General features: G+C 46.2%; 3 protein-coding genes across 6 annotated transcripts in view; all 3 read right to left on the bottom strand.

Moving 5' to 3' along the window:
* Positions 1–16,108, bottom strand: part of MALL (mal, T cell differentiation protein like) — a 23,634-nt gene extending 7,526 nt beyond the window's left edge. The window contains exon 1 of the mRNA XM_073557498.1: positions 15,917–16,108. Coding sequence (XP_073413599.1) covers positions 15,917–16,024 — 108 coding nt within the window. The 5' untranslated portion in view covers positions 16,025–16,108. The remainder of the gene's footprint in view (positions 1–15,916) is intronic.
* A 45,679-nt stretch (positions 16,109–61,787) lies between these two features.
* NPHP1 (nephrocystin 1) lies at positions 61,788–195,548 on the bottom strand. Of its 4 annotated transcripts, none has more exons than XM_073557494.1 (21): positions 195,375–195,546; positions 191,805–191,893; positions 179,143–179,216; positions 157,824–157,884; positions 156,124–156,248; positions 151,404–151,560; positions 147,919–148,020; positions 147,527–147,621; positions 146,834–146,885; positions 141,635–141,719; positions 139,392–139,486; positions 132,346–132,474; positions 123,796–123,870; positions 116,182–116,292; positions 112,972–113,054; positions 108,226–108,302; positions 107,901–108,000; positions 106,317–106,429; positions 102,066–102,139; positions 80,647–80,691; positions 61,788–63,886 (listed from the first exon to the last, which is right to left on the bottom strand). In XM_073557494.1, exons 2-21 carry the CDS (start codon positions 191,871–191,873, stop codon positions 63,608–63,610), a joined length of 2,001 nt encoding a protein of 666 aa, XP_073413595.1. In that variant the 5' UTR covers positions 191,874–191,893; positions 195,375–195,546; the 3' UTR covers positions 61,788–63,607. The 4 variants fall into 4 exon arrangements, with proteins under 4 accessions (XP_073413595.1, XP_073413596.1, XP_073413597.1 ...); XM_073557495.1 differs by having other exon boundaries at positions 195,408–195,529; XM_073557497.1 differs by having other exon boundaries at positions 63,744–63,886; positions 80,647–80,686; positions 195,375–195,548.
* Positions 195,549–223,771: 28,223 nt separating this feature from the next.
* On the bottom strand, positions 223,772–228,200 carry MTLN (mitoregulin). Its single transcript, XM_073557493.1, has 2 exons — positions 227,876–228,200; positions 223,772–223,897 (listed from the first exon to the last, which is right to left on the bottom strand). Exon 1 carries the CDS (start codon positions 228,097–228,099, stop codon positions 227,929–227,931), a length of 171 nt encoding a protein of 56 aa, XP_073413594.1. The 5' UTR covers positions 228,100–228,200; the 3' UTR covers positions 223,772–223,897; positions 227,876–227,928.
* Positions 228,201–286,401: the final 58,201 nt, after the last annotated feature.

The raw sequence follows: 286,401 nt of genomic DNA, 5'->3' as shown, positions 1-286,401 counted from the left end.
CAAATATGACGCCATCAACTTGGCTTTTCTTTTACTCGCTGGTATGCAGCAATGCTCTTTTTAAAAGGCAGTTTCACATGTACTGTAGGTACGTCCGTTATTTCTTACCTAATAAATCATCTATATTACAGCAGAAACACGATCAGAACTAAATCAGCTGAACCATAGAAGTGAAATGAGAGCAGTTTGCTTATCTTTGTATGTGTCCCTTGTCACAGTGATATTGCTACCGAGTTTATGGCGTTGGTAGCAGCACGAGGAGAAGCAGCTGAGAGGCCGCGGCATTCCTGGACTGTTCAAACATGATCAGATTTCTCTGAATGTTTCTTCTCATCAAGAAAACAGTTAACATAACATACAGTGCGCTCACACGTCGCGTTTTTTTCGCGGCGGTTTTAAATGCGCGATTTTGCCGTGAAAACGCGAAAAATAAGCATCCCATACAATCCTATGGGATTCCGCAATGCTGTGCTAATGCTGCGTTTTTTTCCGCGGCGGAATCGCTTCACAGTAAAAAACGCAGCATGCTCATTAATTTAGCGGAATCACGGCGATTCCGCCCACATGGGAGTGCATTGCTCTGCTTACTTTCCGCATGTGGCTGTGCCCACCATGCGAAAAGAAGACAAGAAACGGGGGCACCTCCGGACAATTTCAAGGGATCCAACCTTGACCTATAATACTACGTGTTATTAACAAAAAAGAAAAAGGAATAGGCCACAAACAGGGGATCACCCTAGGTAGGAAGTAGCACATACAATACAAAATTTTATTGAACACAGAAAGCAGACACAAAGAATGTTAAAACAATTAAAAAATGGTCACACATGTGACACATACAACGATTGCACAGTGCTCATAATAGAGCAACCCACCTGCTATCATAAACAACCCCACCGGAAATGATGTCTATAACCCTAGGTCCATGTAAACAACCTACCAAAATAAGAGGTATATAAGCCCACAAATGGAAGTGGTGAAACGTACATATATCAGAAAAATGAACAATACATAATCAAAATAGAAAATAAATTTCCACCCAGAGGGGGCTGGGAGTTAATAACACAAGGCACAGCACAAGCAATAACATAGCCCCAAGGGTATCTTAATCAAACTGAGGTACATAAGACATAAGGTAATACAAACTAAATAGGCTACCTGAAAAGATACCACAGCCTAAAGTTAGGCATATGTAAAATAGCCAAAATCATCCAGACCAATAAGGGCTAGAGGGGGTTAAATGAGCAGAAAAATTCCTTATGACCACCCTCACTAGTTAGCACACATGAACATCAACAAGATACAAAACCCATGTGGGGTAGAGTGGATCAGGCAGAGTAAGGGACCCGATGCGTGTCGCCACTCTAGGTGACCCCTGACGAAGCCACCTAGAGTGGCGGCGACACGCGTCGGGTCCCTTACTCTGCCTGATCCACTCTACCCCACATGGGTTTTGTATCTTGTTGATGTTCATGTGTGCTAACTAGTGAGGGTGGTCATAAGGAATTTTTCTGCTCATTTAACCCCCTCTAGCCCCTATTGGTCTGGGTGATTTTGGCTATTTTACATATGCCTAATTTTAGGCTGTGGTATCTTTTCAGGTAGTCTATTTAGTTTGTATTACCTTATGTCTTATGTACCTCAGTTTGATTAAGATACCCTTGGGGCTATGTTATTGCTTGTGCTGTGCCTTGTGTTATTAACTCCCACCCCCCTCTGGGTGGAAATTTATTTTCTATTTTGATTATGTATTGTTCATTTTTCTGATATGTGTACGTTTCACCACTTCCATTTGTGGGCTTATATACCTCTTATTTCGGTAGGTTGTTTACATGGACCTAGGGTTATAGACATCATTTCCGGTGGAGTTGTTTGTGATAGCAGGTGGGTTGCTCTATTATGAGCACTGTGCAATCGTTGGACCAGATGACCCAGGAGGTCCCTTCCAACTCTACCATTCTATGATTCTTTTCTATGATTCTATGATTTTATAAATGTCTTGTATCTACAAGAATTCAAATAAGGCTTCATGCACACAGAACAGCTGTAGCTTCTCTCGGTACCTCTAGTACTGTGTCCTTTGTCACGCTGTTTTACCAAGACTTGCCATGGTTTTGCAGTTTTAATTCCAAAATTTTGCATAAGTCTTTTGCGCTTTCGAAATGGCTTTGATGAATCGAGACTTTTGACTCTGGATTAAGCACTTGATTAATTAGCTCAAAAGTGTGAAATGTCTTCAAATACCCTATTAAGCATGCAGAGATGAGGAGACTTAAAGCAAGAATGCTCCTCTGGGAAATATGCAAATTGTCTCTTCAGAGAGGGAGAGGACTAGAACTCTAGTGCCACCTATAGGAAGTAGCAATCCTAGAAGTCATTGCCGACCCTTTAATGCTTTAACGAGCCTTGTCACATGACTTAGGAAAAAAGTTAAAACTCTATTTTCAGACACTGTATTTTGAGGTACTGCCCTTCGTCAGTGCAAAGTGTGAGATCTGCTTTAGCTGGGTGAGAGGTGTCTGATGGTTACCCCTTGGATACCGGTCATTTCTAGAGTTCTAGTCCTCTTCCTCTCTGAAGAGATAAACTGCTCAAATACCCTAAAATGTTCCCTATTCCCTCTCCTCTGTTCTAAAGGGGGTTTTACACTAAGCGATATCGCTAGCAATATCGCTAAAACGTCACTGGTTTTGTGACGTTATAGCGATATTGCTAGCGATATCGCTATGTGTGATACTTACCTCCGACCGGCTCCCCCGCTGCTCATCGCTGATCGCGCGTGAATGTCCGGCTCCATTTCTCGTCGTCTGCTTCCTGCTGGGCTTCCTGCTGTGACGTCCAGCGACGCGTGGAGGCGGGCGGGAGGACGCAGGATCGCTGTGTGTGAATGGTAAGTATCGTGCGCTGCGTCGCTGCTGCATCGCTGTGAGATCTTTCTGTATGAAAGCTCACTAGCGATCATTTAGCGATGCACCAGCGATCCTGACCGGGTGGGCTCGCTGGTCGGATCGCTGGTGCATCGCTAAATGTAAAAGGGCCTTTAGTCTCCAGCCACGACACACATACAGCTGTCACTCAGGGCAAAGGGAAGGCGTTAGAGAATGCTCGCTGCAGAGAGGCTGGAACACTTCATGTGCTGAAAGCACCCAAAGTAACTTGGAATTGTAGAGCCAGAGGGAATAATACTAAGTTTATTTTGTGTCGTGAAAGTAGCATGACCATGAATTTAGGTATGTTCTAACTGTTTAACCCTTCACTGATCTAGCGCTTGGGGGAAAAATGCTGACAGACAGTTTTCAAATAAATGATCCAGGGCATAAAGTAGCTATAAAGGGTGTCTAGATTTCAAGGATCCAGCACATTTACCTTTTGCATGGAAATACATTGTTTTCTATGGACAATATGTAGTGCCAGCAGGATAACATGTATATATATATATATATATAGTATAGTCAGTGGACTTATTCTGGAAAGTGGACAATCCTATTAAAGGGATATCTAGTATTAATTGTCCCAGGGTGCTGCAAAAATTAAAAAAAAAAACTTTACTTACTTCCCAGATGGGCTCAGTATCTCCACTCTAAGCCCAATATTTCCTGATGGAGAAGAACAACAGTATTTCTTCAACGCAAACAGAAATATGAAGGCTGCAGCCAATTAGTGACTACTGATTAGCTGCAGCGGTCATGTGACAATGTTTATTAGGGGACTAGCCTGACAGAACAGGACAGAAAAGAGAGCAGAGGAGCATCGCTGGTCTGAGAGGTAAGTGTAATTTTTTTTTTTATTTATGCAGCACCCTTGGGCAATTAATAAGAGGGTGTCCAGTAGTGACAACACCTTGAATCTTTATTCTACCTTTATTTGACATAAATGCATTTACAACAAATACATTGATATTTTTGTCTTTGCCAATAACTGTAATAAATCCAATGGAACTGCAAATATGTGACATGAGGCAGACAGAATTAACTAATCAGATCAGCGCATTCCAGAAAAGAGGGGGTTACACCCAAAACACGACAGATCCGTGCTGGACGCATTCCTTAAAATCAAATCATTTTTGCATTAATACTTGACCAACAGCAAAGAATGTAGCAGATGGGATGACACGAAGGTGTGCAAAAGGGTGGATAAGATACTCATAGTACAAACACGAAACAAGAAGTGAGTCATTCTTATCACCAGGATGGAAGCAGGCTTGTAATAACAGGTGCAACATTACTTTAGCATTTTTCCTAATTAACATGTAATTAATCAGTTAAGACAATAAAGTACATAGTAAAGTTTGCTGACTGCTTCAATGTATTGTACTTACAGTATGTATTTATCAGCTGTGACTTTACATTACATCAATAAAGACTTTATAACAGAGCAAAAACTGTCTTAATATAATGATTTTCAGTATATTTCTGATCACGAGCCTGTAGTGACAGGAAAACTATGTAGGTGGATGAGGCTACAATCTAGCCTAGGGAAAGAAAACTGTGGCTGAAATATTGTAGACGGTTGAAGGATAAGATATCAACATACTGTATATAGCAATGTATAGAAATGATGAGACATGTAAATATACATGTATAACTAGCCTATGTTGATTTCCCTAAAGAGAATTTGTCAGCACGATTTTGTAATGTAAAGTAAAGAAATGGCTGTACTAGTGCTTTAATACTGATTAAATTGATATCTTTGGTGAAGAAATCTGCATTGTTGTTTTTCTTTAATCACCATTTGAAGTTTCTGCCGATTACATTTCGGTGCACAGGGGCCGGACTGTGCATTGCATCTTCTCCTCCCTGTCTATGATTCCCATCCACCTTCCTCCAGTGTTTAAATGACCGACCTCCTCAGTTTAAAATCTCATTAGTGACTTGTCAATCAAAGACTGTAGGCAGGCGGAGGAGCCGGGGAACCACAAACAGTGAGGAAATGATCCAATGCACAGTCCGGCCCCTGTGCACCAAAATCGAATTAGCAGAAAATTTCAAATGGTGATTAAAGAAGAACAACAAATCAGATTTCTCCATCAAAGGTATCAATGTAATTAGTATTACAATAATGTCTTTATTTTACATTACAAAATCATGCTGACAGGTTCTCTTTAAATGTTCAGAAAATCAGTCATGGCTAATCATGGGAAATACAAAGTGGCGGCACAGAACAAGTCTAAACATAAAAATTAATCTGCAGTTAAAAGAAGTGTTTATTGATCATAAAGCAGATGTGGCTTCAGATTTTATAATACAAACGGCAAGCATTACTAAATAGATCTCTTAGACCTAATGAGACTGGTGTGTATACTTTGAAAATCCAAGTCAGAATGGCTGTATAATCCTGATCTTAAGATTATTCCACATATGGAATGAACAGGTTAATCTGTCCAAGTGTATTCAGTCTCCACCACCCAGCCTGTACTGAGCAGTGTGAGAATTCAGCAGCAAGAAGGGAAGACATTGAGGATTTGTTAATTAAACTAGGGGAATGCAGAACAAGTCAAAATTTTAAAAAGTCTTATGCTCTGTTCACAAGTTCAGATTTCTTCTGTTTGTAGTGGATGCCATATTAAATAAAAACCGGATCCGTTACAAATAGAGCAAAAATGGTTGCATGCTTTGGTTTCTTTTTTCAGCGTTTTTTTTTTTTCCATTTGTAAAGGCTTTGTTTTTTACTAAAGATTTCTCTGAACAACTCTTGTATTCTGGGCATACACAGTGTTTAAAAACGGATCAGTTTAAAGGATGACATAATTGACCATCATTACACATAGACTTTAATGTAAGAAAAAAAAACAGTTGCTGTCTGTTTTATTTGATTCAGCTAAAAAAGTCATTCCATAGCAACTGGATTGCAATCAAACTGAAGACACCTTAGGACATTTCTGTTATCTTTAAATGCATGAGTTCTGTAGTGGAAACTTTTATTTCTTGTTATGTCATCCCAAAATGGATCCAAAAGCAGAGCAAACTACTGGACATGTGAACATAGCTATATACAGCCATTATGGCATGAATTTTCAAAGTGCACATAGAACAGCTTCATCAGGCCTAAAATATCCACTTACTAATGCATGTTGCATACATTGTGAAATCTGATGTGATATCCATTTTAAATAGCTGGTGGACTTGTGTGAGTGAAATAAAACATGGTCCCAACAAGAGAGTTGTTCACTGACACAATGGAAAGAATTGCTACACTCGAGAAAGAAGTGCAACAAATATTGAGGCAACAAGTAAGATGTTGGTTGTTTGTATTCAGGAGTGGGTAAAATTTGGTGCAAATATAAACAATGTAAATGTTATGATAGAAAAACTCTCTTGAGACCAAGGAAGATGTCAGAGTGTCTGAATAGAAAACTCAAATTCACTGAATGAAAAAGAATTGATAGTATAGAAAAGCCCAATGAAAACCATGACTTAGTTTGACTTTACACCACCTAATTATAGTAACATAGTTTGGAAAATGGGGCCACTTATGGGAGGTTCTGCTGTTCTGGAACCTCAGGGGTTCTGCCAGTGTGACATGGCATCCTCAAACCATTGCACTGCAATATGGCACTCCTTCCTTTGTGAGCTTTGCACTGTGTCTCAAAAGTACCATATTTTTCGGACTATAAGACGCACCCCAAATTTTAAGCACCATTAAACGACAACGAATGATAAATATTTACTAATCGGTGGTTATCTAATAGTCTTTTTACTCAGACAGACTACTCTTCGGATGCACACTGAATGATCTGTAATAGATCGCTCATTGCCCATATGTTGCCATTGTTCTCGGCAGTACAAGTCCTGTATACTCTATGCAGCACAAAACACCCTCAAATGTTAATGTTAAGTGTTGGGCAACCTGTTTACACTGCACAATTATTATAAAAAGAGTATTCTTACGGGGCCGAAGTTGGAAATTGGTGGGACACTGGGCTATCATCCCCATAAGGGCCCTTTGTGATTATAAGCAGAAACTTTCAGTGTGATGATTCCAAAATGTTGTATTATCATTGTAGTCTCTTCATGTCACAGCTGAACAACACTTTTGCACTCAAATCATATGCTGTTGCTCAACAGAATCTATCACTTCCTGTGAAACATCATGAGATAAAAAGAAACCAAAATATTACCCCTCCTCAAAAATATATGATTATGAAGAGTTAAAAATAATACTGCACTAATTCACTAATAAAAGCCATGTCCCTTAAAGATTAATATACAGAAGACAGGCTCTCTATTATCTCACTATATTGACAGCTGTGTGAGACTTCCTTCCTCTGAACTGTGAGATACCACCATGTGGGAGGACTATGTGAAAACACATGGGAGATCTGTGTTTCCTTCCTAATTGAAGTGACGATACATGAAGCAATGTAAGATGGATTCCTGTGTATTGTGAAGCATCAGGAGGTCTAGGAAGCTAGAATAAAATGTATGTCTGTTGTAGGCTTTGTGTGTAGTGAGTGACTCAGATAAACCCTTTAGAAGGATAGATTCCCTTCTCTAGTAAATTAACCCTTTAAAAATAGTTATTTTCTCTTCAAGGAGATTAAGCCTTAAAAATCAACCCTGTCTTCCTTTTGCAGATGAATTCATTAAAAGCCACTGTTTTTCTTTCCTCATTTAGACTGCATAATACACAGGAACATCCTGTTACATGGCTGCTAAATAACAATATTCTGTACGAACTAAAGTGCCGACTCCTTGCGGGAGGTAAAGAAAATGTTCATAACATTTGCGTTTAACTAATTTGCAGCACATTGGGGTGCAATCGCTTACCACACTTTTACCTCCCTTTTATCAAAAAAAAGCAGGTGAATCAATTCTTTTATTACATTCTATAAATTAATTGTGCATGCACCAGCGCACGTCTTTCCGGCTCCTGCACGCCAGAACCATTTTGCCCATATTGTTTTGTTCCCTGCCGCTGGAATCAGGTTTAATTCCGTTAATAGGGAACGAAGCAATATGAATGAAATGGCTTCGGTAAGCAGGAGCCGGAGGTGTGTGTCAGTTAGGTTTTAGGCTCTGCCTGCAGTAGATCATGGCAAAGAGAGCCTGCATGAGACGGCAACGTCCCTGCGCAGGCACCAGATTTCGTCTGGCCTTGTGAATGATGCAGGAAGCGTCATCCACATCAATCACAGCGGGAGTACAGCATTTAGCAGGGGAAAGGAGGGACAGATGCTGCTGCAATGATGTCCATCGGAATGGACAGTCTGAATTTACATACCTCACTTGAGCACTTCGAAAGGGGTTTTTGGGGTATATAGTTGGAGTCTGGACATGACATACAACTTTATGGAATGCAGCACAGGCGCTAAGGAAGGTGGTAGTATTGGTTCATACATGAAAAATAGGTGACAAAACTTTCTTGCACCCCAAATCACTCTCATACAGGTCCGGTGATGATGACGATTGTGCCTATTTCCAGATAAGTCTTTCTACAACCATTTAAAGCATCAAACATCTATTCGTAATAAGAATCAAACAAAACTAATACTAGACTTATCTAAATACATGAACTACGACGAAAAATTATCTTCAATGTAAATATTATTCTTAAAGATACATATCATTAAATGTAGAATACAATCTGCTATATCATTTCATGAAGATATATATACTATAAGAATCCTATATCAGCGCCTTTTATAAGTTTATAAGCCAAGCATTGTACCATAGAAAATTGCTGATTGAAATGCAATAATCCAGTAGATGGAAATCTGCCTTTCATTTGTTTAGAAATACGGTAATGGTTTATCTATTATTACATTAATGCTCAACTGGTAATCAGGCGATTAACCAAGGTACACTAAGGCTATGTGCAAACAACGTCTTTTTCAGGAGGAGTCCATGCAGAATTCCCCTTAAAAAGTGCTTGATAAAATGAACATAATGCACAGCAATGCCAAAACGATATGGGTGAGTACATGGTCAGTCTTATGTTGCTTCTGTTAACCGGTTCAAGGTTTCCGAATCCAGAAGTGGTTAAAAGAAGAGACATGCTCATACAACTTGTGCACAAAGAGTTGGAAATATCTGTCTTATAGTGAAACATCTGCCAGTGATGTTGGCGTTATTACCCTGCAGTAGAGTTGAGCGACTTTGGTCGGATCGGGTTTCATGAAACAAAATTTGAGACGGATGAAACTGGTCCGACTAGGGCAAAAAAAGTCGGAGTTTCGTCTGAAACCCGATCCCAATGCAAGTCAATGGGGAATAAAAGTCGGCATTGAGCGGATGACATTCATCCACTCAATGCCGACTTTTATTCCCAATTAGTCGGACCAGTTTCATCCGACTCAAATTTTGTTTCATGAAACCCGATCCAACCAAAGTCGTTCAACTCTACCCTGCAGGAATCTGTCATTTTCCTTTTTTTCATTTTTGCATTATTCCAACAGTATGTGTTTCTAATCATCTAAATCAGTCTATAACTTATCCCGCAGTTGCTATTTATTCCCTGGAGGTGAAATATTGCACAATGAACTGTCCATTTTATGTAGTCAGTGGTGGCCAACCATTTGCCCTATTACGCACTAATATTGGATTAATGCATGCAGCTATTCGGATTTACTGATTGAACAGTTATGTACTGGTAAAAATGGGTAAGTTTAGTGAAAGTCCCAGAAATATATTGGGGATGAAATCAGCCAAGGCTAGGAAATGGCTGAATACAATTGCAACATCCTAACAGAATAGCAAAATAGAAGTTAAAATATTTACAGATATAATTTTGCCATTTTTGTTTTTATAGGATATTCTTTAAAAAAAAAAAGTTAACATTAGTTCAGATATTTCTTTTCTTGCTGATATATTATGCATTGTTCATAGGACGCCTGCCAAAAATTACACCCAAAATTCCAGTAACACACCCATTATTGTCATTTGTCTTGTTCAGTCTCCTGTTCTTGAAAAACTGGCTGAGAATATATGTGAAAATAATTATAGGGAAAGAAATAAAAATTACAGGTAAACAAGAACAATTTATTACATTGGGAAAGTTAACTACAATGTCTAATTAATGAGGATTTTTCAATTTAAGATTGCCAAATACCTATACTAGTGGATTGTACCACAGCCCCAATTTCTTCAGTTCAATGTTATTTATATCACATCTATCCACCTAATGTTTAAAAGGTAAAAATATGAATGGATGGAGATGATGTATACAAAACCCATCATAAGCTCAAGGGTTCACAAAGTAAGAGGACCACATACTTGGCCATCACAGGAGCCTTCTGTTGCCAAGACCCAACACTAGAACTGAAAAAAGCATTCATTGATGGCCATAGGTAATAATTGGCTCTAGACTTTTTTTTTAGTTTTTTGGTGGTTTTTTTGTATGTATGCTCTAGCACAGGGTTCCCCAACTCCAGTCCTCAAGGCCCACCAACAGGTCATGTTTTCAGGATTTCCTGTGTATTGCACAGGTGAAGCAATTATCACCTGAGCAATACAAAGGAAATCCTGAAAACATGATCTGGGCCTTGAGGACTGGAGTTGGGGAACCCTGCTCTAGCATAGCTGTGAAACATATCCATATGGCCCCAAGAATGTAGGATATACCAAAAGACTTTTGACATTCAGGTTAGCCTTGTATGCATGGGAGACTGTCTTTTTTGTTTTATAGGAAAGTGTAGCATACTTTGTTTTTCTATATAAAGGAATACGGTTAAAAAATAGATACCCAGTACACACATATTTTACAATACATTATATTAATTGTTTCAGAGGTAAATACCGGGGGAACAGAGCATGGTCTGAACAGAGCTCATCATCAACAATATCAGAAATACATATTTGACTTCCTGCCCAGTTCAGGCATTTTCAAAGGCATTTAGTATCAATCTAATATACATAAGATCTGCTGGGGCTTCCATTTTTGCCAAATCTACAAAGTTTTAATGCTCTCAATGTAAAAACCAGAAGTTAAAAAATTCTCTTGCTGATGCCACTATGCATACCATTAAAAGAGCAAGGCAGATCAGCAATAAAAGCAGTTCATAAATGAAGCTATTTCTAGATCTGTGTCCTTTCCCTAGGGTGTGAGACACAAGGTGTGCCACCAAATGTCTCAACTAAGGTGTGCTCATCTTACTTGGGAGCACAAAGTGCGGGCCAGCCAGAAAACATGAACACAGCTAAATGTCAGCAGATCAATCATTTATGGATTTTGCAGCTTATATTGTGATATAGTTGATATGTGGGACTGTGATATACCCCTACACTAGCTGATATTAAACATGCAAGGGAACCATATTTTTATGTTGCTACCTTTGTCTATATAGTGCTTTCTTGAAAACATCTAAGTAACACAAAAATTGCTAATTATTTGGTAAAGTTACAGCCGACTATTGAGTAGATTACGATCCCAATAAAAAGTTCCATTCACTAAACGTAAAGTAGTTGTTATCTTGAATTACAGGAAAGTACCAAATACATTTGGAAAAGTTAGTAGCAGCATGTATAGGGGATGGCGTCTCCCACTAACCTACTATGGTCCCTGTGTAGCCACCTGTAGCTAGGAAGATCAGGGGGATCGTAAGAGGACCTGTTAGAAACTTTAATCCCCATCTCCAAATAATTTTTAAGACTGTGGAGCACTTTAAAAGATAAGTTAACCGATCCTTTATAACTCCAAAGTGCTGCTCTAAAAGCGAGAAAACAAGTTTTGAAATTGTGTCTGTAAGTGCATTGATACACTTATAGCTCCTTAGCCTCCGCTGTATTTCCAGTCTGTCAGCACCCTCCTCTGGCTGCTTGACAGGTCAGTGGCTGGGTACCAGAGCAAAGACCTGTCAATCAGCCAGAGAAGGGTGCTGCATGGTGGGGAAATACAGGGTGAGGCTGAGAAGCTAGAAGTGCACCGTCACACCCTAGTGCACTTTTAGACACAACTTCAAAGTGCGCTTATTTTGCTGCTGTAGCATTGCTTCGGGGTCATAAAGGGATCACATGGCTTATTTTTTAAAGAGCTTTACAATCATATCTTTACTTCTATCGTTAATTTTAGCTGATAAGTTTTTTAAAATCCTTCACATGATAGGGAGGCGTAGTGACAAACAATGATGTTTGAAGTATGGAGGTGTGGGGTTGGTAAGGTATGCAGTACCCCAGAAGATCTAAGTGACAAATAGTTGTTCTCTAGCTCCATTCAAACACATTTCTTTTCTGTTGTCATTATCTTTAAATACATGATCACTTTTGTAGAGCAGATCTTGCACCACCTAAACACGCCAACAATTAGTTCAATAGAAAAAGAAAGCATCTCTAAAGCCAAAGATCACATCGCTAATCAGTATTTAGCAATCCAGCCTTTCATTGCCGGGGTCATGGCTTCCTGTCTTTGTCCAGCCCTTTCATAAAACGCTCATATGGTGCCAAGATAAATACACAACCTGGCTGGCACTACTTATTACATAGACAACACTGAATCACCTGGAGGATCAGAACAAGATATTGTCATTGGAAACCAATAACAGTAAAGTTATAAGATGCCTAAGATTTATGGGGGTTATTACGTGAAGAATGAAGAGCAGAATTTATTTCGCAATGTGACGTCATAGTAATTTTTGCTCTCTTTTATCACGTGGGAGGCATTTATTTATTGTTAATTGTTTATTGTAATCTTCGATCCTCCCAAGACCTCCTTCTCTCCTCCACACTTATTCGTTCCTCACACAACCGCCTCCAAGATTTCTCCCGAATATCCCCTATCCTCTGGAATGCCATGCCTCAACACATCCGATTATCCACCACCCTCGGATCTTTTAAACAGAACCTGAAAACCCATCTTTTCAGGAAAGCTCACATCCTGCAATGACCATTCTGCCGCTCATCACCACCAGAGCTGCTGCACCTCTGACCTCCTGTCACTATCCCGTAGAATGTAAGTCCGCAAGGACAGGGTCCACTCCCCTCTGTACCAGTCTGTCATTGTAAATTTGTTTACTGTTAACGATATCTATAACTTTGTATGTAACCCCCCTTCTCGTGTACAGCACCAAGGAATTAATAATAATAATAATAATTGTTATCATTATTGAGTACCATAAGTGTACCCTTGAATAAATGTGCATGCAGAGAAAATTGTCAATCAGTATCTAGGACTCACCCACTGGACTCCTAAGCTTGAAATGAGCAGAAAATAAAATGGAAAAAAAAGATAATAACAATAATTGTATACAATCTTTTACCATTAAGCTACAGTACATATTTATCTGCTCAGCATGTCCTGCTTTATAAGATGCTGCCCACACATTGGATATCTTCCTCAATGTGAGAGGCTCCTGTTAAAGAGTATTGGCACACATTTACTAACTTTATGTGGATGCTACCACCATCGACGTGTAACATACAGCACTAGAGGTGACATTCCAATCTCTCCAACCCAAAATTTCTCAGATCCAACTCCCCTTTTTTATTAGACAAAGAAAAAAAAGTGAAGTCAGCTGATAATGACAAATATGAATGTGTTGATGTCACCATAGAGGACATGACTAGACACAGTATAAGACCTACAGCATCTTAATCATACCGCCTAACAATCCACTCCGGATAACAACTTATCCTAAATGAAGACTTAATATGCTCAATTAACATGCAATTTTCGGTAATTATATACCAACTATTTGGAAATGTAACTACAGAACGTATGCAGATATTTTTTTTTCTCTAACCAATAGATGTTAATTAAAAAAACAAGCATAAAAGATAAACAATATTGAATAAGAAAAAAATAAAAATAAGAACACTTCCAGTTTTCATACGTGGTCCCTTCCTTTACAATATTCACCTAATAGTCACTACGACAATCTTTTTTTAAATAACTTTTTGAGGAAGATTGTTCATTCAGATTGTACAACTCTAATGGCAAACATGGAGTGAAATGTTTATGGCCGCATTGTCAGATCGACCTGAAGATTGTTCATTCAATGATTATTCCAACATCAACCTACTGTATCTCTTTCTAATGTGTATGGCGACCTTAACCTTAGAAGCTCTTCTCAATCATGAAGTCCCAAACTATTAAAAACTTTTTACAACCGCACATTTTTAAGATTGACTATATTTAAGTAAAAGACAAAAGCCTAATTCTATGCTACAATTTATCCCATACTAGTCTATCAACAGTCGCTACAATTTACTGTATTTATAAGATGCTAAAATCAAGTTCTTATGTGTCAGCTGGGATAAATGTTTTGGTCTATTGTGATCTAATGGCTGAGAATTACTCCCCTTTACATGCTAGAAGACTTCCTAAATAAAAGAGCCTTTATTAATACATCCTTAGATTCATAGAAACTATTTTTTTAGAATAAATGGACAGTGCCACCCAAGGTGATGCTGTGACATCCCATTGTGTGGTCAACTTATTGCCAATATATTGCCCCATCCCTAAATTACAGTTTTCCAAAAGAATCTCCACCTGAGCTTTTTTCTTCAGGGTTGACAGATGTTGATGGCAAAGTCAACTTAATACTATTCTGACTGAAGATGGAAAACCGGCTCATATGAGAAGACAAGGATGTGACAGGGAGTTTCCAGAGGAAAATTGGTGATTGTACAGTACCAATAGTCATTAGCTTATAAAGCTACTACAGAAAAGAGGGCCAGTGAAAAAATGAAGGTATGTTTAGTTACTTTGCAATGAATTCCTTTGATAAATGCAAAAAAAATGTAAAAATCAAGACAGCTAAATATATGATATGCAGACACCAACTATTTGCTTGATGTCTGAAATAACAGGTGAGTCATTTCTACTTAATGAGTGTCATCCATGTGGCACACTCTGAATCAGGTACCACCCAGGTCAGATAAGAAAAATCGATCTTTTCAACACACGACGCATTTCAGGGACGATCCGTCCCCTTCATCAGGAAGAGTTGGTCTTTAAAACTGGTGTCTTTTATTAGACATACCAATTAGTGATGAGCGAGTATACTCGAGCTCTCCCGAGCATGCTGAGGTGACCTCCGAGTATTTGAACGTGCTCGGAGATTTAGTTTCTGTCACAAAAGTTGCATGATTAGCGGCTGCTAGACAGCCTGAATACATGTGGGGATTTCCTAACAAAAAGCCACATGTATTCAGGCTGTCTAGCAGCCGCAAATCATGCAGCTACGGCAACAGAAACTAAATCTCCGAGCACATCCAAATACTCGGAGATCACCCAAGAATGCTCGGAAAACTCGAGTAACGAGAATACTCGCTCATCACTAATACCAATTCCTTTTTGGATCAATAGATATGTCTTGATCACCATCAAATCATCCCACCCTGCCTCAAATAATCAAGAACACATTGGTAATCCAACCAGGTTGTGATCATTCCTGGTTGGATCTTTGCCCTTCCTACTCCTCCATCCACATCCTTGCCCATATGTCTTCTGCCTGTACTTTGTCAATTCCTCTAAGCCACAAATAGCAGGCAAAATGTTCAGTCAATATATTTTAATACATTAGCTTTAACAGCTGTGAATTCTATTTTCTTAATCTATATCTATTTGTATTGTTTCTTTACTTTTATTATTCTACTGCCAGTACTGGATCGTGTTGTATATGAACATTTGACCTCTAAATTTAAGATAGAAATCTTTAACTGAACCTCTTACTATATTTTGTACAAATTTCTACAATCGGTTTCTTATAATCCACCACTGAAGAGAATACAAATGATATTTAAATGATAAAGTTTCCAATAACATGTCTGATCCAGTAAGTCTAGTAGATATATGTAGACAGGTGACAGGCAGCCACATCACCACCTGTAAAGTATCACAGAAAAACTTCTTCACTGTGGGATAGTAAGGTTTAAAAAGAAACTTTGAGCACAGACTTGTTTAGGCTTGCTGAATATTTAGTTCTTCCTTTAGAATTTAGAAGAAAATTCAAGGCACAGTAAAACTTGAATATGTAACTTACCAGTTCAGGAACAATAAATGCATACGGAAGTGTTCTGAAAACCCCAAGTCCGTAGGGAATATCTGGTACTTCACAGCTGGATGGCATTTGAATTCCTTGAGATGCCATTTTACCCCTAAGTTCACTCTTCTATGTACGGAGGTGTCTGCCGTGTCTCTCACCTGGCTACCTGTGCACCTAACATATCAATCAGTTAGGTTTAAGATGTTATACTGCGGAGGGACACACCTACACCGACGTACTACATGGAAAAACCAGTTTTGTACCTCTCAGGCCCATCGAGATAACAAGGGCATGGTGATCTGTGGTTAATCTGTCAGGCAAGGAATGATTATGAAATATGCAATTAAATCATGACTTAAACAAGTGGCATTTCTATAGTACAAATATTTAAGGAATTATTCAGAGGAACTAGTAATAGAATGGTAGAACACAAATTCCTGTTACTTTGACATTACAGTATAATGATAAATTAATATATAATAATATATTTAGTGTAATAACCAAGTATGTACGCAAATTAAACTAACAATTTTCAGGAATTTCCAAAAAGGAAATTGCTGATTTGGATATAAAAGGGAAATTCTCATAATTTCATGTATTGACGAACCAATATGTTGTCCCATGACATTTAGGTTTCAGTCTCTGCTGGTCCAGAGAATGATGGGGCAGAGATCCTTTGAACATTTCTCCTGCACAGCAAAGCTCCGAGTCATTCTCCCTGCAGAGAGACTGCGATACAGCTTGGTTCATGTAAATAGGGCTATGTTCAGGGTTGCTAGTAATTTTTTAGAACATTCCTTTATTTATGGCCTTTCCAAAAATTTGCTGTCAGTTGGTATCCCTGGCTGTGATATATTTCCCAGCATTGCAATCTGATGAACATAGAGGTACAATATGGGTCCACAAAGGATAGTGACATTGTATTATGGATCTTGTAAAGTGAAAGCAAATTACCTACTGAATAAGAGTATGCACTCACGTTGCGTTTTTGACACATTTTTGTTGCTCTTTGTTCGCACAAGTTTGTAGCGAACTCTGAAGGATTTCTTAGCAAAAGCAAAGTGAATGAGAAAACTGAAGTCGACACTTTACTTACTATTTCTTGCAGATTTGGTTAAAGCTCTCACATGTCAATTCTTGCAACATTTTTACTACGGATTTCACCCATACTAATGAATGGGGGAAAATCCGGAACAAAAATGCAGGTAAAATCCACTGCAAAAAAAGTGAGTATTTTCGGCTGACCTTTTCCTGCCAACACACCAGGAGTTTCAGCATAATATTCTGCAACTCTTGCTCTAAATCAGATGTTTTTGTGTTACATGTACAGTACCGTGCAAACCTTTTAGACAGAAGTTGAAAATAATGCAGCAAATAATAATGTTTTACAAAATAGAAGTGTTAATGATTTCTTAATTGATAAAAATAAAATAAATATTAAGTGAATGAACAAAGGAGAAATCAATATTTGGTGTGATCACCCTTTTTCTTAAAAATAGCATAAACTTTAGGTACACTGGTGCACAGCTTTTGAAGGAATTCAGCAGGGAGGTTGTTCCAAACATCACACAGAACTAACCACAGATGTCCTGTGAATGTCGCTTGCACAAGTCCTTCAGTCTCTCCTTGCAATCTCAGACAGACTTGATGATGTTGACATCAAAGCTCTATGGTGATCATATCATTACCAGGATTCCTTGTTCTTTTTTACACTGAAGATACCAGTATTTTTACTCATCCCGTTGGTGCCAATGTTGTGAATCAGCTGAAAGCTACGTTTGTGTGACATTAAACAGAGTCTTCTAGCCTGGTGAACACATGATTCACAGTTCTCAGAATGTTCTTGAACTATGGACTCTTGCACATACCTTCAATTCTTCCCTATTGAATAATATAGTCCTTTAACTGGGCTGTTGCAATCAAAAGTTGCCAAAATTATATGTACAGTATGTACTATCAACCATTTTTCCATAAAATGATAACATTGTACTGATTGAATTCTACAACCTACAATCACCCCCACCCAAAATTGAGACAAAATTGCTATGACTGTAAAATATATAAGTAAGGCTGATTATCATCTGTTTTCTTATGAAAAAGAGCCACAAGTGTCTCATGTCTAATTATACCATATTTTTGTTGTTTAATGTACATTTTGCAGATGTAATATATGCATGTTATGTTGTTGTTTTAGGTCATTTTCCCTGCAGAACATAAGTAAAAGTTCCCTAGCTGTAAGCTAACAAGAGTAGGTGCCATTATAAGCAAATGCTCTGGAAGATCTTGATACTGACTAAAATGCTGGTATGTCATATCACTGATAGGAGAGGGCAAAGAGATGTGAAAAAGAGTGTGTTTTGGTGGCAGGTGGCAGGAACTGGGGTTGTTTGGTTGTCCCCTGAATCTTCTCAGCAGAGATTTATGTATATCCCGCTTTCCAATTTCCAGTTTGGACTTTGCAGCTCTCCGGCTCCCCCTTACCATCAGGTCAGTCAGGGAACTGCACCTAGGATAAGTGGTCACTGGACGGGCCGCTTTACAGTGTATGGGCTAATGGAAAGGCTGCAGTGAGGGAGATGACTAATCCCGGTCCTAGGCGGGATGTACACTTATCAAACTTCATCCGTCACTGCCAGGGTCTTCCCAAAAAGCCCAGAACACCTTTCGTTGCCACCAGCTCCTGGTCTTAGAATATGGGGCAGGAGCCACCCCAATCAGTAGTGAATTTAGCCTCAGAGGACATGAAAATACGTTATAGAGCAAGGAGAAACGAAGCTAGTAATTTTATAGATTTTGCTCCAAAAGGTAGGCAGTGTTTACAACAGAAAAAAAAACTGAGATCTGAACTGAGAAAGTAAATTAATGTGTATGCACAATGTAAGTGCATATTAACACATGACCATTAACCAGAGAAAACAAAAAGCAAAAAACACAAATATCCTGAAATAAAAAGTAAAAAATAAACTGCAAATAATGCATAAAGGTAATAATAATAAGGGTATTTAGTAAACATAATTTTGATCAAAATAATGTACAAGCCATCCCGCCACGTCACGGCAACCCTTGTGGGACAGTCCTACTCTAGTATTTAAAACCTTTTCACTTGCCAAGTGACGTGAATGTGAACTAGGATCGAGGGACTGACCCACTAGTAAAAGCATAGGCCAGACTGGATGGTTTTCCCAGCTCAGAAAGAGGGCGGTCACACCCTTATATGCACTGAATGCACAATGAAATGGATAAAAAAAAACGGGTCTGAACTGAGAAAGTAAATTAACGTGTATGCACATTGTAAGTGCATATTAACACATGACCATTAACCAGAGAAAACAAAGGCGGGAGCCCCCTTTAGCAGGTCGTGCAGGGCTCGAGCTTGACGTGCAAAATTTATTTACGAAACTACGGTAATATCCGGCTAACCCCAGAAAAGCCTGCAAATCTTTTACCGTCTCGGGGGTAGGCCATTCCTGGATAGCAGCAACTCTCTCCCAGGATGGCCTCACACCCTCTGCGGAAACGACATGACCCAGATACTCAATCTGGGAGCGAAATAGGTGGCATTTCTGGGGCTTCACCTTCAACCCGTACTTTTGCAGCCGGCTGAGTACCTGCCCCAATCGCTTTAGGTGGTCCTCGAATGTGGCGGCATAGACGATGATATTGTCCAGGTAGATCAACGTGGCCTCAAAATTGAGATCTCCTAGACACCGCTCCATCAACCGCTGAAAGGTCCCGGGGGCGTTGGCCAGTCCAAACGGCATCTGATTAAACTCAAATAGTCCCATGGGCAATATGAACGCCGTCTTGGCTCTATCTTCTTCTGACATGGGCACCTGCCAGTACCCACTGACTAAGTCCAGGGTCGAAACGTATGTTGCCTTTCCCAAGGCGGACAAGGATTCTTCTATGCGGGGCAGTGGATACGAGTCTTTAATAGTGCAAGCATTCAGTTTCCGATAGTCCACACAGAACCGTAGTGGGCCATCTTTCTTCCGGACCAACACGATTGGAGCCGCCCACGGGCTTTGACTTTGTCGCATCACCCCTTTTCGCAGCATCTGGGCCAGCAAAGTTTTTACTTCTTGATAGAGTTGTGGAGGACTCTGTCGATATCATTCCTGGATAGGGGCCGCTCCTGCTGTGGGAATTTCATGGGTAATGGTGGTGGTACACCCAAAATCTTCTTCATGACTAGCAAATACTTCGTGGTACTGTCCAAGCAATGTTTTTACCTGTGAGAGTTGGGTTGCAGTTAACCAGGAAAGCTTGGCCCGCATCTGCTCCAGAATATTTTGACCCTTCTCCTGAGCCAAGACTTCAGTGGCCTGTAGGGTTCGAATCGTGACTTCCCACGGATCCTCAGGGAGTATTCGCAAATTGAACCGCCGGGGCTGGCAGCACTTCCTCTAAGGGCCTTACTAGTTTGGCCAGTTCAGTCTGTGCTTTTAAAACGGTGTCTCGGTCTTCAAGGTTAACACAGCGTACCAGGACGGTTCCTTTTTGCACGGTAGCCAGGGAACGGGCCACCAGTATGCCAGGAGGCAAGCGCTCCGAGTGACACGGCTCCACTTGCACCTCCACGCCCTCCAAAGGTATTCGAGCCTTGCCTAGAGCCTTGCCTTCCCGGCAGTCCTGATGCACCCGTGCACCTCGCACCAGCTGTTGGAATACCTGTCCTTGAGCTGTGCGAGAACCTCACTGCTTCAGTATCTTTCGCGTGGGATCATTAAGCAACAGGTTGCCAAACTCTCGTAAAATATTCATGCCTAGGGTGACGGGGTGTCGTGGATCAGCTTCTCCTTGAGTCAGCACCACCCCTCTGCGACCAAGGGGTTTACCGCACAACGTCACCTGCACCCACACTACCCCGGCAACCGGGACCGGCAGTTGGTTGGCGGCTATTAATCTGATCATGGGCCCCCACTGAGGCCTTGCTGCCTCTGGAAAGTTTTGTTGAAAGTACGTTGTGGGTATAGTGGTTACTTGTGACCCCGTGTCCACCAGACACTGGACGGCCCGGCCCTCCACTTCTGCCCAAACCACCGGACACTTTGCTACCAAATCTTCGGGACTTCCACCACCCCTAGTTGTGGTTTTCGGCTCCGAGCGGCGTCCCCCCAGCCCGGAGCCCTTTAGTTTAATGGCCGCCGGGGTGGTTATCTCCCACTCATAACACCGGGCCGGCATAGACTGACCACCCCGCAGGGAGCGTGACCCCCAGGGGCCGGGATTAAAGCTAGGTCGTCCAGTCCCAGTTTGGGTTCTTCTCTTTACTTCGGTCAACTCGCCCTTAATATTTTTCAATTCTCGCTTCATCTCCACCCACTCAGGTTCCTCCACTGTGTTCGAGGAGGCCTCCACACCTCAGACCTTCCCCACGGGGACCGCCATCCCCTGTTCTTGTTCTCCAACCCGTGCCTGACTTCCCACTTCTGAAAAGTCTATTTGGGGGTTCATTCTGATCTGCTCCCGTAATGCCTGCTTTATTAGTGGATCTCGCAGTACAGTCACCAGTAGGTCACGTAAAGTAATGTCAACAGGTCCTACCCCTACCCCGTCTTTTCTTTCAATAGTTGTATGCAATTCTTGGAGGACATTCATGTACTGAGTGATCGTCTCCACTTCTGCCTGCATCCGACTAAACAGACAGGTCCTCAACTCTCCCACATTAGTGGGATCCCCGTGGGTCTGTTCCACTATCTGTAACACTTTTTCAAAAGTGTTACGGTGCCTCGGAGGTTTCAACATCACTGACCTACGCACCTCCCCGTCTTGGGCCATGAGTGCCACTTCGGCTTCATTGGTCATTGGGTGCATCCGAAAGAGCCCCTGCATCCGCTCTGTCCAGCTCCATAACATAGTATTGGAGCCAGAAAATCTAGGCAGGTTGTTCAGCATGGCCCCCAATGAAATGCTGGTACGGGGACCCTCATTAGTTGTAGAGCTTATAGCTCCGCCCTGATCTGGGCCACCACTGTCCGTGCTCGGAGACTGCATCCTGCCGACTACGCCAAGTGTAAGGTCTGAGCAGGTTCTCAGGATGCAGTTGCAGTGACGAGACAGGGTATGGGTTGTATAATCAACTTTTATAACTTGGAGCCGCTGGTGGCCATGCTGAACCAGTAAACAGAGGTAACAACAAGTTGTCCTCGCAGGGCCTCAAAACAATAAAACAATATCTTTATATTAACTGGGAGCAACCCGGCTAGTCCGGGTGTCGAAAGACGGAGTATGACAACCTAGGGTACTTATTACTATAGGTCACTTATCCTTCCATCATGCATCGCTCGAAGTCGCAAATGTAGCCTCTTAGAGGTCGCTGGTGCTGTCACCTCGACACCTCGGAGTCCCGGGAAGGTTTGGGCACAACAGGCCCTGGGGAACCTATGCCAGTGAGGCACAACAGGCCCTGAAGAAACTCTGACGGTGGGGCGCAACAGGCCCTGAAGAAACTGTGACGGTGGGGCGCAACAGGCCCTGAAGAAACTGTGCCGGTGGGGCGCAACAGGCCCTGAAGAAACTGTGCCGGTGGGGCGCAACAGGCTTTGAAGAAACTGTGCCGGTGGGGCACAACAGGCCCTGAAGAAACGGTGCTGTTGGGGCACAACAGGCCCTAAGAAACTGTGCCGGTGGGGCACAACAGGCCCTGAAGAAACTGTGCTGGTGGGGCGCAACAGGCTTTGAAGAAACTGTGCCGATGGGGCGCAACAGGCCCTGAAGAAACTGTGCCGGTGGGGCGCAACAGGCGTCTCCTTGCGGCTCTCGTCTCACCGCGGAGTTATGACGCATTCTCTAACTATAACCGTTCACCAACAGTGCATCACAGAGCCTCTCTGTATCAGGCTTCCAGGGCAAAGACGCCTGCAAAATGAGCTCCCACTATCTTATACCCCCTGGTTGTGACATCACTGAGGGGGCTGAGTTATGGAAGCCCTCCTCTTTTCAGAAATGCCTAATAAATTCATAAGGATCATACTGTGGGGAGGGAACCTCGTATAGCGACGAACAAAGTATCATCTTACTCAACATGACATTGGCGTTCATGTAAGCCCATACACGAAGTGCCTGTATTAACTGGTTAAGTAGGAATCCATTACTTGGATTCCGCTGAAGCTGGAGTCTAGAAAACTACAGGGTGGGTAGCTCTATCGGAGCACATTCCAAATATGTAACTTTCATACTTATAACACCAACTGGGGTCAAGAAATGCCCTCTCACATACGCCGAAAGGACATGTCTTCAGACAAAGGATTGTATTCTGATCCCCCAGCACATTCTTGAGGGAGGGGGAGGAAGGAGTATAGGATTAAACATGCAGGCAGAGGGAGAGAAAAGGAGGTGGAAGGGGGGTCAAAAGCCCACAGCGTGTGTCTGTAAAGCCATGTAACCTTCTACAATTATACTCAGAATATGGCATAGTAGTAGGATCATTACAGCAGGTAGTGAGTGTAACAGGAGTGGTGGAACCACAGTGCCGTGGCCGAGGAAAGCCTGGAAGGGCTTGAATAGGTGAGCACCTGACTCTTCACTAGAGCACCTCATGGTGGGGTTAGGCTTTGCTTCCAATGGACATCAGGTGCTACTCCAGCACAGACTATGGACGCAAAGCAGCTGACTCCCAAGGGACAGGTAGCTGGAACTGCCCAGTAGGAGAGTACAGCTGATATAGAATCTGGCACGGCAGGTGCAGACAGGTCTGGCTGATTTACATACTGGCATGGCAGGTGCAGGCGGGTCTGGCTGATGCACAGACTTTCATGACAGATGCAGGAAGGTCCAGCTGATATACAGACTGGTGCAGTAGGTGCAGGCAGATTCCGGCTGAAATGCAGACTGAAAATGCAGGTACTGGCAAGTAGGTTAGGTGTCACGTGGACCCATCCTGTGTGACACGACCCGCAGGTCGGTAACTAAAACAACAAGACGCGGCAAAAGGAAAGTTACAAGACAGGGGTAACACCACTTAGCTTTGCTCTGTTGCTATTGCTCCCAGCAACAGAGTCCACCACCAGAATGCAGCTTTCCTCTTGAGTAGCTGCTCCTTCACCAAGCTTTGTCAGAGCGGCAAGGAACTCCTCTCTGACTCCTTCCACACCAGGACTCTGACTGAGCTGCCAGGAACTCTCTCTCTCCTTAGTTCCCTCCTCCACCAGACTTGGTTTGAAATGAGCAATCTCACCAACAGTGATTGCAACACCTGACACTCTTTTATAGGTAAGAGCCAGCAATCACACCTGCTTCATAATCACGTGCACTAAACTAAAGTAACCAGAGTGCAATGACCCTAACGGCCACCGGGGGGCAAAACTAGAACTGAAACCACCACAGTGAAATGACCCTAATGGCCACCGGGGCAAAACTATCTTTAAGCACACAGCTTAAGGGAAAAAAAGGTTACTAGTGCATTTATCTGTCATAATCCAACCTGGATCATGACATTAGGGATGGATGGATAGACACTAGCAGAACTAGCGGAGACTAGCAGACAGCAACTTGAGAACTAGCAAGCCTGTTGGGAACAGACTAACAATGTTGCACAAGCACCACCAGGCAGGTGGAGGTGCCTTAAATAATAAATGCACGCAGTCCCTTGAGGAAGGAGGGAGCACGCATGTGCCATAAGGACAGTGCCCAGAGATCTGCTTGCAGTGTGCAGCAGCAGGAGAGGAATGAGGCAGTGCAGGATGGGGCAAAGGTAGTGAGTAAGTTGGCATCCGTGCCAGGGAAGGGGAGCAGCATGTAGGGACACCGTCACTAAAGTGAGTATGATCAGACCACATTGCAAAGGTGGAAAAAAAAAGAAAATTCCAGGAAAAATAATATCAATAGGCGAGCAGGTGGAGATAAAAATGAATATTGTGATTGAGTAAAGAATCTAAAACAAGCACAAAAAAAGTTAATCCAGAGAACCTGCACATAGATAGTTTTTAAGAGTAAGGTTTTGTGTGTCAGCTTACCAAACAAGGCACTTAGAGTCCGGAGCTTCAGGAAGCTTCTCACAAATCAAGTCAGAGCAATGGAGATACCATCAGCCACAAGCAAAAAGGATCCAGCGTGGAAAATGTATTCATAGTCAGACCATGAGTAATGTTTTCTGCCGAAACGTGTAGGTCTGATACCTATAGCTTTAATTGAACTATTACCAATATCACTATCTGGAGTTTTTAATAATTCCTGTTGGCCAAGGACACACTGGCAAATAGCATTTGATGCGAGAGCATCGGATGCAATATGCTAATGACACTTGGCTCAAACTCTGCAGCGAGTGTGAGCCTAGTGTCAGTGCTCTATACTCCGATCCTCTCACTTCAGCGAATCGCAGCACAGGTGTGGAGGAGACAGAGAAAGTAATTTCTCTGTCTACTCCAATGACAGGATCCGCACTGCACTTGGATGACATGGCTGTGTCTGACCATGAAGGAACATAGTCTGATCATACCACAGCTCCTGGGCAGGGAAAGAATGAAAAGAGAGTATACAGACAGAACAGCAGGGGATCACAGCTGATTCTTTCTTTGAATTAAAACATTGATTAAAAACAGGCAGGGAAATGCTTTTTCTCACAAAAAAAATCAGCTGTGATCCCGTGCTGTCCTGTCTGTTTACTCTCTTTTGCTTTTCCCCCTGCCCAGGAGCTGTACTATGATCAAGCCATGTTCCTGCACAGTCAGACACAGCCATTACACAGTACACAGCAGGGGCACGTTTATAAGATTATCTCAGCACAGGAACATTTTTTTCACACATCCAATTGTGGAACTTATTATTATTCTAATATCTATTGATTAAAATGTACAGTACAGACCAAAAGTTTGGACACACCTTCTCGTTCAAAGAGTTTTTATTTTCATAACTATGAAAATTGTAGATTCACTCTGAAGGCATCAAAACTATGAATTAACACATGTGGAATTATATAATTAACAAAAAAGTGTGAAACAACTGAAAATATGTCTTGTATTCTAGGTTCTTCAAAGTAGCCACCTTTTGATTTGATTACTGCTTTGCACACTCTTGGCATTCTCTTGATGAGCTTCAAGACGTAGTCACCGGAAATGGTTTTCACTTCATAGGTGTGCCCTGTCAGGTTTAATAAGTGGGATTTCTTGCCTTATAAATGGGGTTGGGACCATCAGTTGTGTTGTGCAGAAGTCTGGTGGATACACAGCTGATAGTCCTACTGAATAGACTGTTAGAATTTGTATTATGGCGAGAAAAAGCAGCTAAGTAAAGAAAAACGAGTGGCCATCATTACTTTAAGAAATGAAGGTCAGTCAGTCCGAAAAATTGGGAAAACTTTGAAAGTGTCCCCAAGTGCAGGGACAAAAACCATCAAGCGCTACAAAGAAACTGGCTCAAATGAGGACTGGCCCAGGAAAGGAAGACCAAGAGTCACCTCTGCTGCAGAGGATAAGTTCATCTGAGTCACCAGCCTCAGAAATTGCAGGTTAACATCAGCTCAGATTAGAGACCAGGTCAATGCCACACAGTTCTAGCAGCAGACACATCTCTACAACAACTGTTAAAAGGAGACTTTGTGCAGCAGGCCTTCATGGTACAATAGCTGCTAGGAAACCACTGCTAAGGACAGGCAACAAGCAGAAGAGACTTGTTTGGGCTAAATAACACAAGGAATGGTCATTAGACCAGTGGAAATCTGTGCTTTGGTCTGATGAGTCCAAATTCGAGATGTTTGGTTCCAACGACCGCGTCTTTGTGCGACACAGAAAAGGTGAACGGATGGACTCTACATGCCTGGTTCCCACCATCAAGCAAGGGAGGAGATGTGATTGTGTGGGGGGTGCTTTGCTGGTGACACTGATGAGGATTTATTCAAAATTGAAGGCATACAGAATCAGCATGGCTACCACAGCATCTTGCAGCGGCATGCTATTCCATCCGGTTTGCGTTTAGTTGGACCATCATTTATTTGTCAACAGGACAATGACCCCAAACACACCTCCAGGCTGTGTAAGGGCTATTTAACCAAGAAGGAGAGTGATGGGGAGCTACGCCAGATGACCTGGCCTCCACAGTCACCAGACCTGAACTCAATCGAGATGGTTTGGGGTGAGCTGGACCACAGAGTGAAGGCAAAAGGGCCAGCAAGTGCTAAGCATCTCTGGGAACTCCTTCAAGACTGTTGGAAGACCATTTCCCTTGACTACCTCTTGAAGCTCATCAAGAGAATGCCAAGAGTGTGTAAAGCAGTAATCAAAGCAAAAGGTGGCTACTTTGAAGAACCTAGAATATAAGACATATTTTCAGTTGTTTCACACTTTTTTGTCACTTATATAATTCTACATGTGTTAATTCATAGTTTTGAAGCCTTCAGAGTGAATCTACAATTTTCATAGTCATGAAAATAAAGAAAAATCCTTAAATGAGAAGGTGTGTCCAAACTTTTGGTCTGTACTGTACATTAGTTCATGGAAAAACCTCTTTAAATGTTAAGTTTTACTTATCTGAGACTGCATTCTCCACGCTGGATCTGTTTTGATTGTTGGTTTTTAAGAGTCTGCCAATGCAATACATACAGTTGTGGCCAAAAGTATTGACACCCATGCAATTTTGTCAGATAATACTCAGTTTCTTCCTGAAAATGATTGCAAGCACAAATTCTTTGGTATTATTATCTTCATTTAATTTGTCTTAAATGAAAAAACACAAAAGAGAATGAAGCAAAAAGCAAAACATTGATCATTTCACACAAAACTCCAAAAATGGGCCAAACAAAAGTGTTGGCACCCTCAGCCTAATACTTGGTTGCACAACCTTTAGCCAAAATAACTGCGACCAACCGCTTCCGGTAACCATCAATGAGTTTCTTACAATGCTCTGCTGGAATTTTAGACCATTCTTCTTTGGCACACTGCTCCAGGTCCCTGATATTAGATCTCTCCACAGGTGTTCTATGGGATTCAGGTCTGGACTCATTGCTGGCCACCTTAGAAGTCTCCAGTGCTTTCTCTCAAACCATTTTCTAGTGGTTTTTGAAATGTGTTTTGGGTCATTGTCCTGCTGGAAGACCCATGACCTCTGAGGGAGACCCAGCTTTCTCACACTGGGCCCTACATTATGCTGCAAAATTTGTTGGTAGTCCTCAGACTTCATAATGCCATGCACAAGGTCAAGCAGTCCAGTGCCAGAGGCAGCAAAGCGACCCCAAAACATCAGGGAACCTCCGCCATGTTTGACTGTAGGGACCGTGTTTTTTTCTTTGAATGCCTTTTTTTCTCCTGTAAACTCTATGTTGATGCCTTTGCCCAAAAAGCTCTACTTTTGTCTCATCTGACCAGAGAACATTCTTCCAAAACGTTTTAGGCTTTTTCAGGTAAGTTTTGGCAAACTCCAGCTTGGCTTTTTTATGTCTCGGGGTAAGAAGTGGGGTCTTCCTGGGTATCCTACCATACAGTCCCTTTTCATTCAGATGCCGACGGATGGTACAGGTTGACACTGTTGTACCCTCGGACTGCAGGGCAGCTTGAACTTGTTTGGATGTTAGTCGAGCTTCTTTATCCAACATCCGCACAATCTTGCGATGAAATCTCTTGTCAATTCTTCTTTTGCGTCCACATCTAGGGAGGTTAGCCACAGTGCCATGGGCTTTAAACTTCTTGATGACACTGCGCATGGTAGACACAGGAACATTCAGGTCTTTGGAGATGGACTTGTAGCCTTGAGATTGCTCATGCTTCCTTACAATTTGGTTTCTCAAGTCCTCAGACAGTTCTTTGGTCTTCTTTCTTTTCTCCATGTTCAATGTGGTACACACAAGGACACAGGACAGAGGTTGAGTCAACTTTAATCCATGTCAACTGGCTGCAAGTGTGATTTAGTTATTGCCAACACCTGTTAGGTGCCACACATAAGTTACAGGTGCTGTTAATTACACAAATTAGAGAAGCATCACATGATATTATGAACAGTGCCAATACTTTTGTCCACCCTCTTTTTTATGTTTGGTGTGGAATTATATCCAATTTGGCTTTAGGACAATTCTTTTTGTGTTTTTTCATTTAAGACAAATTAAATGAACATAATAATACCAAAGAATTTGTGCTTGCAGTCATTTTCAGGAAGAAACTGAGTATAATCTGACAAAATTGCAGGGGTGGCAATACTTTTGGCCACAACTGTATATAATCAAAACCTTGAATAAAATCATATTATAAATAAATCCATACCCTAGATTGATAAAAGCAGTTAGTACTAGAACAACATAAAAAAAACCAAATCTAATTATGTTTTTAAATAGCTAAGCTAGAAAAAATTCAGATCATCAAAATTTCATACATAGTATATAATGAGGATACCTGATAATTCATAAGTAAATGAGTAAATTGTGTGCTCACTAAATATATTTCTCAGTCAGTATGTAAATCAGTTTTATGTAATTTACTAGAGTAATCTTTTTTTACAAGTAACTCATTTTTTTCGTAAATAAGTTGCATATATGACAATAAGAAACTTTGTAATCAATCTTGTTCAAGAAATCTGATCATTCATTTTCAAAATTCACCCTTGAATTGAGAGAGAAAAATCAGTCCAGGAGGAAAAGTCTAATGTATTGCTCTGTATGTAATACTGTCAAGTGTTCCTTCAATTCCTTAGCATCTCCTGAATAGTTAGAACAATTTCTAGATCGTCTTGGATATTGACTAACTTGAACATCCCAGATTAAAGAACTGGGGTAATGACTCTGGGAAAGTCACAAAGTGTTATTAGTTACTAGTTTTATAAAGATGCAGGTTATTGATAATTTATTCACACTTTGTAATTGAAGTGATCTAGGAATTTAATTTCCAAATCATTCACTGTGTTTGTTAGATGAATATTAGAATTATTATTGTTCAAAAACTTAAAGCAATGTATAATGTATAGATACCACTTGACACACTGGCGCTAGTCCACTTAAAAAATGTGCAAGTGATCACAGATGCGGCTGGAGAACAAAAGGCTCTGTGCCAGTGCCTGTTAAAAAAGAGCTGAATCAGTAAATAAAAGGCTTCACTGCGCAATACTGAGATATAAGGAAATCCGATTATACTGATACTCACTGAATGGTGTGAGACAAATCTCGAGGTCAGAGTTGTTTCCCGCTGGTAGGGATGCTTCACAATATTTAGAAATCCGTATATAGGAACAACTGCTGGATGAATTGGTAAAAAGAAAATTTTCAATTGAACTGTGCAGTAGAAATCATACCAGGCTGATCACTGGACAAATGATACTTACTCGAGTATGTCCAGGTCCTGTGATGAAAAGTACCGGGGTCAGATTAAGGTGCTTTGGTAAGATAGATCTATTTATCAATTGGGGATATAGCAAGGAAAAAGAGTACTAGTAATGTCATGTACAACCTGGGGTAAAGATAATTAGTAAATGAAGGCTGCACTTACTGAGCAATGGAATGACATGTGGAATTAAATGGTTAATTCCTTAAGGGAGCAGCTGGAAACAAACCGCTGTAGGTGGGTAGCCGAGTAGCAGTCTGTGCCCACTGATAGAGCGAGGTACTGGGCTGAATAGATCTGGTAATGGACCCTGATTGTTACAGCTGGATAGCGGTAGGAGTCCAGACCCTGTGTAGTAGATGAAGGTGAGTGACAAGCTGTGTAAGCTGCTTAAACAAGGTGATGGATTTGGTGCACTTACTTGGGGTGGCTGGTGCTAGGTGAGGCAAGCTGGGTGGTGAAACTCCGCTGGAGAGCTGTCCCTGCAGCAGCTGTGTCAGCGCGTGAGGGGCGCCAGCACCTCGCGTGCTCCGGCCGGAAGCGACGCTGAGGGGGGCGGCGGGAGGTGTGGCGGAGCTTGTGTGACGTCACACTAGAAGCAAGGACGGGGGCACAGAGGAGGCACAACACCAACGCGTTTCAAGGGAATACTTCCCTACTTCCCCTGATGAAACGCATCCCATGCAATCCTATGGCATTCCGCACATGCTGTGCTAATGCTGCGTATTTTTCCGTGGCGGAATCACATCGCAGAAAAATATGAAGCATGCTCAATCTTTGCGCGGAATCGCGGGAATTCCGTACACATAGGATTGCATTGTTCTGCTTACTTTCCGCATGTGGCTATGCCCACTATGTGCAAAGTAAGCGGATCATGTGCAGATGGTACCCAGGGTCTACACAGGTACCATATTCTAATGAAATCTAGTTGCAGCCTATTCCCAAGTGGACTGGAAGAAGCCCCTTGGCGAAATGGCTTTGGGCACAGCACTCCCCTTGTATTGCCGCGTTTCACCACATCAGTTTACTTCATATACCTCAGGTAATTTGTACTGACTTTTTCAATATTGTTGTATATTGCTGAACCTGGGATCCACTTGGGAATAGGCTGCAACTAGGTTTCATTAGGATAACCTTTTGGACAATCACATACCGCATGGCACTTTGCTAGCACTTACAATTGATTTTTGTTCTTGTATATCTTATGAGCCTAGTCACCTGTTAAGCTATATCCCTTTAAGAACCCCTTCTGTTTTTCTGTATGCAGGCAATTATTCATTCTTTGTTACTGTGTCCTTCCCGATCTTTTGGAGGTTTCCATTACCCCTGTCTTTTTAAACACTTTTTTAACTTGTATAAATAATAGTCTATTTTAATTTATCCTTTGTCACCAGTCACTTTATCCTGCCACGGCAGATTATGTGGTTAGCCGATATTAATAGTCTGGGAAGCTCCTTGTTTATTACCCCCTTCCCAGGCAATAAACATCAGCCCACAGCTGTCAGCTTTCCCTCAACTGCTTGAACAAAATTTTGGGGGACCCTGCGCCATTTTTTCTTTATGTTATTTATTTAGTAGCTTGAAACCTTAACATTAAACTACACATGTGGGTCGCCCTCCCAGGGTTGTGGGATACTCGATACCGGGCCGGTATCAGTGGGATGTGTCACAGCAGCAGTGACCCGAACTGTGGCCCTGGGCGCCCAAGTAATAGGAAAATGTGAATGGTGGAATGTAGTTAGATGAATAGTTCGTGACGCCACCTGTGGTGTTCGGCAAGTGAGATGTTAGGCCGACACTGCATGCAGATCCTCTGGGGCTGGTGGTGTGTTGCAGCCAAGATGGTGACGCTCCCCACAGGTGGAGCTGTAGCCCCAGGGCAGTGTAGATGTGGGGGAAGAGGAGAGGCACAAGCGGTGTAGAAGCTGGTACCCAGGTGTAGCGGGGCTGGATGTGTTGGCGCAAGAATGAATGGAGGACACCAGGGCTTGTAGTTCCAAAGCTTTACTCACAGTCTGTAGTACACACAGGTGCCTGCCTCCGTGCCGTGTCCTCCAGATCAGGGACTCAGTCAACCTCCAGGCAAGAAGGAATGCTCCCTTCCAACGCTCCGCCAACATGTGCCTTCCTGAACGTCTCCTCTATAGCGCCCTTAAGTGCAAAGTACTCCCAGTACTGAGTTACACTGGAGTGCCTCCTGACAGATGTTCCCAAAAACTCTACTTGTACGGCAGACAGCTGTAGCCTGCTTTGGGGACTCCCTACTCCTGAGTCCCGGCTCACTATCCAAGTTGCTGTTGTGCCCCCCAAGTCTTAGATGGGAGTAGTGCATTTACAGCTCACTACTCCACCGGTGTCTGCTGTAGAACCAATAGTGTCCATACAACCTCAGGGACCGGGCTCCGGCCTTGCGCTTAGAACTTCTAGGCAGGGTTCTTCCTCTAACCCACGTCCTCTCTGTTCCCTTTTACTCCTTCGTTCCGTTCTAATCTCTCTCTCCTATGGAAGAACAGGTTTCAGTTCAATGTCTTTCTCCTTCTTTCCTTTCCCGTGCTAGCAGACCCAGGTCACTCAGGTCTGCTGCAGCACCTCCTTCCTCCATCCCTCTCTCAGGGATCTTCTTTCCTCACTCCTCTCTGAGTGGCTTCCTCTCCCAGACTGATCTGTAATTCTAAACCTTCCCGCTCTTTTATGTATTCTCAACTCCACCCGCCTCCCAGCACGTTTCGTGTTCCAAGCAGGGAACCACCAAAGGTGCTCTGCTACTCTCTAAGCAAAGAGCCTCAATGTGGCTTTGCTGAACTACTCTGGTGTGTGGGGTGCGAGTGTTGGAGCGTGGTCTGGAGCCTCCAACTTACCTGGATGGTGGGGCACCACACCTCAGGAGGAGGTGCAGTACCTCTGTGGGGACTGAGCCTCAGGGGCGCCACACATGCACTGCACTAATTATACATGTCACTGGCATCTTTCTATCTATTCAATGTGCAGTATATATCAATTCTGTTATGACGGGTCACACAGTGAATTTACTGTACTCTGCTAATGAAATATCGGGTTTTCTAGGAGATGGATAAGTTAAAATCGGATGGCACACGCGTGGTCTGTGTGACGTGCAATTTTTTTTCTCACACCCATTGACTTGCTTTGGAAATTGCGATCCGAAATTGCATCCACTCGCAGCATGCTGCAATTCTTTTTCTGTCTGATCTCGATCCAATCCAAGCTGAAAAAAAATCAACAGATGAGCACAGAATCTTTGAATAACATTGGTCCGGATGCAATCTGATTTTTTACAGGATAACATTCGTCCGATTTCATTGCAAGTGTGAGCGAGAATGCTGCGATTTCACTCCGAAATCTGAAAAAAATCAGATGACATGAAGGACCGTCAGTTTGGCATTCGGTTTTTACAGATACATTACAATTCTGTAGCACAGGAAACTGCAAATGGTCTTGTAAATGATTAATAACTGCTGAGTAAAAAAAACGATTGTATTCGTGCAGCACATGGATGACAAGTGAGAAAAAAATCTTACCGCTTTTCTGAGAATGGGACTGATTTTTATACACCAGTGTGAGCGAAACCCTAACTGTGATGAATGGGTCTTCAAAGAGTTTTGGAAAGTGGCCTAGTGAGTAAACTCCTCATAACTGATTTAAGATCCTCACTCTTTTCAAGTTGCTGTATTTTACGCATTATAAGATGCACTTTTTTCCCAAAAAAATTTTGGCGGGAAATGGGAGTGCGTCTTATAATGTGTATATACCTTACCGGTACCATTGCTGCAGGCTGGGATGAGGGGGTGCCCGCCGCCGCTGCTGCCCGGGGTGTCTGCCGCCGCTGCCCAAGGTGTTGGCTGCCGCTGCCATTGTCCAGGGTGTCCACCTCTGCAGGGGGCTCTGCCAAAATTTTGTGAAACCATGGAACTGCGGGGGGTTCTGGCCTTTCATGAAATGTCGGCAGAGCCCCCCCCCGCAGCGGCGGACACTGTGGGGAGCGCCAGCAGCGGCAAACACCCCAGGCAGTGGCTGTCGCAGCGGACACCCCGGGCAATGGCAGCGGCAGTGGACACACTGGGCAGCGGCAGTGGCGGCGGACACCCCGGGCAACAGCAGTGGCAGACACCTCGTGCAGCAGCGGCGGACATCCCAGGCAGCAGCAGCGGCGTACACCCTGGGCAGCAGCGCCGGGCACCCCAACAGCACCGCCGGGGACACCCGCAGCACCGGACACACGCAGCACCGGAAACCCACAGCGGGGCACTGCACATCGGACCCCCCTCATCCCACCCTGTTGCCTGCAACATCACCCCACTCCCGCCTCCTCCAGCGGCAACCCTGGGACACCGCTTCACCGCAGCCACCACCCCCAGTAAGCAATAAGACGCATGGATTATATGAAGCACCACCATTTTATTAAAAAAAAAAATTCCTATCTTTTTCCTCAAAATTTGGGGTGCATCTTATAATCCAGAGTGTGTTATAATCCGAAAAATACGGTATTTCTCATGATGTTGCAGTGGAGTTGTGGGCTCGTTGTATACAGTACCTAACTGGACTTTTGGTGCAGGAATATACACACCCTGACAGAAGTTATGACGCTTATCCATGTTATGTAAATAAAAGCTTATAACCTGACATTAAATTCATCCATTGGTTGTATAAATTATTCTTTTGAAAGCTGAAACCCTCCGAAATTTGGTTTAGGTTAAGAAAATAAATTGGCACCAATGTGGAAATATTGATCATTTAATGGACGCAGAATGGTCAGATTTTGGCAAGACAAAAGTTTTGTCGGCCACAGAAAGTAATGTGATATTCAAACAAATAATTAACTTAAAATACAAATATATGTTGCATAACATTGGTGAATGAAGTTGCGGTGCTATTAGAGTCATATTTAATATTTTGTGTAACTTCCATGAGCTTGAAGGACTGCATCCATGCGGTTGAACAATGATTCATACAACTTATTAATGAAGTCATCAGGAATAGCAAAGAATGCAGTCTTACATGCCTCCCAGAGTTCATCTAGATTCTTTGGTTTTGTCTTCCAAGCTTCCTCTTTCATCCTACCCCAAACATGCTCAATGATGTTCATGTCTGCTGACTGGGCTGGCCAGTCCTTGATCACCTTGATCTTTTTTGCCTGGAGGAACTTTGTTGTAGTGATGTATGTATGAGATGGAGCACCATCCTGCTGCAGAATTTGGCCCCTTTTATGATTTGGAATATAAGAGGTAGCTAATACTTCTTGATATTTTAGGCTATTGATATTGCCTTCCACCTTGCAAATGTTTCACACACCCCCATACTGAATCTAACCCCAGACCATGATCTTTCCACCACGAAATGTATCTGTTTTATGGGTGTATTTTGGATCCATACAGGCTCCAGTAGGTCTCCTGCAGTATTTGCGGTGGCTGTGGTGTATTTCTACTGAATATTCATCAGAGAAATCCACCTTCTGCCACTTTTCCAGCTTCCATCTGTTTAGCAGGCTGTGCCACACTTTTTTTTATTTGTCTTTTGTTTAGTGCTGGCTTCTGGGCACTGATTCGACCATGGAGGTCATTTTGAGACAGAATCCTACAAACTGTTCTAGTTGACACTGGGACTTGAGGTGACCACGTCTGTTGAAGCTCTGCTGCAGTGGAAGAGGGGCTTGCTTTGGATTTTCTAACCAACAAATATTACTCCTGAGCAGTTGTCTTGTGGGGTCTGCCGGACCTGGGCTTGTCAAACACACCTTCAGTCTCTTAGAATCTTTTGTTAATTCTTTGTACTTGACGCTGAGACACATTAAAGGTGCCAGCCACCTCTGCAGTGGATCTGGTCTTCAGCCTCTTGATAATCCAGGATTTGGTCACAGGGTGGATTATTGGCATGTTGTCAGAGCTCAAATTGCAGCTCAAGTGAAGGTCTGGGGTGTTGGGTTTCTTTTTATACACACCTACTAATTAACCGATCATTTACTGAGCACAGGTGAGGATGTAAACTAGGATTGGGTGCATTATATGACCAGGCGACAAAAATTTGTCTTGCCAAAATCTGACCATTCTGTGCCCATTAAATGATCAATATTTCTTAATTTATGCCAATTTATTTTCTTAACCTAAACCACATTTCGGAGGGTTTCAGCTTTCAAAAGAATAATTTATACAACCAATGGATGAATTTAACGTCAGGTTATAAGCTTTTATTTACATAACATTGATAAGCGACATAACTTCTGTCAAGGAGTGTAGGGGTTGTTTATGCTTTTAAACAACTGACATCTTCAGCTTCAGTTGTAGATTTATGGCAGAACATGTAATGACGCTGTTATATTATCTACCTGATGAATAGTTAAATAAAATAAAACGTTAAAAACAAATTAAAAAGTGAAAGTGCTCAATAGCTATGTCAGATGTATATGTGATTCAAACTAAAATGTATTGGAAGGAAAGGGGGGTGGGATCAGAATTTGAGAAGTTCAAGTGACCATTTCTACTCCCATACCTGCCTAATCCCAATTTTTTTCTTTCACTTTTTTCCGGCTTGATCCTTTGACCCATGTAGGGTCTCTCATGTTAATTTCTGTTGCCTATATTGGAGTAAAACTATTAGAATATGCCTTATATTAAAGGCCAGCATGCCTTCATTTTAAGATGTTCCTTCCTCTCTACCAAATATAATTACCACTTATAGCAGGGGATTTATAAAAGTGTAGCCTAAAAATTATTCAGTTAATAATTTTCTTACATCATTGTTCCTTGGGGTAGCAACCTCCTGGAAGTGTTTAAATATGCCATTTGCTGGACACAATAGAAATATTATCTGAGATTCTGAAACTCCCTGGAGCAATTCCAAAAAATTGAATAACAAAGTTCATAAAATGCTTAACTTCAAAATTCTCTTCTATCCTTCAGCCTAAAAATTAATAGAGTCTCTTTTCATATCATTCACATATTCTAGATTTACATTACCTGGTTGTCAAGCTCTCAAATATAAATGTCCCAAAACTGAAGGAAAAAAAAGAGAACCCTGTATGTGAGCCTTTTTTATTTATCAGGAGAAAATGGAGTATAAAAGGCCCACAAGCAGGGTTCTCCACAAACATTGAATTAAGCCCATAAAGATAAGTTGTTCAATTTTTTTAGATAAGTTCTTCATATGCATTGTTCATATCTGCCCTATGGCATACATCACTAATGGAAAACGGAGAGGTGGATATCTTTATATATTTCATGCATTTTACAGACATTATCATCACTGTTCCCATTGGGTCTCACAATCCAAATTACCTATCAGCATGTCTTGTGGAGCACCTGCCAGGGCCGTAGGGTACTCGGTACTGGGCAGTTCTTAAAGGGGAAGTGTCACGACAGTGGTGACAGCAGTAAGGTTAGAAGGAAGTAAAAGTCAGAGCAGCAGCTGTTCTCACTTCCTCCTGATGTCAGTTTTATCTGAAGGAAGTGAGAGTGAAGCAGGCTCTGATTGGCTGTAGGGATCGTATGGCAAACAATATCACAACATGCCAATTAGACCTGGCGTAGATGGGTGAGGAAACAACATGATAAACAGGACGTTCCACAAGTGGAAGAGGAACATCCCTCTTCGTCTACAAGAGCAGCAGAGCTTTGCTTCACAGCAGAAGCTTCAACGATGCAACTTTGTGATAGGAGCCTCTCAGTAACCAATCAGCGCTCTGTGTTACTGTGAGGGAGTGCCATCTAAATGGTGCCCATTGGATCACACTAAGTTATTGGGTTTTTTCGGGTTTTGTCAATGTTACCATGATTTTCTGGGCAATAATAGGTCTGTATCTTCCACTTTGATTATTAACAAACATAATGGAAACATTTCATGGGGTCATCAAACACAGATGCTTAAATGTTTTTCATTTTTGTCTATCAGACCTAAACACTTATTGATGTGCAGACCTGTTTTTTTGCATTCAGTATATTTTTGGTCCATCATGACAAAATACCTATTCCAGATACAGTATAAACTAATTCTGCTTTCTAGAAATACAGATTTTTTGAACAAATTTTGAACTGTACTTTTATTAATTACTCTCTAATATAAAATATGTCTCAGCATTACAATTTGTACAATGCATGTAGGTGACACCTGGGTGCAAAGGAAACAGCTGAATTTACTAAGGATGTACTCGTAAATGCAAATAAATGCAGATCATAGCTAAAGGGAACCTAATAGTGATGAGCAAGTATACTTGTTACCCGAGTTTCCCCGAGCATGCTCTGGTGGTCTCCAAGTATTTTGGCGTGCTCGTAGATTTAGTTTGTGTCGCTGCAGCTACATGATTTGTGGCTGCTAGACAGGCTGAATGTATGTGGGGGTTGCCTGTCTAGCAGCCGCAAATCATGCAGCTGAGGCGACACAAACTAAATCTCCGAGCAAGCCAAAATACTCGGAGACCACCCGAGCATGCTCGGGGGAAACCAGAGTAATGAGTATACTCGCTCATCACTAGAACCTAACTGTCCAAAACCGGTACTATACATTACATATGCCAAATTCTGTGTTCTAATTCAGTCTTTTCATTGGCACAGTATTGCTGCTATTTTTTAAAAATAAATTTTAATCTGCTACTTGAACTATGCAAATAAGGCAGGACTAGTCCAGCGAGGTCATCTCTTCCCCAAACTAGTCAAGGCCCTCTGGGCATTATTGACAATCTTCATACATCTTGTGTTGGCAGAACTGTCAGAAGTCTCCCATATGCACTTAACGTGACGGCGACCCTTCAAAGATGACGATTGTAAGGAGCATGTGAATCACGCCCAGGGAGGTATGATATTGGGGAACTGGAGCAAGACCTCATTTACATATCACAAGCAAAATATTAAGACCCTAATTCAACAAAACCGGTGTGGAGACGGGGGATCGGTGGGCACCCAGGTCCGCTAGTCGAAGCTTCATGGGCCAGAGATTGTCCCGGCGAACGCCCGCTCTCCCTTTAACGTGGGAATAGTGCTGCTCAGACAACACAGGGTGAGGGTAAAACAGTGTGGCAATGTTTATTGAACCACAAAACAGGCAGATAGCACATAGAACAGTCCCAGCACAGTACCAAAGATGGTGCACATTGCAGTGTCTCACCTTTTCACTGACCCACTGGGATAAAGGCAGATGTTACGTCAGAGCTCCCAGGGTTGGTTACCCCACCTGTGGTACACACACAAAGAAGAGATAACAACAAGCGTAGGAAGATGACAGTCAATTGAGTCCATACAAGGTACAAGGCCAGTTGACATGAGAGTCCAAACCTGGCTTATCTGAACATCTCCATGGAGTCAGGTGACCAGCAGGTCCCAATCCTGGCTTTCTCCAAACATATCCATGGTCCAGCCATGGTCAAGGGAGCAGATCTGTATTCTTCCAACTGAACCCAAATACCCCTAGGTTGTTGCCTGTAGAGTATAGATCCGTGTCCCTCATGATGGTGCCATGATATTGGCTGCTGTCCTGTCTCTGGTCCTTTGAATGTATATGTCTTGGCAGAATCTCTGACTGTCTTTCTCACTCAGTCTCTCTGTCTTGGAGTCTCTTAAAACAGAGGCATGTAACCTATCTTTAGATTTAACAAGTGTCAGCATCAAGATAAGGGAAACAATGGTGATGAGATCAAATGGCATTACTTGATTATTTAATCTATTTAGATAGTTTTTCCCTCTCTGCTTTCAAAGTCAACAAACTGGCTCCATAATACAATGCACAATTAGCATATCAGCAAACATCACTAGTCATCAAAGATAAGCGCACACTATGTTATATGATATATCAGCTTACAAATCACTATTTCAGGCTTACATAAGAAAAAGTATACATAACAGCATATTCTTCTTGGTTTGCTAAAAATAGTCATCTGGGTAATTAAGAAATAATCCGGTTTCTTCGCAACCGATGATTTTCATGCCAGTCTTCACTAAATGCCATGGTGGAGTCTGAAACTCCTGCTTTAAGAGGCGATATCACTGTGCACCACTCATGAAATCTTACTATGGAACAACACCACTGGTAATGAATTAGATGCTCTGTGGCATCATCATCCATGTCAATCTCAAGCTTCGTTCATTTTCGCAGAGCTTGGTGAAACTGGATTCAAAATGCCAAAAAAAGTGACTCTTCACAGCTTTTTATGCCAGTTTTCTAGACCTAAAACTTAATTTTGTTAAAAATAGCATCTTTACTGTGCCACTTAAAACACTTTATTAAAATGTAGGATTTGGCTATAGTAGCGGTTTTGAAAAGTCAGGAGACCTGGCAGGTTCCCTTTATGTAATATATAATGCTCCATCCTTTGCACTTCCAGGGATGACTCCTACAAGGCTACGTCATATTGCAGTATCATCTGGACACAGCCCCACACACTGCACTGCCAGGACAATGTTGCTAGTATAGCCAGTCATCCATTCTTCATTTGTATAGCAGTCACTAATGCATTGTGCTACACATTTCAAGCCTCCAAGAGTTGGAAGAGGAAACACCCAGAAACTTGTTTGCTGTCCAGAATATAGAAAACGTGACGATCAGGCAGAACACACCTCCACTTATAATCAAGTCCTCCTGCACTTCAAACATTCCTTTCACCTGACGGCGGTAGCACATGGAACACCCATTCTATTTTTGACCTCCTGTAACACGAGATTACACTGGCAGCAGTCGTGAGACAAGTCATTTCTAATGTATTACTGCATATCACAAATAATCATGTATCCAGTGAAAAATAAAGAGAAAAATAGCTGAGAGAAGGAATGGATTAGTTAGGAGTCTGACATCAAGAGAACATGTCCAAGTCTGATAATGTTGAGGACCAATAATAATCTATTAACACTAGAGTAGAGTTTGCCAATCTTTTCTGCCTTTGGGTAAAACGGGAAAGAATTACAGACAGGTCACACCAACCAAAAAATATTTTACAAATTACTAAAATCACCTAAAACACAACACATAATAACTATAAATTACTATTGTCATCAAAATTGTGCATGAAACACCAAGAGACTTAGCTTATCAGTGCAATACCTGCTGGGCTTACTTTTTTTTGCACAAGACTTGAATCTGCAGCCTGATTTTTGAGTGATACACAGCCAGTCAGGGCCGGTTTAAGGCAAAGTGGAGCCCTAGGCAAAGTTTAAAATGGGGCCCCAAATGCTACTGTAACACATTGCACGTCACACAGAAGCATTTCGGTTGTAGTTACATGCGCTGAGTTCAGGCCGCTAAACGAGTGAGATCGACAATATTGAAGTCATTCAACGCTTGTTTCCCGGCCTCTTTCCCCCATCTGAGAGAGAATGATGGGGACAGAATCATCACTAACAGATCACCATACAGTATCATTTTATCAGCAGCACATCTACAGTTTACACCTCATAGTCCTCCATACAGTATAATACACTCCTCAGTCCTCCATATAGTATAATACACTCCTCATAGTCCTCCATATAGTTTAATGCACCGCCATAGTCATCCATGTAGTACAATTCACTTCCCATAGTATAATGCACCCCATAGTTATTCATATAATGTATTCCCCATAGTACTCGATACAGTATAACGCAGCCCACATATAGTATAATGCAGCCACCCCATAGAGCATAATGCAGCCCCGCCATACAATATAATGTAACCCCCCCATAGAATATAATGCAGCCCCCCAAAATAGTATAATGCAGCCCCTCCATAGAATATATGCAACCCCCTCAGAGTATAATGCAGCCCCTTATATAGTATAATGTAACCCCTCCATAAAATACAATGTAGCCCTCCTCATATACAGTATAATGCAGCCCCTACAGAATATAATGTAGCCCCCTCATAGTATAATGAAGCCCCCATACAATATAATGCAGCCCCCCATAGAATACAATGTAGCCTCCTCATATAGTATAATGTAGCCCCCTCAGAGTATGATGCAATCACCCCAATAGAATAAATATAATACAGCCCCCCATAGAATATAATGTAGCCCCCCATATTATATAACAGCCTCCCCCATAGAATATAATAAAAAATGTACCCCCCATGCTATATAACACAGCCGCATATTATATAGCCCAGCACCAGATGGTATAGAGCCCAGCATGGTACACAGCGTGGTATAGAGCCCAGCATGGTACACAGCGTGGTATAGAGCCCAGCATGGTACACAGCGTGGTATAGAGCCCAGCATGGTACACAGCATGGTATAGAGCCCAGCATGGTACACAGCGTGGTATAGAGCCCAGCATGGTACACAGCGTGGTATAGAGCCCAGCATGGTATATAGCGTGGTATAGAGCCCAGCATGGTATATAGCGTGGTATACAGCCCAGCATGGTATATAGCGTGGTACACAGCGTGGTATACAGCCCAGCATGGTATATAGCGTGGTATACAGCATAGTATACAGCCCAGCATGGTATATAGCGTGGTATAGAAACCGGCATGGTATATAGCGTGGTATAGAGCCCAGCGTGGTATACAGCCCAGCTTGGTATATAGCCCCCCCCCCCCCCCGAGAGTGGCCCCACAGTCCAGTACTCGCAGTGATTAAAAAAAATAAAACAAAAAAAAAAAACACACACTCTTTACCTCTTCTCCTTGCTCCCGCGCTGGTCCCAGCTCCTGGCTCAGCCTGCACTGCCTGGCACACAGTGAGCGCGTGATGATATGACGTCATCGCGCACCCGCTGTCTTTAAGAGGCAGAGCGGGGAATGATGAGAGAGGGAGCGTCAGCTGATGCCCTCTCCTCCATCATTGCGGTGAACTATACCGGCGTCTATGATGCCGGTATAGTTCAATGCGGCGGCGGGAGTCGGCGCTGGGGGCAGGCGGGGCCCCCTGCCTCACAGGGGCCCCATAGCGGCTCCATGATGTTCCGCTAGCTGGGGGCCCCTGGGGGAGCGGGGGCCCTAGGCACCTGCCTGGTCTGCCTGCCCCTAGCGCCGGCCCTGCAGCCAGTTCTTCCTCAGTGGAAAGCCCCTAAATATAACACAAAGACACTGTGACCTCCAACATACAGTTAATATACTCTGCCCCCGTATAGTTAATTAATATGCTGTGTCTCCTGAAAAATCTGAATAATTCATATAGTGTGCACCCCCTGAATATAAAACAAACATGATGTTCCTCCTGAAACCTCCTATACATACACACTCCCCAAACATTGAAATTGCAGCACTGAAAAGGTAAAATTGTAGAATTATGGAAATCACAAGATCAATGGACATGTTGATGATTTACAGATGGTGAAAAAGTATAAACAACATTTTCTAAACATCTTGATTTATTCAGAATCAAGTATGAACGGCAAGTGCAAAAAGAGGCACACTTACGCTCTATCCATGAGGTTTTTAATGGTTGTCTTAGGTCAGCTCCATTTGCCAGTGCTAATCCAATCCCAATTCATCATCATTTGTTGTCCCCCACCCTCAATTCATCATTTACTGTCCCCATCCACCAGTCTCCATACATCATCATTTACTCCCCCACCCTCAAAATTCATCATTATTTGCTCTCCCCAAGTCATTTCCTCTCACCACTCCCCCACCTTTAATTCATCACTTGATCTCCCCACCCACCACCTTCTATTCATCATTTGCAGTCCCTGTCCCCCACCCTCACTTCATCATTTACAGTGCATCACCTCCCCCTCACTCCATAATTTACATAGGAGCAAAAAGGAGGATGTGGCACACTAAAATGAATCCTCCTTTTTGCTCCTATACAATGCTGTGCTTTCCAGCCTTTGTGTGCACTCACCTGCTCTGCTGATTTGGCTCAAACCTATGTGGTTTCATTCTGGATCCCATGGAGGCTCCTACACTCTTCTCTCCTGCATTCCATAATTTAAAGTCCCCCCCTCACTTCATCATTTGCAGTCCCCCTTCCCCCAAATTCATAATTTGCAGTCCTCCTCCCCCACCTTCATCATTTGCAGTCAACTCCCACACTTCATCATTTGCAGTCCCCTCACCCACTTCATTATTTGTAGTCTCATCCCCATTTCATCATTTGCAGTCTTTCTTCCCCCCACTTCAACATTAGCAGTCCTCCTCCCACCTACTTCATTTGCAGTCCCCCTACTCCATCATTTGAATCCCCTCCGCACTTCATCATTTGCAGTCCCCTCCCCCCACTTCAATTGCAGTCCCCCCACTTCATCATTTGCACTCACTCGTTCCCTCCCTCACTTCATCATTTGCAAGCTTTATAAAATGAATTAAATGGGTATGGGGGGAAGGTGGAGGGAGACTGCAGTCTCCCTCCACCTCCCCCTTACCCAATTAATTCATTTTCTAAAGAAATGAAAAAAAACATTTTTCATACTTACCTCACTGATGATCCTCTGCAGGTGCAGCTCTGCTTCTGGTGTCCTCGTACAGGACGGCACATCCACGATGACGTCATTGCATATGTGCCATCACTTGACCGAGGTCCAGAGGACGGAGGGAGCAGGAGTTGCGCAACTCCGAGAAAAACTCCCAGTGCTGAGGTGTGTGCCGCGCGCAGAACTTCATTGCACGATGGGGACAGTGAGCAGAAGCATAAGAGGTGGTGCCCGGATTTTGCCCCATCCTTCCTTTGTAGTGCTGCTCACTGGGCCCCATGCAGCAGTAAGTGCAGTAATGCCCTGATGGCGGCTCTGGTGTGAAGTCAATGGAACACCTGTAGCTGGACGTCTGGCTCGTAGCCCAACGTCGTGGAAATGCCTACTGATAGTTTGTATAGATATTACAAAATCCCAAAGGCAAGGTTCATAATCACTAGTGGTCGATAGCAGAGATTCCAAATCACCAAATAGGCATTAGCTCAAGGAAAACTACAATAAACTTTTAAACATGCAAGAAGGAAAGGAGTCTATATCCATAGATAAAGTTAGAAAATTATTTGATTAGTCACAGAACATGTATTTAGAAATAGACAATTACATGCAGCTATCAATAGGGTGTCAAAAATAGAGACTAAAGTGCAACATAAATGCGGCATCCCTGACAGCAGGAATATATAATTAGCAAGTGCATTTGTATTCAAGAAGCCCCATAGGAACTGATTAGCATAAGCAACCAGTCCATAGGTCATAACCCCAAAGACACTGCTTACCCATAGCTGCCAGGTCGACCGCACACTCCGCCCTGACGCGCGTTTCGCGTTGGCTTCTTCCGGGGGCTGTTGCGGTGTTTAATCTCTCCAAGTCCTCCTCATATAAGACTGCCACAGGTGCCTGATAAACTGCTAATCAGCGGCGCACGTTTCCGGGTCGGGAAACCGGATGTAACGTCACATGCGGCGCCAAGGAGACCATGCATGTCACAGGAGCGCCCTGATGATGTAAATGACACGCACGCGTCATCCAGTGGCACCGATGGGACGCACCTAGCCAGTCCAATCCGCAGACATGCGCACTCGTGGCGGCCTCTAAAAGCACACATCTCACCAGGGGATTTGCATATGCCAACGCTGCCCCGAACCTGATATATAGATTTACAATACCCATACTCCAACCATCATATCATATCTACTGACGAGATCATATAATACTAATACTACTGTGAAGTACAGTATCCAGATGTACGGGACATCTTGTTCTCCGGGATCCATTTTTGTGCTTGCGACGCCATTTTGTTGTTTACGAGTTAAATTTTGTAACTTAACTAGATGAAAGTTCACAGCTGTTATGAAACCAGACTGTTCCAGCTTGTACAATATATGAGATATGAGATGAGACCCTAAAAGAATGTGCTATTGTTCTATTCTCTATGTCACGCAGCTAGGGACAAATTCCGATTTTCTTGCAATACTATTGGCTTAAATGTATTACGATTCTATTAGTAGCTGTATACTTTGCATAATTAAGCAGAATGCTATGTAATGTGAGATTCAATAAAGAGGCTCAGTGATCTGCCTGGATGCTCCCGTACAGAGACCCTCGTCTCAGTGTGGTCATTCCCAGTTGCTAGCAACGCCCTATGAATTAATTTGGAAATCACTGGATCAACCGTGAAGGGTTAATTTAGCCCTACCTCAACACTACCAATCAAAAATAAATATTAAATCACTTTTTACCTAACAATATAATTATATCAAAAATATTTCCAGCAGTGGCATCTATATCATAAAGTGCTACAGTGATAAATTGATAAGTGCAGAACAGTACTATTACAGATAAGTATCTATACTATAACCATAAACTACTTAATTTAGTTATAACCAAAAAACTCCATAAAAAATAAATAAAAAGTGATAATAAGTGAAAAATCAGGTATCACTAATAATATTAGAAGTCAGTCATCACTAGCATGATAATAATATCCCTTTTCCAAAAATTCCATACTCAGGGGAAAAGGATTCAACTCTCCCCAGATTTAATAAGGTAGCAGGAGTAGTGTCCTTAGTCCAGCTTCTGGCAGCATTCTTGTGGAACCAAAAAATCTTCATCCCCACAGGTGGGATATCATGGTGATACATAAAGAGGACAACGCATCTCCATAAATAAGCCAAAATTCTAAAGAAAAACAAAGACAAAAACACCAATTAAAAACATAGAACACGATTTCATAAAAAAGGGGAAAAACTTAATTGTTCATTTAAACCCGTTGGCATTAGCGTGTTCAGAGAAACAATCCATTTACATTCCCTCTGAAGGAGGGAACACATAACATCACCACCGTGAATCCCTAACCTAATGCGATCAATACCCTTAATCCTCAGGTCCGCAGAATAGGAGTTACTGTATTTTTTGGACCATAAGACGCACTTTTTTCCCCCAAAATTTTTGGGGAAAGTGGGGGGTGCGTCTTATGGTCGCAATATACTTACAGCCGTCCATGGCTGGTGGCTTGTGCGGGTGCCGCGGGGCTCTGTGGTGCGGTGGTGGCAGCGGGCTGTGCTCCAGTGCAGGGGAAGCGGCTCTCTGTGCTCCGTGGGGGGCTCCGCTGGCATTTCCTCGAAGCCCGGAGGCCCCCTCACATCTGTTGCTGGCTGCTGCCATGTTGCGGTGGCCTCCAGGAACATGGACGCCGGGAAGATGGCCGCCGGTCCGGGGACAGTGCATGCGCAGGTTCAGATCTCGTCCCGAGATCTCGGAGGACGAGATCTCGTTGCCGAGATTTGAATCTCGTCTCCCGAGTTCTCGGGACGAGATCTGAACCTGCGCATGCGCCGTCCCCGGACCGGCGGCCATCTTCCCGGCGTCCATGTTCCTGGAGGCCATTGCAACATGGCAGCAGCCAGCAACGGATGTGCGGAGGCCTCCGGGCTTCGAGGAAATGCCGGTGGAGCTGCCGCCCCTGCACCGGAGCACAGCCCGCCGCCACCCTCACCCCACAGAGCCCACCTGCCCCAGCCCAGCTGCCCCAGCCCAGCACAGCCCACCTGCCCCAGCCCAGCCCACCTGCCCCAGCACCGCTGCCCTAGCCCAGCACAGCCCACCTGCCCCAGCCCAGCACAGCTGCCCCAGCCCAGCTGCCCCAGCCCAGCACAGCCCACCTGCCCCAGCACAGCCCACCTGCCCCAGCACAGCCCAGCCCCCCCAGCACAGCCCAGCCCAGCTGCCCCAGCACAGCCCACCTTCCCCAGCACAGAGCCGCCGCCACCGCACCAGCCTGGACCACTGAATGACCCCTGTGACGACTCCTCCACCTGTGCCGGATCCCTTCCCAGGTAAGCTGAATTCGGACTGTAAGACGGACCCCCATTTGACACATTATTATTTTTTTCCCTATTTTCCTTCTGAAAATAGGGGTACGTCTTATGGTCCAGTGCGTCTTATAGTCCGAAAAATACGTATGTTTTAAGCGAAAATGTCTTGGAATCAGCTTCAAACCGTCCACGTCGTCCACGTCATGAAAGACTTCAATATCTCTCACATGTTCTCTTGTACGTATGCGTAACTCACGAGATGTAAGGCCTATGTAAACTAAATCACAAATTACATAAAACTGACGGCACATCTAGAACTAGTCTGAACAGGTGCATACCAAAAAACAGCTTACATATCAAAATTAGAAAATGGTTGCACTCAATTGCATTAAAGGGAATCTGTCACCCTCTTTTTCCCTATTAGCTGCCAGCATAGACATCGGGGGCTTATCTACAGCATTCTGTAATGCTGTAGATAAGCCTCCGATGTAACCTAAAAGAGAAGAAAAACACGTTATATTATACTCACCGAGGTGGGCGGTCCCATCCGATCGGTGTTGCGGTCCAGTCCGGCGCCTCCCTTCTTCATGCGATGACGTCCTCTTCTCCCATCCGGAAATGGCTCCAGTGCAGGCGCATTGCTCTGCCCTGTTGAGGGCAGAGCAGAATTCTGCAGTGCGCAGGTGCCAGACCCTCTCTCCTACGCCTGCGTACTGCAGGACTCTGCTCTGCCCTCAACAGGGCAGAGCAGTGCGCATGCGCCGGAGCCATTACAGGACGGGAGAAGAGGACGTCATCGCATGAAGAAGGGAGGCGCCGGACGGGACGGCGACACCCATCGGACCGTACCGCCTACCTCGGTGAGTATAATATAACGTGTTTTTCTTCTCTTTCAGGTTACATCGGAGGCTTATGCCGGCAGCTGAAAGGCCAAAAAAAGGGTGACAGATTCCCTTTAAGGCATATCAAGAAGTGTGAATAGCGTAATGGCTTTTTAAATTTAGGAAAAACACATGAGATGCTTAGCACAAAATTTGGCCAAAATAATCTGAGCCCATTCACCAACGTCAAGGTGATCTCATTGAATGGGTCCCTGACCTGACTGCCTAATGTAAACACTTACCTATGGCTAATAACTTGGTAAAGCCTGTATTTATAGGAAGGTCGGAACTAAATGTGATTGGATGGAATTAAAATCACAGCACGATGAATGGCGGAGTACTCAGTCAGAAAGCTAGCATACAAATTACAGAAAGGTATGTGTTTTTTCTTAAATTTCAAAAGCCATTACACTATTCACACTTCTTGTATTTCACATTGATATGCCTTAATGCAATTGAGTTCAACCATTTTCTAATTTTGATATGTAAACTAAATCACAGCTACATCTAGCATAATACACCACGTTGAGTTGTGGTACACGTGATGTATTCATTGATGTTATATTTCGTGAGGCCATCTGATGACATGAATGACGTGGACCATTCATGGTTTTTACAAGCCAAACATCCTCCACTAGGGAAGAAGCCTTTCCTTTTATCTATGATCCCAAAAGGGGGGATGGTTTGATTACATAATGGCTCCTGACTAACATGTCCCTTAAGTTCCTACTCCTTCTTGTAGTTATCAAAGTGGAAGGAGATAAACAATCCTTCAGAACCGGATCTGTCATCAGTATTGGCCAATGCTTAGCAAGTATCCCCCGCGTTGTCTCCAATTGTTGATTAAACACTGATATAAACCGTGTAGGACCAATGTTTTTCTGTCTTTTATGTTCATTAGACACCAGTAATTCATCTCTCCTCATTTTTTTGGCCCTGATGTACCCCTTCTTGATACTGCGCTTGCTATACCCACAGTCCTCAAACCTCTGCCCAAGGTCACATGCCTGTCCCTCGAACAGACCATCAGATGTACATATCCTCCGAGCCCGGGGGAACTGGACGATAGGAATAGCATTGATCGTAGAGCGTGGATGCGCAGACGATGCTTGCAATAATGCATTTACAGGCGCATCTTTACGATACAAATCAGTATGCATCGATCCATCAACCTGTACATTTAATTCAATTTAATTTTGCTGATTAAAACTGTATGTCAATTTGATGTTGGACTCATTGCGATTCAATCCCGCCATAAACATATGTAATTCATCGACAGTGCCTAGCCAAAACATGTTCTGTGACTAATAAAATAATTTGCTGATTTTGTCTATGGATATATACTCCTTTCCTTCTTGCATGTTTGATAGTTTGTATAGACCTGTCTGGTACAAGAACTGTAAGGGAACAAAACCACACAAGACCATCGGGTGATGCCATTTTGGGCACAAGGAAAGTAAAAGTAAGGTGCTTACCTGAGAAGGTTGTGGGCAAGTACAACTTCTATCAACATCTGAAAATATCAGCTGCTGCTGTCTCGTAGCTGGGGGATGGTCTCCTACAGGATATCTGACCAACTTGAACAACACCACTATGATATCAGGCTGTGCTGCTGTAATTAAAAGTCCTCAGGACCAAGATGTGTTCGATGGTTTTTATTTCCACAACGCACATCAACACTGGACCAGCATCTTTTTTAACTGAAAAAAAACAATTTGCATTTATCATCCCTATATATACTGTTTGACACCTTAGACTTGATAAAACAAAGTCTGATTTAACTTGCAGTCAGCGTCGGTCTGGGGTGCCAAGGGCCCATCTGTAACATTGACTCTAGCTACAAGCAAATATTACATTACCCTCTTTTACATTTTTACATATGCTTTAATACAATAATAAACTGGGTAGTTTTTATATGTTATTTTGGTGAATGAATGATGAGATGCTGTATATACAATGAAAATCAGGTGTACTATGCCAACTACTGATCATATTGTAGAGAGCGGGCCCCAATCCTGTACAGGGGCATGCTGGGGGATTCACTTGTTCACCTGTGAGCCAATCCAAGCCTGATTACCGTACAAAACTGATCAATTGTGGAACCAATGGCAATTTCTCCAAAGTGTCCCAGGAGCCATTTTTTAAAAAAAACAATGCCAGGCAGCATGTTGCTATAGTTTTTTAGGATACGCACTGTACCCCCTTGAGAATGTAATAAAATGAATAAACCTACTCTCACTTCATATGGAATGTTCCTGCCCTCTCTCCTCCCCACTCTCCACGGACTGTCACTAGCATTGCAATGATATTATTGTGCCTCTAGCAACGTCTTAGAGGAGACATAAGGGTGCGAGGCAAAGCGATGTTCGTAGCATCCTGCAGCGCCACTGCAATATTCGACATATCCACAGTTTAACCCTTTCAGGATTTTGACTTTTTTTTTGTTATGGACTTTCTTTGCACTTTTCTTGCCCTTGTTCCAAGAGTCATAACTTTTTTATTTTTCCATCTACTGTACAAAGCCATATGAGGGCTTGTTTTGAGGATGAATTGTAGTTTTGAATGCCATCAGTTTTACCATTTACTGGAAATTGGATCAGATATTTTACCCATAGGCTTCTGCAGGAAATGGAAAATGGCAGAAAAAAAATTATAAATGTCATAAAATAGAAGTGCTTATTAACAAAAAAAAATATGAAACATACTTACATTTTTTTTTTACAAGTTTAAAAAAAAAAAAAAAAAGCAAAAAAGGGTATGTTGAGATAGCCTTAACATTGTGGTTTCTGTAACTTTGTAATCTGAAGGCAATCATTTTTATCAGATTAGGTACCAAGACTGTTTACCTTTAAGTCTCTACCAACACTGTAGCATTGTCACACAAAGTACATTTTAATCAATAGATCTTGGAGTAATAATAATTTCCACAATTGGATGTGTTTAAAAAAATGTTCCTGTGCTGAGACAATCTTATAAATGTGCCCCTGCTGTGAACTGTGTAATGGCTGTGTCTGACTCTGTAGAGATGCTGTAACTCACCTACCACAGCTCCTGGTCAGGGGGGTGGGGTATAATTAATTTATGATAAGTGAGTATACAGACAAAACAGCAGGGGGGTTGCAGATGTTTCTTTCTGAAGTAACATTTCCCTGCATGAGGTAACACAGAAATGTTTCTGATGCATCTTTCCAGACCTCTTATGTCATCATAAATCAAGTCAGTGAAGTAGGAGCTCCAGCAGCTGCTGAGCTTATACACCACTAACTTGATTTATGATGAGTTCAGGGGACTGGAGATGCGGCAGTCCAGGCCTTGGATGGTCTGATTTAAAGCAGCTGATGCTGTCTCATTTTCCTGTGTGTTTTGCAAGCTCTGCATATGCTGCTCATACCCTGCTGGAGTCTGAGAGGAAGAGACTCACATTCAAACAGCTGAGCCGTGTTAGTGGACTGCTTATTTTCCATTTTGTTCTGTGAGACCTTTTGTTTACCTGGAAGAGGATGCTTTATTTTGTAACCTTGATGGTTTATGAACTTCTTTTAACAAACTGCCTGTTTGTTTTAAACCAATGAACTACGTCCCGTGTGTGAACCAGTGTAAACCGCAGGGCCGATCTCTCACAATGGACAGAACTTGCAACCATTATAATTCATGGGCATGTCCGCATGTCTAGGCTCATACTCACAAATGTATGTCTATGGGTTTGTGAAAAAAAACCACTTGGATGCCATCTAATTAGTTGCATCCTTTTGCTACCCATTTTTCTTGTTTATTAAACAGAAGAAGCTTGAGACACCTTCTGGAACTAAAAAAAAACATGCTCAAGGAAAATCATTGATGTCTTAGCAATGGGCAGCACAGTGGTTAGCACTGCAGCCTTGCAGGACAACATCTGCAAGAAGTTTGTATGTTCTCCCCATGTTTGTTTGTGTGGGTGTACTGTGAATTTAGTAAAGAAATGGCATATCCAGCAAAAGAATAGTTAAAAATGTAGAAGTTTATTGCACATCCATTAAAATCCAATCCATCACCTAAAAATCTTAACTCATTGTACTCCGGTTTCCTCCCACACTCCAAAGACATGCTGATAGAAAATTTAGATTGTGAGCCCCATTGGGGACAGTGATGATAATGAGATATAAGATAGCGCTAAATATTCAAGGCATAATAAATACAGTCATATGTTAAAGTTTGGTCACCCCTATTAATGTTAACCTTTTTTCTTTATAACAATTTTGGTTTTTGCAACAGCTATTTCAGTTTCATATATCTAATAACTGATGGACTCCGTTATATTTCTGGATTCAAATGAGGTTTATTGTACTAACAGAAAATGTGCAATCTGCATTTAAACAAAATTTGACCGGTGCAAAAGTATGGGCACCCTTATCATTTTCTTGATTTGAACACTCCTAACTACTTTTTACCGACTTCCTGAAGCACTAAATTGATTTTGTAACCTCATTGAGCTTTGAACTTCATAGCCAGGTGTATCAAATCATGAGAAAAGGTATTTAAGGTGGCCACTTGCAAGTAGTTCTCCTATTTGATTCTCCTATGAAGAGTGGCATCATGGGCTCCTCAAAACAACTCTCAAATGATCTGAAAACAAAGATTATTCAACATAGCTTTTCAGGGGAAGGATACAAAAAGTTGTCTCAGAGATTTAACCTGTCAGTTTCCACTGTGAGGAACATAGTAAGGAAATGGAAGAACACAGGTACAGTTCTTGTTAAGCACAGAAGTGGCAGGCCAAGAAAAATATCAGAAAGGCAGAGAAGAAGAATGGTGAGAACAGTCAAGGACAATCCACAGACCACCTCCAAAGACCTGCAGCATCATCTTGCTGCAGATGGTGTCACTGTGCATCGGTCAACAATACAGCGCACTTTGCAGAAGGAGAAGCTGTATGGGAGAGTGATGCGAAAGAAGCCGTTTCTGCAAGCACGCCACAAACAGAGTCGCTTGAGGTATGCAAAAGCACATTTGGACAAGCCAGTTACATTTTGGAAGAAGGTCCTGTGGACAGATTGAGTTGTTTGGTCATACAAAAAGGCGTTATGCATGGAGGCTAAAAAACACAGCATTCCAAGAAAAACACTTGCTACCCACAGTAAAATTTGGTGGAGGTTCCATCATGCTTTGGGGCTGTGTGGCCAATGCCGGCACCGGGAATCTTGTTAAAGTTGAGGGTCGCATGGATTCAACTCAGTATCAGCATATTCTTGACAATAATGTGCAAGAATCAGTGACGAAGTTGAAGTTACGCAGGGGATGGATATTTCAGCAAGACAATGATCCAAAACACTGCTCCAAATCTACTCAGGCATTCATGCAAAGGAACAATTGTAATGTTCTGGAATGGCCATCCCAGTCCCTAGACCTGAATACCATTGAACATCTGTGGGATGATTTGAAGCGGGCTGTCCATGCTCGGCGACCATCAAACTTAACTGAACTGGAATTGTTTTGTAAACAGGAATGGTCACAAATACCTTCATCCAGGATCCAGGAACTCATTAATAGCTACAGGAAGCGACTAGAGGCTGTTATTTTTGCAAAAGGAGGATCTACAAAATGTTAATGTCACTTTTATGTTGAGGTGCCCATACTTTTGCACCGGTCAAATTTTGTTTAAATGCAGATTGCACATTTTCTGTTAGTACAATAAACCTCATTTGAATCCAGAAATATAACTGAGTCCATCAGTTATTAGATATATGAAACTGAAATAGCTGTTGTAGCTGTTGCAAAAACCAAAATTGTTATAAAGATAAAAGGTTAACATTAATAGGGGTGCCCAAACTTTAACATATGACTGTAATAGAGAACACAAGGGGGTGACTACTCTCCTTTTAGCTTTTTCTTTCAAAGAAGATCCTTTTTTCCTTTCTCTTTCAGAATATCCTGATATTCTGATTAATCATGACTATATTTGAGAGCATCATATTGGTGAATTCTATCATGAGAATGCACCAGATTTCCAGATACTGGGGTTTTATAGAGCCCTTAAGAGCTCTTGAATCGTTGATACTGAAAATCTGACGTAACAAAGGGACGTTCAAAAGCTAGATTACAGTTTACTTTCAGTAATAGAATACAATTTATTGTAAGAGAAATCTGTATACAAGGGTCTGAGTGCTCAATAGTTCTGTGGATCAGTGGTAGTCCCAGTTCATAGACTTCACCAACGCAATCTTCTCATATCTATCTCTGACATATTAAAAGATCATTTTTCTGGATTTTCTGCCTTAAATAGCAACACCACTATGCAAAGCTACAGGGCTAGACATGAGGCCAAAAACATCAATACTATGGACATCTGTACACATATCCCCAACATAAGTAAATACATGGAAGTTTAATGACTTTTAATTACCTATGTATTTCATGTCTGAGTAGCTTTGCAAACAGTGACATTGGTTTGTGTACTCAAGTAATATTGGATTTGGAAAAGTCAGAACTGCCAAAGTTAAAAATATCTTATCACTTTGTACAATGTTAGCTTTGAAGTGATTCAGCTACAATAAAATATCGTGACACGGTGCCTGCAATAGCCATACTTTCCTCAGAAAACAATCCCAACACATTCCCTCACTCTCTCAGTTACCCCTGCTCTTTTTAGCCTTATTTGCCATCTTATGTAGGATTACATAATTTCATTACATGTAGACTATGACTAGCATGGCCGCGTGCATGCCTTTTGATATCACTGCAGGGTGGTTCATAAAATATATCTAAGAACTAACAGGCAGGTAATTGAAACTTCAGCTGCCTGTGCTGACGAGAGGGGGCGGGACTTCCGAGGTCTTTCTGATTGACAGTCGGGTCCCCCAGTCGCAGCGGATATCTGGCTGTCAATCAGAATGCTCTCATAAGTCCCGCCCCATCAACAGAGGGGAAATGAGGCCTCCACTCCGTAGACGTGACGTCAGCGGAGGCTTCTGAAACCCTGGCAGGAGTGGTCTGTGACTGCTCTGTCCCAGGGAAGAACTGTGCCGTGCACAACAGGCAGGTATATTTCAATTACCAGCCTATTGTATTTTCTTGCTGTGTTTTATTAGAGATTTTCTTGCTCGTCAGTTCATCCTCCGGAATCAATGTTTCCATTCACTGACAGTAAGCAGAGGAAGACGAGCAGGCTAGGTCTTATGTAAACCTAAAGGTACTCTCACACTTAGCGATGTACCAGTGATCCCGACCAGCGATATGACGCGGTCAGGATCGCTGATACATCGCTAAGTGGTCACTAGTGAGCTGCCACACAGGCAGATCTCACCAGCGACATCGCTGGGGACGGGGGTCGCTACTTACCTGTCAGACGAGGCGATCCTGACGTCCTCCCGCCCGCGTCCACGCGTTGCTCGCCTCTCCACAGGAAGCCCAGCAGGAAGCTGACGACGAGAAGCGGTCCAGGATGTTCTCGCGCGATCAGCGATAACCAGCGGGGGAGCGGGTCGTAGGTAAGTATCAGACACAGCGATATCGCTAGTAATATCGCTATAACGTCACAAGTTATAGCGATATCGCTTAGTGTGACAGGCCCTTAAGGCCAGACAGCAGATTGGTAAAGGTAAATGTAAAACAATAATCCTATAAATCCATTGTTCTTCCAGCCTAGGCCCATTGTGTGGATGGAGATAGTTGACCCCGGGGGAGCAGTCACCACAGGGGGTCTCACGTGCAGTCCCAGATGATGGAATATGCTTCATTCTATGAGCTAAAGGAAATTGTTTAAGAGGAAGGGTGAAAAAGACACATGGGTTGAAACAGGCACTTGTTGGAAGTGACTTTGAAGGGAGAGGATCCATGCTGGGATGGATGGATGATCTATGGAGTTTTGGAGATGGATTGTTGGCTGGAGGGGTATCCATGAGCTACGGTCATGATATCCATTGTCTGGAGGAACATAGGCTGTGACTGCACTCTATACCGGCTGGAGATACCAGAAGTTGTGTGCCGACCAAAAGTTGGGAGACAGTGGGTATCGCCTATTACAGGGCCAGTGGAACTACCAATCTCAGATTGGTAACTTGTGGATTGAGGACATTGTATGTTGGCCATGGAATAAAAATAGTTGCATCGTTAATGTGCCTAGGTGATTTCTATAACCCACAATCTCAGATCTTCAAACTATCATTGGCCACTCGTATCTGGACATGTCAAAGGAATATCTTAAAAGGGTTATCCACTACTAAGACAACCCCGTCTCAATTTGAGTGTTTGCCCTCATTAAGAAAACACATACTCACCTCCAGTGCGGTTCCAGCGCTGTCGAAACTCGTGTTCTCTGGGTTTACATGAGGTTATTACCTCACACGAGCCCTGCACCCAATCAGAGCTGGCTCACTGTCCCCTCCTTCAGACTAAAAAGCAATCAAGAGAAAGTGAGAGGTGCAGCTGCTTTCACACTTCCTGGAAATTACTTATACATCCGAAGGCGAGGACAGTGAAGCCAACGCTGATTGTGCGCAGGGTTCGTGTGAGGTAATAACCTCATGTGAACCCAGAGAATGCGAGTATCGACAATGCTGGAACGGTGAAAGGAGTATAAATGCTTTTATTTTAATGAGTGCAAACATTCAGATTGAGAAGGGGTTGTCCTAATTGTGAACAAGCGCTTTAAGGATGTCCTGTCACCAGGTCAAAAGTGACCAGCTTTTGTTCTTATCCTATTCCGAATGATCCACTAAGTATACCATTTTTTTGTTTTATTTTTACATGTGCCATAAAATTCCAGAAATACAGGACTTTTTATTTACTGCTAATTGTATGGCCTTTTTTATGGCCTTTACCACGGTGGCATGGCCCCAGGATTCTTTTGCCTGGTTATAGGTCCTCTTTAAACCATAAATAGACTACTTTTTTGTAGATTTTACTCTATCAGCAAGATAGTGCACCTTCACATTTCTGTATGGATGTTCATCGATACCAGAATGAAACTCTACTGGATCGCCGAGCGTGAAACATTGCTTTACCAATGTTTTACTAGCCTTCACGATCTTCAGGTCTAACACCCTGCAATTTCTTTCTGTGTATCAGCCCCTCACCAACCACAGGATCTCAATAACCTGAGGCAACATATTACTGAAATAGCATAGAGTCCATATTTGAGAGTATATGCTGGCACACGTCTTGATAGAGCTGGGATACCACCTAGACATTGGCAAAATGTAAAAAATTTTGGGAAGACCGAGCAGGGCCGGACTGGGACTAAAATTCAACCCTGGTATTTGAAGTTACACAGGTCCACTAGTCACATGGTGACTATATAATATCTTTGTACACTTGTAGGTTACAAGTAAGAGGAGATTAACACGACTATATAACATGTAGTCACAGCTGTGCCCAGGATTTCAGCTCAGTCCTATTTATTACTTTTAGGTACAGTACTCCTCCCAAAGCTCTGTCCCCTTTTGTACGCACGGTGACAGAATTCCTGGCAGAACTGCTATCAATTGGGCAACCAGACCCCCTGGTCATAGCTGCCCCTATCATACCTCCCAACTTTTGAAGGGTAAGAGGGACAAAGACTGCGGCGCGCGCAGCACGGCGCTGCAAATTTTAGGCCACGCCCGGCCACACCCATTTCACAACTAGTCACACCCATGTCCATGTCTAATCGCACCCATTTAGCACGGCTGATCACACTGACTGGTACTGAGGGCACAGTGGCTGGCATTATGGGCACACTGACTGGCACAAAGGAAAAGAGAAAACAGAGAGAGAAAAAAGAAAAAAGAGAGAGAAAGGTGAGCGAGAGAGAAAGAAAGAACAGAGAGAGAAAGAAAGAGGGGAATGAAAGAAAGAACAGAAAGAGACAGAGAAAGAAAAGAGAAAGAAAGAAGTAAAGAAAAGAAAGAAACAACAGAGAGAAAGAGAGGAAAGAAAAAAAGAGGGGAAAGAAAGAACAGAGAGAGAGAAAGAAAAAAGAAAGATTAGAGAGAAAGAACAGAGAGAGAGAGAAAGAAAATGAGGGAAAGACAGAACAGAGAAAGAAAAAGAGAGAAAGAAATAAAGATTCTATAAAGATACTATAGCAGCCCGGCTCCCATTGTTGTGCCCACCTGAGCCTCCCGGTGCATGACATATCATGATCGGCTCACATGGCCGGCATCCCCGATTCCAAGGCGATCCTGCTGTCTGCGCTGTCGGAGGACACGGTGATGAATCTGAAGCATTCCTGGTTTCGTCACAATCTCAAGAAATTATCTCATTTCCGGTCAGCTTCCAGCACATCACTTGAGGTGGAACGTCATGTGTGTGTTTTAAAATGCTCCTCGGGGCTCCGCCGTGTACTCCTGTGTCCATGGGAAAAGCCCGCTTTGTATGCTTCGTACACACTTGGCTCCGCTCATCCCGTACACATATGGCTCCACTTCGTATACCCCATACACACGCGGCTCCGCGCCGTACACCAAGTACACACACGACTCCGCTCCGTACACCTCGTACTCACGTGGCTCCGCTCCGTACACCTTATACACACACGGCTCCTCTCCGTACACCTCGTACACACACGGCTCCGCTCCGTACACCTCGTACACACACGGCTCCGCTCCGTACACCTCGAACACACACGGCTCCGTTCCGTACACCTTGTACACACACGGCTCCGTTCCGTACACCTCGTACACACACGGCTCCGCTCCGTACACCTCGCACACACGGCTCCGCTCCGTACACCTCGTACTCACGCGGCTCCGCTCCGTACACCTCGTACTCACGTGGCTCCTCTCCGTACACCTCGTACACACACGGCTCCGCTCCGTACACCTCGTATACACACGGCTCCGCTCCGTACACCTCGAACACACACGGCTCCGTTCCGTACACCTTGTACACACACGGCTCCGTTCCGTACACCTCGTACACACACGGCTCCGCTCCGTACACCTCGCACACACGGCTCCGCTCCGTACACCTCGTACTCACGCGGCTCCGCTCCGTACACCTCGTACTCACGTGGCTCCGCTCCGTACATCTGGTACACGCGGCTCTGTTCCGTACACCTGATACACACATGGCTCCTCTCCATACACCTCGAACACACGCGGCTCCGCTCCGTACACCTCGTACACACGCGGCTCCGCTCCGTACACCTCGTACACACGCGGCTCCACTCCGTACACCTCGTACACACGGGGCTCCGCTCCGTACACACGCGGTTCCACTCCGTACACCTCGTACACACGCGGCTCCGCTCCGTACACCTCGTACACACGCGGCTCCGCTCCGTACACCTCGTACACACGCGGCTCCGCTCCGTACACCTCGTACACATGCGGCTCCGCTCCGTACACCTCGTACACACGCGGCTCCGCTCCGTGCACCTCGTACACACACGGCTCCACTCCATACACACACAGCTCTGCTACATCTACCCTGTAAACCCCTCCTGACCCCACACATACTTACCTCATCCAGCACCATGACAACAGCACAGCAGAGTCTTGCAGACACCAAGAGGCAAGGCTGAGCGCACAGGACCTGTGATGAGGTCACAGGAGGGACGGAGTCAGGGGTGACATGATCAGGGGTCTAGACAAAGGCTCCTGATCATGTGACCCCTGACTCCTCCCCTCCTGTGACCTCATCACAGGTCCTGTGAACAGAGAAGAGAGCAGGCAAGCGACGCTGTGAGTGGCTGCGGGGGGGAGGGGGTGCATGGGAGGGGACGTGGTGGCTTATCTCCCTGTAGTGCTGGAGGGTTGGAAACTATAACCGCCGTGCCCGCAGAGGGCCGGCGGCAGGAGCAACAGCCAGGCCAGTGGCCGCATCAGCTGGCAAGCGGCCAGATGATCGGGCGCTGCTGCCCGCGGCCCACATGACAGCGGCCAAGTGGGAAAATGCCCGGTTGGTTATATTACCAATCCGGGCCTGAGACCGAGTTTCATAAACCGCTTTTTTAACTCACAACACAAAAATCAGGATAATACAAGTGCTTCTCATAAAATTAGAATATCATCAAAAAGTTAATATATTTCAGTTCTTCAATACAAACAGTGAAACTCATATATTATATAGAGTCATTACAATCAGAGTGATCTATTTCAAGAGTTTTTTTCCGTTAATGTTGATGATTATGGCTTACTGATTAAAATCTTATTTTTGCTGACTTCTGGATTGGGTGAAGGAGGAGTTTCAACCAAATAGAAAAAAAAAAAATCAATCTACCCATTGATTCAGACACTAGTGTAATTCAATATTAAGGTCACATTAACCATGTATATGTCGTAATGAGGGCTCCTGGGTACAATATTATTCAAGTGTATCTATCCGGTATCTTCTAAAATGTGCAAGATACGGTAGAAAAATTGCAAATTTCTTGAGTCAATGTAAAGGTCCTGTTGTCAGATATTACTCAACAGGTAATTGTTGTTTTCCTACATGTGCAGCTCTTGGGGGCAGAATGTCCTAAACCAACCACCTGAACAAAATCTGCTATATTAGGAAACACAGCAATGTATGATGATCACCCACTTGACCACCTAAGTCCACTTTGCCTTCGTAGCGTTGAAAGCTTTAGGCTGAGTGCAGACGGACTTTTTGGCCCTGCGGATTTTTCCGCGCAGAATGGAAGAAATCCGCAGGTCAAATGACCTGCATTTTTCCTGCGGATTTCTTCCATTTTTCATGCGGTTTTCGTGCGGTTTTCCATCGCGGCTTTCCCCCTGCGGATTTGGTGACAGAGGAGAAGGAAAACTGCACAAAAGAAGTAACATGCTGCGGATTTTGTACCGCGGGAAAAACGCGCAGAAAAATCCACAGCGTCTGCACAGCGTTTTTTTTTTTACATAGATTTTAAGGCTACTGTACATCACAATGCGGATATGCAACGTTTCTGCGCGGTAAAATCCGCTGCAGAACCACTGCAAATCTGCATCGTGTGCACACAGCCTTAATCTATCTTTCTCCCCCTCCCAAGTGTCGACTAAGATTTGCAATCAACAGTGTCCTAGCTAGAGTAATGGCTTTCTAAAAGGTATTGAACAATAGTGGCCAACCACTGCTTAATCAATTCATGGACCCAACAACTTCAGACAATATACAACCATCGTACTTTATGAAAGTCTTCTGCTAAACATATGCCAGGATATAATGAAGGAGACAGATCATTGTTTAATACTTTATTAAATATAAAAAATACTATTGAATAAAAATATAAAAATAATCATTTTGAGTATAAACAAACTAATCACAAACAATCCTACAAAACAATCAAACGATATCTGTCTAATCTGCTGGATTGGGAAAAAAATGCATACGCTGTGGTGAAAGACATAAATAAATTATGAAACAACATATATAAAAGTGAGGAAAAAAACAATTTAACTTGTGACCGTCTGTGACATAAAATCATGGCTGTTGAGGGGCACCACCTTTTATTAAATAATTGTCCAGCCATGTATGTCTAAATTGAAAGTGCATTATGACTTCCAGCATATCCATAACGTACAGACCTACTCCTCCGACTATGGAATGATTGACACTTAATAGTGTCATATGACTCTCGTGCGAGATCTCAGCACTGAGCAGCCAACCTCCAGTAACTGGCATCATTCCCGAGTCACTACATAATACGATACCATAAATTATTTAATTAGAAATGATAAGCCTATACTCACTCTGTAATTGCAGACTTATGAATCCCCCCAGCACACAGTGATTCGCTGGTTTCTGAGCCGGGACCGGCGGGTACACATGTGCTATACATACTCCTTATCAGAGTCCGTCTAGTAGACGTAGCCTTGCTTCTTTCGCTTATATGGAGCAAGACCAAGCCCCATCTAGTGACGCGGAGTTCCGTGGGCACAGCCTCGCTCCATACAAGTGTGTGGTGTGAGGCCGGGTTCACTAGTCAGGCTCTGGCCAGGAGTACATATAACGTATACATAACCGCCGGACCCGGCAAGGAAACAGACAAATCCCCACAGCGCACACTGCGTGCGCTGGGGAGATTCATATATCTGCAGTTACACAGTGACTTGAAGACTTATCGATTTGGACCAGAGAACCCCTTTAAAAACAACCCCTTTTGAAACCATATATAAATACCCTCCAGACTCACAGTGGTGCCATTTTCACATACAGCATGCTTTCTGCACACATGTATTATGAAGGAAGCCAACACAACTTGAAATAACAATGTTTGCATGACACTATTTAGGGATATTTGAAGAAACCGCCAAACAATCACGAGTTTTCAGATTATAGGATCCTCTACAAGACACTAACAAAAACAGGGGTCCAACTCTAACAAAGTTGATAAGAAATTATTAAGCATGTTTATCAGTAATTCAGAAAATCATACATAAAAACCTAATAGAGGTTAACTTAATTATATCAACTGAGGTAATGGTGGAGTCCCTGAAGAAGCGATGGTGAAACGCAAGTTGGGATGACACGTGCAAGCTCTCATCGCCTCTGCAGTGTGTGAATGTATCTTACTGACTTACTTTAAAGTATGCACCAGCACTTTACAGTCTATTTATATGCATTTTGGGCATGATATATTCATATGTAAGTGGCCAGATTTGCTTGCACTTCAGTTGATAAACTTATGATAACCTCCATGATGTTTTTATCTTTTATGAATTACTGCTAGGCCATGTTCACATGTTAAGTAATTGGTTAGTATTTTACATCAGTATTTGTAAACCAAAATCAGACATGACATGGAACAACCAGAAGAATAGTATCATATAAACACGTCACCACTTCTGCATTTTTCATCCATTCCTGGTTTTGGCTTACAAATACTGATGTAAAATACTGACCACACACTGAACATGTGAATGTGGTCATAGTTTGGATAACTTCTTAATCCATTTTAGATTTAGACCCCTGTTTTTGTAGGAGCCATATTAATTGAAATGGTGGCCATGGTTGGCCTTTGGCCTAAGTAGAGGCTGATGATCCTTAATAAACAAAGTTACAATGTGACATGAGATGTCCTTGCTGTTTCAAGAAAATCATATGTTATCTCTGAAATATCAAAAGGCTCGTGAAGACTGTCAGTAGACAGCAGGAAATGAATGGCCCCTTCTTTCTCACGATTTTGCTTTAGAAAATCAGCAATTGCTTTCCAGCGTGCAGCTTCAGTCTCATCCTCTGCCCATCTCGGTGCCGGAAGAAATGTGGACTGTAGGAGAGGGTATGCGGTGTCATGGTACACTTGGATGAATGCAGTCTTCATAAATTCAACATCTCTCTAAGAAAAAGGAAGAGTGAGAGCAACTTAAGCTCCATAATACAGATAACATTTTTGTGAAATGCAGTAGCAGACAAATATAATATTTTGCCCTAATTGTGCGTGGTAGTTTGAAGTGGTAGGAATTATATTCAATGACACTGAGATGACAAATCCACGCTCCATAACACTGTAATCTGAATCAGTAAATATATACCATATATACTCGTGTATAAGGCTAGTTTCACACTAGCGTTTTTTTGCGCTGCGCCTCGTGCGCATACCAAACACATGCAAAAAACGCATCATGCGTTTTGCATGCATTTGCTGCTTTTTTGCGCCTGCGATTTAATCAGTTTGTCACCATGTTAACTCAAAAAACGCATGCGATTTTAAACACATGCGTGCGCATGTCCTAGCACACACGTGCGTTCCTAGACTGTAATGCTGTTTTTTGTGCATTCCATGCGCTAATGTGTGCATGCATTTTTTTGAGACAGGTCGGACAGACCAAAAATGCAACAGGTTGCGTCCGGCGCACCTTGGCGCCCACTACAAAAAACCGCATGGGCACGAAAATGCATACGAACGCGTGCATGCGCTAGACCATGCGCACCCATGTTAAATATAGGGGAGAAATGCGCATGCGCACGATAGCGCACGAGGCGCAGCGCTAAAAAACGCAAGTTTGAAACCAGCCTAAGCTGAGATTTTCAGCACTTTTTTGTGCTGAAAATGCCTCCCTCGGCTTATACGTATACGAGTCATTGTCCAGAATGCCAGTGGGGGAGGGGGAGAGGTGCGGCAGAGTAGCGGCAGGAGCCGGTGGTTGTGACATCATACTTGCCCTCCTCGCACCGTTGCTGAATGTCCCTGCATCTCCGTTGTGCCGATGCGGCAGCTCTTCCTGTGCTGAGCGGTCACGTGGTACCACTCATTAAGGTAATGAATATGCACTGCTCTCAACTCCCATAGGCATGGAGCGCATATTCATTACCTTAATGAGCGGTACCACGTGAACGCTCAACACAGGAAGAGCTCCCGCACCGGGACAACAGAAATGCAGGGACGTGCAGCAACGGCGCGAGGAGGGGGGGAGCCGAGCCATGCATACAAGGATAGGATGGGGGATCCCAGCCACGCATACAAGGATGGGACGGCGGAGCCCAGCCATGCATACAACGATGGGACGGAGGATTCCAGCCATGCATACAATGATGGGACGGGGGGAGCCGAGCCAGGCATACAAGATGGAATGGAGGGAGCCATACATACAACAGGGGGAGCCACACAGAGCAGGAAAGGACGGGGGGAATCACACAGAGTAGGACAGGACGGGGGAGCCACACATAGCAAGAGAGGGATCAATGCATACCCGACTTATACTCGAGTCAATAAGCTTACCCAGTTTTCCGTGGCAAAATTAGGTGCCTCGGCTTATACTCAGGTTGTCTTATACTTGAATATATACGGTATTACAAATAGATTAAAACACATCAACACATTTTATATACCATGTACTCAAAACCAACTATGCAACCACATACTGTATTGGTACCTGGCTTTAGAGATGCTGGCTTACCTACTGATGAAATGCCCAGAGAGGGCTCACTATTTAGATGTACTTAGTGAATGGATACTAGTCATCTTCTGGAGCATCCGTGCTATATGTACTGAGGATTGCGCTAATCACCATTGGGTACACATGCAAACTAGGTTATTAGTTGTCAATGGTCCCATCCTTTCTAAGGGCATCTCTGGGATGCATTATATCTGGTCCTGTGACATGTTGACTCGGAATCAAACAGGTACTCATTACATAATTTATGCCTGCAGTTATCTACGATTTGTTAAGTATTTGAAGAACAAAGGGTTAGGCCTCTTTCACACATCAGGTTTTCGCCGTCAGGCGTGATCCGGCGCTTTTGACAGAAACCGGATCCGGCGAAATGCAATGCCGGATCCGGTTTCCCCCCCATTGACTTGCATTTGCGCCGGATCGCGCCGGATGGCCATGCGTTTCATCCGGTTTTCGCCGGATCCGGCAATGTGTCGCGATCCGGCGTCTGGAAAAAACATCTACTGTAACGTTTTTTGTCTCCGGCGAAAAAGCCGGACCCCCCGGATCCGGCGCGTCCGGCTTTTTCACACAATGAAAGCCTATGAGCGCCGCAATGCGCCTGATCCGGCGAAAGCCGGATCCGGTGGCCGGATCCGTTTTTTTTGGTCTGAGCATGCTCAGTAGCTCTGCCCACAAGACATATATAAAAGCAAGACAGTGGGACCCACAGCCACACCCAACATGCCACCCAAGAAAGCAACCAAGCGCAGCAGGAGAAGGCAGGAGACCACTGCAGCACCATCAGCACCACCACCACCCCAAATGGAGCAGCAAATGGAACATGCTGAGGAGGGGAGTCCAGCAGCAGATGAGAGACGGTAATTATCAAATCCCCCATTCCTCCAAACTAGGGCCATGGAATATCAAGATATTCATTGGCCCTTTGTTTCTCTTTATTCAACAGCCGCCCAAGAGATGCAGCAGCAGAAATGGCATCACTGGCAGCAGCAACAGCAGCAATACCCACAGCCATGGAGTCTGGCCATCAACAGGACAGCACATCTTCTTCTGGGAGCCCTCCCTCGCATCGTCAGCGTTTGACGGTAAGTTTTTATTTCCAAAATCCATCATCTCTGTAATATATGTCTATTCATTGCCTTTTATTTCAAAACAGGAATCACAAGATGAAGAGGAGCTCCCAGAAGAAGAAGGAAGGGGTGGACAGACACCTGGAGTGGGCTCACAATTGGTAAGTTTTTGGCATCAAACGCAGAAACACAACATCACACTACACACAACACATAGAAAACAATGTTCTGCAGACCACACACAGCAAACAAATGCCTACATCCAAAGACATAACATTTTTTGTTTTCTTCTCTAGTCTTCCCAATCTGGTGCTCGGCCAAGAGGTCCTCGCAGTGCCTCCCAGGGTCGTCGGCGACAGCAACGCGGCGGTCACCAGCGTGTAAGTATAAATATTTTTGCTTTGTTTTTTTGCACTTTTTATTTCCTTTCTTTTGTGGAGGCTAATTATGTTATTTTTGTCTTTTTCTTTAACAGCCTTCACAGCGTGCTCCCGACTCTGACGGTGAGGATGGAGGACTCGATGTGGACCACCTCATCGATCTCGTCAGAGAAAGGGAGCCGCTCTGGAATATGGCTGACCGCCGCCACGCTGACCTTATCGTTACCCGACGACTCTGGGAGGAAATCTGTTCGCTCCTTGTGGGCCGCTGGGAGGACCTCGATGTTCGGGCCCAGATTAAAGAGCGTAAGTATATACAGTACCGGTTGCTTGATGTAAACCAGTGTTTCCCGAACTCCAGTCCTCGTGGTCCCCACGGATCATGTGTTCAGGATTTCTATTTACTATGGAAATCCTGAAAACATGACCCCTGGGGACCATGAGGACTGGAGTTTGTGAAACACTGATGTTGTATACTAACCACTTCTTTCTCGTTTCAGGGAACAGAATTGTGAATCGGTGGCGGTCTGTGAGGGATCGTTTCAAGAAGGAGTTCAATAAAGAGATGCGGGCCCCGAGTGGATCTGGAGGACGCAGGAGCAAGTACAAGTACGCACAAGCCCTGTCGTTCCTCCGGGAGACAATGCTCACCAGAAGGTAAATATTACACACCACATGTGAAAAAAAATGTTAGATGTAACTTTTTTTTTTCAGCCAGGGCCATACCATGTCAGTATTTTAATTGTTTTTTTTTCTCTTTATTCCACAGCACGGTGAGCAGCACTCGGGAGCCTGCACGATTGGACCCTTCTGTGGCGATCCCTGAGGAGACCGGCACCGAGGGACACTTCGACCGCCCCAGTACATCTGCACCTTCCCAGCCTTCCCACACATTCGACCCATCTGTCCCATCCACCAGCACAGGAGCATCGTGGCCGCCTACATTACATGAAGCTGCTGGTGAGGAGATCGCTTTCCCTTTACCCCACCCTTCTGCCCCTGCCACCTCTAGTACACCTGCGGGTACTGGGCGACAGCGGCAGAGGGGTCAGGAAAAGAGTTATGCGCAAGAGTTCTTGCATCTGAATGCATCTTTCCAGAACTGTCTAAAAGTCTTGTCAGAGCAAATCTCCGCAGGCTTTCAGCAGATCAACTCCAGCATTCTGGAGGTGAAGACACTTCTGCAAACCATGCATTCAGAAGCAAGATCTTCGCCAAACCACACCTTTTTCAGGTCTGTTGTGGAGCGCATGGCAACACTATCTCCTACCCAGCAGATGCATGTAATGCATTCGTGCCACGGTGCTCTACAGCAGGTTACCTCCCAACCTCCACCTCCCACCACTGTAGTTCCTCCACCTGCACCCCCTCCAGCCACTTTCCATCCTCCCCCTCCTATTACATCTGCACCCCCTCCAGCCACTTTCCATCCTCCCCCTCCTATTACATACCAGCAACCTCACCAGTACCAGCAACCTCCCAAGTACAAGACATCTCCCCACTTCCAGCAACCTGCCCCGTACCAAACTCCTTCCCCGTACCAAACTCCTTCCCCACACAACTTTCCATCAACATCATCTGCTCCTACAGTCCCTACCCAACCCTCCACTCCACCGCCCACCACCTCTTCTGCCTCCCACATGTCCACCCATTCTGTAGCTTTTTCCACACCTTCACCTCTAACTGTTCCTTCCCCACCACGATCCCAGTCCTCTCTCCACACACCCAGTGTCGAAGTGTCCCGCAGCCCCTCCAGCAGTATTTCCACCCCACACTACACAGATTTGTAATGTGTGTTTTTTACTAAAAATGCCCATTGGGTTTAAAACCTTTATTAAAAAAGTTTTTTGCACTTTAAAAACATTTTACAAAAAAAAAAAAATTTTAAATAAAAGTTAAATTATCGTTTCACAATGGTTGTCTGTCTTTTCTTTCTGCGGCGAACTATGTTTAAAAAAAAGGTTAAATACAGGGTATTTCAAAGGTAAAAAGGTATTCAAAACCAGGTATATAACTGTGGGTAAATTTTAGCTTTTTGCCACAGTTGTGTTCCTGGTTGTGTTTGAAGCAAAGTATTTCACCTAAAAAGTTGTGTTTATTGTTGGTGATTTCCTAACAATGTACACAACTTTTGTTAAAAGGTGAAATACTTTGCATAAAACACAACCAGGTACACACCTGTGGCCTAAAGCTAAAAATAGAGACCATGACAAGATAGCCAACTTTGGTTGGCAAAGGTATATACTGTTGGTCCAGAAGGTACACAAGTTTGGTTAGGGCACAAATCTTTCACACTCTGTCATCCTGCCAGTGTACTCTGCCACGCATACAAGGATGGGACGGCGGAGCCCAGCCATGCATACAATGATGGGACGGAGGATTCCAGCCATGCATACAATGATGGGACGGGGGGAGCCGAGCCAGGCATACAAGATGGAATGGAGGGAGCCATACATACAACAGGGGGAGCCACACAGAGCAGGAAAGGACGGGGGGAATCACACAGAGTAGGACAGGACGGGGGAGCCACACATAGCAAGAGAGGGATCAATGCATACCCGACTTATACTCGAGTCAATAAGCTTACCCAGTTTTCCGTGGCAAAATTAGGTGCCTCGGCTTATACTCAGGTTGTCTTATACTTGAATATATACGGTATTACAAATAGATTAAAACACATCAACACATTTTATATACCATGTACTCAAAACCAACTATGCAACCACATACTGTATTGGTACCTGGCTTTAGAGATGCTGGCTTACCTACTGATGAAATGCCCAGAGAGGGCTCACTATTTAGATGTACTTAGTGAATGGATACTAGTCATCTTCTGGAGCATCCGTGCTATATGTACTGAGGATTGCGCTAATCACCATTGGGTACACATGCAAACTAGGTTATTAGTTGTCAATGGTCCCATCCTTTCTAAGGGCATCTCTGGGATGCATTATATCTGGTCCTGTGACATGTTGACTCGGAATCAAACAGGTACTCATTACATAATTTATGCCTGCAGTTATCTACGATTTGTTAAGTATTTGAAGAACAAAGGGTTAGGCCTCTTTCACACATCAGGTTTTCGCCGTCAGGCGTGATCCGGCGCTTTTGACAGAAACCGGATCCGGCGAAATGCAATGCCGGATCCGGTTTCCCCCCCATTGACTTGCATTTGCGCCGGATCGCGCCGGATGGCCATGCGTTTCATCCGGTTTTCGCCGGATCCGGCAATGTGTCGCGATCCGGCGTCTGGAAAAAACGGCTACTGTAACGTTTTTTGTCTCCGGCGAAAAAGCCGGACCCCCCGGATCCGGCGCGTCCGGCTTTTTCACACAATGAAAGCCTATGAGCGCCGCAATGCGCCTGATCCGGCGAAAGCCGGATCCGGTGGCCGGATCCGTTTTTTTTGGTCTGAGCATGCTCAGTAGCTCTGCCCACAAGACATATATAAAAGCAAGACAGTGGGACCCACAGCCACACCCAACATGCCACCCAAGAAAGCAACCAAGCGCAGCAGGAGAAGGCAGGAGACCACTGCAGCACCATCAGCACCACCACCACCCCAAATGGAGCAGCAAATGGAACATGCTGAGGAGGGGAGTCCAGCAGCAGATGAGAGACGGTAATTATCAAATCCCCCATTCCTCCAAACTAGGGCCATGGAATATCAAGATATTCATTGGCCCTTTGTTTCTCTTTATTCAACAGCCGCCCAAGAGATGCAGCAGCAGCAGCAGAAATGGCATCACTGGCAGCAGCAACAGCAGCAATACCCACAGCCATGGAGTCTGGCCATCAACAGGACAGCACATCTTCTTCTGGGAGCCCTCCCTCGCATCGTCAGCGTTTGACGGTAAGTTTTTATTTCCAAAATCCATCATCTCTGTAATATATGTCTATTCATTGCCTTTTATTTCAAAACAGGAATCACAAGATGAAGAGGAGCTCCCAGAAGAAGAAGGAAGGGGTGGACAGACACCTGGAGTGGGCTCACAATTGGTAAGTTTTTGGCATCAAACGCAGAAACACAACATCACACTACACACAACACATAGAAAACAATGTTCTGCAGACCACACACAGCAAACAAATGCCTACATCCAAAGACATAACATTTTTTGTTTTCTTCTCTAGTCTTCCCAATCTGGTGCTCGGCCAAGAGGTCCTCGCAGTGCCTCCCAGGGTCGTCGGCGACAGCAACGCGGCGGTCACCAGCGTGTAAGTATAAATATTTTTGCTTTGTTTTTTTGCACTTTTTATTTCCTTTCTTTTGTGGAGGCTAATTATGTTATTTTTGTCTTTTTCTTTAACAGCCTTCACAGCGTGCTCCCGACTCTGACGGTGAGGATGGAGGACTCGATGTGGACCACCTCATCGATCTCGTCAGAGAAAGGGAGCCGCTCTGGAATATGGCTGACCGCCGCCACGCTGACCTGATCGTTACCCGACGACTCTGGGAGGAAATCTGTTCGCTCCTTGTGGGCCGCTGGGAGGACCTCGATGTTCGGGCCCAGATTAAAGAGCGTAAGTATATACAGTACCGGTTGCTTGATGTAAACCAGTGTTTCCCGAACTCCAGTCCTCGTGGTCCCCACGGATCATGTGTTCAGGATTTCTATTTACTATGGAAATCCTGAAAACATGACCCCTGGGGACCATGAGGACTGGAGTTTGTGAAACACTGATGTTGTATACTAACCACTCCTTTCTCGTTTCAGGGAACAGAATTGTGAATCGGTGGCGGTCTGTGAGGGATCGTTTCAAGAAGGAGTTCAATAAAGAGATGCGGGCCCCGAGTGGATCTGGAGGACGCAGGAGCAAGTACAAGTACGCACAAGCCCTGTCGTTCCTCCGGGAGACAATGCTCACCAGAAGGTAAATATTACACACCACATGTGAAAAAAAATGTTAGATGTAACTTTTTTTTTTCAGCCAGGGCCATACCATGTCAGTATTTTAATTGTTTTTTTTTCTCTTTATTCCACAGCACGGTGAGCAGCACTCGGGAGCCTGCACGATTGGACCCTTCTGTGGCGATCCCTGAGGAGACCGGCACCGAGGAACACTTCGACCGCCCCAGTACATCTGCACCTTCCCAGCCTTCCCACACATTCGACCCATCTGTCCCATCCACCAGCACAGGAGCATCGTGGCCGCCTACATTACATGAAGCTGCTGGTGAGGAGATCGCTTTCCCTTTACCCCACCCTTCTGCCCCTGCCACCTCTAGTACACCTGCGGGTACTGGGCGACAGCGGCAGAGGGGTCAGGAAAAGAGTTATGCGCAAGAGTTCTTGCATCTGAATGCATCTTTCCAGAACTGTCTAAAAGTCTTGTCAGAGCAAATCTCCGCAGGCTTTCAGCAGATCAACTCCAGCATTCTGGAGGTGAAGACACTTCTGCAAACCATGCATTCAGAAGCAAGATCTTCGCCAAACCACACCTTTTTCAGGTCTGTTGTGGAGCGCATGGCAACACTATCTCCTACCCAGCAGATGCATGTAATGCATTCGTGCCACGGTGCTCTACAGCAGGTTACCTCCCAACCTCCACCTCCCACCACTGTAGTTCCTCCACCTGCACCCCCTCCAGCCACTTTCCATCCTCCCCCTCCTATTACATCTGCACCCCCTCCAGCCACTTTCCATCCTCCCCCTCCTATTACATACCAGCAACCTCACCAGTACCAGCAACCTCCCCAGTACCAGACATCTCCCCACTTCCAGCAACCTGCCCCGTACCAAACTCCTTCCCCGTACCAAACTCCTTCCCCGTACCAAACTCCTTCCCCACACAACTTTCCATCAACATCATCTGCTCCTACAGTCCCTACCCAACCCTCCACTCCACCGCCCACCACCTCTTCTGCCTCCCACATGTCCACCCATTCTGTAGCTTTTTCCACACCTTCACCTCTAACTGTTCCTTCCCCACCACGATCCCAGTCCTCTCTCCACACACCCAGTGTCGAAGTGTCCCGCAGCCCCTCCAGCAGTATTTCCACCCCACACTACACAGATTTGTAATGTGTGTTTTTTACTAAAAATGCCCATTGGGTTTAAAACCTTTATTAAAAAAGTTTTTTGCACTTTAAAAACATTTTACAAAAAAAAAAAAATTTTAAATAAAAGTTAAATTATCGTTTCACAATGGTTGTCTGTCTTTTCTTTCTGCGGCGAACTATGTTTAAAAAAAAGGTTAAATACAGGGTATTTCAAAGGTAAAAAGGTATTCAAAACCAGGTATATAACTGTGGGTAAATTTTAGCTTTTTGCCACAGTTGTGTTCCTGGTTGTGTTTGAAGCAAAGTATTTCACCTAAAAAGTTGTGTTTATTGTTGGTGATTTCCTAACAATGTACACAACTTTTGTTAAAAGGTGAAATACTTTGCATAAAACACAACCAGGTACACACCTGTGGCCTAAAGCTAAAAATAGAGACCATGACAAGATAGCCAACTTTGGTTGGCAAAGGTATATACTGTTGGTCCAGAAGGTACACAAGTTTGGTTAGGGCACAAATCTTTCACACTCTGTCATCCTGCCAGTGTACTCTGCCTTGAGGTGACATAAAGTATAGTGCAAAATTGTCCCTCATTACTGAAACCGTCACAGAACTTCTAGTGGTAATATTTCCAATGACAACATCCATCTTCGCCAGTAACTTGCTCTTCTCTCCAACCTGCACTTTCTTCTCTACAACCTGTCAAAGAAGGGCTGTAGGAACATGCTATATATAGTTTTTCAGTAGCCAATCCCGTTCGGAAGGCCACAAGGGTCAATTTTAAAAACCGGATCCGGCGTAATCCGTCGAAAAACGGATAGAAAAACGGATGAACCGGATGAGACGGATCCGGTTTTGTCTGTCAAGAACAAGACGGATCCGGCAGAAAACCGGATCCGGCACATCAGGTTTTACAAAACATTTGCCGGATCCGGCATTCCGGCACGACGCCGGATCGCGCCTGATGCCGAAAACCTGATGTGTGAAAGTAGCCTTATTTGTACCCCTGAGGAAGCCATCAATTTTAGCAGCAATACATGTGGGATTAAGGTTCTCTACTTACAGAAGAATTAGCTTTGCCTTCTTATGCTTTATTATATAGTTGAAACCACAAGTTTACATACACTATATAAAAAGACACATCTGCATGTTTTTCTCAATATCTAACATGAAATCAGGATAAACCTTTTCTGCTTTAGGTCAATTAAGATTACCATAATTATAAATATTTGCCAAATGCCAGAATAATGAGAGAGAGAGAATGTTTTAAGGCATTTTTATTACTTACGGCAAAGTCAAAAGTTTACATACAATTTACATACACCGGCAAAATTTTTACTTTTTTGGCCTTTTTTCAGAGAATATGAATGATAACACCTACATTTTTTTTCTCCACTCATGGTTAGTGGTTGGGTGAAGCCATTTATTGTCAAGCTACTGTGTTTGCGCTTTTTTTTTTTTTGTCCTGAACCTTGATGTGGTCGTAAATCACCACTGAGAAGTTAAGAGTCACAAACTCTACCACAGAATGAGGTCACTGACAGCACGGTGGCTCATTGGTTAGAACTGTTGCAACGTTGGGATCCTGGGTTCAAATCCCAATAAGGACAACATCTGCAAGGAGATTGTGTGTTCTCCCCTTGTTTGTGTGGTTTCCTCCGGGTTCTCCAGTTTCCTTCAATAATCCAAAGTTATACTGATGGGGAATCTAGATTGTGAGCCCCATCGGGGAACAATGATGAGAATATCTATAAAACGCTGTGGAAGCTAATGGCGTTATATAACGCTACTTTGACACATCAGGTTTTCGGCGTCAGGCGCGTTCTGGCGTCGTGCCGGAACGCCGGATCCGGCAAATGTTTTGTAAAACCGGATGTGACGGATCCGGTTTTCTGCCGGATCCATCTTGCGAATGACAGCCAAAACCGGATCAGTCTCATCCGGTTCTCGATCCGTTTTTCGACGGATTACGCCGGATCCGGTTTTTAAAAAGGCCTCTTGTGGGCGTCCGAACGGGATTGGCTACTGAAAAACTATATATATCGTGTTCCTACAGCCCTTCTTTGACAGGTTGTAGAGGAGAAAGTGCAGGTTGGAGAGAAGAGCAAGTTACTGGCGAAGATGGATGTTGTGATTGGAAATTTTTTGAAGAATTTGGCGGATTTTACAGCGGAGGCGAATCGTTTGAGGGTGATTGTTCTGGAGAAGGAGAGAGCGAGACAGCAGCGCATCAGGCATCGTAGACGACATTTGTGGATCCACCCCATCACAGCCAAGAGAATGACGCGTGGGGTCTATTCTACACTCTGCATGGACCTTAGACGAAACCTGGATAAATTTTTTGGATATGTTCGGATGAAAATGGAGAATTTTGATTACTTGGTGGAGCGCATTGCACACCTCATAAGAAAATCGGACACCTATTGCCGCTTCTCTGTTTCACCCACAGAGCGTCTGATGGTGACTTTAAGGTAAGCCACATTTATTGGATATGCCTCGCATCAGAGCACACTATCACTGCAATCTTGTTGGTGGTAGTTTGTATCTCCAAGTGTTATAGCTGAGTTTTGGTGTGTAATGCTGTGATTTTAAACTAATTGATTGTTTTTTAATTCCCCACAGATTTCTTGCAACTGGAGAATCCCTTTCGTCACTGCATTTCCAGTACAGACTCGGGATTTCCACCATATCTGGAATAGTGAAGCACACATGCCGTGCACTGTGGGACTCCTTAGCTGAAGAGTTTTTACTAGAGCCCACAACAGAGAGGTGGATTGAAATTTCAGAAAAGTTTCAACAGATATGTCAGTTTCCGAACTGCTTGGGCGCTGTGGACGGGAAACATATCCGCATTGTAAAGCCAGCCGGATCGGGATCGGAATATTTCAATTACAAGAAATATTTTTCAATTGTCCTCATGGCCATCGCTGACGTGGAATACAAATTTATTGCTGTTGATATTGGGGCCTATGGCCGCTCCAATGACTCTCAAGTTTTCAAACTGTCTGCCATGGGGCATAAACTGTACGGAAACACCTTCCAGTTCCCACCCCCTAGACCGCTGCCGCAAACATCTGGTCCACCTATGCCATTTGTCTGTGTAGGGGATGAAGCCTTCCAGCTGTCAGAACACCTTTTGAAACCGTACGGTAGCAGAGGATTGACAAGACCAAAACGCATTTTTAATTACCGCCTCACAAGAGCAAGAAGAATGGTTGAATGTACCTTTGGTATTCTGACAGCCAAATGGCGGGTCCTATTGACTGCGATCAACCTCAAGACAGAAACTGTGGACGAGGTGATCAAAGCTTGCGTGGTACTCCACAATTTTGTTATCTGCAAGCAGGGCCGGCTCCAGGTTTTTGAGGGCCCCGGGCGAAAAAGTCTCAGTTGGCCCCCCCTTAACACATACCACGACTCATGCCGTGTGACATCCGTGGTGACGGCCAAAAACGGACTTCTCTCTGTGTGGATCACACGGACACGCATGTGATCCACACGGACACTCGCTCTGTGGCAAAACACGTTCATGTGATGGAGGCTACTGATTAGTAGTGTACGTATGAAAGAAAGAAGAGAGGGGAAATAAAGAACAGAGAAAGAAAGAGAAAGAATGGAAGGAAGAACAGAGAAAGATACAGAGAGAGAAAGAAAGAACATAGAAAGAACGAAGAAAGAAAGAAAGAAAGAAAGAAAGAAAAAGAAAGAAAGAAAATAATGAACAGAGAGAAAGGAAGAACAGAGAGAGAAAGAAAAGAACAGAGAGAAAGAGAAAGAAAGAGGGTAAAGAAAGAACAGATAGAGAAAGAAAGAGAGGAAAGAAAGAACAGAGAGAAAGAAGAAAGAAAGAAAAAGAATAAAGAGAAAGAAAGAGTGGACAGAAAAAAAGAACAGAGAGAGAGAGAAAGAAAGAAAGAAAGAAAGAAAGAAAGAAAGAAAGAAAGAAAGAAAGAAATAAAGAAAGAAAGAGGGGAATAAAGAACAGAGAGGGAGAGAAAAAAGGGGAAAGAAAGAACGGAGAGAGAAAAAGAGTTGACAGAAAAAAAGAACAGGGAGAGAGAGAAAAAGGAGGGGAAAGAAAGAACAGAGAGGTAGAGAGATAAAGAGGGGAAAGAACAGAGAGGAAGAGGGGAAAGAATGAACAGAGAGATAGAGAGATAAAGAGGGGAAAGAACAGAGAGGAAGAGGGGAAAGAAAGAACAGAGAGAGAGAAAGAAAGAGAGGAAAGAGAGAACAGACAGAGAAAGAACAGAGACAGAAAGAAAGAAAGAGAACAGAGAGCGAAAGAACAGAGAGAGAGAAAAAAAAGATTAGAGAGAAAGAAACAGAGAAAGAAAAATTCTATAAAGATACCATAGCAGCCCAGCTCCCATTGTAGTGCCTACCTGAGCCTCCTGGTGCAGGACATATCATGATCCGCTCACATGGCCGACATCCCCGATTCCAAGGCAATCTCGCTGTCCGCTGTCAGAGGAGGACACGGTGATGGATCTGAAGCATTCCCTGAAGTGCCTCCATGGTTCCGTCACAATCTCCTACTGAAATGACCTAATTTCTGGTCAGCTTCCAGCACGTCACTTCCGGTAGAACGTTAAGTGCAAGTTTTAAATTGGTCCTTGGGGCTCCGCTGTGTACTCCTGTGTCCCGCGGGGAAAGTATGCTCCCGGCTGGGGCAGTCTCTCTCTCAAAATCGGGACTGGATCGCTGGATCCGGGACAGTTGGGACTCGGGAGGTATAAATGCTCCCCACCATACACCTCGTACACACACAGCTCCGCTTTGTATGCCTCGTACACACACGGCTCCGCTCCGTACACCTTGTACACACGCAGCTTCACTACGTACACCCCCGGCTCTGCTCCGCTCCATAAACACACGGCTCAGCTCCGTACACACAGGGCTCCATTCCGTACATCTCGTACACACACGGCTCTGCTCCATGCACCTCGTACACACACGGTTTCGCTCCGTACACCTCGTACACACACGGCTCTGCTCCGTACACCTCGTAGACACACGGCTCCGCTCCGTACAACTTGTAAACCCCTCCTGACCCCACCCAAGAACACACACGGCTCTGCTACATCCACCTTGTAAAACCCCTCCCTGACCCCACACAAGTACACACACGGCTCTGCTACATCCACCTTGTACACACGCAGCTTCACTCCGTACACCCCCGGCTCTGCTCCGCTCCATAAACACACGGCTTAGCTCCGTACACACAGGGCTCCGTTCCGTACATCTCGTACACACACGGCTCTGCTCCATGCACCTCGTACACACACGGCTTCGCTCCGTACACCTCGTACACACACGGCTCTGCTCCGTACAACTTGTAAACCCCTCCTGACCCCACCCAAGAACACACACGGCTCTGCTACATCCACCTTGTTAAACCCCTCCCTGACCCCACACAAGTACACACACGGCTCTGCTACATCCACCTTGTAAAACCCCTCCCTGACCCCACACAAGTACACACACGGCTCTGCTACATCCACCTTGTAAACCCCTCCTGACCCCACACAAGTACACACATGGCTCTGCTACATCCACCTTGTAAACCCCTCCTGACCCCACACAAGTACACACACGGCTCTGCTACATCCACCTTGTAAAACCCCTCCCTGACCCCACACAAGTACACACACGGCTCTGCTACATCCACCTTGTAAACCCCTCCTGACCCCACACAAGTACACACACGGCTCTGCTACATCCACCTTGTAAACCCCTCCTGACCCCACACAAGTACACACACGGCTCTGCTACATCCACCTTGTAAACCCCTCCTGACCCCACACAAGTATACACACGGCTCTGCTACATCCACCTTGTAAACCCCTCCTGACCCCACACAAGTACACACACGGCTCTGCTACATCCACCTTGTTAAACCCCTCCTGACCCCACACAAGTACACACACGGCTCTGCTACATCCACCTTGTTAAACCCCTCCCAGACCCCACACAAGTACACACACGGCTCTGCTACATCCACCTTGTTAAACCCCTCCTGACCCCACACAAGTACACACACGGCTCTGCTACATCCACCTTGTAAAACCCCTCCCTGACCCCACACAAGTACACACACGGCTCTGCTACATCCACCTTGTAAAACCCCTCCCTGACCCCACACAAGTACACACACGGCTCTGCTACATCCACCTTGTAAACCCCTCCTGACCCCACACAAGTACACACACGGCTCTGCTACATCCACCTTGTAAACCCCTCCTGACCCCACACAAGTACACATACGGCTCTGCTACATCCACCTTGTAAACCCCTCCTGACCCCACACAAGTACACACACGGCTCTGCTACATCCACCTTGTAAAACCCCTCCTGACCCCACACAAGTACACACACGGCTCTGCTACATCCACCTTGTTAAACCCCTCCCTGACCCCACTGTCCCACACATAAACGTTACCTCATCCATCCAGACCAGCACCATAATGAAAAGCGACCAGCACAGCAGAGTCCTGCAGCCACCCTGATCATGTGACCCGACTCCTCCCCTCCTGTGACCTCATCACAGGTCCTGTGCTGGCACCGCACACAAGATTACAGCCGAAGGAAGCGATGATCATTGCTGGCTGTAAGGGGCTGCGTCACTGCGTGGGTCCCTCGCGGAGGGTGCAGGATGGGGTCAATACATGGGGGGCGTGGCGGCAGCCAGCGGGTATCCCAGACAGCGTGAGTGGGCCCTCCCATCTCACCAGGGCCCCGGCACTTGCCCGGGTGCGCCGGGTGCTGACGCCGGCTCTGTCTGCAAGGAACCCATTTCCATTGAGGACACCTCTGAAGAAACCACCTTGCCCTAGTTTTGAGGAATGGGGGATTTGATAATTACCGTCTCTCATCTGCTGCTGGACTCCCCTCCCGTTGTTCAGCATGTTCCCTTTGCTGCTCCATTTGGGGTGGTGGTGGTGCTGATGGTGCTGCAGTGGTCTCCTGCCTTCTCCTGCGCCTGGTTCCTGTCTTGGGTGGCATGTTGGGTGTGGCTGAGGGTCCCACTGTCATGCTTTTATATATGTGTGCTGTGGGCAGAGCTACTGAGCATGCTCAGACCCAAAAAAACGGATCGGGCCACTGGATCCGGCTTTCGCCGGTTCCGGCGCATTGCGGCGCTCATAGACTTTCAATGTGTGAAAAAGCCGGACGCGCCGGATCCGGCTTTTTCGCCGGATCCGGCTTTTTCGCCGGAGACAAAAAACGTTACAGTAGCCGTTTTTTCCAGACGCCGGATTGCGACACATTGCCGGATCCGGCGAAAAACGGATGAAACGCATGGCCATCCGGCGCGATCCGGCACAAATGCAAGTCAATGGGGGGGAAACCGGATCCGGCATTGCATTTCGCCGGATCCGGTTTTTGTCAAAAGAGCCGGATCGCGCCTGACGGCGAAAACCTGATGTGTGAAAGAGGCCTAAGAGAGTAAAATAAATAACTTATTATGCATAGAGGATACAGAAGCCAAATGGATGAAAGTTTTTAATGAAACCCAATTGCAAAAAAAATATTTTTAACTGAAAACATGCATTTCATTATTTTTTTTATTGCCCCTGAAGAAGTTTATATCCTTATAAATATCAGTTTCAGACTGAATTATATGTTAGTTTAGATAAAATTGGGCTTTCGAAAAGTTGATTCCCATTTTAAAAATAGTAATGGAAACAATCATTATTACAGGACACATTACATGTGGTAATAAAGAGAGCCATATTGAGATATTACCTTCTCTGATCTCTTCAAAGAGTTCTCTTTTTCTGCCCATCTACTCTAAAGGGTAACAAGGAAAAAAATAAAGATATACCATAAATACATTTGTTGTACAGATGAATAATAATATACTGTGAAATCTCTAAGATGACCCAAAATTGCATCAAAATGACCGTCTCAGGGAAAGGATGACCAGTATACATTTGTATATGATGGAATCGGAGATCTGACACAGGAATTCTGGCCATTGTAAGGCCTCATACAGACGTCCATGGATTTTCACGTACATAAAAAACAGTCCGTGAGTTTTTAGTGTTTCATTAGTGATTTTCATATATGAAAAAAATACATAAATTGTAAAACTTTCCCCATACATTACAATGTAGATCACGGGCAGCACACCGGGTGTAACACTAATCTCATTCATGTGCGGTCCATGATTTCCATGGATCCATAAATTTGTTCAAGTAATTTTGATCTGATCAAAAATGGACAGGTCTCCTCCGTAATTTGATTTTGTGGACACATGGTCTGTAAAAAACATGCACCTGTGAAGAGCTCCATAGATTATAATGAGCCAGTACCGTACATGAAAAACGGATGTCTGAATGAAACCTAAAAGAAAGTGACTTTCTTAAAACGGTCTTTAGAGGAGGTTTCACGATGCATAGAAGTGTATGCACAATTACAGGTGTGAGTTATGGACACCAATGAGAAAGATGTGCTCAGAGAGCTCTGTGTACTGCAATGCACACAGGTACAGGTCAATGGAATTAATACAAAACAGTGATGTGCTCCCAATATTAACCAAAGCCACCGGTCTCATGATGTAACGAGAGAAAAATAATTAATTTTGTTTCCATACAGTAGCCCTGCATTCCCACGGATTCACATGTGGCACGTAACAAGATGTACAGTAATAATAGCCATACAATGTATTTAGAGTACTAGGAGGAAGAAGAATTAGAATAATAGTGAATGGTTGTAACCTTCTCATTGCCAGTAAGGTGAAGATAGTCATACACCTTCAATAGCTGAGGAAAATCCTGAGAAATTCCCTCATCTCCTGACATCCGACTTTGCATATGTACGGGTACCTACAGCTTAATTTCTAGGCATAAACAAACTGATGGTAGACAACGGAAGGGCCGAGTCAAACAATCAGGCTAAGTGCACACTTAAGGTACTGTCACACTTAGCGATGTACCAGCGATATGACGAGGTCAGGATCGCTGGTACATCGCTAAGTGGTCGCTAGTGAGCTGCCACACAGGCAGATCTCACCAGCGACATCGCAGGGGTCGGGGGTCGCTACTTACCTGTCACACTAGGCGATCCTGACGTCCTCCCGCCTGAGTCCACGCTCGTCTCTCCACAGGAAGCCCCAGCAGGAAGCTGACGACGAGAAACGCGATCAGCGATAATCAGCGGGGGAGCAGTCGGAGGTAAGTATCAGACATAGCGATATCGCTAGTAATATAAAACCTGTGACGTTATAGCGATATTGCTAGCGATATCGCTTAGTGTGACAGGCCCTTTAGTAGAAAATTTCTGCTCAAAAACCTGACTCCCTTCCCAGAAACCGCGCCTTTTTTGTCTACACGTTTTCCGCGCGTTTTCGCTGCGGTTTTCATGCGTTTTTTCCGGCGCGTTTTCAAAGCGCATAGAACTAGCCAGAAACGCAGAAAAAAACGCAAAATTAATGAGCATGCTGCGTTTTTTTACCGCAATGCGTTTTTTTCGTGGTAAAAAACGCATCAATATGCACAAAAAGTGCAAAATGCATAGAAATTAATGGGAAGCTTATTTTTAGCGGTTTTATTGGTTTTATTGAGGCTGTGTGTGAACACAGCCTCACTCTCTTTCAATGGGAGGAAGTGGGTCATCAACATCACTTTGACAATCTGAATTAGGATTAGCATGTGAACAAGGAGGATCTCACAAGCATCTGATGGAATAATGTATATTGTGTGAGGTAGCGCTGTCATTTACTTAGGGGATTCTCGCTTGCAGCGAACAAAAACCAGTTCCGGCACGGATTTTCCATCAAATCATACAGTCCTTGCGGTTTATTCACGCCTCATAAACCACAGCAGCAACAGAAAGTTCACTTAATAACATTACCAGCATAGCGTCCATTATAATGCTTCGCTCTTATTATCAATGTCCAGTACGCAGGCTCACTTAGCCTCACAATTATCTCACCCACGTCAGGGTTCCCCATGCGGCTGCAGCATTCGCACACGTTCGTTCCCTCCAGGGAACTCTCAGGCACACATCGCCATTGCTCCCAGCCACTTCACACGTGCTGTCTGGAAGGAAGCTCCATTTCTGCAGGACCTTCCACCCTGGACCAACCAGGTCCCAGCATTCACCCCCTGTGACCTACTCTGGCCACATTATATGGTCCATAGCCACGCCCACCAGGTCACGTGACTATGACCTCATCACAGGTCCTTCACACACTCACGTAGCTTTTTAATACAGGCGTTTTCAGACACATCCCTGGGTGGGTTTGTAGGTAACTGGCCCGCCCAACTCCCAGGTTACCTAGAGACTTCTCCCTTATACCTTGAAATAACACCTCAGCAATACCATTGCTGATCAATACGCATAACTAAGTCTCCATCTCAAAGCCACCCCCTGGTGAGATACACAACCATCCTTCAGGATTCTGCCACTCATCCTCTCCCTTGAAACCTCCACACAGCGCCCCCTAGCGGACATAGTGGTTACTACACCACAATTGGTAAAACACTAACAAAGACAGCGCCATTCAACGTGTATAACAACTAACACATCATAAATAATGAGTTGCCCTAGATCTGGGCTTAATTTATTTTGCAAAAAAATGTGATATATGGCAAGTAGCAAGTATGGGAATGTATAATAAACAATATATTTCTAAGCACATAACCATGATCAATTCTTAAAGTGCCCCCTAGTCAACTGTGTTCCTAGAACCTCAAGGGCAGTACAATACGAAGCCCCTTCCTTTAACATTTAATCACCTGTTCTGCAGTTCTGTACTGTCTCCTTTTTACCTAGCAGGAAGTCATTGTCATCGTCTGCCATATACAGTAACATTTGGAATTCAATCTGGTCATGGACACTATCTGCACAAACTTGGTAGCTCACATGATACTTCCCGCTCTTCCTATCCACCCTGTTAGTACAATCCTACACACCATCTGAATAGGTGCAGAGGCTGCTGTAATCACAGGATTTTATTAACTAGCAAGGTCCAGCTAAGAATTCTCTCAGAATATCAATCGTCTTTTGCCAGTTATACAAGACACACACACACACTTCAATATCATGTGCCAAATAAGTAAAGCCTTACAATTTGCTAGACTTCATTGCAAACTTTGCAATTGGGAACCATGATTCCGGTTTAAGGTATGATCATAATAAGTTTTGGTGAGGTGTAAAAATCTGAAGTGTTTTTCAAGAGAAATCCCCTTCAGGAATGCCATGTGGTTTTTTGACAAGGTTTTCAGATCTAACACATTTTTTAAGTCTTTTGTCATGCAAAGTTTTTTTTTTCAGCCTTTTGACTTGACAAGGTCGATTGTCCATGAGAAATTCTCAGAAAAGAAGTGACGACCCTTCTTTTTTTTCCACTATGAGTTTTTCAAAACCTCCTTGAGAAAAAAAAAAACTATATAAACAACAACAAAAAAAAATTATTCAAAGAGTATTTGAAACTGCTTCAAAATCCATGTAAAAAAAACTACATGAGAACAAAGCCTAAGGCCGCAGTAAAACCCAACAGTTATATTTTGACACGTTTTTGGTTCTTGCCTGAAGTATCTACAAATAATGGAAAACCGTGCACAGTTCAGTTCAGGAATACCGTATATCCAGTGGCAAAATAGATGGCACTGACCAAAAATGACTCCATAAGAAACTATAGAATTGGTTTTGTAAACATTTTTTACTATCACTGTTTTCTACTAGCTAAAGAGATAAGGAAGCAGGCTCATTACCGTTTATATCAAAAGGCATTTAATAAACTTTGTGTTGTAATTTTCCTAACAATGAGGTATTGTGTCTTCAGGTCATTGACAGGAACATCTGAGTGAGCCACCTAAAATGAATTCTGAGACCGCCTAGGCACAGATAGAAAATTAGTGACAAATCCTTCCAACCATCACTTACCACTTGTCGTGCCCTTATCAGCTTACACACTAAAGAGGCCTTTAGGTGTGACTGCAACGTGACTGCAACCTGTGCAAACCTTAGGACTGTCAAAACTGACTGACAAAACACAAGTTAATTATATTTAAATGTCTCTTCATGAATACATCAAGAATCTACAAACAAGTCCCGCAAGAACTATTAGTACTGTACCTGCACAACAGTCTCCAAGGGTGGACACCATACATTACCAGTTTCAGAATCATGCCACCTACTCCTTCATAAACTCATATATAGATGATTTTAGATAAGCAAATGATGGCACAGTGCCAAGATATACCATCACTTGTTGATCAGTAGGGGTCAGATCCCTAGGATCTCTGCCAATTTGTAGAAGTTCAATTGCAAGAAACTAGTATTTCTCTGCACAGCTCCTGGATGAGAGGTGCTAGGCAAAACATATAACACAAGGACACAGCTTGCTTCATTTTTGTGATCGGTCAGGGTCAGTTCCGTCAGACTTCCACCAATCAGCAAGTAATTTTACCATCTATTGCTAAGGTGGAAAAAGTCCTGTATAAAGCTAATGAGTCACATCTAAAAAGTTTTTGGCCGGATAATTTTCTGCTGTCATAATGGCAATCCCTAATGACCAACAATCCCCGGGGATTACTAATCACCTATAAGCAATGGTTTCAGCAAGTCTTTCTTAATTCTTATTCCTGAAATACGGCAGATTGAAATGATAGGTAAATGGTTTTCCTATATAAGCAAATGACGATATATTACTAGGAGATGCAGTCCCAGCCAATTGCTAGAAGTACAGTTGCAAGTACTTGATAGTATTTCTCCTCACTTCTCCTGGTTAGGCCTCATTCACATATTTGTGTTTTAACGTGCTCATGAAAATTTTTTACCAGCATCTTCTGTGCTATGGATCTGTGTGTCATCAGTGTGTGGTCTGTATGTCCTGGTTTTACCATCAATGTGTCATCAGGGGATGGATAACACCGGGGAGCAATTTTAAATATCATTTTTATTGAGTTAAATTTTTCTGCTGATTTAGACTAAAATAGGCATGCTGATTTCACAACAGCAGTTAGTCTTTTTCTATCGCATCAGTTTTTTTTCTCTACAGTTTATCCTAATGTGATTTCTCTCGGTTGGATTGAGGGTAGCATTAGTGCTCTCCTACTGGTCAAAAGCAAACCGCTCTAGAGTGGAGAGAGGTGGAGGACGACCTTGGTAACCGGCAACAGGTTGTTATTTCAGTTATATGTGAGACAGTGTGGCAAGAGGTTGTGTGCCACTCTGTACAGTAAAACACATTCCAGAAGCCTGTATACTATGGGTTAGCAGAATTTATTTTTTTATTTACACACTTCTTTCCTTTCTTTCAGATCTGTCTGTCTCTGCTATTTCTCATGGTAAGTGCCTAAAGAGCCCTGATTAATTTAGCTTCATCAATCCCAGTCAAAGGACAAACATCAACACATTTGTCAAGCAAGCAAAATGCAAATTTCAAAGTAAAACTTGGGGATCGAGATAAGTCTTGGGCCCCTCAGAAAGTGTTCACGCAGTGTGTCAAGAATTTACAAATGTGGATAAAGAGAATATGTGATAAGATGCCATTTGCTATACCTATGGTTTGGCGAAAGCCAAGAAATCATTCCAGTGACTGTTAATTTTGTAAAGTGAAAACTTCAGGACAGAAAAAAGAAAAATAAATATAAAACAGAATATCCTACTTTACCATTAGCTATATGTCTGGTTTTCCTAGAACTACCTTCTTTTTTATGAGCAGCAAAATGGTGAAGAACAAAGTGACAGCAATGATGAAGATTTTGAAACTGAAGATTCATAAGGGATTTGATCGGCATGAGCCGAATGATTTGGCACGAGATTTGAGACTATCAAAAAGACTTCATCAAGACTGCATCAGAAAAACTTGCTTGAAAGGTGAGCAAAGGAATCCTACTTTCGATCCAGAAACTTTAGAAGTGACAGTGGTTTTGTGCATTGTCATTGAAGAATTCCAATCTATAACTCAAATTAATGGCGACTATTCATTGATAGCTGAAAGCGGACATTAAAGTGTGTCCTCCACAATGGCAATTTATTTGGTGCAGTCCCAATTGGCTATTAATTTTCTCTTTGTGAAGAATACAGAGACATAAAGATATTCACTGAGTTCTTACAATATCACAACCACAATTGGATCATCTGTGTTGACCTTAACATGGTATGCATACTTCCGGGTGGATACACCAAGTATCCTTGTTTTCTGTGCATGTGGGACAGCAGAGCTCGCGACAAGCATTGGATGGAATTGGCCACCAAGATCTGACCTCAAACCTGATGATCCAAACATTCTACCTGAGCCACTTGTTGACAAAAATAACATTATATTCCCACCTCTGCACTTGAAACTTGGTCTCATGAAGCAATTCATTAACACTTTGCAAACTGAAGGAGACTTTCAAATACCTCAAGTTGGCATTTCCTAGTCTGTCATTTGAAAAAATAAAGGCAGGTGTGTTTGGTGGGCCACAGATTTGGCAGATCATCAAAAATGAACATTTCATTGGGATAATGTCAGAACTTCAAAATAATGCTTGGTTATCATTCAAAGACCAAGTCAAGGACTTTCTAGGACATTTCATGATCAAACAATTACATCGGTTCAATAAACGAATTTTAAAAAAAACAAAACAATTACATCGAAATTGTCCAGAAACTCTTGGAGAGCTACAACACGTTGCGTTTGGCGCAGGTCGCCGCACCGATCAAAAGGACGCATGCGGTGGCAAAAGCATACCTGTGCACGGCCTGCGTACCCAATGCTAAAGATATGGTACGCAGGCCGCATGCAGCGGTATGCGCCCATAGGCGGAGCTGACCGGAGGAGGCGCGGCAGGGGGCGGAGCTTCACAGCGAGCGTCCGCTGCACCTCCAAACACAAATGTGAAACCAGCCTAAGTCAACGAAAATTGTGTTTCCCAGTGTAAAAAATTACAACGCTTCTTCTATACGGACAGCACACAAATGACACACTGATGCCATCCGTGTGCTTGGGCCTTTTTATCCGTAATACTGACCAGCACCATAGATTATAATAAGTACATTGCGTATCTGTGAAAAAGATGGACATAACACATAGGAGCAACACTGATGTCTGAATGAGGCCTTAAGATTAGTATTGTGCAGAAAAAATATTTACCGTTATTCAAAGTATTGAAATCCCTCCTTCCCTATGGCATTATTCACATTAGTGTGCACCACTTAAGAGAAGTATAGATGACAGAAAAGAAATAGGGGATATATAGAATGTGACTATAATATAACGTTTATTATTTATCAAAATACTTTATTTGGATTAAAAAAATCACGTTAAGTCCTGGCCCTTCAGGCACAGGTTATAACACTCAATGGACCATAACCGTCTGCCCGGCCATCTATGTCATTATATGCACAGCTGTGGCTGAATATCAAGTCCTGACATGAATAAGGCACATCAAGTTGTCAGGCCCCCTTAATATATGTTATTTGGCTACTAATGTACCACGTGTCCACATGCTTTCTTAGGCTATGTGCCAAGTTCAGTATTACTGGAGTGTTGGCAGGAAAAACGATGTTAAAAACACGCACGTTTGTGATAATTTTCTTACCATTCATTTGAATGGGTGAAAAACATTGCAAGAAAGCACTGAAATAATTGACATGCTGCAACAGTGAAACTGCATGGAAATAGGGATTTTTGTGTACTCACCGTAAAATCCTTTTCTCCGAGCCATTCATTGGGGGACACAGAGACAGTGGGTGTTATGCTGCTTGCCACTAGGAGGACACTAAGTAAACTAGAAAAAAAAGATAGCTCCTCCCCTGTAGTATACACCCTCTCGCTGGATGATATCTCCAGTTCAGTGAAAAAGCAGTAGGAGCTTAAACATTCAACAATAACCATAACTATGTCAAAACCTAAGAATGCTACAAATGAGCCAGTAGGCTAAACAGAGTGGGTGCTGTGTCCCCCAATGAATGGCTCGGAGAAAAGGATTTTACGGTGAGTACACAAAAATCCCTATTTCTCCTACGCCTCATTGGGGGACACAGAGACAGTGGGATGTCCCAAAGCAGTCCCTGGGTGGGGAGCATACATCTGCTAATACCCCATGTACCACTGAGTCAACACTGAGGTACTGCCGATTGCAGGATGTGCCTGCCGAGAGCTGCATCCGCAGAGGCCTGTGAATGAATTTGGTAATGTTTTGTAAAAGTATGCAGACTGGACTAAGTCGCAGCCTTGCAGACCTGTTCTGCCGAGGCCTGGTGCCGAATGGCCCAAGAGGCGCCCACTGACAGGGTAGAGTGCGCCTTAATCCCCGCTGGGACAGGCGCATTCCTGACACGGTAGGATTCCTGAATCGCTGAGCGAATCCACCTAGCTAGCGTTGCTTTTGAAGCAGCTAGGCCCTTCCTATGCCCCTCAGGAAGTATGAACAGGGCATCTGACTTGCGGAAGGGAGCCGTCCGCGAGATGTACTGTCTCAGCGCCCTCACCACATCCAGGGTGTGGAGGGCCTTCTCAATGCGATGGACTGGCGCCGGACAAAAGGAAGGCAAAACAATTTCCTCATTGAGATGGAAAGAGGAAACGACCTTGGGCAGGAAGGACGGGGACGTCCTGAGAACTACCTAGTCCTGATGAAAATTCAGGAACGGAGAATGGCAGGACAGAGCTGCCAATTCCGAAAAACTCGTCTGATTGACGTAATTGCCACTAGAAAGACCACTTTCCAAGAGTGGATGGTCAATGACACGTCTTGCCGCAGTTCAAAAGGATCCTCCTGTAAGGCCCCAAGAACCAGATTAAGGTTCCATGATTCCAATGGCCTTCTATAAGGAGGCGTCACATGGGAAACTCCTTGAATAAACGTCTTGACCTGAGGTTTGGTGGCAATTTTTCATTGGAAAAGCACTGACAAGGCCGAAATTTGGCCCTTGAGCGAGCTAAGCGCGAGGCCTGATTTTAATCCGGATTGAAGGAACTCCAATATGCCCAGAATGGAGAACACCAGAGGGGAATGACCATAATCCTTGCACCATGAAAAAAGAAGATCTTCCAGGTGCGGTGATAGATACGCCTGGATACAGGCTTCCTAGCATTAATCATGGTGGAAATCACGTCGAGAGAAAATCCAGCCTGTGCTAAAATCCAGGATTCAACAGCCATGCCGTCAAAGACAGGGCCCCGGAGTTCTGGTGGTAAATCGGGCCCTGAGAAAGCAGAGCTGTGCGATCTGGAAGTCGCCAGGGGACGTCGGCGACTAGCTGTATTAGTTCTGCATACCATGCTCGGCGCGGCCAATCTGGGGCGACTAGGATCACTGGTACCCCCTCTGCTATGATCTTCTTGATGACCCTCGGGAACCAAGGGAAGAGGGGGAAAGATGTACGGGAGCCGGAACCGGTGCCATGACAGAACTAGGGCGTCCGCTCCGATGGCGCATGGATCACGCGATCGGGCAATGAACCAAGACACCTTGCTGTTTGGTCTGGAGGCCATGAGGTCCACATCCGGAGTCCCCCAACGAAGACAAATCAGGTGAAAGACTTCCGGATGAAGAGACCACTCTCCCGAGGCAATGCTTTGGCAACTGAGAAAATCTGCCGCCCAATTTTTTACGCCGGGGATGTGAATTGCTGAGATGGGTGAATGGTTGGTCTCGGCCCAATGGAGGATGTGACTCACTTCGTGCATGGCCATCCTGCTCCGGGTACCTCCCTGGCGGTTGATATACGCTACAGCCGTGGCGTTGTCTGATTGGATCCTGATGGGGTGACCTGCGAGGAGATGGTGGAAACTCCGTAGAGTAAATCTGATTGCTCGTATCTCCAAAGTGTTGATGGGGAGACGTGATTCTCGGGTCGACCAACGACCCTGTGCCGTGTGGTGACGAAAGACCGCACCCCAGCCGAGAAGACTTGCGTCGGTGGTTACTACCAACCATCTTACTGGGAGAAAAGACCTCCCTTGATTCAGGGAGGACCTCAGAGTTCACCACCTGAGGGCTTGCCTGATCCGCAGGGACAGAAGGATCCGACGGTCCAGGGAGACTGGGTTCTTGTCCCAAGCTAACAGCAACGCGTGTTGTAAGGGACGGAGATGGAACTGTGCAAATGGAACTGCTTCCATGGCAGCCACCACTTTTCCGAGAACTCTCACGCTGAAACGAATGGAGTGAGAAGCTGGACGAGAAAGAGTCCGCACTGCCTGTTGTAAGGCTTGCGTCTTTTCCGAGGGAGAATGACCAACCCACGGGAAGTGTCCAAGATCATTCCTAAAAAGGAAATCTGCTGAGCCAGTTTTGGGGAAGACTTTGCGAAGTTTATCTTCCACCCCAGGCGTGAAAGTGTAATTACTGTTATCTCCACAGATTCTTCGCAGGCTGAAAGGGACGGGTCCTTGATGAGCAGGTCGTCCAGATACGGTAACACTACTACTCCCCTAGAGTGGAGAATGGCCATGACAGCCGCAATGACCTTGGTAAAGACCCTGGGGGCAGTGGCGAGTCCGAAGGGCAAGGCAACGAACTGGAAGTGTTCGTCGTGAATTGCAAAATGCAGGAACTGCTGGTGAGATGGGCAGATTGGAATGTGAAGATAAGCGTCCTTGATGTTGATGGATGCTAGGAACTCTCCTTTTTCCATCTTAGCGACAACTGGTCGGAGAGATTCCATTCGGAATCGCCGAACCGTGACAAACTGATTTAACAGTTTGAGATCCAGAATGGGTCGCATCATGCCGTCTTTCTTTGGAACCACAAAAAGGTTTGAATAAAATCCTCTGAACCTCTCGTGATGAGGGACCGGAATGATAACTCCGTCTCTTAAGAGAGCCTGAACAGCCCGATTAAGGCTCTTGTCTTTCCCTTGGGCAGAGAGGAAAGGAAAAAGCAAGTTAGAGGGGGAGAGGAAAACTATCTTGTATCCGGAGGACACCAGCTCCCTGACCCAACTGTTGTGGACAACCGCGAGCCAGGTGTGGCTGAAGGAAAGTAGGCGACCGCCTACTTTGTCGGCGTCCGCCGGATACCGAAACAAGTTATTGGGTAGATCTATGAGACCTGGCTCCCTTGGATCCAGAAGCCCTAGGTCTGGGTTTCCAAGAGCGGTTAGGTCTGTACGAGACCTGGGAGCCTCTGTCTCCGTGCGGAGATGGACCTAATCCGGAAGAGAAGGTAGAGGATGACCAACCGTAGTTGTTGCGAAAAGATCGAAAGCGCGTCGGCTGTTGGTTGTGAAACGGCTGAGCAGCTTTTTGTTGAGGGAGGAATTTACTTTTTTCCCCGGTAGCATCAGAAATGAGCTGATCTAGTTTCTCTCCAAAAAGACGACCCGTTTGAAAGGGGAGAGAAGTCAACGATCTTTTAGAAGTGGCATCCGTCCGCCAGTCGCGGAGCCATAGGGCTCTTCTAATGGAGATCGCATTAGCGGCAGTTTGAGCAGCGCAATTGGAGGCATCAAAAGAAGCGTCCACTACAAAGTCCGCTGCGTGAATTACCTGCTTGGCGACCGTGGTTGCCTCTGGAGGAAGATTGGTGCCCTGGAAGGAAGTGATCAAGACCTCTGCCCAAGCGGCCATTGCTTTAGTGACCCAAATTGCCGCAAAAGATGGAATAAAGCGCTGCTCCAGAAGCTTCAAAAACTGAACGGGCCAGGTAGTCAATCTGACGATCGGAGGGGTTTCTGACTGAGGAACCCTCAGAAACGGATAGAAGCGTTTTTGAAGCCAGACGCGATACAAGCGGGTCCACCGGAGGGAACTGTAATCAATCCTTCATTAGGTCTGGATCAAAAGGGTATTTAGCCTGAGTAGACTTTTGCCCTGTGAACCGCTTATGCGGACGGTCCCTATGTTTCTGGACAACTTCCTTAAAGTCCGGATGGCTGGTAAATAACCTCCGCACACGCTTGGTTTTCTTAAGTGAAATAGGATGTGCTGGAGCGGGAACATTATCCTCATCCAACTTCAGAATCCTGTTAACTGATTCTATAAGAGACTCAAGCGACTCTTGATCAGTTGGGGGATTCTGAAGGGCTGACGTGTCAGATTCGAATTCAGAGTCGTGCTCGCTGAGAACTCTAGGAGAGGGAGAGTGAGAGACTGGAGTCACAGATGCAGAGGCGCGAACGGGACTAGGGGAAGCATCATGGGTCCGCTTTCTAGAGCCCTCACCATCCCTTGAACGAGTACGGCCCCCGCTGGTGGACGGTTCCCGCCCGACGCCAGAGCCTTCCTCGGGAGGTAAGGACGCCTTCTGGCTTAAAGAGTCCTCCCGGAGGGAGAATATAGCCTGGGTCAGAGACTCCACCGACCGTGACAGGGACACAGCCCACTCAGGGGTACTAAACGCAGGAGGCCTGTCAGCAGCGGCGAGGGGCGACTGGGCGCAGGTCGGGGCGCAGGCTGAGTCGCAGTTAGTGCATAATGGATTAGTCTATGCACTAGGTAAGGCAGACTTGCAAGTGGTACACACGGTAAAAAAACGCAGTGTGCTTTTTAGCAGCCAGTTTAGCTTCCTTAGATTGAGAGATAGCGCTCCTGAAAGGGTTAACGACAGAGTCTGCTGCAGCTGCAGGGAACGTGCCGGGAATGGGTTAAGCTTTAATATGAGGGCAGATGCAGCTTACCCGGTCCTATGCTGTGTCCCTCGGGAGGAATAGCGGTGGCCCTGCGGTGTCACCCGGTATCCGGCAGAATGCTCGCCTCACAGCTCATGTCCAGAGCAGGCTGAGGTAAAAGGATATGGCCCCCGAGACTAGGGTTATGCGTCTCATCTGGGATGAGAGGCGCCAAGGCGAGGGGGCGGTGATAATAGCGCGGGCGGCGCTATTCAAATTGCGGCCTAGTAGGCCGGAAAAGCCAGGGGCTAAATTTTTGAGCCTACCAGTGGTAGCGCCGGTGGGCAGGGCGGGGCGGCGCTATTGAAATTTGCAGCCTAGCAGGCCAGAAAGCCGGGGACTAAATTTTTCGGGCTACTCGCGGTAGCGCTGAGGGGGGGGCCGCGATGGGGGGGTTGGTGCACTGCCGCTGACGCTACATCAGCGCTTCTCCCGGGGGCCAGGACTCGACCCCATACCTCCAACTTCAGTGCTCAGCGCTGTCCGGCCATCCATGCAGGCTCTCATCCTCCTGGGCTGATGTAGCAGAGCTGGAGGAGGTCTTAAAGGGGCCATGCTCAATCGATCCTCCCTATGATAGGGGGATGGAGAGCTATAGGGCTGATTCAGGGCCTACATAAGTGCCGTCCAGTCTTCTCCATTCCGTGTGCCTGCCCTCATATCCGTGGATTACCGGACTCCGGTCATAAATCATCGCCAATTGCTAGAGCAATCAGCCCCAAACGTCGCAGGAAAGTGTACGTGAAGGGTTACTCCACATGCTTGCCTGTTGTTGGTTCAGGGGAGAGCAGGCCGTAGAAAGGAACCGTCGCCCCCTTCACTCCGTTAATTAAAAAATAAAAATTTACAGAAAAATTCAAAAACAAAATAAAAACGGTGGGGTCTGAAACCAGACCCAAGTGCCTCCTACAGACACTAAGCATGAACTGGAGATAGCTCATCCAGCGAGAGGGTGTATACTGCAGGGGAGGAGCTAACTTTTTTTCTGGTTTACTTAGTGTCCTCCTAGTGGCAAGCAGCATAACACCCACTGTCTCTGTGTCCCCCAATGAGGCGTAGGAGAAATAATAAGCAATGCGTGCATGAGATTTCAGAAATGTAATTTCTCTATTTTCAATGTACAAAATCAATCTTGTTATAAAAGGTTATTCTTTTGCAGATTGCTGGTCAATGCAGCTGCAAATCGATTTGCTAGGTAAGAAATTAGCTTTTGATATATTTAAGTAGATAATAAGCTATTTAATTTGGGCATTACTTACCAGTATCCATTCATCAATAAATCATATGTCAGAAATTGCAAATAACAATAATTCACAATTCTTTCCCTTCCTTTGTTATACTGGCATGCAAAAAAATTGCTTTAATGCAAATTGACTTTTAATGCAATGTCCAATAATTACCTAAATAGTAACATAGTAACATAGTTATTAAGGTTGAAGGGAGACTTTAAGTCCATCTAGTTCAACCCATATCCTATCCTAACTTGCCCTAACATGCTGCTGAAAATGAATTTCCCAAAGTGGCTATTCTCACTGCGAAAGTTGGTCTGTGCACCCACCAAAAACGGGAATCAATCAGTATTTCAATGTGGTCTCATTCATTTTTTGACAAATGCAACTCTTTAGCCATTGAAACATGGATTTTTGTGATAACTCACCGTAAAATCCTTTTCTCCGAGACACTCATTGGGCACAGATACTGTGGGTGTATGCTTCTGCCGCTAGGAGGCTGACACTAAGTGAAAAAAAGAAGTTAGCTCCTCCTCCGTCGTATACACCCTCGCCCCTATTGCGGGTGGAAATCAGTTTGGTGCCAAAGCAGTAGGAGGACAACAAAATCAGCCTTAATACAGGTACAACATGTCCAAAACACCACCCTTATATCAAATTAGTAAATGCATATAAATCTTAACAAAACAAGAGCCAACCGGCTAATAGGGTGGGTGCTGTGTCCCCCAATGAGCGTCTCAGAGAAAAGGATTTTACGGTGAGTTATCACAAAAATCCATTTTTCTCCTTCGCCTCATTGGGGGACACAGATACTGTGGGACATCCTAAAGCAGTCCCTGGGTGGGAGATTGACTCACCCATCCAAGCTACATGCACCTCTTGTTTAAAGGTGTGCCACCGATGCTTGGAGAATCCTTCTACCCAGGCTCGCATCCGCCGAGGCCGGAGAATGGATATTATAATGTTTGGCAAATGTGTGCAGGCTGGACCAGGTTGCTGCCTTGCAAACCTGTTCCGTCGAAGCCTGGTGCCGAAGCGCCCAAGAGGCGCCCACTGCCCGAGTAGAGTGCGCTCTGATCCCTGCTGGAATCGGCGTGCCTCTAATGCGGTAGGACTCCTGAATAGTCAAACAAATCCATCTGGCTATGGTCGATTTTAAGGCAGCGAGTCCCTTCCTGCGCCCTTTGGGGAGCACGAACAGCGTGTCCGTCTGACGAAAGGGTGCCGTCCTTGATACGTACTTCCGGAGGGCTCTTACCAGGTCTAACGTGTGAAGAGCCTTTTCCACCCGGTGCACCGGTGCTAGACAAAATGAAGGCAAGACAACATCTTCATTAATGTGAAAAGAGGACACGACTTTAGGCAGGAAAGGAGGGGCTGGTGTGAGCACCACCTTATGCTTATGTAAAGTGAGGAACGGGGCTTGGCAGGATAGGGCTGCCAGTTCTGAAACCCGCCTGATAGAAGTGATGGCCACTAGGAACACCACTTTCCAGGAAAGGCACCTCAAGGAGATATCCTGAAGCAGTTCAAATGGAGCTTCCTGCAGAACACTTAGGACCAGGATAAGGTCCCAAGCGTCCATAGGCGCCTTATAGGGAGGTACCAAGTGGGAGACTACCTGGATGAAAGTCTTCACATGCAGATTGGTAGCAATTCTGCGCTGGAACAGGACGGATAAGGCCGATATTTGTCTCCTGAGGGAACTTGGGGCTAAGCCCGAGTCTAGGCCCGACTGGAGAAAAGTCAAGATGTTGGGGATCGAGAATCTCAGCAGAGAAACACCGCGGCCTCGACACCAAGCAAAGAACACCTTCCAGGTGTGGTGGAAGATTTGTGCTGAAGCAGGCTTCCGGGCGCTAATCATTGTAGCGACCACCTTGCTCCCGAACCCTGCCTGGGTTAGAATCCAAGATTTAACGGCCATGCCGTCAAACACAGGGCTCCTGAGTTCGGGTGGCAAATCGGCCCTTGAGAAAGTAGATCTGGGTGCTCTGGCAGTCGCCAAGGAACGTCGGCGAGCAGCTGCATTAGATCTGCGTACTACGCTCGACAGGGCCAGTATGGGTCCAGCAGAATCGCCGGGGCCCCTTCCGTCTTGATCTTCTTGATGACCCTCGGAAGTAGTGGCAGCGGAGGAACTGGATATGGGAGGCGAAACTGGTTCCATGGCAGAACCAACGCGTCCACAGCGATTGCCTGTGGGTCCCTGGCCCGAGCGACATATGTGGGCACTTTGGCGCTCACTCTGGACGCCATCAGGTCTACATCCGGAGTTCCCCACAGCTGACAAATCTGACGGAAGACTTCGAGATGTAGAGACCACTCTCCGGACGCAAGACCCTGCCGGCTGAGAAAGTCTGCCGCCCAATTTTCCATGCCCAGGATGAGGACAGCCAAAATCACCGAGTGGTTTGCTTCGGCCCACTGCAGAACGTGCCCCACCTCGCGCATGGTTGCTCTGCTGCGGGTGCCCCCTTGGTGATTTATGTAAGCCACCGCAGTGGCGTTGTCCGACTGAATCCGGACGGGGCGGCCTGCTAGAAAGTGATGAAACTTTTGCAGAGCCGGCCGAATTGCTCGTATCTCCAATAAGTTGATCGGGAGGCGTGCCTCCTGTGGCGACCACCGTCCCTGGGTCGTGTGGTGGCGAAACACCGCTCCCCAGCCGAGGAGACTGACGTCGGTTGTCATCACCAACCAATGGTCTGAGGGGAAAGGAACTGGTTAACCACCATCCGAGCGACTGCCTGACTTGAAAAGACAGTCGGCAGTGCCGATCGAGCGTGAAGGGATTCTTGTCCCAAGCTGACAAAAGGGCGTGCTGCAGGAGGCGAAGATGGAACAGGGTGAACGGTACCGCTTCCATTGCTGCCACCATTTTCCCTAGACTCCTCATCCCGGATCGGATGGTACGAGGGACTGGTTGCCGAAGTGTCTGGGCTCCCTGCCGGAGCGCTCGCACCTTTTCCTGAGGGAGAATTTCCAATCCTTGGCGAGTGTCGAGAATTATTCCTAGGAAGGAGATCCTTTGAGCTGGCCCAGGGATGACTTCTTCGCATTGACCAACCACCCTAAGCGGGCAAGAGTATCTAGCGTGATGTTGATGTAGATAAACTATAGGAACAACAAAGCGCAATAGGGTCTTATCCGGGTAACTATTGAAAGAATTAATAAAAATACACTCACCCTTTATAGGAGAGGTTCAGACATGTATGATCCGTGGTCAGCCTGCTGCACGTCCAACGGTCAACTTCGTGACCGCAAAAACTTCAGTTTCTTATGGAACAAATTCATGGACTTTTAGTGCGCTGCTTGACGGAATAACGAATCCAGGTTACGATGAAGAATTAACCATTTATTATCCAAGGCGTTTCGAAGTATATACACTTCTTCCTCAGGGGATGACATATATGAACAGATAGATCTGTCTCAGATTAAATACATTCACGGTTTGAAAATTGGCGCCAATGGTCACGTCATGTGGCAAAAAAAGTCAAAGTTCAATCACATCAATAAGCATGAATTGTCATCATAATTAATCATTGATTATTTAAAAATTATTCTTTAATTACTTCACAGATAAAAAGCATAGAAAAAAATGGAAAAAGATTATATATCTCTAAGACGTGAACTCACGCAGAGAAAAAAGAAGAAAGCGCCGACGATGTTGACATTTTCCTCACATGCCCGTATTGAAGGGCCTTTGACCAAGAGGTCGTCCAGATAGGGCAAGACGACTATGCCTCGAGAATGCAGTATGGCCATGACAACTGCCATAACCTTTGTGAACACTCTGGGGCCGTGGCTAGCCCGAAGGGTAGTGCTACGAACTGAAAACATAGATCACTGATGGCGAAGCGTAGAAACCTCTGATGAGGAGGAAAAATGGGAATATGCAGATATGCGTCCTGGATATCTACTGAGACCAAGTATTCTCCCTACTCCATGGCCGATATGACTGACCGGAGAGACTGCATCCGGAAATGTCTGATCCTGATGAATTTGTTCAGAAGCTTCAGGTCCAAAACAGGCCTGACAGACCCGTCCTTTTTGGGAACCACAAAAAGGTTGGAATAGGACCCCTGATTTTTTCCGTGTTCCGGCACTGGAACAATTTCTCCGTTGTGCTGGAGCGATTTGATGGCTCCCAATAGAGCCCTTGCCTGGGCATCCACTCTGGGAAGCCGGGAAAGAAAAAACCATCTTGGCGGGTATTAAAAAATTCTATTTTGTAACCTGAGGCCACCAATTCCTTTACCCATGCGTCGTGAGCGACATTGGCCCAGACATGGAAAAACCAGAGTAGGCGGCTGCCCACCTTGCCGGTGTCGTCTGGTAAAGGCCTCGAGTCATTTGGCCGACGATCTTTGGGATCTGGATCCCCTCGATCTGGGCTGCTGAGTATGCAATCTCCCCAATGGGTTGGCTCTATATGAGACCTGCCGCTCCCCATCCTGGATGGGGCTGCCTGAGGCGGCGGAATTGGCCGCTGTAGTCCACCCCGTGTTGCGAAAGGCCCGGAAACGTGCTTGAAACGGGTGATGAAAAAGCAGTTTGCCCCTTTGTTGAGGGAGAAACCCGCTCCTTCCTCCTGTGAAGTCAGAGATAAGTTGATCCAACTTCTCCCCAAATAGGTGGCCGCACTGATAAGGCAGGGAAATCAAGGACTTCTTAGAAGAAGAATCGGCTCGCCATGTCCTTAACCATAGGGCTCTTCTGATCGAAATTGCATTAGCGGCAGCAAGTGCCGAGCAATTGGCCGCATCCAAAGACGCATTGATTACATAGTCTCCGGCCATCGCCATCTGACCTGCGACCTCCGAAATCTCTGCAGATAGATCCTGCTCCTGCGCGACCTTGTTTAATGTTTCTGACCATGATATCATAGCCTTGGCTACCCAAGTTGCTGCGAACGAGGGAGCAAGTGCTGACCCTGACGCCTCATATACTGAGCGAGCTAAGGGAAACACTAGGGACGGATAGCAGGGTCTTAGTGGCTAGGCGCGAAACCAGAGGATCCACCATCGGGGATTCCATCTATCTTTTATGGAGGTCCGGAGCAAACGGATACCTTGTTTCGAGTGCCTTTTGACCCGAGAAACGCCTGTCTGGACGTTCTCTGTGCCGCTGCACTATGTCCTCAAACTCCGGGTGAGAGGAAAAAATTCTGTGCGGGTGCTTCACTCGCTTAAATGCCACTTTATGCCCCGTAGCCGCTGCGGGATCATCCTTAATCCCCAGGGTCTGATTGACGGCTTCTATGAGGCTGTCCACTGTTTCACGTGACCCTGGAGTGTCCAGGTCAAGGGGCTTGTCTGAGTCGCAATCTGAGGTCTGCTCGCTATCAACCACTGGTGACGGGGAGCGAGAAGCAGAGCTTACGGAAGCCAAGGCACCGGATGGACTGGGCGACACCATGTGGATTCGTTTCCTCTGGGTCTGCCTGGAGTGAGAGCGGCCCCTGCAGGCAGGAGGCTTTTGTGAGGTGGAGGTTCCCTCTAAGACCGGCGAGCCATTGTCCCTGCCCCTATCTGGGGCTTGCAGGGACTCTATTGCTCTCGTAAGCGACGCCATGGACTGTGACAGTGATCGGGCCCACTACGGGGGATTTGACACATTGGTCGCGGTCGCAGGGGAGAGCTCCTGGGCGCGTTTGGATTCGCAGGCTTCGCATAATCGCTTGCTCTGCGCCCGCGGAAATGCAGCCCGACAAGAGATGCATGCAGCGTAAAAGAACATGTGTGTCTTTGCCTTTTCGGACATACTGTATCTGTCCGCTGATGGGGATGTGGGGAGGAGGTAGCATCTCGTTTTCCCTGTAGCGTGGCTGTCACGTCACCGCTTCCTCCTGCCGTGCCACCGCTCCCTGTGCCCCGTCAGACTCACCAGATTGCAGCTTCCTGGCGTGTCCCCATCTGTTCCCCTGCTCTGACGACAGCGCTTGCTTCCTCCCGGGCGAGCGCTCCCCGCAGCTCTCTCCATGCACGAGCACTTCCTCCTCTCTGAGCCGGTCACTCTTCCTGGTCCTCTCTATGGTCAGGAGGACCCTGACCCGGGAAGCTCCTCCCCATGCTCCCATATCAGGCCGTTGCTCCCTAGTGACGCTGCCTGATCGTCACTTGCCTTCCCTTGTGATTCTGGCCCCTCTTGCTGGCGTTCGCCGCCGCTACCTCCACGTCTCGTCCCTTGCTCTCTCACATTTGTTACCTGTTCTCTTCTAGGTTCCAGGCTTCCTGCCTTGCCAGCCCACAGCTCTAGTCTCCTGTGCTCCTGCCGCTCTACTCTGGTCCAGTCTCCTGCGTTCCTGCCGCTCTACCCTGGTCCAGTCTCCTCTGTTCCTGTCGCTCTACCCTGGTCCAATCTCCTGTGTTCCTGCCGCTCTAACCTGGTCCAATCTCCTGTGTTCCTGCCGCTCTACCCCGGTCTAATCTCCTGTGTTCCTGCCGCTCTACCCTGGTCCAGTCTCCTGTGTGGGAGCTGGCGGGCCGCCGGAAGTGACGCGCGGCTCCAGGGGCGGGACTTCCGGCCATGGCCTAGCTCCGGCTGCAGCCGCGGCCTCAATTTTTCCCCTACCCGACTGCGGCCTAGCTCCGGCTGCAGCGACAGGCTCAATTTTTCCCCTACCTGACCGGGGGGGGGGCGCGATACACAAAAAAAACATGGCGTCAGAGTTAAGTCCAGCATTGTCCCACGACGCGGGAGAGGATACGTGGAGGGACACTCGCACGTGCTCGCCCGTTGTTGGTTTGGGAAAATCGGACCCTTTCAATAGGATCCGTTGCCCCTGTCACATCTTCATGGAAAAAGACGAAAAAAGTCTGGAGAAAAAAAAACAGACGTGTGCCTCCATGGACACTAAGCAAAAATGGTGTATACGGCGGAGGCTAACCTCTTTTTTTCACTTAGTGTCAGCCTCCTAGCAGTAGAAGCATACACCCACAGTATCTGTGTCCCCCAATGAGGCGAAGGAGAAAATTAAAAAAGCTTCTTATTCTTGGTAATGATGGGATTGCCTGAGGTCGGTTACCCAGTCGTAATATTTTTATGTGTTTTATTAGACATAACAAAATTATTCTGGTTTACAATTTTCCTATCTAATTTCTATATACTTTCAAGATTCCTAGCTTACTTCTTGAGGATACAAATCTGTCCTGATCACGTGATGGACACGTGATAGAATTTAGTTAGTAAAAACTGTTACATGGAAAATAATGGCTTCTAGCGGGCTGATTCTGCTCTATGAGGTTGATAGGATGAAGAATAAAAATAAAATGCTGTTTCATAGTATGGTAGACACAGAGACGGCAGAAGATAGGAATGAAGGGAAGGGGTACAGGTACACTTGTGTACAGTGTCTTCTGCAAATTATTGACTGACCCTTAAAGCATCCATGACATCTGTCTGTTCCATAAGTCTGGGAAAAGTTGCCAGCACAGGATTGCAAATCAAATCTGAAAAAGAAAAAAAAATTCAAAATATGAACATAGTCACCCAAGAATAGTTTTAGAAATCAAACCAACTATTTTTTTTATCACATTTGAATAGTAAATCATCTGTGACCTAAGCGAAGTGATAATGATTATATACGTTACAGCAGTTTCACAAACATATGATTTCAATTGTAGGGACGGCGATTATCTACTTAGGGCTGAGTCCACATCTGCACTATGAATTAACTTGTCCTGTTCTGTCATAAGAGCAGAAAAAAACTAATCCATAGATGTAACAGATCTATCACAAAATCGACACGTGATAACTCACGACCCCACTGACTATAATGGGATTCATTGGGCTTCCCTCTTGGCATCCAAAAAAAAACTAATTTTTTTTAAGTCTTTACTGAACCTAAAACAGAGATATAGACAAAGCCTATTTCTGTTCTTTACGACTATCCTTCATTTTCACAAATTTACTCCTCTGCAGACTCTATGATTAATTTTTAGTTGTCTCAGAGCTGGTGGGTGGAGACTTGCTGTTATGATGGCTCCCATACAATGAACACACAGATATGAGGGATTCCTGCTCTCCTGTCTCTATTTTGCACAAGTTCAGAAGCAGCAGTAGCACGAAGCACATTATACAGGAGTACTGAGCAGTGAAGCTGTGAATCCAGCACTGAAATGGATTAAAGGGAATCTGTCACCCTTTTTTTGGACTATCAGCTGTCGGCATTGACATCAGGGGCTTATCTACAGCATTCTGAAAGATAAGAAAAACACATTAGATTATACTCACCGAAGGGGGCGGTCCGGTCCGATGGGTGTCGTGGTCCGGTCCGGCGCCAAAAAGGGTGACAGATTCCCTTTAAATACTAGAAAGCAGCAGTAGTGTTTCTCTGCCTCTCTTAAGGCCCCGTCACACACAGCGATCTCGCTAGCGAGATCGCTGATTTTGTGACGCCACAGCGATCTCGCCAGCGAGATCGCTGTGTGTGACGGGGATCAGCGACCGGCCCCCCTGCCGGTTATCGCTGATCGTGCAGCATCGTCCTGGGCCGTTTTTCAATCGCTGGTCTCCCGCTGGCCAGCGCGTATCGCTGCGTGTGGCAGCGAGAGACCAGCGATCAGCGTGTACGCCGGTTTCCAAGGTAAACAGCGGGTATCCAGGAGCTACGGCTCCTGGATACCTGATGTTTACATTAGAAACCAGCGTCCAGTGTCTCTGGTCCTGATCGCTGGGGCTGTCTATGAGACAGCTCACCAGCGATCAGCCTAACGATGTCCCAGCGATCCCATCATGTCGGATCGTTGGTGGGATCGCTGGGACATCATTATATGTAACGGGGGCTTTACTTTACTACTCCCTTTTCATCCACCTACACACTCTGTATTTTCAGAAGTTTGTTTTACTGTGTTTCAGTCTTTTGGTGGTGCGAACACTGTTATACAGACTTGTTCGCTGTGTGCATGGCCCATGTGTTTGTGTCTGATAAATTTCAATAGGTAGCAGTAATCTAATCTTCCAGTGAGCTGTCAGTCTTGTGTAGCTTTGATCAAGACAAATTTTAGAAGCTTTTGAGAGTGAACAATAAATTAAGGAGTCTTATGGGAGAAGAAGTGTTTTTTACCTGGCAAAAGAAGCATAGATACATTACAAATGGGCTTATATTTGTTTGCTCTATTGATTCCAGCAAGAGTTTCGCAAAAGTACATTTAACGCTTAATAACACAATCTGATATTTTGATCACATCATAATGTTAATGCATCGGAAACTGAGCCCAACTACACATCTCTTTCAGATCCACTTAGCACTGATGACTGGCTACTTTTTAATTTACTTTTCTAACGTGTACACCTCTGTTATTATCAGATATTATATTTAGGTTCCTGAAACCACAGCAGATTTTGCAAAGAGATATTACCCGCAATTTAGTATTACATGCAGCCACACAAATGACTGGCTCTGCCATTCATATACCTTATTAGAGCCTTTTTCAAGACGAGATAAGGGCTTTAGTTGTAATAATGGTTCATATTCATGTATACTGAATTTTCTATGTAACAATGACAGCTTGCACTGAGAAAGAAATGAATGAACGCCTTTGTACAACCTGTTCAACCTACAGATAATTATCGGCATAATTATAACCTTCAGGTATCGTGCATTTAAATATTACGTGAATTTTACTTTAATTTGAACTGGTACTCATTACAAATATCCTGTTAGACGGGATTACATTTGTAGAGAAAGAGGTGTCCGATTATTATGTTATTATCAGCCTTCCGCTGGAAGTTACGCCATTCCCGGGTGAAATAGTTTATGGCTGAACTAGCGCCACTGAAGAAGTGCATTTCTGCAAAGCCAACAGAAGCAGAGTGAAATGGCTGCTACATTTAAAATCAGACACCAAGAATTGACTGTTGTCAGCAAGTTCTATAAAAAAAAACAAAAACAAAATGAAAGCTGCAAATTGTCTGCTGAATGCATAACCTCAAAGTGGAAACCCCATAGGGCTTTCTCATCCCGCTGTCAATTTTGCAATACTATGAGCAAGTGTATGGGCACAGGTTCAGCATTCGCAGAGGAAAAATCTTCTGCGCATACTAGAGTGCGAACAGGAAAAACACTGCGTAAAATAAGAGCGTTTCTGATGCGTCTTTTTCCCCGCTCGTTTTCATGTTTGAAAAACGCTGCAAAAATTGTCAAACTGCGGATGTGAAACTGCGTCAGATCTGCAAATAATAAGCAGCATGTGCTTGAGATGTCAGAAATCTCACTCACTTTACTTTCACTGTAAACTGCTACATTTTTTTCAGCGACAAAAACGCAAGGAAAAAAAAACCGCATTGAAATCGCAAAGTGTTTATCACAATATATAACCCACAATATAATTAAATCCTTTAACCCAAACAACTATATCGCTGACCTGAGTAGATAAACTGATAAAAGATATCCATTATTCAAAAATATTGAAAAAATGTGTCTATAAACATTTCCACCGCACTGGGGAATCATACATTTAAACTTCATCCTAAGGGATCATATCGTATAGCCATCAAAGTCAATATCAGAGGATCTGGTGACAGATCATTAATAACAATAACAATACTCCTGAGTCGCCCACCCAGTACAGGATGGGCGAAACGCGTTAAAACAGAGAACATGGATCATACATATCAGACGTTACCTATTTATTATAGGGGTTGTCCAGTCCAAATTGATAAGTCTGCAGTCATTCTGAGTGACTGTAGACCTATGAATCCCTCCAGCGTATGCACTATGCCCTGTGGAGATTTGCCTCTTTCAGACCCGGAACTGGAGAATATGTATGCGTTATATATACTTCCAGCCAGTGGGCGCAGCCTTGCTCTCCATACACTTGTACTGAGCGAGGCTGCGCCCCATCTTGTAATGTGGCCAGCCAGTGAGTGTTGCACTAAATGTCGCGATCTTGCTCCATACAGGTATATGGAGAGCGAGGCAGCACCCGCTAGCCAGGAGTGTGTATAACGCATACGTACCCTCCGGTCCCGGTCTGAAGCCGGCCAATCCCTGCAGCGCAGAATGCATGCGCTGGGGGGATTCATAAGACTGACTGCAGACTTACCGATTTGGACAAGACAACCTCTTTAATATCTGGCCACTGCAATTCCATAGTATAATAGTGGTGTTTGATAAGTTTAAAGCAGGGACTATGATATTTACTTCCATTAAGCAAAATCGTAAGTGGAATTTCTACATAAAACTGCAAAGTTGCCAGATATATTATTGAATAAAAGATACTTTTTATCAATTTATCAGCTCAGGTCAGTGATATAAAAACACAATGTGTGCACTTTATTAAAACTGCTAATATAGGAGTCTGATGCTTTTTAGGATATGGACATTAATGTGTTGCTTTCACTACAATATTAATTTAGGCTCATAAAAACGTCTAGCAAGTTTGTCAAATTAAAATTCTGCACCACTCCCAAACCACCTGTTACCGCTCCCTTTTATTAATGTGCCAGGTAGCCACAGCAGCAATCTGCGGCTGCAGAGGTGACATGTCATCACACTAATTGGCTGATGCGGGATCATAAAACGAGAACTCACCTTTTGCACTGCATAAACAAGAGAAAGTGGCCAAATACAATGGGAATATGAAAATATTCAAGAGAACTCAAAGCACAATGATGCATTTGTACCTGTGCTCTGCACGTTGCTTCTTTGTTTCAGAAGTACATCACCGAGGATTTGCCGGTAGAACACCACCAGTGGAATATGGCATATGCTGCCAACCAATGTCTCAGGAAGCAGACTGCAAGACATGCAAGTTACTGATTATGTGTATATGTGCTAAAAGTCTACGGTATCTCTTCTTCAGAATAATAATTTGTCCTTTCACCATCCTTATGTTTTCAGGTTAATGCTGGGTCTACAGTGGCCAAATTAAGTTATAAAAGTGAATCGATGCTCATTTACCAGCCTGTATATAGGCCTAATAAAATTCACGGGAATAAAATGGTCGTAATGCAATCATTCTGTATTCACAGAATATCATCGTTATCGGCAGCACATTGACTGTTTACATAGTACTATGCTGCCGATATCAATGCTTTTTAAGCCGGCATAGAGGATCTATTATCCAACGAATGAGCATTTTGTGGGTGGTTGAAGCAATATTTACACAGGTCTTGTAATTAACCTGTGTAGAAGGCATTAAAGGTATTCTCCAAGAATGTAATAAAATGGACCCATCACATATTTCAAATGGCAACCCAGTCTAGTCACGTGTCAGGACAGGCTATGGTCTGAAGAAATACTGCTACCGGTTCCTGTGTCGCATCTGAAAGGAGCAAGACCATGAGAGGAGGAGAAGTGTTTGAAATAAATCTTCTCAACTGACTGAGCTCAAATGATTTTTTCTCTAGCTTCAGTCCTCCGTGCTTTATCAGCTGAGAAGCAGATTTGTTCTCCTGTAAAACACTTCCTTTTGGTTCACGGAGGTATGTGTGCTTACAATCTTGCTACTGTCAGTTGAGACACTGGTACAGGAAAATGTTTCTTCAGACTGCAACCCGTCCAGTCACATGACTAGAACGGGCTGCTGGTTGAATTATGTGAAGGGGCCATTTTATTACATTCTCGATGAACCCTTTTAAGAATCAAAATTCAAGGTTAACCTAACAAATAATGTAGACCTGAAAGAGAGCTGAAAGTCTATGGATACAAACGAAAATAACAACTAAAACAATCACTTGTAGCCATATTATTAACAGAGCACACTTAATGTGAGTTTTGTTTCGTCAGTCCTATAATGTAAATACTTTTATGATAAAAAAGACAAAAGTATTCAAGAGTGATTCCTTTATTGTCTAACCAGAAAAATTATATTTGTAAGCTTTCAGAGCACAGAGGCTCCTTCTTCAGGGTAGTTTACAAATGAATTACTGAAACAAGAGCACAACATTTAAGAGATGTGACAACAGAACATTTGTGCATGGGGTGGATGGGCGATGCCTCATGTTACCACAATATAATTTTTTATTCTTAATTGTCAAACATATTACAAATTGATAATCTAGTTGTAATTGTCAAAACAGAATTATGTGCATGCATACCATGTGAGGGTCCGACTACAATGTCTTCTATGTAACCACTAAGCCCAGAACATTCTCTCCTCAATTTCGAACGCTTCCCACAGAGTCAATTGATACATCTCAACCCTGACCAAGCGGATTACAATAAACTTTTTCACTCCCCAATTTCCATTCTAGTTATTTACTTACTTTAAAATCTCTTTTCTTCTTGTATCCAGTGATCTAATTTTCACCAGAAGTCGGGGTTGTCTTCTCTGCGTTATTATTTGATGGAAGATGCCACTGGATGCTAGAAAATGAATGACAGTATAGTTTCATATTCTACAGAGAACCAATTATGTGACAGATTTCTACGTACTTAATTCCACTATTACTATTTATTATCTGTATTAACAAAACCGTAATGGAAAAATAGTAATCTTTGGTCTTCTTGTAGAGACAGCAAATCTGAAATCTAATAAAAAAAAATTTGAATAATTTTTATGTATGGTGATATTTTCATCATATACAGTACCTCGTCTTGAAATAGATGGATCAACTTCTACTCCTCGTTCATGTGGAGTTCCACCATTTAATGTCAGTTCGTATGTCCTAAACGCAAATAAGAAAGCAGAATAATTTTGTGAAAAATTAAAATGTCCCTGCCAGTTAAATAGCTTAACTTGTCACTGGAGCAGTAACCCAAGTAAGGCTAGTTTCACATTTGCGTATGGATGAGCTGCGGACTTCCTCCGTGAAGCTCTGCCCATTGCCGCACCTTCTCCGGTCAGCTCCACCTACGTCCGCATACTTCTACATGCGGCCTGCGTACCCTATCTTTAACATTGGGTACGCAGGTTGTGTGGATGTATGTGGATGCCTCCGCATGCGTAGTTTTGACGATGCGGCGACCGCTTCATATTCCAACATGTTGCGTTCGACGCGGTTCGCCGCATCGTCAAAAGTATGCGGACGTAGGTGGAGCTGACCGCAGGAGGTGTGGCAGTGGGCGGAGCTTCACAGAGGAAGTCCGTAGCCCTCCGCAGCTCTTCCATACGTAAATGTGAAACTAGCCTTACAGAGCACATGCTATGGGTGTCTTCAATGCTGCAATTTTGCCACAATTTTGCAAACACAATGTGACCCCAAAATATCAATACAATGTTACTCAGATCATAACTTATTATTTGCAATATAGATGCAGGGCCAGTTTTAGACAAAGTGGGGCTCTGCACAAAATTCAAAGTGTGGCCCCCAAATGCTACCATATTGAACCACTTTCTGAACCTCAAACTTACGGTATATTTGAAGCATTCTCGCTTTGCAGCATTTTTTTCCACACCTTTGTAGGGTACCGCTGGTATTTTTTTTGGAGATACAGGCCCTGGGCAATTGTTCAGTTCGTCTATTCCCCCTCACACTCCAATGTTGACTCTGGAAAGGTGACAATAACTAAGACCTCAAAATACGAAGGTCAATGTTCAGAGTGTGGGCACTGCGGTGCTGTTCAAACCTTAGTCTTAAAACTGAATAAAAATGCAAACTTGAACTTCCTGAAAACTGTTAATATTTGTAAAGAACTAAATAATTATATTCGAAATATAATCTCTAAAGTGAGATCTCTGATCAAATTTGCAAGGAGGTGCACATACTCATCTATAGGCTGTGACGGGGTGCAAGTAGACGCTAACGCACAGCACCGTATAAATGCATGTAAACAAGAACCCATGTCCATTAAGAGGTGACCCCAGCATTAGGGTCTTTAGGACTAAGGGCACACTTACAATAGCCGAGTTGGCTTGTTAAATGCCCACCAATTGGAGACATGAAAGCCAATTGGATGTTGTTAAATGGCCTGTTAGATATGCTGAAATACTCCCTTGCACACAGAACTATTAAGACGTTCATTCTATGCACATTGGACATCATGTTCTCTGCATCACATCCTGTTTAAACATAACAACGAGCGGTCTGGTCGTGAAGAATGATTAGAATGTCTCCATATAAATCATTTCACCTGACGAACAAACATTGTGGTAGCTCATTGTGCGATTGCAGGCCTGTTTAGACAGTCACCAGTATAATGTAATACACCCTATGCTGATAAAGACTTCATCTGTATACAAAGACAGCACATGACACTCCACGCCATGCATTGGCTTGGGGTCTTAAGGTACTGTCACACTTAGCGATGCACCAGCGATCCAGACCAGCGATATGACGAGGTCAGGATCGCTGGTGCATCGCTAAGTGGTCGCTAGTGAGCTGCCACACAGGCAGATCTCACCAGCGACATAGCAGGGTTCGGGGGTCGCTACTTACCTGTCAGACGAGGCGATCCTGACGTCCTCCCGCCCACGTACACGCGTCGCTCGTCGGCGCCACAGGAAGCCCAGCAGGAAGCTGACAGCGAGAAATGGCCCAGGACGTTCTCGAGCGATCAGCGATAGCCAGCGGGGGAGCCGGTCGGAGGTAAGTATCAGACATAGCAATATCGCTATGTCACAAAACCAGTAACGTTATAGCGATATTGCTAGCAATATCGCTTAGTGTGACAGGTCCTTTATGAACCAAAAGAAGACTGCCGCACCGAGAGGTTCTACTAAAGTAAAGGGCCTGTTACACATAGCGATATCGCTAGCAATATCGCTATAACGTCACTGGTTTTGTGACGTTATAGCGATATTGCTAGCGATATCACTATGTCTGATACTTACCTCCGACCGGCTCCCCCGCTGTCCATTGCTGATCACGCGAGAATGTCCTGGGCCGTTTCTCGTCGGCCACTTCCTGCTGAGCTTCCTGTGGCGCCGACGAGCGACGCGTGGACGCGGGCGGGAGGACGTCAGGATCGCCGCGTCTGACAGGTAAGTAGAGACCACCGACCCCTGATATGTCGCTAGTGAGATCTGCCTGTTTGGCAGCTTACTAGCGATGCACCAGCGATCCATATTGTTGTTGGGATCGCTGGTGCATCGCTAAGTGTAACGGTACTCTAAGGGTTTAGTGCGATCGCTATGGAGAATTCTAAAGTTTAGGAATGTTACACACTTCATATGGATATTGTGTAGTTGTGTAAAAACCTTTCAATTATCTCTTGCACATCCAATGCCATTTAATGAGTTGTAAAAGGCTCATAAAATATTATGGCTATAGCAGATAGTAAAAACATCACCAGTAATGAATGAGTAGCCAATGGAAAGAGTTTGCACTTAGCTTGTAGGCAATTAGATGTGTAGAATTTTTTGGGCTTGTAGGATCTACTTTACGACCAAATAAAATAGTCTGCATTCAGGATTACAGAGCATGTCACAAAGTGAAGGGATTAGTCATAAATTTCCTGCACACCACCTTTAGGTGACTGCATTGACTTGCCCTTTTCCAATTACCACATTGCTGTATGTTCTAAGCCACTTTCTATAATTGTAGTCAAGTTGTTCCACTTTAATACGAAAACTAATTTTCAGCTTTGAGACAGCACTCAGGTTTTATAGTAATGGATCATGCAAATCTAACAATACTGGAGGGTATAAAAAATAGAATGTAGGAAATTAGCAGCCATCTCTGCTCACAAAACTCTGTCACCCTGAGGTACCAGATATCTGATGCAGCAATAGATGACCAGATTTCTAAAGCAGAGTCAAGAACCTACAAGTGAAAATTGAACTCGAGTATGTAGGGTCCGGGTCCTTCATTTGGATGGGACAGAGGTGAAGCATACCCACTGCCCACTTCAATTACAGATAGCTAAGTACAGTGCTCGGCTAAGTCCATCACTCCTAAGTGCCTAACCATATACAATTTACAGTAATGGCCTGACGGACATAACCAAGTACAGTGCTCGGCTAAGTCCGTCACTCCTAAGTGTCTAACCATATACCATTTACAGTAATGGCCTGACGGACATAACCAAGTAGAGTGCTTGGCTAAGTCCGTCACGCCTAAGTGCCTAACCATATACAATTTACAGTAATGGCCTGACTGACATAACCAAGTACAGTGCTCGGCTAAGTGCCTAACCATATACCATTTACAGTAATGGCCTGACGGACATAACCAAGTAGAGTGCTTGGCTAAGTCCATCACTCCTAAGTGCCTAACCATATACAATTTACAGTAATGGCCTGACGGACATAACCAAGTACAGTGCTCGGCTAAGTGCCTAACCATATACCATTTACAGTAATGGCCTGACGGACATAACCAAGTAGAGTGCTTGGCTAAGTCCGTCAGTCCTAAGTGCCTAACCATATACCATTTACAGTAATAGCCTGACGAACATAACCAAGTAGAGTGCTTGGCTAAGTCCATCACTCCTAAGTGCCTAACCATATTCAGTAATATGGCCTGACGAACATAACCAAGTAGAGTGCTCGGCTAAGTCCGTCACTCCTAAGTGCCTAACCATATACCATATACAGCAATGGCTTGACAGACATAACCAAGTACAGTGCTCGGCTAAGTCCATCACTCCTAAGTGCCTAACCATATTCAGTAATGGCCTGACGGACATAACCAAGTACAGTGCTCGGCTAAGTCCGTCACTCCTAAGTGCCTAACCATATACCATTTACAGTAATGGCTTGACGGACATAACCAAGTACAGTGCTCGGCTAGGTCAGTCACTCGTAAGTGCCTAACCATATACAATTTACAGTAATGGCCTGACAGACATAACCAAGTACAGTGCTCGGCTAAGTCCGTCACTCCAAAGTTCCTAACCATATACCATTTACAGTAATGGCCTGACGGACATAGCCAGGTACAGTGTTCGGCTAAGTGCCTAACCATATTCAGTAATATGGCCTGACGAACATAACCAAGTAGAGTGCTCGGCTAAGTCCGTCACTCCTAAGTGCCTAACCACATACCATATACAGTAATGGCCTGACAGACATAACCAAGTACAGTGCTCGGCTAAGTCCATCACTCCTAAGTGCCTAACCATATTCAGTAATGGCCTGACGGACATAACCAAGTACAGTGCTCGGCTAAGTCCGTCACTCCGAAGTTCCTAACCATATACCATTTACAGTAATGGCCTGACGGACATAGCCAGGTACAGTGCTCGGCTACCTCCATCAATTCCCAAGACCTTGAATGAACTAGATGAGCAATGTGTGCATTTATTTTGGGATGATGGTAAATAATACATTTACAGCATTTATATATGGTGAGACAAAGAAAAATGTAAAATTTGTAATTTTGACATCGATTGCCAGCTCTACTAGAAATATTTTTTAGAGATTTAATAGTAAAAACGGAAAGATTTTCACCCTACCTGGTAGATAATGGAATTCCATTCACATCAAAGAGTTTTAAAAAAGTCCAACCACAGCTCAAGTCTCCCCTCTCTCCTGTTGACTGCAAAGGAGAAATGAAACCAAATCATGAATTGTATTATACTGTCACATCTGGCAGTATAGAAAAACAGCTTTTTAAAGGCTTATTCTGTCATACACAAGATGACAGTTACATAATGTTAAGTAAAGGCTAAGTGCATCTAATAGGAACTTACCTGCATGGAGTATCATGTCTTAAAGGGGTTGTATGGCCTTAGGCTACAAGTATGCAGCCACTCTATGTTTTTTTTTTTAAACAGCTATACAGTTTCAGAGATATAGACCTTTTTATTTAGTTTTAATTTTATGGGGGGGGGTTTATCATAAGGGCGTGTCTCATATTACAATAAGGCAGAGCAGCCTAAAGTCATGACCCCACGGAATCTTGTGAACCACACCCCCTTGTTAAAGACCATAAAAATTAGCAATAAATAAAAAAAAAACCCATCTGATTTTATATGGCAGATTTAAAAACAAATAAGTGATTACTCAGGTGAAAAACAGAAATAAATCAAGAAGAAAAATTGGCCACTTTTGACTATGTGACAGGTCATCTTTAAAAAGACTGGTGATAATTAGTTTTGATGGGTCCAGAAAGGGCTAAAAGTACAAAACTCTTATGTACCGACTCACCATCATTGAGAAGTTATAAATCTTCACCAGCTTCCTCAAAATGTCAGGTTCTACAGAGCTAAGTTCTATATTCAATGCCCTAATGTTCGCAGTTTATCTACTGCCATGGTCAAGCATACCAAAGCTATGCAGACAATACCAATTCCTGCCCTTTTAGCCCCAGGTCAATGACCCATCTCCATCTATAAATTCTTGCCTAGCTGAACTACAGGAAGAGATGAATGACCAAAAATAAACTAAACTTTCACTTCATGTTGCCTAAAAGCAAAATTACAACCTGCAAGTCCAACCCCTCTCTTCCTGAAAAGCAAGGCCATTCAAAGTTCAGACCAAGTATACAACTTACAGTAGGTTTGGTTATTGATGGAGTAATGGCTCTGAGGAACAAGAAATCTGCCACCATCCTCATACATCCACCTGAGAAGCATTTCAAGAATTCAATATCTCATTCCATTAGATCTACCAATCCTACAGCTGGACTACTGTAATTCTATATATGTTGGCTTCCATGACCTGTGCACACTGCTCTGTCTGCCCATACTATGGAGAATAAAGTGTGCTAAAGTGATGAAAAAAAACCTGATATCCCAGCTACCTGAAGGATCAGCCTTTGGCACAAAAGACACACAGTGCTCTAGTTCAGTTTGGCATTTAAGGACAAAAAACTCATTTGCTTTCTACACAGACATAATAATCTACTTGATCAGTTTCCTCCTGGGCCGCAATTTGATTCCCTTGAGACAGAATGTTTGTAGCTGTTGCATTCCTGTACCCGGTCATTGAGACGTGAGCCATCTGCATCGCTCACCCCTAAGTGCCTAATAATTCTGTATAAAGTAGGACATGATAAGAAATAGACAAGTAAAAGCAGATTCCAGAGAAATAAAGAAAGGTAAAGCTTCTCGAGTGGTAGATGAAAAGATATTGACTTCACACAGGATAATCTTATCTTGTGAAAGGAGTATTCCAGCTTTCAAAAATTACAACCTTTCCACTAGACAGATGATAATGGACCCCCTGAAGCATTGTTAAGCGCAACAGCCGTCGTCCACTCTGCCTCTCTCCGCATGCCTATATTACCTGCACATCTTGTTTCTGTCCATATCCCAAAGTATGGAATAAATGACTATCACATTTTTTCAAACTGGTGAGTGCCACATATGTTCTTCTACCTGCTCCTTAGATGAGTGTTGGACCTGCCCAGCGTTCCTCAGAATGGAGACTTATGCCCCCCTTTCTTCCATGATTCAACTTTGCTGCAAGACCACAGCCAGGAAGAGTTACACTACATGCTAACTAACTCCATTAATTACCTTGGAACCAACAAAGGGTTTTCAGAGCGGGTTTATTGGGTACAACGTTTTTATTCAACCCTTTTCCTCCGAAGCCGATATTCGTTTTTGTGCTTTCATTTTTGTTCCTCTCCTCCTTGCAAGAGCCAGAACTTCAGAAGACATAAATGCATGAGGTCTTGCTTTTTGAGGGACGAGTGGTAGTTTTGATTGATATCATCCAATTTACAATATAATGTAGCTACAAAAACTAATGGTGAAAAAAAGTGCAATTCTGTCATGGCTTTTCAGTCTTGTGTTTACAGCGTTCATTGTATGGTAAGAATGAGATGGAAACCAAATATACATGTATTTTTTTTTATTTAAGTGCTGAAAAAAAATCATGTTTTTATTTTTCTGTTAATGATGGCTTTAATGCTGATGGCTTTAATTTTTTTTTTTTTTTTAATTCGTTTATTGAACTTCAGGACATAAAAGATGTACAACATACAATTGGCCAATGCTGATGGCTTTAATGATACCAATATAGGGTATATACAACATTTTGATCGATTCTTATTGCATTTTTTAAGGGACGTGTGGTCATCGAAAAACTGCAATTCTGGCGATTTGATTTTATTCCTCATTATGGAGATTTTTGTTGTAAGACTTAACTAATTTTATATTTTGATAGACCAGACCTTTATGTACGCAGACTGGTGATTTTTAAAAAAATCATCATAAGGATCTTTATTGCCCCTTAAATTATCCCACTTTCTAGCAAACATCGTGCCTGAACTTCCAGATTGTGGAATCCCGGCACACAGAGTGTGATCCCACAACTCTCCGTGGTCCTCCTCAATGGGAAAGAACGAGCTTTCGCTCTTTGCACTGACCCAGCACAAGCACAGCCACGTACTTTGCAAAGTGGTTACCTGAAGAGCAATTGCTCTATTGATGATACTGTTCAGTTATCACTAAATTAGTGGTGGGTCCTTTAGTTTGGGTCCTTTAGGATGCTGTTAGAGACACTGATGACCATTATGGCTAAAAGATGATAATTAGAAAAATGACAAGTCTGGCGTTGTCCACTCTTTTCTAAAATGAAAAAGCCCCAGACTGGTGATAGTATTTAGGGCAATTTAAACCTAACACGGTGACAAGAGGTTTACAGAAAAATACAATATGACTGTGAAAAGGCAGTGCTGCATAGGACCGCTCTTCCTCAATCCATGAATCACTTACATTGCGAATATAGGTAACGCCAACTTCAAAGAGGATTCCTAATTCAGGGGATGGATTTCCAGACCTCAAAAAACAATCACCATCCAGCAGACTTGGAAGAATACCAGTGACCTAAAAACATATATTCAGAACAATCTTAAAAATTCCGTACATTCTAACACTTATATCTATGCATTACTAATGAATGCACTGAAAGCGTGCTTTCATGCAAGCGCGGGGGCTGTTCAAGTCTTCGGTTCAACATGTCTCGCGGCTGTTCAACAGCAGCAACACATGCAGGGATTGCGTGTTGTTAGACAATCCCGGCATGTGTTGTGGATGGCTAACAGACGCCAGACATGCAGCTGAGGGGACTCGAACATATTGTTCAAGCATGCCGTAGATGCTAGGTTAGCATACGAGCATGAATAACACCTTACCCGAGCACGTTCACTCATCACTAGTGTTTATTTTTCAACCAGTTTCTGCACTTTTTAATTTGTAGAGTCTTGTATTATTTTTTAAAAAGACTCATCAACTTGAGCATGAAGGACAAGGAGCATCATGGGGAAGCAAGTAAAACAGGATTTTTTGGGTTGCTTACCGTAAAATCTGTTTCTCGGAGCCTTCATTGGGGGACACAGAGACCATGGGTGTATGCTGCTGCCACTAGGAGGCTGACACTATGCACAAAAAAAGGTTAGCTCCTCCTCCGCAGTGTACACCCCACCGACCGGCAGGAAGTTCCTCAGTTAGTCAGAAAGCAGTAGGAGAAGTAACAGAATAGATTGAAAACAGAACAGACAACTCAACTGTAACAAACCGACAAACATAAGAACAGGAGTTGTAGAACATGGGAGGGTGCTGTGTCCCCCAATGAAGGCTCCGAGAAACAGATTTTACGGTAAGCAACCCAAAAAATCCTGTTTTCTCGTTCGCCTTATTGGGGGACACAGAGACCATGGGACGTCCCAAAGCAGTCCCTGGGGTGGGAAACAAACTTCCATCAGGCCAGTGGACTCGCCACCGCAGCCTGCAGAATCCTTCTACCTAGGCTGGCGTCCGCCGAAGCGTAGGTGTGGACCCTGTAGAATTTCACAAAGGTGTGAACCGATGACCACGTTGCAGCCTTGCAAAGCTGCAGCGCGGAAGCTCTGTGGCGCACCGCCCAGGAGGCACCCACCGCTCGGGTAGAGTGCGCTCTGATCCCTGGAGGGGCCACTCGATGCTTGACCCGGTATGCCTCCAAAATTGCCGATCTGATCCAGCGCGCAATAGTGGCCTTTGAGGCTGGGTGACCTTTCCTCGCCCCATCAGGAATGATGAACAGAGAGTCTGACTTCCGCAAGGAAGTCGTCCGGGCTAGATAGACTCTCAATGCCCTGACTAGGTCCAGCTTATTCAAGGACCGCTCCCGAGGGTGAGCTGGGCTCGGGCAGAAGGATGGCAGAACAATGTCCTCATTGAGGTGAAACGAAGATACCACCTTCGGAAGAAAAGAGGGCGGAGGCCGCAGAACTACCTTGTCCTGATGAAGGACCAAAAAAGGAGAGCGGCAAGAAAGTGCTGCTAATTCCGACACGCGCCGGATGGAGGTAATGGCCACCAGAAAGGCCACTTTCCAAGAAAGGAGGGAAAGGGAAACGTCCCTGAGAGGTTCAAAAGGAGGACCCTGCAGAACCTGAAGAACCAAATTAAGATCCCAAGGATCCACGGGCGCTCGGTACGGAGGAACCGTGTGAGCCACACCCTGGAGGAAGGTTTTGACCTGGGGCCGGGAGGCCAGCGTTTTCTGAAATAAAATGGACAGTGCCGAAACTTGACCCTTCAAGGAACTGAGAGCAAGCCCCGCATCCAGCCCTGCCTGCAGAAACGCCAGAATAGAAGGGAGCGAAAAAACCAAGGGCGCGATGTCATTGGTCTCATACCAGGAGAAATAGGCTTTCCAAGTACGGTAATAGATCTTCGAAGAAGAAGGCTTTCTGGCGTGGATCATGGTATGAATCACCCGATCAGAGAATCCTGCCCGTCTCAAAACCTCGGTCTCAACAGCCACGCAATTAAATTGAGCGACCGAGAATTGGGGTGGCAAATCGGGCCTTGAGACAACAGATCTGCCCTGTCGGGAAGCTTCCAGGGAGCGTCCGCGAGAAGGTTGACAATGTCCGCGAACCAAGACCTTCTGGGCCAATTCGGGGCGATGAGGATGACTGGAATCCCCTCTGCTTTGATTTTCTTCAACAACTTGGGAAGAAGAGGCAGAGGAGGGAACAGGTAGGGGAGCTCGAACTGTGACCAAGGGACGGCCAGAGCGTCGGCGCCCACTGCCAGAGGGTCCCGAGACCTGGACACGAATTGTGGGACTTTCCTGTTGAGGCGAGATGCCATGAGGTCTACATCCGGAGTTCCCCACCGACGGCAGAGCAGATGAAACACCTCCGGATGTAGGGACCATTCCCCTGCCGCGAGACCCTCGCGGCTGAGGAAATCGGCGGCCCAGTTGTCCACGCCGGGAATGTGAACCGCGGAAATCGTTGGAACAAAGGTCTCTGCCCATTGAAGAATTCTGGACACTTCCGCCAGAGCTGAGACACTCCGTGTCCCCCCTTGGCGGTTGATATACGCCACCGCTGTGGCATTGTCTGTCTGAATCCTGACAGGCAGGCCCTTGAGGCGCCTTTCCCAGTGGACGAGAGCTAGATGGATCGCTCGTATCTCTAGAACATTGATCTGCAGAGCTGATTCCTGAGTCGACCATCGACCCTGAACAGTGTGATTGCGGAACACTGCACCCCAGCCGATGAGGCTGGCGTCCGTAGTGACAATCTGCCAGTGAACGGGAAGAAAAGACCGCCCCAAGAGAATGAGGGGAGACGTCAACCACCAGTTGAGAGACCGCTTGATCCGGCATGAAAGGCGAACCGGACGATCCAGAGACAGAGCCGACCTGTTCCACCTGGACAAAATGGCCTGCTGGAGTGGCCTGGCGTGAAATTGGGCAAAGGGAACTGCCTCTATCGCCGCCACCATCTTCCACAGGACCCTCATGGCTGTCCTGAGGGATGGAAATCGTGTGATCTGTAATGATCGCACGCCCTGCTGCAGGGAAAGGATCTTGTCTTGTGGGAGAAATACCCTTGACCGACGAGTGTCGAACAGAAGGCCCAGAAACACAAGGCGTTGAGTAGGGACCAGACAGGACTTTTTCCGGTTGACGATCCACCCAAAACTGGACAGGGTGTCTAGAACGATCGCCACACTTAGGCGGGCCTGTTGAAAGGAGGGAGCCTTGATCAGGATATCGTCGAGGTACGGAAAAAGAACGAGACCTCTGATTCTCAACAAGGCCATCAACGCCGCCATAATCTTCGTGAAGACTCTGGGAGCGGTGGCGAGCCCGAAAGGAAGCGCGACGAACTGGTAATGTTCGTGGTGAATCGCAAACCGCAGGAACTTCTGATGTCCGGGAAATATGGGCACATGTAGATAGGCATCTTGGATGTCTATGGAACCCATGAATTCCTGCTCCTCCATGGAAGCAATTACCGAGCGTACAGACTCCATCCGGAAGTGGCGAAGGCGAACTCTCTTGTTGAGTAACTTGAGATCCAAAATGGGCCGAACTGCCCCGTCCTTTTTCGGCACCACAAACAGGTTTGAATAAAACCCTGTGAAGCGTTCCGATTCGGGAACAGGCACAATCACCCCAGAACTGAGAAGAGAGGCGATGGCCGAACAGAACCCCGGGACCAAGGCCGGATCCCTCGGCGGACGGGATTGGAAGAAGCGATCCCGTGGAAGAGAAATGAACTCTATTTTGTATCCTGTTGATACAACCTCTCTGACCCAAGCGTCCTCTACTGAGGCGAGCCAGACGTCGCTGAAGAAAAGAAGTCGACCTCCCAATTGGAAGGGACCCACGGGAGACCGATGGTAGTCATGCGGATGTAGACCGTCCAGATCTAGATCTGGACGGTCTTCCCTGGGAAGAGTGGGACCGCCAGGACGGAGTGGGCCTGAAGGAAACCTTCTTTCTTTCCTGACGTGCCTGTGGCCTTTGCTGGTTGGAAGGGTTTTCCGCCGTATTGAAACGGCGGAAAGTCCGAAAGGGACGAAACTGACGCCTTGGAGGAGGTCTGCGAGGCTTGGAGGGGAGAAGAGAACTCGTACCTCCGGTAGCGTCCTTAATAATCTGATCCAATTGTGATCCGAAGAGACGCACTCCCTGAAAAGGCAGATTGGTCAGAGACTTTTTAGAGGACAAGTCCGCCTGCCAGGCCTTGAGCCAAATTGTACGTCGGATTGCCACGATGTTACTTGACGCCTGAACTGCGCAAGATGCGGCATCCAGGGAGGCAGAAAGCAGATAATCCCCGCATGGGAAATCTGATTGGCGATATCGGCCAAATGCTCTGGTCGTGCCTTATCCAGAATGCCCTGCCGAAGGTCGTCTGCCCAAGTGGATATGGCCTTTGCTGCCCAAGAAGAAGCAAAGACTGGACATACCGCTGCTGATGCCGCTTCGAAGGCAGATTTTGCTAGAGATTCTATTATCCTATCATTAGAATCTTTTAGAGACGCCACACCTGACAGCGGAAGGACCGTATTATTAGAAAGTCTGGACACGGGAGGGTCCACCGAGGGAGAAGCGGCCCAGTTGTCCGTGAGCTCCTTAGCAAACGGGTACAGTACGCCGAGACGCTTTCCTCTTTGAAAGCGTCTGGTCGGATCTGCTCTCTCCTTTGTAAAAATCTTTCCAAACTCAGAATGGAAGGGAAACACCCTGCATGGTGTTTCCGCCCGTCTGAACGAAACCTCCTGATCTGAGGATTTCGCAGGGGCGTCAGCGATGTCAAAGGTATGGTGAATCGCGGCAATGAGGTTTTGCACCGTAACCTTCATGTTCGCATCCTGGTCCGAATCCAGCTCTAAGACCCCTTCCGATTCCGAAAGCGCTTCGCCTGACTCGGGAGAGGAGGCCCGAGAGGGAGACTGCTGGGGACTATGGGGTGAGGTAGGACGAGGGGAGGACTCCGCCTGGAGGTCCTGCCTGGGCCTCTTGCGACTGCCGCTGGCTGGCTCAGATGGGACGTCCTGAGACGTGCTGGGTCCCGCCGAAGCTCCCAAGGGCAACTTGTCCAGAACGGCTACTAGGGACTGAGACACCTTGGTGAGGTCTGCCACTGACTGTGATAGAGAGGAGGCCCAGCCCGGCATGGGGGGCTCACTCACCACTGGGGCTATGGATGGCTCCTGAGCGGCGTCGGACTGGATTGGATTGCTACAGTCCAGGCAGAGGGAAGTGGACTGACCTGAGGGAAGTTTGCGATTGCAAGAAGAGCACGCAAAGTACTTGACTAAGGTGCCAGAGGAGGCAGGGGGACGAGTGCGGTCAGACTTAGAATTAGACATACTGACGGACAGTCACTGAAGCTTTGCCGGAAGGTTGGGGGACAGGAGGCAGAGGAGGGTGTCAATCTGCAGTATGCAGAGCTACTCACGGTCCGGTGTCCTATCACAGCTTCCAATAAATGGAGATGCACGGTTCGTCCGGCTTGCAGGGGCACGGCTGAGGGAACAGCGTCCGGCTGACAGGCTGCGAAAATGGCGGCAGCCAGAGAGGAGCCGAGCAGGAAGCGCGCGCTTTCCTGCAGATGCAGAGGAGGGAGGTAGGCGGGGCTAGGCGCCGATGATAAAAATGGTGCCGCCCGCTAAGATGGTAGGGTGGGAGGGACGGCGCCGCCTCCGGGACGCTCAACCTGAGGGGAGAAGGCCGTGGGCGGGCTTAGAGCGGGCGGGAGGGAAGCCCGCCCGAGAATGGAGAAGGGGGGCGTGGCCGCGACGCCGGACAAGGCCCCAGATGAAGCCGGGGCCTGGATTAGAAGATGCGGCCGCCTGTCAGCACAGGGCGGCGCGGAGGCGTCGCAGAAACGCCGCGGTGGCTGCTACTGAGGACAGCTAGGACCCGGCAGAGGGGGGGGGGAAGAGCTGTCCGATAACCAGCCAGGGCCTAAATAGCTGCAGCGGCCGCCTGGAGGCGTCGCAGCACTGTCACAGCGACCGCTGCCGAAGAATCCATGGAGTGCCCTGGCGTGGAACCCGCAGGGGAGAATGGGACTCAGGTCTCATACTTACCCTCCTGATCCGTTTCATCCAGCGTACTGTTTCAAGGAGAGTATCCTGCGCCTCAACCGACCGACCGACCGCTCTGGTAGGCGAGTGGGTGGGAGACGGGGAGCGAGGACCATCTGGAACGCCACATCCATGTTAGGGGTCTTGGTCCTGCTGTAGACTTATGAGGATACGGGGTGGCAGTACACGCCGTACTCATAGTCTCTTTGTGGGACTACAGATGTGACTATTCACACTGTATCCCTCCGGAAAAACCTGAAAAGAAACGACGCACATCGAGGTAGATATGGGTCTAATCAAAGACCCGTGTCCACCTCCTACTGACACTAAGCTAAACTGAGGAACTTCCTGCCGGTCGGTGGGGTGTACACTGCGGAGGAGGAGCTAACCTTTTTTTGTGCATAGTGTCAGCCTCCTAGTGGCAGCAGCATACACCCATGGTCTCTGTGTCCCCCAATAAGGCGAACGAGAAAGGGAGATTATGCTATTCTACATGTATTGCAGTCAGTGCGCAGCTTTTGGGTTATCTTAGACAATCCATTTAAGTATTACATCTTGTTTTGATCTAAAATAAATGTAAAATCCTTTCTTTCATATCAAAGAAAAAAAACTACAAGTTACCAATCCTGTCTAATATAGAGACAGTGTAAATTTGAAACTTACACTAGCGACTGAAAATGTGCAAAACTTTTCATGGTTCTAACTTGGCTTTTTATAACTTGAGAAAGGCGCCGGTCCGGCACAGAAACGCGTTGGTATAATAAAAATGATTTTAGACTCCCAAGGCTTTTCATTCCTACAGAGCAGCCCGCCTAAACGTGTCAGCTTCCATTTTTGCCAAATGTTTCACGTTGGCTCACACCGGATGATAAATCTGGTACATCTTTACACACTTTTGTCCAAATTTACAACACCAATTGGTTGACACATTTTGGTTTTGCACACCGTGTTGCATATCAATCCAAACTCCTCCTGCTGATTTACTGATGCCCCTTGCTCAGCACAGCAAAATATGGGTTGAAATAAATAAATGTGTAGTATGGCGTGTATAGCATGAATGCATGTACAACAGAATTTTGGCTTACTCAGATTAGTAAACTTTACACGTTGTTTTTACATTTAAAGGGTATTTCCAGTTTCACAAGAATGAATAAAATGCAGAACTTTGCAATATAAACATGCTTCTAATTCATTGCATCTGGGTATTTTGGATTTTAATTGAGCCGACAGAGGTCAGTGCTCAATTTGACAGTGTCCCACGTTGGCTGCCAAGCTACGGTCTTCTACAGAAACACTTATGTAGGATCACAAAAAGATAATGGTCAAAAAATATCAATCTATACACAGAGTACAGCTTCCCCATATATTGTTATATACCTGGTTAGTAAAAGTGTGTAATAATCATCCAATCAGTGCATTACTTTTGCCTAAATTGTCATAAAATAAATCACACAGCAAAAAAAAACTAATATAAACTGCAAGGAAAATAGATGACACATTTACCCTTGGAGAAAAAGTCCATGTTCGTGAGTTTTTGGGCAGCCATGAAGCTCTCACGGTATGAATGTTGCTTAGGACCTGAAAAAATGAAAATACACAAGAGCAAAATCATGTGGCCTAAAGTATATATTATATATGTCACTGATGGCTCTTAGGGTCCATTACAATGCAATGAGCAGCGGTAAATGATTATCAACTGGGAACATGTTTCCTGGTCGGCAGTCATTTTAATAAACTGCTTACACAGGCCGACCCCGCTTCAGATATGTAACAGATCATTTCTTTCACTGCGCATAGGATCCTATTTTTGTCGGCATCACACATCCTCTTTATAGAGAACAATATGCTGCCAAGAAAGATGATCTGTTGTGCAAACCAAAAGATGATTTCTCCCAACGAACAGGAGTTTGCTCATGCGGTTCTCATGCACGATCTGTGCCCCTCACATACATTATCATCTTTGGTTTCAATAAGGGGTAGAGTTATCTACTTGCCCTTTACCTGTCGGAAACTGGAAGTCACATGTTAATTTGGGAGGTGATCAACACATCACGTGCTAATTATACGCACTGCACTCGCCACCTATTGGCTTGCCTCCTCCGCTGTACTACATGATCTATCTTGATAGGGTGGCTCGCAGTATTTATTAATTAAGTCTTTCCCCAACCCGATACACCCCCTGACAAAGCAGGTGAAACACGGCATTGGCATAGCCGAACACACAGCCTGGCCTTCATTCACAGCAGCGATAACAATAGCAAGGCATTACTTTTACTTGTAATTGTTAGAATATGACAACACTACAGTCAGTATTCTGTGCCCATGTATATTTATGCTTAATGACTAATTATGTATAAGGCATTTACTTTGACTGTAAAAGCTGAAGCTCACTATGGCAGTGCTTTTTGTTCTCTCTTGATATGCTGTGCTGTTAGTTGGGTATATTTGGAGTAGAACTGTCAGTCTAGCTGGGGGGGTGGGGAGAAGTTAGCGGAAACCTGCCTCATGCACTAGTTAACTTGTCCCCAGTCAGATTTTCAACTATATTCTTCTCTAAAATGCCATAAAGTTTCAGATGAAAACCTATAAGTTTGTAAGTCAGGACTCAACCTCTGATTTTTTCTGCCCATGGTTAAGGTAGCAAGAATCATGTGACAGGTTTCCTTAAACTTTTGTACCAATGCAGCATGGCATACAATAGAAAAGCAAAAAAGCGACACTTATAATTAATGTCATATACCCTTAAAATTTAAAGAGCACCGTCTCCAAAGAATAGAAACAAATCACTACTACATATAAGTACTCAAGGTGTAAAACTTGTATTTAGCTATATCTTTATCTAAATAGCAACCAATAAGTTCACAATTACCGGTGTCATCGAGTCCCCCCCGCCCCACATGTACAAGGCTCTAAAGGGAAATTATCATCAGCAAATGGCCTATTGTTTAATTCGGGTTTCTGTGTTTAATCAACTTTTCAATATTTTTGCAATCTTATTTTCTTAGTTTTTTTTTTTCTACATATCGCAATATATATTCAAAATAAAACAGAAATTTTGCAATGTTCACACTGGTCTCGTTGCGGTCTAACGTTCTGTTTCTGCAAACAAAACATGTACATGAGTGTGTGCAAAGATCATTGTGAAAGGGGGGGGTCAGGGTCAGGTGTGACATTGCGTATTGTGATTGGTGGATTCTGTGTTACAGCTGTGTACAGAGCTGTTATCTGTCATTGAAATCATGTCTCTGATGATAAGGAGCCTGCTGAAAACTCTTCCTGAAGGATACGATTTCTAAGTCTAAAAAGCTGAAGTGTCCAGTCTGAAAATTGCAAGATTACTAATTTTTCTTTTTAATAAAGATCGTGATGTGAACACAACAAAATATGCCATTTTCTTTAAATATCATACATGTAATGAAAAAAGGAGATTTTTGTGTACTCACCGTAAAATCTCTTTCTCTTAGCCTCTAATTGGGGGACACAGAACCATGGGTGTTATGCTGCTGTCTACTAGGAGGCGACACTATGCATAATCTGAAAAAGATTAACTTTGGCTCCTCCTCTGCAGTATACACCCCTAGACGGCGTCAGCCTTCTCCAGTTTTGTGCAAAAGCATTAGGAGGAACGTAACAGAAACGACAAAACCACGCCTGTAAGAAGGCTACTATGTACAAGCTCAAAGAACAATATGAGAACTGAACCATAACAATGGCCCGTAAGGGTAACAGGGTGGGAGCTGTGTCCCCCAATTAGAGGCTAAGAGAAAGAGATTTTACTGTGAGTACACAAAAATCTCCTTTACTCTGTCGCCTCATTGGGGGACACAGAACCATGGGACGTCCCAAAGCAGTCCCTGGGTGGGAAGCAATGGACAAATATTGTGCTGACAGGTCCCTAAACTAGGGCCACTGCCGCCTGCAGAACCCGTCTACCCAGGCTCGTGTCCGCTGAGGACTGGGTATGAACTCTGTAGTGTTTTGTAAACGTGTGTAGGCTAGTCCAAGTGGCTGCCTTGCACACTTGCCGAATGGCCCAGGAGGCCCCTACCGCCCAAGTAGAGTGTGCCGTGATACCGGCCGGACAAGGAGAATTGGTAAGACGGTAAGCCTCTTGTATGGTGGACTTGATCCACCTGGCAAGGGTAGCTTTGGAAGTCGGCAGACCTTTGCGAACACCTTCCAGAAGAAGGAAGAGGGAATCAGACTTCCGGAAGGGTGCAGTCCTAGACACATATATACGCAATGCCCTGACGAGGTCAAGCGTATGCAGAGCCTTCTCCACTCTATGATCCGGAACCGGGCAAAGGGATGGCAGAGAAATTTCCTCATTGAGGTGGAAGTTGGACACAACCTTCGGAAGGAAGGACGGGACTGTACGGAGAACCACCTTGTCCTGGTGAAAAGCCAGGAAGGGTCGTCTGCAGGAGAGTGCTGACAGCTCAGACACCCTGCGTAGCGAGGTGATTGCCACCAGAAAGACCACCTTCTGTGATAGAAGGCGGAGTGGGACTTCCTTAAGGGGTTCGAAAGGTGGTGCCTGCAATGCTGTCAGGACCAGGTTGAGGTCCCACGTTTCCAGTGGACGTCTGTAGGGGGGAACCAATCGGGAAACTCCCTGGAGAAAAGTCCTTACTTGCGGCTTGTTAACAATGCGTCTTTGAAAAAGCACTGAGAGCGCTGACACCTGGCTCTTAAGGGAGCCCAGAGATAGCCTGGCATCCAGGCCCGATTGGAGAAAGCCAAGTACCTTTGGGAGGGAATAAGGGAGTGTGATCTGGCCGCGAGATTCGCACCAAGGGAAAGAAAGCTCTCCAGGTACGGTAATAGATCTTGGTGGAGGCTGGCTTCCATGCCCTGATCATTGTTCTAATGACGTCCGGTGAGAGCCCTGCCTGGGTTAGAACCCAGGTCTCAAGGGCCACGCCGTCAAATTGAGAGCCCCTGAGTTCTGGAGGTAGAACGGGCCTTGTGACAAAAGATCGGGATGGTCGGGGAGACGCCTGGGGGCGTCTGCTGTAAGTTGCACGATGTCGGTGTACCATGTAGTCTGGGCCAGTCCGGTGCGATTAGGATGGTTGGAACTCCCTCTTGTTTGATCTTCCTCATGACTCTGGATATCAGGGGAAGAGGTGGAAAAATGTACAGAAGATTGAACTGGGTCCAGTCCTGAACCAGGGCATCTGCTCCGAGCGACCGCGGATCGCGTGTCCTGGCCATGAAATTGGAGACCTTGGCACTGAGATGGGATGCCATTGGGTCGACGTCCGGGGTCCCCCAGGGATGGCAGATCTGGCGAAAAATTTCGGAATGGAGGGACCACTCCACCAAGTCCATTCCATGTCTGCTGAGAAAGTCGGCCTCCCAGTTGTCCACACCTGGAATGTGGACCACAGAGAGTACCAACCTCGCGTCTTCCGCCCAGTGGAGGATATGTGCCACCTCTCTCATCGCCTGGGTACTGCGGGTCCCGCCTTGGTGGTTCACATATGCTACCGCCGTGGCATTGTCCGACTGTACTCTGATATGAGAGGCTGCCAGTAAGTGACAAAAGGCTCTCAGTGTCAGGAAGATGGCCCGAATTTCCAGGATGTTGATGGGCATGCTCGCTTCCACTGGTGACCACTTGCCCTGTACTCTGTGATGTAGGTGCACCGCACCCCAACCTGTCAGGCTCGCATCGGTGGTCAGAATTTTCCATTGACCTGAGAGAAAAGATTTTCCCGTTGCAAGCGAGGTTGGCTTGAGCCACCAGTGCAGGGACCTCCTGGTTGCCGATGTTAGACGGAACTCCCTGTCGAGGGAGAAAGGATTCCTGTCCCAGGACTTGAGGATGGCTAGTTGAAGAGGCCTGAGGTGAAACTGGGCAAAAGGTACCGCCTCCATTGCTGCTGCCATCCTGCCAAGGACTCTCATGGCAAACCGGAGATCGGGGGGGATTGCGGAGGAGCATGCGAACTTCTAGACGGAGAGCCAGTGCCTTGTCCCTGGGAAGGAGCACCAGACCCCTGGAGGTGTCGAATAGCATCCCCAGGAAGGTCAGAGACTGACTAGGGGCAGTCGATGACTTTTGCAAGTTGACTAGCCAGCCCAGGCGACTCAGAGTGTCGATTGTGATTGAGGCGCTGACCTCGCAGTCCTTGAAGGTGGAAGCCTTGATGAGAAGGTCGTCCAGGTATGGAACGACTACTATGCCTCTGGAGTGTAGAACATCCATGGCGGCTGCCATGATCTTGGTAAACGTTCTTGGAGCCGTGGCGAGTCCAAAAGGGAGAGCCACGAACTGGTAGTGGTCCTGGTTGATTGCGAACCTGAGAAATCTCTGATGGGCGGGAGCAATCGGTATATGCAAGTATGCGTCTTGTATGTCTATGGAGGCAAGATATTCACCCTTCTCCATGGACGCAATGATTGACCGAAGGGACTCCATGCGAAGATAACGAACCCGTACGTACTTGTTGAGTTGTTTTAGGTCCAGAATGGGCCGGACGCTGCCTCCTTTCTTGGGGACTACGAACAGATTGGAGTAGAACCCTCGGAAGCGCTCGGCCGCGGGAACCGGTACTATGACTTCTGCTTGAAGGAGGGAGGAAACCGCTTGGTGGAAGGCACGAGCCTTGTCTGGCGGTTTTAGGGGAACAGAGAGGAAGAGCCGGTTTGGTGGGCTGGAAGTGAACTCTATCTTGTATCCGGAAGACACTATTTCCTTGACCCACCTGTCTTCTGTAATAGGCAGCCAGACTTGCTGAAAGAGTAGAAGTCGTCCGCCTATGGGTGGGGTGTCTTCCGGAATTCGTGAGTCATGAAGAGGAGAAAGTCTGAGGTTTTCCTCCTTTGGGCTTTGCCTGGCCCGCTTTCGACTGCCAGGTCCTGTCCGGCCTCTGCGCCGCCCGTGGGTTGTCCCTGCGCGGAGAGCAGTTACGGTTTTGTGCTGGACGCAAGACAGACCAGCCCGAAGAATTCCGAAAGGATCGGAATCGAGTTTGGTTACGCCTTTTGAAAGCGCGTTTAGGCTTTAGTTGAGGGAGAGAGGTACTCTTACCCCCAGTGGCGTTGGATATCATTGTGTCCAACTTTTCACCAAAAAGCCACCCACTGAGGTACGGGAGATGTGTGAGGGACTTTTTTGAGGCCGTGTCTGCTTTCCATTCCCGCAGCCAGAGGATACACCGGATCGTGATGGCGTTTGATGCTATTCCCGCTACACCGCTTGCGGAATCCAAGGCTGCATGAAGCATGTAATCTGCTACCACTGCTATTTGAACCGCTTGGTCCGACAGCTCAGGATTTGAAGCTTGGAGGCCAGTCTGCAATTGTTTGGCCCAAGCCAGAATGGCCTTGGCCGCCCAGACTGAAGCGAACACGGGAGCCAGAGAGGCCCCTGCCGCTTCGAAGATTGAATGAGCCATGCGTTCTACCTGCCGGTCTGCTGCGTCCCTGAGGGTTGAGCTATCTGGTAGTGAGAGGAGGGTCTGTGCTGCTAGCCTAGAGACTGGGGGGTCTACTTCAGGTGGATCTGTCCACTCCTTGGTGACCTTCTGTGGAAAGGGGTACCTTGCCTCCAAATATTTGCGATTGGTGAATTTCTTCTCAGGCTGCGAAAACTGCTTAGTAAGTATCGCCTGAAATTCCGGATGATTAGAGAAGACCTTAGGTGGTTTCAGAACACCTTCAAAGTAAATTTTGGGTTCTGGGGCTTCCGGGGGTGGGTCAGAAATGTCCAGCACCCGATGGATGGAAGAAATTATGTCCTCAACTAGCGCTGTATTGCTAGGGGGGCCAGGGACCAGAGACCTCTCCGTTTCGTTGTCTGAGTCAGAGTCACAGATACCTTCCGAATCCTGCGTATCACTAAGGCGTTCCCTGGTGGGCGAACTGGGGCGGAGGACTTCTGTGGTCGGGGATCTCTGTGGAGATCTGCGTTGTCTGTCTCTGTTAGGGGACGGTCTAGGTGACCTGGAACCACGGTGTCTGTCCCTAGAGGGGGATGACCGTGTGCTATAGGATGACGCAGATGAACGCGACCTGTGGGTCCGCTTACGTCTGAGTGTCGGAAGCGGCATGTCCCTGAGTCGAGCTGTCCCTGTAGTAGGTATCGTTCATAGCCAAGGCATGACCCTGCAGTGCCTGGAGTAGTGTGGAGGTTAAGTTATCTATGGACTGCGTCATAGACTGCGACATCTGAGTAGCCCATTCCGGCGTGGTAGCAGACGCTGAAGCATTGGTAGGGGCCTCTTGGGGTTCTGACCCAGTATTTTGGATACAATTCCGGCAGTGCGGGTACGTGCTGCCACTGGGGAGGGTGGTTTTGCAGGCTGTGCAGAATGCATAAAAGCAGTCCTGCCTGGTTCTCTTCCTTGAGCCCGGCATAGTGCACAGAGTGCAGAAGGGCTGTCTATGCAGAGGGGCCTACAGGGGTGGCTACGCAGAGGAAACCTATAGGAGAGCCTTATCGGTAATATGGATTCACAGCTGAGTAAAGAAAACCCAGCTGTGATCTTACCCCACCAGTGTGCTCCTAGGTCCAGCGCCGACGATTCACAGTCCTGTGCCCCCCGGAGATTGGCTGACGTTGCTGCTGATGTCACAGATGCCTTCTGCTGCAGCAAAAATGGGCGCCGAGAGGACGAGGAGGGAGAAGAAGGTGGCGGAGAGCTGAAAAGAGCGCGCAGTGCCAAGTAAAAATGCGCACTTTCTGTCTCGATCCGCCCCTTCTATGACACTGTAGAGTGTCATATTCGTCATCCGGGGGGCGGGGAGGAGGCGGTGGCTTCAGCTAGGCCGAAGCCGCGGTCTAAATTAGAAGCCTGATGCCCAGAAGGGCTCCAGGCCGGCGCGGATGTCCGGGAGGGGGTGGGATCTGAACCAGACCCCCCGGATAAAGAGATAGGATAGGGTTGGGTCTAGAAGCCGGAACGGGGCCCTGTGAGGGGTCCCCCTGAGGCGCTATGGAGCTGGTGCTGCCGCAGAGACAGGGGCACAGGGAGCCCTGTGTCTGCATGTGCCATGCCTGCTTGCACTCTCCCCTGGCCCCAACAGGAGCCCGCAGCGGGCTGGGGTCCCTGGCTTTCGGAGCTGCAGAATGCTGCCTTGTTCAGACCCTACCTGAGGCGTCTCAACCTAATGCCCCCAGAGGGGGATTAGGGAGGGTGCTTTTGTTACCATGAGGGGTCTTCATCCTCACCTCGACCTCAACCCAGAACCCAAAGGAATTGGGGAAGGAGGGGGGTCTCGACTTCGAACCAGTACCCGAGGGACTGGGGAAGGATCGACATGGGGAATATCCATCTCAACTTCAACCGGGCATCCCATAATAGGGGACCGAGGAAGGAGCCATGCCGGGAGTCTCGCATGAGACCCATTTTTCTTCATCTGTAATCCGTTGGTAAAAAAAAATCTTTAGGTGTGCCTCCTATGCGACACTAAGCAAAAACAGCTCCCACCCTGTTGCCCTTACGGGCCGTTGTTACGGTTGAGTTCTCATATTGTTCTTTGAGCTCGTACATAGTGGCCTTCTTACAGGCATGGTTATGTTATTTCTGTTATGTTCCTCTTAATGCTTTTGCACAAAACTGGAGAAGGCTGACGCCGTCAAGGGGTGTATACTGCAGAAGAGGAGCCAAAGTTAATCTTTTTCAGATTATGCATAGTGTCGCCTCCTAGTGGACAGCAGCATAACACCCATGGTTCGGTGTCCCCCAATGAGTCGACAGAGTAAACCTGATTTAAACAAACAATGTCATTTTCTGATGATACTCACTTTAAATGACAAATCCAGCATTCTATTTAGTGACATGCAATATTGTCAGCTCTGGGGAAGCAGAGACAACCTTTGTGGACAGGCTAGCTATCACATAGCTTCGCTACAATAAATGTAACAAAGAAAGAGCTCAATAAAAGTTTAGCAATGCTGTAAAACATGTCTAATATTTAGAGAAAATATTTTTTGGAGTTTTCTGAATTTGAAAGGGGAAGTTGTTTCACACAAATGCAACCCTAAAATAGAACATTAAAAGTATGCTTATTAGCAATGATTGGAACGTAAAAAATTCTTACCTTACTGCCATCAAATAGACAGAGTCGTACATGTCTGCTGAGAATCTGAATGCTAGCCCCAGGGAGAGGTATCATCTTACAGCTCCATAATGTCAGAAATATAGAGACCTGAGAGGGCAGGGGGAGGATCTGCAATTATAAAGTAATACACTGTGAATGATACGACTACTACAGACTATTGACCGAGAAGCAAAGAATAAAGCTACATCAAGACTTAATACAACATTACTCTATTATTCTAGAAAAAAAACTGCAAAGTGGTTACAAAAGCAAATGAATTTACTTAGTATTAAAATTTCTCTCTGTCCTCAAGATAACAGTGATTTTTTTATTTTATTATTTACTGCTAGTTGCCTAGGTTACTGACCACTGCTGCAGGCATCCTGTGCTTACATGATCTTTCCAATGGAGCTTGTAAGCAATGCTCTGCTTTAGTCAAGATCGCTGTAGTGCACTGTTAGCTACTGATCTCGACAGACAATATATATACAGCGGGGGAAATAAGCATTTGATCCCTTGCTCATTTTGTACATTTGCCCACTGACAAAGACATGAACAGTCTATAATTTTAAGGGTAGGTTAATTTGAGAGATAGAATATCAAAAATAAAATCGAGGAAATCACATTGTATAAATTATATAAATTTATTAGCATTTTGCAGTGAGAAACAAGTATTTGATCCCCTACCAACCAGTAAGAGTTCTGGCTCCTACAGACCAGTTAGACGCTCCAAATCAGCTTGTTACCTGCATTAAAGACAGCTGTATTACATAGTCACCTTTATAAAAGAATCCTGTCCACAGACTCAGTCATCAGACTCTAACCTCTACAACATGGGCAAGACCAAAGAGCTTTATAAGGATGTCAGGGACAAGATCATAGACCTGGGCTACAAACCCATAAGTAAGACGCTGGTGAGGAGACAACTGTTGGTGCAATAGTAAGAAATTGGAAGAAATACAAAATGACAGTCAATCGACATCGATCTGGGGGAACATGCAAAATCTCACCTTGTGGGGTATCCTTGATCATGTGGAAGGTGAGAGATCAGCCTAAAACTACACGAGGGGAACTTGTTAATGATCTCAAGGCAGCTGGGACCACAGTCACCAAGAAAACCATTGGTAACACATTACGCCGTCAAGGTTTAAAATCCTGCAGTGCCCGCAAGGTCCCCCTGCTCAAAAAGGCACATGTGCAGGCCCATCTGAAATTTGCCAATGAACACCTGGATGATTCAGTGAATGATTGGGAGAAGATGCTGTGGTCAGATGAGACAAAAATTCAGCTCTTTGGCATTAACTCAACTCGCTGTGTTTGGAGGAAGAGAAATGCTGCCTATGACCCAAATAACACTGTCCCCACTGTCAAGAATGGAGGTGGAAACATTATGTTTTGGGGGTGTTTCTCTGCTAAGGGCACAGGACTACTTCACCGCATCAATGGAAGAATGGATGGAGCCACGTACCGTAAAATCCTGAATGACAACCCCCCTTTCTTCCACCAGGACATTAAAAATGGGTCGTATGACCCAACACATACAACCAAGGCAACAAAGAAATGGCTCAAAAAGAAGCACATTAAGGTCAAGGAGTGGCCCAGCCAGTCTCCAGACCTTAATCCCATAGAAAACTTATGGAGAGAGTTAAAGCTCCGAGTTGCCAAGCGACAGCCTCAAAATCTTAATGAGGACCAAAATTCCTCCTGACATGTGCGCAAACCTCATCATCAACTACAAAAAATGTCTGATGGCTGTGCTTGCCAACAAGTGTTTTTCCATCAAGTATTAAGTTTTGTTTGCCAGAGGGATCAAAAAGTTATTTCCACTGCAAAATGCAAATAAATTTATATAACTTACAGAATGTCATTTTATGGATTTTATTTTTGATATTCTATCTCTCAAATTAACCTACCCTTAAAATTATAGACTGTTCATGTCTTTGTCAGTGGGCAAACTTACAAAATCAGCAAGGGATCAAATACTTATTCCCCCCACTGTGTGTGTGTGTATATATATATATATATATATATATACACACTCACTGGCCACTTTATTTGGTACACCATGCTAGTAACGGGTTGGACCCCCTTTTGCCTTCAGAACTGCCTCAATTCTTCGTGGCAGAGATTCAACAAGGTGCTGGAAGCATTCCTCAGAGATTTTGGACCATATTGACATGATGGCATCACACAGTTGGCGCAGATTTGTCGGCTGCACATCCCTGATGCGAATCTCCCGTTCCACCACATCCCAAAGATGCTCTATTGGATTGAGATCTGGTGACTGAGGAGGCCATTTGAGTACAGTGAACTCATTGTCATGTTCAAGAAACCAATCTGAGATGATTCGAGCTTTATGACATGGCGCATTATCCTGCTGAAAGTAGCCATCAGATGTTGGGTACATTGTGGTCATAAAGGGATGGACATGGTCAGCAACAATACTCAGGTAGGCTGTGGCGTTGCAACGATGCTCAATTGGTACCAAGGGGCCCAAAGAGTGCCAAGAAAAAATTCCCCACACCATGACACCACCACCACCAGCCTGAACCGTTGATACAAGGCAGGATGGATCCATGCTTTCATGTTGTTTACGCCAAATTCTGACCCTACCATCCGAATGTCGCAGCAGAAATCGAGACTCATCAGACCAGGCAACGTTTTTCCAATCTTCTACTGTCCAATTTCGATGAGCTTGTGCAAATTGTAGCCTCAGTTTCCTGTTCTTAGCTGAGAGGAGTGGTACCCAGTGTGGTCTTCTGCTGCTGTAGCCCATCTGCCTCAAAGTTCGACGCACTGTGCGTTCAGAGATGCTCTTCTGCCTACCTTGGTTGTAACGGGTGGCAATTTGAGTCACTGTTGCCTTTCTATCAGCTCGAACCAGTATGCCCATTCTCCTCTGACCTCTGGCATCAACAAGGCATTTCCGGCCACAGAACTGCCGCTCACTGGATTTTTTTTATTTTTCGGACCATTCTCTGTAAACCCTAGAGATGGTTGTGCGTGAAAATCCCAGTAGATCAGCAGTTTCTGAAATACTCAGACCAGCCCTTCTGGCACCAACAATCATGCCACGTTCAAAGGCACTCAAATCACCTTTCTTCCCCATACTGATGCTCGGTTTGAACTGCAGGAGATTGTCTTGACCATGTCTACATGCCTAAATGCACTGAGTTGCCGCCATGTGATTGGCTGATTAGAAATTAAGTCTTAACACACAGTTGGACAGGTGTACCTAATAAAGTGGCCAGTGAGTGTATATATATATTATATATATATATATATATATATATATATATATATATATATATATATATATATATATACACACATATACAGAGAGAGAGAGAAGAGAGAGAGAGAGCAAAAAAAAAAAAGCAGCACCAAATTAGTGGTGTGAACTTTTTAATAGCCTAGTGGCAAAGCGACGTCGCCACGCCATTAGGCTATTAAAAGGTTCACACTACTATTATTTTGGTGCTGCTTTTTTGTGCGATTATATAAGGACATTGAGGTGTCTAGAGAAGCGTGCACTGCTTTAAGGTATTTTGTGCTGTTCCTATTTTTTTACACACATACAATACAGACCAAAAGTTTGGACACACCTCATTCAAAGTGTTTTCTTTATTTTCATGACTATGAAAATTGTAGATTCTCTCTGAAGGCATCAAAACTATGAATTAAAACATGTAGAATTATATAATTAGCAAAAAAGTGTGAAACAACTGAAAATATGTCTTATATTCTAGGTTCTTCAAAGTAGCCACCTTTTGCTTTGATTACTGCTTTGCACACTCTTGGCATTCTCTTGATGAGATCCAAGAGGTAGTCACCGGAAATGGTTTTCACTTCACAGGTGTGCCCTGTCAGGTTTAGTAAGTGGGATTTCTTGCCTTATAAATGGGATTGGGATCATCAGTTGTGTTGCGCAGAAGTCTGGTGGATACACAGCTGATAGTCCTACTAGACTGTTAGAATTTGTATTATGGCAAGAAAAAAGCAGCTAAGTAAAGAAAAACGAGTGGCCATCATTACTTTAAGAAATGAAGGTCAGTCAGTCCGAAAAATTGGGAAAACTTTGAAAGTGTCCCCAAGTGCAGTGACAAAAACCATCAAGCGCTACAAAAAAACTGGCCTACATTAGGACCGCCCCAGGAAAGGACGACCAAGAGTCACCTCTCTTGCGGAGGATAAGTTCATCCGAGTCACCAGCCTCAGAAATTGCAGGTTAACATTAGCTCAGATTAGAGACCAGGTCAATGCCACACAGAGTTCTAGCAGCAGACACATCTCTAAAACAACTGTTAAGAGGAGACTGTGCAGCAGGCCTTCATGGTAAAATAGCTGCTAGGAAACCACTGCTAAGGACAGGCCACAAGCAGAAGAGACTTGTTTGGACTAAAAAAACACAAGGAATGGACATTAGACCAGTGGAAATCTGTGCTTTGGTCTGATGAGTCCAAATTTGAGATCTTTGGTTCCAACCACCGTGTCTTTGTGTGACGCAGAAAAGGTGAACGGATGGACTCTACATGCCTGGTTCCCACCGTGAAGCATGGAGGAGGAGGTGTAATGGTGTGGGGATGCTTTGCTGGTGACACTGTTGGGGATTTATTCAAAATTGAAGGCATACTGAACCAGAATGGCTACCACAGCATCTTGCAGCGGCATGCTATTCCATCCGGTTTGCGTTTAGTTGGACCATCATTTATTTTTCAACAGGACAATGACCCCAAACACACCTCCAGGCTGTGTAAGGGCTATATGACCAAGTAGGAGAGTGATGGGGTACTACGCCAGATGACCTGGCCTCCACAGTCACCAGACCTGAACCCAATCGAGATGGTTTGGGGTGAGCTGGTCCGCAGAGAGAAGGCAAAAGGGCCAACAAGTGCTAAGCATCTCTGGGAACTCCTTCAAGACTATTGGAAGATCATTTCCGGTGACTACCTCTTGAAGCTCATCAAGAGAATGCCAAGAGTGTACAAAGCAGTAATCAAAGCAAAAGGTGGCTACTTTGAAGAACCTAGAATATAAGACACAGTATTTTCAGTAGTTTCACACTTTTTTGTTAATTATATAATTCTACATGTGTTAATTCATAGTTTTGATGCCTTCAGAGTGAATCTACAATTTTCACTGTCAAGAAAATAAAGAAAACTCTTTGAATGAGGTGTGTCCAAACTTTTGGTCTGTACTGTGTGTGTGTATATATATATATATATATATATATATATATATATATATATATATATATATATATATATATATTGTATTTACAAATCTGCATTCATTACATAGTGAAATGTGTTGAGAACAATAAAACATAAAAAACATCAATGTAAATCAAAATGAATATCCCATGGAAGTCTGGATTTGGAATGATACTCAAAATCAAAGTGGAAAATCAAATTACAGGCCGATCCAACTTCAGTGGAAATGCCTCAAGACAAGGAAATGATACTAAGTACTGTGTGTGTGGCCTCCACGTGCCTGTATAACCTCAATACAACTGGGAATGTTCCTGAAGAAGCGGTGAATCCGGTGAATAACGGCGATTGCGTGACTGGGGATGGCAAAATCTGACCCGAATCATGTTCTCCCGGGTCCCAGCTACCCCCGGTAGCAGAGACCCTGGAGATTTTCTGATGCTGGGGGGCGCTATGCACTTATTTCTCAGCACTGATAAAATATATATTTATTTTGTTTCTGTCTTAGGTTTTGTCTGTTTAATGGTCAGTGTGCAAATAACAAAAGACTGACTGTCACTTCCAAACAGAAAGTTGGTGTGTACAGGAGCAAACTAAGAGTAGCCATCTCATAACAAACATAGTGCAACTTTAATTGTTATGTATGGATATAGCTACTCTTAGTTTGCGCCTGTACACAACTGTTTTCTGTTTTGAAGGGACAGTTCATGTTTTGTTATTTATATATAGGCTCTCTGACCGGGCATCGGTGGCAGTTTTAATTGCAGCAGGAACCTACTTACCCATAAATGCAGGATTAAGCCTAAAAGAGGATTCACATTAGATAGGTTCCCAGCAACTGAAGGTTGCTTGCTGCTGGCTGCTGGGCCCGCATGATTTGGCCAAATTATGTGCTAAGTATCCCCATTTTTTTGTTATTATCTAGAGCAGTAATGCAATTAAAATTTCATATATTTCATGTTTACATGCTATAGCAATATAGAGTGCAACTTTATTTGTTTGTAATGGCCAGTGTGAACATGCTTCTATTGCATGGAAACCAACTTGAATGCCAGTTCTTTTTTTTTGTTTCTGCATTCAGTGTTGGTAAGGGTGCGGCCCTCCCTTCCTTTGCGTTGGACTTTACATTTGAATAGCTTCCCATTTGCGGTGTTTCCATGTTCTGTACTCGGTCCTGCTCAGCACTTATTTACACAGATGTCACTAGGATGCATGGTAAGGTTTAAATACTAGAGGTTAGGACCATCCCAAATTTGGGTACACCTTTACGCTGGTGGGATGACTTTTGTGTTTTTTTTATCAAAAATAGTTTTTTTTATCAAAAATAGTATTTACTAAGTACTGAGCTCTGAACTGCACAAGAAACACCTTGAGAATACTCCCTCAACCATTTTTACTTTTCCACTGTTGACTTAGATTAGGTCTAGTGATGAGCGAGTATACTTGTTGCTCAGGTTTTCCCGAGCATGCTCAAGTGTCCTCCGAGTATTTTGGCGTGCTCGGAGATTTATTTCTCGTCTCATCTGCATGATTTGCGACTTGCAGACAGGCTGAATACATGTGGAGATTCCCTAACAAACAGCCATTCCTCACATGTATTCAGCCTGTCCAGCAGCCACAAATCATGCAGATGAGACGAAAACTAAATCTCCGAGCACGCCAAAATACTCGGAGGACACCAGAGCAACGAGTATACTCACTCATCACTAATTAGGTCTCTAAAATTTGTTGTTACTGAATAGAAAACTGAAGCATACTACACAATTCTTTTCTGTTATTTTAGTTCTGTAACTCATTAGCAATTTTAATATATTAGCCAAATACACTAGAACTTACCCCTCCTTTCTCCGAGTCCCACAAGAGATCCTTAAAGCACAACTGTGAAGGAGTGAGGTCAAGATGGAGGTATCTACTGGCTTTGTATTGATCTCCTGCATAAAAAATATACTACTTGATACATTTTCTATGCTTTTTACACATTGACCAGATTATATAAATTGGAACCATCTCTAGTTATCATTTGCAAATTGCATCTTTTTTTTGCTAAGCAAATTAAGAAAATGCAAGGGAACTTGTCACCGGATTCATGCAGCCCAGACTACGGGCAGCATTAATCAGAGACTCGCTGGACGACTGTAGCCAGGTAGATTTTCTCTAAAACACTTTGCCATTTCAGAGAAAATATAGCTTAAAGATTCAGCCGGAGACCATAGGGAGAGATATGACTAGTCCAACAACTACTTCACCTTGCACTTCTCTAGTAACTAACTAGTCTTTCCCATGTGTACATAGGGAGAGACCGCTCAATCACTTGGAGTCATGCAGGCTGGGGGTTGTCACCGAAATATTCTTATCTCTCCTTATGATCTCTGGAAGGATCTTGAATTTTGTTCTCTCTGATTCACTGGAGCATTTTAGAGAAAAACATAAATGGACTGTTCATGCATATCACAATCCTACTGTGCTACAAAAGGCCATAGCTTCCAATCTTTGCACCAAGGAAACAAGTAACGTGGCAACCTCGGCCTCCATACTATGAGTGTGATGGCAGTCGCTGCTTGCATCCAACATGTGTGCAGATACAGGAGATTTTGGTGTCTGTATTTGTGCAAACACTGGACATGTTCAGTGCAGAGATGAATTTAATTATTATGCTTGGCTATACAGCGCCAACATGCGATTTTTCCGCAGCTGTTTCTATTGTCATCATCACTGTCACCACTGGGGCTCACAATCTAAATTGTCTATCACTATGTCTTTGGAGTGTAGGTGACATCCAGAGTTCTCAAAGGAAATCTGTACAAACACGGGGAGAACATACAAGCTCCTTGCAGATGTTGTCCTTGATTGAATTTCAATCCCGGACCCCAGCGCTGCAAACCAACAGTGCTAACCACTGAGCCAACATGCACGTTGGCAATATATCCATTGTTTTCTTCTTTATTGGCACATTGGGGATGTGATATGCAGGTATCTAAGATATTGCCAGCGCAACCTTATGTTTAACTCTTTGCGAATACATAAAAGCTGATCTATACAGCTGACATGTGCCCGCAACACACGAGGGTGGAAACGCAATTCCACCCGAGGCTGTTAACTAGTTAAATGCCGCTATCAATATCTTGATAGCGTAATTTAACTTGCGCTTACCGGAAGAGGAGCAAATAACAGAAATTCAAAAACTGAAATACCCCTGGTCGTTAAGGGGTTAAGGCTAGTTTCACATTAGCGTTTTTTTGCGCAGCGCATCGGGCGCATAAAAAACGCAAAGAAAAACGTCATGCGCACGCTGATGCGTCAAAAAAACGCAGCATTGCTTGCGTTTTACATGCGTTTTTGCATGCGTTTGCGTTTTTTTGCACATGCGTTTTTAGGTGTGTCATTTTTTCCATTGTCTAGAGAACATTCTAGACTTTTTTAACTCAAAAACGCATGCGCAAAAAAACGCAACCGTGCGCAAGACCATGCGCACGCATGCGTTCCCATAGACTTCAATGTGTTGTTTTTGAGCATTCCGTGCGCAAGCGTGCGCATGCGTTTTTTTGCCAAGACAGGGCGCACCAAAAAATGCAACATGTTGCGTCTGGCGCGCCTGGCGCTAAAGACAAAAAAACGCATGTGCACGAAAACGCAAGTGTGCGCAAGAACATGCACACGTCATGTTAAACATAGGTGCGCAGTGCGCATGCGCACGGGTGCGCACGATGCGCTGCGCACAAAAGCGCAAATGTGAAACCAGCCTTAGAGGCTGAAAAAAAAGATTAACATTAATTTTGAAAGTATATTCATTTGTTGCAGCTGGGTAGGCTTCAAAAGGTGCTGCCTGGCTTAGCACATTTACAGGTAGGCATATGACTGTGACAGAGCAGGGTCCGCCACTCAGGACCCCCCTCTGTTAGTCAGAGCATTCATTTTAAAGGGTCCTGTCTGAGTTTCATTCTCACTACAGTAAAAATGAAATTCTCTGACTGCAGTCAAGAACAATTCACGTCTACTGCCATCCCCCGGCCAAGGCCATACATAAGAAAGAATTATACATATAGTAAGAAAAAGTTACAGAAGAAATATAGACGTTCTACCTTGTTCTAGAAAATGTGACAGAGTTGAAGTTCGGAACCCAGAGGGGATTGTGCCCATTGTGGCCAAAGCCTCCGCAGCACTGAGCTTCAAAGAAAAGAAAATGATCTAGTTACTCATTCCCAGGAACAGAAGGCATGCAGTGGATATACAGAGTCTACAAACCCCTGATAAAATTGCAGATTTTGTCATGTAAAAAATAACCCTTTCCACTTTTAATGTAGAAATCCATTAAGAAACAAACTGAATACATTTTGAGGGGGAAATAAAAAAAAAATCAAAGCTATAATATATATCAAAGCTATGTATCCAGAATTAATTGCTGAAAAATGCATGTAACAGGTTCCCAAGGAGCCGATGTCTTGTGGAACACACGTAAATCATTGGTTGCGCAGTGGCATCTGCCATCGGCTCCTTGAGAACCTGTTAAATGTACTTTTCAGCAATTAATTCCTGATATATTGTGCTCTATGAATAAGTACATTGCAGAGACACTATTTACACTGTGATCTACGATGCTTCATTAAAAGGGCGACTATGTGATCACGGCCATCAATTGGCCAAAACGTCTATAGTTCTCGCTTCACCCATCACCGTCAATAAACATTCACTTGAAGGATAATTCTTCCATTGTACGTGTGCAGTGATTTTTTGAACTTTTACTTACTGGACCATTGGCTTCTTTCACTAGCACCGTTATACAACCCTTTGTGTCGAGTGCTAACCATTCAAGTCTTGAACCTGTGTTCAAAATTAACCAGTCACATTTAGGCTCATGCTAGATAGCAGTCAGTGGACATCTGCCATCACTTACAGCGATCCTGATTAGCCCCATATAAAGGTTAGCTGTTCTATTAGGATTTTATTGACATTTTCCACCACATAATCTTTATTAACGTTTTATGTTTTACACAGAAAAAAAGAAACATAAATATGACAAAATAAAAAAAAATACCCCCTCCCCAATCCCAAACCCAACAAACTTACTCGACAATTTGCCACTATGAGACAACGTATCACAAACAGGTATTATATGACTGCAGAACATATTGTAGCAGTAAATCATATTGTAGTAGCTAAAGAGCATGTTGAAATGTTGTTCAAAGATAATAAAAAATACCAAAAGACATGCAGGCATGTAGTTTACCATCAGCAAACAAGTACAAATTTCTAACAACCATGAATATACATCTATAACATAACGGGCTAAGCATCACTCTGTCCAAAAGCCTTTATAGACTGCGCAAGCGAGTGACGCACCCCTCCCCAGGAGACTGCGGTAGACGCACCCCCCAGGAGATCGCCGGCACAACACCTTATCGAATCCGATTCGGTGTGGCCGCGGGGTCTTGCTGTGATGACAGGAGAGGGCGGGTTGTGGCTCAAGAAGCAGCGCATGTGCAGTCCACGCTTTCCGGCGCCATTTTGTGGAAGACACACTGTCTTCACACTGCAGTGTGTCTTCAAGACAATGGCGCCAGAAAGAGAGGAATGCGCAGGCGCCGATTCTGGAGCAACAACACGCCTTCTCCTCACAGTATGGCACAAAAGATTACCGATCGGGTATTCAACGTGAAGTCAGGAGAGGGCAGGTTGTGGCGCCATGCATACCTGGATAGGGGGGTTAGAGGACCATGCATACCAGGATTGGGGGGGTGAGAGGACCATGCATACCCGGATAGAGGGGTGAGAGGACCATGCATACCAGGATTGGGGGATGAGGGGACCATGCATACCAGGATAGGAGGCTGAGGGGACCATGCATACCAGGATTGGGGGGTGAGGGGACCATGCATACCAGGATAGGGGGGTAAGGGGACCATGCATACCAGGATAGGGGGGTGAGGGAACCATGCATACCAGGATAGGGGGGGTGAGAGGACGCATGCATACCAGGATAGGGGGGGTGAGAGGACGCATGCATACCAGGATGGGGGGGTGAGAGGACCATGCATACCAGGATTGGGGGGTGAGGGGACCATGCATACCAGGATAGGGGGGTGAGAGGACAATGCATACCAGGATAGTGGGTGAGGAGACCATGCATACCAGGATAGGGGGTGAGAGGACCATGCATACCAGGATAGGGGGTGACGGGACCATGCATACCAGGATAGGGGGTGAGAAGACCATGCATTCCAGGCCTGCGGGGTGAGGGGACGATGCATACCATGAGAGGGATAAGGGGGTACGGGAACCATGAATACCAGATATGGATGAGGGGGTACCATGCACACCAGGATTGGGGGATGAGAGGACCATACATACCAGCATAGGGATGAGGGGGTACCATGCATACCAGGATAGCGATGAGGGGGTACCATGCATACCAGGATTTAGGGGTGAGGGGACAATGTATACCAGGATGAGGAATGGGGTGCCATGCATACCAGGATTGGGGGAGGTGAGGGGACCATACATACCAGAATAGGGATGAGAGGGCCATGCATACCATTATAGGGATGACGGGGCCATGCATAGCAGGATAGGGATGAGGAGTACCACACATACCAGGATAGGGATGAGGGGTGCCATGCATACCAGGATAGGAGGGGGGCAGCATATACCAGGATGGGAGACCATATACCAATAAAAATTCTCACCACCCGGGCGTAGAACGGGTTCACAGCTAGTATAACATATAATTTCCTTACAATAAATGACCCAGCAGAAAAACAAATGGGATCTTAGAGTCGATACATTTCTCTTAATAGTTCAAATGTCGCTGATCCTGGGGTACTTAACCATGCATCCTATATTTTTTCATATTGATGAGGCCTACCCCTGAAGGTAGATTAACCTCTATCCCTATGAATAATATTATTAACTCTAGTAATTAATACCTATGTGTAGATGGACTTTCTAATAGCCAATGTGTGGCATTCAGTTTTCTGCTAGTATACAAGAGTCTAGAAAATTGTCAACTTTCCATAGTCATCACATCGGAGTTCTTCTTATCTACACTGGCAAGCAAAAGGCTAACAATGTTTTGAACTGTTGACTTTCAGTGTCCATATGTTACCATCCACTATATTTCAATTGTGAGACTGCCATCATTTTATAGACAACCATCTTGGCTACCTCATACATAAATTTGACTTGTAACTATTTAGCATATGATTAGTTATGCAGATTCCTGCCATGTCACTGCATTGTTACGGTTTTGCTCCTGGTGGTGGAAAAATCTTTTTCTTCCTGAATTCTACAAATTACAACCTGTTCTCACATTCCCTAATAACTCAGTGCATTAACAGGATGATTTCTAAGTGATAGGTTACTAGTCCAAATTAAGGAGCAGCCATGTCATGTTATCCTTGACAAGATATTTTCGGAATGTATTCTAGAATTAAGGACCATACCCCTCTGTAATAAGTGCTATATAGTATTAACAATTTTTTTTTTACACTTTTATGCTCTGAGATCTGAAGAGACTCTGGAAGAACAGAGTTTATTCCAGCCAAATAAGTTAATTAGGCAACATCACAGATCTTTTCTCGGCGTAACTGGCGTCCATTTGCATCGAGCCAGTGGAGTGTTTTTTTCTAATCCTAGAAGAAATGTATCTAACCTCCATCCACAAATTGGCAGAATACATCATAGAGTATGAAACATGTATTTAGCTTTTTTGTTTCCGTATCTCTATTGAGTAATCATGAAAAAACTGAAATTTTGGATGTTATGGAGAGGTCTGAATGATCTCTTGCTTGCTTAAGAAAATTATCTACGGTATATCTCAATCATCTAAAAGTTTGACTAGGACATGTCTTGGTTGGTGTCCTGGAAGAAAAGGATGAGTCGGCCCCTTATGTGCACGTTCTACAGCATATAGTGGTGTCACAACAGAGGAGACAATTTTTAATTTCAGAAACATTTCAAAGAACTTAGTAGGAGAGGAGCACTCTATTTTTTCAGGCACTCGGATGAATCAAAAGTTATTATGCCTCAGCCAGTTTGCCAGGTCATCCTTTTTTGCCAGTAGTGCTTATATTTGATGTGTTGAGTGTTTGCCATCTTTTCTTGTTGTAGCCAGTTGGTTTTCTGAGGTAATGACTCTGTCCTCTACAGTTCCCAGCCTGTCTTTTACTTTCTGAAACTTACAATGGATACGAGACTTATCTTCTCTGAGACTCAATGTTATAACTTTACCGTAGACAAAGAGGACAGTCACTGAGCAAACACTACGGTAGGAAGACATCTTTCATAGTGGGTAACTCTGATATCTGATTTGTAAGTGCTGTTGGGCAGTGGAATGAGCAGCACCATCGACATTTTCAGTGTTTCTGTGGCACCTCTCAGGTATCTGCCTCCTCTGATCTCTACCGAGGTCGTAGTACCATCCTCCAGACACCAGGGAGTCCACATCAGCACTGCTTTCCTTATCAATGAGAACCTGAGTCGCTGTACAGACAAATCTCTCAAGCCATGCGCCACCTCTTTTCACTTAGTTTCAATGATACCCACAGTTTCAATCACTTTGGCCATGTCATCATCTGGGATCTGCAGCCCCATCTCTCCTGCATTCTTTTTTGACCTTTGTGGGTCAATTTACCAGTAAAGAACCGTATTTCAGCAGGCAATGGGGTGAGTATTGCAGTAGGAAACTGTAAGCAGATTTTGGGGCATATAATTAACTAGATGCTTGGCAGGAGCTACCTCAGTTGCGTCCTATCACATACTGTGCAAGGCCATGACTTCTCCTGACATTTTCTTAGCTGTACAGCAAAAGTCGAGGTCTGTAAACTGTTTACAACACAACAAAGGGATCACCATACCCACAGTGAAGCATGGTGGATGCAGCATTGTTTTGGGGTTGGGTTTTCTAGATGTGCCATGCTGACAGACTCCTACCCAAAAAGACCAAATAGTGTCACAAATTCAAAAGGAATTCAGACAAAGTATTAGTTTAAAGCTGTACATATTTATGCAACCACATTATTTTAGTTCTATATTTTTCGATTTCCACCCCAAAATAGTTAAATTAATTTTTCAATGGATTTGTACAGATTATGGGTGACATTAAAGGTAGGAAACATTTGGAAATTAATAGTCTTGGTATGATTTTGTCTTACATGACAAACACCTGGCAATTTAACAAATGTTTGTGGACTTTTTATATCCACTGTATATGTACTATGTTACGTAAAAAAAGAAAATGAATACAGATGCTAAACCAGACACTTAAGCAATCACATATTACCTACCTCTTGGGTTTTCTTGGAAGAGCTTATTTGAGATATGGTGTCTTCTGCAGACCTGTCACAATTGAGAATAAAAATTAGAATACATTTGCACAAAGTTGCAATTACAGAATCCAAACATGTGCAGATAAATACATCATTATACAAATGAACTACAAAGTAGAACGATTGTATTTACAGTATTTTCAGATTTTACTTTTGGCACCACTGGAAGTGTTAATATTAGATTTCTTGACAATTTAAGATATGTAATGGAAAGAATTTTCAAGTTTTGTATGTAGATATCTACAGACACAAAATAATCCTCATAAACAATTGGATAACCCTGCATTACTTATTTTGCTCTATTCCTAAGTTCTAACTTAGCAGTGCATTAACAATTCAGAGCTGAAATCTGCAAACATTTCTATGGCTCAGTATGTGAACAACACTTGTTCTGATGATTTCCATACTGATAGCTTTAAATCCAATATAGGAAAAACAAACTGAACTATACAAACTCAAGCTAAGGTGTGTGACTGTTAAGCTATGTAGTTGTTGTCAATGACTACTAGCACCATTGTGAATGCTGCTCTGGGGTATAAGACAAGGGACAATGGGAGGCACTGTGTTCGTTACTGATCTGCAAGAAGTTAGGCGATCACTCTTCAAGGGTACGATAAGGGATTGGTAATGGTGGAAGATCTACAGTAGTACCTATTTGTATTGCCAACATTTTCTGCTGCCGACTCTTCCTCATTTTCAGTTTCTTCATCACTGGGACTCGGACTTTGCTCTGCCCCCTTATATAACTGTGAATTAGATGAAATATTTAGTAATCAAAATGATCTGCCTGTATTTCCAAACAACAAAAGGCAAAGGCATTAATCTTATTTGTATTAATGCACAAATCTGATTCTTCCATCTACAGAAATTCTTGGTAAGTAACTCAAGAGCAAATTATGAAATAATAAGTAATTATAATTACGTTCACAGAATCCATGATAAAAAGTATTACTTCAGCGCACTGGACAACGATTTGGCAAGAAAACTGCAATAGGTCAAACTCAAGAACTTTACAGTATGCAATGACTGAATTTGGGACTTGCCTGCAAGTAAGTCTTGGGTACCAGACCGTGAACTCCCTTTGAGTTTTGGGCCACCCACCAACCATCAGGTTTTTTGTCAAGAATCTGCAGCACTTCTCCTTTCTAAAAAGACAAAAAATACTTGTCTAGTGAATTTATCTTACTCCACAGAGACAAAATAAAAAAGGACAATAACACTAAACTTCTTTTCTTCGTTTCCATTTAATTTCTATGGCCAAGAATATGGCATTTGTACTCCAAAAGGCAGGACATGTTATCTGAGACACATCGAAGTACATGAAGTAGGTAAAGAGGTTATCTGAAGACGTAGTATAAGGAGTAATCCTGGCTTACGGCTTTGTGGGAGGGTGGGGGGCGGTGTATTCATTAAAATTGACAGTTCAGACCAGTTGCATGGTCGTGCCGCCGTTCCTAACTAAGCGCTCTACCTGCCTGTCAGCAGAGGTAGCTTTTCCTTTGCAGCACAGGAAAAAGAAGGCTGGTGGAATCGGTGCTTCGTCAACTTCAGAGCAGGGTGAGGAGGAAGTAAAGTATAAATTCCGATTGTGTCACACTCTCCTTGCCTAAGTAAATGGCCCCCTGGGACTACAGGGAAGCTGGTAACCTAACAAAAGAGCTGTAAACTATAAAATTAAAAATCTCTCTATTCTTGAGAGAATTTTTAACCAGCAGTATATTGCAAAATTACGCTGTTCTACTACAAGCACTTTTGAATTTTACCCTTTTATGTGACTGTTAATGCCAACCTCTGCATTTCTTTCATTTACCAATCTCCTGTACTTGGCATAACTTAGTGTGATCAATTATTGAAGACAGAAAAAAACACGAGGAGACTTTGCAAATAGCATCATACTATCCTGCTAACCTTCAAATGTGCAACCCAGAAAAGTGAGTGCTCAATGCAGCTCTGTGCTATTCATACTCAGCATGTAATACCGAATATTTATTTAGTTTACTCACTTATCTAGCACCATTAATTCCACAGCGCTTTACAGACATTATCAGCATATCCCTAAGGAAACTACTGAATGCCCACAGAGCTATCAACTAGAAGATTCCAAAACACCTGATCAGAGTGAGCTACTATTGAAAATAAAGGAAGAAATTCAAAAATCTACAGTAAGTGTCTGTCTGGGGCTATCAGCTTAAAAACGCTACTACAGTCAGAGCTGGAGCCAGCCACTCCACTTAGCAGGTTCTTGAGACTACCTAACCTTCATTGATATGCTTAGATGGATGGCATGCCCCACCCAGAAGGACGGCATGTTCCACCCAGCAGGACGGCATGCGCCACCCAGAAGGACGGCATGCGCCACCCAGAAGGACAGCATGTGCACACAGAAGGACGGCATGTGCCACCCAGAAGGACTGTATTTGCCACCCAGAAGGACGGCATGTGCCACCCAGCATGACGGCATGCGCCACCCAGCAGAACGGCACGTACCACCCAGAAGGACGGCATGCACCACCCAGCAGGACGGTATATGCCACCCAGAAGGACGGCATGCGCCACCCTGAAGGACGGCATGTGCCACCCAGAAGGAAGGCATGCACCACCCAGCAGGACGGTATACGCCACCCAGAAAGACGGCATGCGCCACCCAGCAACAGGGAAGGAAATTTTACTCTTTGCAGGGCAGCACCCTTGTTGCCGGCATCATAACCTCCTCTCTATCACTAGCACTGCCCACAGAGTAAGTGTGGCAGCATCTCCAGGCAAAATAAGCATAATTCAATGGAGCAGGATACAGAGGGGTACACTGGAAGAGAGATACTAAAAATCTTTTGTTAGTGACAACAGTGCACAAACTATTTTTACATTAGTGTGATTTGATGTCTTCTCAGCACATTACGAATTGAAATGAAATTATTTATGACATGTTTCTGTCTCTTTATTTTTTATCAGCACAGGCAAACTGTGGCTCTCCCACTACACTTGCAATAGCTATAACATTACAAAAGCAAAAAATTCACACTTGCTGTAATTTGCAAGTTGCATAAAGTGTCCACTAGTCTCTATTATGGGGAAGGGGAACTTTTACAGGAGTTTGCAAAATATTTAAATTTTCTTTTTTCTTGCATTCTTGCAGGAACAAAAAAAACGAGGCCTGTTATACAGCACAGTATGTCTTAGGGGAAAAATGGTCAGACTGATGGAGTAACTTTTAAACTAGGATATGGAGGGAGGGTAGTTGTGCTATAAAGGGGACAGAGTAGACCTACAGAGTGAGATAGTAAGGGTTAAGGAGGATTTAGGGAGGGTTCGGGCATGCACGGAATAGCAGAATTCATAGAGGATGCAATGTTGCAACAGATTAAAAAGGCAGCAAATAGGGATTTTAACTATTCAGACATTCAATGGGACACAGAATCTTCTGGGTGTGCTAAAAGCCGCAAGTTCTTTTCCGCAGTTCAAGACAATTACCTCTCTCAGCTGGTAGATGAACCAACCAGGAGAGGTAATCTGCTGGACCTGGTTCTGTCAAATAGACCAGATACAATTTCAGATCTACAGGTCCGGGAGCATTTGGGATGCAGCGAATATAATATGGAAAGATTCAAAGTAATTTTCAATCAAACATTCAAAAGGGAAAATGCAAAAACCTGGAACTTTAGGAACACTGATTTCAACAAATTCAGGGAGGAGCTTAATCGTGTAGACAGGGACCATGTACTGGTAACTGGGGATATTGAACATAAAAACTTTTAGATAACATACCCTTTGGTAATAAAATGTTCAGGAATTAAAAGAAACCATTATGGATAAACACGACAGTACAAAGTTTAATAAGATAAAAATAAGGGGCATTCAAAATCTTGAAGGTCGAGTATAAAGCTCTCAATAAGAAATGTAAAAAAGAAATCAGGCTAGCAAAGTTATCTACAGAGAAACAAGCTGCAAGTGACATTAAAATAAATCGCAAAAAAAATTATAAATACCGTACATCAATGCCAAAAAAAACAAACAGATGGTATCGGTCCCTTAAAATACAATAATAGCAAGATAATAAAAGAGGACAAAGAAAAGGCTGAAATATTAAAGAGGCACTTTTCATCTGTGTTCGCCATTGAACTGAATGTTCCAGGGATCCAGCAACAAGGCAAAAATAAAACTTCACCACCTGATATAACTAGTTTAACACAAGAAGATGATCACATGCATCTGAGCAAATTAAACATTGACAAATCCCCCGGTCCAGATGGCATTCATCCACGGATACTGAGGGAATCAAGCTTGGTAATTGACAATCCGCTGTATCTCATATTCTTAGACTCTCTTGTAACGGTTTATGCCACAGGATTGGAGAACGGCTCACGTGGTACTGATATTTAAGAAGGGTTAAAAAGGTGGATCCAGGAAACTACCGTTCGGTAAGCCTAACATCAGTAGTGTCTTGCATTAAAAAAATCCCATGTAGCTTTAGCTATATCCGAAAGTGATAGATGCAGGATTATATGTATTTCAATAAATGACAAGCCCTTACTTGAAATGTTAAATCTTCTTTCTGCTGTGCTTGAAAATCTCCAAGAGTGATAAAATGTTTTGCAGTTGCGTCTAATTTGTCTTCTTCTTCCTCCTCGTCCCCTTCTTCTTCTTCCTCGTATTCCTCTTCGCTTTCCTCTTCGTCACCACTTGTCTCCCTATTAGTAAGTCGAGAACACGGCAGCATAACCAAATGCTATAATAATAACGCAAATTATTACATGACATAAGATATTAATACAGGACTTTAAAGTATATTAGTACCATGCACTGCAACATAACAAAAAAAATAGGACTCTTGTCTTACAGAGTTCAGGGACATTTATTTTTTCCTCTCGTTTATGTTTCCTCAATAAGTGCCGGTGCTAAAATAATACCTGCGAAAACCGCCATGTACCTGTTAGACTCAGGAACAAAATAATACGAGGCCTGTTATACAGCACAGTATATCTTAGGGGAAAAATGGTCAGACTGATGGAGTAACTTTTAAACTAGGATATGGAGGGAGGGTAGTTGTGCTATAAAGGGGACAGAGTAGACCTACAGAGAGAGATAGTAAGGGTTAAGGAGGATTTAGGGAGGGTTGGGGCATGCACGGAACATAGGATGGTGAGGAGGAGTAATAACTTTGCTAATAGTAATAAATGTCTGCTGGCGAATGCAAGAAGTCATTCCAACAAATGAATGAATTGGAGACTCTTATGTCAGCCACAGATTCCAATGTGGTGGGCATCACGGAAACCAGGCTGGAAGAAAGCAATGACTGGGTGACAAACGTAAGTTTAGGAGAGACAGGAAAGATAGAAAAAGTCGAGGGGTGTGTATTTTTATTATATCCAACCTAAACCTTTGCTCAATGATGACATTGGGGGGAGCTGCAACGACGTACAGTGTGGATAAATGTACATGGGGATGGGAATAATGGAAAACTGGTCATTGGAGATTGCTACAAGTCTCCTAGAATAGCAGAATTCATAGAGGATGCAATGTTGCAACAGATTAAAAAGGTAGCAAATAGGGATTTTAACTATCCAGACATTCAATGGGACACAGAATCTTCTGGGTGTGCTAAAAGCCGCAAGTTCTTTTCCGCAGTTCAAGACAATTACCTCTCTCAGCTGGTAGATGAACCAACCAGGAGAGGTAATCTGCTGGACCTGGTTCTGTCAAATAGACCAGATACAATTTCAGATCTACAGGTCCGGGAGCATTTGGGATGCAGCGAATATAATATGGAAAGATTCAAAGTAATTTTCAATCAAACATTCAAAAGGGAAAATGCAAAAACCTGGAACTTTAGGAACACTGATTTCAACAAATTCAGGGAGGAGCTTAATCGTGTAGACAGGGACCATGTACTGGTAACTGGGGATATTGAACATAAAAACTTTTAGATAACATACCCTTTGGTAATAAAATGTTCAGGAATTAAAAGAAACCATTATGGATAAACACGACAGTACAAAGTTTAATAAGATAAAAATAAGGGGCATTCAAAATCTTGAAGGTCGAGTATAAAGCTCTCAATAAGAAATGTAAAAAAGAAATCAGGCTAGCAAAGTTATCTACAGAGAAACAAGCTGCAAGTGACATTAAAATAAATCGCAAAAAAAATTATAAATACCGTACATCAATGCCAAAAAAAAACCAGATGGTATCGGTCCCTTAAAATACGATAATAGCAAGATAATAATAGAGGACAAAGAAAAGGCTGAAATATTAAAGAGGCACTTTTCATCCGTGTTCGCCATTGAACTGAATGTTCCAGGGATCCAGCAACAAGGCAAAAATAAAACTTCACCACCTGATATAACTAGTTTAACACAAGAAGAAGATCACATGCATCTCAGCAAATTAAACATTGACAAATCCCCCGGTCCAGATGGCATTCATCCACGGATACTGAGGGAATCAAGCTTGGTAATTGGCAATCCGCTGTATCTCATATTCTTAGACTCTCTTGTAACGGTTGATGCCACAGGATTGGAGAACGGCTCACGTGGTACTGATATTTAAGAAAGGTTAAAGTGGTGGATCCAGGAAACTACCGTTCGGTAAGCCTAACATCAGTAGTGTCCAAAGTTTTTGAGGGCATCATAGAGATGACTTGCATAGATATATTGCAAAGAATAATATAATTACTGACAACCAGCACGGATTCATGAAAGATAGGTCATGTCTAACTAACATGATGGGTTTCAATGAGGAGGTAAGTGCAAATCTCAATTTTGGTAATGCGGTTGATGTGATTTATCTGGACTCTGCAAAGGCATTTGATACTGTACCACATAACAGCCTTAGACTGAAGCTACAGAAGAATGGACTAGGGGAAACTGTATGCACATGGTAATGAATTGACTAAAAGACAGAAAACAAAGAGTCACCATAAATGGTACGCTCCCTAAATAGGATATAGTCACTAGTGGGGTACCGCAAGGATCTATGGTAGGACCGATTCTTTTTACCCTCTTTATTAATGACCTTGTGGATGGGATTGAGAGTAAAGTGTCAGTCTTTGCTGACGACACCAAACTATGTAGGATATTAAAATCTGACCTTGACATTACAATATTGCAAAACGATCTGGATAAGATGTTAGCATGGGTAAACACTTGAAAAATGAGATTTAATGCTGATAAATGTAGAGGAATGCACCTGGGATGGAGTAATTCTTTTACTGAATATACATTAAATGGGAATATACTGGGGACTACAGAACAGGAGAAGGACTTGAGTATTTTGGTAACAAGCAGAATTATTCAATTTCAAGCAGCAGCCGCAAAAGCAAACAAAATTTTAGGGTGTATAAAAAAAGAGATAAAATCTTGTGATCCCAACGTATTGTTCCTTCTTTATAAATCAGTTTTGAGGCCACATCTAGAATATGGGATCTAGTTTTGGGCTCCACATTTTAAAAGGGATATTAAGAAGTTAGAGTCAGTTCAAAGGCGGCAACTAGATTATTACAAGGGATGAAGGGCTTTTCATGATGAGAGGTTGGAAAAATTGGGATGGTTTAGCTTAGAAAAAAGACGCCTCAGAGGGGATCTTATTTACATGTATAAATATATGTGTGGTCAGTACAAAGGACTGGCACATGACTTAAGGGCCTGTTATACATAGCGATATCGCTAGCAATATCGCTGTAACGTCACTGGTTTTTGTGACGTAGCAGCAATATTGCTAGCGATATCGCTACATGTGATACTTACCTCCGACCGGCTCCCCCGCTGCTCATCACTGATCGCGCGAGAACGTCCTGGACCATTTTTCGTCGGGCGCTTCCTGCTGGGCTTCCTGTGGCACCGACGAGCGACGCGTGGACGCGGGTGGGAGGACGTCAGGATCGCCTCGTCTGACAGGTATGTAGCGACCACCGACCGCTGCTATGTCGCTGGTGAGATGTGCCTCTGTGGCAGCTCACTAGCGACCACTTAGCGATGCACCAGCAATCCATATCGTTGTCGGGATCGCTGGTGCATCGCTTAGTGTAACGGTACCCTTAGTCCTTCCAAGGACCATACTTAGAACCAGGGGGCACTCATTACTGGTGGAAGGCGATTCTGGCAGCTAAATAGGAAAGGGTTCTTTACAGTTATTGCAGTCAGAATGTGGAATGTCCAACCACAAGAGATAGTAATGGCAGACCGCTTTTAAAAAAAAGGCTGGTTGATTTCCTCACTACAAATAATATTGTAGGTAATAGTTAATTTAGAGACAAAATGTACAATTGGTGGAGAAAGGTTGAAGTTGATGGACCTGGGTCTTTTTCAACCTATGTAATTATGACTTCTATTCTAAATTTCAATACTAAATAAAGACTTTTTTATGGTGCCCAATGAAGCTTTTCTTAAACAAGTGAATAAAATTGTATGTGCAGCCTCAAACCACATGCTTTGAACTGCAGTGGTGGAAAGATAGCATATATTAACCTATTTCTTACTTTATAACACACTGAGGCCATATAAGATTGAAGATGACCTACCAGCACTTTTTGCATATTAAACTGGCTACTTTATGATAAAGAGGATGAAGAGCTGAATATAGTATAATTTTATTTTTTTAATCTTCCCATCAGTTGCTGAGATTTTGGCTTCTAAAGTTTTGGAAGCCTAATATGCTAATTTTCCCTTCAAAAGCGGAAAGATTCTTCTCTGGGGCGTTTAATCATGTAATGTCATTACATACAATACTCTGGATCTATCCCAGGTATCAGAGAATAATTCCCCTCATATGGGAGAGCTCCAGGGCGCTGTGTGTGACAAACATTGATCGCTCGCTACAGCTCTCATCTCACAGCACTGTTATGTTAGTCATAATGTAATGACGTGACAGTTTCTCTGGGGGAATTTCCTTTTTTTTTTCCTTGTGTGAAGGGGAGTTTCCTTTTTTGCTCCTTTGCGACGTTGCCTTCTTATGATTGGTCAAAGTCATACAGGAGTAAGAGTAAACACCCCCACAGAAGAATCTCTACTAACACTATTTTGCTTGAAGAGGAAACTAGCTCAATAGAAGTCTTGAACTTTAGAAGACAATATCTCCACTACGGAGAGCTGAAATAAAAAAAAAAAAATAAAAAAAAAAAGAAAGCTGTATTTAATTCAGGTCTTCAGCCCTTTTATCATGAACTAGGCAGTTTTGCTTGTAAACGATAGTACAAGCTCTGCTTTAAAGAAAGGGGCAGTAAAACAAGAAACAGATAACTAGTATTTATGATTTACTTGACATCTTCTCCATGTGCTAAAGTCTTTGCCAAGTTCCGCAAGTGGCGAGACAACTGCTCCAATCTCCGATCTTCCTCATCTTTCCTCAGGTCATAATTCCCAACAGGCCCTGGTTCATCAGCCTAAAAGTAATGAAAGATCCCACATTTTGCTTTTAGAACGCAGTAGTTAAAATACAATACTATTGAAGACAGTGTGGGTATAAGTATTGGTCATAAACTACAGTTGTGCTGAAAAGTTTACATAGCCCAGAAGAATTCTTGCTTTCTTGGACTTTTTTTTCAGAGAATATGAATGATAACCCTTTTTCTCCACTCATGGTTAATAGTTGGATGAAGCCATTTATTGTCAAACTACTGTTTTTTCTCTTTTATAATCATAATGACAACCCAAAACATCCAAATGACCCTGATCAAAAGTTCACATACCCAATTTCTTAATCCCGTGTCTTGCCCCCTGTAACATCACTGACAGCTTGAAGTCTTTTGTGGTAGTTGTGTATGAGGATCTTTATTTTCTCAGATGGTAAAGCTGCCCACTCTTCTTGGCAAAAAGCCTCCAGTTCCTGTAAATTCCTGTCATTATGATTTAAAAAAGAGAAAACACGGTAGGTTGACAATAAATGGCTTCACCCAACCACTAACCATGAGTGGAGAAAAAGTTTTGGTGTTATCATTCATATTCTCTGAAAAAAGGCCAAGAAAGCAATAATTCTTCCGGGGTATGTAAACTTTTGAGCACAACTGTAAGTACTGGAATACAATGTCATTCTTCTGCACCAAGAAGTAAAAGTGTTGGGTATTATTAGGGGCCAGTAGATCACTGCAATTATATTATGGAAATGTGGAAGCCCTCAGTTATAAGGAAAGGATGACCAAAATAAAAGGTACTTCCTAAATATATTAATAAATTATTAACTGATTCTAAACAACATCTAGGGTTGTCGTGACCCGATACACTTTTGAGATGTAAATAGGAATATTTCCATTTATTAGCAGCACTCCGAAAAGGGTTGTCCAAGATTAGAAAAATATGTCTGCTTTCTTCCAAGAACTGCATTACACCCATCTTTATTTTAGGTCATGAGGTGTATTTCAGCTCCGTTCCAATGAAGTGACTAGGGATGAGCTCTTAGTGTAGGCAGGTGAAGGTCTGTTTTTGAAATAAAGTGTCCATGTTGTTTTAATTACGGACAAAAACCATTTAAAGTACCTTTCCAGCGTCTTTTTTTATTTCCATACCCGTTAGCTATCAGAAAAGTATTTTCAGGTGTGCATTAAAATAATTACCGGTTGCGGTCTTCTGTTGTTTCGGACTCTATCCTGAATCATGTGACCACATATTTTCTTGCCATCTGACACCATGGACTGTTACTTGCTTTTTTAATTTATCTATGAGAGTCTCAGAGACTTAAACAGAGGAAGTGCCTTCCGGTTCACACCCAAACGGTGTTGTGAGCCGGGTGGTCACAACTGCAGTCACAAGATCCAGGAACAGACTGGAGCGGCGCTGGAAATAGCAGAAGACAGAAACTGGTAAGCATTTTAATGCACACACGGAATACATATTAATGATAGTTAACAAATGGTGAAATTAAAACAGGACTTTAAAGATTCCTCATTCATAACAGAAGTTTATACAAAATGACACATGATACAGTATGCGCATGTTTCTAATACAGAATATCATTTGCCCACCTTTTTCAGCCCCTGAAGAGCATCTCTGTTTTTCTGGACTAAATTCTTAAGATGAAGACATCTAAAAGAGAATAATTAGCATATACTTTAGCAATTCATAATAAGACTTTACAGACAAGTTTTTCCCAAGGTTAAACTGGGTCTGACCAAAGCAACACACATACTTGATGCTGCAAAAAATTTGAATTGTTGGTGGAGAGGTGAAATATATGGGAAATCCAGAAATATTTGAGTAAACGCTCTTGACTTCTCCCATTGGCTATACTGAAGGGCAATTATGCATAACCTGCAAATCCTGTCTGAGAATAATACTTGTCCAGGAAAACACAGATCAGCAGTCTGAAGTGTTTGTTCGAGGTTGATCACATCCCTATTGGGAGATGATCGGCAGCGATGACTTCACGTCTACACATACATTCCATAATGCACGCACGATCAACAGATATCAAGCACTTGTCCTATGTGTAGTTAGCATTGAAGAAACCCTTTCATGTGCTTTGGACACTGCCTATTATTGTTAGGCTAGGGTCACATAACCATATTTTCTTTCATCTGAGAAAATTGGTTTGATTATATGGAGAAGTTGGGAAAAATATTGTTCCACCTTCTCCATTGTGTCAGTGGATGAAAATCAGATCACACTCGAATGCTATCTGAATGCAGTCGATTTTTTTTAGTGGACCCATTGGCTTGTATGGTTTAGTGTAATCCGAATCGGATCCGACTAGGTCATGCTGTGATTTTATTCCATGGACTGGCTCCGTCCAAGGAAAAAAATCAGGTATGTGCATGTCCCCTAAGAGTAACATTGTGTCACGGTCCCCGATCCCCCTGTCACGCTCCCAGCCCTTCGCCCCCGTGCGCGCAGCGATACTCACCTCGTCCGGCAGCCGCGCTCCCTCCAGCAGCCTCGCTCCCTCCAGCCCCGGCGTCGGCCTCTCCCTTCCTCCGGCCCACGGCTGGTGACGTCACCTCGGGTCCCGCGCATGCGCAGTAGGTCGCGGCCGGTCCTCCGCCGCTAAGCTGGGTTCCGGCGGTGCTCTGCCCCAATTGCACCGCCGGACCAATGGGGGCTCAGCAGCAGCCATATCAGGCCGCCCTCCCTTAGTGGAGGCGCCTGACCGTGGTTGTTTCCTTCTGCGCCTCAGGCCCTGTGTACTCCGCTGGAATCCGGCTCGCTGCCTAACCTCTGTGCTTGCTTCCAGCCCTGCTCCAGTCCTGTGTCCGTGCCCGTACCTGTCCTGTCTCCGCGCCTGTTCCAGTCCTGTCTCCGCGCCTGTTCCAGTCCTGTCTCCGAGCCTGTTCCAGTCCTGTGTCCGTGCCTGTTCCAGTCCTGTCTCCGTGCCTGCTCCAGTCCTGTCTCCGTGCCTGCTCCAGTCCTGTCTCCGTGCCTGCTCCAGTCCAGTGTCCGTGCCTGTTCCAGTCCAGTGTCCGTGCCTGTTGCAGTCCAGTGTCCGTGCCAGCTCCAGTCCAGTGTCCGTGCCAGCTCCAGTCCTGTGTCCGTGCCAGCTCCAGTCCGGTAACCGTGCCTGTTCAAGTCCTGTGTCTGTTCCTGCTCACGCCCTATGCACCATTCCGAGCCGCCCCTCTTGGTTCCGGCTGCCGTGGCATTCGAGTCTCTGGTCTTGCGCCTAACGATCCCTGTATAGGGGTCGGTCACACCAGGTTGCTCGTCCGGAGTCCCTCGGTGCCACGGTCCAGAGGGTCCACTCCAGGGTATTCCTCCTCACAGTCTGTGGCGCTAACAGTACGGTCAGGCCATGGATCCCGCCGGTGCTGCCGCTCCCGGTCAAAAGGAGCTTCTCTTTTTACGGGAGAACCAGGGGCGCATTATGTCGGTCATGAAGGCCATGGAGTCCCGCTTGTCCGCTCTCCAGGCGGCCGATCCGGGGAATGCCGCACAGCTGGCCGGCCTCCAGCAGGAGTTGAGCCAGCAGCGGGACGCTCAGTCCCACATTTTGTCATATATGGCCTCGGTAGATAGCCGTCTGGGAGATCTCCAGTCCGCCGCTGCGGCCTCGGCCGCCATCCCCAGTCCCGCTCCGTTCCCCTCTCCTCGCCTTGCCAAACCACCCCGATACGCTGGGGACCCCAGACAGTGTAGAGGGTTCCTAAACCAGTGTGGCTTGCATTTTGAGCTTCAGCCTCATCAGTATCCTTCCGATCGGGCCAAGGTGGCCTTCATCATGTCCCATCTGGAGGGAGAGGCCTTATCTTGGTTAAATCCGCTCTGGGAGAGGGACGATCCTATTGTTTCTAACATCCCGCTCTTCTTGGACACCTTTCGTAAGGTGTTCGATGAGCCTGGACGGGTAGCCTCGCTTACCGAATCTCTTTTCAACCTACACCAGGGCTCCCTGACTGTTGGTCAATACGCCATTCGGTTCCGCACCATGTCCTCCGAATTGGGTTGGAATAACGCGGCATTGGTCGGGGCCTTTTGGCGTGGGTTGTCGGGCAGAATTAAGGACAAGTTGGCGGGGCGTGATACCCCCACCAACCTCGAGGACCTCATCTCCCTGGCCACTCGAATTGACCTCAGGTTCCAGGAGCGCGCCCGGGAAACGGCGAGGGATAGGAGGCCCATTAGGCCGGCCCAGATTGCTAGCCGGTCCTTTAATCCTCGTCCGCCTGGTCCTGGACATACTCCGCCCCCTGAGCCTATGCAGGTAGATCGGGTCCGGATGGCTGAGAGACGTCAGAGGGAGAGACGGGAGCAAGGGCTTTGTCTTTACTGTGGAGGGGCATCCCACTTCATCCGCTCTTGTCCTGAGAGACCGGGAAACTCTTCCACCTAGGCCAGGTAAGAGAGGCCTTCCTAGGTGATTATGATTCCTCTCAGGCCCTCACACTTTCCGTTCTTCTGCTTTCAGGGGGGAGGCGTGGGTCAGAGGTGGCCTATGTGGATTCGGGCTCAGCAGGCAACTTCATCCGGCGTGAAGTGGTAGACAAATATCGGATTCCCGTGGTCTCCCTGAAGAACCCTCGGATTATCGCTTCCGTTGATGGCCGACCGTTGTTGGACTCCATCACCACGGTCACAGAAGAGGTAATCTTGCAAGTCGGTGCCCTCCACCGTGAAAAAGTAGCCTTCTATGTGCTGCCCGACTTGTCTCATGCCATTCTCCTCGGTCTCCCGTGGTTACGGACACACCAGCCGGTTCTCAACTGGTCGACCGGGGAGGTCTTGCGCTGGGGAGACCCGTGTCATGGTCGCTGTCTGAACCCCATTCAGCCAGTGGTTCCCCTTCGCCCACCTCAGGATCTCTCTGGGCTTCCTTCCGCCTATTGGGCTTATGCAGACGTTTTCGACAAGAAGGAGTCGGAGGTTCTTCCACCGCATCGAGCCTTCGACTGCCCGATTGAGCTTATCCCCGGTTCTACTCCTCCCAGGGGCAGGATCTACCCGTTGTCCCCTGCAGAATCCGCCGCCATGTCCGAATATGTCACGGAGAACCTTGCCAAGGGATTCATTCGGAAGTCTTCATCTCCTGCCGGCGCCGGGTTCTTTTTCGTTAAAAAGAAAGACGGTTCGCTGCGCCCATGTATCGATTATAGAGGATTGAATAACATCACTATCAAAAACCGGTACCCACTTCCTCTTATCCCGGGAGTTGTTTGACCGTCTCAGGGGGGCACGCATCTTCTCCAAACTGGATCTCAGGGGGGCATACAACCTCATCCGCATCCGTGCCGGCGATGAATGGAAGACCGCCTTTAACACCCGTGACGGTCATTATGAGTACTTGGTGATGCCATTCGGTCTGTGCAATGCCCCGGCGGTGTTCCAGGAGTTCGTCAATGAAATCTTCCGAGACCTCCTGTACTCCTGTGTCGTAGTCTACCTGGATGACATTCTGGTCTTCTCCCCCGATCTTCCATCCCACAGGAGGACTGTCCGCCTTGTTCTTCGGCGTCTTCGAGAGAATCGTCTATATGCCAAGATGGAGAAGTGCCTGTTCGAACAGACCTCCCTGCCTTTTCTGGGCTACATCATCTCCGATGCCGGGCTTCAGATGGATCCCGAGAAACTCTCCGCCATTCTCAAGTGGCCTCGCCCCGCTGGCTTAAGAGCTATTCAACGTTTCTTGGGCTTCGCGAACTACTATCGGCAGTTCATTCCGCACTTCTCCTCGCTCTCCAGGCCGATCTCGGCCCTTACCCGAAAGGGGATCTCTGCCAACTCCTGGACACCTGAAGCCGAAGAGGCCTTCCAGTTGCTAAAACAAGCTTTTTCCACAGCTCCCGTATTGATCCGTCCTCAGAGCGGCAAGCCTTTCGTGCTGGAGGTGGACGCTTCCTCGACTGGCGCCGGGGCTGTCTTGTCCCAGAGGACCGGTTCGGGCCGCCTACGTCCTTGTGGCTTTTTCTCCAGAGCCTTTTCGCCGGCAGAGTGTAACTATTCGATTGGCGACCGTGAGCTTCTGGCCATGAAGTTGGCATTGGAGGAGTGGCGTCACCTTCTGGAAGGAGCAGTTCACCCTTTTATTGTTTACTCTGACCACAAAAATCTAGCCTACCTCCAGACCGCCCAGAGACTCAATCCTCGACAGGCTAGATGGTCTCTGTTTTTTGCCCGCTTTGATTTCGAGCTGCACTTCCGCCCTGGAGACAAGAACGCTAAAGCCGATGCTCTATCCAGAGTCTTTCAACCAACTGAATCTGGGGAGGAACCTTCCCATGTTATCGAGCCTACGAAGATAATCACAGTGGCTCCGTTGTCTCTGCTTTCTCCACCTCCGGGCAAGACTCTCGTACCAGAGGACGTTAAGAGGAGAGTTCTTCTGTGGGGGCATTCCTCCAAACTGGCTGGTCATGCCGGAATTGGGAAGACCCTGGCCCTCATAACGCGGTATTATTGGTGGCCCACTCTCCGTCAAGATGTGGCAGACTTTGTCGCCTCCTGTTCCTCCTGTGCTAGGAATAAGACACCCCGTCGTTCTCCATTTGGCCTGCTGCTTCCCCTGCCGGTACCGAAGTCGCCTTGGGAGAATATCGCCATGGACTTTATCACGGATCTGCCCCGTTCGTCTGGCTGTACGGTGATTCTTGTGGTAGTGGACCGCTTTTCTAAAATGGCGCATTTCATTCCGCTAAGCGGCCTCCCTTCCGCACCCGGATTAGCCAAGATCTTCGTCCATCAGATTTTCAGACTACATGGTCTACCTGAACGAATTGTCTCTGATCGTGGGGTACAGTTTACGGCAAAATTTTGGAGAGCACTTTGCAAACTTCTGGATATTTCCTTGGATTTTTCTTCTGCCTATCATCCACAAACCAATGGGCAAGCGGAACGAACTAACCAGATCCTGACTGCATACCTTCGGCATTTTTCCAACGGCCACCAGGATAATTGGGCTGATCTGCTTCCTTGGGCGGAATTCGCCTACAACAATCATGCCGGCGAATCCTCTACTAAATCGCCCTTTTTTGTGGTATTCGGCAAACACCCTAACATACCTCTTCCTGTCGCTCCAACCTCTGAAGTACCGGCAGCCAACTCCTTGTTCCAGGAATTCTCTGAAATCTGGTCCGAGACCAACTCCACTCTCAAAAGGGCCAGTGAGCGAATGAAGAACCACGCAGACAAGAGGAGGCTGGACCCTCCACCGTTTCACATTGGGGATAAGGTCTGGCTCTCATCCAAGTACATTCGACTGAAACTACCCTCTTATAAGCTGGGCCCCCGGTACATAGGTCCTTTTGAGGTCCTGGATCGAGTCAATGAAGTCGCCTACAAATTGAGGTTGCCTTCTTCGCTCCGTATCCCGAACACCTTCCACGTCTCCCTCCTGAAACCTGTGGTCCTGAATCAATTCCATCCTTCACCCACTCCAGCTCCTCAGCCTGTGGGCTCGGATGATACTTTCGAAGTGAGGGATATTCTCGCCATGAGGAGAGTTAGAGGGAGGACCTTTTTCCTTGTTGACTGGGAGGGGTTTGGTCCTGAGGAGAGATCCTGGGAGCCCCGGGAGAACATCAACGCCCCCCACATTCTCAGGAAATTTTTTGCCAACCGCAGCGGGGGGCGGCTTAAGGGGGGGGGGTACTGTCATGGTCCCCGATCCCCCTGTCACGCTCCCAGCCCTTCGCCCCCGTGCGTGCAGCGATACTCACCTCGTCCGGCAGCCGCGCTCCCTCCAGCAGCCTCGCTCCCTCCAGCCCCGGCGTCGGCCTCTCCCTTCCTCCGGCCCACGGCTGGTGACGTCACCTCGGATCCCGCGTATGCGCAGTAGGTCGCGGCCGGTCCTCCGCCGCTAAGCTGGGTTCCGGCGGTGCTCTGCCCCAATTGCACCGCCGGACCAATGGGGGCTCAGCAGCAGCCATATCAGGCCGCCCTCCCTTAGTGGAGGCGCCTGACCGTGGTTGTTTCCTTCTGCGCCTCAGGCCCTGTGTACTCCGCTGGAATCCGGCTCGCTGCCTAACCTCTGTGCTTGCTTCCAGCCCTGCTCCAGTCCTGTGTCCGTGCCCGTACCTGTCCTGTCTCCGCGCCCGTTCCAGTCCTGTCTCCGCGCCTGTTCCAGTCCTGTCTCCGAGCCTGTTCCAGTCCTGTCTCCGAGCCTGTTCCAGTCCTGTCTCCGAGCCTGTTCCAGTCCCGTGTCCGTGCCTGTTCCAGTCCTGTGTCCGTGCCTGTTCCAGTCCTGTCTCCGTGCCTGCTCCAGTCCTGTCTCCGTGCCTGTTCCAGTCCAGTGTCCGTGCCAGCTCCAGTCCTGTGTCCGTGCCAGCTCCAGTCCTGTGTCCTTGCCTGTTCAAGTCCTGTCTCCGTGCCTGCTCCAGTCCAGTGTCCGTGCCTGTTCCAGTCCAGTGTCCGTGCCTGTTCCAGTCCAGTGTCCGTGCCAGCTCCAGTCCTGTGTCCGTGCCAGCTCCAGTCCTGTGTCCGTGCCTGCTCCAGTCCGGTAACCGTGCCTGTTCAAGTCCTGTGTCTGTTCCTGCTCACGCCCTGTGCACCATTCCGAGCCGCCCCTCTTGGTTCCGGCTGCCGTGGCATTCGAGTCTCTGGTCTTGCGCCTAACGATCCCTGTATAGGGGTCGGTCACACCAGGTTGCTCGTCCGGAGTCCCTCGGTGCCACGGTCCAGAGGGTCCACTCCAGGGTATTCCTCCTCACAGTCTGTGGCGCTAACACATTGGTCTGAGAGCAATCCGATATTGTGTCGGATCACACTCAGACCAAAAATATAGTCATGTACATGAGCCTTTTGAAGAGGCTAGCTATATCTATAATTCAGTGATCACAAGTTGCCACAATGCTGCAACTCCCACAGATCAGCTGTGGGTCAATACAGTATGTTTGAAGTGCCCTGCAGCAACAGCCAAGGGGAACTGAACCATTAAACCTTTCCCATTGACATCTATAAACATGCTGCATTCCTCAGAGGTAGGTGCTCTTCTCTGACTAATGGATGAAGAGTACTGGATGGGAGACTGCGCTCTATTACTTTATCCTTTGTTACAGAATATAAGAAAATTATTTTTCTAAACTAGTCAAGAAATGTAAAAGGGTTTCCAGCAGTTAAAACCATTTTTTTAAAACCAAATGTTTTTTATTGAAGATTTTCAAATTTAAGGACAATTACAGACAAAAGGGAACCAGACCCCACCTCCCGTACCCTACTCCCAACACAGTATAACAAATCATATTAAAGTGCAAAAGATAGACCACAGTTCGGTAAAGGAGAAAATACTATACTACGCTGATTATCATTCACTTGTTGAAACAGAGCTTAAAGAAGTTGTTCACTACTTGGACAACTTCTTCTTATATCCCTCGCTTAGCACCCATAAAATAATAAAGCATTTACTCATCTCCCAGGCTGGCGCCATTCTTGGGGTTTCGTCACTCGGTCTCCTGTGGCTTCCATGCTGTTGTTGTGACACTGTCCCCGCCTTATGTCGAATTGAGCGTAAAGAAGCAGCCCAAGATCAGCTGCAGCCTTGACTTCCTCTTCATGTTTAATTTGTCCGAAGGCAGAGACAGTGACGGCAGCGCTCATTGGGCACCGGGGTCAAGTGTCACAACAACCACATTGGAGCCCCCGGGAGAGCGAGTGCCGACACCGTTCTCACGGTGTAGGCACGGGAGATGAGAATAGTCTTTACTATTTTATGAGGCCCAAACAATTTGATCAAGAAGGGGTTTTCCTAGTAGTGGACAACCCCTTAAAGTGTTGTATTAAGTTTACCTATCCACAGAATAGGGGATAATGCTCCGATTGCTGGGGGACAACCACTGGGAACCCCATTGATCCTGAGAAGAGGGTTTTGTAGGGCCTTGTCTAAAGAGAGCAAAAGTCAAGCTTGTGCACCTCCACTCCATTTAGTCTTAATGGAAGTGAAAAAAGAGATGAGTGTAGCACTTTTATCTCCTGCACACCTATTGCAAATGGATGGAGTGCAGGTGCTCATGCTCAACCTCAGGTTTATAAAATAATAAAGCTTATACTCATCTTCCATGCTGGTGCCGTTCCAGTGGTGTCAGCACTTGGGCAGGGCTGTGGAGTTGGAGTCGTGGAGTCAGAGTTAGTTTTGGTTGGAGTCGGAGTCGGAGTCGGTAGAAATGTACCGACTCCGACTCCAGCTTTAAAAAAAATGTATTAATATTTCATAATTGAACTTTCATATGAATTTTATAAATGTTACTCAAATATATATGTTCTATCAAACTATGAACAACAGTGATAAGCAGTTCTGCTGGAGATAGAGACATTTCTTACTTCTTGTGTGTCACTGTTCTCCACTGCCCTTATCTAATCTTATACTTGGTTAACCTCATGCTGCCCCCAACCCCCCTACTTACAATGTATGAAACTGAAAGTGAAAATGTGTTGCAAATTCTTAGTAGTAAAGCTCCTCCTCTAGACTAGATCATACTAGGTGTGCGTCTTCCAAGCATCTCACAGCTGCCTGCTACTCAGAAGAGGAAGACTGTAAGAAGTATTATCCTTTCAACAAACTTTGCATCAGTTAACTGTGAGTACATGAGGAATAATAACAGTATTACTGACCACTATATCAGTTGTACGACCTGGCAATAATTTTGTACAATTGTTTTTAGGAAAAACAATTGTCATTTGGATTGTGAATGCAGAATTAAAAACCTGAGAATGTCAAAGAAGCATCACATTAAATCAGCTGTATTTGAACATTTCACCATCACTCAAGATAGAAAACATTATGTCTGTCAGTGTATGACAAATGATCCAGACGAAAACAAATGCTGTGAAGCCAAGATGAGTGCATATTCAGGCAACGATAAAAATGCTCCTACCAGAGCTTCTAATCTAAAGAGACATTTACAGCGCTTTCATCCAGAAGTACTGAAAGCAGTGGATGAGAAAGACTGCATCCAAACCAATGAACCAGTGCCCAGCTCTTCCAGCCAAACAAAGGAGCAGAGAACTTTGCAGCCATCAGTTGCAAGATATTTTGTCAGTGACAAAGTTACTGTGACAATGACAGTAGATACATTTAAAAAACAGATCATAGAGCTTGTTGTAAAGGATAGTGTGCCTATTTCATTATTTTCACGACCAGCTTTTATGTGTCTGAATGGGGAAATGGCCCGCAAGCTTGGTGTTTCTCTGGAGAGAGAGAGTATTAGAAAATTAGTAATCGAAGAAGCTTTTAAACAAAAGGAAGAACTTAAAAAACCTCTCAAGGGACGCTTTCTGTTTCTTAAAATGGATGCCTGCACACGTCACAGAGTGAACTATTTTGCCATCAATGTCCGATTTGTTTGTGACAAAAATGAAATAGTTACCAAGACATTGGCAGTAAAAGACACCAAAGCTCATCACACCAGTGAGTTTCTCCAGGTCTTGGTGGAAAAGGTTCTGCAAGACTATGAACTTAAAAAAGAGCAAGTTCTTTCTGTCGTAACTGACAATGCTTCAAATATGATAAGTACTATTAAGCTAATGAATGAGAGTAATGATGGTGACCAGCAGCTAGAACAACATTCTGGGTCCACAGACACAGAAATGTTTGAAATAGAGGAACACAGTATTGTAACTGAGGAGCAAACTGAAGTTGCTTCAGATGAACAGCAACATGATAGTTTAGATGATCTTGTTGAAACTGTGTCAATATGTTCTTTCATTCATCACATGCGCTGTGTTGTGCATACGCTACAGCTGGCTATAAGAGACAGTCTGCAAGAAGGACATGCTGCTGCACTGATTGGCAAGGTGAGAAAATTGGCTACTGTTGCCAGAACCCCTAAAGTTGACTCAATTTTGAAGAGACGTGCTGGAAAAGGGGCAATTATTGATCAAGCCACACGATGGGGCAGTACTTACTTAATGATTCAGCGCTTGGTTGAACTGAAAACCTTTCCTGTAGACATGGCTAACCCTCAACTGACGCTAAATGAAAGTCAGTGGAATCAGGTGACTGAGCTGGAAAAATTGCTAGAGCACCCATTTACAGTGACTAAAAAATTACAAGCAGAGGACTTAACTCCAGGTATTTTCTTAAAGGAGTGGAAGAACCTGATGTTTCGCCTGTCCCAAAGAGGAGGGCTAATTGCAAGTGGCATTGCTACATCAATGAAACGGAGAGAGGAGCTACTATTACAAAATAACATTCTTTTGGCAGCTGTTTATGTAGACCCAATGCATCGGATTCTTCTAGATGATCAACAGCTAAGTAAAGGAAAAGAAGCTCTGTTTGAAATAGAAGTAAGGATGAAAGGGTTGCAGAACAGTCAGGAGGAACAAGAAGAATTTGGTCGTCCTGCCACATCTTCACCCTCATCATCAACTGATGAAGAATTTAATTTCGAAAAATATTTGGATCACAAGGACCGTACAAAGCGTTCCCGCATAGAAGAAGAGTCATCCCCATCAAGGAACACAGCCAGTACATTTCAGCAGAATTTTTCATGTGCACTAAAAGAAATTGAGAAATTTGACCGTTCATCAAAAATAACAGTGCAACAAGCGATTCCTCTGTATCCTGACATTGTCAGAGATGTTGCCCGAGTGGTTACTGCTTTGCCACCAACACAAGTTAGTGTGGAGAGGTTGTTCTCTGCTCTCAAAGTAATTAGATCAGATTTGAGGGCATCCATGAAGGAGGATCTGACAGAGGCAATACTTTTTCTGAGGACAAATTTATAGATTTCTTCTTAACTGCATAAAAGTGTTTATTGCATATTTACTTACAGTTTAGAAAAGTTTATAAAAGTTATTTGCTATATTCTAATTGTATTCTAATAAATGTAGTTTTTGCTCTAAGTGGTCTGATTACTTACCGTATATGATGGTGAGAAACTGAATAAGCACGATGTTTAATATTTTACAATAGTAAAATTGTTGTTATGAATTGGCCATTTATGAAGGAGTCGGAGTCGGAGCCTGATAAAATCCAGGAGTCGGAGTCGCAACTGTGGCTTACCGACTCCACAGCCCTGCACTTGGGTCTCCCGGGACTCCCGTGCTGTTAGTGTGACATTGTCTCCGCCTCTTGTTGAATTGGGTAGGAAGAGGAAGTCCGAGATCAGCTGCAGCCCGTACTTCCTCTTCATATTCGATTTGTCCAAAGTAGGGGACAGTGACGCCAGCACTGATTGGTCACCAGGCACCATGTGTCATACAACCGCACGGGAGCCCGGGGAGAGCGAGTGCCGACACCGTAGGAATGGTGCTGGCACGGGAGGTGAGTATAGGCTTTAATATTTTATGGGGGTGAATCATTTTGGTCAAAAAGGGGTTGTCCACTACTAGGACCTTTAAATACAGATGCACAGATATGCTGGAAGAAGTGTCGCTAAGAAATATAATGTATCTGGAATTGATGTACTATAAAGGCCTAGTATTTCAAAAAAGACCTAAACGGTATCTCTGTAACCCTCTTGGTGCAAACCCTGATCCATCAATCCATGGGGCCTAAAGCTTTTGTCATGTTGATGGATTCGATCCCTTGAGTTTGTGTTCTGTGGTCGGCTTCTCTTTCTGCCAAGCCACAGGACACACATCTTTATTCTTGGTGTTTTGGATCTGGTTTTATAGTTGCAGTCTGCTTAGCTTAAAACAGGCGTTTTAATTTGTGTGCCTATCAACTTTTGGGTGGAGATTTAGGGTCTGTCTACCTGCTGGCGCTTCCTGCTGGTGATAAATTCATTTAGATGTTATGACACTCTACTGATGTTAGGAGTCAGTTTTTGAGAATCCAGCTAAGGGTTTTCGCTTTGCTGTTTCTTTGCTATACTTTGCACCTATCTTCTGTTTATCATTAGGACATATGCAGTATATTGGTTAACAGTACGTGCTTTACTGTTTGTTTGGTATTTCATTATTTATTTCACTCACTCTGGGATCTTTCCTTTGTGCAGCACACTTCTCTGCTTGTAGGTAATTGACACTCTGCACTTCCCTCTGGTTCTTTAGGAAGAACGTGAAGCAACTCGTCGGTCTATTAGGCAGGTTAGGCCAGAGTTGCCATCTCCTAGTCTATGTTTAGGTCTATATCTGAACCCGCAGGCACCACTAGGGACTGCAAAGTCAGGAGAACTAGTCTGTAAAAGAACCAGCAGGGTCAGTTACAGTTTTTAGTGTATAACCTATTTTCCCAAGTGAGTTGCTACATAAGCATAGCTATACTAGTAGTTGTTTAGGAGCATTCAGGGTGAGCCGCCCGTGAGTGGTGGCGTCATTGCGATATTTAGGTTGCCATGCTCCATGGTCAGGTTGGGACTTTTACTAGTCTGAACAGGGATCTGTCAGGTTCAGAGATTTCTTCCCCTGGTTTGTATAGTACCTGTGTGTTTTTGCAACTTTCAAATGTTGTAATAATATTCCTTTTTAAATACATACCCCTTTCCAAATTCAATAACCAACTGATTTTTATTTATAAGATTCGGAATATTAGGGACCTGATCCGTTATCCAATATTCAGCTATTAATTTCCTGGCTATGAACAACATACGGAACACAGTCGTCTTACCATATTCATCAGTGGTCCAGTCCTCAACATGCCCCAGGATAAACACAAAAGGAGTAGGAACTATGTGAAATCAATGAACTCTATTTACAATTTCCAGGACCTTTTTACAGAAAGGTTCTAGAACAGGACAAGATCACATTATATGAAGTAAGCCTGCAGAGTTTATTTTACATCTAGTGCAAATAGGATTTGACCTGAGACCTAAGTCGAATAAGAACAGTTAAGCAAAGTAGAGATTCCATGAATTATCATATTCTTAGGTATGTGGCCCTCCAGGATAAGTCCCTCTGCCTGATATGCATGTCTAAACTGAATGAATTTATAAAATTTGGGGTAGGTATCCCTAACTCAGTTTGTAGCTAATAAAATTGATTGATCGGGAAACCTACGAAACATGGATTTTTGTGAGTACTCACCGTAAAATCCTTTTCTCCGAGACGCTCATTGGGGGACACAGAGACTGTGGGTGTGTGCTTCTGCCGTCTGGAGGCTGACACTAAGTATACAAAAAAAGAGTTAGCTCCTCCTCCGCCACATACACCCTCGCCCCCAGACCGGGCGTAACTCAGTTTAGTGCATAAGCAGTAGGAGAACGCGCCTTAAACTCAGGCAAGAAATTATACGTCTGAAAAAGGGACCACCCTGATCCTTACATAAGGATTTGTATAATTCAAAATAAACAGATGCCAACTGGCTAATAGGGTGGGTGCTGTGTCCCCCAATGAGCGTCTCGGAGAAAAGGATTTTACGGTGAGTACTCACAAAAATCCATGTTTCTCCTTCGTCTCATTGGGGGACACAGAGACTGTGGGACGTTCTAAAGCAGTCCCTGGGCGGGATCTTAGCTCACCCAATCCATGCTATTTTGCGCCCCTGATTAGAGGTGCGCAACTGCTGCCTGGAGAATCTTTCTTCCCAGGCTTGCATCCGAGGATGCCTGGGTATGTACGTTATAATGTTTGACAAACGTATGCAAACTGGACCAGGTAGCTGCTTTGCACACCTGTTCCGCTGAAGCCTGGTGTCGCAGTGCCCATGAGGCACCCACTGCTCGAGCCGAGTGTGCCTTGATCCCTGCCGGAACCGGCGTGCCACTGATTTGATATGATTCTTGGACTGTCAGACGAACCCATCTGGCCAAAGTCGCTCTGAACGCAGCGAGTCCCTTCCGCCGCCCTTCTGGAATCACGAATAGAGAGTCTGTCTGGCGGAATGGCGCTGTCCTTGTCACATACCTCCTAAGGGCTCTTAACCAGATCCAGGGTGTGCAATGCCTTTTCTACCCTATGCACCGGTGCCGGGCAAAACGAGGGTAAGACAATGTCTTCGTTGATATGGAATGCAGAGACAACCTTCGGCAAGAAGGGGGGAGCTGGCCTTAAAACTACTTTATCCTTATAAAAAGTCAGGAACCGCGGTTTACAAGATAAAGCCGCCAGTTCCGAAACCCGCCTAATAGATGTTATCGCTACCAGAAAAACGACCTTCCTGGACAGGTAGGGTAAGGAGACTTCTTGTAACGGTTCGAAGGGAGGCTCCTGAAGGGCCCTGAGCACTAAGTTCAGGTCCCATGATTCCATCGGTGCCTTATAGGGGGGTACTAAATGTGCGACCCCTTGCATAAACGTCCTAACCTGCCAGACCGAAGCGACCTTTCGTTGGAAAAGCACCGACAGGGCCGAGACTTGCGTTCTGAGCGAACTCGGAGCCAATCCCGCGTCCAGCCCTGCCTGCAGAAAAGCCAGTACGTTGGGGATCGAAAAAACCAGAGGAGCCACTCCGCGATCCCTACACCAACGGAAAAACACTTCCCAAGTCCGATGATATACCTTCGCCGAGGAAGGCTTTCGGGCACTCACCATCGTGGCCACCACATCGCGCCTGAATCCTGCCTGTGTTAACAGCCAAGATTCAATGGCCACGCCGTCAAACACAGGGCCCCTAAGTTCGGATGGCAGATCGGCCCCTGGGACAGTAAGTCCGGCCGATCTGGGAGACGCCAGGGTACGTCCACCACTAGTTGAATCTGCATACCAGGCCCGCCGAGGCCAGTCTGGGGCCAGCAGAATTGCTGGAACCTTCTCTCTCCTTATCTTTCTGATGACTCTTGGAAGCAGAGGTAGCGGGGGGAACAAGTACGGGAGCCGAAACTGGCTCCACGGAAGCACCAGAGCGTCTGCTGCGATTGCCTGCGGGTCGAGGGATCGAGCGACGAACCTTTGAATCTTGGCGTTCTCTCTGGATGCCATAAGGTCCACGTCTGGTGTCCCCCACCGTTGGCAGATCTGTTGAAAAACCTCGGGGTGCAGGGACCACTCCCCTGCCGCGACCCCCTGTCGGCTGAGAAAATCCGCCGCCCAGTTTTCGATTCCCGGAATGTGCACCGCTGAAATTACCACGTGGTTTTTCTCGGCCCAACGCAGTACCAGCCCGACCTCGCGCATGGCTGCCTGGCTGCGCGTGCCCCCCTGATGGTTCACATACGCTACCGCTGTAGCATTGTCCGACTGAACGCGCACCGGCCGGTTTGTCAGCCAACGCTGAAAATGTTGCAGGGCCAATCGTATTGCCCGTATCTCCAGAATGTTGATCGGGAGAATTACCTCCCGAAAGGACCACCGCCCCTGGGCTGTGTGACTCTGGAAAACTGCTCCCCAACCCTGCAGGCTTGCATCGGTCGTCACCACCAACCACTGTTCCGGGGGAAAGGGTTTCCCCTGAACCAGAGACGAGTCGCGAGTCCACCACCGGAGTGATCGTCGGACCGGTGGAGACAAACTGCACCGATGATTGAGGGAAAGCAGCCTTCGGTCCCATGCTGACAAGAGCGCATGTTGAAGCGGACGGAGATGGAACTGGGCAAACGGGATTGCCTCCATCGCCGCCACCATTCTGCCCAACACACTCATGCCGTACCGGATGGATCTGGAGCCCGGCTGAAGAAGGTTCCGTACCCCCTGTTTGATCCTTTGCGCCTTGTCCTGAGGGAGGATCACCAGCCCCTGGGAGGTGTCGAAAACCATGCCTAGAAATACGATTCTCTGGGCCGGAACCAAGGACGACTTGTTCCGATTGATCAGCCAACCTAGGCGGGCCAGGGTATCCAGAGTGATAACGACATTCTCCTGGCACGCCTGAAACGACGGCCCCTTTACCAAAAGGTCGTCCAGGTAGGGTAGTACCGTTATGCCCCGAGCATGCAGGATGGCCATAACCACCGCCATTATCTTTGTAAAGACTCTGGGGGCAGTGGCCAGACCGAAGGGCAGAGCAACAAATTGGAAATGTCGCCCTCCGATCGCAAAACGCAGGAACCTCTGGTGTGGAGGAAAAATCGGGATGTGTAGATATGCATCCTGCACATCGATCGAGGCCAGGAATTCCCCTGGATCCATGGCTGAAATGACCGAACGGAGGGATTCCATCCGGAATCGCCTGACCCTGATAAATTTGTTCAGGATCTTTAAATCCAGTACTGGCCTTACTGTCCCGTCCTTTTTGGGGACTGAAAACAGGTTGGAGTAAAAACCTTGCGTCTCTTCGCTTTTCGGCACTGGGACAATGACCCCGTTGCGCTGTAGCGTCATTATAGCCTGCAACAGACCTTCCGCCTGCGATTCTGTTCCGGAAAGCCGGGAACGGAAGAAACGCCGTGGCGGGAGTCCGACAAACTCTATCTTGTACCCGGACGATATCAGTTCTGCCACCCAAGCGTCGCGTGCCACTGCGACCCAAACGTGGCTGAACCTTAGTAGGCGTCCGCCCACTCTGTCGTCCGTAGGTACGAAGTGCCTCGAGTCATTTTGCTGGAGGCTTTTGTGATCTGGCCCCCCTCGCTCTGGGCAAACGGCCTCGGCCTCTACCCAGCGGATTGGCCCTGTAAGAAACTTGCCTTTCCCTAATCTGACCATCATTTGCGGAGGTGGATGCCCTGGTCGAAGTCCACCTCCAGGAGCTACGAAAGGGCCGAAAACGCCTCTGCGTCTGCCTGAATGCCGGCCAACTCTTCTGCTGCGGTAGAAAACTACTCTTCCCCCCTGTGGCTTCTGAGATAAGCTTATCAAGCTTTTCACCGAACAACCGATTGCCTTGAAAAGGCAATGAGGTCAAGGATTTTTTAGAGATAGAATCCGCTTTCCATAATCTCAGCCATAATGCTCGCCTTACGGCGATCGCATTTGCTGCTGCCACAGCAGAACACTCGGCCGCATCCAGAGCGGCGCCGACGAGATAATCACTCGCTCCTGATATCTGATTTGTCACCTCCAAGATTTCCGCGGGCAGATCCCTGTCTTGGAGGGCCCTATGCAGAGTGTCTGCCCATGAAACCATGGCCTTAACCACCCAGGTAGCCGCAAAGGAGGGGGACAGAGCCGACCCTGCTGCTTCATACACTGAGCGGGCAAGCCCCTCTATGAGGCGATCAGTTGGGTCCTTAATAGAAGAACCGCTGGGTATCGACAATAGCGATCTTGATGCTAAACGTGACACCGGTGGGTCCACTACTGGCGACTCCACCCACCCTTTATGGAGTTCAGGAGGAAACGGATACTTTGCTTGCAGCGCCTTTTGCATTGCAAAGCGCTTATCCGGGTGTTCCCTATGTTTCTGGACTAGCTCCTTGAACTCCGGATGTGTGGCAAACCTTCTATGCGGACGCCTGGTTTTCTTGAAGGAGACCTTGTGACCTGAGGCCGTGGACACATCATCCTCGATCTCTAAAGTCTGGTTGACCGCCTCAATGAGGCTGTCCACCGAGTCCTGGTATCCTAGGCTTTCTGGATTCCAGGCTTCCTCCTCCTCCTCCTCGCCCTCGTCCTGATCGCTTCCTGAGCTTGGCGACAGGGAACGAGATGCCCTAAAAATCGCCGCCGACTCCCCAGAGGGCCCGGCCGACGGAGAACGAGCTCTCTTACCATGAGCTTGTCTGGTGCTGGAGCGGCCCCTAACGGACGAAGGGTCCTGAGACGTGGACGAGCTGTCTTCCGCTGGCAGACCACCATCCTTGATCCTGCCCGGGCCCCGAAGGGACTCAATTGCCTTCGTAAGGGACATCATAGAATGCGATAAAGACACTGCCCATTCTGGGGGGTCCTGACCCCTGGGCTCTGCAACAATGGGGGGCTCCTGGGCTCGCTCCGACTCACAGGCTTCGCAAAATTTACCCGGCTGCGCCTTAGGCAGCCTGACCCCACAGGAAACGCAAACAGCGTATAGGAAAGAGTGAGCTTTCCCTTTGCCAGACATATTGCAGGGTAGGGTAGGAGGAGGAGGGTAACCCCTTCCTTGACAACCAGTGCGGCACTCGAAACGGGGTTGCACTCACCCACCGGTAACGTCCCACCTCTTCCACGGGGTGCTCTGGACGCAGCGAAAACCCTGAGACGTGGACGAGCTGCTTCACGTGCCGTTACTCGCCGGGGGCACTGCGGTGCACTCTGGAGAGAGGCGGCGGGGCTTCCGACCGCACTCCGGCGAGGAAATGCGAGGAGGGGGAGGGGGGCGGGAGCCTCCGGTCACTGTGCGCGCCCGCCGCGCTCCCCGGGCCGCCGGAAGTCAGTGGGCGGGGCTTCCGGCCCCCACCGGAAGCGGCGGGCGGGCCTCGCGCGGAACTCGCAGCCCTCCCCATACAGCAGGGACCGCGGCCGCCGGCGGAGCTTCAGCCGTACTCCGGCGGGGACCTGCGAGGAGGGGGAGGGGGAGGGGGGCGCGCGCTCCCCGGTCACTGCGCGCCCGCCGCGCCCCCCGGGCTGCCGGAAGTCAGTGGGCGGGGCTTCCGGCTACCACCGGAAGGGGCGAGCAGGCCTCGCGCGGCCTTGCGGATCTCCCCATACCGCGGGGACCGCGGCCGCCGGCGGGACTTCTGGCCGCACTCCGCATGTGGCACTACTCGCACCGGGTTCCACCGGGGAGAGAGTCGGGCCCCGTGAGAAAAAGTAACCCCGTCGGGCGGGGGAACAGACAGCCCCGCGGCGCATTCTGGGGGGTCCCGTTCCGGGGGGTGACCCTACAAAAAAAGGTGAGCCTGGCCGCCGGGGGGGCTCTCTTGGGGTGCTCTCAACCCCATCCCTGGGCGGGGAGGGGGAGGCTACTGGGGGTGGATGCTTCGATCCCCTGGCTCACCTGCGCCTCCAACTGCACCCCTGGTGTCACTACCTAGGGGTGGAAGGGGCAACCTGAAATCCCGCGTTGCAGGAGAGGAACAAACGTGGAGTCCGTTGGGGATCGCCCATCGCTCACACGTGCTCGCCCGTTGTAGTTCATGGGGAAATCGAATCCTCTTATCAGGATGCGTTGCCCCTCTTTACAAAACAAAAAAGAAAAATGGTTGTCTGGGGAAAAGTCCCAGATGTGTCCCTCGGTGCGGGAGAGAAAACACGTGGAGGACTACTCACACGTGGTCGCCCGTTGATGATTTGGGGAGATCGGACCCTCTCTATAGGATCCGTCGCCCCTGTCTTATCTTCAAAGAAAGGAAAAAAAACAAAAAAAAAAAAACCTAGCCTGGAGCTCCAGACTGCGTGTGCCTCCATCAGACACTAAGCAAAAAACTGAGTTACGCCCGGTCTGGGGGCGAGGGTGTATGCGGCGGAGGAGGAGCTAACTCTTTTTTTGTATACTTAGTGTCAGCCTCCAGACGGCAGAAGCACACACCCACAGTCTCTGTGTCCCCCAATGAGACGAAGGAGAAAACATGGGACAATCTGTGAATCCCCCTTAAATTTCACCTCCTAAACCTTTCTAGTTGATATAGATAAGAAAGTCAAGAGAGTCAAGAGGTTTCCCAAAGAAAGGTAAACTGAGTGACCCCTTGTAGACCCTGCAATTCTCTAACCTTGCACCAAAGCCATTTCATCAATGATTTATAATCAATGATAGAAGGACATGCAATATGTACTTCTAAAAATCCAGAAACTGTTAGGAAACGCCCGCTCAGTCAATCACTGGATGCAGCAGGGACCCATTTAGGATCTTCAGTGTGCCGAGCTACTGCTAGAAAGTAGAAATTGCAGGGGTCCACCGGGCAGCACCAGAATGATAACCACAACAGGGTCGGTGTTAGGAGCAGGCAAACCAGGCAGCTGCCTAGGACCCCTGCTAATCCAGGGGCCCCCAGCCAGTGGCCGCTATGGGGACCGTAAGAGGGGCCCGGCGCTGCCCTCCCTGCATTGAGCATTCAACTTATCGGCATCATAGATGCCGACACAGTTGAACGCAGTGATGGAGGAGAGAGCATCAGATGACGCTCCCTCTCCCATCACTCAATCTCTGCTTGTGACTCAGGGGGCGCGCAATGATGTCACTCATTGTGTGCCACGCTGTGCCAGCAGTGGAGCTGATGAGACTGGAGCAGAGCCTGGAGCAGCGTTGTGAACAAGGAGGAGAGGTGAGGGGTGTGTGTGTGTTGCATTATACTGTATGTGTGTGTGGGAGGGGGAGGCTGCATTATACTATGTGTGTGTAGCTGCATTATACTGTGTGTGTATGCATGTGTATATATTTGTATGCATTATACTGTGTGTGTTGCACATTATACTGTGTGTGAGGGCTGCATTATACTGTGTGTATGGGGGCTGCGTTATACTGTGTGTGGGGGGTGCATTATATTCTGAGGGGGCTGCATTACACTGTGTGTAGGGAGCTGCATTACACTCTGAGGGGGTTGCATTATAGTCTATGAGGGGGCTACATTATACTGTGTGTGTATGGGCCTGCAGTATACCCTATGCGGGGGTCTGCATTATACCCTGAGGGGGGCTGCAGTATACTCTATCAAGGACCATGGGGAATGCATTATACTATATGAGACCTGCATTATACTGTATCGAGGACTATCAGTCTCCATCATTCTTCTTCAGCCGATGTAAAGAAACTCGGGAACAAGCAACATGCTCATCTAACGGCCTGAACTCAGTGCATGTAAATAAAATTAAATATGTCTGTGTGATGGTGCAATGTTAGCATTTGGGGCCCCACTTTAAACTTTTGCCCAGTGCCCCACTTTGTCTAAAACTGGCCCTGAACGGCACGGAATGGTTTAGATGAATAATGCTTCTTTAATTTTTTTTAAGCCAATGAACAACGCATTTAGGGTTTTTTGAAGGGCTGAATGAACAAAAATCATAATTTTTCTATCTACCTGGGGATTAATAAGGTAGTAAACAATTCATTTTTTAATGTATCTTTGTTAATAAAGTTACTGGCAGTCTTTGCTAGATGAACAAGAAAAGCAGAACATTCAAGGTTTAACTGTGCAACTACTTAGAAAATACAGAGAGCTAATTATAATGCTACTACATACTGGATATTAAAGGCGTGGAGCGGAAACTGTAAATTATCACCCTATATTTTTTACTTTGTAGATATTACATTACCTTTTATAAACATCTTTTCCGGTTCTGGGCTCCAGAACATCTTTTTCTAAGGTCTCCTGAAGTAAATCATCAAACTAGAAGACAAAAGAATCATAGAAATGGTAAAGTCCAACTATCAAATTAGACTACACAAATAGAAGTGGAATCTCCGAAGGAAAAGGTGGTTCTAATCTAAGCCTAACGACACAGTAACCCAAAAGTTGGTATCGATCAGGATGCAACTTTGTAACATACATCCCATACTAATTCTGTCTCTGCGCATTAAAGGGGCTGTCCCATGAACAAAGTACATTTTAATTAAAAGATCTTGGAATAATAATAATTTCCACAATTGGATGTGTCTAAATAAAATGTTCTTGTGCAGAGATAATCTTATAAATGTGCCCCTGCTGTGTGCTGTGTAATGGCTGTGTCTGACCGGACAGGGACATGGTCTGATCACACCACAGCTCCTGGGCAGGGGAGGGAGCAAAAGAGAGTATACAGACAGGACAGCAGGGGATCACAGCTGATTCTGTCTGTGAGGTAAAACATTTCACTGCCTGTTTACAAATAAGCAGCAAATGGAGAGCAATGGGGTCACTGGATTAAATGCCCAGCCGTAGTTTACGAGACCCTGGCAAAAGATGTTGTTTTCAATCTGTTGGTACTAGGAGAAGTTTCTAATTCCTGTCTCTGCTAGAAATATGCAATACCTGATATTTTAACCAAAGGTAATAGCCTCGCTTAATTTCATTGTTTATTTTCCATTGCACACTACAAAGGGAAATGGGGGGAGTAGGTAGGGGGGAATGTTTTTGGGGGTGGAAGAAAGAGGCAGGGCGATGTGGTCAATCTGTCAACCTTTCCATACCAGTGAGTTGTTTTGGTTTTTTTTTTTTGAAAGTTATAAACACAACATTCAAATTGTAAGCCGCGTTCTTAGTTCCAACATCCCAGATTGCTAGGATTTTGGAGTCACTTCATGTCACAGGGGTATGACTAACATGTTGATTCCACGGTCAATTTTTCACGTGTCTAACAAGGTGGAATACCTAAAAGGATTTCAGAAGCTATTGTGTAGGGAACACAAAGGTGTGGTGCGGTGTTCTCATTTTGCTGACACTCCTAGTATCATATGAATTACAATGACTCAATAGTCCTGAACATCCTTTAAAACCTCACACCCCAAAAAAATAATTTATCAATGCATAAGACAATTAGGCAGAGCAGACACTGGTTTCACTTTATTGCATAACTGCCCAGAATTCTTTAATTCATTTTGTAATGCAAATATCTAACATGCTATTTGTGGTTTATCCTGCTTACGAAAGTAAAAATATAGAAAAGGCGAAATGTGTCAGATACACGTGAGGGAGAGAGTAGATTTCAGTTTTCAGACGTAATTCTTTTCTTTAATTACTTAATGGCACTAAACTCCGCTGACGGCGCGGCAGACAATCAGTGAGCTCAGTGGCTCTGCCAGGCTACACGTCCCACTCGGAGTAAGTTGCTAGACTGACTGATTGGCTGTCGCGCTGCTAATGTAACGTTAGCCAATGCTAGGACTCGGGGGTGGTCCTTTGAGAAGGTGAATACCGCGCGGTTTGTGTCTTGTATTTTTTTTTTATACCAAACTTCGCTCAGGAACAAATATTGACTAAAAAGAGACAAGCCCTTAAAGTGCTCTGGGTGTGACGGATCACTTAACTATCCAGTCACCCAAGGTTATTTCACTACCCAGCTTGACTTGTTTAGCTTGACTGGTAGCTCACAAGTGACATTATGCACTAGGCAAGTAAATCAAACAGTGAGCTAGCAATCAAGCTAAAAGCTAAAGATAAGGAAGACGGTAAAAAAACAACGTTGGAAGGAAAGAGCTCCTTGAGTGCTTTTTCAAATCCAAAGCACTTAACACATCATTTGAGCATGAACTATAAAGCCAAATTCTCAGGAATGCAGCAACAGATAGAAGATGTAAAGGTGTTAATGGATTTACATTTCAAATACCTGCACACCCATATATGGAGTTTGAGGGGGAAGTCTCTGACCTTTCCCGGCGCCTGCGCACTGCAATACTTGTCTCTGCCCTCAACAAGGCAGAATCAGTACACCTGCGCAGGAGCGCAACACGAAGCAAGGAAGATGACGACATCGCAAGAAGATGGAATGCGCCGGACCCGGACCTGCGACGCCCATCGGACCGGACCGCCCCTGGGTGAGTATAATAAAACTTGTTTTTCTTATCTTTCAGGTTAGATCAGGGGGCTTATCTACAGCATTCTAGAGTGCTGTAGATAAGCCCTGAAAGTCAGTGGCCGCAGCTCATAGCTCAAAAACGAGGTGACAGGTTCCCTTTAATTATATGGCTACTCTACCAAGCTAAGAAACTCATAGCCTTTCATTAGAGGCGCTCCCTACAATGTTTGAATATGACCCTAAAATTATTATAATGTTAGAATGAAATAGTATGAATACATTTAAAACCTTATGGGTTTGTGGCTCATTACCCTGGATCTAGCCCCTTTAGCTCCTTTATGACCAGAGGTATTTTCAGTTTTGCATTTTCGTTTTTTGCGCCCCTTCTTCTCAGAGCCATAACTTTTTTATTTTTCCGTCAATATGGCCATGTGAAGGCTTGTTTTTTGCAGGACGAGTTGCACTTTTGAACTACATCATTGGGTTTACCATATCATGTAATCAAAAACAGGAAAAAAAATTCCAAGTGCGGTGAAATTGGAAAAAAAGAGCAATCCCACACTTGTTTTTTATTTTGCTTTTTTACTAGGTTCACTAAATGCTAAAACTGACCTGCCATTATGATTCTCCAGGTCATTACGAGTTCATAGACACCAAACATGTCTAGGTTCTTTTTTATCTAAGTGGTGAAAAAAATTCCAAACTTTGTTAAAAAAAAAAAAGGAAAAAAAATTGCGCCATTTTCCGAGACCTGTATTGTCTCCATTTTTCATGATCTTGGGTTGAATGAGGGTTAATTTTTTTTCGCATTGAGTGGACGTTTTTTATGATAGCATTTTGGTGCAGATACGATCTTTTGATCGCCCATTTATTGCATTTTAATGCAATGTCGCGGCAACCAAAAAACAAAAACTTATTTCTGGCATTTTGACTTTTTTCTCGCTACGCCGTTTAGTGATCAGGCTAAACCTTTTTTTTTTTTTTTTTTATAGATCGGGCGATTCTGAATGAGGCAATACCAAATATGTGTATGTTTGATTTTTTTATTGTTTTATTTTGAATGGGGCGAAAGGGGGGTGATTTGAACATTTATATTTTTAAGAACTTTTTTTTCCACATTTGGTATGCTTCAATAGTCTTCATGGGAGACTAGAAGCTGCCATAACCCGATCGGCTCTGCTACATACAGGCGATGATCAGATAGCCTCTATGCAGCAGAATTACTCACTTGCTATGAGTGCCGACCACCGGGCAGCGCTCACAGCAAGCCGGCAGTGATAACCATAGAGGTCTCTAGGAGACCTCTGGTTGTCATGCCAACCCATCGGTGACCCGCGATCACGTAACGGGGGTCACCGGTTGGCGGATTTCCAGCTCAATGGCCGGAAGCGCGCATTAAATGCCGTTGTCAGAGTTTGACAGCTGCATTTAACGGGTTAATAGCTTTGGGTGGATAGCGATTCCACCCGCAGCTATTCCGAGCACATGTCAGCTGTTCAAAAGGGGTTAATGCTGATTTGGTCTAGATCAGTGGTGCACAACATTTTTTGGTCCAAGAGCCACGTTGCCATACTGAACCAATACCAAGGGCCGCAAAAAAATTTACAGGGGTATTTATATGGATACATCACCAGAACCACGTTTTCAGTATTTTAGAAAGATTTGGAAAGTTTCTGCTCCCCAAAAAAAACACTAACTAAAACTTTGTTAGAAGAAACTCGCCAAATTCTCCTCATAATCTCAAATCTCTAAGTTCTGAGGATTTTTAAGTTTTTACAGAGCCATTAAGCACATTATGGATAGCTATATGTGTAAAAAATCAGAACCACTGTCAGCACGGGTGTGGAGCCAGAACCACAGTCAGTACATTAATGTAGAGTGAGGACCACACCTCAGTACACAAATGCAGCGCCAGAACCACTGTCAACACATTTTTGCAGTGCAGAACCACCATCCGTACATGAATGCAGTGCCAGAACCATCGTCAGTACACGAATGCAGTGCCAGAAGGACCGTCAGTACTTGAATGCAGTGCTAGAACCACTGTCCATACTTGATTGCAGCACCAGAACCATTGTCAGTACATGAATGCAGCGCCAGAACTACCGTCAGTACATAAAAGCAGTGCCAGAAACATAGGCAGCACATTAATGCAGTGCCAGAAACATAGGCAGCATCACAAAACAATCACTGACCTCAGGGAGACCAGTCAAAGAAAACACTGCGGCAGCCGGCAGAGGCGCTCAATCAGTGAAATCCTAGGTGCATTGCTCCCTGGGAAAAACGAATATGCAAATAAAGTCCGTGGAGCCTCATTTAAGAGTCTCAAACACGGGACTAGCCAGATCTTCCTCCAGGGAAGGACCCAGCCAAGGAGTGGCTCCTTTCGGAAACCACCATTACCACCATATTAAGTGGCCCTTTAAGTCAATATCCAGCTCTTTACGAGTTTACAGATATGACAAGGGAAATACCAAGGCCAGGTATCCATCCACAGACAGCTGTTTCGGGGTGTTGCCCCTCATCAGTGTGGAGTAGGATTCTGGCTAGGTGGGAGCAATGCCTAGTAAACCAACATCACGAAACAATCACTGACCTCAGGGAGACCAGTCAAAGAAATATCTCTCCCCACTAGCCCCTCACATACTGCCCCTCTCCATAATATCCTCCCACACACTGCCCCTCTCCAAAATATCATCCCAAACTGCCCCTTTCCATGTCTCACCCACAATGCCTCTCTGCATAATGTCCATAGTGCTCCTCGCTCTACTATGCCTCCATTTACAATTTTCCAATTTTGCCCCATTATGTGCTCCATTGCACCATAATGTACCCTTGCAGTAACCCCAGTCCCGGCGCAACAGTGTATTCAAATGTATTCACGTCTTTTTTATGCAAATACATTTGACTATATGAAGAAGGGAGCGGCGTCTCCCGAGTAGCTCCGCAGGCCGCACAACCTCCTTCAGCGGGCCGTATGTTGAGAAGGCCTGGTCTAGATTACTATCCGCTAATCTACCCCACAGTGAGGGCTCTTCCTCAAAATGCCACACTAACTATTACTCTGCGAGTAAATCACAGTTTGTTTTTTATTAAAACATTCTCCACTTGGGAATAGGGATTTTCTGAAACTGGAAAACCCCTTTCACTTAGCAGAGACTCTTGGACTTTTGGCATATGATACGATCACGCATTGTGAACGCATCTGCTTAACAAAGAGGTTGCATGGGATGAAGAGTGGAGAGAAGGTGGGGTTCTTTAAAGGTTTTATTTGTTACAATCTAGAAAAATCTAGAAAAATAATAAAAAATATCTGACATAAAAATAACCTAGGGACATGTAAGCAGGTCCTAACATTCATCACAACTGAGTTATGTGGACACGACCCCTACAGAATCACCTGCACCAGCATAAATTACTGCATCCTAAATATATTTTTAGACTAAATAACCCTGTATTTCCTGCCATTGAATGCTGGGATCCGCAACTATCCAGAGAACGGCGCCCCATTGTACGCTACTGTTAATAAGGAAGCGTCATCATGAGCTCTTTTATAAATTTGAGATCTGATTACCGCCCAGCACTTCAGCTGTAACATTTTTGTACCTCCCATTTAATAGAAAAGAGAGATCAGAGCATGGAAGCCAACCTCTTCATTCCTGGCGGCACCCGCCTCCATAGTGTTCTTATGATAGATACAAGCTCTAGGGTTGGGACCTACCTGTTTTGGACATTTATGACTTATAGTGTTCCAGATGGGAATAACCCGTTCATTTCTGAATTTGCTGGACCCCTAAAGTGTAGATTCACCCTAGAGCCTACATTAAAGGGAATCTGTTAGCAGGATTTCACTGGCCAAAACTACATGTATTCGCATGTACTGTATTTTTGGGATTACAAAACGCTCCGGATTTTAAGATGCACCCCAAATTTTGAGGAGAAAAATAGAAAATATTTTTTTTAATAAAATGGTGGTGCTTCTTATAATCCATGCATCTTATTGCTTACCAGGGGTGGTGGCTGCGATGAAGCGGGGTCCCAGGGTAGCTGCTGGAGGAGGCAGGAGTGGAGTGATGCTTAAGGCCACAGGCTGGGATGAGGTGGTGTTCCGATGTGCGGCGCGCCGCTGCGGGTGTCCGGTGCTGCTGTGGGGGTCTCCGGTGCTGCTGCAGGGGCTCTGCCAACATTTTGTGAAAGGCCAGAGCCCCCGCAGTTCCATGATTTCCTAAGCGGTGGACTCCGGGAAAATGGCCACCGGGGGGGCAGATGGAGATCTCTGCACCAAGATTTTTAACTTTAGACACAATTTCTTTATTTTCAATAGGGTAACAAGAAAAAAAGGACACCAAAATTTGTCGTGCAATTTTTCCCGAGCGTACAGATTTCCCATATGTGGGTGAAAACCACTGTTTGGGCACATGGCAGAACTTGGAAGGGAAGGAGCACCATTTTACTTTTTAAATGCAAAATTTGCTGGAATAATTAGGGAATACCATGTTGTGTTTGGCAAGTCTCCGATGTGTGATGAGCACCTTGAACCACCAGGTTCTTCAAAGAAGTTTATAATGTTGAGCAGTGAAAATTAAGAAAAAAAAAAATTTAAAAAAAAAAAAAAACACATTTTCCCCACGCAAATGTTCTTTTAGCCCCAATTTTTTAGCGGGTTAAAGTGCCAGGTATCAGCTGTCAGAATCAGCTGACACCCAGCGTCGATCGCGTGTGCACAGCCTCTGTGCACGTCTAAAGTCGGTAAGCACAAGCCGACCAAGATGTACTGAGTACGTCCAACATAAGGGGTTAAATGAGAAATCCAGTCATACCTTTACATATCAAGTCCGCTCCTCCATTACTGAAAAATGAGTGTTTAGATGGATTTTTAAATATACTGTAGCTGAAGTGCTTTTGGCACGTAAAAGCTCTTCCCGATCCTCTGTCACACCAGCTCTATGTCCTATCGAAAAAACATGCTTACCTGCAGTGGCATGTGGCATGCAAAAGCACGGAACTTGTGTAGTCACACGTGTGGCAATCAAAGAAAAAGGAAAATTGTTCCAGCTTCTTAGAAGTCCAAAATGTTATTGTTCTGAATCTTAAAAAATCATGGCAGGAGACAATGCACACAGACATACACGGAAATGCTTTTCAAACACTCAAGGTGTCCTCTCTCAAAGCTTGTTGGACAATTCCTTTGCTTGAAGTTACACAGCAAAGGAGCTGTCACTCAGGCAGGAGAAGAAACAGGGAATAGAGAGGGAGTGTCACAAATCATTGAGGAATTCATGGTAGCTCTGGGTCTGCTGTAATTTAAATGTTATTTTTTCCTTTGGTCCAGCAAGAGTTAATGTCTGTTTCTTGCTGGCAGTTCTTTTAGGCTGGTCAGCTGATGTTGGCTGGTAACCACTCCCACCTGCCTTAAATAGTCACATGACCCATCAGCTGATCGTCGGTTAGAGAGTTCTTCTACGCAGGCCAGATAGGTGTGTGGAGCGCTCCTGTGCCGGTGGTGTTGCTGCTGTGGGACTTCAGAATCCTGGTGCCGTATTCTCTGCTGCTGTGGAGCTTAGCAGCAGAGACAGAGCTATGTCTTCCTTTTCTTGTCTGTCCTGTGTCTATCTCTTCCCCTGTGTGTAACCATTTGCAGTGGTGAGGCTGGCATCCTTGTCAGCCATTGCACTAGGCAGGGTACATTGAGGTGACAATCAGGGACTAGGTACGTGACAGAGGCGAGGGGAAGGACCCGCATAGGGCGTTGGTGAGCTTAGGGACAAGCACAGGTTGGTGTCAACAGGTGTCCCATCCCTCGCTCCCTACCTTTAAGGTCTTCCTCTCCCTTTTCCATCAGACTGAATTTATATGCTGTGTCTTCCGCCGGATTTACCTGTGTCTTTGCTTCTACATTCAAAAAGCTCTTTAGCCTCATTTGCCTAACCTTTCAAAAGTTGACTTCTTAGTAACGGAGAAAAGGACTGGCCATGTAAAGGTATTGGTGGACTTGTCTTCCAAAAAGTGCATATAAATCATTTGGGGTTGAAAGCCTGCTGACAGATCTATAAATAATGAATTATTTGAACAAATAATTTGGACATACATTTTTTAATATACTGTAATTGTGTGGGTTGCTTTCTTTACCACCAAAACTGGAGACACAAGGACAAACTAAATTCCAAGATGTTGTCCAACAATTGTGTCAGGAGCTTGGACTGACATGAAAGCTGAAGTGAATTCTCCAGCTACCTTTTGTTTAAGAGAGCAGATCATTTCGTACTCTATAATAGCTTCAAAGATTCATCCGGAAGAGCAGAACACTGGAGATAGAAGAAGCATTTACCTAATGTAAAAAAATATCATAATTAAACTAATGCTAATAGCAGCCATGTCAGTGTGAAAGGCACATGAGATATGTATAATTACCAACCTGCAATATAACAGAATGGGGAAGGGATTCCTCTAAAGGCTGAGGATTACATAGCAGAAGGCTCCTCACATGGCCGTATTCCATAGTGACTAATGAATGATAACCTGCCTTGGTATGGAGAGCGAGATCATTTCGTCTGCTGTGGAGAGTATTCAGTAATGAGAGGTCATTAAAAGCATACAGTGGCATGTAAAGGTTTGGGCACCACTGGTCAAAATTACTATTATTGTGAAATGTTAAGCAAGTTGAAGACAAAATGATCTCTTAAAGGCCTAAAGTTTAAGATGACACATTTCCTTTGTACTTTAGGCAAAAAATAGATATATTTTTTTACATTATAAAAATTACAAAAAGGAAAATGAGCCAATACAAAAGTTTGGGCACCCTTGGTGATTTGAGTGCTCAGATAACTTTGACGAAGGTTTCAGACCTTAATTAGCCTGTTAGGGTTATAGCTTGTTCACTATCATCGTTAGAAAGGCCAGGTAATGCAAATTTCCCAGCTTTATAAAAACCCAGCCTTCTTTAACCTTGTATCAAAAAACAGCAGACAGCATCCATGGTGCCCACAAAGCTTAGAAGAAGGCTATAAGAACATAGAAAAGCGTTTTCAAATTGCCCTTTATTCAGTTTGAAATGTAATTAAGAAATGGCAGTTAACCGAAACAGTGGAGGTCAAGATAAAGTCTGAAAGACTAAGCAAAATTTCAGTGAGAGCTGCTCATAGGATTGCTAGAAGGGCAAACCAGAACCCCCGCTTGACTGCAAAAGACCTTCAGAAAGATGTAGCAAACTCTGGAGTTGTACATGACACACCAAGAGAAAAAGTATATGCACAAAGTCAGGGATCACCAAGAAAATTCAATGTAAAATACAAGGTTTTTTATTATTATTACTACAAGACTGAGGACGAACAATATAAAAACATTTAAAAATCTAAATAGGATAAACCGCACAAAAGACTTACCTTTGAAAACTACAGTATGTCGATACGCGTGGGTCCATGCACCTACATAGCCGGACTGGTTGCAGATGTCGGATTCCCTCACCGCCGGAGCCCACATCTTTCCCGGCACATATCAGCTGTTTTGAACAGCTGACATGTACCCGGAATAGTCACGGGTGGAATTGCAAGCCACCCGCAGCAATCAACCTAATAAATGCCGCTGTCAAACGCTGACAGCAGCATTTAACAAGCACTTCCAGCAATCACGCCGGAAACCCGCCCACCGGTGACCCACGTCAAGTGATTGCCCAATGGTTGGCGCTCATGAACTATGAACTCGTAATGACCTGGAGAATCATAATGGCAGGTCAGTTTAGCATTTAGTGAAGCTAGCAAAAAAGCTAAGCAAAAAACAAGTGTGGGATTGCACTTTTTTTTCAATTTAACCGCACTTGGAATTTTTTTCCCGTTTTCTAGTACATGACATGGTAAAACCAATGGCGTTGTTCAAAAGTACAACTCATCCCACAAAAAATAAGCCCTCACATGGCCATATTGACGGAGAAATAAAAAAGTTATGACTCTGGGAAAAAGAGGAGCGAAAAAGAAAACGCATAAACGAAAATACCTCCAGGGAGTTAAGCATGGGGATAGATCAATCATGCTTTGGAGTTGCGTTGCAACCAATGGCACAGGGAACATTATACGGGTAGAGGGAAGAATGGATTAAATGAAATTTCATCAAATTCTTGATACAAACATAACACATCTGTAGGAAAGCTGAAGTTGAAAAAAGGATGGCTGCTACAAATGGATAATGATCCTAAACACACATCAAAATCCACAAAAGACTACCTCAAAAGGCGCAAGCTGAAGGTTTTTACAATGGCCCTCACAGTCTGTTGATCTGAACATCATTGAAAATCTGTTGCTAGACCTCAAAATAGCAGTGCATGCAAGACGACCCAGGAATCTCACAGAATTGGAAGAATTTTCCAAGGAAGAATACATAAAAATCCCTCAGGCAAGTATTGAAAGACTCTTGTCTGGCTACAAAAAGTGTTTACAAGCTGTGATACTTTCAATAGGGGGTGCTAGGAATGCAGGGTGGCCAAACTTTTGCCTCAGCCCATTTTCCTTTTTGTAATTTTGAAAATGTAAAAGATGAAAATATTTTTTGGTGCATAAAATATAAAGGAAATGTGTCATCTTTAATCTTCAACTTGCTCAACTGTTCACAATAACAGTAATTTTGACCAGGGGTGCCCAAACTTTTGCATGCCACTGTAAGTACAGGGATCTGTAGGCAGATATAAAGCTAGTATAGGCTACAACCCTTATCCTTATTACAAATTTGGTAATGCTCCTTCCTCCTTGTTTCTCATCTTTTTCCTCTGTGGTGTGTTCTCACTTGCTTGAGTCCACCTGTCTTCTCTGTCCATGCTGGTATACAGCAGGCCGCTGCGTGCACTGGTGCTGATCTTTGCTGCTTATCATCACATAGGAGCTGCTGAGATAGTGTCTGGCAGAAAGCCGTAATCAGCATTAGCCCAACAAGGCAGAAAGTAAGAACAGAGTGCGGCAGTTATATAGTAGAAGGCCATAGTGTTGTGCTGAATGTGCCTCAAAACTGCAGGACTGTTACAGGTGTCACAAGGCACCCAGCTGGACTGCTACAAGTGACTGTAAAGAAAAGACTTGGCCAATCAGTGTGGGTAGTGCAGATATCTGGCACCAAACAAAAGACTAGTGGACATGTACAGTAGAAAGGACTAAAAAGCACACACTCTTATAAACCCAGAATCAGTGGACTGGTGGGGCAAATGTACAATTCTGTTACACTCGTCCTCCTGAGCATTCTATTAGTATTCATCATCCTGCCACTGTAAGTTACTGCTATACTAAACTACATGTATTACTAAGTGGTCTTTAAAGGGAATCTGTCACCAGATTTTTGCTACCACATCTGATAGCAGCATGATGTAGAGGCAAAGACCTGGATTCCAGCGATGTGCCACTTACTAAGCTACTTGCTAAAGTTATGATTAAAAACTGTTTTATCTATTGCAGGTTCTCTGAAGGCTGATCTCTATATAACCCCGCCCACATCACTGATTGGCAGCTTTCAGTCTACACTGTGCATAGGCAGAAAGCTGCCTATCAGTATTTTTCCTTTGCTTGCCTATTTTACTGGAGAAAGGCTGTATGAACCCCATCCAAGAGCCAGAACATAAAACCACTCGGCAATACTGCCATTTGCTTTGGTGGCTTATAGCCATATGAATGTGACATTCACCTGCATGTCTGCCGTGTCAGTCTATATAACCAATGATGAAGTGCAGCTGTTTGCCATTTTCTCCTTGAAAATCAGATCGCCATTGCTGTGTCTGCAAACTAATAGCTGGTTATCCTACTGATGATGATGGATCATGTCACAGCTATTGGCTCTGCAGGATATATGCAATATATGGGGAAAATGCTGTTTATACAGTTCCCTAATGATTTTAGGAAAGTAGCTCTGAGCTCGGGGCAATCTATAAGGGAAGCATGATGACATTTGGTTTCATGTTTCCAGTTATGAGAAAGATAAATATTTCCTGACTATACCATGAGATCAAATCATCCTGCACTTGTATTACTCACATGAAGCAAACAAAGCCAAAAATGTCATTCTTTGTTCTCCAGACCATGAATCAGAGGGTGCAGACACTGACAATACAAAGAAACGATGATGGCACCATAGCAGGCTGGTATCTGCGCCATCCAGATTGACCATACATGTGATATTGGGACGCCAGTCAGAGGTCCCATACAGGTCAGATAGGGGTGAGCGCGGGTCACCAGACGTCAGTAATGGAATCATAACATGCCCTATCCTTCTTTCCCCTGAGCTCTGCTGTCAGGGGAGAGATGGGAGACCCCCCATACACATCAGATGGTCATCCGGCCACATTATGCTCTTCACTTTTAGAAAAATTAATAAAAAAAAACACTTATACCTACAAAGACATACTGAGAGGGAATTTAGATTGTGAGCCCCAATGGGGACAGTGATGACGATGATGTCTGTAAAGTGCTGCGGGATATGATTCCGCTATATAAGTGAGTAAAATATATAAATACCTGACGCTTCAAGTCATCTGTCACTGTTATAATGTTCTGCAAAGGTCCTCTTGTCTTTTTTACAGACATTGTCTTGTTCAGCAATTCACCTAGAAAAAAAGAAAAACAAATATGTAGACAGCAAGATGGAGCTCACATAAAAAAGAAACCGGCAAAGTTGTTAAGGGTGTTGCTGAAGCGCCATGGTCTTTCCTTCGTTAAGTCAACAGAGGCAGGACAGACAAAACAGAGGCAGGACAGACAAAACAGAGGCAGGACAGACAAAACAGAGGCAGGACAGACAAAACAGAGGCAGGACAGACAAAACAGAGGCAGGACAGACAAAACAGAGGCAGGACAGACAAAACAGAGGCAGGACAGACAAAACTGAGGCTGGACAGACAAAACTGAGGCTGGACAGACAAAACTGAGGCTGGACAGACAAAACTGAGGCTGGACAGATAAAACAGAGGCTGGACAGACAAAACAGAGGCTGGACAGACAAAACAGAGGCAGGACAGACAAAACAGAGGCAGGACAGACAAAACAGAGGCTGGACAGACAAAACAGAGGCTGGACAGATAAAACAGACGCTGGACAAACAAAACAAAGGCTGGACAGACAAATCAGAGGCTGGACAGACAAAACAGAGGCTGGACAGACAAAACAGACGCTGGACAGACAAAACAGACGCTGGACAGACAAAACAGACGCTGGACAGACAAAACAGACGCTGGACAGACAAAACAGACGCTGGACAGACAAAACAGACGCTGGACAGACAAAACAGACGCTTTGAGCAGGGGATTGGACCTTAGGACCCAGGTGGTCCCTTCCCCTACTCTACCATTCTTTGATTCTATGCACACGTTCAGTATTTGTAAGTCAAACCCAGGAGAGAAGCAATACAAGGAAAAGTATAATTGAAACACGTCACCACTCCTGGTTTTGGCTTATAAATACTGATGTAAAACACTGACCAGATACTGAATGTGGCCTTAATGGAATGATCAGCTCTCCACAGGATTGGTATCTTGATAACTGGTGGTCCCAGTGACCTGAGGAGGGTCTCTGGGAGTCCTGGATCTGTACAGATACAGCGCATCTCCACTGCAGATCTCCATTTTCATTACTACAAAGGGGTCATGGACAGCTAACAAGTTACAGAAAAATTGGGAAATTAACACCAATCATATAAAATATTAGTCATAAAGTAATGTATCTCGTAGCTTTTTATGACTTCTTTTCTGGCTTATAATAAACACCATATTCATGCATTTTTACAAGTGTTTTCTGGTGTTTTTTTATACACATTTCTTCATGCAGTTTTTTTTTTTTAATCTCTTAGATAAGACTTTGGAAACATGCATGAAGTAGACACCACAGCTGGAGAATACAGAGCTTGGAAGAAATGACAGGCACCCACAAATGCTCCAAGAGTGTTGGGGGGGGGGGGGAGACATGGCAGTGTTTCATGTTACCTTAAAGGGGTATTCCCATCTCCAGTATCCTATCCCAATGTGTAGTAGGTGTACTAATAATTTTAGCAAATATCTCCAATTAGATATGTAGTGTAGCTTTTCTGATTCCCTATGTCTCTTTCCTCATGCGCAGGCATTGCAGGACCTTACCTATCCATGGTTTCCATGGTTACGACTACTAACAACCAGCTGTCACTATATCAGTGGTTGTAACCATGGACACCTAAGGTCCTGCAATGCCTGCACATTAGAAAAGAGCTATAGTGAATCAGAAGAACTATGCTACATTTCTAATTGGAAGTATTTGCTAATATTATTATTATGAATACACCTACTACATATTGGGATAGGATCCTGGAGATGGGAATACCCCTTTAATGACTTACAAGCATTTGGTCGCAGAAACCTTTAGCAAAGTATACCTCATTGCAGATAGTGAAAGCATCGTTTTATTGTGAAAACAAATAGGGGATTGTGGGGATCGCCTGACATACACAGGCAATCGCTGCATATTTTATTGGCGCAGGGATATACATGTGGGCACAGGGACGCGGACATGTCACTCAAGCACTCACAATACTGGGTGCGTACCCGAGCACTTGCGATATTTGGTGTGTACATGAGCACTCACGACACTTGGTGTGTACCCAAGCACTTGCGATACTCGATGCGTACCCGAGCACTTGCAATACTTGGTGCGTACCTGAGGACTTGCAATACTTGGTGCGTATTCGCGATACTCGGTGCGTACCCGAGCACTTGCGATATCTGGTGCTTACCCGAGCACTTGCGATACTTGGTGCGTACCCGAGCACTTGCGATACTTGGTATGTACCCGAGCACTTGCGATACTTGGTATGTACCCGAGCACTCGCGATACTCGGTATGTACCCGAGCACTCGCGATACTCGGTGCGCACCCGAGGACTTGCAATACTTGGTGCGTATTCGCAATACTCGGTGCGCACCCGAGCACTTGCAATACTTGGTGCGCATTCGCGATACTCGGTGCGCACCTGAGCACTTACAATACTTGGTGCGCACCCGAGCACTTGCGATACCTGGTGCTTACCTGAGCACTTGCGATACTTGGTGCATACCCAAGCACTTGCGATACTCGTGTGTACCCGAGCACTTGCGATACTCGGTGCGCACCCGATCACTTACGATACTTTGTGCGTATTTGCGATACTTGGTGCGTACCCGAGCACTTGCGATAATTGGTTCGTAACAGAGCACTCGCGATACTCGGTGCGTACCTGAGCACTTGCGATACTTTGTGCATATTCGCAATACTCGGTGCGTACCTGAGCACTTGCGATAATTGGTTCCTAACAGAGCACTCACGATACTTGGTGCGAACCCGAGCACTCGCGATATCTGGTGCGTACCCGAGCACTAGCAATACCTGGTGCGTACCCGAGCAGTTGCGATACTTGGTACGTACCCAAGCACTTGCAATACTTGGTATGCACCCGAGCACTCGCGATACTTAGTGCGCACCCGAGCACTTGCGTTACTTGGTGTGTACCCGAGCACTCGCAATACTTGGTGCAAACCCGAGCACTTGCGATACTTGGTATGTACCCGAGCACTTGCGATACTTGGTATGTACCCCAGCACTTGCGATACTTGGTATGTACCCGAGCACTTGCGATACTTGGTGTGCACCCGAGCCCTCGCACTCATCTCTAGTGTCCAGCAAGTAGTTATTACGGTGAAATCCTTATGTTCCTGTCTTCTTTTGAGCGTTCTGTTAGTGTTTTAGCCACCTTATTTTTTAAGAGCCAGCACAATAACTGATGAAAGAGACGCAGTCTGAACACAGCCTTAGAGTAGTCTACGTGGACATGACATGGTTTTGGAGGATTCTGGAGCGACCATCCTCGATCATCGCATTTGCGTATACGGTCACTATGCCTCCCATCTCCTGTGCACACAGCCAAACAGTGCACCAGGGCTCTTATTTGGTATACAATGCACATGAGAAGAAAAACAGCAATACATTCATTCACCGCTCACACGTAGGCATGCTGAGACTTGTAGTTCATCAGTTACTACAGCCCCTCAGCAGAATAATGGCTCTGAGCACACTACAACTATAGGAATACCCGGTGTCCTGCAGGGTCCCAGCTGCTACCAACCGTCGGTGCCCGGAGCGATGCTGCATACGTCATCATAGTGCGCCGCGGCTGTAGCTTCCGTGTTACCATAGAAACAATCTCCGCCATTACTGCAGAGAACGATCTGAATGCAGTTCAGTTTTCTGCCACTTTGTGGCGATAGAGATACGTGCTGTAAACTGAATGCCTGTTATAGTGACTGGGCTGGCGCCATGATGTTCCTGGTTCGGGGCTGCACTGCAGAGCCCAAGGATCGGAAATTATCGTTGGTCTCCGTTATACTCGTCTTATAGGGCTGATCCTGGGAGAGGAAGCTTATATTCTGAAGATATGTAGAGTAGGGTACTGCAGGCAGGCTCGGACTGTGGTGTCTGGGGCCCATCCTACAGCTATATGGTAAATGTCTGTTTGCCGTTATCCCCGGTATAGTGGAGCGTAGACTGTAAGTCTATGTGCACACGTTGCGGATTTTGATGCGTTTCCGCAGCGTTTTTTGACGCACGGATTTGCAGCAAGTCCGCAGTGCAGAGTGCACACAATGTTAATCTATGGGAAATCCAAAAACGCTGTGCACATGCTGTGGAAAAATCTGCACGGAACCGCAGCGTTTTATTTTCCGCAGCATGTCGATTCTTCAGCAAAACCGAAGATGTAAAAAAGATCTGCGGTTTTGCTGCAGATGTGGGTGTGAGAAACTCTGCAGACCAGGAGCAGTGAAGTGTGTGGGCGGAGTATGTGTGCGTGTCTGTGTGCGGGCGGGGGTCTGCGCTTATGTGTGTGCCGGTGTCTGCGTGAATCTGTGTGTGTGGGTCAGCGGGCTGTGTGCGGGGTCTCAGGGCTATGTGTATGCAGGCATCGTCCGATGGGACAAGTCCCATCCGGCTATGCCTGCTACAGTGACAGTGAGTGACACATTAGCCAATGATGGGACAGTAGTAGTCCCATCATCCGGCTAATGTATGTAGAAAAAAAACAAACCCACATACACACACATATAGTTCATACTCATTATCTACGCCTAATCCCCGAAGACCTTGTTCACCTGCAAAAAAATTTTAAGTAATAAACCAACAATATACTCCCTGTGTCTGCCGTAATCCAATTAATACGATTGTCCCACGACGATCTCCCATGGAGAGCTGTCACATCAGCTGATGCTACCGCTCTCCAGGGGCTCCGGTGATACAATGACGGAGATAATCCTCAGCATTGTACCACTCCGCCACCGACAGGTCACCTGAGTTCACCTGTCACTTTTTGGCACTACAGCATGAGAATTTTCTCACGTACTGTCGTAAAGCGAGACGCTTAACCCCGGTGACACACTGCGGGAGGGTTATCTCCGGTCAGTGTCCCATAGGAGGCCTATAGAGCGGTCACATCTGCTGATGTGACCGCTCTATAGGGGAGATCGTCGTGTGACAATCGTTATTAAAGAGGGACTGCGTCGGACCAGGGAGTATAATGTTGGTTTGTTTTTTTAATTTTTCCAGGAGACGATGGCTTCCAATGGATTTAGGCGTGTAATAAAAAATAATGAAAAAAATGTGTTTTATTTCATTAAAATACTTTATTCTTATGTGTGTCTTTTTTCAACCCTTTCATACTTTATAATGGATAGGCGTCTTATTGATGCCTCTCCATTATTAACCGGGCTTAAAGGGAATCTGTCACCTACCCTTTGGCGGGCGATGAAAACGAGGTCGGTCTGGTCCGATGGGCGGTGTTCCCGATGTGTGCCGCCTCCCCATCCTTGCCCGCCGTCCGCAGGTTATTGCTATATTGGAGTAAGGTGTACGCCATTTTTTGCGAGTGCGCTAAGCATTCATAGCTAGCGCACACGCAGTATGCTTTGCCCAACTGCGGGCAAAGCCGAAAAGCCGGACTGCGCATGCGCAGGTTAACTAAGCCCCAGAACACAGCAAAATACTTCCAGGGCTTAGTTAACCCGCGCATGCGCAGTCCGGCTTTTCGGCTTTGCCCGCAGTTGGGCAAAGCATACTGCGCGTGCGCTAGCTATGAATGCTTAGCGCAGGCGCAAAAAATGGCATACACCTACTCTAATTCAGCAATAACCTGCGGATGGCGGGCAAGGATGAGGAGGCGGCACACATCGGGAACACCGCCCATCGGACCGGACCGACCTCGTTTTCATCGCCCGCCAAAGGGTAGGTGACAGATTCCCTTTAATGTCACCTTACAATAGCAAGATGACATTAGCCCCTTATTACCCCATATGCCACCGCTACACGTCAGTGGGATGAGAGAGGCTAAGTGCCAGAATTGGCGCATCGTACAGATGGGGCGGCTGCGGGCTGGTATTTGTAGCCGGGGGGGGGGGCAATATCCATGGCCCCTTCCTAGGCTATGAATATTAGCCCGCAGATGTCTGCGTAGCCTTTCTGGCTATAAAATATTGGGGGACCCCACATCATTTTTTTTGGGGGGTCCCCCTATTTTAATAGCCAGTAAAGACTATGCAGACAGCTGCAGGCTGATATTCATAGCCTGGGAAGGGGCCATGGGTATTACCCCCTTCCCAGGCTACAAATATTGGCCGACGGCTTTCCCTCTCTGGCGCAGAAAATTGAACGGGAGCCCACGCCATTTTTTTTTTCAATATTAAAGATATTGTTCATTAATAAACATCGGCCTTGCTAATATTTATCTATCTATATCTATCCATAGATTTATCAACAGATAGATATATCTATAGATATATCTATGGGTAGATATGAATATATCTATGGATGGATATGGATATATCTATACAGTTGTGGCCAAAAGTATTGACACCCCTGCAATTCTGTCAGATAATACTCAGTTTCTTCCTGAAAATGATTGCAATCAAAAATTCTTTGGTATTATCATCTTCATTTAATTTGTCTTAAATGGAAAAAACACAAAAGAGAATGAAGCAAAACGCAAAACATTGATCATTTCACACAAAACTCCAAAAATGGGCCAGACAAAAGTATTGGCACCCTCAGCCTAATACTTGGTTGCACAACCTTTAGCCTAAATAACTGCGACCAACCGCTTCCGGTAACCAACAATGAGTTTCTTACAATGCTCTGCTGGAATTTTAGACCATTCTTCTTTGATAAACTACTCCAGGTCCCTGATATTTGAAGGGTGCCTTCTCCAAACTGCCGTTTTTAGATCTCTCCACAGGTGTTCTATGGGATTCAGGTCTGGACTCATTGCTGGCCACCTTAGAAGTCTCCAGTGCTTACTCTCAAACCATTTTCTAGTGCTTTTTGAAGTGTGTTTTGGGTCATTGTTCTGCTGGAAGACCCATTTCCTCTGAGGGAGACCCAGCTTTCTCACACTGGGCCCTACATGATGCTGCAAAATTTGTTGGTAGTCCTCAGACTTCATAATGCCATGCACATGGTCAAGCAGTCCAGTGCCAGAGGCAGCAAAGCAACCCCAAAACATCAGGGAACCTCCTCCATGCTTGACTGTAGGGACCATGTTCTTTTCTTTGAATGCCTCTTTTTTTCTCCTGTAAACTCTATGTTGATGCCTTTGCCCAAAAAGCTCTACTTTTGTCTCATCTGACCAGAGAACATTCTTCCAAAACATTTTAGGCTTTTTCAGGTAAGTTTTGGCAAACTCCAGCCTGGCTTTTTTTATGTCTCGGGGTAAGAAGTGGGGTCTTCCTGGGTCGCCTACCATACAGTCCCTCTTCATTCAGACGCCGACGGATAGTACGGGTTGACACTGTTGTACCCTCGGACTGCAGGGCAGCTTGAACTTGTTTGGATGTTAGTCGAGGTTCTTTATCCAACATCCGCACAATCTTGCATTGTCAATTTTTCTTTTCCGTCCACATCTAGGGAGGTTAGCCACAGTGCCAGGGGCTTTAAACTTCTTGATGACACTGCGCACGGTAGACACAGGAACATTCAGGTCTTTGGAGATGGATTTGTAGCCTTGAGATTGCTCATGCTTCCTCACAATTTGGTTTCTCAAGTCTTCAGACAGTTCTTTGGTCTTCTTTCTTTTCTCCATGCTCAATGTGGTACACACAAGGACACAGGACAGAGGTTGAGTCAACTTTAATCCATGTCAGCTGGCTGCAAGTGTGATTTAGTTATTGCCAACACCTGTTAGATGCCACAGGTAAGTTACAGGTGCTGTTAATTACACAAATTAGAGAAGCATCACATGATTTTTTGAACAGTGCCAATACTTTTGTCCACCCTCTTTTTTATGTTTGGTGTGAAATTATATCCAATTTGGCTTTAGGACAATTCTTTTTGTGTTTTTTCATTTCAGACAAATTAAATGAAGATAATAATAACAAAGAATTTGTGTTTGCAATCATTTTCAGGAAGAAACTGAGTATTATCTGACAGAATTGCAGGGGTGTCAATACTTTTGGTCACAACTGTATAAGATGCGCCTTTTCTGGCACTTAGCCTCTCTATTCCTATTGCCTTTAGCGGTGGCTCATGGGTTAATGTCACCTTGCTATTGAAAGGTGACATTAAGTCAGGTTAATAATGGAGAGGTGTCAATAATACACCTATCCATTATTAATCCTATAGTAGTAAAGGGTTAAAAAGACACACACACACACACACACACATTAATTACAAATTCTTTTAATGAAATAATTGCACAAATTTTTTGACAAATTTATTATGCTGCTATTCCAATAGAATCCCTTGTTCTCCTGTAAAAAGTAATAAAATAAAAAACCAACAATATCCATACCACTCCGCCATTCAGTCAGGTCACAAGGGGTTAACTAGTTTACAACAGGGACCGTTGCTAATGCTACCGGCCCCCGCTGTAAACCACTGCAGAATGAATGAATTCATCTCTGCGCAGGCGCCCCGGCTGACCGGAGATGAACTGATTAGCGTGGGAAAGTTTCTGAACTTTTTCCCACGCTCCTGAGTTCACCTCACGTCAGCCGGGGACTCCGCGCAGCCTCAGTGACGTCAGCGGTAGTCACTGAGGCTGCACAGACTCCCCGCCTGACCCACAGTGATCTGACAGCGTGGGAAAAAGTTCAGCATCCAAGAAAATGAAGAGTATATGATCCAGCTCTCTAAAATTGAAAATTCTTTATTGATCCATAAAATAGATGAATTCACCAAATTCCTCAATAGTGAGAGTGCACATGCAGCATACAGCAACGCGTTTCGTTCTCAAGGAACTTTTTCACAGCTGTATGCTGCATGTGCACTCTCACTATTGAGGAATTTGGATAAAAGGAGAGATACAGGGCGCATCCACTGTGTGAAATCCGTATAAAACAATTAAAATTGTGGAACAGTAAGGAAGGTGCTCACCTATTGGGGTTGTGAGGAAGTCACAACACCCATGAACGCTTAAGAAGCAGCAGCAAGTCTGCACAGGGTCCTAGGACAGAATTGCAGAAATGACGTGGAAGTGCAATAAGGACTGCGCTTGCTTCTGGTAGAGTAAAGGGTTCTTTATTCAGCCAACGCGTTTCCTGAGCCTGCTGGCTCACTTCATCAGGGCAGATTACATTGGAAGACAGTGAAACATACTTATAGAGAAAAAAGGCGCCAATACAGGGTCAAACAGAATCAGCAAAGGTCAAAAAAAAAAAAAAAATGAAACTTTATTACAAGCATAAAAAACACAACAAGAGTATATATAGAAAAGAAAAAGTTTCCAATAGAACCCAAGCACTGAATAGAAAAGAGGTCTATTGGATTTATAAATTAAAGACAATTGGTCCCTATGGCCTCAATATTATCAATGATGCTTTTATTTGATAGAAGAGGGGAAAAAATTTATTTTTCACACCACCACAGTCAAGCTTAATGGTCTGGTGGACTAATACCTTACATTTGCACTTCATAGTCTGCACTTGCACTTCATGAGCCAGGTTCTAATACCCCTTGAGGACTCACCTTTTTTAACTATAGCCATGTTTCAACCTCGTGATCCTTAGCACTCTGTTTCATACTTTTACATAAATTTATTTTTTCTTTTCTATATAGATTCTTATTGTTGTGTTTTCTATGTTTGTGATTATATTTCATTGTTTTTATTCTTTACCATTTTTGACCTTTGCTTATATTGATTTTTTTTTTTTTTTCTAAATAAAGTGACAAACAACCCCTCAATTTATTCTTCACACCACCACAGTCAAGCTTAATGGTCTAGTGGACTAATACCTTACATTTGCATTTTATGAGCCAGTTTCTAATACCCCTTGAGGACTCACCTTTTTTAACTATAGCCATGTTTTAACCCCGTGATCCATAGCACTCTGTTTTATATTTTAATTTTTTGTACTTTTACATATTTTTATTGTTTCTTTTCTATATATACTCTTGTTGTGTTTTCTATGCTTGTAATAAAGTTTCATTGTTTTTTTTGTTTTTTTTGACCTTTGCTGATTCTGTTTGACCCTGTATTGGCGCCTTTTTTCTCTATAAGTATGTTTCACTGTCTTCCAATGTAATCTGCCCTGATGAAGTGAGCCAGCAGGCTCAGGAAACGCGTTGGCTGAATAAAGAACCCTTTACTCTACCAGAAGCAAGCGCAGTCCTTATTGCACTTCCACGTCATTTCTGCTATTGAGGAATTTGGTGAATTCATCTATTTTATGGATCAAAAAAGAATTTGCAATTTTAAGGAGCTGGATCATATACTCTTCATTAATCAGAGAGGCGGCACAGAGACCAAAGGTAACCCTGAAGGAGCTGAAGAGTTCCCAAGCAGAGACTGCAGTATCTGTCCATACGACCACAATAAGCCTTACACTCCATAGAGGTGGCCTTTATGGAAGAGTAGGCAGAAAAAAATCCTTTACTAACTCACCAAAATTGTAAGACTTGTTTTGAGTTTGCCAAGACAGGTGGGAGACTCCTAAAATGTTTTGGTCAGGTGAGATCAAAATTTAAACTTTTAGCCACCAAGGTAAATGCTATGTCTGGCGCCGAACGAACACAGTTCATCACCCCAAGATCAGCATTTCCACAGGGAACCGTGGTGGTGGCAACATCATGATGTAGGGATGTTTTTCTACAGTGGGTACAGGAAAAATGAATAATGCAAAATACAGGGATATTCTTGAGCAAAACATGTTTGTCTGTCAGTGATTTGCGACTGGGACGGAGGCTCACCTTTCAACAAAATAATGACCCAAAACCATACTGCTTAAGCAACACTCAAGTGGTTTAAGGGGAAATGTGTAAATGTTTTGGAGTGGTCTAGTCAAAACCCAGGCCTTAATCTAATTGAGAATCTGTGGTCAGCCTCTTTCAGGGTTACCTTTGGTCTCAGTGCTGCCTTCTCTGATTAAAGCCCTCCTTGTCCAGGCTGAGAGTTTTGGTGGGCGGAGCTCTTTTGGCTGGTTTGTTGCTTGCCATTTAATGATAATGGATTTGATGGTGCTCTCCAAGGGATCATCAGAGATTGGGATATTTTTTTTTTATAACTCAACCGTGACTTTCACTTCTCTATAACTTTGTCCCTGAATGGTTTGCCCATGTTTGTCAGGCAGTCCCCGCATGTTTTGTGGCCAACAGCTGCAAAACATGTGGCCGCAAGGACTAGAACCTGTCACTTGAGCACCCGAGGCAAACTCGAGGAACAAGCACTTGCGCTTATCACTACTCCTTGGCCTTCATGGTGTTGTTTGGTTGGTGTTGCCTTTTAATTAAAAGACTGACTACTAGCAACGAGCTACCTGTCACTATATCAGTGGTCATAACCATGCATATCTAAGGTCCTGCAATGCCTGCATATGACGAAAGACATGTGGTGCGTCTCTCCAGAGTGCAGCAGGTCAATTTCACCAATAGAATGTATTGGACGCGGTGAATCTGCTCGGTTCAGTGAAGACACGCGGATTCACCTGCGTTCAATAGACGGCAGCACTTTGGATGCAGCGAACAAGCACTGTGTCCAAAGCACTGCCACTTCCGGTACGTGTGCACCGAGCCTTAGATGGCACACAGGTGAACTTTCTTTAACTAAGCTTGTGACTAACGAAGGTAATTCCTTGCACCAGAAATGTTTAGGGGCTTCATAGCACAAGTAGTGAATACATATGCACATACCAATTATTAGTTATTTGATCCCATTAATTTATGTCTAGATTGTTTTCGCTTCACCAAATTTGACTATTTAGTGCTGATGCATCACACACAAATCGAATTAGACAAATATTTTGAAACATGTTCTAATAATAATCTTTATTTTTATATAGCGCTAACATATTCCGCAGCGCTTTACAGTTTGCACACATTATCATCACTGTCCCCGATGGGGCTCACAATCTAAATTCCCTATCAGTATGTCTTTGGAGTGTGGAAGGAAACTGGAGAACCCGGAGGAAACCCACGCAAACACGGGGAGAACATACAAACTCCTTGCAGATGTTGTCCTTGGTGGGATTCGAACCCAAGACTCCAGCGCTGCTTCTAATGTAACAAGATAGTTGAAAAGCCAAAAGGGTGAACACTTTTGCAAACCACTGTATGTGGGCATTGTGACTGGTGCAATGAAGATGGTGGTACATTACAGTAAAAATCAATCTGCTTAATACAATTATTAAGGGCATTAATACACTCAGGGAACCATCTACTTTGCACCATTACGGTTGGGGGCATTGAACTAATTAACCTTAATCGGGCACTGTATGTTTACAATCCTTTGTGTGTGGGGCACAATTATTTTTAATCTTACAGCTGTCAGGGACATTAGGGGGCACATCAAGCATGGTATTAGGGGTAGCAGTAAGATGAGAAGCTTAGGGGATTAAGATGTCTTGAGAAGATGGGAAGTATGCTGAATATTTGTAGAGCCAAGGATTTGGACACCAAAATCTGAAGAGATGAGATTGAGCTCGAAAAAGTGGGAGGAAAAACAGCAGACAAGAACATGCAGCAGAAGGACAAACTAATCAAGGATACTAGATGTGGTAAAGAGGACCCAAGACAGGGTACTCAGAAGGAAGCTAAGAAAAAGGAAGCAAAACTTCTTTCCTGCATGCTGACCAACGCAAGAAGCCTGACCAATAAGATTGAAGATCTGGAGTTGGTAATGTATGAGGAAAAATACAACATAGTAGGAATAACTGAGACATGGTTAGATGACAGCTATGACTGGGCGGCTAACTTGCAAGGATATGATTTGTTTAGGAGGGATCGTTAAAAAAGGAAAGGGGGTGGAGTCTGTCTATATATGAAGTCCACTTTAAAGCCCACACTAAGAGAAGATATACAAGAGGGAAATGAAGAGGTGGAGTCTCTATGGGTGGAGATACAAGGAGGGAAAAGTAAAATCCTTATAGGGGTTTGTTATAAGCCACCAAATATAACAGAAACCACTGAAAATGTATTATTGAAACAAATAGACAAAGTAGCAAATCACAATGAGGTGATTATTATGGGGGACTTCAACTACCCCGACATAGACTGGGAAACTGAAACCTGCGTATCTCAGAAAGGAAACCAATTTCTGTCAATGACCTAGGATAATTATCTGTCACAACTAGAGTTGAGCGATACCGTCCGATACTTCAAAGTATCGTATCGGATGGTATCGGCCGATCTTTAAAAAAAGTATCGGTATCGCCGATTCCGATACCGGAAGTCCCATTCAAGTCTATGGGACTTCCGGTATCGGAATAAGAAAAACCCTTTCCTGCCCTTGTACAGCCTCTCTGGGGTCTGTACGGGCCTTTCGGGGGGCTGTGCCGGCCTGCCAGGGGGTCTGTGCAGGCTCCGGTGGTCTGTGCCGGCCTGCCGGTGGTCTGTGCAGGCTCCGGGGGGCTGTGCCGGCCTGCCGGGGGGCTGTGCCGGCCTGCCGGGGGGCTGTGCAGGCTCCGGGGGGCTGTGCCGGCCTGCCGGGGGGCTGTGCCGGCCTGCCGGGGGGCTGTGCCGGCCTGCCGGGGGGCTGTGCAGGCTCCGGGGGGCTGTGCCGGCCTGCCGGGGGGCTGTGCCGGCCTGCCGGTGGTCTGTGCAGGCTCCGGGGGTCTGTGCAGGCATCGTCCGATGGGACTACAAGTCCCATCGGGCGATGCCTGCTACCATGACAGTGATTGACACATTAGCCAATGATGGGACAGTAGTAGTCCCATCATCCGGCTAATGTGTTAAATGTAAAAAAAAAAAAAAAAAAAAAAAATTACATGCTACATACATACAACATGCATACTACATACATGCTACATTCATACTACATACTACATACATGCTACATTCATACTACATAAATACTACATGCAACATACATACTACATATATACTACATGCATGCTACATACATACTGCATGCTACATACATACCACATATATACTACATACATACTACATGCATGCTACATGCTACATACATAACACATATATACTACATGCATGCTACATACATACTACATGCTACATACTACATATATACTACATGCATGCTACATACTACATGCTACATACATACTACATGCATGCTACATACATACTACATACATACTACATATATACTACATGCATGCTACATACATACTACATGCTACATACTACATATATACTACATGCATGCTACATACTACATGCTACATACATACTACATATATACTACATTCATACTACATACTACATATATACTACATACATACTACATACATACTACATACATACTACATGCATGCTACATACATACTACATGCATGCTACATACATACCACATACATACTACATGCTACATACATACCACATATATACTACATACATACAATACATTCATACAATACATACATAGACATACAGTACATATAACATAGAGTAACATACTTACCAATACTTGTCACATTGTTCCCCGAAGCCATTGTCTATTCCGGGATAAATATTAACATAACAAACCACAAAAATACTCACCCACGATCCGAAGCAGTCCACGAGTGTGTCCCACGACGATCTTGGGTAGAGAACTGCAGCATCAGATGATGCTGCCGTTCTCTACGGGCTGCAGGAATCCAATGACGGAAGGTAGGTATCCTTCCGCACTGTATTCCTCCGCCACTTAAAAAAAAAAAGTCCCTAGTCTCACTTTATGCCATTGCTGTGTGGGAAATTCCCACACAGCAATGGCATAAAGTGAGACTAGGGACTTTTTTTTTTTAAGTGGCGGAGGAATACAGTGCGGAAGGATACCTACCTTCCGTCATTGGATTCCTACAGCCCGTAGAGAACGGCAGCATCATCTGATGCTGCAGTTCTCTACCCAAGATCGTCGTGGGACACACTCGTGGACTGCTTCGGATCGTGGGTGAGTATTTTTGTGGTTTGTTATGTTAATATTTATCCCGGAATAGACAATGGCTTCGGGGAACAATGTGACAAGTATTGGTAAGTATGTTACTCTATGTTATATGTACTGTATGTCTATGTATGTATTGTATGAATGTATTGTATGTATGTAGTATATATGTGGTATGTATGTAGCATGTAGTATGTATGTGGTATGTATGTAGCATGCATGTAGTATGTATGTAGCATGCATGTAGCATGCATGTAGCATGCATGTAGTATGTATGTAGTATGTATGTAGTATGTATGTAGCATGTATGTAGCATGCAGTATGTATGTAGTATATATGTAGTATGTATGTAGTATATATGTAGTATGTATGTAGCATGCATGTAGTATATATGTAGTATGTAGCATGCATGTAGTATATATGTAGTATGTATGTAGCATGTAGTATATATGTAGTATGTATGTAGCATGCATGTAGTATGTATGTAGCATGTAGTATATATGTAGCATGCAGCATGTATGTAGTATGTATGTAGTATATATGTAGTATGCATGTAGTATGTATGTAGTATGTATGTAGCATGCAGTATGTATGTAGCATGTATGTAGTATGTATGTAGTATATATGTAGTATGTATGTAGTATATATGTAGTATGTATGTAGCATGCATGTAGTATGTATGTAGTATGTATGTAGCATGCAGTATGTAGCATGTATGTAGTATGTATGTAGTATGTATGTAGTATGTATGTAGCATGCAGTATGTATGTAGCATGTATGTAGTATGTATGTAGTATGTATGTAGTATGTATGTAGTATGTATGTAGTATGTATGTAGCATGCAGTATGTATGTAGCATGTATGTAGTATGTATGTAGTATATATGTAGCATGCATGTAGTATGTATGTAGCATGCATGTAGTATTTTTTTTTTTTTTTTTTTTTTTTTTTAACATTTAACACATTAGCCGGATGATGGGACTACTACTGTCCCATCATTGGCTAATGTGTCAATCACTGTCATGGTAGCAGGCATCGCCAGATGGGACTTGTAGTCCCATCGGACGATGCTTGCACAGACCCCCGGACATCAGCACAGCCCCCCGGCAGGCCGGCACAGCCCCCCGGCAGGCCGGTACAGACCCCCACAGGGTGCACAGACCACCGGCAGGCCGGCACAGCCCCCCGGCAGGCCGGTACAGACCCCGGGCAGTCCACACAGCCCCCCGGCAGGCCGGCACAGCCCCCCGGCAGGCCGGCAGAGACCCCCGGAAGGCCCGAAATGACGGCGCATCATGATGCGCGCACACACCGCGCATCATGATGACGTCAGGCCGTCAATCAACTGAACTTCCGATTCCGATGCCGAATTCCGATATTGAAAAAATATCGGAAGTCGGTATCGGAATTCCGATACAGCAAGTATCGGCCGATACCCGATACTTGCGGTATCGGAATGCTCAACACTAGTCACAACTTGTGCAGGGCCCAACTAGAGAGACAGCCCTTCTGGACTTAATTTTAAGCAACAGGCCAGATAGAATAACAGAAGTACGAGTCGATGGGCACCTAGGGAACAGTGACCACAATATAATACCATTCCACTTGTCCTTCAGTAAGGTGCCCTGGAAGGGGGTTACAAAAACGCTGAATTTCAGGAAAGCAAAGTTTGATCAGCTTAGAGAGGACCTTCGCCGAATTGATTGGGACAATGTCCTCAAAAATAGGAGCACAGAAAATAAATGGGAAATATTTAAATCAGTTTTACACACCCACTGCGAGCTAGCCATACCGTACAGAAATAAAAGGGCCAGGAACAGGAGAACACCAATGTGGCTAAATAAGGATGTAAAAAGGGCAATAAATAACAAGAACAAGGCATTTAGGAAGCTAAAACAAGAAGGCAATGAAGAAGCATTAAAAAGTTATAGAGAAAAAAATAAAATGTGTAAAAAACAAATACATTTAGCAAAAGTGGAAACTGAGAGTGTCATTGCTAAGGAAAGTAAAACAAACCCCAAACTATTCTTTAATTATATAATCAGTAAAATGATTAAAATTGATGGTGTTGGCCCTTTAAAAAACAATGAGGGTGAAATCATAGAGAGCGATGTGGGAAAAGCAAATGTTTTAAATACTTTTTTCTCAACAGTGTGCACACAGGAAAAGGATTTGCCAGGGGAAATGCAGAATGATAATGTAAACTCCCCATTAAGTATTACCTGCCTAACCCAGGAAGAAGTGCAGAACCGCCTTAGTAAGATTAAAATTGACAAATTACCAGGCCCTGATGGCATTCACCCTCGGGTATTAAGGGAGTTAAGTAATGTGATAGACAGGCCTTTATTCCTTATATTTAAAGACTCTATAGAAACAGGGTCTGTTCCTTTTGATTGGCGGCAAGCAAATGTGGTACCAATATTCAAAAAGGGGTGTAAACGGGGACCTGGAAATTATAGGCCGGTAAGCTTAACATCTGTTGTGGGTAAAATTTTTGAAGGGTTTCTAAGGGATACCATTATTGAATATCTCAAAGTTAATAAATGTTTAACTCCATATCAACATGTATTTATGACGCTCTTGACCCCACCGTGCTCTGTCCCGTACTCCGTTGTGCCCCCTGGCCCGCGCTCTTGACCACCCCGCCGCTCAGTCCCGTACTCCGTTGTGCCCCCTGGCCCGCGCTCTTGACCACCCCGCCGCTCAGTCCCGTACTGGGCTGTGCCCCCTGGCCCGCGCTCTTGACCACCCCGCCGCTCTGTCCCGTACTGGGCTGTGCCCCCTGGCCCGCGCTCTTGACCACCCCGCCGCTCTGTCCCCTACTGGGCTGTGCCCCCTGGCCCGCGCTCTTGACCACCCCGCCGCTCTGTCCCCTACTGGGCTGTGCCCCCTGGCCCGCGCTCTTGACCACCCCGCCGCTCTGTCCCCTACTGGGCTGTGCCCCCTGGCCCGCGCTCTTGACCACCCCGCCGCTCTGTCCCCTACTGGGCTGTGCCCCCTGGCCCGCGCTCTTGACCACCCCGCCGCTCTGTCCCCTACTGGGCTGTGCCCCCTGGCCCGCGCTCTTGACCACCCCGCCGCTCTGTCCCCTACTGGGCTGTGCCCCCTGGCCCGCGCTCTTGACCACCCCGCCGCTCTGTCCCCTACTGGGCTGTGCCCCCTGGCCCGCGCTCTTGACCACCCCGCCGCTCTGTCCCCTACTGGGCTGTGCCCCCTGGCCCGCGCTCTTGACCACCCCGCCGCTCTGTCCCCTACTGGGCTGTGCCCCCTGGCCCGCGCTCTTGACCACCCCGCCGCTCTGTCCCCTACTGGGCTGTGCCCCCTGGCCCGCGCTCTTGACCACCCCGCCGCTCTGTCCCCTACTCGGCTGTGCCCCCTGGCCCGCGCTCTTGACCACCCCGCCGCTCTGTCCCCTACTCGGCTGTGCCCCCTGGCCCGCGCTCTTGACCACCCCGCCGCTCTGTCCCCTACTCGGCTGTGCCCCCTGGCCCGCGCTCTTGACCACCCCGCCGCTCTGTCCCCTACTCGGCTGTGCCCCCTGGCCCGCGCTCTTGACCACCCCGCCGCTCTGTCCCCTACTCGGCTGTGCCCCCTGGCCCGCGCTCTTGACCACCCCGCCGCTCTGTCCCCTACTCGGCTGTGCCCCCTGGCCCGCGCTCTTGACCACCCCGCCGCTCTGTCCCCTACTCGGCTGTGCCCCCTGGCCCGCGCTCTTGACCACCCCGCCGCTCTGTCCCCTACTCGGCTGTGCCCCCTGGCCCGCGCTCTTGACCACCCCGCCGCTCTGTCCCCTACTCGGCTGTGCCCCCTGGCCCGCGCTCTTGACCACCCCGCCGCTCTGTCCCCTACTCGGCTGTGCCCCCTGGCCCGCGCTCTTGACCACCCCGCCGCTCTGTCCCCTACTCGGCTGTGCCCCCTGGCCCGCGCTCTTGACCACCCCGCCGCTCTGTCCCCTACTCGGCTGTGCCCCCTGGCGCGCGCTCTTGACCACCCCGCCGCTCTGTCCCCTACTCGGCTGTGCCCCCTGGCGCGCGCTCTTGACCACCCCGCCGCTCTGTCCCCTACTCGGCTGTGCCCCCTGGCGCGCGCTCTTGACCACCCCGCCGCTCTGTCCCCTACTCGGCTGTGCCCCCTGGCGCGCGCTCTTGACCACCCCGCCGCTCTGTCCCCTACTCGGCTGTGCCCCCTGGCGCGCGCTCTTGACCACCCCGCCGCTCTGTCCCCTACTCGGCTGTGCCCCCTGGCGCGCGCTCTTGACCACCCCGCCGCTCTGTCCCCTACTCGGCTGTGCCCCCTGGCGCGCGCTCTTGACCACCCCGCCGCTCTGTCCCCTACTCGGCTGTGCCCCCTGGCGCGCGCTCTTGACCACCCCGCCGCTCTGTCCCCTACTCGGCTGTGCCCCCTGGCGCGCGCTCTTGACCACCCCGCCGCTCTGTCCCCTACTCGGCTGTGCCCCCTGGCGCGCGCTCTTGACCACCCCGCCGCTCTGTCCCCTACTCGGCTGTGCCCCCTGGCGCGCGCTCTTGACCACCCCGCCGCTCTGTCCCCTACTCGGCTGTGCCCCCTGGCGCGCGCTCTTGACCACCCCGCCGCTCTGTCCCCTACTCGGCTGTGCCCCCTGGCGCGCGCTCTTGACCACCCCGCCGCTCTGTCCCCTACTCGGCTGTGCCCCCTGGCGCGCGCTCTTGACCACCCCGCCGCTCTGTCCCCTACTCGGCTGTGCCCCCTGGCGCGCGCTCTTGACCACCCCGCCGCTCTGTCCCCTACTCGGCTGTGCCCCCTGGCGCGCGCTCTTGACCACCCCGCCGCTCTGTCCCCTACTCGGCTGTGCCCCCTGGCGCGCGCTCTTGACCACCCCGCCGCTCTGTCCCCTACTCGGCTGTGCCCCCTGGCGCGCGCTCTTGACCACCCCGCCGCTCTGTCCCCTACTCGGCTGTGCCCCCTGGCGCGCGCTCTTGACCACCCCGCCGCTCTGTCCCCTACTCGGCTGTGCCCCCTGGCGCGCGCTCTTGACCACCCCGCCGCTCTGTCCCCTACTCGGCTGTGCCCCCTGGCGCGCGCTCTTGACCACCCCGCCGCTCTGTCCCCTACTCGGCTGTGCCCCCTGGCGCGCGCTCTTGACCACCCCGCCGCTCTGTCCCCTACTCGGCTGTGCCCCCTGGCGCGCGCTCTTGACCACCCCGCCGCTCTGTCCCCTACTCGGCTGTGCCCCCTGGCGCGCGCTCTTGACCACCCCGCCGCTCTGTCCCCTACTCGGCTGTGCCCCCTGGCGCGCGCTCTTGACCACCCCGCCGCTCTGTCCCCTACTCGGCTGTGCCCCCTGGCGCGCGCTCTTGACCACCCCGCCGCTCTGTCCCCTACTCGGCTGTGCCCCCTGGCGCGCGCTCTTGACCACCCCGTCGCTCTGTCCCCTACTCGGCTGTGCCCCCTGGCGCGCGCTCTTGACCACCCCGTCGCTCTGTCCCCTACTCGGCTGTGCCCCCTGGCGCGCGCTCTTGACCACCCCGTCGCTCTGTCCCCTACTCGGCTGTGCCCCCTGGCGCGCGCTCTTGACCACCCCGTCGCTCTGTCCCCTACTCGGCTGTGCCCCCTGGCGCGCGCTCTTGACCACCCCGTCGCTCTGTCCCCTACTCGGCTGTGCCCCCTGGCGCGCGCTCTTGACCACCCCGTCGCTCTGTCCCCTACTCGGCTGTGCCCCCTGGCGCGCGCTCTTGACCACCCCGTCGCTCTGTCCCCTACTCGGCTGTGCCCCCTGGCGCGCGCTCTTGACCACCCCGTCGCTCTGTCCCCTACTCGGCTGTGCCCCCTGGCGCGCGCTCTTGACCACCCCGTCGCTCTGTCCCCTACTCGGCTGTGCCCCCTGGCGCGCGCTCTTGACCACCCCGTCGCTCTGTCCCCTACTCGGCTGTGCCCCCTGGCGCGCGCTCTTGACCACCCCGTCGCTCTGTCCCCTACTCGGCTGTGCCCCCTGGCGCGCGCTCTTGACCACCCCGTCGCTCTGTCCCCTACTCGGCTGTGCCCCCTGGCGCGCGCTCTTGACCACCCCGTCGCTCTGTCCCCTACTCGGCTGTGCCCCCTGGCGCGCGCTCTTGACCACCCCGTCGCTCTGTCCCCTACTCGGCTGTGCCCCCTGGCGCGCGCTCTTGACCACCCCGTCGCTCTGTCCCCTACTCGGCTGTGCCCCCTGGCGCGCGCTCTTGACCACCCCGTCGCTCTGTCCCCTACTCGGCTGTGCCCCCTGGCGCGCGCTCTTGACCACCCCGTCGCTCTGTCCCCTACTCGGCTGTGCCCCCTGGCGCGCGCTCTTGACCACCCCGTCGCTCTGTCCCCTACTCGGCTGTGCCCCCTGGCGCGCGCTCTTGACCACCCCGTCGCTCTGTCCCCTACTCGGCTGTGCCCCCTGGCGCGCGCTCTTGACCACCCCGTCGCTCTGTCCCCTACTCGGCTGTGCCCCCTGGCGCGCGCTCTTGACCACCCCGTCGCTCTGTCCCCTACTCGGCTGTGCCCCCTGGCGCGCGCTCTTGACCACCCCGTCGCTCTGTCCCCTACTCGGCTGTGCCCCCTGGCGCGCGCTCTTGACCACCCCGTCGCTCTGTCCCCTACTCGGCTGTGCCCCCTGGCGCGCGCTCTTGACCACCCCGTCGCTCTGTCCCCTACTCGGCTGTGCCCCCTGGCGCGCGCTCTTGACCACCCCGTCGCTCTGTCCCCTACTCGGCTGTGCCCCCTGGCGCGCGCTCTTGACCACCCCGTCGCTCTGTCCCCTACTCGGCTGTGCCCCCTGGCGCGCGCTCTTGACCACCCCGTCGCTCTGTCCCCTACTCGGCTGTGCCCCCTGGCGCGCGCTCTTGACCACCCCGTCGCTCTGTCCCCTACTCGGCTGTGCCCCCTGGCGCGCGCTCTTGACCACCCCGTCGCTCTGTCCCCTACTCGGCTGTGCCCCCTGGCGCGCGCTCTTGACCACCCCGTCGCTCTGTCCCCTACTCGGCTGTGCCCCCTGGCGCGCGCTCTTGACCACCCCGTCGCTCTGTCCCCTACTCGGCTGTGCCCCCTGGCGCGCGCTCTTGACCACCCCGTCGCTCTGTCCCCTACTCGGCTGTGCCCCCTGGCGCGCGCTCTTGACCACCCCGTCGCTCTGTCCCCTACTCGGCTGTGCCCCCTGGCGCGCGCTCTTGACCACCCCGTCGCTCTGTCCCCTACTCGGCTGTGCCCCCTGGCGCGCGCTCTTGACCACCCCGTCGCTCTGTCCCCTACTCGGCTGTGCCCCCTGGCGCGCGCTCTTGACCACCCCGTCGCTCTGTCCCCTACTCGGCTGTGCCCCCTGGCGCGCGCTCTTGACCACCCCGTCGCTCTGTCCCCTACTCGGCTGTGCCCCCTGGCGCGCGCTCTTGACCACCCCGTCGCTCTGTCCCCTACTCGGCTGTGCCCCCTGGCGCGCGCTCTTGACCACCCCGTCGCTCTGTCCCCTACTCGGCTGTGCCCCCTGGCGCGCGCTCTTGACCACCCCGTCGCTCTGTCCCCTACTCGGCTGTGCCCCCTGGCGCGCGCTCTTGACCACCCCGTCGCTCTGTCCCCTACTCGGCTGTGCCCCCTGGCGCGCGCTCTTGACCACCCCGTCGCTCTGTCCCCTACTCGGCTGTGCCCCCTGGCGCGCGCTCTTGACCACCCCGTCGCTCTGTCCCCTACTCGGCTGTGCCCCCTGGCGCGCGCTCTTGACCACCCCGTCGCTCTGTCCCCTACTCGGCTGTGCCCCCTGGCGCGCGCTCTTGACCACCCCGTCGCTCTGTCCCCTACTCGGCTGTGCCCCCTGGCGCGCGCTCTTGACCACCCCGTCGCTCTGTCCCCTACTCGGCTGTGCCCCCTGGCGCGCGCTCTTGACCACCCCGTCGCTCTGTCCCCTACTCGGCTGTGCCCCCTGGCGCGCGCTCTTGACCACCCCGTCGCTCTGTCCCCTACTCGGCTGTGCCCCCTGGCGCGCGCTCTTGACCACCCCGTCGCTCTGTCCCCTACTCGGCTGTGCCCCCTGGCGCGCGCTCTTGACCACCCCGTCGCTCTGTCCCCTACTCGGCTGTGCCCCCTGGCGCGCGCTCTTGACCACCCCGTCGCTCTGTCCCCTACTCGGCTGTGCCCCCTGGCGCGCGCTCTTGACCACCCCGTCGCTCTGTCCCCTACTCGGCTGTGCCCCCTGGCGCGCGCTCTTGACCACCCCGTCGCTCTGTCCCCTACTCGGCTGTGCCCCCTGGCGCGCGCTCTTGACCACCCCGTCGCTCTGTCCCCTACTCGGCTGTGCCCCCTGGCGCGCGCTCTTGACCACCCCGTCGCTCTGTCCCCTACTCGGCTGTGCCCCCTGGCGCGCGCTCTTGACCACCCCGTCGCTCTGTCCCCTACTCGGCTGTGCCCCCTGGCGCGCGCTCTTGACCACCCCGTCGCTCTGTCCCCTACTCGGCTGTGCCCCCTGGCGCGCGCTCTTGACCACCCCGTCGCTCTGTCCCCTACTCGGCTGTGCCCCCTGGCGCGCGCTCTTGACCACCCCGTCGCTCTGTCCCCTACTCGGCTGTGCCCCCTGGCGCGCGCTCTTGACCACCCCGTCGCTCTGTCCCCTACTCGGCTGTGCCCCCTGGCGCGCGCTCTTGACCACCCCGTCGCTCTGTCCCCTACTCGGCTGTGCCCCCTGGCGCGCGCTCTTGACCACCCCGTCGCTCTGTCCCCTACTCGGCTGTGCCCCCTGGCGCGCGCTCTTGACCACCCCGTCGCTCTGTCCCCTACTCGGCTTGTGCCCCCTGGCGCGCGCTCTTGACCACCCCGTCGCTCTGTCCCCTACTCGGTTGTGCCCCCTGGCGCGCGCTCTTGACCACCCCGTCGCTCTGTCCCCTACTCGGTTGTGCCCCCTGGCGCGCGCTCTTGACCACCCCGTCGCTCTGTCCCCTACTCGGTTGTGCCCCCTGGCGCGCGCTCTTGACCACCCCGTCGCTCTGTCCCCTACTCGGTTGTGCCCCCTGGCGCGCGCTCTTGACCACCCCGTCGCTCTGTCCCCTACTCGGTTGTGCCCCCTGGCGCGCGCTCTTGACCACCCCGTCGCTCTGTCCCCTACTCGGTTGTGCCCCCTGGCGCGCGCTCTTGACCACCCCGTCGCTCTGTCCCCTACTCGGTTGTGCCCCCTGGCGCGCGCTCTTGACCACCCCGTCGCTCTGTCCCCTACTCGGTTGTGCCCCCTGGCGCGCGCTCTTGACCACCCCGTCGCTCTGTCCCCTACTCGGTTGTGCCCCCTGGCGCGCGCTCTTGACCACCCCGTCGCTCTGTCCCCTACTCGGTTGTGCCCCCTGGCGCGCGCTCTTGACCACCCCGTCGCTCTGTCCCCTACTCGGTTGTGCCCCCTGGCGCGCGCTCTTGACCACCCCGTCGCTCTGTCCCCTACTCGGTTGTGCCCCCTGGCGCGCGCTCTTGACCACCCCGTCGCTCTGTCCCCTACTCGGTTGTGCCCCCTGGCGCGCGCTCTTGACCACCCCGTCGCTCTGTCCCCTACTCGGTTGTGCCCCCTGGCGCGCGCTCTTGACCACCCCGTCGCTCTGTCCCCTACTCGGTTGTGCCCCCTGGCGCGCGCTCTTGACCACCCCGTCGCTCTGTCCCCTACTCGGTTGTGCCCCCTGGCGCGCGCTCTTGACCACCCCGTCGCTCTGTCCCCTACTCGGTTGTGCCCCCTGGCGCGCGCTCTTGACCACCCCGTCGCTCTGTCCCCTACTCGGTTGTGCCTCCTGGCGCGCGCTCTTGACCACCCCGTCGCTCTGTCCCCTACTCGGTTGTGCCTCCTGGCGCGCGCTCTTGACCACCCCGTCGCTCTGTCCCCTACTCGGTTGTGCCTCCTGGCGCGCGCTCTTGACCACCCCGTCGCTCTGTCCCCTACTCGGTTGTGCCTCCTGGCGCGCGCTCTTGACCACCCCGTCGCTCTGTCCCCTACTCGGTTGTGCCTCCTGGCGCGCGCTCTTGACCACCCCGTCGCTCTGTCCCCTACTCGGTTGTGCCTCCTGGCGCGCGCTCTTGACCACCCCGTCGCTCTGTCCCCTACTCGGTTGTGCCTCCTGGCGCGCGCTCTTGACCACCCCGTCGCTCTGTCCCCTACTCGGTTGTGCCTCCTGGCGCGCGCTCTTGACCACCCCGTCGCTCTGTCCCCTACTCGGTTGTGCCTCCTGGCGCGCGCTCTTGACCACCCCGTCGCTCTGTCCCCTACTCGGTTGTGCCTCCTGGCGCGCGCTCTTGACCACCCCGTCGCTCTGTCCCCTACTCGGTTGTGCCTCCTGGCGCGCGCTCTTGACCACCCCGTCGCTCTGTCCCCTACTCGGTTGTGCCTCCTGGCGCGCGCTCTTGACCACCCCGTCGCTCTGTCCCCTACTCGGTTGTGCCTCCTGGCGCGCGCTCTTGACCACCCCGTCGCTCTGTCCCCTACTCGGTTGTGCCTCCTGGCGCGCGCTCTTGACCACCCCGTCGCTCTGTCCCCTACTCGGTTGTGCCTCCTGGCGCGCGCTCTTGACCACCCCGTCGCTCTGTCCCCTACTCGGTTGTGCCTCCTGGCGCGCGCTCTTGACCACCCCGTCGCTCTGTCCCCTACTCGGTTGTGCCTCCTGGCGCGCGCTCTTGACCACCCCGTCGCTCTGTCCCCTACTCGGTTGTGCCTCCTGGCGCGCGCTCTTGACCACCCCGTCGCTCTGTCCCCTACTCGGTTGTGCCTCCTGGCGCGCGCTCTTGACCACCCCGTCGCTCTGTCCCCTACTCGGTTGTGCCTCCTGGCGCGCGCTCTTGACCACCCCGTCGCTCTGTCCCCTACTCGGTTGTGCCTCCTGGCGCGCGCTCTTGACCACCCCGTCGCTCTGTCCCCTACTCGGTTGTGCCTCCTGGCGCGCGCTCTTGACCACCCCGTCGCTCTGTCCCCTACTCGGTTGTGCCTCCTGGCGCGCGCTCTTGACCACCCCGTCGCTCTGTCCCCTACTCGGTTGTGCCTCCTGGCGCGCGCTCTTGACCACCCCGTCGCTCTGTCCCCTACTCGGTTGTGCCTCCTGGCGCGCGCTCTTGACCACCCCGTCGCTCTGTCCCCTACTCGGTTGTGCCTCCTGGCGCGCGCTCTTGACCACCCCGTCGCTCTGTCCCCTACTCGGTTGTGCCTCCTGGCGCGCGCTCTTGACCACCCCGTCGCTCTGTCCCCTACTCGGTTGTGCCTCCTGGCGCGCGCTCTTGACCACCCCGTCGCTCTGTCCCCTACTCGGTTGTGCCTCCTGGCGCGCGCTCTTGACCACCCCGTCGCTCTGTCCCCTACTCGGTTGTGCCTCCTGGCGCGCGCTCTTGACCACCCCGTCGCTCTGTCCCCTACTCGGTTGTGCCTCCTGGCGCGCGCTCTTGACCACCCCGTCGCTCTGTCTCCTACTCGGTTGTGCCTCCTGGCGCGCGCTCTTGACCACCCCGTCGCTCTGTCTCCTACTCGGTTGTGCCTCCTGGCGCGCGCTCTTGACCACCCCGTCGCTCTGTCTCCTACTCGGTTGTGCCTCCTGGCGCGCGCTCTTGACCACCCCGTCGCTCTGTCTCCTACTCGGTTGTGCCTCCTGGCGCGCGCTCTTGACCACCCCGTCGCTCTGTCTCCTACTCGGTTGTGCCTCCTGGCACGCGCTCTTGACCACCCCGTCGCTCTGTCTCCTACTCGGTTGTGCCTCCTGGCACGCGCTCTTGACCACCCCGTCGCTCTGTCTCCTACTCGGTTGTGCCTCCTGGCACGCGCTCTTGACCACCCCGTCGCTCTGTCTCCTACTCGGTTGTGCCTCCTGGCACGCGCTCTTGACCACCCCGTCGCTCTGTCTCCTACTCGGTTGTGCCTCCTGGCACGCGCTCTTGACCACCCCGTCGCTCTGTCTCCTACTCGGTTGTGCCTCCTGGCACGCGCTCTTGACCACCCCGTCGCTCTGTCTCCTACTCGGTTGTGCCTCCTGGCACACGCTCTTGACCACCCCGTCGCTCTGTCTCCTACTCGGTTGTGCCTCCTGGCACACGCTCTTGACCACCCCGTCGCTCTGTCTCCTACTCGGTTGTGCCTCCTGGCACACGCTCTTGACCACCCCGTCGCTCTGTCTCCTACTCGGTTGTGCCTCCTGGCACACGCTCTTGACCACCCCGTCGCTCTGTCTCCTACTCGGTTGTGCCTCCTGGCACACGCTCTTGACCACCCCGTCGCTCTGTCTCCTACTCGGTTGTGCCTCCTGGCACACGCTCTTGACCACCCCGTCGCTCTGTCTCCTACTCGGTTGTGCCTCCTGGCACACGCTCTTGACCACCCCGTCGCTCTGTCTCCTACTCGGTTGTGCCTCCTGGCACACGCTCTTGACCACCCCGTCGCTCTGTCTCCTACTCGGTTGTGCCTCCTGGCACACGCTCTTGACCACCCCGTCGCTCTGTCTCCTACTCGGTTGTGCCTCCTGGCACACGCTCTTGACCACCCCGTCGCTCTGTCTCGTACTCGGTTGTGCCTCCTGGCACACGCTCTTGACCACCCCGTCGCTCTGTCTCGTACTCGGTTGTGCCTCCTGGCACACGCTCTTGACCACCCCGTCGCTCTGTCTCGTACTCGGTTGTGCCTCCTGGCACACGCTCTTGACCACCCCGTCGCTCTGTCTCGTACTCGGTTGTGCCTCCTGGCACACGCTCTTGACCACCCCGTCGCTCTGTCTCGTACTCGGTTGTGCCTCCTGGCACACGCTCTTGACCACCCCGTCGCTCTGTCTCGTACTCGGTTGTGCCTCCTGGCACACGCTCTTGACCGCCCCGTCGCTCTGTCTCGTACTCGGTTGTGCCTCCTGGCACACGCTCTTGACCGCCCCGTCGCTCTGTCTCGTACTCGGTTGTGCCTCCTGGCACACGCTCTTGACCGCCCCGTCGCTCTGTCTCGTACTCGGTTGTGCCTCCTGGCACACGCTCTTGACCGCCCCGTCGCTCTGTCTCGTACTCGGTTGTGCCTCCTGGCACACGCTCTTGACCGCCCCGTCGCTCTGTCTCGTACTCGGTTGTGCCTCCTGGCACACGCTCTTGACCGCCCCGTCGCTCTGTCTCGTACTCGGTTGTGCCTCCTGGCACACGCTCTTGACCGCCCCGTCGCTCTGTCTCGTACTCGGTTGTGCCTCCTGGCACACGCTCTTGACCGCCCCGTCGCTCTGTCTCGTACTCGGTTGTGCCTCCTGGCACACGCTCTTGACCACCCCGTCGCTCTGTCTCGTACTCGGTTGTGCCTCCTGGCACACGCTCTTGACCACCCCGTCGCTCTGTCTCGTACTCGGTTGTGCCTCCTGGCACACGCTCTTGACCACCCCGTCGCTCTGTCTCGTACTCGGTTGTGCCTCCTGGCACACGCTCTTGACCACCCCGTCGCTCTGTCTCGTACTCGGTTGTGCCTCCTGGCACACGCTCTTGACCACCCCGTCGCTCTGTCTCGTACTCGGTTGTGCCTCCTGGCACACGCTCTTGACCACCCCGTCGCTCTGTCTCGTACTCGATTGTGCCTCCTGGCACACGCTCTTGACCACCCCGTCGCTCTGTCTCGTACTCGGTTGTGCCTCCTGGCACACGCTCTTGACCACCCCGTCGCTCTGTCTCGTACTCGGTTGTGCCTCCTGGCACACGCTCTTGATTCCGTGCTCTGTCTCGTACTCGGTTGTGCCTCCTGGCACACGCTCTTGATTCCGTGCTCTGTCTCGTACTCGGTTGTGCCTCCTGGCACACCTGCTGCCTGACTCAGTGCTCTGACGTGCTCCTTGCACACATCCTGCTTCACTCACACCCGAACGAAGTCTCTGTTTACCACGTGTTCCCATGTCCACGCTTTACACGTTCCTGCAGACACACTCACCCACTCGTGTCTCCTGTGAGCCGGCCGCCTGGTGCCAGCAGTCGTGGTGCCTCACCCCTGAGACTCCCTGTATAGGGGGTGGTCTTCACTAGGTCAGCTCGCTCTGGGAGGGTTGGTGTCACGACCCAGAGGGTCCACTCCAGGAGTCGTCACACCTGATCAGCTTCTATGAGGATGTAAGCTCTCAAATGGACCAAGGAGAATCATTGGATGTCATTTATCTCGACTTCTCTAAAGCATTTGACACTGTCCCACATAAAAGATTGGTAAGTAAGATGAGAAAGCTTGGGCTAGGGGAAAATGTGTGTAGATGGGTAGGTAGCTGGCTTAGTGATAGAAAACAAAGAGTGGTTATTAATGGTGCATACTCAGATTGGGCCAGGGTTACTAGTGGGGTACCACAGGGTTCTGTATTGGGCCCCCTACTATTTAATATATTTATTAATGATCTAGTGGATGGCTTACACAGTAAAATCAGTATTTGCAGATGATACAAAACTATGTAAGGTAGTTAACACAAAGGAGGACAGTTTGCAACTACAGACAGATTTGAGTAAATTGGAGAATTGGGCTGAAAAATGGCAAATGAGGTTTAACACAGATAAGTGTAAGGTTATGCACATGGGATGGAGAAACAGATGCTACAATTACTTACTAAATGGGAAACTGCTGGGGAAATCAGACATGGAAAAAGACTTAGGCATCTTAGTCAATAAGAAGCTAAATTGGAGTGCCCAATGTCAGGCAGCTGCCACCAAAGCAAATAGGGTCATGGGATGCATTAGAAGAGGTCTGGGGACACGAGATGAAAACATAATTCTCCCTCTGTACAAATCACTCGTCAGACCACACTTGGAGTATTGTGTGCAATTTTGGACGCCGGTGCTCAAGAAAGACATTACTGAACTTGAAAGGGTTCAAAGGCGGGCTACTAAAATGATAAATGGAGTTGGTTCACTACAATACCCAGAAAGGTTATCAAAATTAGGTGTATTTACTCTAGAAAAGAGAAGACTTAGGGGAGACCTAATATATATGTACAAGTATATCAGAGGGCAATACAGAGATCTCTCCAATGAACTGTTGGTACCAAGGACTGTGACAAGAACAAGGGGGCATTCTCTTCGTTTGGAGGAAAGACAATTTCTGCACCAGTATAGAAGAGGGTTCTTCACGGTAAGAGCAGTGAGGCTCTGGAATTCTCTTCCTGAGGAAGTGGTGATGGCCAACTCACTGAATGAATTTAAGAAAGGAATGGATGATTTTCTTGTGAGTAACAGTATAGAATGTTACGAATAACAGAATATTATAGGTAGATGGTTGACCCAGCTTAGGGGAAGGAATTTTTTTCCCTATGGAGTAAATTGGCTTCTACTCTGTGGGTTTTTTGCCTTCCCCAGGATGGACATAAGGTATTCCTTCAGCCTTCAAAACTATGTTACTATGTAAAGTATTTATGGTCTGGCTCAAATGAAGACGAAGAAAGGAAACACCTACCCGAGACACAGTAACCTGGGACTCACTGGAAATAACCGCAGTGTATATTGCCTGAAGGTTGCATCTGATAGTATTGTATGTTTTTTCTGTAGTGCTAAATGTACCGTAATAAAATATTTATTCACAGAGCGCCACTAAACCATTGAAACTGCTGCACTCCGCCGAGCAGCAGATATGGTTTATTACAACTTCTGCCTTCCTGATCATTGCTTACAAACACTGGAGGAGCACAGGGATTAATGTTCAGGAAACTGGAGCATCACTTTCCCTTACCTTTACAATGATCACTGGGTATCCAGGAGGGCGATCCAGATCAACTCCGCAGTGAACGGTGGAGGCTGAATCTGCAATAAATACACATACTGACAATGCCTTTCATGAACCCAGAAATAAAGAAAATGAGAAAAAAAAATAGGTCAATAAAACAAAATTTGTTTTATTTGCCCCTTTTGTCTTAAATTCTAAAAAAGTGAAAATCAATCATGTATTTCCTTTTCTCCTGTTAACATTACCCCCCCAAAAAAATAAAATAAAAATCAGACTATAAAAATAGCATAGGATGCACATATCAGGAAAAATTAAACAGCAAAAATTATTTAAATAACTGCAAAAAGACTGGATCTCTCAAAACTATGTATGGTAGAAAAAATGCCTGTCTTGATGTAGTACGAGGGGGTCATCAAGCCAAGGTTTAAAAAATAAATAAAAAAACAACAAAAGATGCTATACCTTACCAATTCTCCACTGCCCCAATACTTCCTGGTCCCATATGGGCCTTCACATAATGTAGGAGCCATGACATTATAGCTCAGGGACATGTGACGTCTGGAGCCAATCACTGTGCTCAGTTATAGTTGTTTTCTTACCAACTTATTCTTTGTAGAGAACAGTCAGAACATCTGATCTTTTCCCTTAATGACTTGTATTAAGATGATCGACATAAAGGGTTTGGTCACTACGTTTTTATTGATGACGGCTGCGACCACTATAGGAATGACGAAGCTGCTGTGTCCCGGTAACAACGGGGTGCTAGGAGTCGCACCCCCACCGATGAAAATAACGGCCAAACTTTAAGTATAAAAGTTTTTTCCAACTGATAAAATGTATTCCAAAATAGGCTCAAAAATAATATTAGAAAGATGCTACTGCACAGGTGCGACCACCGTTTTGATGAATTTTTTTTTTTCTCAACAGCACTATATGTCTAAATAAAATAACTACATGCATATTATCCACCGTATCATGCTACAGCACAGGTGCCTGACTGATGAATGTGAATTATTTTTTTTTCCAAACCCTATTATATTCAGTATGTAAACTAGGGGGCAGGTCAGTGAGGGATCAGTGACCTGTCAGCAGGCTGCATTATGAATACCTAACCAGAGCACCACATGAAGACCCCCACAGGCCGCCCCGGAGCACGAGCATATCATTAAAGGGAATCTGTCACCCCATTTGTGAGATATCATATAATGATATCATTCAATTATGTGTCACATAAGGATTCTCTTAGTACTTTTGCTTCCCCCTGACCCCGCACCTTTCATGCATTAATACCTTTTTTATATTCGTTCAGACGTATGCAAACTGCCGCAGTCCGGTCCGCTGGGCGGGGCTTATTCACCTGCTCCCCCCCCCCTCCCTGTCCTGCTCTATGCATTTCTTCTTGCATAGAGCAAGACAGGGAGGGGGGAGCAGGTGAATAAACTGAATACACTGATAACTGAATAAAACACACACAAACCACAAGACAAAGTCATCAAATATTCTGGAATTTACTTATAAAGTTTACAATATTGTTCTTTACAAAAATCAATAGATAAAAAGGGTCTGTGTGTAACGATGGCATCTCCCAGCAGCTCTTCCTTTATCTTCTCTTCAAGTTCTATAAAAGAAAAAGAGAAACAAAGAGCAGGTTATTCTAGCTCTTAGATACACCTTTATGCATACACTATAGGGGATGTAACATATTAATGTGCAACCCTATTAAATATGGTAAATTAGAAGTTATTGAAGGGGGTCACTAGCCCAGGATCTCGTTCCATCAGCCACAGTGGCCCTCACTGTGGTGACCTCAAGTGCAGACATTATCACAATATGCATAGGGTCAAAATATTAAAGGGATTGTCTATGATACTACAACCTCTTAGCAGAAACTGTTCACAAGGGACCTGAGAGTGGAAACATTCTTTCTAATTTGATATATTGCAGATAGAAACAAAGCATACTGGTAGCAATTAGTGATGAGCGAGCTTGCTCGGATAAGGCGTTATCTGAGTACGCTCGTGTCCTAATTGAGTATTTTCGGAGTGCAAGACAAAAAGCTTGAGTCACAATGTCTGAATGTCTCGCGGCTGTTCAACTGCCACAAAACATGCATGGATTTCCTGTTTGTCAGGCTATGTGCACACGGTGTGGATTCTGCTGCGGATCCGCAGCGGATTTGGTCGTGTGGATCCACAGAACTGCAGGTGATGTACAGTACCATTCTAGCCTATGGAAAATTGAAACCGCTGTGCAGACGGTCCAGATTTTTCCGCGCGGTTTTTCCTGCGGTTTCAAATCCGCAGAAAAAATTGACATGTCATTCTTTTCTGCAGAGGTTTGCCATCTCCTCCATTGTGGAGGTGATAAACCGCAGGGCAAAACCGGAGGGTAATCCGCAGGTCTTTTGACCTGCGGATTGTTCAAAATCCACGCGGAAAAATCCGCGGGTGAATCCGCACTGTGTGCACATAGCCTCAGGCAGTCCCTGCATGTGTTGTTGCTGTCGAACAGCCGCGAGACATGCAGCTGCAGCGACTTGAGCAGTTTTTTTTTGGAGCACACCAAAAATAATCGTTTAGGACACGAGCGTGCTTATCTGTATACGCTCACTCATCACTAGTAGTAATCAACGGCTTTCCAACACATTTTTCCGTTATAAAAAAAGTCCTAATTTTTGTCACTGCATATGTACACTAAAAATTTTGATTTTTTTTCTCCTCTTGCCAATTATTAAAATAGAAATAGTGATTGACAGTGGCATTTAAGAGTTAAACAGCCGCGTTGTTAGAGGCAGCATCAGCTATGTAATATAGTCGACATCTGTCCCGTGTGGAGCGGAATCTGCCTCTGAGTCCGCTCCCAGGTCCCTGACATTCTCCATGACATTTATACATCCTTCATGTATTATTTTTTTTTTTTTTTTTATATAGCGCTAACATATTCCGCAGCGCTTTACAGTTTTGCACATATTTTCATCACTGTCCCTCATGGGGCTCACAATCTAAATTCCCTATCAGTATGTCTTTGGAGTGTGGGAGGAAACCGGAGTGCCCGGAGGAAACCCACGCAAACACAGGGAGAACATACAAACTCCATGCAGATGTTGTCCTTGGTGGGATTCGAACCCAAGACTCCAGCGCTGCAAGGCTGCAGCGCTAACCACTGAGCCACCGTGCTGCCCATGTAGTGTGAAGGGGTTAATAGAGCTGAACTGTAATTCCAGACGCAATCCACGGTCAGTCATGGTGTTTTTGAATGAAAGCAGTTACATTTTTCCAGTTTTGGACAACCCCCTTAAATCTAAGCCTTCATTTACCTATATTTGAGAGATCTGAGTTCAAAATCCAGATCTCTGCCAATAAGCGGATTTCTGTGGGTCCAAACAAATGGGCACACGGTATCGTGCAATAGTTTTAGTCAGGTGTGCTGTATAACTCCTCGTGTCTTGTTACTGTGCTTAGTCTCGCCATGTGCAAGATCTGTGAGATGAAACTGCCTTCTATAACCTCCCCCTTGTAGCAGTGTTCGGCTGTTCCTCACCCAGTTGTAAGCCTCCTACACAGATGTTTCTGTTTATAACCTATATATAAGGGCTTATGCAGACATCCGGGAAACACGTTCAGAGCACAGATTGGCCGCGGGTCTCCCGACCTGAGCATGACAGCCTTATAGAAATATACGAAGGTGCCACGCTTAAGATGATGATAATCCAGATCTGGTTCATGCTCGGACCATGTTGCACGGATGTCTCCATGAGCCCTAAAAATGGTGATCATTATCACCCGCTTGGTATAATTGGTTACTCACCCCCCCGAATACAATACTGGAACAAGCATGACTGTGTACAAGTATGTCTAGTCTAGAAGAATTTATGCTGTTTTGAAGCCACGCAGCCACACCAAATATTGATTTGGTTTAGATATCTATTTTCTTCACTTTGCGGTTTGGTAATTGATAAAAAAAATAAACCACCACCACTGCTATAAGCATTCTTGCTTGGCAGTAATTTTCCATACCTGCCTAAAACTTTTGCACAGTATTATACATGTGGTTATCAGTGGCACAGTTAGAGAGCCCCTCTATAGTTACAGGTGGCACAGTTACAGAGCCCCTCTGTGGTTACAGGTGGCACAGTTACAGAGCCCCTCTGTGGTTACAGGTGGCACAGTTACAGAGCCCCTCTGTGGTTACAGGTGGCACAGTTACAGAGCCCCTCTGTGGATACAGGTGGCACAGTTACAGAGCCCCTCTGTGGATACAGGTGGCACAGTTACAGAGCCCCTCTGTGGTTACAGGTGGCACAGTTACAGAGCCCCTCTGTGGTTACAGGTGGCACAGTTACAGAGCCCCTCTGTGGTTACAGGTGGCACAGTTACAGAGCCCCTCTGTGGTTACAGGTGGCACAGTTACAGAGCCCCTCTGTGGTTACAGGTGGCACAGTTACAGAGCCCCTCTGTGGTTACAGGTGGCACAGTTACAGAGCCCCTCTGTGGTTACAGGTGGCACAGTTACAGAGCCCCTCTGTGGTTACAGGTGGCACAGTTACAGAGCCCCTCTGTGGTTACAGGTGGCACAGTTACAGAGCCCCTCTGTGGTTACAGGTGGCACAGTTACAGAGCCCCTCTGTGGTTACAGGTGGCACAGTTACAGAGCCCCTCTGTGGTTACAGGTGGCACAGTTACAGAGCCCCTCTGTGGTTACAGGTGGCACAGTTACAGAGCCCCTCTGTGGTTACAGGTGGCACAGTTACAGAGCCCCTCTGTGGTTACAGGTGGCACAGTTACAGAGCCCCTCTGTGGTTACAGGTGGCACAGTTACAGAGCCCCTCTGTGGTTACAGGTGGCACAGTTACAGAGCCCCTCTGTGGTTACAGGTGGCACAGTTACAGAGCCCCTCTGTGGTTACAGGTGGCACAGTTACAGAGCCCCTCTGTGGTTACAGGTGGCACAGTTACAGAGCCCCTCTGTGGTTACAGGTGGCACAGTTACAGAGCCCCTCTGTGGTTACAGGTGGCACAGTTACAGAGCCCCTCTGTGGTTACAGGTGGCACAGTTACAGAGCCCCTCTGTGGTTACAGGTGGCACAGTTACAGAGCCCCTCTGTGGTTACAGGTGGCACAGTTACAGAGCCCCTCTGTGGTTACAGGTGGCACAGTTACAGAGCCCCTCTGTGGTTACAGGTGGTACAGTTACAGAGCCCCTCTGTGGTTACAGGTGGCAAAGTTAGAGACCCCCTCCCTGCAGCTCGGGCTCTATGACACCTCAGTCACTGAGACCCTGGAATGTAAGAGTGGACCTACTGGAGACATGTGTCGTGTACAATATGGTTTCCTTGGCAGAATAATCCTTCGTTTCTCTCCATGGAGTAAGTGTGGATGTTATTGTTCGGTGGTGGTTCTGGGGGCCAATAAAATGGTGCTGAGCGTGATCACCATCATAGTCTATGCAGTTGTGCTGATACACTGTTGCAGTGATAAGTCTCCATTAGAGTTTTGTACATTTTGAATTTTGCAACTTTATTTCTTGGCGTGAGCTCCAGTGACTGCACAGTGTGTAGTAGTGAGCGGCGGCAGTGAGCGGGGTGCGCTCGGTAATACCTGCTGTCAGTCACACGGGCTGGAGGCAGGGGCAGCAGTCCAGGGCTCCGGCACTAGGACAGATCCAGCCTCTTCTGGGTCTCCACCAGTTTGTCGTGCAGCCTCTTCCTTCTCCAGTCCAGATACTTCCTGCGCTGCCTGTTCGCCTGCCAACCGACAAGGACCCCAGCGGCAAAGCTGAGCAGCACTGCCACGTACAGCCCGCGCTCCGACACCTCGGCCATACCGTCCCCGCTCCTGGTCTAGTGACGTCACATGGCCTGAAGGTCACGGTCGCAGTTCAACTTCTCAGCAGTCACAGGCGTCTCCCTCTGCTGTCCGCTAGAGAGCGCGCTGCCTCCTCGGTCATACACTGCGGCCATGTTGTCGGAGCCTTTCACTTCACTCTGATGTCTAGGGCTTTCCTATCATTATTTGGAGGGCAGCTCTGGCATCGTAGTCGTCATTTGTCTGTGGTGTGTGAGGATAACTAGTTTATGTTTTTCTTTGCTCTGTGCACAGCCACAACCTGCTGCCTAACCCTGAAGAAAAAAACTACCGTGTTTAGTACAGACAGTGTCGGACTGGGGTGCCAGGGGCCCGACAGTAACATTGACTTTGAGGGCCCATTTTTCACCTGCATACAAATATTACACTCCCCTCATTCACAAATTTACCTCTATCACAATGTAGTAATAAATTGAGTAGTTTGGTTAATGAATGACGAGATGCTTTTTTCTGTACAGAGTGAACCAAGTGAATTATGGCAAGTACTACCCAAAAAAGTAAGGTTGGGGGCCTAGATCTGCACAGGGGCCCACTGGGGGATTCCCCTGTTCCCCTATGGGCCAGTCCGAGCCCGAGTACAGATGAGCAGACCAATTTACAGGACTCAGGTCCAGGTCAGTGGTACCTGGCAGCAGGAAGGGAGTCCCACAACTCTCTGACCTTCTGGCATCCCTGGCGCGGACTTTGATCTGTGAGGGCTGGCACGATTTTCATCTTTGGGTCACGTTTCACAGACGACGTTCCGCCAGCCCTGGATAATCAAAAGCCACTCTGGGAATGGTGGAAGGTTAGAGATTCATGGCCTCCTGTCCAGCCGCCAGGTACCACTCACCTGGACCCCAGGGTGCCACGGATCTATCCGCTCGTCCCTTGTGAATAAACTGGCACTATTCTCGTACACTGAATCGGTATCCCGAGCAGATCTGACGTCAGGCAAAGTCGCCAAAGAGGAAATTCCATTCTCCCATTAATTGAATGTCCCTTATTGTATTCTGGGGTCTGTCCAGGGTGTAATAAATGTAAGATGTAGGAAATAAAATACTTGTACTCACCTCACCGTCACCTGTCTGGTACTCACTGCATCTCATCACCGTCACAACCGCTAAGTCCTTGGGCCTCCTCACACTAGGTTGGGACGTTTCTGTACAACAGCCGGTAAAGTCACAATACCACGATGTCACAATGCGTGCCGTGACTTTGTGTGGTTTCGGCACTCACCGGCGGTGATAGAATCAAAGAATAGAATCAATCATAGAATCGTAGAGTTGGAAGGGACCTCCTGGGCCATCTGGTCCAACCCCCTGCTCAAAGCAGGATTCGTTAAATCATCCCAGACAGATGTCTGTCCAGCCTCTGTTTGAAGACTTCTATTGAAGGAGAACTCACCACTTCTCATGGCAGCCTGTTCCACTCATTGATCACTCTGTCAAAAAGTTTTTTCTAATATCTAATCTGTGTCTCCTCCCATTCAGTTTCATCCCATTGCTTCTAGTCTTTCCTTGTGCAAATGAGAATAACGATGATCCCTCTACAATGTGACAGTCCTTTAGATATTTGTAGACAGCTATTAAGTCTCCTCTCAGTCTTCTCTTCTGCAAGCTAAACATTCCCAAATCCTGCAACCTTTCCTCATAAGACAGGGTTTGCAGACCGGTCACCATTCTGGTCGCTCTTTTCTGAACTTGCACCAGTTTGTTGATGTCTTTTTTAAAATGTGGCGCCCAAAACTGGACACAGTATTCCAGATGAGGTCTGACCAAAGAGGAGTAGAGGGCAATATTGACTTCACGTGATCTAGACTGCATGCTTCTGTTTATACATCCTAGAATTGCATTTGCCTTTTTTGCTGCTGCATCACACTGTTGACTCATATTCAGTCTGTGATCTATTAATATACCCAAGTCTTTTTCACATGTGCTGTTGCTTAGCCCTATTTCTCCCTCTTTGTATATGTTTTTTTCATTTTTATTGCCAAGATGTAGTACTTTGCATTTTTCCCTGTTAAAAACCATTCTGTTAGTTGCTGCCCACTTCTCCAGTTTATTTATATCTTTTTGAATCCTCTCTCTCTCTTCTCTAGTATTAGCTATCCCTCCTAGCTTTGTGTCATCAGCAAATTTAATCAGTTTACCCTCAATTCCTTCATCTAAATCGTTGATAAAGATGTTGAACAATACAGGGCCCAGGACAGAGCCCTGTGGTACCCCACTTGAGACAATCTTCCAACTGGATGTGCAGCCATTTAGAACCATTCTTTGGGTCCGATCACTAAGCCAGTTATGAATCCATCTAACAGTTGCCTTGTCCATTCCATACTTAGCCATTTTCTCAATAAGGATTGTGTGAGATACTTTGACAAATGCTTTGCTGAAGTCAAGATATACTATATCTACAGCATTTCCCTGATCCACCTAATCAGTGATTCTGTCATAGAAGGAAATTAAGTTAGTCTAACATGACTTATTAGTTACAAACCCATGCTGACTCTGTTTAATCACTTCATTCTTGTCCAGGTACTTACATACATATTGTTTAATAATTTGTTCAAAGATCTTTCCTGGTATAGAAGTCAAACTCACTGGCCTATTGTTCCCTGGGTCCACCTTCTTCCCCTTTTTGAAGATAGGAACAACATTTGCTCTTCTCCAGTCTTCTGGGACTTCTCCTGTTCTCCAAGAATTTTCAAAGATTATGGAGAGGGGTTCAAAAATTTCTTCTGCTATCTCCTTCAGTACTCTGGGGTGTAATTCATCTGGACCTGGAGACTTGAATTCATTTAGGCTAGCTAAGTGTTTCCTCACTAACTTTCTGTTTATAGATATCCTGGATTCTTCTATTCCCTTAATAGGACAGTGAAGAACCATTGATGTTACATTTCCTTTCTGGGAGAAAACAGATGCAAAATAGGAATTTAAAAGTTCGGCCTTCTCAACATCCTGTCTTACCATTTCATCATTTTCATCCTGTAAAAATCCTATAGCATCTTTGACTTTTCTTTTACTTTTGACATATCCCCAAAATCCTTTATTATTGCTTTTGACATCTCTTGCAAGCCTCAATTCATTGTCAGCTTTAGTTAATCTGATTTGTGCCCTGCAATTTCTGCAGACAGCATTATATTCTTCTTTAGATATGCCTCCCTCTTTCCATTTTATAAACATTTCTTTCTTCCTTTTTAGCATGTGCTTAAGTTCTGTGTTCATCCATCCTGGTTTCCTTAAACGCTTCCTATTCTTCCCTCTTTTCGGAATTGTTAACGATTGTGCTTTGAGAATTTCATTTTTCAAGATTTCCCATCCTTCCTGGACATTTTTGTCCTTAAGGATATCCAGCCATTGGATCCCTCCAATTCTCTTTCTGAATCCCTTAAAATCTGCCTTTCTGAAATCTAACTTTGACGTCTGAGTCTTCACAGGTCTTCCTCCTCTAGTTATCCAAAATTCTAAAATAGCATGGTCGTTACCTCCTAGGGTCCCAGCCACTTTTACCTCCTCAACCATTTCCTCCCTGTTTTTAAGGATTAGATCCAAGGTAGCAGTTCCCCTTGTTTTCTCCCCTACCTTTTGGAAGATAAAGAAAAAACACAAAAATTGAGCTTGGTTTGAGATAATACACATGCAGCGTATAAATGCATGTTGACATTGGCCATAAAACATAAAACCTGCAAAAGACAAAGTGAGCAAAAACCCTGCTGTAACTAAATAAGTAAAAGCAAAAGTGCATCTAAGCACAATTTTTGTGTTTTTTCTTTGTATTTTTTGCATTCTGTGCAAGCTGGGGTGTGGCCTCCCTCTCCTGAGCTGGAAATTGTATATAAGGCTTCCCCAGACTGGTGTCTACTGTTTGGGACCCAGTCCTTTTGTCTGCCCTTGTTCACACATTGAGGTCAACTTTGACACAAAGCAAGGTTTTTAATATTAGACAGTGTAGGACTATCCCGAACAGAGTTACCTTGTCGTGGTGGGTTGGCTTTCATGCTACTTTTGATCATAAACAGTATTACTAAAAACTCTGTATTATTTAGAGTCACTTTTGCTTTTACTTATTTAGTTACAGCAGGGTTTTTGCTCACTTTGTCTTTTGCAGGTTTTATGTTTTATGGCCAATGTCAACATGCATTTATACGCTGCATGTGTATTATCTCAAACCAAGCTCAATTTTTGTGTTTTTTCTTTGTATTTTTTGCATTCTGTGCAAGCTGGGGTGTGGCCTCCCTCTCCTGAGCTGGAAATTGTATATAAGGCTTCCCCAGACTGGTGTCTACTGTTTGGGACCCAGTCCTTTTGTCTGCCCTTGTTCACACATTGAGGTCAACTTTGACACAAAGCAAGGTTTTTAATATTAGACAGTGTAGGACTATCCCGAACAGAGTTACCTTGTCGTGGTGGGATGGCTTTCATGCTACTTTTGATCAAAAACAGTATTACTAAAAACTCTGTATTATTTAGATGCACTTTTGCTTTTACTTATTTAGTTACAGCAGGGTTTTTGCTCACTTTGTCTTTTGCAGGTTTTATCTTTTGGAAGATAAAGTTGTCAGCAAGAGAGGATAAGAATTTCCTTGACCTGTTAGTTTTGCCTGAGAGAGATTCCCAACAAATGTCAGGATAGTTTAAATCTCCCATGATCCCATGACAACCATGTCATATTTTTTGGAGAACTTGGCCATTTGATGCATAAAGAGTTCATCCATGTCTTCAGCTTGCACAGGCGGCCTGTAGTAAATGCCTACAATGGTGTCCTTTCCATTGTTCTGTCCTTGTATTCTTACCCAAACAGTTTCCACAGAACTCCCAGCCTCTGAAGCTTCAATCTCTGTGCAGATATACGCGTTTCTAACATACAATGCGACACCTCCTCCTCGTTTATCAAGTCTGTTTCTAGCAAATAAGTTGTATCCTTCTAGCCTTGTATTCCAATCATGTGTATCATCCCACCATGTTTCAGTGATTCCAATGACATCATATTTCTTTTCCTGTGTTAGTAGTTCCAATTCTCCTTGTTTGTTGCCCATGCTTTGTGCATTAGTATAGAAACATTTTAGTTTGTGATTGGTTTCTCTTTCTCCAATATTTTTATCAATTAGATTCTTTTGTCTTTGTTCTTCCTTTCCACTTCTAATAGCAGAGTTCTCAATAGCATTTGTCAGGTGTATGGCTTTTTCTGGTCTTTTGCTTCCCTTCCCATGTTATTCTAGTTTAAAGCTCTCCTTACAAGTGTAGCAAGGCGACTTCCAAATACATGTTTTCCAGTCTTCGTAAGGTGCACCCCATCTCTAGCAAGTAGTCCATCGTATAGGTAATTCACTCCGTGATCCAGAAATCCAAATCGCTGCTGACGGCACCATCGACGTAGCCAGTTGTTCACCTGCAGAATCTTATTCCACCTCCTTGTTCCATGGCCATCCACTGGGAGGATGGAAGAGAAGACCACCTGCGCTCCCAGTTCTTTCACTTTCTTACCTAAGTTTTCAAAGTCTCTGCAGATGGTTTCTAGGTCGTTTCTTGTGGTGTCATTTGTCCCCACATGTAGTAACAGGAATGGGTAGTCATCTGTAGGTCTGAAGAGTCCTGATATCCTGTCAGACACATCTTTAATTTTTGCACCTGGAAGACAGCACATTTCCCCCATTAGCACCACAGAAGATATGTCTAGAACAGGACAGTGAAGAGCAGAGGGGCCAGAGAGGTGAGTATAATTAATCCTTTATCCCTATGATATCTCTATGGTTCTGCAACTACCACTGAGCTGAATACACTTGGAAGCAAATTACAAAAAATCTTTATTTTGCGAATGCAGATCTTTGTAATCTTCAAGTAGAATTCAATCCCTCCCAAATATATTTGCTCATCTCTAGTCTTAAAGGGAATCTGTCACCCCCCCCCCCCCCCCCGGGCGGTTTTAACCCCTTCATGACCAAGCCTATTTTGACCTTAATCACCAGGACATGTTTTGCAATTCTGACCAGTGTCCCTTTATGAGGTGATAACTCAGGAACACTTCAACTGTTTTTTCGTGACATATTGGGCTTCATGTTAGTGGTAAATTTAGGTCGATAATTTTTGCGTTTATTTGTGAAAAAATCAGAAATTTGGCGACAATTTAGAAAATTTAGCAATTTTCAAATTTTGAATTTTTATTCTGTTAAACCAGAGAGTTATGTGACCCAAAATAGTTACTAAATAACATTTCCCACATGTCTACTTTACATCAGCACAATTTTGGAAGCAAAATTTTTTTTTGTTAAGAAGTTATAAGGGTTAAAAGTTGACCAGCGATTTCTCATTTTTACAACAAAATTTACAAAACCATTTTTTTAGGGACCACCTCACATATGAAGTCACTTTGTGGGGTTTACATGGCAAAAGTGACACCATTCTAAAAACTGCACCCCTCAAGCTACTCAAAACTACATTCAAGAAAATTTTTAACCCTTCAGGTGCATCACAGGAACTAAAGCAACGTGGAGGAAAAAATGGACATTTTAATTTTTCCAACAAAAATTTTATTTTAGCATCAATTTTTTCATTTTCACATAGGCAACAGGCAATTTCTCCTGAGTACACCGATACCTCATATGTGGTCATAAACCACTGTTTGGGCGCACGGAAGGGAAGGAGCGCCATTTGACTTTTTGAATGGAAAATATGCTGGAATATTTAGCGGTTGCCATGTCGTGTTTGGAGAGTCCCTGTGTGCCTAAACATTGGCGCTCTCCCACAAGTGACCCCATTTTGGAAACTAGACCCCTCAAGGAACTTAACTAGATGTATAGTGATGACTTTGAACCCCCAGGTGCTTCACAAATTGATCTGTAAAAAAAAAAGTACTTTTTTTCACAAAAAATTTTTTTGCCTCAGTTTTTTCATTTTTACATGGGCAACAGGATAAAATGGATCCTAAAATTTGTGGGGCAATTTCTCCTGATTACACCGATACCTCATATGTGGTCATAAACCACTGTTTGGGCGCACGGCAGGGTCCAGAAGGGAAAGAGCGCCTTTTGACTTTTTGAATGGAAAATTAGCTCCAATCATTATCGGACACCATGTCGCCTTTGGACAGCCCCTGTATGCCTAAACAGTGAAAACCCTCAACAAGTGACACCATTTTGAAAACTAGACCCCTTAAGGAACTTATCTAGATATGTACTGAGCGCTTTGAACCTCCAAGTGCTTCACAAAAGCAAAATGATTTTTTAGCACGCTATTTTTTATTTTCACATGGCTAACATGAGAAATTGGACCACAATAGTTGTTGTCCAGTTTGTCCTGAGTACGCTGGTACCCCATATGTGGAGGGGAACCACTGTTTAGGCGCACGGCAGGGCTAAGAAGGGAAGGAGCCCCATTTGACTTTTTGAAAGGAAAATTAGCTCCAATAGTTAGCGGACACTATGTTGTTTATGGAGAGCCCCTGTGTGCCTAAACTTTGGATCTCCCCCACAAATGACCCCATTTTGGAAACTAGACCCCCTAAGGACCTTATCTAGATGCATAGTGAGCACTTTGAACCACGAGGTGCTTCACAGAAGTTTATAACGCAGAGCCGTGAAAATAAAAAAAAAAAATTTCCTCAAAAAATTATTTTTTAGTCCGCAATTTTTTATTTTCACAAGGATAAGGCTGGTTTCACATTAGCGCTTTTTAAGCGCACGCACGGCCGGGGGTAGCTCCGCCCCCGAGCCGGCTCTCTGCCCGGCGTGCCCGCCACTTGCTTGTAGCACCGCCTCCTAGCGCACAGCGGCGCCTGCGATCGGCGCACCCTATCTTTAGCATAGGGTGCACAGATCGTGCGCAGGCCGTGCGCTAGTTGCGCTTTGACCTGTGCTGCGCACTTTTGACGGTGCGCCGTGCGCGCCAAAATCCGAAAAGTTTTTTTTTCTTAAAAAAAAAGATTTTTAGCCCGCAATTTTTTTTTTCACAAGGGTAACAGGATAAATTGGACCCCAAAAGTTGTTGTCCATTTTGTCCTGAGTACGCTGGTACCCCATATGTGGGGGGGGACCACTGTTTGGGCACACGTCGGGGCTCGGAAGGGAAGTAGTAACGTTTTGAAATGCCGACTTGATGGAATGGCCTGCGGGCGTCATGTTGCCTTTGCAGAGCCCCTGATGTGACTAAACTGTGGAAACCCCCCCACAAGTGACCCCATTCTGGAAACTAGACCCCCAAGGAACTTATCTAGATGTGTGATGAGCATTTTGAATCCCAAGTGCTTCACAGAAGTTTATAACGCAAAGCTGTGAAAATAAAAAATCATTTTATTTCTTCAAAAAATTTTCACAAGGGTAAGAGGAGAAATTGGACCCCAAAAGTTGTCCAGTTTGTCCTGAGTACGCTGGTACCCCATATGTGGGGGGGAGGAACCATTGTTTGAGCACACGTCAGGGCTCAGAATGGAAGTAGTGACATTTTGAAATGCAGACTTGAAATGGTCTGCGGTCGTCGTTACGTTTGCAGAGCCCCTGATGTGCCTAAACAGTAGAAACCCCCCACAAGTGACCCCATTTTGGAAATTAGACCTTCCAAGGAACTTATCTAGATTTCTGGTGAGCACTTTGAACCCCCAAGTGCTTCACAGAAGTTTATAACGCAGAGACGTGAAAATAAAAAAATCATTTTTTTTCCGCAAAAATAATTTTTTTACCCCCCAATTTTTTATTTTCCCAAGGGTAACAGGAGAAATTAGACCCCCAAAGTTGTTGTGCAATTTGTCCTAAGTACGCTGATACCCCATATGTTGGGGTAAACCACTGTTTGGGCACATGTTGGGGCTTGGAAGGGAGGGAGCACCGTTTGACTTTTTGAACGCAAAATTGACTGGAATCATGTCGTGTTTGGAGACCCCCTGATGTGCTTAAACAGTTGAAACCCCTCAATTCTAACTCCAACCCTAACCCACGCACACCCCTAACCACAACCCTAACTCCTACACACCCCTAATCCCAACACACCCCTAATCTTAACCCTAATTCCAACCCTAACCGTAATTCCAACCATAACCCTAATTCCAATCCTAACCCTAATTCCACCCTAACCCTAATTCCAACCCTAACCCTAGTGTTATGAGCGGTGGAACGCACTAAATAAAATTAAAATAAAGTGGGTTCACCGCTCGGGGTCCACCGTGCGGTAGATGGGGTAACCGCTGCTAAAAGAGGCAGGGCACTCAGGCGGTAATGTGCACAGGGTTTTAGCTGCACTCTGTGCACTAAAGAAGACTCTGTTATATGCACAGAGCTGCCAACAAAAACATAAACACCGCTGAGTCTGTATAGAGTCACAGACTTCAGCGATGTGGACACGGTAATAAAGGTCACAGAAATAGCCTTAAACACCAGGACTATCCCCAATAGACCTACCGTAAAAAATAAGGTACGAGGTGTCGCAACTGCGAACACCCGGGAGGCTGCAACCGCAGCGCGGAGTGAACAAAGCCGGAAGCAAGGCGCTGCAAAGTCGCTGGCGCAATGCTGGACGCTTAGCTGCTGCAAAAGGTATTGCTGGAGCGCGCTGGCGCTAGCGCTGCTACTGGCGGCTGCCCAATCACTCACACAATCGTAATATCAGAGGGAAGGGGTTTCATAATAAGTAATTCACCAGTCCAAGCATCCAATACCAAACACACAGCAGCAAGTATGAAAAATACTATCGCATGGAGGAACAGCCATGCGCATTTTTTATAGTGACCGGGACCTTCCGGAAATTTCCAGAGCCCTGAGCTGAACCAATGGAATCAGGAGCAGGACCTGAGCACCTGACTCCTGAACTCCAATGGGAGCTCATTCCAGGAGCATGCTCAGAAGCTGGCTGAAAGGACTTAGCCTCTGGAGACAAATGTGAGAATCTGGATCTCTGCATAAGTATGGCAGGACACAGATTCCTAACACCTAGTTCCACCCTAACCTTAATTCCAACCATAACCCTAATTCTAACCCTAACCCTAGCCCTACCCCTAATGGAAAAATAAAAATATTTCTTTATTTTATTATTTGTGCCTACCTATGGGGGTGGTAAAGGGGGGGGTATTTACTTTTTATTTCATTTTGATCACTGTGAGAGTTTATCACAGTGATCAAAATTAATTATTGGAAACTGCAGAGCACTGCGCATGCGCCCGCCATTTTCCAAGATGGCGGCGCCCATGATACGGGACACCGGGAGCGACAGCAGCACTCGGAAGGTACCTGGGGGTGGGGGGAAGGTGATTGGAAGGTGGGGGGAGCGGAGGGAAGGCGGGGGGCAGTTGATGACAGCGGCGGCACATCGCCACTGTTATTCAGTGGCGGGGGGCAGATCGCCCCCGTTAGCCGGTGGGGGGGTCGGAACGGTGTTTCCAGCCATGTCCGATGCTACTGCAGCATCGGCCATGGCTGGATTGTAATGTTTCATCAATTTTCATCGCTGAAATATTACTATCGCTCTGATTGGATGTTTCACGTTTAACAGCCAATCAGAGCGATCATAGTCATGTGGGGGCAAAGCCACACCCCCTGTGGTGAAGTACAAAGCCCCCTGTATCTGCGGGTCGGGTGACCTTTCATTGACCCCGGTCACCCGACCCGCAGGGGGGCTTTAAAGTCATGACACAGCATATGCGTCATTGGTCGGATTGGCACCGACTTTCATGACGCATACGCTGTCACTAGTCGGGAAGGGGTTAAGTAAAAGAGCCACCTTCAGCAGCACTAAGTCTGCATTCTGTGAAGGTATGCCTGTGCTGTGACACCTCTAGCTGCAGCTTCCCCCATCCCTCTCCTCCTCTTTCTTTTTCCTCTCTCGGAACACAAGCAGGTCAGCTCATCAGCTGCGTGCTGAGGGAGGAAAAAGAAAGAGGAGGAGGGGGATGGGGGAAGTTGCAGCTAGAGTTGTCACAGCACAGGCATACTACACAGGAGGAGGCAGCGCCCAAACACAACAGGGGCATGATGGACGTCTGGCAGACGGCTGATACAGGGGGACACCATACCTATGGGACGCATTACAGGTATGAGGAAAATAAAATGGAAAGAAGGAGGCATATCTAAAGAAGAATATAATGCTGTCTGCAGAACCTGCAAGGCACAAATCAGATTATCTAAAGCTGAAAATGAATTGAGGCTTGCAAGAGATGTCAAAAGCAATAATAAAGGATTTTGGGGATATGTCAAAAGTAAAAGAAAAGTCAAAGATGCTATAGGATTTTTACAGGATGAAAATGATGAAATGGTAAGACAGGATGTTGAGAAGGCTGAACTTTTAAATTCCTATTTTGCATCTGTTTTCTCTCAGAAAGGAAATGTAACATCAACTGTTATTCACTGTCCTATTAAGGGAATAGAAGAATCCAGGATATCTATAAACAGAAAGATAGTGAGGAAACACTTAGCTAACCTAAATGTATTCAAGTCTCCAGGTCCAGATGAATTACACCCCAGAGTACTGAAGGAGGTAGCAGAAGAAATTTTTGAACCCCTCTCCATAATCTTTGAAAATTCTTGGAGAACAGGAGAAGTGCCAGAAGACTGGAGAAGAGCAAATGTTGTTCCTATCTTCAAAAAGGGGAAGAAGGTGGACCCAGGCAACTATAGGCCGGTGAGTCTGACTTCTATACCAGGAAAGATCTTTGAACAAATTATTAAACAACATGTATGTCAATACCTGGATAAGAATGAAGTGATTAAACAGAGTCAGCATGGGTTTGTAACTAATAAGTCATGTCAGACTAATTTAATTTCCTTCTATGATGGTATTACTGATTGGGTGGATCAAGGAAATGCTGTAGATATAGTATATCTTGACTTCAGCAAAGCATTTGACAAAGTCTCTCATACAATCCTTATTGAAAAAATGACTAAGTATGGAATGGACAAGGCAACTGTTAGGTGGATTCATAACTGGCTTAGTGATCGGACCCAAAGAGTGGTCGTAAATGGCTGCACATCCAGTTGGAAGAATGTCTCAAGTGGGGTACCACAGGGCTCTGTCCTGGGCCCTGTATTGTTCAACATCTTTATCAACGATTTAGATGAAGGAATTGAGGGTAAACTGATTAAATTTGCTGATGACACAAAGCTAGGAGGGATAGCTAATACTAGAGAAGAGAGAGAGAGGATTCAAAAAGATTTAAATAAACTGGAGAAGTGGGCAGCAACTAATAGAATGGTTTTTAACAGGGAGAAATGCAAAGTACTACATCTGGGCAATAAAAATGAAAAAAGCATATATAGAATGGGAGGAATAGGGCTAAGTGACAGCACATGTGAAAAAGACTTGGGTATACTAATAGATCACAGACTGAATATGAGTCAACAGTGTGATGCAGCAGCAAAAAAGGCAAATGCAATTCTAGGATGTATTAACAGAAGCATACAGTCTAGATCACGTGAAGTAATTATTTCCCTCTACTCCTCTTTGGTCAGACCTCATCTGGAATATTGTGTCCAATTTTGGGCACCACATTTTAAAAAAGACATCAACAAACTGGAGCAAGTTCAGAAAAGAGCGACCAGAATGGTGACCGGTCTGCAAACCCTGTCTTATGAGGAAAGGTTGCAGGATTTGGGAATGTTTAGTTTGCAAAAGAGAAGACTGAGAGGAGACTTAATAGCTGTCTACAAATATCTAAAGGGCTGTCACATTGTAGAAGGATCAACTTTATTCTCATTTGCACAAGGAAAGACTAGAAGCAATGGGATGAAGCTGAATGGGAGGAGACACAGATTAGATATTAGAAAAAACTTTTTGACAGTTAGAGTGATCAATGAGTGGAACAGGCTGCCACAAGAAGTGGTGAGTTCTCCTTCAATGGAAGTCTTCAAACAGAGGCTGGACAGACATCTAACTGGGATGATTTAGCGAATCCTGCTTTGAGCAGGGGGTTGGACCAGATGGCCCAGGAGGTCCCTTCCAACTCTACGATTCTATGATTCTATGATTTATAAAAGTCAATATTTCTGTATTACTAGGGGTCAGAAACAGAAGAGCCACCTTCACAGAATGCAGCCTTAGTGCTGCTGAAGGTGGCTCTTTTACTTAAAAACGACGCCCTGGGGGGGTGACAGATTCCCTTTAAGTAAAGGCCCTCATCAAGCCAAACGACTATGTTCCAGACGTCAGCACTGATTTAATGTCATGTTTACACAAGACAATGATGGGCACACAGCGATCACTAATATGATCATTCTATACTCATATACACGAGTAATGTTTACTTTGTTTCTATAAAAACTAATTCCCTGATTATCAGCTCCTGGTAAAGCGCCATAAGGGTTCAGAAATGAAAAATCAAATTTTTTATCCAGAGTTTTCAATTTCTCATCTCTATGGTACTCTATATTACATCCAAATGTCCTTTATCTACATCCATATAAACATCTGTTTTATACATCAGAAATTAAAAAATCCAAGGCCAAATAGTTTCATACAGTATGATTAGCAATAGATTCGTTGAAAATGTATGCCATATGGATGGTGTCCGTATGGTAACTATTTTTCTTCTGTGCACCCATTAAGCTCAATTGCTACTGCACCAGGGCATTTGGAAGAGCGAAAGCCAAGCACCAGACTTGGAGCATCTCATCTGATGCGCCACTTCTAGGGCAGATGCAGAATGGTAATTTTAGGCTTCCCAGCCTGATAATATCAGCCCACAGCTGCCTGCTTTACCTTTGCTGGTTTTCAAAAATGAGACGGACCCCAAGCCGTTTTTTTCATTTATCTATTAGGTTAATACATGTGCGGTAAACTACTTATTCTGACTCATGGATATGTAGAACGTATGGTACCTGGATAGACCTCTCTTTCTGGGCCCCTTCCGTATCGACCTGTACTCACGTTCATACCGATTAATCAGACAGCTTAACTCAGCCACGATCTCATGTAAGAAGACTCCAGGAAAAGAGGGATGCTTCAACTGAAATTCTTGTATTATGATGAAAGCAGCAGGTAAAAAGGAATATTCTTCAGAGGACATGTAACAGGTTGCATACAGATGGAGGGACGATCACAAAATGGAGAATAAAGGAGGGAACAAACATACATCACAGGACTACAGGGAGAGAGTTGGGACAAAATACAGGGAAAGGCAAACTTCTGCCTAGCAACAGAGATGCAACACAAACAATGCAAATATTAAATGATTTCCCAAGTCGTGGGACATGACACTCCCCGTCTGAAATCCTTGGATTTCACGATGTCAGTAATTCTTCGAAGTCGTTCGAACCTGAAAAACAAGAGAAAAGAAAAAAACATGTATGCAATAATAAACATCAAGCATTTTTAAAGTCCAACTCGTTGTTGTTGACCCATAGATCACACCGGAAGATAAGTCCAAGTCTATAAACCCATCTTCGGATTGGGGAAGCCGGAAACATGCCAACTCTTCCACCAACCCAGCAATCCAATGGAAAATGTCAATGTTCAATAAAAAACTGGGGAATGAGGAGGAATGCTCCCCGCCGTGAGCAACGTCCAGGAGCAATGTTCAGTTCATGTGACGTCCTCCTTTGGCAGTAGCAGCACGAGATCGGTGACCGGATGGAGGAAGGTTCGGGTAGAGCCCCCTTTTGTCACCTTAACTTTTGTCTTACGAGTCTTTCCGTCCTCGCTGGGCATGACCTTGGTGATAAGACCCATTGGCCAGTCGTTACGATGAGCCTCTTTGTCTTTTAAGAGAACAAGGTCTCCTTCTTGGAGATTGGGACTGGGTGTCTGCCATTTGTGACGGTTTTGAAGCAGGTGCAAGTATTCGGTCTTCCAACGGTGCCAAAACACGTTGGCTATGTGTTGTACTTGCTTCCACTGACGTTTGTAAATGTCCTTGTTATCGAAATTCCCGGGAGGAACTGTAGCAGCTCCAATCTTCTGTGTAAGAAGTGTAGCTGGGGTAAGAATCATTGGAGCATCAGGGTCAGATGATACTGGGACCAAAGGTCTAGCATTTATTATGGCTGACACTTCTGCGAGGAAAGTGACCAGAACTTCATGAGTAAGAGGAAGTTTATGGTCCAGCAACATGGAGTCAAGGATCCTTCGTGCAACCCCAATCATGCGTTCCCAGGATCCACCCATGTGTGAAGAGTGTGGAGGGTTGAATACCCAAGTGCATCCATTGTCGGACAAGAAATTGTCAAACTGCAATTCCTTGCAGGCTCCTACAAAGTTGGTGCCGCAGTCGGACCGGAGTTGCTCTAAGAACTTCAAGGACTTCTTCCATGTCTCCCACCTTTGCTGTTTCTGAGTCGGAAGCAGGGTGTCCCAATCAGTGTTCTCGGCAGTGAGCTGTCTTAACAGTATCTTGCCTTGAATAGTGATGGATGCTACAAACCCGAGAGGATCGTAGATGCTGTTTATGACAGATAGGACTCCTCGTTTGGTAAAGGGTTTGTCACAGGGCGACACTTGGAAGGTGAAGGTGTCCTGTTTGATATCCCACAGTAGACCAAGACTGCGCCGTGTGGGAGGAACATCAGAACCTAGGTTGAGGTCCTTTAGGTTCGTGGCATGGTCCTCAGATGGAAACGCGCTCATTACTTCTTGACTGTTAGAGATGATCTTGTGGAGTCTGAGGTTTGATGTGGATAGCATTTCCTGTTTCCTGGAGAGTAGGTCAATTGCCTCTTCACTTGTGGGCAAGGACTTGAGCCCGTCGTCTACGTAGAAGTTCTTCTCTACGAATTGACGAGCATCGGATCCGTACTCTCTCTCACCTTCCTGGGCTGTCCGTCTCAGTCCGTAGATCGCCACAGCAGGTGAAGGACTGTTGCCGAAGACATGGACCTTCATCCGGTAGTCTATGACTTGATTGTTGACATTGTTGTCTTTGTGCCATAGGAACCTAAGATAGTTTCTGCTGTCTTCCTTCATGATGAAGCAATGAAACATCTGCTGGATGTCGGCCATTATAGCAACAGGTTCTTGTCTGAAGCGGATCAATACTCCAAGGAGGCTGTTGTTCAGGTTGGGTCCAGTTAGTAGCAGGTTGTTGAGAGAGAGACCTTCATACTGAGCACTAGAGTCAAACACCACTCTGATCTGGTTAGGCTTGCGAGGGTGATAGACGCCAAAGGATGGAAGGTACCAACATTCTTCTCCTTCCTTCAGTGGTGGCGCAGGTTCAGCATGATCTTTGTCAAAGATGTTCTGCATAAAGTAAATGAAATGCTTCTCCATCTCTGGTTTCCTCTTTAGGGTACGTTTTAAGGATGAGAACCTTGCAGTTGCTTGCTGCAGGTTGTTTGGCAACCTCGCTCTTGGGAAACGAAAGGGTAAAGGAGCTACCCAACTGTTGGAGTCATCTTGAACAAATTCTTTGTCCATAACCTTTATGAATTCTTTATCTTCCCTTGTGGGTGCTAACTTGTTGTCTTCACTTGTGGAATCGAACACTGTTGACCCGAGGTTTTCGTCCCAGGGCTGGAGCATGTTCATGTTGTTGAAGGATTCCTGTTGCCTCTTGGTGTTGCTCACTTTCTCTTTCACCCAGTAATGATGTGGGCATGGCTGAAAATGAGTGCTGCGACCATTTGGCAAGATGTGTGTTTTGTAAGAGGAGATGTTATTAGGTCTCTTCATCTTGTGTATGCAAACATCGCCTATAATTACCCAGCCTAGATCAAAGCGTTGGGCAAATGGTGCGTCGTGTGGTCCGTTAATTTGCTGACGCACCTTGTGCAGCCGGAGAATGTCTCTACCAAGCAGAATCAGGATATCTGCGCTGTTGTTGAGGGCTGGTATCTTGTTTGCTATCCCCTTGAGATGTGGGTGATGAAGAGCAGCCTCTGGCGTTGGGATCTCTTCTCGATTGGATGGAATCTGGTTGCACTCGACAAGTGTAGGTAAGGGTATCTCCACGGTGTTGTCGAGGGATGTCCCTATGAGACCACTGGCCCTTCTCCCAGAGACCTCTGTAACACCGCTGCAGGTACCTAAGGTGTAAGGGTAAGCATTTCCCTTTAAGTTAAACATATCAAAGAGTTCTGACCTTGCAAGTGATCGGTTGCTCTGATCATCCAAGAGAACGTACACCTTCACGGCTTTCTCTGGGTGACCGTTGGGATATACGTTCACCAGGCAAATCTTCGCACAGGACTTGTCCCAGAGACCTTCTCCGCAGACTTCTGTGCATGAAGAAGATATTGTGGTATGACTTGCAGTTTGAGCTGCGTCCTCCCCGCCATGGCTCGTGGTGGGGGAAGGAGTACGTGTAGAGTCAGGACGGTATGGGTGGAGTGCTTGTACGTGATCCTCACTGTCACACTCCATACACTTAATTGTAGTTTTACAGTCTTTAGCAAGGTGTTCAGTAGAAGCACAACATCTGTAGCATACCCCGAACTTCTTTAGAAGTTCCTTGCGTTCTTGGAGCAGTTTCTTCCTGAAGCCGATGCACTTTTTTAAGGGATGTGGCTTCTTGTGGATGGGACACTCACGATTTGGGTTCTCTATCTTTTCACCCTTGTTGCTCTTGCCTGGGGCTGATGTTGGTAAGGGAAGAATATCCGTCTTCTTCACTGACACTGGACCCCTGCGGTTTCTGTCATTCGAGCGTGTGCTCACGTATTTAGAGGGAGGTGAAGCTGGGCCACTGGATTCTCCGTAGGAAAAGCTTGGGTCGTTCTTATGCTCTGCAATGTCTTTTATAAACTCACAGAAGTAGGAGAACGGAGGAAATGACACTTGATGGTCTTTCTTGTATTTTGACCCTATTGCAGTCCACTTCTCTTGTACATTGTATGGTAGCTTGGAGATAATGGGGTTTACTCCACGAGCATTGTCCAGGTAGCTAAGGCCAGGTAGGTGGGTGTCTGCCTTGGCCAGCTGGAGCTCTAACAGCAGGTCACTGAGCTCTAGGAACTTTGAACTGTCCTTGCTGGATATCTTTGGAAAACTCTGTAGTCGCTTGAACAGTGCATCCTCTATGGCTTCTGGACTGCCAAAGTTTCTCTCTAGTCTTTCCCATGCAGCCATGAGACCAGCCGTTGGATTACTGATATGTACAGACCTGAGTCTCTTGACACGCTCTGTGGATTGTGGTCCTAACCATCTGATCAGCAGGTCCAGCTCTTCCGCAGCAGTGATGCCGAGGTCACCAGTTACGGTTCTAAAGGCACTTTTCCAACCTCTGTAATTTTCAGGTTGGTCGTCAAACCTTGTGAGACCGGTTTTAGTAAGTTCACGGCGAATCATGTACCTTGCGAAGTCGGACATGTCTGTTCTTTCTGACTTAGGATGCACAATTGTAGGCTGAGCGGCGTTGTACATAGGAGACGTCTTGGCCTTGAATCATGGGGAAGTATGGAGTGGCATATGCATTTAGTCCAGCAACTGGTTTGGTGGGTATAGTTTCTGCTACATGTGGAGGTGGCACTGTGTGGTTGTCGAGGATATAATGACCTTGAATGCAGGATTCTGTAAGTGGATCGGCATCCTGGTGCTCTAAAGAAGCGTCAACACCATCAAGAGTGTTAGTGATGATCTGCGGTTCGCCATCTTGGCTTAGCACGTAGTCTCTTGTGCGTTCAATAGGGTCTTCTGCCTCCATTTCACACAAACTGACGCTGTCTCTTTGACTCCCACTGACAGCCTGCTCGAGTACCTTTAATTCTGCCATGGCTGTTGCATGCTCACATTCCATCTCTAGAGCTTCCTATTCCGCTTTCACGCGTGCCGCTTCTGCATCCATTTCTGCTCTCTTTTGTGCAAAGGCAGCTTGTACCTTAGTAGTTTCAGCCTTAGCACGTGCTCTTATAAGCTGCTCAGTAATAGTAGAATATTTTGATGAACTTGACCTAGATGAACGTTTTGAGTGCTTACACGATTTGGATGAGCGGGTTGATGCATCTGGTGTGATTCTAGCCTCTATCTTGGCTTTAATGTCACATACAGTGCAGTCTCTTTCAGAATTAAGCTGCTGGAAACCTTGCAATTTGTTTAAAGTCTCTGGGAGATTCAGTTTCTTCAGGAGAATAATGTATTGGTCACTCTTCTCCATATACATTTGGTATGCTGTGCATAATTGTTCTAAGACTCCCTCTGGTGGTAACTCATGAGAAGCAGGCCTTGATACAGTGTCTACGTGACTCAGCACTTTCTTCCATACTGAAGACACATCACTATATAATTCACATTTTGCAGTCTCTAAATTCTCCATAACTTTCCATGTGGGTTTGACTGTACGTTTTCCCCTTTCGCTAGATGGTGGATGGGGGCCTGGGTCTCTTTCCTGTGCTTGTAAGTCTGGTAGGGACATTGTATTCCTTGCTTCAGACATGATTAGATTGCAGGCAGGAAGAGTTGATGATGGGGGTTATACTTCCCACTGTTCAGCAACAGGAAATACACAGAGACTCTGCACAGAGTTGATACTTTGTATCTAATGCTGGAGCAGCTGCAGGGTCCTGTGTAATGATGGGAGTTATATTCCTCTCTGTTCAGCTGCAGTGTGTGGCTTCTATGCGCGCTGGGGTCTGGCTGGAACTGGGCTACAGTCTATCTGGGAAATGTCCTTTTCCACTGAGATTTAGCACAGACCTCGAGTTACTGTCTCTGAAGGCAGGTTATTCCTTTTTACTATTCTGACTCATGGATATGTAGAACGTATGGTACCTGGATAGACCTCTCTTTCTGGGCCCCTTCCGTATCGACCTGTACTCACGTTCATACCGATTAATCAGACAGCTTAACTCAGCCACGATCTCATGTAAGAAGACTCCAGGAAAAGAGGGATGCTTCAACTGAAATTCTTGTATTATGATTAAAGCAGCAGGTAAAAAGGAATATTCTTCAGAGGACATGTAACAGGATGCATACAGATGGAGGGACGATCACAAAATGGAGACTAAAGGAGGGAACAAACATACATCACAGGACTACAGGGAGAGAGTTGGGACAAAATACAGGGAAAGGCAAACTTCTGCCTAGCAACAGAGATGCAACACAAACAATGCAAATATTAAATGATTTCCCAAGTCGTGGGACATGACACTACTCAATGCACTAATTATATATCTCACTGATATTTACCCCATATCTATCTATCTTTTTATCGAGCTGTCTGTCTGTCAATCTATATTTTTTTACATTTAACACCTAAAAATCTATCATCTCTATTCTGCATTCTATTCCGGTACGTGTCACATGGACGGGCACACAGATGTCTTACACTTATGTCATCCCTGTGTGTGTGTTTCTCTGGTACGTCTGAAAACGGAGGCCACACTTACCGGAAACACGAAAGTGTGAAGGGGGCCTTAGAGAATGGAAAACAGACAGCAATAGGACACAGTATGGATGGCAATTTCGTTCTGTCTCTGTCATTGGCTTGACTGGATGATTTATTTTTTACCTCTAAATCGGATAAAAAACGGACATATCTCTGAATTTATTTACAGACCAATGGTCATCGATAAAAAAGAGTTCACATCAAAAGGCTCATAGTATATGATAGTTATCCGAGAAAAAAAATGGATGTCAGAATGAAGTCTTAAAGGCGTGTTCCCATCTCCAAGTTCCTATCCCAATATACACTCACTGGCCACTTTATTAGGTACACCTGTCCAACTGTGTGTTAAGACTTAATTTCTAATCAGCCAATCACATGGCGGCAACTCAGTGCATTTAGGCATGTAGACATGGTCAAGACAATCTCCTGCAGTTCAAACCGAGCATCAGTATGGGGAAGAAAGGTGATTTGAGTGCCTTTGAACGTGGCATGATTGTTGGTGCCAGAAGGGCTGGTCTGAGTATTTCAGAAACTGCTGATCTACTGGGATTTTCACGCACAACCATCTCTAGGGTTTACAGAGAATGGTCCGAAAAAGAAAAAAAATCCAGTGAGCGGCAGTTCTGTGGCCGGAAATGCCTTGTTGATGCCAGAGGTCAGAGGAGAATGGGCATACTGGTTCGAGCTGATAGAAAGGCAACAGTGACTCAAATTGCCACCCGTTACAACCAAGGTAGGCAGAAGAGCATCTCTGAACGCACAGTGCGTCGAACTTTGAGGCAGATGGGCTACAGCAGCAGAAGACCACACTGGGTACCACTCCTCTCAGCTAAGAACAGGAAACTGAGGCTACAATTTGCACAAGCTCATCGAAATTGGACAGTAGAAGATTGGAAAAACGTTGCCTGGTCTGATGAGTCTCGATTTCTGCTGCGACATTCGGATGGTAGGGTCAGAATTTGGCGTAAACAACATGAAAGCATGGATCCATCCAGCCTTGTATCAACGGTTCAGGCTGGTGGTGGTGGTGTTATGGTGTGGAGAATTTTTTCTTGGCACTCTTTGGGCCCCTTGGTACCAATTGAGCATCGTTGCAACGCCACAGCCTACCTGAGTATTGTTGCTGACCATGTCCATCCCTTTATGACCACAATGTACCCAACATCTGATGGCTACTTTCAGCAGGATAATGCGCCATGTCATAAAGCTCGAATCATCTCAGATTGGTTTCTTGAACATGACAATGAGTTCACTGTACTCAAATGGCCTCCTCAGTCACCAGATCTCAATCCAATAGAGCATCTTTGGGATGTGGTGGAACGGGAGATTCGCATCAGGGATGTGCAGCCGACAAATCTGCGCCAACTGTGTGATGCCATCATGTCAATATGGTCCAAAATCTCTGAGGAATGCTTCCAGCACCTTGTTGAATCTCTGCCACGAAGAATTGAGGCAGTTCTGAAGGCAAAAGGGGGTCCAACCCCTTACTAGCATGGTGTACCTAATAAAGTGTCCAGTGAGTGTATAATAGGTGTGATAATAATATTAGCAAATATCTCCAATTAGAAGTATATTATAGTTTTTCTGATTCCCAATGTCTCTTTCCTCATGCGCAGGCATTGCAGGACCTTTGGTATCTATGGTTACGACCACTAGCAACTAGCTAACTGTAACTAAAACAGTAGTCGTGGATACCTAAGGTCCTGCACATGAGGAAAGAGACATAGTGAATCAGAAAAACTATACTACAATTCTAATTGGAGATATTTGTTAATATTATTATTATTACACCTACTAAATAATGCGATAGGATCTTGGAGATGGGAATACGCTTTCAAGCTTTTGTTATGCAGCAGAACAGTCTGCTGCTCTTGTTTATGAGGGCACTCTGATCCATACTTGCCAACTTCCTTTGAACATTTGGAAAACTACCAGAAAAAGAGAGGACCATGCTGATTCCTGGAAGAGTTGGAAAGTCTCCCGGGACTGCAGAAGTCTAAAAAAATCTCCTGTTGGGTTATGTGCACACAAAGGTTTTTAAGGAGTTTTTCTTCTTTTTTTTTTTAAGCAAAAGCTGACCAAAAAACTGTGCAAAAATTCTCCAAATCTTAAAAATCCTCAAAAACGTTGAGTTCCTGTTCTTAAAACTCATCAAAAAGACTCTGTAAACATGGCCTAAAATAGTGGTTCTGAAAGGTTTCTTGTGCAAGACACCAACATGCTCCATCAGGACCCAGAGCTCCAAGATTCTTTCACACAATAAGGGAGCAATATATTTGACCTAAGGGGAGTATAGAGGTTTGGTATGTAAAAACTGATATGATTACACTGCGCAACAAATTTCAGGGAAGTTCTTGTCCTCTGAGAAAATGTTATTGTATCTTATAGATTTTGATATGCATCACATAAGGTTTTTAACCCCTTCATGACCGGAGCTTTTTTCGAAAAAAAAATTTTATGTTTTTCGCTCCCCTCCTTTCCAGAGCCATAACTTTTTTTATTTTTCCATAATATGGCTGTGTGAGGGCTTATTTTTTGCGGGACGAGTTATACTTTTGAACGACTTCATTGGTTTTACCATGTTGTGTATTCGAAAATGGGAAAAAAATTCCAAGTGCGGTGAAATTGAAAAAAAAGTGCAATCCCACACTTGTTTTTTGTTTGGCTTTTTTGCTAGGTTCACTAAATGCTAAAACTGAGCTGCCATTATTATTCTCCAGGTCATTATGAGTTCATAGACACCAAACATGTCTAGGTTCTCATTTGTCTAAGTGGTAGAAAAAAATTCCAAAATTTGCTTTGAAAAAAATAATAAATAAATTGCGCAATTTTCCGAAACCCGTAGCGTCTCCATTTTTCTTGATCTCAGGTTGAGTGCGGGCTTATTTTTGCATGTCGAGCTGACGTTTTTAATGATATAACTTTTGTGCTGATACGTTCTTTTCATTGCCCGTTAGTGCATTTTAATGCAATGTTGCGGCGACAAAAAAAACATAATTTTGGCATTTTGATTTTTTTTATCGCTTCGCTGTTTAGCGATCAGGTTAATTATTTTTTTATTGATAGATCGGGCGACTCTCAACGCGGCGATACCAAATATGTGTAGGTTTGATTTTTTTATAATTTTATTTTGATTGGGGCGAAAGGGGGGTGATTTGAACTTTTATGTTTTTTTTATACACTTTTTTAAACTTTTGGCATGCTTCAATAGCCTCCATAGAAGGCTAGAAGCTGCCACAGTGCAATCGCCTCTGCTACATAGAGGTGATGCTCAGATCACCTCTATGCAGCAGAATTACAGGCTTGCTATGAGTATTCACCACAGGGTGGCGCTCATAGCAATCTGCCATCAAGAACCATAGAGGTCTCGAGGAGACTTCAGGTTGTGATGGCAACACAGCGATGACCCCCGATCACGTGACGGCGGTCGTCGCTGCGTGTATTTCCGGACCGGCGTCCGGAAGTGCATTTAAATGCCCGCTGTCAGAGTTTGACAGCGGCACTTAACTACTTAATAGGTGCAGGTGGATCGTGACTCCGCTCACGCCTATGGCGGGCACATGTCAGCTGTTAAAAACCTGACATGTCGCGGTTTTGAGGTGGGCTCACCACCGGAGTCCACCTCAAAGTGGGGGATACTGCTAGCTGACGTACTATTCCGGCAGTAAGGGGTTAAGAAACAACAGTTTATAGTCTACATTTTGATGTCCGAGACACTACATACATGTGCATCAATGTCAGTAGCAAAAGCAATTGTACAAAAGTGTTTTGCAGATGACTTTCGTTTATAATCCGTGTCAGATGCTTCTTGAATAAGATTCCAGCAATAGTCAGCCAGCATTGACGTACCCCACTTTCCCTGGTACCTTTTCTCCATCAGCGTAATGTCTTGGTGAAATCTTTCACCATGTTAATCGCTAACGGCAGCAAGATTGGCTGGAAAAAAGTCCAAGTGAGAATGTAGAAAATGCATTTTTAGTGACATATTGCATTTCATAAAATGATATGCTGTAAGCATGTTTTCCACGAGTTGTTCAAAGTTCGGTGCCCTGCTGTTGCCAAGGAAGTTGAAGGTCACATCTTTAAAGGCTCTCCATGCCACTTGTTCAGCACCTTGCAAAAGACCATCAAAGCTACTGTCATTCATTATATCTCTAATCTGTGGGCCACTAAAAATACCTTCTTAAATATTTGCATCACTTATTCTTGGAAATTTCCGTCGCAAGTAAGAAAAGGGTTCCGATACTTTGTTCATTGCTTTGACAAAATTCTTCATAAGCCCAAGTTTAATATGCAAAGGAGGGAGAAATATCTTTGCTGGATCAACAAGAGGATTATGTTTAACATTCTTCTGTCCAGCAACCAGGTTTTCGCGAATTGGCCAGTCCATTCTGAAATAGTGAATTTCTCGTGCACGACTGTCCCACTCACAATTAAAACAACAATACTTGGTACAGTTGTGGCCAAAAGTATTGACACCCCTGCAATTTTGTCAGATAATACTCAGTTTCTTCCTGAAAATGATTGCAATCACAAATTCTTTGGTATTATTATCTTCATTTAATTTGCCTTAAATGAAAAAAACACAAAAGAGAATGAAGCAAAAAGCATAACATTGATCATTTCTCACAAAACTCCAAAAATGGGCCAGACAAAAGTATTGGCACCCTCAGCCTAATACTTGGTTGCACAACCTTTAGCCAAAATAACTGCGACCAACCGCTTCCGGTAACCATAAATGAGTTTCTTACAATGCTCTGCTGGAATTTTAGACCATTCTTCTTTGGCAAACTGCTCCAGGTCCCTGATATTAGAAGGGTGCCTTCTCCAAACTGCCATTTTTAGATCTCTCCACAGGTGTTCTATGGGATTCAGGTCTGGACTCGTTGCTGGCCACCTTAGAAGTCTTCAGTGCTTTCTCTCAAACCATTTTCTAGTGCTTTTTGAAGTGTGTTTTGGGTCATTGTCCTGCTGGAAGACCCATGACCTCTGAGGGAGACCCAGCTTTCTCACACTGGGCCCTACATTATGCTGCAAAATTTGTTGGTAGTCTTCAGACTTCATAATGCCATGCACACGGTCAAGCAGTCCAGTGCCAGAGGCAGCAAAGCAACCCCAAAACATCAGGGAACCTCCACCATGCTTGACTGTAGGGACTGTGTTTTTTTTCTTTGAATGCATCTTTTTTTCTCCTGTAAACTCTATGTTGATGCCCTTCCCCAAAAAGCTCTACTTTTGTGTCAACTGACCAGAGAACATTCTTGCAAAACGTTTTAGGCTTTTTCAGGTAAGTTTTGGCAAACTCCAGTGTTATGAATGAGTCACCGTAGGAGGCAAAAACAGAAATACTAGCTAAGTCCAGAAAACCAGAGAAGTTGGCAGCTATCGGATTGCAGACCCCTGAACCTAACAACAACAACTAGCAGTAGCCGTGGGGGGTTCCTACGGTGCCCTAGACCCCTCGATCACAGCCGGAGAACTACATAGCCTAAAGACAGAAAGGGAAATCTAAACTGCCCCAGAGCAGACCCCAAAGCAATAGGCAGCCCCCAACATATAATGACGGTGAAGCAAGATGAAAAAACACTCACACAGATAGAAAGATGGCTGAGCAAATGATGGGGCCCAAGCTAACTAAATAGGACAGAATAGAAAAGCTGCTGTCTGCAATCCGCCAAAACCCTCTCAAAAACAAGAGCCAACAGACTGATAGGGAAAAAAGCCCTGAAGACGCTAGGCTTCAAAAAGACTATATCAGTACTCAGGTATTATCTGAAGACAGAGCAAAAAGGAATTCAGCTCACCCAGCAGGGAAAGGCAGAAATCCAGAAAAACAAGGCAAAACAAAACCAAAACACAAATGCAAAAAGTAGAGCAGAAAACTTAGCTTTTGAGGAGCAGGAATCAGACTGGTCTCCAAGAATCCCTCAGAGTAATCACCCGCAAGGCAGAAGGGCGTTGGCTGCCCTATATCCAGTCAGCAATCCCAGTCACCCAGTCATCATCATTCTGCTCAGGTGCTTTGTAATCAGCCTCACTGCCTTCCTTCACCAGAAGATGGAATTCATCAGACCTCAATGGTGAAGGGGAAAATGAACTCACAACAGTACCTCCCCCTTGAGGAGGGGTCACCGAACCCTCATCCACGCCACCAGGGCGATCAGGGTGAGCCCGATGAAAGGCACGCACCAATCTTTTGGCATGAATATCAGAGGCAGAGACCCAGGAATTATCCTCCTGACCATAACCCTTCCACTTAACCAAATACTGGAGTCTCCGTCTAGCCAGACGGGAATCCAGTATCTTCTCTACCTCATATTCCATGTTACCTTCAACTAATACAGGATGCGGAGGTGCCACCCCAAGAACAACTGGTTCAACAAACCTCTTCAACAAGGACTTATGAAACACATTATGAAATTTAAATGTGACAGGAAGAGCCAAACGAAAAGAGACCGGATTAATAATCTCCAAAATCTTGTAAGGTCCAATAAATCTAGGCTTAAACTTAGGAGAAGCCACCTTCGTAGTGATATTTTTTGATGATAACCAAACCATATCACCAACCTTAAACTGGGGACCAATGGTCCTATGTCGGTTGGAAAACCGCTGGGCCTTTTCCTGGGAGAGAGATAACTTATCCACCACTTGGTCCCAGATCTGGTGCATTCTCTCCACCACAGTGTCAACACCTGGGCAGGCAGAAGGCTCCACCTGCCCTGAAGAAAATCGAGGATGAAACCCAAAGTTACAAAAAAAAGGTGACATCAAAGTGGCAGAACTAGCTCTATAATAATAATCTTTATATAGCGCTAACATATTCCGCTGCTTTACAATTTGCACATATTATCATCACTGTCCCCGATGGGGCTCACAATCTAAATTCCCTATCAGTATGTCTTTAGAATGTGGGAGGAAACCGGAGTGCCCAGAGGAAACCCACGCAAACACGGGGAGAACATACAAACTCCTTGCAGATGTTGTCCTTGGTGGGATTCGAACCCAGGACCTCAGCGCTGCAAGGCTGCAGCGCTAACCACTGAGCCACCGTGCCGCCCATTATTTAAAGCAAATTCGGCCAAGGGCAAAAATGAAACCCAATCATCCTGATCAGCGGAAATAAAACATCTCAAATACGACTCCAAGGTCTGGTTTGTTCTCTCCGTCTGCCCATTGGTCTGAGAGTGAAAAGCAGAGGAGAAGGACAACTGAATTCCCAGCTTGGAACAGAAAGTCCTCCAAAATCTAGACACAAATTGAACTCCTCTGTCAGACACAATGTTCTCAGGAATCCCGTGCAAGCGAACCACCTGTTGCAAAAACAGGGGCACCAACTCAGAGGAAGATGGCAACTTAGGGAGTGGTACAAGATGAACCATCTTAGAGAACCTATCACAAATAACCCAAATAACAGTCATTCTCTGAGAGACAGGCATATCAGAGATGAAATCCATTGAAATATGGGTCAATGGCCTCCTGGGGACCGGCAAAGGCATCAACAACCCACTAGAGCGAGAACAAGGTTTAGACCGGGAGCAAGTCCCACAGGACTGCACAAAATTCCTGACATCACGAGACAAGGCGGGCCACCAAAAAGACCGACTCACCAGATCTCTAGTACCAAAAATACCTGGATGACTAGCCAATGCAGAGCAATGAACTTCAGACATCACTCTCTTCTTCCACTGGTCAGGAACATACAACTTTCCACCAGGACAACGCTCAGGTTTGTCCTCCTGGAACTCTTCCAGAGCACGTCTCAAATCGGGCGAGATGGCAGAAAGAACTACCCCTTCGCCTAAGAAGGTAGCAGGCTTGGTCACCACAGGAGAATCAGCAAAGAAGCTCCTAGAGAGGGTGTCTGCCTTGACATTCTTAGTGCCAGGAAGAAAAGAGACCACAAAATCAAAACGTGTAAAAAACAAGGCCCACCTAGCCTGTCTAGGGTTCAAGCGTTTGGCCAACTCCAGGTAAATCAAATTTTTGAGGTCAGTGAGGACCACGACTTGGTGTTTAGCTCCCTCCAACCAATGTCTCCACTCCTCAAATGCCCATTTCATGGCTAACAGTTCCCGATTCCCCACATCATAGTTACGTTCAGATGGAGAGAACTTTCGGGAAAAGAAAGCACAGGGATTCATTTTAGATGTTACAGGATCCTTTTGGGACAAAACAGCTCCTGCACCAATCTCAGAAGCGTCCACCTCTACCTGGAACGGGAGTGAGACATCAGGTTGCCGCAAAACCGGGGCAGAAGTGAATCTTCGCTTCAGCTCCTGAAAGGAAGAAACAGCCTCCGGAGACCAATTCAAAACATCAGCACCCTTTTTAGTCAGATCAGTCAATGGCTTGGCAATACTAGAAAATTTTGCTATAAATTTCCGATAAAAATTAGCAAAACCCAAAAACTTCTGGAGGGCCTTCAAAGAAGTGGGCTGAACCCAATCATAAATGGCCTGTACCTTGGCCGGGTCCATTTCAATAGTTGACGGAGACAAAATAAATCCCAAAAATGAAATCCTCTGTACCCCAAAAAGGCATTTTGATCCTTTGACATGCAGGGAATTCTCCCTCAAGATACTGAACACAGTCCGAACATGTTCCACATGAGAATCCCAATCCTTGGAGAAGATCAAAATATCATCCAGATAGATAATCAAAAATGTATCCACAAAGTCTTGGAAAATGTCATTCATGAAGCACTGGAAGACAGAAGGGGCATTAGTGAGCCCAAAAGGCATCACCAGGTACTCAATATGTCCCTCCGGAGTATTAAACGCCATCTTCCATTCATCCCCATGCTTAATGCGGATAAGATTATACGCCCCCCTGAGGTCAAGCTTGGTAAACCAGCAAGCACCTTTAACTCTGGAGAATAGATCCGAAATCAGGGGTAACGGATACTGATATTGAATAGTAGTTTTGTTGAGGGCACGATAATCAATACAAGGCCTTAATGAACCATCCTTTTTGGCCACGAAAAAAAAAACGGCACCTAAGGGTGAAGAGGATGGTCTAATATGACCCTTCTCCAACGCCTCCTTAATATAGGATCGCATAGCCTCGTGCTCGGGTACAGATAAATTGAAGAGCCGACCCTTAGGAAATTTACACCCCGGGCTCAGTTCAATTGCACAGTCATAACTCCTATGAGGAGGCAAAGACGCAGACTCATTCTCACTAAATACATAATAAAAGTCCGCCAAATAGTCAGGAACATCATGCGACTGAGGAGAGGTGGAAAAAACCGGAGCCTCACTAAGGGCACACCGACAACCCCAACTCACCACAGACACAGATTTCCAATCCAAAACTGGATTATGAATTTGCAACCAGGGAAACCCCAGAACAATGGTATCATGCAAATTATGCAACACCAAAAATCTGCAATTTTCTTTATGGTCTGGGGCGACCCGCATTACCACCTGGGTCCAAAACTGAGGTCTATTTTTCACCAAAGGAGTAGCATCAATCCCCCTCAAAGGGATAGGCGTCCGCAGAGGTGTCATCGGAAATCCACAACGTTTAGCAAAATCCAAGTCCATTAGATTCAGGGCTGCTCCCGAATCCACAAAAGCCTTGGCGGAAAATGTGGACAGGGAGCAGATCAGAGTAATTGCCAGAAGAAACTTAGGTTGAACACCACCCACAGAAAACATGTGTGCAAAATGTTTCTCTCGTTTAGGACAGACAGAAATAATATGCGAGGCGTCTCCACAAAAAAAACACAGCTTATTACGCCTTCTGAACTCCTGACGTTGCTCCCTGGACAAAACTCTATCACATTGCATAGGTTCAGACAATTGTTCAAGAGGTGGCAACATCTTTCGTGCAGTCCTGCGTTCACGTAAACGCCGATCAACCTGAATGGCTAATGACATAGAATCGTCAAGACCAGAGGGAACAGGAAATCCCACCATTTTATCTTTTACAGCTTCTGACAAGCCCTTCCGAAAGAGAGCTGCCAAGGCATTATCATTCCAGGTAGTAAGGACGGCCCACTTTCTGAATTTTTGACAGTACAATTCTGCAGAATCTCGACCCTGGCTCAATGCCAACAGGGTCTTTTCAGCCTGATCAATAGCATTAGGTTCGTCATACAACAACCCCAAGGCTTGAAAAAATGCGTTCACATAGTCAGAATAGGATCATCTGGTTTCAAAGAAAACGCCCAATCCTGGGGATCGCCACGCAGCAAAGAGATGACAATTTTAACCTGCTGCGCGGAGCTACCTGACGAGTTAGGCTTCAAGGCAAACTATAATTTACAATTATTTTTGAAATTCAAAAATTTAGACCGATCCCCAAAAAACACATCAGGAGTAGGGATCTTTGGTTCAGCAGCATGTGAATGAGCATGGTAGGCGGAAATTCCCCGCACTTCCGCAGCGAGTTGCTCCACACGATCAGACAATTGCTTTATCTCCATTGAGAGAAAAAAAATCCCCCTACGGCCTTAGAGATATAGAGGAAAAAATATACACACTTTTTTTTTTTTTAAATTCTTTCCTGCTATTGAGTACCCTAGGATCTGCGGTATGGCGGGTGATTCTGGTATGAATGCGTCAATGTAGGAGGCAAAAACAGAAATACTAGCTAAGTCCAGAAAACCAGAGAAGTTGGCAGCTATCGGATTGCAGACCCCTGAACCTAATAACAACAACTAGCAGTAGCCGTGGGGGGTTCCTACGGTGCCCTAGACCCCTCGATCACAGCCTGAGAACTACATAGCCTAAAGACAGAAAGGGAAATCTAAACTGCCCCAGAGCAGACCCCAAAGCAATAGGCAGCCCCCAACATATAATGACGGTGAAGCAAGATGAAAAACACTCACACAGATAGAAAGATAGCTTGGGCCCCATCATTTGCCCAGCCTAACTAAATAGGACAGAATAGAAAATCTGCTGTCTGCAATCCGCCAAAACCCTCTCAAAAACAAGAGCCAACAGACTGATAGGGAAAAAAGCCCTGAAGACGCTAGGCTTCAAAAAGACTATATCAGTACTCAGGTATTATCTGAAGACAGAGCAAAAAGGAATTCAGCTCACCCAGCAGGGAAAGGCAGAAATCCAGAAAAACAAGGCAAAACAAAACCAAAACACAAATGCAAAAAGTAGAGCAGAAAACATAGCTTTTGAGGAGCAGGAATCAGACTGGTCTCCAAGAATCCCTCAGAGTAATCACCCGCAAGGCAGAAGGGCGTCGGCTGCCTTATATCCATTCAGCAATCCCAGTCACCCAGTCATCATCATTCTGCTCAGGTGCTTTGTAATCAGCCTCACTACCTTCCTTCACCAGAAGAGGGAGTTCATCAGACCTCAATGGCGAAGGGGAAAATGAACTCACAACACTCCAGCCTGGCTTTTTTATGTCTCGGGGTAAGAAGTGGGGTCTTCCTGGGTCTCCTACCATACAGTCCCTTTTCATTCAGACGCCGTCGGATAGTACGGGTTTGTCACGCTCGCGCCTTGGCTGAATGGCGCGAGCCGGGGGTTGTGGCCCCACTGTGCCACAAACCAGACTACCCTGGAAAGGGCGTGACTGCGACAACTACCTTGGTCTTCACTGGAGCCTCTGATGGTGAGGTCAGGCTTGTGCGGCAGATAGCTGTCGGGTGCCACTCCAGGGTGGTGTCTGGCTGTGGCTGCTGATCCCACTTGGAGACAAGTCACTTGGACAGATGTGGCTGACAGGCAGACTGAGACACAGGGCAAGAAGGTATGACAGATACAGGGCAAGCAGGCGTGGCTTGGAGACACTGGGCAAACAGGCACGGCTTGAGACACAGGACAGGCGGGCACGGCTTGAGACACAGGACAGGCGTGCATGGCTTGAGATACAGGACAGGCGGGCACGGCTTGAGACACAGGACAGGCGGACACGGCTTGAGACACAGGACAGGCGGACACGGCTTGAGACACAGGACAGGCGGACACGGCTTGAGAAGGAACAGGTAGGGACCTGTTCACACAGCAGGTGCAGGTATGGATGCAGGCAGGCAGGAGTGGAATATGAAAGAACGGGTTTGGACCTGTTCACACAGGAGGTGCAGGTATGGATGCAGGCAGGCGTGGAATATGAAGGAACAGGTCTGGACCTGTTCACACAGGAGGTGCAGGTATGGATGCAGGCAGGCAGGAGTGGAATAGGAAGGAACAGGTTTGGACCTGTTCACACAGGAGGTGCAGGTATGGATGCAGGCAGGCAAGAGTGGAATATGAAGGAACAGGTTTGGACCTGTTCACACAGGAGGTGCAGGTATGGATGCAGGCAGGCAAGAGTGAAATAAGAAGGAACAGGTTTGGACCTGTTCACACAGGAGGTGCAGGTGAAGGCAGGAGTGGAGAGAGAAGCTGCAGAAAGAGGTTCTGCAGTGGCAGCAGGAGTGGAGCAAAGCTGAACCACAAGGTCTGTGGAGAGAAGCTGCATCAAGAGGTTCCGCAGCGGCAGCAGGAATGGAGCAAAGCAGAACCACAAGGTCTGTGGAGAGAAGCTGCAGCAAGAGGTTCTGCAGTGGCAGCAGGACTGGAGCAAAGCAGAACTACAAGGTCTGTGGAGAGAAGCTGCAGCAAGGGGTTCTGCAGCAGCAGGAATGGAGCAAAGCTGAACCACAAGGTCTGTGGAGAGAAGCTGCAGCAAGAGGTTCTGCAGTGGCAGCAGGAATGGAGCAAAGCTGAACCACAAGGTCTGTGGAGAAAAGCTGCAGCAAGAGGTTCTGCAGCGGCAGCAGGAGCCGTGCAGACAGAGCGGCTAAAGTGCAGATGCACAGATAAAGCTGCGAGAGTGCAGATGCACAGATAAAGCTGCGAGAGTGCAGATGCACAGATAAAGCTGCGAGAGTGCAGATGCACAGATAAAGCTGCGAGAGTGCAGATGCACAGACAGGGAGGACACAAGGAAAGACACAGCAAGGAAGGGAGCCAAGGACAAGGAGAAAGGGAGACTGATAGACAAAGGTAAGACTGAGTTCAGACAGAGAGACAGGGACAAAGACACAAGGACCAGGATATTCAGCCTCCTGGCAGGGGGGCAGAGAACAGACAAGGCACTGGGAACAAGACTCAAGGACCAGGATATTCTGCCTCTTGGCAGGCGGACAGAGAAATGCTAGGCAAGGTACCGAGACACAGGAATACAGACTAAGAGCCTTCAGAGAAGGCAAGACATAGGACAGGGCCTGGCTAGCTCAGCAGCAAGGAGCTAACTGAGTTTAGACATTGCACAGGCAATGTTTCAGTGGGAGTGGCGAAACTAAATAGTCAAGGGCTCCAGGTGATTGGTCAGGGACAGATTACACAGGTGCACCCTGACTGCATAAGAACCAGAGAGTTCAGGCGCCACCCCCCTATACACACAGTCTGGAAACATGGAGAGCAGAGGCACAGAGCTGGCAACAGACAGAATTCACAGCATGGCTTGAAGCAGAAAGTAAGTTGGTGTGCGGGGGATGGGAGGCCATGCAGTGATGCCAGCAGGGTTGTTACAGTACCCCCCCCTTTACGGCCCCTCTTCCTCAAGCCTGCCAGAATGACCAGAAGAAGGAGTACGGGACCACACACAGTCCAGGTTGACACGACATCCTTCAGGTAGGGTGGAGTATGTGTGCCATCAGGAATCCCAGATTGCCCGGTTTCTTGGTGCCTAAGGGAGTCAGTTTCCAACACAGAGGGTACAAAGACTTCTTCCTCCTGATTGGCAGAGAGCAGGGACCTGGAAGCTTCAGACTTGACCCCTACATCAGCCGGCCAGCTAGAAACAGAAGACACCATCACCGAGTCTGACTTCCGCCCGATGTGCCAGAAAAATTGGACCTCCTCCTCCGGTTGGTGAGAAATGGAGATAGGTAGGTCACTGCTCCAACATCTTCACCCACCTGCCAAATGGAAGCTGGAGGCATACATACAGGGAGCCACTTCAGCCTGTTACCCTGAAAAAACTGGACCACATCTTCCTGGTTAGAGGATGGATGAAGCTCTGTCTTGGGACCTTCACCCCTGGGCCACAGGGGAGCTGAAGGCATACACTCAGGATCCATCTTCAGCCCTTTATCCTGGGGAAGACAATCAAGAGGCAGGGGTGCTCTTGGGAGCAGGACACTGGTATAGTTGCTGGGGACGTGTGAGGAGACTGAGACCGCCTCCCCCTCTTCAGAGGCATCCTCACACCTTGACTCGGCGACTAGCAAACCAGACGAAGAAGACGACCTTGCTGACTGAATGCGACACAAGGGAACCAGACGCCTCTTGTCACTTGGTTGTTTCAAGTGTGGTGCCTTGCTGGGTCTCCAAACATAAATGGGCACCAGGATCTCTGGTTCAGAATGACCCATGGGCATACCAGTCAACACGTGGAAGATGAACTTCTTCATGTATAAAGCTCCAACCTGGAGCTGTAGTTGTCCTTGTAGGACTAGACTGTTTTCCAACAGGGCTTGGCCACCTCGAGACAACGCCCACGTCGGCTTCGGGAGCTGTATGACAGAGACGACACATTGACTCCGTATGGCTAGCGGTTTATACACACCAAAGCTCCCAGAAGGCAGAGAAACAGTCATTGGCTTCACAGGACAGAGACCGTCGGGATGTTCCTTCACGAGACCAGATTGCGGCTGTAAGCTTGCCAGCCGCTTTTTCTTAGACCTCTTGGACCTTACACGGGAGGCCGCCTTAGCAGGGTGAGGAACAGGAGTGTCAGGGACGGTCACAGACGGATGAGAGGATTCACCCATAGGTTCCTCTTGTCTGGTCTGTATCTGGAAGCTTGAAGGGGAAGACATCTCAAGAGCAGCTGGACGAGGCATGTCGAAAACTTTACGGAAGGCCACCAGGAAGGCCCCCAGGCTCATGACGACAGGGTCCCCTGCTTCCCAAAGGGGACAGATCCAATTCAAGGCATCACCAGCTAAGTAGGACATGATATATGCCACCTTGACCCGGTCAGAGGGGAAACAAACTGCATTCTGCAGGATGTAGTGCAGGCACTTTTTCAGGAACCCTTGGCACTCTTTGGGGTCCCCATAGAACCTAGGCGGATCAGCTGGGTCGTGCTCTTTGTAGGCCAGGAGCTGCTCATAGATGGCCTTGGAGACTATGAGTGGTTCAGAAGTCTCCACAATTGGAACCACACAAGGCGGAACAAACTCTTCCGATGGCTCACACTGGCAGGGAGAGAGTTCATGACGCTCTGCGAGCGGAAGGACATGGGACTCAGCGGGGACCAGGGCCTGTGCAAACTGTCACACTCGCGCCTTGGCTGAATGGCGTGAGCCGGGGGTTGTGGCCCCACTGTGCCACAGACCAGATTACCCTGGAAGGGGCGTGACTGCGACAGCTACCTTGGTCTTCACTGGAGCCTCTGATGGTGAGGTCAGGCTTGTGCGGCAGATAGCTGTCGGGTGCCACTCCAGGGTGGTGTCTGACTGTGGCTGCTGATCCCACTTGGAGACAAGTCACTTGGACAGATGTGGCTGACAGGCAGACTGAGACACAGGGCAAGAAGGTACGATAGATACAGGGCAAGCAGGCATGGCTTGGAGACACTGGGCAAACAGGCACGGCTTGAGACACAGGACAGGCGGGCACGGCTTGAGACACAGGACAGGCGGGCACGGCTTGAGACACAGGACAGGCGGGCACGGCTTGAGACACAGGACAGGCGGGCACGGCTTGAGACACAGGACAGGCGGGCACGGCTTGAGACACAGGACAGGCGGGCACGGCTTGAGACACAGGACAGGCGGACACGGCTTGAGACACAGGACAGACGGACACGGCTTGAGAAGGAACAGGTAGGGACCTGTTCACACAGCAGGTGCAGGTATGGATGCAGGCAGGCAGGAGTGGAATATGAAAGAAGGGGTTTGGACCTGTTCACACAGGAGGTGCAGGTATGGATGCAGGCAGGCGTGGAATATGAAGGAACAGGTCTGGACCTGTTCACACAGGAGGTGCAGGTATGGATGCAGGCAGGCGTGGAATATGAAGGAACAGGTTTGGACCTGTTCACACAGGAGGTGCAGGTATGGATGCAGGCAGGCAGGAGTGGAATAGGAAGGAACAGGTTTGGACCTGTTCACACAGGAGGTGCAGATATGGATGCAGGCAGGCAAGAGTGAAATAAGAAGGAACAGGTTTGGACCTGTTCACACAGGAGGTGCGGGTGAAGGCAGGAGTGGAGAGAGAAGCTGCAGAAAGAGGTTCTGCAGCGGCAGCAGGAGTGGAGCAAAGCTGAACCACAAGGTCTTTGGAGAGAAGCTGCAGCAAGAGGTTCTGCAGCGGCAGCAGGAATGGAGCAAAGCAGAACCACAAGGTCTTTGGAGAGAAGCTGCAGCAAGAGGTTCTGCAGCAGCAGCAGGACTGGAGCAAAGCAGAACCACAAGGTCTGTGGAGAGAAGCTGCAGCAAGGGGCTCTGCAGCAGCAGCAGGAATGGAGCAAAGCTGACCCACAAGGTCTGTGGAGAGAAGCTGCAGCAAGGGGTTCTGCAGCAGCAGCAGGAATGGAGCAAAGCTGAACCACAAGGTCTGTGGAGAGAAGCTGCAGCAAGAGGTTCTGCAGTGGCAGCAGGAATGGAGCAAAGCTGAACCACAAGGTCTGTGGAGAGAAGCTGCAGCAAGAGGTTCTGCAGCGGCAGCAGGAGCCGTGCAGACAGAGCGGCTAGAGTGCAGATGCACAGATAAAGCTGCGAGAGTGCAGATGCACAGATAAAGCTGCGAGAGTGCAGATGCACAGATAAAGCTGCGAGAGTGCAGATGCACAGATAAAGCTGCGAGAGTGCAGATGCACAGACAGGGAGGACACAAGGAAAGACACAGCAAGGAAGGGAGCCACGGACAAGGAGAAAGGGAGACTGATAGACAAAGGTAAGACTGAGTTCAGACAGAGAGATAGGGACAAAGACACAAGGACCAGGATATTCAGCCTCCTGGCAGGCGGGCAGAGAACAGACAAGGGACTGGGAACAAGACTCAAGGACCAGGATATTCTGCCTCTTGGCAGGCGGACAGAGAAATGCTAGGCAAGGTACCGATACACAGGAAAACAGACTAAGAGCCTTCAGAGAAGGCAAGACATAGGACAGGGCCTGGCTAGCTCAGCAGCAAGGAGCTAACTGAGTTTAGACATTGCACAGGCAATGTTTCAGTGGGAGTGGCGAAACTAAATAGTCAAGGGCTCCAGGTGATTGGTCAGGGACAGATTACACAGGTGCACCCTGACTGCATAAGAACCAGAGAGTTCAGGCGCCGCCCCCCTATACACACAGTCTGGAAACATGGAGAGCAGAGGCACAGAGCTGGCAACAGACAGAATTCACAGCATGGCTTGAAGCAGAAAGTAAGTTGGTGTGCGGGGGATGGGAGACCATGCAGTGATGCCAGCAGGGTTGTTACAGGGTTGACACTGTTGTAACCTCGGACTGCAGGGCAGCTTGAACTTGTTTGGATGTTAGTCAAGGTTCTTTATCCAACATCCGCACAATTTTGCGTTGAAATCTCTTGTCAATTTTTCTTTTCCGTCCACATCTAGGGAGGTTAGCCACAGTGCCATGGGCTTTAAACTTCTTGATGACACTGCGCACGGTAGACACAGGAACATTCAGATCTTTGGAGATGGACTTGTAGCCTTGAGATTGCTCATGCTTCCTCACAATTTGGTTTCTCAAGTCCTCAGACAGTTCTTTGGTCTTCTTTCTTTTCTCCATGCTCAATGTGGTACACACAAGGACACAGGACAGAGGTTGAGTCAACTTTAATCCATGTCAACTGGCTGCAAGTGTGATTTAGTTATTGCCAACACCTGTTCGGTGCCACAGGTAAGTTACAGGTGCTGTTAATTACAGAAATTAGAGAAGCATCACATGATTTTTCGAACAGTGCCAATACTTTTGTCCACCCTCTTTTTTATGTTTGGTGTGGAATTATATCCAGTTTGGCTTTAGGACAATTCTTTTTGTGTTTTTTCATTTAAGACAAATTAAATGAAGATAATAATAACAAAGAATTTGTGTTTGCAATAATTTTCAGGAAGAAACTGAGTATTATCTGACAAAATTGCAGGGGTGTCAATACTTTTGGCCACAACTGTATATCCAAGCTGCAGTCCAGGAAGAAGTGCAACAACTTTTAGATCATCACATATGTTCCAGTTATAATTTCTATAATTAATATGGGTCAACAGTAACTCCATGTTCTTATACATTTCTTTCATGTGTACAGCATGTCCAATAGGTATAGAAGGATATTTCTGTTGTGTAGTAAAACAGCCTTCAGACTTAAAAGTGATGAGTCAATGAACAGTCACCATTCCTTCGGGTTACGTTCGCATCCAAGAGCACCAAACAAACCCAAGACGTCGTTGCAAAAGGTTAAACTGTCGACATGGTTGAAAAATTGATTAAGGTTTTCTTGACGACTTCGAAAAACAGAAACTCTTGTTCCTGGTAATAAGAGATTCTGTTCTTGTAGCCTTGATCCCAATAAATCTGCCTGCCTCTGTTAGGCGTCGGGTTCCTGCCACGGCACAGCAGGAATCCAGAGCCTTGTACCCAGCGGTCTCCCATTCTTCTTCAGCCACAGTGGAGCCTGCTCAGCAGATTGGTCGGTCCCGTCGCTCTGCCCAGGCCAACTCTGTGGGTTTGCTTGCTGCTGCCACCTCTGGCACAGCTACGACAATGCATGCTGCTCAGCAGCGAGATTCTCCAGGGACTAAGTCCTCATGTCGGGCCACTGAGCATGCCCGTGGAGTGATCTTCCATTGGAGATCGAGGGTCACGTGCTCAGGTCCTGCTCGTGTTCGGATTGGCCCATCCGAGAAGCCAGGAAGGTCCCGGACGCCCGTGGCTATAAAAGGTTTGCATGGCCGCTCGTATAGACTGTATTTACAGACTATGTGGAGTGAGTGATGTATGCACGTATGAATGTCTCTGGTGAATGACTCATTAAGAAACCCCTACCCTTGGTACACATGTGTTGTGCAGCCTAGCCTGCTAGCGCCCACTCTTAGGCGTAGGTAGGTCTGAAGTTGAGTCAGGCATCTGGCCTCACCAGGGACTCGGCACGCCTCAGTGCACGTGCTCCATAGCCAGCGTTTATAGCGGCGCTCGCGGCAGCGACGACGCGCGTTCGGTGGGCCTAGAAGGACTCTAACCCCGTGTCCTTGGGGTAGAGTTCTGTGGCCGTACACTGTGCGCTCTTTTGGCCGAGCTCTGTGAGTTAACAGGCTTCGGCATCAACTTTCAGCGGTGGTGCGGCTCTATGCAGTAACAGAGTTCGCCCTGTTCACATTGGGTGACGTAACCCGCGTGTGACTGGTTTCACACCGCTTAATTCTTCCACCATTACTTAGCAGCAGTGTACCACCTCTGCACAGTGGACCCCGGGCTGCGAACGCACCTACTATTATTTTATAATTTGGTGCGTTCCGCCAGCCCTAACATTATACTAGCGCCAGGGTCTGGCTAGTAATGGCGGATGAACAGCGACTGCTGCAGTACAACCGGCAGCTGCAGGGCTGGTTTGCGACTCTCGAGCGTTCAGCCTCAGCTGCGGATGTTAATGCGGTATCTGTTCAGGCAGCCACAGAGGCTGTCTCCCGTGTGACCACAGCCATCCCTGCCCCGACCTTGTTCCGCCTCCCGCTGCCCGAGAAGTTCTCGGTTGATAGTGCTTCTTGTAGGGGTTTCGTAAGCCAGTGCTCTATACAGCTGGAGCTGCTGGCCGCACGATTCCCCTCTGAGCGGGCTAAAGTGGGATTTATTATTTCCATCTTGCCGGGCAGGGCTTTGGAGTGGGCCACACCGCTGTGGGAGCGTGGTGATCATGTGGTGCAGAGTGTCTCGCGGTTCTTGGACACTCTGAAGCAGGTCTTCCTGGGGCCACGAGTCACCCATGACACCGCGCACCGGCTGCTGGCATTATCACAGGGCTCGTCCATGGTCAGCCACTTTGCCATCCAGTTCCGGACGCTGGCCTCAGAGTTAGAGTGGCCAGATAAGGTTCTCATTCCAGCATTCTGGAGAGGTTTGGCTGGCCATGTGAAGGACGCTCTGGCCACTAGGGAGATTCCCGCTACAATGGAGGAGCTTATCACTGTCTCCACCCGTATTGATCTTCACTTCGCCGAGCGAAGGTTGGAGCGGGCCCAGTGTAGGCAGAGGTTTAGGTTGGCACCTAGCTTTGCTAAACCTCTGGAATCTTCAGATCGGGCATCCGAGCGTCAGGGGGCTTCCCGTGAGGGATCCAGGCCCCGGTCCGCTCGAGCTCCTGTGAGCTGTCATGTTTGCCGGCAGTCCGGTCACCTTGCCAACTGGTGCCCACAGCAGCTGGGAGAACGATCGCGCCTAGTGGCCGTAGGAGGCGGCGCACTAGAATCAGCTGCGTTTTCCTCCAAGCTGTCCTTTAAGGGGACACTTGAGGTTTATTCTTCCACTCTGGCGGTGGAGGTTTGCGTGGATTCCAGGGCAGAGGGCAGTTTTATGTCGTCAGCCTTCGCTCAACGGCACGCTATAGTTCGTTATGATGTCTACACCAGTCACCGTCAGAGTGGTGAATGGCGCCACTCTACCCTCACAGATAACCCACCAGACCGCCCCTTGCTACTCTCAGTGGCTCCATCTCATCAGGAGACGATATCCCTCCTCGTCATGCCCGAGGGTATTGACCAGGTACTTCTAGGGGTCCCCTGGTTGCGGTACCACTCCCCCCATATAGAGTGGTCCTCAGAGAGGATTATTGGGTGGAGTAAATTATGTGAGGGTAGATGTCTGAGGGAGTGCGTTCAGGTTGCCTCCAACGAGGTTCCCGCAGATCTCTCCTCGCTCCCCAAACACTATCGGCAGTATGCGGACGTGTTCTCCAAAAAGGCAGCGGAGACCCTTCCACCGCATTGCCCATATGACTGTCCTATTGACCTCTTGCCTGGTGCTGAGCCTCCCCGGGGTCGAGTCTATCCCCTATCTCTCCCGGAGACAGAGGCCATGTCTCAATACATCAGGGAGAATCTGGCAAGAGGATTCATTAGGAAGTCAGTGTCACCAGCGGGGGCGGGATTCTTCTTCGTCCAGAAGAAGAGTGGGGAACTACGTCCTTGCATTGATTACAGGGGTCTTAATGCCATCACCGTTAAGAATAAGTATCTTCTGCCCCTGATATCAGAGCTGTTTGATAGGCTACGGGGAGCGAGAGTGTTTACCAAACTTGATCTGCGGGCGGCTTACAACCTGATTCGCATCCGTGATGGAGACGAATGGAAGATGGCATTTAACACCAGGGATGGGCACTATGGATACCTGGTGATACCCTTCGGCCTCTGTAATGCCCCGGCCGTCTTCCAAGACTTTGTGAACGATATCTTCCAGGATATGCTTACCACCTCGGTTGTAGTTTATCTGGATGATATTCTCATCTACTCACCAGATATTGACTCCCACCGGAGAGATGTTTGCAAAGTTTTCGATCGCCTGCGGGCAAACTCCCTCTATTCCAAGTTGGAGAAGTGTGTGTTTGAGCAGGAGTCCTTGCCTTTCCTGGGCTATATTATCATCTCCGCCCGGGGGTTGGCCATGGATCCTGCCAAGCTACAGGCGGTGATGGATTGGCAGGAACCTCATTCTCTCAAAGTGGTGCAGCGCTTTATGGGGTTCATAAATTACTATCGCCAATTCATCCCCCACTTCTCGACTTTGGTAGCACCCTTGGTAGCCCTCACCAAGAAGGGTGCAAACCCCAAGTTGTGGTCGGAACCGGTCTCCATGGTCTTCTCCTCCATTAAGTCCCATTTCGCTAGCGCTCCCATTCTACATCGCCCTGATGTAGATAAGCCCTTCATTCTGGAAGTGGATGCCTCTTCCGTCGGTGCTGGAGCGGTTCTGTTTCAGAAGGACACGCAAGGTCAGAAGTACCCATGCTTCTTTTTCTCCAATACCTTCACACCGGCGGAGAGGAATTATGCCATCGGGGACAGGGAGTTGCTAGCGATGAAGTTGGCCTTCTCGGAGTGGAGACACCTCCTGGAGGGGGCTCGCCATCCTTTCCAGGTGTTCACCGACCACAAAAACTTGGTGTATTTACAAACAGCCCAGCGGCTAAATTCTAGTCAGGCCAGATGGTCTTTGTTCTTTTCCCGGTTCCACTTCACCCTTCGTCTTCTCTCCGGGGAGAAGAACGTCCGGGCCGATGCTCTCTCCCGTTCGTGGTGTCATCAGAGGAGGAGGAGCCTCGGCTGATCGTCCCATCCGAGAGCCTGAGGACTGTGGCTCCGGTTGCCCTTGAGTTAGTACCTCCGGGCAAGACATTTGTCCCTGCCTGTCTGCGACCAGAGGTCCTCTCTTGGGCTCATTCGTCCAGGGTGGGGGGACATTTCGGGATAAAACGGACCTCTGAGTTTCTGGCGAGGTCGTACTGGTGGCCGCATATGGCCCGTGACGTCAGGGACTATATTCAGGTGCGTGCCTCTTGCGCCCAGAATAGGATCTCTCGGCAGCGGCCCGCTGGGCTTCTTTTTCCTCTGCCAGTAGCGGACAGGCCCTGGGAGATGGTCGGTATGGATTTTGTGGTGGGGCTACCCAAGTCCAGTGGCAGCACGGTCATTTGGGTTGTCACCGACCATTTCTCTAAGATGGTGCACCTGGTACCTCTCTCCCGGTTACCTTCTGCGCGGGGCCTGGCAGTGTTGTTCATTAAGCACGTTTTCCGCCTGCATGGCATGCTGGACAAGATTGTCAGTGACCGGGGTCCTCAGTTTGCTTCCCGTTTTGGAGAGAGATTTGTTCCCTGCACAGCATTGAGCTGAATCTCTCCTCGGCCTATCCATCCCTAGACGAACGGGTTGGTAGAGAGAGCCAACCAGACCCTGATCACATATCTTCGACATTTTTTCTCGGCCAAGCAGGACGACTGGGCATCCTTGCTGCCGTGGGCAGAGTTCGCTTTGAACAATGCTGTGGCCGACTCCACCGGTCAGACCCCATTCCTTCTAAATTACGGCCAGCATTCGCGCGTCCCTGTGCCCATGCCCGTGTCATCCACCGACTCCAGGGTGGCAGACTGGGAGGTGGAGGCACGCGACATTTGGGATCGCACCCAGGATGCTATCCGGGTTTCCAAGGAGAGAATGAGGACCTCCGCTGATGCACACCGGCGCCCTGCTCCGACTTTTTCCCCTGGCGACTTGGTGTGGCTCTCCGCCCGAAACATCAGGCTGCGGGTAGAGTCCGCTAAGTTCGCACCGTGCTACATTGGCCCCTTCAAGGTCCTCGAGCAGATCAGCTCTGTGGTCTACCATCTGGCTCTTCCACCACACTTGGCTATCTCTGATACACTCCACGTGTCCCTCCTTAAGCCTGATCACTTGTCCCGGTTCTCCGAGTCATCTGCCGGGACATCAGACTTGTCTTCGGACGAGTTTGAGGTCAATGCCATCGTGGAATGCAAGGTGATGCGGGGCAAAAAGTTTTATTTGGTGGATTGGAAGGGTCATGGTCCAGAGGCTCAGACCTGGGAGCCAGTGGAGAACATCCACGCTCCGCATTGCGGCGTTTGAGCGTAGCAAGGCTCAGAGGGGAAGAGGCCCTAGGAGGGGGGGTAATGTTAGGCTTCAGGTTCCTGCCACTGCACAGCAGGAATCCAGAGCCTTGCACCCAGCGGTCTCCCATTCTTCTTCGGCCGCAGTGGAGCCTGCTCAGCAGATTCGTCAGTCCTGTCGCTCTGCCCAGGCCAACTCCGTGGGTTTGCTTGCTGTTGCCACCTCTGGCACAGCTACGACAATGCATGCTGCTCAGCAGCGAGATTCTCCAGGGACTAAGTCCTCATGTCGGTCCACTGAGCATGCCCGTGGAGTGATCTCCCATTGGAGATCGAGGGTCACGTGCTCAGGTCCTGCTCGTGTTCGGATTGGCCCATCCAAGAAGCCAGGAAGGTCCCGGACGCCCGTGGCTATAAAAGGTTTGCATGGCCGCTCGCCCATGCGCTAGTATAGACTGTATTTACAGACTATGTGGAGTGAGTGATGTATGCACATATGAATGTCTCTGGTGAATGACTCATTAAGAAACCCCTACCCTTGGTACGCATGTGTTGTGCAGCCTAGCCTGCTAGCGCCCACTCTTAAGCGTAGGTAGGTCTGAGGTTGAGTCAGGCATCTGGCCTCACCAGGGACTCGGCACACCTCAGTGCACGTGCTCCATAGCCAGCGTTTATAGCGGCGGTGACGTGGCGCGTTAAGTGGGCCTAGAAGGACTCTAACCCCGTGTCCTTGGGGTAGAGTTCTGTGGCCGTACACTGTGCGCTCTTTTGGCCGAGCTCTGTGAGTTAACACGCTCCGGCACCAACTTTCAGCGGTGGTGCGGCTCTGTGCAGTAACAGAGTTCGCCCTGTTCACATTGGGTGACGTAACCCGCGTGTGACTGGTTTCACACCGCTTAATTCTTCCGCCATTACTTAACAGCAGTGTACCATCTCCTCTGCACGGTGGACCCCAGGCTGCGAGCGCACCTACTATTATTTTATAATTTGGTGCGTTACGCCAGCCCTAACAGCCTCTTTGACAGTTTCAAATCTCTGACCAAGTCACTCAGATCAGCTTGACTGAACAGATGTGGATTAGATGTAGAAAGCTCAAAGTCTGGGTCTGCAGCAGTTTCATTTTCCACTGACATTGTTAGTTAATCTTCGTCGTCCTCCATTGTCCATACTTTGGGCGGCTTTGGAACATGAAGACTTTCAACGTGTGGCACTGGTCTTATGGCTGAAGGAAGATTAGGATATTCTATTGATTTCTTGTTCTTTGCTGAATATACTGTTAAATTTGTAAGGCAGAAGTCGCAATCTGTTACATGATCTCTCTGCTCTCTCCATATCATTAGGACAGCGAACAGCATTGAAGGTCCGTGATCCATTCAGCCATGCTCTAAGTATGTCAGTATTGTCTTTTGATTCCTCCCCTGCCCAGAAGATGTGGTATGCTCCATAAATGGACAGCCGAATGATTCACTGCGCCTGCACGGAATTCGCTTATTAATTGCAAGCATATGTGTAGATCAGCGATTTATGTTATTTCAATGGAAAATTCGGAATATACTGTTTCAGAAGAAGGTCATATATGAGTTTTTAGAATTGTAACAGAATATTATAATGTTTTGTATCATTTCTCAAAAACCTTACGTGATACCTTACGCTGCCCTTCACCTCGCCAAACAGACCTACTTCACCACCCTGATCTCCTCACTAGCCAACAACTCCAAGAAACTGTTTGAAACTTTTAACTCCCTCCTCAGGCCGAAAGCACAAGCCCCTATCACAGACATTTGTGCTGATGACCTGGCCTCCCACTTTATAGAAAAAATAGATAAAAACCGTCAGGAAATCTGCTCCCAACCACCAAGTGCTGTGACTCCCATCCCTTCATGCATCTAACCTGGCTCACTTTCCACATTTGATCCCATCACAGAAGAAGTCTCCAGACTCCTCTCTTCCGACTACATGCACTAACGACCCCATTCCCTCACATCTCCTCCAGTCTCTCTCTCTCTAGTTGTCAAAACTCACCTAACTGCAATCTTTAATCTCTCCCTCTCCTCAGGCATTTTCCCATCCTCTGTTATGAGCTCATTTTCTGCTCCATCAGTTGAGTTCTCATTCCGTTCTCCCTCTGGTGGTGACAGGAGGTTGGTTTAAGTGGTAGTGATCTGCCACCTGATGAGGAGGATAACGATTGGATCTCTGGAGTATCAGACTGTATATAAGACAGCCGACGCCCTATCCTGGTGCTGGTGATTCAGTCTGCTTCTCAGGTCTTTGACTTCAGCTCTCTTCCAGTCTTCTCAAGTTAAGTTTGTTTTTTGCTAATGTTCACACTTGCGCTTGTTGGTCAATTCAGTTTCTTGTGTGGTCAGCCTGCCCCTGCTGGGGCTATGCTGAACTTCCACTCCTATTTATCTGTATTTACCAATTTGCCTTTTTGTCCCTTATTAGATTGGCCTCTTTTTGCTCTGTTTCAGAATATTTCAGAGTGCTGATATAGTGGGAGAAGTCTAGTAACTTCAGGGTTTATTTTGCTATCAGACGTGTTGGACATTATTTTGGTAGGTTTTTTGGCAGATTGCAGACAGTGGCTTTCCTTTCCTGTCCTTTCTAGTTAGTCGGGCTCCATCGTTTGCTCAGCCTATTTTCCTGCCTTTGTTTGTGCTTTCATCTTGCTTCACCGTCAATACATGTGGGGGGCTGTCTTTTCTTTGGGGTCTGCTCTGGGGCAGTTAGTTTTCCTCTTTTCCTGCTTTAGGCTTATGTAGCTCTCTGGTTGTGACGAGGCGTCTAGGACCATCGTAGGAACGCTCCACGACTGCTGCTAGTTGTGTGGTTAAGATCAGGGATCTGCAATCTGCATAGTTACCAACCTCTCTGGTCTTCTGAGACTTAGCTTGTTGTTTTTATTCCTCCTCGGTGACTCACTCATAACAATCTTCCTTCAAACACGCCATCGTTACTCCATTACTAAAGAAACCCACTCTTGACCCATGCTGCACAAGCAACTACAGACCAGTCTCCAATCTCCCCTTCATCTCTCTTTTGGAGCTCCTAGTTTACTCCTGCCTTACCCATTACCTCTCCACTCACTCCCTTCTAGACTCTTCACAGTCCGGCTTCTGCCCCCTACATTCGACTGAAATTGCACTCATCAAAGTGACCAATGACCTTCTGACAGCAAAACGTAATGGTGACCACTCTCTGCTCATTCTTCTCGACCTTTCTGCAGCTTTCGACACTGTTGACGACCATCTCCTTCTCTCTAGGCTCCAGTCACTAGGCATTAAGGACACTGCTCTCTACTGGTTCTCTTCCTATCTTTCTGACCGCTCCTTCAGTGTTTTGTTCTCTGGCTCCATGTCATCTCCTCTTCCTATCGCTGTTGGGGTACCTCAGGGCTCAGTCCTTGGCCCCCTTCTCTTCTCTCTCTACATGGTCCCAATTGGACAGACCATCATCAGATTTGGCTTTCAGTACCATCTTTATGCTGATGACACACAACTATATATGTCATCAACCGACCTTACCCCCGCTGTACTACAGAATGCCAGTTACTGTCTGTCCGCAGTCTCCAACATCATGTCCGCTTTCTATCTGAAACTCAACCTCTCCAAAACTGAACTTCTTCTGCTCCCGCCGTCTACAGACCTCCCTAAATCTGACATTTCCCTCTCCGTCGGTGGCACCATAATAACACCCCGGCAGCAGGCGCACTGCCTGGGTGTTATGTTTGACACTAAACTCTCCTTCACATCCCATATACAATCTCTTTCCCGCTCTTGCCGCTTACACCTAAAGAACATCTCTAGAATCCGCCCTTTTCTCACCATGGAAACAACAAAAATCCTCACTGTAGCATTGATCCACTCCCGCCTGGACTACTGCAACGCTCTATTAATTGGCCTCCCCGTTACTCGACTATATCATTTCCAGTCCATACTTAATGCAGCAGCCAGGGTCATCCATCTGGCTAACCGGTAGTCAGACACATCCACTCTTCGTCAGTCCTTACATTGGCTGCCCATTCATTATAGGATCCAATTCAAAGTACTTGTTCTCACCCACAAAGCTCTCCACAGTGCAGCATCCCCCTATATCTCCTCCCTCATTTCTGTCTATCGGCCTAACCCACCGCTGTGCTCTGCAAACGACTTTTGACTAACCTCTGCACTAATCCGTACCTCCCACTCCCGACTCCAAGACTTCTCCCGTGCTGCGCCAATCCTCTGGAATGCTCTACCCCAATACATTAGGACTATCCACAATTTGCATAGTTTCAGGCGCTCCCTCAAAACACATTTGTTCAGAGCGGCCTATCATGTTCACTAATCAAAGTCATTCTATGTATCAATGTGCATGTGTAGCCCATTCACTATCTCCATCCATCCCTCACTCCCTCAAGATGGCTGGACCATCATTGTAAATACACCATTGTAAATACACACCTGTACTTTGTATCTCCCCCACCTCATTGTAGATTGTAAGCTCTCACGAGCAGGGTTAAACTGTAAAGTGCTGCGGAATATGTTGGCGCTATATAAATAAAGATTATTATTATTATTATTATTATTATTATTATTATTATTATTATTATTATAAGAAAATCTGAAGTCATTTCTGAAATCAGCATGAAAAAATCTATCAGGAACACTCAAAATTGTCCGAGGGACAAAACCTTGGTAGCACAGTGTTATAGGAAAATGTTACCAAAACAACAAGGCACATTCATGCCTTTTCTGGAGGACAATCACTCAACGTTAGAAAGTTTGTTCTCATTTTACTGTTAATGGGGGCAGTCTCCTGGCATTATGTATGGATGACAATATGGCTTACTTATAAAATATATTTCTGTGGCATCAAGCAAACACGTATATAAAACAGGAGTTTACATCACTCTGTATGTAGATGCAGAGCCTGGATAGGATATCACTCCATGAGTTAAATTAGAAAAGAATCCAGCACGCTTAAAATTGCAAGAAAATGTGATTTTAACCCCTTTCCGACATCGGGTGTAAATTTACTCCAATGTCGGACTCTCTTTGATGTGGGATCCCGCGGTGAGCCTGTTTTGAACAGCTGTCATGTGATCGTGAGTCACCGATGGGTTGGCATGGCAATGAGAGGTCTCCTGGAGACCTCTATGGTTGTCACTGCCGGCTTGCTATGAGCGCAGCACCGGTGGTCGACACTCATAGCAAGTGAGGTATTCTGCTACACACAGGTGATCTGATAATCGCCTATATGTAGCAGAGGCGATCGGGTTGTGGCACCTTGTAGTCGACCATGGAGACTATTGAAGCATGCCTAAAGTAAAAAAAAAAAAAAAAGTTTTTAAAAATATAAAAAAAATTAAAAAAAAATAAAAGTTCAAATCACCCCCCTTTCGCCCCATTCAAAATAAAATAATAAAAAAAATCAAACAAACACATATTTGGTATCGCCGCGTTCAGAATCGCCCAATCTATCAATAACAACAGAGAAATTCATAGGGGAGTGGAGGACAGGGTAAAACTAAAGTAGGTGAATAAGGGGAAATTAACACACACCCAAAACCTAGCAATAAAGATAAATCCACCAAAAGCCTTCTCAAATAACAACCAACAACCTCCCACCATGCAGCAAAAGCTACTCTGACAATGAGTGCTTGCCAGGGCCCTGATTCTATAGAAGGTGGGAGTGGCTAACAGTGCACAGCTGAGAGCCTTAACTAAGAAAAGCTTACAGGAGCTCTCAACTGAGCAGATTAATCCCTGCACTGCTAAAAGAAACCTGGACCATTTAGTATGAAGGTGAAGTGCTTCTAATCAGTGCAGGAGTAGGAGAAATCAGACGCTGCAGTCTTCTGGCTCTTCTCTGTCTCAGTAAACCGATGACAGTACCCCCCTTCTATGAGGGACCTGCAGAACCTCAGAACCAGGCTTATGGTGTGCCATGTGAAAAGATCGGATCAGCCTGGTCGCATGGATGTCAGATGCTGGTACCCACATCCTCTCTTCAGGACCATATCCCTTTCAGTGTAACAGATACTGAAGCAACCGACGAACTAAGCGAGATTCAATAATCTTAGCTGTTTGAAATTCCACATTTCCATCCACAATGAACCTGGGTTGATAAACTCCATCTTGTGGTTGCTGTTTAATCTGTATTTTCAGTTTTCAGTTAATGAGATTCTCGTGCTCCGGGGCGGCCTGTGGGGGGGTCTTCTTGTGGTGCTCTGATTACAAATTCATCTGTATGGGCTAATGGCGAGTCACTGATCCCTTAGTGACCTGCCCCCTATTTTACATACTATATATCTTATTGTTTTAGAAAAAAACTCCATTCATCATGCAGGTGCCGGCGCTGTTGCGTGATCGGATCTATAATATTCATATTTTGATTTTATTTAGTCATATAAATTTCTTTAGAAAAAAAAATCTTCCTCAAAATGACACCAGCTGTACCTACACAGTAGCATAATTCGGAATGCAATATATGCTATTACGCACCCGCAGCCTGCGCCATCTTGGTGGAGACAAATTTTCTTTTCCTCTAGCAAAATGGTGCCGGCAGTGGCGCCTGTGCAGTAGCATCTATCACGTTCCGAATTATGCTACTGCGCAGGCGCAGCTGGCGCCATTAGGAGGGATTTTTTTTTCTAAAGAAATTTGTATGGCTAAAATAAAAATATGGATATTATAGATGCAATCATGCTACACCTGCATGATGAATGTCATTTTTTTTCCAAACAATAAGATATACAGTATGTAAAATAGGGGGCAGATCACTGAGCGATCACTGTCAGAAGCCATACTGATGAATATCTAATCAGACCACCATATGAAGATCCCCACAGGCCGACCCGGAGAACGGGAATATCATTAACTCAAAACTAAAAATAAAGATTAAACAACAACCACAAGACAAAGTAACATACCGTATTTTTCGGAGACGCACTTTTTTCCCCCAAAATTTTGGGGGAAAGTGGGGGGTGCGTCTTATGGTCGCAATGTACTAACCTCCGAGGCTGGTGCGGGTGCTGCGGGGCTCTGTAGTGCGGTAGTGGCAGCGGACTGTGCTCCGGTGCAGGGGTAGTGGCTCTCTGTGCTCCAGGCCGCCGGTCCGGGAACGGCGCATGCGTAGGTTCAGATCTCGTCCCGAGATCTCGGGGGACGAGATTCAAATCTCTGCAATGAGATCTCGTCCCCTGAGATCTCGGGACGAGATCTGAACCTGCGCATGCGTCGTTCCCGGACCGGCGGCCATCTTCCCGGCGTCCATGTTCCCGGAGGCCACCGCAACATGGCGGCGGCCAGCAAGGGATGTGCGGGGGCCTCCGGGCTTGGACCATTGTTATAGGACCATTGTGTTGTCTGTGCTTTTTGCACAGACACATTATTCCACTGTATAATTTTCATGTGTGTGGTTTTTCAAATATGTTAATGGATGATGGTCTACCATCCCCCTCTGCTCCTGTGGGGGCATCTTTTTCTTCCTTGTCCTCATTTTTTTGATAGGAATTGTTCTCTACTGAATAATCATATGTCTTTGTCATGAACAAACTATTTACATAAAATACTTATCAGGCTTTGTGTGTTGCCTTGCTTTGTATATATGACATTTACCATTCATTTTTATTTTTATTTTTGCGCTATACATATTGAATATCTTAATCTCGACTGTATGGTGTTATACAAATAATTTGTCATTTTTGCGCTTAAGCATGGTTCTATGGTCTTTGTGATCTTTATCAACTATTATGCCTGTGCTACATTTTACTTTCAAGTCGTGGTTGTGATTTTTTCTTAATGCAGGGGCATCAGCGCTCTGTATATGCTGGCTTTATTCTTCCCTTCCCTGAGCCTGCGCAGTTGCATTCTTCTAATACTCGTTTTCAGCACGCCTGCGCTGACTTTCAATCTCTAAGTTTTGGTTTCGTTATCATCATAGCGCTTGCGCAGTAGCTATTTCCGGACGCTGACCTTACGCCCGCCGAACCATTTCACTATCTGTAAGTAGTTTATGATAATTTTGAGATATATAAAAGGGGCGCCGTTTGTGATAATGACTCACCTCCATTTCCCCTGAGGAAGCCACGCTAGAGGTGGCGATACGCGTGGGGTAATACCCCCCCTCCTATTTTAATTACATCTTGTGGGCATTTGACTTTATTATGATACTTCCATCTCACCCTCATGGGTGTGCAGCCTTTAGGTACTCAGAGGATTGGCATGTCTCTTATTGTAGAGACCTGAAAAGCTTTTTGTTGAGGCTATAGCTTTCTACTGTGTGGTACATCTACACCTATGGCAACTGCATTTATTCTTTTGACAACTGTCATATTCTCAGATATTTGATTCATTATCACCCTTATGGGTTTATTGCCTTTAGGTATTTAGAGTATTGACATATTTTTTAACACAGATCATTAACAGGTTGCTTTTGAAGTCATAGTGTTCTATTGTGTGGTGTATTTATATATTTTGGGCAACTGCAACCATGCTCTATGGCTATCTATGATTATTGTACCTTGTTACATCATACTTATTGTGTTTTTTGTACTGCATGTTTTCAGATAGACTGAGAGCTGCAAATTACGCATTGGGGTTTATATCTTGGTCTGCGCATATATGTGTATATTATACCATTTTATAAGTCTCTGCCCATATTTATTGGAGGGGGCATGTATCAGGTTTTCATTTAAAGACCTGTTATTCTGGAGTGTCATTTCAGGCCAAAACCTTTTTTTGGCCTTTTTTAATTGTTTTTAATTATGTTTTTGTCACTTGTGTGTCCTTTCTACATGTTTTCCATAAAAATAATGATTGATTATTAGTATTTAATTTGTAATTATTTTGGGATTTTTGCGTCCATATTGCACACTTCTTTTTCTTTCATTGCAATCCTTTCTTAAGTGTGTGGACTGCAGCTCCCTGTGGTTTATTTGTAGTGCCCTCAAGGTTTTCATTTTGCAGGGGTAGTGGCTCTCTGTGCTCCAGGCCGCCGGTCCGGGAACGGCGCATGCGCAGGTTCAGATCTCGTCCCGAGATCTCGGGGGACGAGATTCAAATCTCTGCAATGAGATCTCGTCCCCTGAGATCTCGGGACGAGATCTGAACCTGCGCATGCGCCGTTCCCGGACCGGCGGCCATCTTCCCGGCGTCCATGTTCCCGGAGGCCACCGCAACATGGCGGCGGCCAGCAAGGGATGTGCGGGGGCCTCCGGGCTTGGAGGAAATGCCAGCGGAGCCACTGCCCCTGCATCGGAGCACAGAGAGCCGCCACCCTCACCCCACAGAGCCCAGCTGCCCCAGCCCAGCTGCCCCAACCCCAGTCCAGCTGCCCCAGTACAGCCCAGCTGCCCCAGCATAACCAACCTGCCCCAGCACAGATCCGCCACCGCACGAGCCTGGACCACTGAATGACCCCTGTGACCACTCCTCCACCTGTGCCAGATCCCTTCCCAGGTAAGCTGAATTCAGACTGTAAGACGGACCCCCATTTGACACATTATTTTTTTCCCTATTTTCCTTCTGAAAATTGGGGTGCGTCTTATGGTCCGGTGCGTCTTATAGTCCGAAAAATACGGTAGTTAGCAAGGCTGAAAAAGACATTTGTCCATCCAGTTCAGCCTATATTCCGTCAGAATAAATCCCCAGATCTACGTCCTTCTAAATAGCCTAATAACTGTAAGATACAATATTGTTACACTCCAGGAAGACATCCAGGCCTCTCTTGAACCCCTCGACTGAGTTCACCATCACCACCTCCTCAGGCAAGGAATTCCAGATTCTCACTGCCCTAACAGTAAAGAATCTTCTTCTATGTTGGTGGAAAAACCTTCTCTCCTCCAGACGCAGACCGTCACATTCCTTGGTATAAACAGATCCTCGGAGAGATATTTGTATTGTCCCCTTATATACTTATATGTGGTTATTAAATTGCCCCTCAGTCATCTTTTTTCTAGACAAAATAATCCTACTTTTGCAAATCTCTCTGGGTATTGTAGTTCCCCCATCCCCTTTATTAATTTTGTTGCCCTCCTTTGTACTTGTAATATACTGCAGGTGCTGAGGATGTCGCCACGGATCAGAGACAGACCAAGAGTTAAAGAGTTTATTTACAGGGAATAGACTCTCCACGCAGGGAGAATCAGTGGGGGATTAAATGTGACAGAGTAAACAATATAAACAGCAAAATAGATTAAATAAAGCTATTAACCAGTTATGCAGCGTTGAAACGGTTAAACTGGAATTATTATAACTTATCAGTCTGGGGAAAGTTTGATTGAAGGGTCTCTTTCTCCCTCGTTGGCACCGACAACAGCGGTGCTTGCAATCTCTGTAGTCTCTCCTCTGGATGAAGTTGGGACCTCAGGGGTTACAGTCTCTGTAGTCTCTCCTCTGGATGAAGCTGGGACCTCAGGAGTTAAAGCAAGGAGCAGGAAGACGCTGCTGGACTGAGTCTCCCTTGCTCTGAGTCTCTATATGATATCCTGGCTGTCTTTCCACAAGAACGTTACTGCGCTTACTGGGAAGTCTTTCTGCCTCACTTAGGGGTTCCGGCCTGTCACCGCGGTCACCGGGGCTGCGTGCTCGGGTCATTGTCTCTGCACTGTCAGGGGGGAGGTCTCCTCTGGTCACGAAGGCTACCGAGTACACATACTCACATACAGCGTTCACTATGTCTCATACTGTAGTCCCAGTCCTCTGACTGGGAGTTCTCTCTCTCTGGGAGCGCGGTGCTGCAGCCTGCTTTCTCTCTGACGCGCTCTCCCCTGACTCTGGCTTGCTCTGTTCTGTGCTTGGCACACTCTCCTTTCACGCCCTCTACCTGCACAGCTTCCGGTCCACTGCCTCTTCTCTCCCCTCACTGCCTCTTACAGTCACATGGTCCAGTCGGTCCATGGCAGAAAGTCTTCCCCCCGGCAACCCTGCTATCTGGCTAGGTGGTAACGGATATGGAGCAGGAAAGGTAACCCCTTTTTGACTCTTCTTCCTCTTCACCCCCTTACATTCTCACTCTAGTTCCATTATATCCTTCCTGAGCACCGGTGCCCATAACTGTACACAGCACTCCATGTGCGGTCTAACCAGGCATTAGTACAGAGGCAGTATAATGCTCTCATCACGTGTATCCAGACCTCTTTTAATGCACCCCATGATCCTGTTTGCCTTGGCTGCTGGCACTGGCTGCTCCAGGTAAGTTTATCATTAACTAGGATCCTCAAGTCCTTCTCCTTGTCAGTTATTTGATTCCTCCCATGTGTATAACCTTACATTTATAATTGTTAAACCGCATCTGCCACCTTTCAGCCCAAGTTTCCAACTTATTCAGATCCATCTGTAGCAGAATACTATCTTCTCTTGAATTGACTGCTTTACATAGTTTTGTATCATCAGCAACTATTGATATTTTACTGTGTAAACCTTCTACCAGATCGTTAATAAATATGTTGAAGAGAATAGGTCCCAACACCGACCCCTGCGGTACCCCACTGGTCACAGCGACCCAGTTAGAGAATATATCATTTAGAACCACCCTCTGCTTTATTAATAATAATAATAATAATAATTTTATTTCTATAGTGCCAACATATTCCAAAGCACTTTACATTATAGAGGGGACTTGGACATACAATAGACATTACAGCATAACAAACACAGATCAAAACAGATACTAAGAGGATTGAGGACCCTGCTCGCAATCTATGAGGAAAAAGGGGAGACACACATTTTCCCCCAGACCCAGCATTCTCATTTTGTGTACCAACCTCTTGGGTGGCACGGTATTAAACACTTTGGAAAAATCAAGATGTACCACATCCAATGACTCACCTTGGTCCAGTCTGTAGTTTACCTCTTCATAAAAACTGATTAGATTGGTTTGACAGGAGCTGATATGGAGTTAAACAGTTATTCTCATTGAGATAATCCAGAATAACATCCCTCAGAAACCCTTCAAATATTTTACCAACAATAGAGGTTAGACTTACTGGCCTATAATTTCCAGGTTCACTTTTAGAGCCCTTTTTGAATATTGGTACCACATTTGCTATATGCCAGTCCTATGGAACAGAAGCCGTGGAGACACCATCACGTGTTTCTCAACGCAAGCAATGACCAGCCAAGTCTTTGCCCGGGAAGGAACAACCACGGGAAGGGCAGTCTCCAATGAAGGAAACCACCTATGCCAAAACATGGTATCCATCCACATACAGCTGTTTCGGGGTATTGCCCCTCATCAGTGTGGAGTAGGAAACTGGCTGGTAGGAGCAATGCCTAGTAAAAAGACTATGAAAAGGAGGATGAATGAACTCATGGAGATCAACATCCGACACTGCGGAGACACCATCACATGTTTCTCAACGCAGTGATTCTAGAGCACTGCCCCCATCCCTTATGGGAAATATGTAAAACATGCAAAACAGAAGCCGCGGAGACACCATCACGTGTTTCTCAACGCAAGCAATGACCAGCCAGATCTTTGCCCGGGAAGGAACAACCACGGGAAGGGCAGTCTCCAATGAAGGAAACCACCTATGCCAAAACATGGTATCCATCCACATACAGCTGTTTCGGGGTATTGCCCCTCATCAGTGTGGAGTAGGAAACTGGCTGGTAGGAGCAATGCCTAGTAAAAATACTATGAAAAGGAGGATGAATGAACTCATGGAGATCAACATCCGACACTGCGGAGACACCATCACGTGTTTCTCAACGCAGTGATTCTAGAGCACTGCCCCCATCCCTTATGGGAAATATGTCTCCGCAGCTTCTGTTTTGCATGTTTTACATATTTCCCATAAGGGATGGGGGCAGTGCTCTAGAATCACTGCGTTGAGAAACACGTGATGGTGTCTCCGCAGTGTCGGATGTTGATCTCCATGAGTTCATTCATCCTCCTTTTCATAGTCTTTTTACTAGGCATTGCTCCTACCAGCCAGTTTCCTACTCCACACTGATGAGGGGCAATACCCCGAAACAGCTGTATGTGGATGGATACCATGTTTTGGCATAGGTGGTTTCCTTCATTGGAGACTGCCCTTCCCGTGGTTGTTCCTTCCCGGGCAAAGACCTGGCTGGTCATTGCTTGCGTTGAGAAACACGTGATGGTGTCTCCGCGGCTTCTGTTTTGCATGTTTTACATATTTCCCATAAGGGATGGGGGCAGTGCTCTAGAATCACTGCGTTGAGAAACACGTGATGGTGTCTCCGCAGTGTTGGATGTTGATCTCCATGAGTTCATTCATCCTCCTTTTCATAGTCCTATGGAACAGACCCCATCCTATAGAGTCCCTAAATATAAGAAATAATGGCTTTAGTTCTCTTAGTACTGGTGGGTGTATGACATCCGGACCCGGAGATTTATCTATTTTAATCTTATTTAGCCGGTTTTGCTCAATTTCATCACCCAAGTATTATTTCAGTTTCGGATTTCATCACCCATGTATCATTGTAATCAGGATAATGGCGCCGACCTGACACTGTCTGTAGGTTACTGTGCACAATCCTGCTGACAGGTTCCCTTTAAGGAAAACTGGTCACATTGGAAAATGCTATAAAAATACAGATAAAGTGTTAATTTGCAGGTTAATAGTGTTAGAAAGGTGTCCGGCCACCTTACAGAAAGCGTGGTTACTGGGAGAAAAATAACTGTATTCCTCCCGGGATCCTCTTCTTTCAGTCATATTATGGCCACGTTTACACATCATTTTTTTTGTCAGTTATTTACCTCAATATTTGTAATTTAGGCCGGGGTCACAATTGAGAGAAACTTGCACGAGTCTCGTATCTTAATATCCAGCACTGCCGCCGGCACTTGGGACCAGAGGGTGTGGCTGCATGTATTTTTATGCAGCTGAGCACTCTGGTCCCGAGTGCTGGCAGTAGTGCGGGTATTGAGACGCGAGACTCGTGCGAGTTTCTCTCAAGTGTGACCCTGGCCTTAATCAAAATATGTATTATCCAATAGTACTTTGTGCTATGTACTTAACAATGAAATCCCATCTGCCACTTAATTCTTTACATCAAGAGCAAAGTGATCAGAAAAGCACAAGAAAAACAATTATTTTTTCCTGTGATGCCTGTTAGGACTGCGGAACGCACCAAATATAAAAACAGGAGGTGCGTTCGCCGCCCGGAGTCCACCGTGCGGTAGGTGACAAGACCGCTGCTGAACAATGGCAGATGCACCTAATCAATAAGGTACTGCGCTCGGGTTAACGTCACCCGAACGCTAAGGACGGCTCTGTTCTGGCACAGAGTCGCAAGAGGCAATGTGATGCGAGACGCGGCTCTGTTAATGTCACAGAGGCCTGCATGTAGCGTCGCAACAGCGACCAAGAGTAGCTGCGGTTAGTGCAGCGCAGCGGCAGGTAAAGCCGCAGACGTCGGCGCTGAGACACGGGCGCCGACGGACGCTAGTGTAGGCGAGGATCACGTGGCGTGTAGCTTGCCACAAGCTGAGACTGACTATCCAACTCTCTGTCACCATTCGTAATATCCGAGGGAAGGGGATTCATAATGCGTCAGTCACCAGTCCACACATCCGTCACCA

This window comes from Dendrobates tinctorius, unplaced genomic scaffold (assembly GCF_039654945.1).
Source record: "Dendrobates tinctorius isolate UK_male_01 unplaced genomic scaffold, ASM3965494v1 ptg000250l, whole genome shotgun sequence".
NCBI lineage: Eukaryota > Metazoa > Chordata > Amphibia > Anura > Dendrobatidae > Dendrobates > Dendrobates tinctorius.
This window is presented reverse-complemented; position numbering and strand designations above follow the sequence as displayed.

Coding starts and splice junctions, on each gene's coding strand:
- NPHP1 (XM_073557494.1), bottom strand. CDS start 191,873: ATGTCTGTAAAAAAGACAAGAGGACCTTTGCAGAACATTATAACAGTG. Junction 148,021..151,403: donor AAGAAGATTTAACATTTCAA/GTAAGGGCTTGT, acceptor TTGTCTTTTTAG/AAAGGAGAAGTGCTGCAGAT. Junction 106,430..107,900: donor AGAAGAAAAGAGATTTTAAA/GTAAGTAAATAA, acceptor CATGTCTTGCAG/TCTGCTTCCTGAGACATTGG.
- MTLN (XM_073557493.1), bottom strand. CDS start 228,099: ATGGCCGAGGTGTCGGAGCGCGGGCTGTACGTGGCAGTGCTGCTCAGC.